This window comes from Netta rufina (genome assembly GCF_964035555.1).
Source record: "Netta rufina genome assembly, chromosome: 2".
In the NCBI taxonomy this organism is placed as follows: domain Eukaryota; kingdom Metazoa; phylum Chordata; class Aves; order Anseriformes; family Anatidae; genus Netta; species Netta rufina.
The window spans coordinates 39938358-40226715 of record NC_140124.1 but is presented as its reverse complement, the minus strand read 5'-3'; the positions used below and the strand labels follow the sequence as shown (position 1 = coordinate 40226715).

The 288358-nt window shown below is 38.8% G+C and overlaps 1 protein-coding gene across 2 annotated transcripts; it reads right to left on the bottom strand.

The window, feature by feature from the left end:
* Positions 1–56372: 56372 nt before the first annotated feature.
* On the bottom strand, positions 56373–266620 carry LOC311206200 (ubiquitin-conjugating enzyme E2 E2). Of its 2 annotated transcripts, none has more exons than XM_084281444.1 (6): positions 266468–266620; positions 262498–262686; positions 254430–254480; positions 94485–94617; positions 81024–81171; positions 56373–56985 (listed from the first exon to the last, which is right to left on the bottom strand). In XM_084281444.1, the coding sequence occupies exons 2-6, from the start codon at positions 262671–262673 to the stop codon at positions 56888–56890; spliced, it is 606 nt and encodes a 201-aa protein (XP_084137570.1). In that variant the 5' UTR covers positions 262674–262686; positions 266468–266620; the 3' UTR covers positions 56373–56887. The 2 variants fall into 2 exon arrangements, with proteins under 2 accessions (XP_084137570.1, XP_084137571.1); XM_084281445.1 differs by lacking the exon at positions 56373–56985 and adding an exon at positions 77272–77429.
* Between the last annotated feature and the right edge of the window lie 21738 nt (positions 266621–288358).

Sequence of the window (288358 nt, the reverse complement as noted above, 5' to 3'; positions counted from 1 at the left end):
AAGGATCAGGAGAGGTGTTCAGGGCTCAGTAATTTCACTCTGTGGCTTGACTACAGTTCAAGACTTCAATGGTCTTCAACTGCAATTTTTCTCCCTAGGCCTCCTTATTATTACAGAGCCCTTCAAAAGGCAGCGATAGAATCACTCAGACTTTTACAGATCCCTGATGCTGCATTCTTGAGAAACCAGTGTATGGCGCTTCTTTTCTTCTTCTCCTTCTTTTTATTTATTTATTTATTTATTTATTTATTTATTTATTTTGTCTGACCAGCACATGGAAACAAAGAATAGAACATGCATCTGGCTGTTAACCATTACTTAAGTGCAACGCTTAAACATTATTACATTATTTTCTCATATTTTTGAGGGAGAATGTATTTTTCGTTTCTCACATAAAGTCCATAGTTAAAACAAAAAGGTATATGCTATTAAAAGCTCCAGCGTTTGAGAGCCCTTCATTTTGAGACCTTTTAAAAGCCATTGTCTATTTTTTTCATCCTGATATAGGCCATGGTGACTCTCAGATGCCAAAGGTTATAGAGGTGTTCACAGCGTGGACTAAAATTTCACACATACTGTTTTCTTATTATCCCTTCACGATATTACCCCTAATCACGATCTCAAAAATCCCACATAGCATCTTCAAAAATTGCTTACATGGAAGTATAAGCTTAGGAAATCTAAACATTTCTGAATACCTGTAAAAGATGTTTCTTTGTTAAATAGCGTTGTGTTGCTCTGCTCTGTTCCCGTACAATTATAAAAGGTGGCTTTGATATGTGGCTTCTTGCTAAGCTAAAGAATGTCATGTCTGTGGCCTGAAGGACAGCTAGATATTTCAGGCTTTGTCCACCCAGGCACATTTCACCCTTCACATCAATACAGCTATATGAGTATGGTTAAATAAGCATAACCCTACCTGTGAACTCCTGTCCCAACATAAAAATATTTTCTCCAGTTCACCTGAAAGCCTTTCCAAAGCAACATAAGTCAAAGTTGGAAAAAGGCTCACTTCTAGGGTGTTCACACAAGGAACTATCAATATAATTATATAACATTACATAACGTAATAACCTCTTTTGTTGTACAGAAATGCTTTGGGAAACCTTATCCATGGTGTAATGCTTCTTCATTCTTTTCATTCAACATTTCTATTGAGTTAGAACGGAAACTGCAGGTCCTGGCTTTCATGCTATGTTTGTGATCCTTTCTCAATTCTTTGCACCTTTTCCTCTTTGACTTTTTCTTTTCTTTCTGTCTTCTCACAGCCTTACCTACTGTCTTCCTCCATATTTTATAGAATCATAGAATCACAGAATCACAGTATGGTTTGGGCTGGAAGGGACCTTGAAGATGACCTCATTCCAACCCCCTGCCATGGGCAGGGACACCTCCAACCAGACCAGGTTGCCCAAAGCCCCATCCAGCCTGGCCTTGAGCACCTCCAGGGATGGGGCATCCACAGCTTCTCTGGGCAACCTGTGCCAGTGCCTCACCGCCCTCTGGGTGAATAATTTCTTCCTTATATCTAACCTAAATCTACCCTCTGTTAGAGGTAAAACCATTACCCCTTGTCCTATCCTTACACCCCCTGACAAAGAGTCCCTCCCCAGCTTTTCCTGTAGGCTCCTTAAGGCACTGGAAGGCCGCTATAAGGTCTCCCCAGAGCCTTCTCTTCTCCAGGCTGAACAGCCCCAACTCCCTCAGCCTGCCTTCACGGGAGAGGTGCTCCAGCCCCTTGTGTGACCTTGTTTCTGGCTGTTCTTAACTCCCTGTGAGTGACTCCCTGAATTTTGGCTGGCATGTCCAGACAGCCAGACTTCTTTTTAACCCTGTCTTATCTGAGTGTACAAAATGAACACTTAATCCTTCTCCCCACTTCCTTCCAGGTGGCTACTTCTCTAGCAAATGCCACTATGTTAGTTCCTTCTCATTGCTTCCTTCTTCTTTCAGGCTTGCAAATGCCCATAGAAGCAGCTTTCTCCCCGTGGACCAGTAATATGACCAATGCTCTATGGCCTCACCGGTCCCCAGCCTGTAGTTTGAGAGCCGTTACCTACTGCATCAGTTAACATGATAAAAACAGGAGCTCTCTGGAGCTGTTTTCTTCTTATAGCTTAGCAGGGCTTTAGGCATTACCACAATATGGACAGGACACAATAACGTAATTGCAGAAGCTTAATTCCTGTTTCAAGGTTTTAAAATTATTTTATGAGCAATAACCCAAGGCAAAAAAATATTTTTATAGAACCTGATTTAGCAAGATGTCTACCAGCCTAGAGACACATGGCTGGTAAGAATCCAGTCCTTTGTAGATGCTTAAAGCAAATCCAAAGAGCAAGCCTCCTATCTCAGAACAAAATGTTGAAGGTGTCAGTAAAACTGCACAGCTCAGTTGCAGTTTGGGTGGCAATCATACCACACCCTGGAAGACTTTGTTTGCAAAACTGAGGTTTAAAAAAAAAAAAAGGACACTGAACAACAGATGTCAAAAGCACTTCCTCTGCCAGCTATAGTCAGAGGGACAGAGAAAAATTGTTTCACTTGTTCATTGAAGATTTTCACACAAATTGCCATGCCCTCGAAAATGAGATTTGCATTTCAAATCTGAGAACTTATGTGTTCAAGCTACAAACTACAGGCAGTCTTTACAGGGTGGGCTGATACGAGAGGCATGTTCATATGATTTTTTTTAAAACAGCTAATAATGAAATGGAATATTGCCATTTTTTTCCTAAGAATTTGTTGGCAAGGAAAGCAGAGATTTTACAAAGAGCAGAGAAAGGACTAACACCTCTCCAGTACCACTCCTAAATTCTGCCACTATTTTTGTTTTAAACATTTGCTAACCTCAAAAGATGCCCATTTATTTTTTGTTGGTGTCATAGAAAGGTGACACCACCCTTTCAAATATACAGTGTCACACAGGACAAACAAAGTAATGCAATCATCTACAGTCTGGAAAACGGTGGGTTCATTCATCATGACAGTATTTCACTAGTTTACCTTTTATTTAAACTCATCAGGCTTCATTCACCAACTAATGAAGTCAATAAGGTTCTTGCTATTAGTTTAATCTCTTTCAAACCAATTTCAAACCAAACCAATGGATAGGAACAGATTTTTTGAAGGAACTCATTAAAGGAGTTGCTGCTGCTGCTTTCTGCAACTCCAAGATTGCCATCGGGAGAATCCTTTAGTTGCCTTAATGTCTCCACTGCATCCATGTGTTGTGTTGTGGCCGTGTTACCCAGGTATTATGGGTTTCTTTAATTTAGCTGCCTTGATCTCTTTTCCACTATGTTTCTTCCCCTGCTGTGAAATATTATTTTCCCGTCTTGTAGTTTCTGTGCTATTGGCAGCCCTTCCTCTCTGCTTATCAGAAAAGCAAGAGAGAGGACAGAGTCACACTTGAATGACTTTTTATAAGGCTGGGATATACTGTAGGCTTCACAATAAGATAGCCTGGCCAATGGAGTTTGTATATAGAGATTTTTCAGTTTCTTTGCAGCTATGGGATTTGCTTGCACAGTAAAAGAAATAAATTAAAAAAAAAAAAAAAAAAAAAAAAAAAAAAAGGAAAGAGACAGATTCTGATTTTGCATTTGCATAATTCCAGTGACTTCAGCAGGTTTGCTCCAGATTTACGCTGGAATAAAGGGAGTTCATAGTCAAGCCCAATGGATCAGTTCGCAGTGCTTTTGGAGGCATCAATTTACTCAGTCATTTGGAAAATCTTACTTCCCTACTGCCAAAGATCTAGGACAATTCTCGTTTCTAATATGTCTGGGGGTCTGCTCTGCAGTGTGTAGCCCTGTTTGCTTAATAGAATTAGGAATCTGTAAGGTAAACTTTATACACCAAGCTCTGCCCTCTCTTGTGCTTGAGGGCAAAGTGGAGAATAAGACGCACAGGGAATTTCCTCCCTTGTACAAAGACAAAAAGCTCACAAGTGCTAGCCTCTAGCAAACCTGGAAATAGTCTTCCAGCCAGCGATCACTTACGCAGCCCTCAGAAGCAAACTTTAGCTAGACACAAACCCCTGTGCTCTCCTTCCTGGGAAAAGGGATGCCAGCAGCCTGCTGCGTGCAGTCCTATCCCAATGGATAGGATTTCCCATAGCAGAGCCCACACTGGACAGCACCTTTGCTCCCATCATCACAAGGAGAGCATCCTGGTCCTTCTGTTCAATGGCTTAGTGAACTACCCTGGGTCTGTAACGAGACAGACTTAAGCGAGCTTGTGGGTCTGGATGTAAGGTTTGTTTTCCTCTTGTATCAGGGGTGATTACATGGAGTATGCTTTTCAACTCTGACCACACACTACTACTGTTTCTTTTTTAAGAAAAAGGACTCGGCAGTAAGTAAAAATATGGAAACACTGCTGTTTGGAGCTCTGTTGACAGATTTTTTTGTGTTCCCCAAAGTGTGAAATCACACTTGGCAAAAAAGCATCTGAGCGCTCGGATGTGTCATTTAGTGCCCTAAGTGTTTACGTCCAAACCCCTGCCACTGATGACACAACATGCTGCAAGAACAAAAGTCTATTGGCTGGGATCTGAGTTGGTTTCCTAATTTGCACCTGTGCATTGGCAGGCAAGCATCCATCAGTCACAGGCTCCCATCCATCCTAGGCACAGTGGTACAGGCAGGGCTGAAAACATTTCTCAGAGTGCTGATGGGAGGGATAGGGTCGAAAAAGAGAAGATTAAGAAACAAAAGGTAATAGAATTACAGGAAACAGGTCTGGAAGGGATGTCAGGAGGCTGGATTGACTGTACTTGTGTAATTCTTGACAGATGTGATTTAAAAAATCTCTTTGAAACGCATTATGGCCACAGAGCCACAGATCGAATTTGTTAGAAATAAATCACTCCCTGCATCTGCTAAATCTTAAAACATCATTCCAGAGTGGGAGAAGCAGTTCGAGTCACTGTACCAAAGTTCCTGTATCTTGTTTTATTTGAGTGTGTATAAAGTATCTGTATAAAATATTTATCTACAGAATGGAAGAATATAAATAAGCATGATTTTTGTAACGCTTTGCCAAGAAATGGAATTTTACTAGAGCAAGACTTGTGTAACACACTTGAAATTGGGCTCGTAACCAGCTTGTACAGCTTGTGGTTTTATGGGTGGATTCTGCATTTAAGAAGTATAAGTAAATAAAAGAAGAGAAGAAAAAAAAAGAAAATTAACTCCTGTACAGCTACATCATCTTTGAAAAGGTATCGAGGTCAGGTCTCCTCATTAGTTCCCTTCTTCATTAGCATGGGAAGAACAAAGAACAGCATTTATTTTATATTCTAAAGATTAATTGAAGTGGGGGATGAAACACTGAAATTGAATTAGTAAATTATTAACCAATTTCTATGTAATAAGAAATAATCTATTACACATCCCATCCCTCCATCTAGAGATTTGTCTTAAACATTTGTCTTTAGGAAAGAAGGTGGAAGGAATGAGGAGACACAGACTTGAGACCATCCATCAAGTCAGCTCCTGGAACATTAATAATGAAGACCTTTGAACCTGGCAAATCTTCTGTATTTCTCCCCTTAACTGTGACTTACAAATTGTCCCAGGGCTGCTGCCTGATCTGATGGCCTCTTTTTAATTTTTGCCCCCACGTTATTAAAAATGCCCCCGTCACAATCTCAGTGGCTGACAGCGAAAGCAACAGTTAAGGAAGCCTGAAGCTGGCAGCCTGTCAGCTCAGGAACTCCCTGCAGCCTGCAAACACAACTCCACCCACTCGCATTTTCGGGAGAGGAGCCTGGTGCCAAGGCAGCGCTGGCAAAGGTGGTGGCTGGGGAAGTGGGGATTCTGCCTGCTTTGGCTTCCGAGGCTGTCTGTGAACAACCGGGTGCTTTTTTTCCCCTTTGAGTCAAGCCTCCTTTTGACAGCTGGAAGGTTTCCCCATCACTTGTTTCTCTCTGATTCGTTTTTAGAAGCTAACTAACCCATCGGACCGAAGCCAACAGCCTCACCTCGGGCAGAGCTCTGACTCAGAGGCAGGGTCTGGCTCCTCCATGAGTGCTCCTCGGTGGCCTTGCAGCACAGAGGTGCTCTGAAGCAGCTCACAGCCAGCAGCGAGATTTTCAGCTGTCCCTCCCTGGCCCCTGGTGTAGTGCTTTCAACAAGTATGGGAAGCCTGGGAGGAGGAGATGAGGAGGCACACGGGGAACCCACCACAGCAGCCTGATGGAGATTATGGCTACCCTAAACCATGCCACCTGGTCCCCTGATTCAGGAAGAGTTAAAGGCTTTGCACCAGGTGTAAAGCATCGTTCCTCACTGCCTACACGGTGGTCTCCTTCTGCCTGGCCTCACTGATGCAGCTCCCAGCTCCAGCCCACATTACCCTGTGTCTGGGCACACACAGACACTCTGCTCAGGAGAACAAATGTGTTTTGTCCCATGGTCTAACCGTGCTCCACAGTCTATAGGGCCCCATGAATGGCCTATGGATTTTACGGATAGGAAGGGGGAGGACTGAGGTAGGATTTTTTGGAAAACTTCTACCCTGTGGTACCTGAGCCGTGCCAGAATTCCCTGGCTGGACTGCAGGCAGTGCAAACACACATTGCTCTCTCTCAGACTTTTGCTTAGGTTTTGGTGAAAGCCCACAAGTAATGCACGAAATTCTTCACTCCCACCTCCGGTCTGAAATGAATAGCTTCTTGACTCATTGTATCCCGTGCTCAGCTTCAGTGACTGACTGCAGCTCCAGGGGTGAGCCTCTCTCCCCAGCCTCCTTCCCTGTGTCTCGACATCCCCATCTCCTCCCAGTCCTAGCCCCACTGCAGGCACTTCCAGGGCTGGTCAAGAGTAGGAATTGGCAGCAGGACACTGGTGAGGTGGTTCCCTGCCTGGCTTCTCTATCACCCAAAGCAATGCTCCTCACTTTGGCCACAGCTCCCAGCCCACATTCAAGAAGGGCCCAAATCTGCTTCCCCGCTTTCCCCCCTCTCTCCAAATGAGCTTTGGCTGTGGTTTGCAGCCAAGGAACAGCGACACACCTCGAGCAGCTGCTCAGCGGCTGCTCCAGAGCACACCCTGCCTCTGAGGAAGAAGGAGAGGAGGCTCCTGGACTTGTTCTGCTCGGCTTCACCCTGTGATTTGGGCTCTAAAACACGTCCAGCCCGAGGGTAGTCCTACAGTGATCGCATGTTGTCTGGGGATGATTTCTCAGCACAGCTTTCACTTGGAAAACCTCAGTCCTTCTTAAAGGGCTCTGAAAGCACCGTGCATGAAGGTGAGGCTCGGTAGCACCCACAGCACGCAGGCTCTGGGGTTCATCTTGCTCAGCCCTTGTGCCTGGAGTGCACCGCAGGTGCCAGCCCATCCTCCTGTGGTATAAATACACACTGATGGGGGCTCCTGACCAAAACCGTGCTGCCCACCCCACATGCAGTGCCCTCTTGCAGCACGGCTCTGTGCCCGCTTTTCCTCCGTGCCTCGGGGCAGGCTCATGGTATCTGAAAAATGCAGTTTCCTCCCTCCCAGACCCCAAACCCTTGGAGCTAAACCATTACAAGGGAAGATGCAGCGATAGCAAAGGAACAAGGGATTTTCTTGTAATTTTCGAGTTTATTCCCCTTCTTAAAGACGCGATTGTTTTAAAACGAGCGACGTCCTGGCAAAAGCGACTAACCTACCGTGCCAGCCACTTTTATCATCGCCGACCACGAAGGCTCTAGCGTACAGCATAAAGCTGCTCTGCTCTCCGACGTGCCAGGGGCCTGTCAGCTTGTTCCTTTCCTTCTGGGGACGGATAACTCCGGCTCGGCTCAGCACGGCTCGGCACCGCCTCGGCGACAGGAGGGGGAGCTCGCAGCGCGCCGCCTTCAATCTGGTTTTTAATTCAGCAGCGCTGCTCACCCAGCCTCCCCCTTCCCAGGCAGCGGCCACATGGAGAAGACAAGGGGCAGAGGGGGCGAGCTGCACCGGCACAGCTTTCGCTTTGCTAAAATAAAAGATTTTATTATTATTATTATTATTATTTATTGCAAGGAGAACCACTGACCCCAGGAAGAGCCGCCCAAGGGATGCGGTGCAGCCCCCGTCGCTTTCAAGATGCGGTCGGACAGGGTGCTGCAGCATCTCGTCTAGGCTCCCTTTCCCACCAAAGGTTGGACCTGGTCATCTTTCGAGGTCCCTCTCAACATGGGCTGTTGTATGATTTTACTGCTCTTACATTTTGGAGAGGGCCAGCCAAGTCTGTACTGTTGCACATGGCAGGAGGGGTAGAACTTAGGCACCTGCATAAACCTGCTGCCACACCTTTGGGCAAGATAACATCAAGATTTGTTAAGTTAGGACACTTCTCTGAGAAAAAAAAATCCTCTTTGACTTATGGGCACCACTGAGTGAAATGCATTTGCTTTTTTTACTCTTTTCTCTGAGAAATCAACTGAGGGCAGATTCTGGGAAAAATTCCCAGCCCGTCAAAGCACCTTCCTGAAGTCATGTCTCCCTAAGGATGCAGAGGAAATCACAGCTTTCAGATTGCATTTGTCAAGACAAACCTAACATCGGCTTTGAGGGAGCTAAGCCGCGAGAAAAACTTCTATTGCTTTCACAGCAGTAGTGAGAGCAGGTTTTCACGACAGAGGAGTATTACCAAGTCCTGCCTACCCTTGTGCACTGCCTACTGGTGCAATAGTGCAGCTGAGCCAGTCTTAAAATGGACATTATTTTTCCTAGTGCAGACAGATAGTCCTGCAGAAGCTAATCTTCTAATAATACAGTGATACATTCATGAGGGATTTGTTTTATAGCCCCCTAAGTGCTTGCATAATTCTCCCATATAAATTCCACAAAAATTCCCATATTTTGCAATCCAGCACTCTCACATGAGATAGACATCTAAGGTGAAATATCCTTCTCCTTATGCATAAGCTCATAAGCCTCATTATCGCTGCACATTGGGCCTATGGTTAGAAAAGGAGAGCCTACCACTTGAGCTGGAGGGGAAAGAATCTGGACTGGATTTAAGATAGTTACAGCCAAATTAAAGACTTTCCTGAGGGGCAATCCCAGGCAGAGGGTTGTGTCTTCCCTTGCTGTGGAATCTGAGCGGAGTTCTCTGTATGCACAGAAAACCTTACACAGATACAGATCCGTGATACATTTAAACCAGAATGAACCTGCTTCTTAAACCTATCTACAAATGTTAGCGGAATCATCGACACTGACCTTCAAGAGAAAAATGATTTGCAACCTTTCCAGCGGTGTCTTCATCATAGTGCCATAATTTAAAGCATTTTAGCCACTCAGCTACACAACCTTACCATTCATTTGCAGTTGTCATTTTACCTACAAAAGAGCTCACCTAATATCCCCCAAAGCAAGAGAAGCCTATTGAGTATTACAGGGGGGGAATTATTCCCAGTGTATTATAGAGAGGAGCTGTAAAGTTCAAACAGGAGCCGTTGTGTGTGCACACCACGTTTCATGCAAATGACACTTAATAGTTTAACGCCGCATTGTGTTTTGCCTCCTGAATGAAAATGCTTCTTTAGTTATTTTTCTAATAATCTGTGTAACTTTGGGGACCTAATTAAGGCAAACCTTTCAAAATGTGCCTGTTTAGCTGCCTAAATCAAGTGACTTGGTTTTCCAAAGCACTGAAGCTATAGTAGATGCTGAGCACATCTTACACCTGGTAATTTTTAAGTGGTCATTAGAGATTTCAGAGCCTTATGTGAGGTGCCTATCTGATATTTTTAGTTTAATTGTTTTAAATATGAGCCTGTAGCTCACAGCAAGAAAATGAAATCTATGAAACGTTTCTCGTAAGCTTATTTCTCCCCTCTCTTCTCCCCAGCTTTCCAACTCAACTGTAGGAGAAGAAGCTGGCAGACAAGACTGTACCAACATAAAGGTGTTTCTGCAGGAAAATACTGATATTACTGCTTGATTGCAGAAGGAGCACGTGTCACATAATTAGTCCACATATGGACAGGAGCATCTTCCAAGACTGGGAATGGAAAACTGATCAAGAGTACATATGACAGGCTGGGTCTTATACATGTGCTTAAATAAGACTTGTTGCCTGCCTCACATCTGGCCGGTGTGGAGCACAGGCGGAGCAGCACATGATTGTCTGCCCTCGCCCATGGAAGTGTGTGCTGAACTGGAGCCTGGCCGGCTCCAATTTCACCAGCTTAGCGAGTGCTGAAGTATGGTTTATCTTGCCTGGAGTAGACTTTTGAATATATTAATCTATTTCCAGGAGAGTAATACTAACAATAGGAGTATGTTAAATCCTAAATCTTTAGCCTGTTCTATATACAGGTATATATATATATATATATATTTTTTTTTTTTTAAACTGATGCAATCAGCTAAGTGCTAGTGTGATTTTTTATGCAGGGACATCTCCCACAGAAGCAAATCCCTCTTGGCAGCTGACTTGAAACCTGCATACCGATACTGTATTTCGAAGAGCCAAACTGGCTGCTGATACAGATGCCAAATTCTCATTGACTTTAGCAGGTGATCTGCCTCTGAAAGGATGGAGGCATCATGTTTCATATCAGTGTGTCGACTGCTGGAAGCGGCCGTGATTCCAAGGCACGTGGAGAGTTGCTGAGGTCTCTGACAAGGTGCTGGTGGCTGAGCACCACCAGAAAAATTTGGACTTGGTTCACCAGGGTCCTCTTTCTTTCCTCAAAGTCTAGATGCACATGATGACACATTAATTGTTCGCTACTGGATGTTATACCTTATAGAAAGATTTACAGAGCTGTTTGTAGCAGGTGCTTTGGCTGTGCTGTTTATTACTTCAATGAGACCAGGCAAAATTTTTACATTCCTCTCCCATAATGTTTAATGAGCAATATTTATGCTTGTGTCAGAGGTAGGCTTTGAGCTGTGATTATTGGCTGCAATTTTGCAGTTTAATGTGATGTCCAACTTCAATACTCACTGTTATGAGGTAGTGTTAAGTGGCAGTGGGCCTTGTAGTCTGATGTTACAAAATACAGAGAGCAGTTATGGTTTGGGAGGCTGGAAAGGTCTGTGAATATTAACAGTGAATTATGAATCTGTTGACTTTTGTGTTCTGAATCTGAAGAGCAACCAACCAAAGCAGGAGTGTCCATACTATATATATATGTATATATATACACACAGACAGTATATATATATTTGTATATACACACAAACAATAAAGGTATGGAGACAAAATGCTACTCCATAAGTCTTCCTTGAATCAAATACAGAAAAAAATAAAATAAAATAAAAAAGTCTCAGTGGTATTCTCCCAAAGAGGCCCCACAAATAGAGAAATGCTCAGACACTCTTGGTCTCACTGGAAAGGTACCATGCACCTGCTGCCCTCTAATACATCACTCGACGTATCTGACTCTTCAGTCATGTTGCCTTCCTTTTAAAATGGGCCAAGGGAAGGGTACAATCTCTCATCTCATGGGTGACTATTTGTTGTGCTCCATAATGCAGGTAGCACTCTGAGCTCTGTTTCTGAGGGAAATAGCTCAGGTGGGTAATTCAAAGCAAATTTAAAAGATGAGTCCCTAACGGGGCTGAATCACTCTAAGTAAAAGCTGGTGGAAGTACACTGATTTGCATCTGTATGTATATTGGGGTGTATATTGGGAACCCAGAGCCTTAGGGAAACACAAGGTCTTTTCTCTTTAAATAATCTCTGATTTACTACAGGTCAGATTCAATAAGCATGTTGAAACACAACTGAGGGAAAATGCCAAGGCTTTCCCTGAATTCTCATCCTAGTAGGAAAGTGTTTGAGGTAGACAACTTCCAGAGAGACCTTTGCACAGAGAATATTAACCCTCCCCATGAAGGTAGAGGGTGACTGTGGGTTTGTGAGAGGAGGCAAGGGTCTTACATTGAGGGAGTTGTCAAATAAAAAGATGTCAAAAAGGACTTTCACAGTATCTTACTTTGGAAGAGTTTTTCTTCAAAGTCTCTTGGGCCTGTATCAGACAATTCATTACAGGGAACTGGTGGGTAAAGTAGTGGCAATGATCTTTGAAAAAAAGTCTGATTTCCACTTCCCATTTTGTCACAAACTGTCAGGAAGTGTTACACAGTGCTATTAAACAGCTTTCTGTTGCCTTTCTTCTTAAAGATGGATGAAGTAGTAGACGGATGAAGTTGTAGACAGCTTTGCTGTGATGGGAATGGCCTCCTGCCCCATGTTGGGAAAACTTAGTTGCTCTGGATCCTTTTTGTTTTCCAAATTCAGGTAGTTCCAGCTTTGTTCCCTAGACTGGATTTTAATGTTTTTCTCCTAGATGTGGGTGCTGCCGCTAACAAGTCACTGTAGATAGTCCCAGGTCTAGGCGAGGTGGGAGTGGAGAAAGAGGAGGGGGGGTGGAGGAGGCAGCCCTTGGACTACTGACAGGCAACTGTTGTGTAGGGGCATCTACACTCAGATAGGAGACTTGGAAAGGAATGAAGGTTGTATTTTAAACAAGCTCTTACTGGCTCTTCTTGAGATCCTCCTGACTGACACCAGCATAGATGAGAAGAGAATCTGACCTTGGAGTTTATAAAAAGCCCCCACATTTCCAGGCAAATTTTTCGTGTAATTAAAGCCGGCAGAGCGCTGGTGCTACCTCAGAGAGAGCTGAATTGCAGCACAGTCACTTGGCTCCATGTTCCTGTTTCTCCCGAGACTACCACACGGCAGGGAGAGGGAGGGAGGAGCTGCAATGATGTGCTGCAAAAGCAGCAGAGTGCAAGGAGAGGCGAACAATTTCCTGCTTCAGAGCACTACCCAGGGAAGACTTCTAGCTCACACGAAGTATTGTGGCTGAGGCTGCCATCCCACATCTGAAGGAGAGGGTTTGGACACGGAGCTGCTGCATGCTCACCCCATGACACTGGCCCAGCTGAAGCCAAGAGGCTTGAGCACGTGATGTGGCAATGGTGCTGTCACGCACTGACAAGTGGTACCAAGAATTTATCTTTCAATGTCTCACTGGTTCATCGGGCCTACAAATTCTTTGTTTTGGGTGCCCTCTCCACCATGTGGCCGCAGAGGAGCACCCAGCAGGCCACCTCTGCTGCTGGGGCATAGCAAGGATGGACCCACACAACAGCAGGCTGTGCAGGCTGAGACCATCAAAGGCAAAGAGCCAGGTGCTACTGAAGCTGCTCATTTATGCTGCTATTAAAGGCAAACTCTATTTGCGCGGTCTGAGGGACCAAATGCCAGTGGGAAGAATCAACCATTTTCAGGCTTCTTAGAGGAATATTATAAACACAGCAGAATAAAAGGAAAGGTGTATAAAATGTCTTGACAGAGCCTTTTAAGTGAGTTGCCATGTGTTATTTTAGCCAAGTCTTCATTCATTTCTACTTAATGCTGTGTGCTAAAGGTCTCAAAGCTGCTGGCAATACTCTGTGGAATAATTTTAGAGCAACCTTAATAGAATGAGCAGAATAAAGGACTGTTCAAATACATTGTAGCAAGATAGCTTTTTAATAGAACAAGTTATCCAAAACACTGATGGCTGGGGCTCGTGAATGGAAAAAGAATCTCCCCTGTGTTTAATTACCCCAGACTGTCTTTATTTCCTTACGATTCTGAACACAGTCCGCTTGCGCTGGCCAGAGTCCAGTTGGAAAGTTGGTGTTTGATCAACGATGTGTCCAATTCACAGGCTGGAGGTCTGATGAGGGCGCCTGCAGCCAAGCATCCCGTCCGAGCTCCTGCACAATGTGGGTTATGGCATTCCACCCCGTACGGCCCGCAGTGGAAGGAATTACTCTTTGCTGCTATTCCGGATTCAGGAAAGCATTTCTATTTAGAGCAGTACTTAAGCGCACACTTAACTTTAAATAATGTGCTTAATTCCCATTTAAACGTGCAGCTAAGTGCGACTCTGAATTGGAGCATTTGTGAGCAGACGCTGTGGGGCCCAGTAACTTGCTCATACTGGAAAGTGGACTTCATGACTCCTGGTGCAATATGAAATCTTAAGAGTTTATACCAAAGAGTCAGATGGCTTGCTAATGCTCCAGAAAACAGGTGACCTCCAGAGAGGTCTGATTTTCTTGGAGATGTTCAGGCCTATGAGGGTTCAATGCTATCGCCAGTTGCCATATGAAACTGCTGCAGGAAGTGTAAATACTCCCCTTCCATTTCACTTATTGGACAGGATATATGAATCAATAGTATTTCATTAATTCAGTAACAACCTCTGCTAAACCTCTCCAAAGACAAGAAAGAAGAGAAGCTGATTTTGTCTTCATTTCCAAGGTTTTTTTTTACTTGCTTGGGGAATGGAGGAAATCTCTGCTGCACCATAATACCTTAGCTAATTGAGCTCTTAGATTAATGTTTAAACTTCATTTGCAAGTCCATTACTAAATCTAATCAGTTACAAAGGTACCATTAAGGTTGAGATTCTAATTTTTTTTTTTCAAATCCACTCTTAATTCACATCCCCACATCCTCACCCCCCCAACTTGTCCAAGGCCCTGGCTGCAAGTACTGCATTATAGATATTGTACTTACACCAGCAGGGAAAAAGAAACCACAGAATATCTTCAGTGGAGATAATAATATACAAAATGACATGGAGTTCATATGCTGCTATGAGCCATAAAGGGGTAGGTTAAATCTTGTATCTACTCAAACTTTCAATTATCAAAGGGAAACAATACTAATGTTCATCCTCTTTAAAAGTGATGATACCACCTTTGAGAAAGTGCTGGATTGATTGCACTGAAGACATTTTCCCTGGGTCCATTACCTGCAAAAGGTATGCGTCATGGTCAGCATTATCCACAGCATCTCCCAGTGCACTCAAATCCTGTTGCTGAACAAAAGTTTCAGGTCTGCTTAATTTTCCATTGTATGGAATTTCTCTTGTATGTCTCAGCCTTGTAGCTAATAAATACTCATCACATTGTAAGTAGAATGTCCCTTTTGAGCTAGACATCAGAATAAGACCACCAACTTCTCAGTGCATGGGATAGTGGACAATATAAATGCTAACACACGTCTGACCTAACCACAATTGAATGGGTGACTTCAAGCCAAAGACTCTCTCTCTCCCATTACCTAATCCCTGAGACATCCAGACTCCCATCCTCATCAGCACGTAAAAAAAAAAAATAAATAAAAAAAAATCTGGATTTTATTTTTATAACTGTTCTCAGAAGATAAACAAAGCTGAAATTGAGGTATAAAAATCAGCAGGGTGATGTTATGCAGACACCAGTACTTTCAGGGAAATCAAAAATTTTGCTGCTGTGTCTGTGCAATCAGGGAAAGCTCTGCCTACCCAGGGTGGTCAGACCCCAGCGCCGGGAGGCAGGGCTGTTTGGTAGGACTTGATTACAGTCAGGGGGTTCATCACCTCCTCTAAATCTCCTGATGCACATATCCATTTCCTGATCTCTGTGCACCCTTGGCAGACTGCTTACCCAGCCAACCTAGCAATACTGCTTACCCTAGCAACCTAGCTACCAGAGAGCACAGCTATTTAAAGAGATGCCTTCTGGTCATCACAATGTCTATGATTAGGGACAGGAGAGGTCTTTCCACCTGGCTACCTGGATTAAGAAGTACATGGTATAACAACTAACACGCTGACTGTATGGAGGCTGCAAGGTCTCTCCCACCATGTATCACTTGCCTGATGCGTGCCTTTGGGCTTATCTCTTAGCCTCACTTCTCTGATATAACAAACAGGGATGGTAATTGTAATATTAGCACTTACCTAGTATAGCACTTGGAGATCTGTGGATAAAAGAATGCTGTGTAAGGACTTCTGCTATGATATGCTACTACATTTCTGCCTCCCCACACCAAACAGAATGAGAGCCAAGAACAAAAAGAGAAGCAGGTAGGAAGGATTAATAAATATGCAGCCTGTGATGGCCTCTCTCCCAAGATAAATGTAATAGCAACAATGAATGCAGAGGAGGAGAGGGGCCGGCACAGGGCAGAAATGAACATGTAGACAATGCTGGCATTATATCTGCAGATCCTTGTCTCCCCAGACTTCAGACTCTGCTGTGTGCTTGGAGCCGGTCACCAGAATCCCCAGCAGAAGTGTCTGCCTGCACACCCTCGGCGCTGGATCACTCTGCCTGCCCTCAACACTAAGAAAAAGGACAGAGGGAGAGCTCGAGGGTTCAACGTCAGCAAGATCTAAACTGTTTGACATTCTAGTTCTGAAATGCCAGCTCTTAAATTATCAAGGCTTTTTTTTTTTTTTTTTTTTTTTTTTTTTTTTCCGGGTGCTCAGCATTTCCCCATGTAACAGTGTGCAAACATTTTATCAGCAAACACCATGGGGGAAAAATCAGCTATCTAAAACTGATAAAGCAATTTGGCATGGAGGCAGCAGCTATCACTTCTAAATGGATACGAGCTTTCTGAGGTTTAGCAAGTTCCAGGGATAACATTCTGGGGATTGACTGCTCGGAGGGCGGATGAGAAGCTGTGCTCACTCGCACCGTGACATTTTTACCTGCTCTGCTGCCCATGTTACTGGGACCATGCCCTAATGAAAGGAGTTATGCTGCTCGGCTGTACTGCACCAGTCCGTGACACGGTGCTAACAGTATGTTTGGGGCCATTACTTAAGTGATAATCTCACTGCTCCTTTGTTTTATGAGGCAATAATTTGATTCCCATGTGCATAAAGTAAGGCCAAAGGGTAAATAGTTTGTTATAATGAGGGAACAACATTAAGACTGATGAAAACTAGAGGTCAGTGTTATTATTTCTGTTATGACACCCATTCATTTAATAATCCTTGTGTTCATATCCTAGCGGCAGGGATCCTGGCTTTTTGAGGCAGTATCTGTACCCTAATAAAGGCAGATATTATCCTGCTGTCTCTCATATCTAACTCAGCTCTCTCTCTCTATGGTTCCTCATTACAATGCAATCTAAGGGGCTCACCACATGTCTGTGTGGTGAAGAGCTACTGGAGGGGGACCACTAAAGAGAAATTCTCTGCGTGGCCTCGAGGCACAGAGGTACCAGTGGCAGGACAGGGAACTCGATCACATGTTTTCTAATTCATGATGAGCTTCCCACTTTGTGGAATCCCTTTCTTTTCTGCTGTGTGTTTTTTTTTTTTTTTTTTTCTTTTTCCTTTTCCCAGAGTATCTCTTCTCTACTGACAGCTAGTCATTCTGAGCTGAAAAAATGTATATCCTCGTTAGAAATGCATCAGTGATACATTTCTACAGGTCTTTCTCTTTTTAGGGAAGAAGAAAAGCATAGCTGGTATACTTGGAGTACATGTGAACACAGTAACATTGCAGGTTTTTCTTAACTGCAGAATAAAATAAGTAGTGTCATGCTTTCTGAATGGGCAAAGTTTCCTTGTATATTAAATATATATAGATGTATGTATAGCTTCATAAACCAGTTAATAAATAAAACATTTTAATCTAGAGACCTTATTATATTATACTGTTTCCACATGCCCTGGATCTACCCATTCCCATCCTATTCTCTTCTCTTTTCACTCAGCCTCCTGTTAGGTAAATGTCTTCTTCATCCTAATAGATATATCATGGTTACGTAGTCTTCTGCCTGTGGAACATATCAAGTGTTATCATCAATGTGATATTATCATTACTATTGTCATTATTATTATTATGCTGGCTAGGAGAGATGAGTATGGAAGAATACTATGTTGGAATAATGTATGTGCAATGCTAGGTATTGCTTTATACACATCAGCTATAGGCAAGAATAATATAATAAAAGCAGCCAGGTAAAAGAACAATTACTGAAGAATAGTGGCCTTGTTATATGGTTTCTGACTTACCTACTTTACAGTATTCAGTATTGCTACTACTTACATTAAAAAAAAAAAAACAAACACCACCACCAACAACAAAACCCACCTTATTAATAGTGAGAAAAATTCACTTGCAGTTCCTGGTGAAATCAGCAGAAGTAGAGCTGACTCCTAAGAGTGCACATCCATGATCTTTGCATAAACACGTTTTTTTTCAAGTGCACCTACAAGCCAAGCTTTCAAGAGGCTTGATGTAATAGGTGGTAACAAGCTAAATTTGATGAAGCAGGTATGACAGACAAAAATGAACTTTACAGAAAAGGGTGTTTTAATTTTTTGGACCTAAATCAAAACTACTGGGGTGAATTCCCTCCAGGTCTTCTAGAATGTTGTCCCTTCTTTTGGGGAGAACAAGAAAAGTTAAAAATAAAATAAAAAACATATATTTGGTACTGATATTGTGAAACGGAACCTAATGATGGAAGACAATACTCTCCTAGTTATGGTGTATCTACAGAATAACCTGAAGCTTGGCAAAATATAATTTGCTCCAGAAAGGGGGAACAGACTCTTAAATGTCATTTTAAAAAGCTTCTGGCTGGTTTATGAAAAAATGCCTGCAGAGTGTAGGGGCTGAACCAGTGCAGATGGGCTTCCCAGGTGTGCATGCAGATCTACGCCAATGTAGCTGCAGTCTATTCTAATCACTGGGTGTAGTTACCAGAAAACTGCATAATGGCTGTCCAAATGTCATTAAGCCCGATACCACTTCCACTGGAAAAACTCTGTGGACACTCCCTTTAATTTCAATGGATTTTAGTTTGGGCTTAGTATTGACTATTTATCACAGATAATAATAGGAACCTCCAGATGATTTGCTTCATTTGCTTAGCAAATGAAGGCATTCATTTGCTTAAATGAATGTCTTGAAAACATAGATTTAGAGAGGAAATAAAGAAATTTTGTTTTTCAAGGCTGCTGGTAGGAAAGAATTTAACAATGGGAATTCCCACAAAAGTAAATCAATTTCTTGTCCTTTAATGTTATTACTAAACAGTCTGAACAAGCTTCTGGTTGTTAGAAACATCCTCCACTCCTTTCTGGATGTCAAAAGCACCAGTTCATCCTTTCCTCATTGGCAATCTCTCTCTGCAGTACTAGTATTCATTCCTTTTATTCACTGATGCACAGAGGTTAAGGTGAAAAGCGATCATTAGATCATCTGGTATAGCCTCCTGTGCATCACAGACCATTAAATTCTGTGCAGTTGCGTCTGTAATGAGGCCAGTAATTTGCATTGTGCTAAGGCACAGCCTGATTTGGAGATGTCATGAGATGCAGAATGACCTCTTCCTTTGGTCGTGTGTTCCAGTGGTTGATCACATTCACTACCCAAAAAAAGCCCACCAACAACAAATCCCAACAACAACAACAAAACAAACAAAAAAACAACAAAAAACACTCCCCCCATCAAAAATAAAACAAACGAACGAACAAAAAAACCCCAACCCTTAATCTTTTAATTTGAATTTGCCTAGTTTCCAGCCATTAGTCTGTATTACAGTTTTCTCCACTAGACTGCAGAACCTTTCTATTTTTTGCCTACAACAAAGGTACTTCTGTGCTATAGTCCAGTCCACTCAATATTCTTTTTGATAAGCTAAAGCTCTAAGCTCTTGCATCACTCTCCACAAAGATTTCCCTCCTTTTGGAGGCTTTTTCCTGTTTCAAATATCCTTTAAACATGTGGACATCAAAAAGCAGATGTTGTATTCCAATATGACTTGCCACAGTGTTGTATCCAGCAAAATCACTTCTTTAGCCCTACTCACTAATCATCAGTTTAAAAGTCCCAGGGTAAGACTGGTCATGCTTTATCACAAAATCACCTTCAGAGTCCCCATTGAATTGCTATACTGACATAATCTTTTTCAGACCCGTTCTTTAACAGGATGAAGTCTGTAACTTTGGCCTGGTTCCATGTTGCTAAATGAATTACTTTACATTTCACTGCATAAAACCACATTTTGTCTGAATGATCCAGGATCGCTAAGATCATGGTCAGTTTGTACGAGTGCTCTGTCCTCATCATTATCTTTATGTCATCGACAAATTTTATTAGCAGCAATTTTGTATTCATTTCCAGAGCTTTCATTTGAAATGTTGAATGCTCTTGATCCTAATGCTGATGCTTGCAGAGTCCCATAGGAAGCCCCCCAGTACCACGTCATATGGCTACTAGTACTTTCTGGAAGCTTAGTAGTGTATTTCCCAGCCCATTGTAGGCATATTCTGTGGAAATTGTGTAGTGTTGACTTTTTAAAAAATGGTTTGAATTGTTGTGTCAAAGATATCAACTGGTAAAAATAACTGCATACATGCAATAAATTCAGTTTGTCTGACCTCTTTTCCACAAAATCTGTTGACTGGTAATTGTTATATTGCAGTCCTTAAATTCATTATTAATTAAACCTTGTGTCTTCATCTGCCTTTTCTCTTTTCTTTTTTTTTTTTTTTCTCCTGGGACTGAAATCAGTCCAACCTGTCTGTACATCACACAGTGTCCCTGGATCTTTGGACATGCATCTGCTAATGACCAGCACAGCAGCCATGAAATTTATTCTCTGATACATGTGCAAACATCATACAAGGCAAATCTCATTTTTAAAAACTATTAATCAAACCTGCAATATTCAGCTCAGTAGTGACTGAACTTAGAGGTGTTCCTGAAGTTCAGGTGCAGCTTCCTGTGAAATACCTGAGGACACAAGAAATCAGTACAAACCTTTGGGGAATCAGCCATGACCATGTCTTGTGTGATCCTGAGATGCTTGCAATAGCTTGCACTGGCCCATGCTGCAACTGTGTTATTCTAGGATTCCCTCTCCAGAATCTGAACCAGATAGGACCAGGAGAACATCTGGACAGTTCTCCCTCCATAGGCAAGAAGTCTTGTGCAGCTCCTCTCAGTACACCTTGGGTGGGTGTTTCTGTTCTGCTTGACACAGAGATTTATCAAGTACTTGTTTTCAAGGCTGTCAGTATGAGACTTTTCACCAGGACTAATACAATTTCTTCTCTCTCCCTTAACCCAAAAATAAGTGATGCAGTAAGTTAGCATTAAAAATGACAAGGTGACCAAAGACAATAATGCCTTCATATAACTTTATATACATTCTAACATATATAAACAATGCTCAATATTCTTTGCCCTGTCCTATCTATAAGGGACTGCAACTTTCTGAATTTCCATTTTCCCACTTTCTACATTCCCAATAAACATCCATTAGCATCTGGGATATTTTATTCTGTGCTTGAGAACAAAAATGTAGTGATAAAAATAGAAAATCTACACTAGTAAATAAACACTGATGCTATTTAGTATATTGAATAAAACCAGAATTCCCTGGAGCCCTGTACAATGTGGGTAGCTAATGTACCAAGAATACATTGTAGGCCTCCCTAAGCTCAGCCTAGGTTTTCCTGGTTTAGCTGGAAAGAGTAAAGCTTCATTTTTTCTTATTAATTATCTTTATTATCATGTATCAAATTAAAATTCCTTGGATCAGGGCTCTGCTTTGTTTGCGGTGTCACTGATGGAAAAGCTCTAACTTGCAATTAGGCCTGAAGCCTGGTGGTAGGGAACCACCAAAAAGGTGGGCATCATGCACCTCCCTAGAGCCTGTGTAGTAGCAGGAGTGCTGCAAAGTACTACGTGTAGCTCCACAGGTGAAGAAAAAGAAAGGCCCATGCTACAGGCTGAGGGATTAGAAAGCCGTGCAGCTAATGATGAAGAACTATACCTGACAGTCAAATGACAAAGACATCATGTGACTCAGATGATGAGGAAGGCAACAGGAAGGCAAGAAGAGAGCAGTGGCCAAAATATTCTAGTCACTGGCCCTGCCACCAGCAGTGCCGTCAGTTTGTTTCTCCAAAACCAGTCTCAATTCCATTTGGCATCACAGTTTCTTGAACTTTTAAAGAAAACAAAAGTAGTGATATGGTATCACAAGGTCAGCTGCAATCCTGTATGTTATCAGTGGTTATCTGGAAACCACATGAAACAACCATCTCTTTCCTCACACCAGCTCTGCACCGCGCTCTTGAGCAGCGACAGCTTGCAGATGAGGAGCGGAAAGTGGTTTTATTTTTCCTCCCTGCTGTGCAACTCTTTCATGACTTGCACAGCCTTTTGTCTTGCAAAGTAGCTGCAAAGTCGGTGCTCTCCCATGAACATTTCCGAAGGCAATGGGAGTGGAGGTGCCCTGCTGTCCCTGCACCTTCTGTTGGTTCAGTAGTTGCACAGGGACAGAGGAAGGACTTTCACAGCTCTTTCATGAATACATGAAGACCCACAGTGAGGGTGAGCATGAGCACCTGCTAGACAAAATGTGGACCACATCTACCTAGCGTCAGGTCAAGGTGGTCTGGAAACAGCAGAAACACCCTCATGCCTCAGTTTCCCTGCTTCAGTCAAATCAGTTCCTTGCCAGACACATGGAGAAGGTGCAGTGCATTCCCGATGACCAACTCAGTGGGCAGGAAGCAGAACCCAGCACGTGTAAGAGCTGCAGCCGCTGCAGGCCGGCGGTGCGGCAGTGGGCACGCTGACGGTGTGTGCTGGCGGTGTCTGTAGGTGTGCGGCCTGCACCGGGACGGTGCAGCACGTCCTCTTCATGGGAGGGGCAGGAAACGGCGTTTCTCTAGCACAGTGGAAAGCAAACCATTCACTGCTGTCGGGGTTTCGTCTTCTCACAAACGAGACCTTTGTTTATAAATGTGGCTTTGTCGTTCTGTGAGAACCAGCAGAGTGCCACTTTCAGGAAAACATTAATGACTAACCATGAATAAGTACAGGAGGATGAGACCTTCATGGTGTCTGCCGAGAGGCAGCAGCATTTTGCCATAGCTTACACAAAACTGAGCCCATGGCCTGTGGGTGCTGAACTCCAGGCCTCCACTTACCCACACATCACATAGTTTCTCTCCAAACTTACCCAGAAAATTGCCGTCCACCCAAAATACAAAACCCTGTGGATCCTTATACTGAGCCTTCCCTGTCCTGATTCCCCCCAGCAGACCAAGGGGTAAGGACTCAGAGACTTGCTCAGTTTCAGTGAAACTGTGCAGGAAACTTCCTTAATCTTTCCAGCCTTGGAATTAGTACCCGTTTGCCGTCATCCTTCCTCCTCTGTTAGCACCAGCTGCCACGATGCACAGTGGTAATACTATAAAATACCTTCCATTCAATTCTGGTGCCCTCAGGTGCCCTTCTCCTCCCCCTTGCTTCCAGATGAACACCTGTGAGAGGCAGATGGTACAGATAATCCAGAATATATTTCTTGAGTCCATGTAGAGAAGCTGCCAAGCTGCTGATTTTTTGGCACCGTGCCTTGTGGCATCCGTGGCTGGTGAGAGACGCAGATGCTGCCTGAAAATAGCTGAAGAGGAAATTCTCCCGGTGTCTCCGGAGGTCCGTGGAAGGCAGCTGCTGCTGTGGGGTTTTACTTCTCATGTCTTCATCAGCACATCTTCCAGCTCCTCTTCCACGGGGTCCATGGGCACATGCTCCAGCTGTGTGTTCCCAGTGCAGCTCCATGCCTCCTTGCACAGAGCCAGCACCAGCGACTCAGGGAGCAACTATGATGGGGTCCCCAGGACCAGCCACCACCCTTAGCCACTCATTTTCCTTTACCTCTGCTTTCCCAGCCTGTGGCTGTGCCCAAAAGCAGCCTGGTTCAGACATGAAGGCATTACCTGGGCACAGTCATGACATCTTCCCTGCAATTCAGATGCTCGTCAGCACCCATCACAACTGAAGCTGGATCATCCCAGAGTGGTCCTCATGAAAAGAAGCTGGGATGGGCTTAGTGGCATATCAGACCAAGAATAACAAATAACAAAGAGCCAACACACTGCACTCTTCCCATTGTGTGTGGCTTCTGGGCAGTGAAAATCCTTGCACTGCCTGGCTGGTTTTGAAAGGCTTGCTCTTACTGCCCAGGGTCTGCCAAACACTTTCTGGACACAAAGGAGAGCACAGTCCTTGCCTGAAGGGGATGATAGTGGCAGATGAGCAATGAGGAAAAGAAACAAATGAGAGAGAAGAATAAGGCATCTCAGTGCTGGAAAGTGTGGTTTGCCCCAGTGTATTTTGAGAAGGTGCAAGAAATGTGGGTTCTTTTAAAGTTAAACAGATATAATTTATCTCCATTCCTTTTCCTTCCTTCCTTCCTTCCTTCCTTCCTTCCTTCCTTCCTTCCTTCCTTCCTTCCTTCCTTCCTTCCTTCCTTCCTTCCTTCCTTCCTTCCTTCCTTCCTTCCTTCCTTCCTTCCTTCCTTCCTTCCTTCCTTCCTTCCTTCCTTCCTTCCTTCCTTCCTTCCTTCTTTCCTTCTGCAACCTCCAGATTCAAGGTCTAACACCCTTCAATTTCAGCTTTCCAACACTTTGCAGAAAAATGCCTCTTGCTCCTTGTCCCCTCCTCCCCCAAATCCAGGACACTAAGCAGAGGGGTACCTAACCCCACTGAGATCGAATAGGCTTAACCAGATTTAGGTGCCTAAATACCTTTGAGGATCTAGGTTTTAATCAGCTCATTTAATCATCTCCTATAGTCAAAATGCACAAACAAGATCTTAAAGCCAGTGGCTTTGACATCCAGTGCAGAACAGGCCCTCCACATACAGGCTCTGAGGCAAAAGGTCAGGAAAGTCCCAAAGAGCAGAGCTGAGGTGGAGGTGGGTATTGCTCGCCAGTCAGCAGCACTGTGCCTGTCAGATGGTGGAGTACTCATCAAAGGAGACATGCAGGATTGGCAGCAGAGCTGTTTTCTGCTTCTCCTGCTCCATTTTCTTAAGAAACCTGATTTCTCCATGAAGGCTGGGTTATCCAGAAACAAGAAGGTGCCATGGAGAATTTCAGCCAGGCTGACACAGTTTTGGGGAGAATACTTCTTCCCATTAAAGAGCACAGACAACAAGTCAACTAACTTCAGTCACAAGCAATATAACAGAGAGATACCTAGGAACTCATAACTGTGGCCGCTCCTGTTGCCTTACCACAAAATGAAAAAGTAGCCTCCTAATTTTATTAAAAACTAATAATGATATTTCTGTTACCACAGAGCTCACACGTCAGTCCCACTCTACTACAGAATACAGCCCTGCTATGTAATGTATGAACAGAAAAAAAAGTAAAACAACAAAAAAAAAAGGTTCCCTTTTGACTAAAGAAGTTTAAAAGAATAGACAGTGTCAGAGGCAGTGTCAGCACCGTAGCAGCTAAACCATAAACAAGTTTGGGCTGCAGTTTTGGGGAGAGCACCATATGAAGAGATCTTTCAGGGAGAAATTTAAAGGAAAATAACCAGGCTGTTTTTTTTGTTTTGTTTTGTTTTGTTTTGTTTTTTTTCCCCAGTGATTTATGGGCAGCCTGCTGATAAGAAGATGCAGATGATGAGGGCTAAGCAGTGCTATGCTACAAACTGTGGCAGTGCCAGATGATCCAGGGCTCAGTGAGGGCTCTGCTGTTCGGAGCAGATGGCAGCTGGGCACGAGACACAGACACACATGGGAGCACTGAGCCCCAGCAGTAAGGCATTTCTCTGCTACCTTGCTCAGGAGGTCTGACACAGCTGTACACACAAGACTTCTTCCTGAGTTGCTGTGTATGGAGATGCAAACAGGTGTTATAAAAATAAGAATGTCAAGTATGCCTTTCACAGAGGATGTGGGTTTTGAGCACATTAAAATAGAAATTTTCATGGAGTCCTGAACTGGGAGGGACCCACAAGGGTCACTGAGCCCAACTCCTGGCTCCACACTGAGCAACCTAATCATTTAACCAGTTATCTAAAAGAATTGCCCAAATACTTCTTGAATAGCAACAGGCTTGGGGCATTTCAATAGGCTTTGATATTTTAGCAGTGCCTTTAGCATGGATTAGAAAGGGGCAGAAGGTTGGGGTAGCAACTGATTTATTAGTGGTAGCTCTTGGAGGAATGGCCATTGTTGTTTTCTTCAAGGAGCAGTCCCCAAACCTAGGACTGTACTGGGTTTTGGCTGCAGGCCCCCTTCAAGACAGCTGTTTCAGAAACCCTTGCAGGTTTCTTGGATTGTTCACCTTTCATATCATCTCTCCAGTACCCAGTTCAGCTCTTCTCTTGCTCTGAATGGTGCTAAGAAGAGCTCAAACTGACAGAGATGGAGGATAGTAATGGGTAGTGAGCATCTTCTGCTGCACTCCTGTGGAAGCACCACTACGCCCAATGGTACTCCAGGCTACTGCTCTCCATCAAGGACCTGCTCATTTCCATCCTGCTCGCTCAGTTCTCAACCCTCACACAGCAGCTTTGACTAGAGCCTTGCTCAGGATGCAGCTAAGTTCTGCTGTGTGGCCCCAGTCCCCTGCTCGCTGGGAAGGTAGGATTTCCCAGTTTATGAAGGTACCGCAAGACTAGTTACTCCAAAAATCCTGCTAAATATCAGTGCAGGAGCAATGCTTAACTCTTGGTGAAATCAAGGAGAGCCAAGGACTTGACCTGATGAGATGTTTTTAGAAAGAAGAAGTCTTAAAAATATGGCCCCTCCGCATTTTCAGGGAAATAACCACCCTTGAAGGTCTGACTGCATTATTTCCTTATTGTTCCAGAAGTGCACAATGAGTTAGATAAACATTGCAACATTTCCAGTGAAAAGAGGCATCATTGCAAATTGTAATCAGGCCTGAGGATTCAAATCCTCCTTCCAGGTACATCTGCGTGACCTTGGATCCAGCGGGGCAGAGCTCCATGCATAAAATGGGGAGCTCTCTGACCTGTCGGTATCAAGACGGATTAGAAATTCAACTCAAGCCCTGCACAGCTGCACAGTAACCTACAGGGGAATCCCTGAATATGCTTCCAGCTTTCAGGTTAGCTTTCACTGTTATTAATTTCCTTTTATAATCTCCATTTCATGTTTACCAGCCCAGGAACAGATTCTCAGCTGGTGTAAATCAGCAGTAATCCACTGCTGTCAAGTGAGAGGCACTATGTTACAGCAGTGGTGGGAACAGCCCCTAGCTATTAATTGTTTTGCAACTCTCTCTTGACAGGAGCAATCTCTTTCGGAATTTGAGACTAAATAAAAAAAAATAAAAGTCCCCCTTTGAATAGTTCGGTCCTGTAATTCCCTCCTGATCTCTGCTCCTGCTGGTGAAGAGCACCGAGCACCCTGGCAGGATCAGACCCTCAGGCATCTCGATGACTGTGCCAGCCCTCTAATTTTGGGATAATGATAATGATCAGGCTCGCAGTGAGCCTTGACACATATTTATTAATTGCAAGGTGCGGCTGGCTTTGCACTTTGCTAAGACAAACACTTGCAGAACATGTGCACAGAGGAGCTGGAAGCTGCCCAGCCGCGTGTCGGCAGCGGCTGGAAGGGAAGGAAATGGCCGACTGCCCTGCTCTGCAAGGCCAGGCGCTGAAAACCCTGCCGGAGGAGGAAGGACCTCCTTTTGGGTGTTTGGATTTCCTTTTGGAAAAGAAACCTTTCCTGTTCCACCAGACACCATGACACTGGGTCGAGGTGACAGGAGCGGTGCAGAGCCAGGGCTGGCCATGATGTAGTGATGTTCCTGGAGAGCAGGGCAGGCAGGCCCTGCCCATGAGATGGAGGCGATGTGTGTGGATCCATGTGTTTAGGGCAGTGACATGGCACATCCCGGGGGGCAGGATGGGGGTGTGCACCCATGGGGTGCTGGTCCTGCAGCCGTGAGGTGGCCCCGGTCCTGCGGGGCCAGGATGCTGGGTGCCTGAGGGAGAGGAACTGGAACGGGACTGGGGCTGGACAGGGAGGAGCTCTTGTTCTGCTGGTGATACTAAAAAAAATAAATGAAAAGTGACTACACAGCATTTATTTACTGTGCTGCAGTGCCCAATGACTCACTGCTGGTAGTGCTTTCCTATATCAGCGATTAAATTACCCTTTCACGCGAGCAACTTCTTCCTTTCCTCAGGCCTGTGGATTTACCTGTGGCAATACCTGCTAAGCAGAGGCAGCATGAGGTGCCTCACTGGGTCCATACCTCGACTGCGGTGCAGTTACACCTGCCAAAACTGCATCGTGGTGGCCTTCCTGTACCACTGAGTATTAACTCACATTGTCTGGAGCAGCTTCCAGAGCCCATGGATCCACCAGCCCTCAGCTGATCTATCCAGCCTCAGCCGTGCCAGCCTGGTGCTCATTGGGATGTTCCAGGAATTCCTGCTGGATACATGCAGCCCCCCAACTCAGCGCAAAGGAGAAACTTCCTCCCTCGTTTCAAGCACTTTCTATATGCCTAGAGACGTCTTACGGAAACAAACTGTACCTGATAAAGTGCCAGCATTAATCCATGTGATGTATTTAAGTGTGGCTGTTTAACAGCAACATATCAAGTTAATGCAATACTGATGGAATAAGAAATGGCATCAGAGGGTTTCAAAAGACTTCTTATCACAGGGGAAAAAAAAGGATTTTGACTTCCCATTTCATTTCTCTGTGAATGAGAACACCTTTGCTATTTACATTATTTACTGTTTACCGTAGTAGAGTCACTACTAAAAATCAAAGTGATTTGCAGAGCCCTGCCAGTTCTTTTTATATCTCCTTTGCTGACTCAATAAACATCTGACACTCTGGTATTGTAACTAGGCACTGTACTGATTCTAGCCTCGTTGAAAACATCTTTCTAAGAGAGAAGAATTGTTCTGCTTCTGCTAAAATGTGATTTGTCTGGCGAAGCATTTGTAAAAGCTTTTTTTTTTTTTTTTTCTCCAAAATGTTACTGTGGCAATTGGAAGCATTTAGGCATGTACGGTAACTTGAGAAGCTATGTGAAATCTTCTGATATGCAAATACACTGCTGTACACATGGCGAAGAAAAGCTTTGGGCACGCTCATATGAAAAAGAGTGGCGTTAACAAGCAATTCCCTTCTTTGCTATTTAGAAAGAAAACTTCATACTGAAAAATAATATGCAGTGAATATTCCAGATCAGCCTGTACTGGGAGGTGACCTGTTCTGAATCCAGAACAGTCCTGCCCCAGGCTAGTTCTGCTCACCCCAGTGCAGTCACCTCTAAATACCAGAAAGCGGAATTGAGGCCGAGGAGCTGACCCAGGGTGCAGGGACAGCAGCAGGTAGTGACAGGGCATTGCATCTCCCCGCCTTCACCAGGTAGAACTGATCTTGGTAGATGTCCCGCAGGAAAATGTTGCCTTCCTGTCTGAAGAGGACACAATGCCTCTGGCTCATATCTGCTCCTGGATCAAAATTCAGGCAGAGAACAGGCAATGGGAAGCCAAAAAGGATGGCTGAACAAAACTCCACCAGGGTGCTCTTGGATCCCAGCCACAGGCAAGCTTTCCAGGTCAGTACAGAGGAATTTATGAGCACATAAATCACAGAAGTGAAAGATGGGAAAGACCACTGGAGGACTTGTCAATGCAGGCCTGTTTTCTACAGGGACTTTCCCATTGTGTTGACAGTTTTAGGAACTTCAAACAATAGGGCTTTAGCTTTCCTCTGGACACCACTCAAGGTGCTTAGACACCTATCTGAACCTTTCAGCGTCTTGATGCATTTCACGAGACCTGTGCAGCTTCCTTGCAGCTCTTACTGAAGGTCATTACACTCGGATTTCTTTTTGCTATTCATTTCATGCTGATTCTACAATGCAGCAAAATCAGAGGTGGAGGTGGTCACTTCAGGCTTGCCCACACTGTGGATTTCCAAAATTTCCTTCCAAGAAAACTCAGTCAACAGGAAGAACAGTTGTGAAAAGGCCCCCCCCCCCCATGCAGACAATCTGGGTTTGGATTTTAGTGAAGTGCAAAATGCATTATAATAATGGAACAAAGGCGCTGCATGCAGAGTTACTGTAGAATAGCTGCAGCGCATTGCAGATACACTCTGCCCTACAGCAGAAAGTCCTCTGAGCAGTCAGGTCCCTAAGATTTGAGCCACTTCCACAAATTGCTTCTAGAAACTAGGCTGAGTTTCAGCAGCACAGATCACATCTTCAAATGGCTCTGCAGGTCTGTACCAGGGCAGGCTGTGCATCAGCAGCTACTCAACAACAAATTCCCAAAGAAGATGTAAGAAAGAAAGGGCACGCAGAGAGATCGAGGAAACCGCCTCTGCCCCTAACATCTGAGAGTAAGGCTGCTAGAGCAAGAACAGAGTCCTGTTTGTGCTTAAATTCCACTTTATATTCTCTGTAGAGAAGAACAGAGTCTGCTGGCATTTTGCAATGATTGCAAGAAATTCAGTGGTTAATTATATCCTCTGTTTTTTGCCTCGCTGTCTCAGTGCACATTCACATGAGTCCTAAAAAGAGTTTACTGTTCACATGCCTAGGCTCTGGGCCAGGAGAAGTGCCTAGATAGAATACTGTGAAACATCTCCTCACGTGCTGTGATAAAATGCTCAGGGACATGCTACACAGAGCTCTGAGCGCGCCTGCAAAGCCATGAAATATTATGTCATCAGCACTGCAAGTTCTGCAAGGTTGTAAGCTCAGAGCAGTCTGTTGACCAAAGTAGGACACTAACAAATAGCAGCCAGCATTCAAGGGCTGAGGGGACTTTCCAACCCCATCTGCCACGGGCAGTAAGGATGCCACTGACTGAACTGTGCATCTGAGAGCAGGGGGAGAAGCGGGGGATTAACATGCTGGGCAAAAAGGAAGAAAATGGCAAAAAGCAGGCAGAGAGCAGGAGTGGCAGGGCTGTGGGAGGCTTGGGAGGACTCTCCAAGCAGTGATGTGCTTAACCATTTCCTCTCACCCTGGGCTGGTCGCTCGCTGTCAGCGTGTGAAAGGGGAAGGCAGCGGTGTGCCGCTGTGGCATGCCAGGTGAGAACCAGGAAGGAGGGGAGCCGAGGGGGCAGCGGGTGGCCCAGAGCTCAGCCACAGCTGGAGGAAGGTGGTTTGTGCCAGCAGATGGCTCGTGTTTGGAACCCATCACCACCCGTCACAGGCTCTTTCACAGCAGTCTCATCACTATTTAAACACTGATGAAATATAAGGAAGGATGGATACCTGAGGTCCCTTACCCTGTCTGTCTGTGTGCCTGTGAGCAGCCTGCCTTCTCCATGCGTCTTTCTCTCTTGTGTGAGAACGGAGTCCTTGCTTACAAGTTGAGCAGCTCTTGGGGCCCAGCCACCACAGCAGCTCCCTGGTGCGGGGATTTGCTCAATGTGCTCAGCTAAGACAGAAAGCACATCCATTGCTGAAATGGAAAAAACGGGCTTACCTCCTAGCTTCCCACCGACTTACTGGAAGCCTACAGTTAGCTCTGCTTACCATCAAGGTGTTCCTTCCCAGATGCCCTGTCAGCAGTTTTGATAACCTGAGAGAATCATCATAAAGCACACTTTAATGAGCGAGACCCATGACAAAACCCTCTCTTGCCCACCAGAATTTGGCAGGTAGCACAAACCCTGCCAGAGTCTGTCTTCTTCCTTTACAAAGCACTTCAGCTCCAAGCTCTTGACTGAGACCTACCAGTTGCCCTGACTTGTTCCTCCTCCAACAATTCCTCACCTGTGGCTTTTTGCAATGAATGCCATACTGCAATATTTCCTCAGGGCTTCCTGGTTCTCACCAGGAGGCAAGGAGAAGCAGGATCAGCAGCAGGGTGGTGCATGAGGCTCAGGTCAGCGCTGCAATGCAGTCATATCTGTGGTGATCCCAGTAGTTTGTAGCTGCGAGCAAGCTGTTCTTGACTGCCCACCTGCCCTGAAAGGCAGACTTGGCCATCTGGCCTGCATGATTGCAAATGGGGGGAGGATGTGCAGGTACTGATCGTTTTTGGCATGGCACAGAGCAGAGTGGGAGGGTGACTGGAGGCCGACTGAACAAGCAGAGAAATGTTAGTCCTTGCAGTGTGCCTGCTAGTGGTGAACAGAGCACAGATTGTCTCCAGTGGAAATGCCCAGGGGAAACTGCACCATGTGGGCACAGGGTGTTTCAGCTGGGCCTGCTGAGGGTCTTGCGTTAGCAGGCTCCAAGAGGAACAGCAGGTGAGGACATCAGGAGATACAGGTTTGATTTCTGTGGGGCTGCTGGGGAAAGGTCCTTCCTTTTGGCCTTCTGCTCTCTGCCCTGTGCTGCTCTGCAGTGAGACCTTTGGAGCTGGGGCTGTGCTTTCAGGTGGGTGTATCCGCAGCATCTGAGTGCCTTCACCTGTAGACAAGTTCAGCTAATCACAGCGAGGTCCTCCCTTGTTTGATTTTCTACCTTTGCTCAACCCTCTGCCTCTGTATCTTTGTCAGAGTGGCAGAGAAAAGCGTGGCAGGAAAGGGTTAATTCGTTGGCGGGGAGGGGGAGGTTTGCAGGCAGAAGGGAGGAGCAGGAGAGCATTTCTGTATTAACATGCAGCTGGTTAATGCAGCTGAATAGCCCTGGCTCAGCTGTTACCTTTCTCAAAGCCAATGGCAAATGATGAAAAACCGTGGTAATATCTATTAAAAGTTTGTGGAAGGGGCCTGCTCAGTGGGAGCTTTTCCATCTCACATACAAGTGATGATTTAGAACAGAGAAAGATCCCCTCGAGGGGATTTTGTGAACCATGCAATGCTAATTAACTCCATTGTTGTATTTTGTTTTGAACATAAGAGTCCCTCTGGGATTGCAGCACTCTTTCCTCCTGCAAGAGATTTCCATTTTGCACCACTGTATAAAATCTCCTCCACATCGCATCAGCAAAAGGGATTAACAATAGGGAGAAGCATATGTGCATAGTTTTATGGGGTTCTAGGGAGGAATGTCTCTCCCCTCACCTCCCAGATGCGTTCTCAATAGGGGCTATTCTGTACATCCTTGCTTTCACTGTTTCTTTAACCTTGAATTAAAAACAAGTGTACATCAAACACTAGGCAGCACCTCCCTTTGATCTTCAGCATATTCAAACCACTTCCGAACATGCTGTGCTGGAGTTTGTTTTAGTGGTTAGCTTGTTTGGGCACAAATGCGAGAGAAGGAAAAAAAAAAAAAAAAAAGACAAAAAAGATCCAGCACCCAAAAAAATCAACAAAACCCATCAACACCAGGAGTGGAAGCACTGGTCAGATGCTGATTTGCTCATCTAGAGTTCCTCCTGAAAGAAAAGTAAGAAAATAAAGCTCCCATCTGTCTGAACTCCTTACTGGCTTGAGCCAACAACACTATGAAGAAACTCGACTCGCTTTGTGCTGGGTCTGCTCTTCATTTTCTGGACTTGTCCCACTTCAGCTTTCCCAAACACTCTCTTCTCTGTTCACTCATTTTATGTTGAGCAAAGTGGATCCTGACTCACCCTCGTGCTCTGGCTACTGTAATGTAGAATCAGGAGCATCGAGACTTTCTTGTGAATCTAATGGCTTCTTTCCCCATTCTCCATCTTCAGCCTCTGGCTTCCACCGCCTCTGAGAAAGCCCCGCTGTACATGTGGTGTCTTGGATCCTCCCTTTTCTACCCTGCCTTAAGTTTCAGCCCTGCACAGACCAGTATTGACAGAGGGTTGATGCCCTTCTTCCTGCCTCAGGCAATTCGGTGATTTCATGGTGAGCTGTGCAAGGGAGCGGCCAGTGCACGGCTGTCAGGTTGACTTCTGCTGGATGGAGCTGGGACTGCACTGGGAGCTACCAGGAACTCCCCACCACCAGCTGCTGGGGGGATCTGTGCACTCCTCCAACAGGGATTTTGCAAATCAGAGACTTTCTCCTGATCCATATAAATTCATATAATCCATATAATCCAATAAATTAGGTCATGATTCTTAATTCATGATGAAATCTATTTTATTATAACCTGGGCAATTTTTGAAATTTCTAAATGAACAACAGGAAAGATATTTAGCAGCAGTTGCAAGAGTGATTTTTCCCTTGCAGTAGCACATTCAGTGATCCCAGGAGAACGTGATCCTGAGACCACCTCTTGTTCAAATACTGTGACATTTTTTTTTTATACCGTAGAGTCTTGAGGGCTCTTATTACAACATTGGGGTTGTCTATTGCAGCAGAGGCCAGAGCATGCTAGCATATATAAAACAACATGCTGAAAGGATGTTCAGAGTCATTCTGTCTGAAAAGTCCACTAAACCTTTTCTGTTTGAGAGTTACAGCTCCACATAAATACAGACTCTCTGTTTCTCTGTTTCTTTTCTTTCTCTTCTTTTCTTTCTTTCTTTCTTAGTAACAAATGTCAGAATTTAAAAGGAAAAACCTCAGTGGGACAGGCTTCCCATTCCAAAATCCTCAGTTTACCACAGACACACACAGTGATGTGGTGACCTCTATGTCTTCTCACATCTATATGAAATAGTCAGGGCAGCTCCATAGGTTTGCCTCATCAACATCCAGAGAGGGAAGGGTAAGAGCCACCCCATTTTTGAGAAACATTTCCAGTGCAGTGTTCTCAACTTGAGTGCATTTGCCAAAGCCTGCTGCTTTTTTCACCTTTTAATATATATAGCTACAAGGGAAGATTTCTGTGAACTGAGCAAGCCTGCAAGTCATTTTTCCAGTCCTCTTTGCAAGCTTATCTTCCCTTAGCGCCTGCTGACCATCGCCTTGTTAACGTGTGGGTATCAGTTTGACCATCAACACAGCAGCCACAATCACCTTCTTGCAACACGTTAGCTCTTCACCCATTGCCCTGAGCCGCCCAGTCTGGTGTACAGCTTGTGTCCAAAAGCGAACGAAGAGTTTCCAGTAAGTGTGCGATGGGGACACCAAATGACACGTGAGAAAACAAGCTCTTTTATGACTGCTGAGATCACAGTAAGACAAAGTACAGTGAAGGCTTTCTGTAGTTTCTGTAAGCAGACTTTGCATGAAGCCCTGCTGCTCCTGGCACCACAGAAACATCATTCTCTCCCAGGCTAGGTATAGAAGACACCTGAACTCCCAGAAGTTTTATTCCCACTGAGTTTTGCTGCATCTTCCCACCTGTGTGCTCAGCCCAAAGAGGTCCAGGCTGACTCCTCTGGGTTCCCAGGTGCACCCTGCAGCCTGACTTGCTCACCTCTGGTTTCTTTACTTCAGCAGCAGCTTGAAGATATTCTGTAGCTGCCATGATATAGATGTTTAATTTCAGCATTCCCTTCCTCCCTGTGACCCATGGCTTTCCACTGCTTGCTAGAACGAGCGAGGAGCAGCTCTTCTGCTACTTTAGCAGCTTTCACCTAACGTTAGGAACAGGCTGGATATGGGGAAGGGAGGCACGAGGAAGGATGGGAGCTGCTTTCACAGCTGCTGAGTTTTCACCCAGCCACTTCCTGAGCCTTGCATCATGGTGAGAGCGTTTCCCCATGTCAGATGGAAATGAGAGGAAGGGCAGTTAGCCCTGCTCATCACAGACAGCACACATTACTTGCAAATATTATTTTAGCGTGTCCCTGTTCTTCCCTGTCTTGGCCTAATATTTGCAGTGGATAATTTCTAAAGCCTAAATAATATAAGCTTGTGATTGAACATGCTTTTCCTGAGCTAGACCCCACCCTGTTCCAAAGTAATTGCCTCCTCTCAGCGCCCTGCATTAAATAATAGGTCAGAGATTCAACCTCCAAGCCTTGCAGCCAAACTACAAAGCTTAACCCACCTGATTGAGTCTCCTGGGGCTCCTGGGTGGCACCCTAATCCATCCCTCTTCCTTCCTCTGTCCCTATGGGCTCTACCATTGGGCAGAGGCAGGTGTCACACTGGGATGCATTTCAAAGCCTCAGAAGCCTTGCTTTAAGCCAGTTGCAACCTTTGTGCAATAAACTTTCTCCCAGAAGAGAGGTGATAAAGCTTTTAAAATTAATTTGCATAATTGGATCTTTTAATTCTTTTTAAATGGAAACCAAAATGGCAGTGCTCTCAACAAAAAAAAGACATTCATGAAAGCCAATGGGGTGGTTGCAAGGTGGAGATGTGTCACTGGGCTGAAACTAAGCTGAGACAAAAGACATTCAGATACACTGAGCAGGATTCTGATTGCAGATAAAGTGGTGAAAGTCTCTGGGAACAGCACTGGCTTCAGTAAAATTACTTCACACTCATGTCAGTGTAACTGAGAATGGGTCTGCAGTAACAGTTTTAACTTTTCAGCTCTGTGGTTAATTAGCAACCCTTTTAGTTTATGGCTTTTTTTTTTTTTTTTTACTCAAAAATTTAATAGATTAATAAACACTGCAGATATTTTTACAGCAGCAGGGCAAGAGATCCATTTGCATAAAAAACCAAGACACCGTTTGAGTTCATCTAACTGTTATTATTTAATCCAGCAGACATTTTGGCCCACTGAGATATGATTAGGAGAGCTGTGTGAAGAAAACTGGAGACAGTTCAGGTAGTGGAAAACCATTCTCATGTGCCTGTAAATGAAAAGCAACACTCCTGATGAAGTGCAATGTATTTTACTTCCTGAATTACATGTGTGGCTTTATATGGTATTTTCACCTTAAAACAATATAATAAAAAAAAAAAAAAAGCAATTTTAATAGGTACAATCCACCACAGTCATTTCTAAAGAACTGTTTTTATTGTTAAAAATACCCACATGGCAAAGTGCAAACCTGTTCTACAAGAAAGCTCAGTTTTCTCTCTCTGCTCGCAACAATTCACTCTTTAATCAAATATAAAGGAACTCTGTCTGTACCCTCTGCTCACCAGCACTGTCAGTTAGCCAAAGCAGCCCGAACACCAGCTAGAGGCTTGTGGCCACAAACCTTGTTAGCCTTTGCTTCCAACCAGTAGTGCAATCGGCATGCCAAAGCTCAGGGGAGGTGGCAGCACACAAGCAGATCTCCACCACTTGTCAGTCCTCCTGGGTGCTCCATCACCACGTGTGCCATGGAAATGTAGCACAAGTAGCAAGAGAGGGCAGGAAGCCCATGGATAAATTCTGCTTATGGCTACCTCAGTGTAAACACACAACAACTGGAGCCAGCTTGCTTAATTGGGATTCTCACCTGGACACCCAAAATGCCTGAAGAAATAAGGTATATTTGGGCTGTTGCAGACAGTTCCAGGAATAAAGCTGAGTAGTCGAGGTTAGTTGCAAGCACTGCTGCTCAGAGCAGTTTTAGGTAGTTCACAGCTCTCTGAGGCAGCAGTATTTGCCCATATATATATATGGACAAATATATATATATATATATATATATATATATATATATATATATGGTACTTTTTCAAGAATCCTTGTAAGAATAAAAACTGTGTTGCTGTAAATTTAAAAAAAAAAAAAAGAAATACAGTGAGAGCAACACATACCACACCGTGGCACCAGGGATGTGATCTGCAGTAGGAAACACATGGCTTTATGTTTAATGAAGGGAGCCTGTTGAAGGATTGCAGACCAGGAGGGCACACTAGATTTGTTGTTTTATTAGGTTCTGGGTTATGTACTTCTCCTTTTGCTGGGTATCTGACAACATGTGCCATTCCACTTGCAACCGAATGAGCTGGGGGGAGGAGGGCAGAAACAAAGCATTTATGAAGGACTGGAGCACTTTATTTTCTACCTTTTGAGAAAAGTGTTAAGCGTAAAAAAGAATAATATATAGATATATATAAAGGGTACTATATATATAAATCATTGTCCAAACTAGAAACAGACAGAAAGAGAAATGAAATGTAAGTAGACAGAAGAGCATAATTGTTCTCCAAGAGTACACAGACAGAATTGTTGGAAATACATAAAATATACTCACCAACATCCAGTTCTTTGAATTTCTGCACTTAAGATGCAGCAAAAAACCCTCCAGTTTATCAGGGCCAGATTTTGAAAATAATTTACTGCCTACAAGATGAATTGAAGGCACTTTCCCTCGCACATGGGATAATTTGCACTTTATGGGGTCAGGAACTACAAGCCTGTGATTGGCTGGTGCTTCTAGGTACAGCTTTCTACTCTCGACCTTTGGAGTTGACTGAAGCTGGGGGGTAAATGGTACTGTTGGGGCTGGGGCTTGCTGCCTTTCCTAATCCAGTACACCTGTAGGCCACTGCCAGAAGGGTCCATCCCAAACTCCTCTCTGACCCTGTTTGCCTGCTGAGACACATCCCTAGCACTTCAGTATGGATTTTGTGATCCTGCAGCCAGCACTGCTCAGTTTCAAGTCTGCCCAGTTTCTCAGAAAACTGCCCTTTCCACACGTGCCTCCGAAACCCCTTGATATCAGGTTAGCAAGCAGTGCTGGTTTGCCTATAGTTGTACAAGAGCTAGATTTGAGGCAAAAAGAGGTAAACTGCAATCCATGGCTGAGGCAGAGAGAAGAGCTGGTTTACCTCTTCCAGTAATATCCTACACAGGTACAACACAAGGCCAGGTTGCTAAAATGTGATCCAAAACACCCCCCAGGATACCCAAGCCTCCCGGCAGTACAGTATGGAGCTGCCGAAGTGATCCCGTAGAAAATATGAACAACAGAGGTGATCACCAAACTCCTTCCCATGCCCCAACTTCAGCTGTGGAAGAGGGCTGCAGGAAGGCTCACATCTGCTTGTCTGAACTCTGACAGCTCCGAGCTACCTCCTAAAGAGCACAGAAACACTCTTGCAGCCTTTCAAGTGGTGGCCTTCCATTTCAGGCACTTGTTCAAGAGACGGAGATGGGCTCAACTCTTCCCTAACTCAGAAAAAAATGAAACACATGCCTCCTTGGAATGCGCAGACTGAGGAAATTCTTGGGAGTGAGGATAGGGAATCCTCCTCTTGATGGTCTGTTGGTCTGTGGCAAAGGATGTAAAGTTCACAGGGCTGGAACTAAGCAGAAAGCATTAATCCCACTCTCCCCTCCTAAATCACTGGTCAGGGTAGTCAGTATGGGGCAGATGGGAGGAAGAACAAAAAAGGATTTACATCTTTGACTCCTGGACTGAAATGCCTGTGAGCTCTAGTTGCTGTTTCCAAACCTTCTGTCTTCAGTCATCATCTCTCATCACAGGAAGATCAGGCTTGCTTTTCCTCCCAAAAAACTTGTTTCCTTGGTTCAGCAGAACTTCTGACATATCTGGAGCTTTCAGGTCAAAAAGCAGAGGTGCTGATTGTGTTTAAAGGCAGATGAATGGCCTTTATTTCTCTAGCTGTTATTCTTAAGCGTTTTAAATCTGCAAGAGATCTTGTGGTGCTTGACCCCCTCCTTTTGTTTTGAGTACAGGGCCCTGTAAGCATGGAAACCAAACAGCAACCTCAGGTCTGTTTTAACACTGTACATCCTCATTCCTCACTTCACACCTCAGTTACAGACTAAACTCCTGGGTAACCTTCAGAGTCCCTGTCATTATATGCTTACCTCCAAAACAGTTATGCAGAGGAGTCTCCCATATTACTCTACAAGCAGGTTCCAGTATAACTTTGTTCTTTAGCTCTTCCCCACCTCCAAGATCAGTGCCTGGATCTGCTCATGTCTTCATGGTATCATGGATCTCATGCACTTGGCTAGCAGAGCACTTACACTAGCACAATTTCACCTACTAACAGCCCAAGCCTGTTGCACAATGAAATCATCCCTACGGTCCTCTGGTTCCAGGATTTCACCCCTCAGGTGGCAACTCTGTACCCTTTCCACTCTCTCCCCAAGCCCCTTGGAGACCACCTTATGAACAACATGGTGTAAGTGTGTTTGCACTGGGAAAACAGGCTGCAGGATATTAATAGCTGGAATTTCTCACTCCCACACAACGCAAATACCCATTTATTAGATGCTAGAGCTACTAGATAGTCTGGTGACAGTGTCTAACAAAGCTAGTTATCCGGTGCTAGTTCAGTTAACAGACCCCATATTTACAGTCTGTCTTCATTTTTGGATGTATAGATAGGCTCAGGCTCTTGGAATAGATTTTCCCCTCCCTGGTGCCTTCCAGACAGAAATCAGTGCCGAAGTTGGTCAGCCAGAGGAGCTGGGTGTGACGAAACCCTCTGCAGTGCCCCAGGCACAGTCCCACGAGATTACCCTGGGGGAACTCCCTTTGCTTTTCATGGTAGAGAGAAATTTCTGTTTTAATTCCCCGGCCACTTTTTCCTCATGAGTTCAGAATAACAAACTGTAACTCCTCAGCGAGAGAACCACTATATTTAGAATTTCTCTAAAAACATCAGGAGAAAGTCCTTAACCCATGGAGGTTTTTTTTATGATTGCTGCCAGGCTGATAAGTCCAGGAGACAGAAGAGTCTATATAAACAAAAAGATTTCCGGTAGCACAGGAAAGCTGTGCAATACCAAGCTACCATCACCTTATGACAGACAAAACATTTATAGTTTATTGTCAGGAGGACTCTGGCAGAAAAGCATTTGCCTGAGCCAGAACCCGCTGACCTTTTGCAGTAGGCACAATAAGGCAGTGAGCACCGCTGAGCTGTCAGAACTTCTGCAATAAACCCAAATCCCTTTTGATAAAGGGAATCAAAAGCACACAGCTACCCACCACCTCCTAATAGCACCTGTGACCTCAGCAGTGCCTTACAAATGTGCTACATAGTTTGAGAGATAGATGCAACACCTGCTTCCTGGCAGCATCCTTTTGGTTTCCTCTGGATAGGTGCTGAGCAATTTAAAAATCACATTCCCCAAGCACTGACTTCACAGCCATAAGAAAGTTTTCATTTCCTATCGTGCTGTCCTAACGTGACCTGCCCAAGGAGCCTCATCAATATTACAGCAGCAAATGGCTTGACAACTTCCTCATAAATAACACGCTCCCCTTCTGCTTTGTGCTCTGTGTTTAATACATACTGGTTATTTTAGAAATACTGGGAATGTCACCGAAAGCATGTGGTGATAAGATAAATGTTTTGCCCATCAGGAGTCACAACGCACATGTTGCACCTTGTGACTCACTGCTTAATACAGAAACAACTCAGGGAAGACTCCAAACAAACCTGAAACAGGTATAGTCGCTCTTCTCTTTGTATTTTGTATTATACATATAAAAAAAGCCCACAGCATTGTATCACATTATGGAGTTCACTAACTGGTCCTTGCACACACCTAGCCTACTACAGCATGAAAAGCAGCAATCCATTCCAGTCTCTCACTTGATTTGCATAAAGAGGAAGCAATTATTTTAATTTCAGAAAAGTTCTTTAAAAGGGGGAGGGGGAAAAAGAAGAGAGAGAGCTCAAGCAAAAAAAAATGAAACAAGACAAAATAATACCAGTCCAGTGGGAAATCTCCATCCTTGGGTGGTGGGCTTGAAATGCAAGCCCATACTCAAAGCCACAGTCTCAGTACCTAAGCCACAGCACACCTGCTCAGCCATCAGCTCTAGGGGTGTTGAAAAACAAAAGGAGCTTTAATCTTTTCATGTTTAACTGTTATTTCAACCAGTTTAAACAGTTATTTAAGCATTAGGTTTCCACAGCCCCCCGCCAAAGCCCCTCGGTGCTTGCGATTCCAAGCTGCTCAGTGGCTTTCTCATACCCACAGCCTGTTCTGTGCTTCAGTTGTTCCTCCACCTGTGCAACCTGTGAGGTTCTTTGCAAGGTCACTGGGAGCCCAAACCATCTAGCTGAATAACTGGATGTGATTCCTATCAGTATGAAATTAAGCACAAATCCTGGATCCAAAGAAGATGGGAGTTCTTCCACATGTCTTTGATTCAGTCCATGAAATGCGAAGTAGAAGGCAGGCCTCTCTGTTTCATTTTTTTTTTTTTTTTTTCTGGCAAAGTAGAAAATTCTCCACTCAGCACGCAGATTTGCTGCAGTTTGCTTAGACTCAAAGCTTCCATCTGCTCTGGCAAGATCATAAACCTCTCGCCTTGGGCCTGGGTTCTGCTAGTCCTGTGCCTTTCTTGCCTTCTCTCCTTTACCAAGGATAAGAAATGAAGTGAGGATAATAGCATTTTATTGCTGAACAGTGAGGATGTGGACGTAAAGGGAGAAGTATATATTCCCCAGCTAAACACATTTATTTGCATTTAAACATGGAAACCCCAAAGATGACTGAAACATTGCATGTTTCCCACCCCACCCCAAACAACTGAATCCATTTACCATTTACCAGCAGTTTGGTCAAGTTTCAGCACAGCAAGTCCCGTTCAAAAGCAGGACCCTCCTCTCTCCTCTTTTACTCCCGTCTTAACGTTTTGCAAAGCAGAACTCCTGTCAGTTTGTGAGTCACAGAGCACTACCAAATAAGCAGCAGTCTTTGAATGGTGCCTCATAAAGGAGGCAGGAAACAGGAAAAGCTCAAAATAAAGCTGTTTGTAAATTAAAGAACTAAGGGGAAGAATGGATAGGAAATGAGCCGCCCCCCCCCCCCTTTTTTTTTTCTGTCTTCAAAATTATTCCGATTAATGAGAAGAAAGATCAATAGCCTATCTGCAGCTGCCATAGGGAAAACGGGGTGAAGAGAGAATCCAGACCTGAGTATCCCCGTGGTGCCGACACAGCACACTCTGCACAACCTCGATATAATGAGCTGTAGGGTGAGATCCCATGCAACTGCACGGGTTGCTTTGCTGTCCCCACAGCCCCTCATTACAGCTTGATGTGATCAGCTACAGTGTACCAAGAGGAGACATGTATGGCATATATTTGTGAATGATCAGGGGAAGGATTGCTTTCATTCCTGCAATGCTGCTTTCCGCCAGCTGTAGTTAGAGACCCAAATACTCCAGGTTTCCCTGTGCATTGCTGCTGCATGCAGCTCTGAAACCATGCACAGACTTTGCACAACACATGGCAACACCTGGGCCCCCGTGGGCTGATGCAAAGCATGCTAAAAGCAACAAAGCATTCCCACCGACATTTTTGGATTTTGTTTTTCAATGAGCCCCTAAATGAAGTGCCTCAGAGACTGACAGTTCCTTTATTAATGTTTGGTTTGGGGACACCGTAATTATGTTTAGCAGCTTTTGTGGGCCAAAAGATTCCTAGACGAAATGACCTGACAGGCTGCTGAGGCCATTTCCACTGTTTTTGGACCACTGTGTAAGAACAGAACAGCTGCCATTTGGATGGAGACCCTGGCTGAAACGGCATAAGGCATCACGCTCCCATCCTCTTTGGCTTGCTCCATCAACAAGGAAAAAGTACCCGGCACTGCTTCATTAAGGCCTTGGCATGCTCCTTAATGGCACTTCTGGTAGTGACAGGCACAAAGGAAGCCTGTGTCCCTACCCACTTTTCCCATCTGTGGCCATTCATGTGCAGATCCGTCCAGAGATCAACTCAAACTGGCAAGAGAGATAAGAGGGGACCCTGATGCTGGGCTTCAGAGATTACAGCAGCCAGGCAGGCTCCAAGGGCCAAGGCAGAGCTGCAGAAGGGTGCTGTGTTTTGAGCATCAGCTGGTGCACGCAGCCCAGGGCCGCTATCACAGGCGACCTGCCCCAGGCTCTGCAGAGGGCTGGTGGTACGGTTAGGGAGCAAATCCTCCTTTCTAGGGCAAGGGGGAACGTACTAAGCAACAAACAGAGAAAGGCTAGTGCCAAAAAATATTGCTGATACACTTTTGTCAGAGAAAATTCTGCTTCTGTTCTCCAGAAGACTCCATTCTGGCAATGTCCTGCTCCAAACAGGAGGCAACAGGACGTCTTCAGCAGAAACCTCTCTTGACAAGAGCCACTGCTCCCACAGCCATTGCAGTGATCAGCAGATATGGGGATGCAGTTCTTAAGGAGCTGCCTCCTTGGCTATAAATACATGCAACATTAAAAAATTCTCCATGTGAGTATTTGTAAAATCAAGAAAAACAACCACACAATGCTCCTATTTAGACTTGCCGAGGAAAATGCTTTCATTTGGGAGAGCTCTTAACTGTATCCTTACACTTGTGCTTAAGCCTCCCCTAAAATTGGCTCAGGCTGCCACAAAACAACAGCTTAAACCAATTTAATTGCTGTCTGCTGCAATCCCACCCGCCTTCCCAGCCCTGGATGCACATTCCCCGTCTCCCTCTTTGCGCCAGCTCTCGTGCTTGTCTCGCCCTGCTCTGAGCCATTTGGGAATGCAAGCCAGACGCACACCCTTGACACCCAAAAAAATCAGTCCCTCCTCTACGAATTTAGCACACTGATGTGACTCGTCATGAGGTCAGATGCACGCCCGAGCTGGTGTGAAGGCAGGAGTGGAACGGCACGGTTACGGCAGGGTGGGACGGTGAGGACATGCTCTTCAGAGCTGCGTTCAGAAAGCTGGCAGCTTGTTGCTGTGGTCTCACTGCCTCTACCTCCAGCTAAGCCACTTAATCCCAGCCCTTGCTGAATTATCCAAAGCCTAGCCTGACCCTCCTCCCTCCACACGCACACACAGAGGCTTGGTTTCTGCAAGGTCAGGAAACTGAAGCAGCTCAGCAAGAGCCTTTACCAGCACGGCAATGCATGGCTGGCGGTGAGGACTGCTCCCTTTCAACACCAGGGAGCCATTAGATCAGCTAAGTGCTGTTGTCAAGCACTACCCTCAGGCTTCTGTATGCATTTGAGTCCCTGTTACCCCCAGGCTGGGGCTACAGAACTGGAGACAAAGCTTTGCACTGAAGAGAGCAAGCCACCCGCTGCAGCAAGGGCTGAGCAGCCGCGCTCCTCTACACAGGATCCAGCAGCCCTGGTTACACAGCGGCGTCCTACGGGGCAGTTCTGCTAGCCCTGCTGTAGGATGAGGAGGCCAAGGATTAAGTCAGATCTTTCAAGAAGATCTTCAGTTTAAAGGAATTTCAAAGTAGCCAGAACCTAATACAAAAAAAGTAAAAAAAGAAAAGAAAGAAAAAGAAGAAAAAAAAGAAAAAAAAACAAGAAAAAAAAATAAAAACCACAGAGCATGAAGATAACTGACATTTCCGACAGGATACTCTTCACTCAGGGTTGACGTGCCAGTGCTTGATGACATAGAAAGACTTTTAAATATGAGGATAAGTGTTCATCTGTAAAGAATTTTTCTGCATACATTATGTAGCACTGTACCTTCCACACCTCACATGTAGCTGTCTGTACCTATAAATAGCAATGATGCCTCATGTGCATTATCATATATTACAACCTGTGACAATGTGGTAAAAGGAGAGGAAATGAGCAAAGGAAGTGGTGTGCTCCGCCAGAACAAGCAAACTTAGCAGGGCCCTGGTAAGTCATCTTCAGGCAAATCAATTATGTGAAATATTCCAGAAATGTGTGGAAAAGCAAATTGCTTATCAAGGAGACACTAAACCAATGGGTTTGTTGCATGACACAGAACAAAAGACAAGTAATCTTGTGGAACAGCTAAAAGACCAAAAAGAGTTCTTGCATGCCCCAAACCAGAGTATTGCACAAAGTGGCATGGAAAAAGGAGAGAGAACCAGAATAAACAGGCCAGAGCAGGGCTGCTCAGCAGTGCTGGAGCAAGATGAGAGAGAGAGGAGAGAGATGAGAAAGGATTCCTGCAAGGCTGATCCCAAGCCAGAGTCGAGCTCCCTTCTGCAAGAGATTGGAGGCTGGGGCAAGAATTGCTGATCTTTTCCTTTTTCAGGTTGTATTATCTTTGCATTATTATTATTTTTTCTCTTCATTCTCATGCACTTTATAAACTGATGAAACATCTTCAAGACTTGTTCTCATCAGTTTTTTTCTTGTTTAGAAATTCAGCCTGGCCACTGTGCCTACAGGGCTAATGAGCTGTGACTGGCAATACAATTAAGGTAGGTTCATTGGCATCCTAGCAGACAAAAGTGTTTTAATTAAACTGGAAGAAAATTGTTGCTTATCATTGAGTAAGCTAGGAGCCCATATTGAATAGACAGAAGTAAGCCTTTTGATAGGAAAATCAATGTCATGTGTAAGGGACTGGAAACTGAAGTTTAATTCTTGGCTGTAATAGATCTCCCACTGAGCCAGTTGTTCTGGGCCAAGGGTGTGTTTTGGAAGACATGGACAGCTGATAGCCTCAGCCTCCCAGGAACTTCATCTTGATTTTCACTAAGAACCTATCACTGAATAGCCCAGAGGATGACGAGGCTTACTGCTTAGCATCAGGGCCACTTTCCAGTTCTCCCCACCAATTCATTTAGTAGTAAAACTCAGCGGTCAGCCACTGAAAGGCCAAGTGAGATCTGAACTAGCTGGGGTTATGCTGAAAACCATTAGATTTTTAAAGATCAGCTCTCTCTCTCCCCATCTTATGTCTCAAACAAATAGCAAAACTAGCTTGGACTTTATCATGAGTAAAGTTAAACTCTCCAAGCTTGCTCTTTTAATCAACTTCAGCTAATTCTCAGCAGATCATAATGCAGTATAGTTTTGAGCAATACCTGATTCATTGTGGAAACAGCATTTGGAGAGAGAAAGAATGGTAATGAATCAGTTCCTCCAAGGTAGAGCTATCACATACAGGCATTTCAGTGTTGTAAACAGGCTGGGTAGGTACACATCACCTATTCAAGCTGTGTGACATGCTTTGTTTTAATACTACAATGTTATTTGCTTTGCTTCCTTGAGTTTTGCTGCTTGGCCTGGAAGCTCTCACTGGATGCCACAAGTTCATGGAGAAAACACCTTCTGGTTTTATCTAAAGCATTTCACCTTTTTTCACTCTTGTAAAAAAATAATATATATATATATATATGTATATTTAACATTAAGAATGTATATTCCTCCACAGCTGGGATGGATGCCATGGCTGTGTAAGCAACTTTCTTTATTTTTTGGAACCCAGAAAGAGACTTAAGTATTAACTATAGGGAAGAGAGCAGAAATACACGGTTGTTATAGAAAGATCCCTGCATTGAGTCTATTAAGGTGGTCACCCTAATGGGGGTCCTTTACACCAGAACAGAAGCTGATTCAAGGCCATCATTGTCTCAAGATGGCAATCTCCCTTCTAATTCGCATTTAAGAGCCCCGGTGCTTTAGAGGTCTCTCACACTTTCTGTCCTTTTAGCTGCACATAAATCCCTCCCATTTACTGTCAGCTTTCACCTGAAACAGAAAATACATCCTACAGCTTTATCAACTGTCATCTGAGCACTGGGGCACCTCCCAAGGCTTTGGTTGCTGGAACAAAACGGCTTTTCACTTTGCAAAAAGTTTCGTACACTGAAGGATTTATAACCCTTTCTCTTTTATATTTTTTCCCTCCACCACGTGAGGGGCAGATGAGGCCAAGAGGGAGCAGTAAACCCAACTGCTGGCAGAGCTGTGTGGGGAAGTTCAGAGGCAGAGGGAGCAGGGATGTGGGGAAGGCTGGTGGGCTTGAGCCTGGCAGAGGCTGTCCCTCTAACGTGGCTTGATGTTTGCAGGTGACACCGGCACCTAAATACGGGCCTAGAATACGCTGGGTTTATTGGAGCCAAATCACGAAGAAGCAGCATGCATCAAGTTCAGAGAGCGAGTCTAAAAATATAAAAAGAGCTGCCTACAGCCAAACTCCAATAAACAGAAAGGCACCGTGCTATTAGGCAGCCTTCCACAACCTAACGTAAGAGGCCTGCTCGCCCTGGCTCCAACTGCAGCTCCAGCACCCGGCCTCCTTGGCTCCCGGTCAGCGGCCAGCACAGGGGGCATCACCCCACACTAAAGGCTGTGGTGGCATCGCCACAGGACATGTGTCACCTCAGTGGCCAGATGGAACTTGCCATGGCCCAACCGAACACAGCACGTGGTGAACAGCAGCCTTTCATTCCTTGTGCTGCTAATGGCACCTCAGCTTATTGGCACTTCATTCAATTTACTTTTCTGTGTGCTTTTGGCTTCTTTCTTTTTTTTTTTTTTTCTTTTCTTTTTCTGTCAGCTGAGACAATAAACATCAATTCCTGTAAGGCAATTACATTCAGGTTTACGCTGCGTTTTATATTTAGATTTTTCAGTGCTGCGGCATTTGAGTGGCAAATCCGTGGAGGACTGTTTGTAAGTACTTCTGTGAAATTAAAGCAGACCCCTACTGAGGGCAGGCACTTTAACAAGTAAAGTACTTTAAAAACAAATAAGTATGAAGGAAAAACAATATCCTAGAGGAAAGTTATTTGACCAACTGTAGCAGATACATTAGAGAGATCTCATATACAGAAATGAAATACATTTCCATGCATAAATATTGGGAGGACTAGTGACACAGATAAACAGACATTTAACTTTTTTTTTTTTTTTTTTTTTTAATAAAATCTGTGAATTTTACATTAGATTTGATAGCAAATAATGCTGATTTCTTCCTCCCAGACAAAGCTACCTACCATATAAAAGGTCTTGATTGTGAAGAGATGTCTCCGTGCACTCAGCTTGGTGGATGGTGAGTGGTTGCACTGATCTGTGAGATATGTGTAAGTTCATGGTGCACAACTGTAACCACAGGGCAGGTCGACTGAGACCTCTGCCTGGATCCTGTGGTCTGTCCCTCCTGCTCAGGTGGTGGAGCAGCATGGGAGCTGCCCTAGGGCATAGGAGAAGACATCTCAACCAAGCGCTATCACCTTACTACTTCCCCGGAGAATTATCGGAGAATTATTGAATTTAATATATTTTACATTCTCAAAATGATTTAATAAAGATCTGGATATTATTATTTTTCCCCTTCTCTACATAAGGGTGAAAATGCCAGTCTCACCCAATGGTCAGACTGTTACAAAAGCAACAGGAGCCAGGAGGAGAGCAATCCTCTGAACACAAACCTGCTTTGGTCCACAGCCTCATGGTAGGCTTTGCTGCTTTCTGGGAGGGAGGAATGCTCATTTGGATGAACAGGCCTTTAAAAGACAAGTAATAGTGTTAAGTAGTTCAACATGGGGAATGATTTTGCTTTAGCAGATTTTTAATATTTGTAAAAATTGTAATAATTCTAATTAGGTTGAGTATCTCTCTCCATGGAGCGAGGTGAATCCATAAATTTCAGGGCAATGTACCTTGTGTCCCGTGAAAGTGGGTTGTTACTTTTGCCTGGACAGGGCTGCTGTACTTTGGGACATTTCTTTACTACTGTTGGGAGACATTTTGATCCTAATTCCTCCCCCCTTCCCCCCCCTTTCCTTTTAAAAGTTCTATTACTGTATACCTCTTCATCAGTTCCTGTTAATGTTATTTTCTTTGTTTTACTTCCTGCAGTGCTGGCCCCCTCCTTGTACCTGCCATCACACTGTTGGGTGCTCTTGGGGCTGAACCCCTGGTTAGTCCTAGAGGCACCAGTGTGTGTTCTAAGTGAGCACACGTATGTATGTATACAACACGCATCAATACACATGTATCACATATATAGACATATTTATTTATGCTCTCAGGACGACTGAGGAAGCACCAGGCTGTCTGAGAACAGAATTTTAAGTCGCGTCTCACAGCTGCAGTGGTTACACATTTTTGGCAGGATCTGGAGAGAAGAAACTTCCTCATTCTCCAAGAAGTCACATCTAGATCCAGGTGCATGTAGCACGGATGCCCAGGCTCATCCCAATGGTCCTTTCTTTGCCAGTGTGGGGGGAGGTGGAGCAGGTGGGAAGAGAAAAGTAAAGGATGCATGCACAAAGGTAGTGTATGCTATTTTTTTAATGAAAAAGACAAAAACAAAACAAAACAAAACAAAAAAACACCAACCTTGACACCCAAACCAACCAGCAGCAGTTTCTTAACAGTGTGTTACATGGTGCTGCTGGGACAGAGTGGGGTTTGACTTGTCCTTATGTGAAGAAATATCTTATGGGAGAGCATTACGTACTGGCAATTTTGTCTTTATGCGTGGTCTCAAAATTCTGGAAAAATCCTTTTGATTCTGTTATGTTGAATTTGAACATGCCAGAGACTTCAGTAATTTTCCAGACACTCAGCCAAAGTGACTGCGTATAAAAACGTCAAGACCAGGACAATTTATTCCTGGCCAGGCGTTTTATATTTGCCAGGGTAGGAAAATCTTCATTAGCCATCAGCATGTAGTGGACTACTCCAGGTTTCTTTCTGGTCACAGGGCCACCTGGTAGCTCTGAAACCCAGGGTCCCAGCTGCAGTGCTGTTTGGCAGGAGGAAGGTGAGCAGGGCTGATCCCTGCAGCCCCAGGAGCTGAGGTTTCTGCAGAGGCACAGGAGGTGCCCTGCCAGGGGACACCGCTGGCACTGGTGGGATTGGGGTGACATGTTTCTGGTCCCAGCCATGGGTGTGGTAGACAAGCAAGAGCCATGTGAAGCTATCAGACCTGGAAGAAGCAAATTGTGATACGTTTTGCTAAAACAGTTCAGTATCCTGCAGCTAGAAGGGTTTGTCTTGCCTTAAGGGGGGGGGGGATGCTGCAGGATGTACAGATGACTGGAGGATATGGGTAGCACATGAGCACAGTGTGTATTTCTGTAATTATTTTACTTTTAATTTCCTCTTGGGCTTTGAGTGCATCCCATGTTCTCTGCCTCTAGAGACTCACTGCCACTATCTGAAAAATAAAATGTAGTTATTACACCTAGCAGCAATAGCCAGGACGTTAGCAGGACTCAAGTGCCAGCTGTCATTTTTTGCTTGCAGACTGTCCCAATCTTTTATACAAATTGAGAGGAAAACATTAGAAATAGAATTATATTTTTTAAGACAAATAAGTCCACATAGCACTACACTGCACAAGTAGCAATGTCTTCTTCCACTACAAAACTTTTGATTGAAGTTATTCAGATCTGTATTTATTTTAAATAGATAAAACAGCAAGTTTACACAGTAATGAAATATAGCATTTCGTGATGTATATTCTGAAATAGAAGAAAATGAGATTATTTCTTTAAGCGTATCAATTATTGAATTATCATAAGAATGTATGTATATAAATAATTCCATGAGCTTCTCTGATTAGATTACTTTGATATGACAGAGCGTGTTTTGATTATTCTTTGCTGCTTTGCAATAAGGATTTAAATTCTAAGTAGATTTCAGGAAGATTTTCTTCTATCACTGCAACAAGAGGTAGTAGATGGACAATAAATAATAAAGCAGAACAGGAAGCAGTAGAGACTTTTTAATTCACACAATTATATTCCTGCATAAAAGATGATGAAGTTCCCACTGCACACAGATCTATTTTTTATTTTTTTGAAAGTTTCATTGTATTTATTAGATAAGCAACATGTAAGACATTTAATACAATCCATTTTGCTACTACTTACAAAATTCCTCTGACAAGTGCAATGGACATAGCTGCTGTGAGCTCGGAAGACAGGATATCTGGAGGCAGCATTTGTGCCTCTGTGCAACCACTGAGCAGCAAGAGCACTGCCTGCTATTTCACACCATTGAGCTTAAAGTAGGTTTTCTTTCCTCTTTTTGTATGGATGACAGCAAACTTGTGCTGGCTTCAGCTTTCCCTTCCTCAGTGAGATGTCTGCACGCCGTAGTGAGACAGCAATGGGATGTGAGGAGCCTGAAGCAGAGGGGACTTCAGTGTTTGGTGTATTGGTGGCCTTAGCAAGGGGTTTGTGTTGCTGAAGCTCAAGTGAAGAAGATTTAGGAGCTTGGGAACAGCAGAAGAGAAGCAGGGATGACTGATGTAGAGTGCGAGCAGCTTGCGTATGGTCCAGAGGAAGAAGGAAGGGATATTTTTGTAGGTCATTGGTGCTGAGGAGTGCATGCTAGAGAAAGGCTCTTATAATTGGGATGTGTCTATGAAATGCAAATGGGAACAGTTTGGAGATGCGTAAGAGCACAGTTATGGCTTGCTACAGGCAAGGTGTTTCCAAAGTGCAGTGGGCCAAGGCACTTTCTGTGCCCATTTATGACAAGCAGAGAAAGGAGGGGGCTGTATTGAAATCTGTGTGGTAGGAGCTCCATTCAAGCTAAGAGACTCCATTCAAGGGCTTACAAAGGGTATGAGTCAACTGCAAAGAAAAGAGGCATTTCACAGAAGCTGAAGTGTGACCCTTTGTTTTTCTTGACCCCAAGGTCCTGGGCGACACAAAAGGGGACCCTAGCACTGATTCTGCAGCAACAAATGCCTGTTGTGAGAGAGTGTATTTGAGGAGTGGTGACAATAAGGAGTGACCTGAGGTGCGTGTTTCCAGCCCTTGTTTCCCAAGGGACTGCTGAGGGGGGGACCCTGTGTGCAGCTGGACAGAGGCAAAGGAGATGGAGCTGTGGGGAAGCTCTTCCTGGTGGAAGCACATCCATGGAAAGCCTATCCAGAAATGCATGATCTTGCTGACCTTGCTGACTACTGGGACAACTGTGTCAGTGGTTCAGTAGTGTTTCTTTCTTTTTTTTTTTTTTTTTTTTTTTTTTTGGTTTAATTTGGTTCTCTAAAACCTGTAGAACAAAATAGAGCTTTTACTAAACCATTTTTTTCCTAATTTAGGACTGGCAAGGGATTAGGATGGCTTAGTAGCCTTGTCTTTATTTCAGCCTTCTATTAGCCCATGATCACCTTCTTTGACAATCAAAGTAGACATGAAAGGGATGCTTTGCTTTGCCCTTTTCATCATCCTGAAGTGCTGCAGCTCCCTATTAAAGTTCATGATGGAATTAGGGAGCAGAATGATGGATTTAAAGGTGTCATAAAACTCTTACTGGTAACTGGTAGTCCCCAAATATATACCAGTTGTGACCTGAGAGAGGCTTGTGAAGGCATCCCAGGCAGCCTTGCACTGGCTCTGCAGATCATTTGAGCTGAGGAAATGCATTTGCATTTGGATGTCATGCTAAGAAGGCAGGGCAGCACGGATTTCATTACTGCTAATGACATGTGTGGGAGAAGTGATTTAGTTTATAGCCAGTGCCAGGCGTGGCACAATGAGGAAGCACTTAATTCATACAAAGCTTTTTCTTGCTTCTGAGACTCAAAAATCTGGGGATTTCAAGCAGCTCTGGGAGGCCCAGTGTTACGTGACATGGTCTCGTTAGCACTGGGGCAGGAACAGAGCCGTGACGGAGGGGAGAGAAGGATGCTTCAAGATTTAGTACAGTTGTGGACAAAAGGATAGGAGTAGAGATGAAAGGAAATGAGAAGGAGGTAAGGAGAAAGAGCAACCCGGGATAGAAAACCAGCAGGTAGAGCTGGCCCTGCAGGAATCACGGCTGCCAAGGCCGGCCAATTGGATTTGGGAGGTGCCAGAATTTTTACTCCGAGTCCTTGTTTTAATGCACCCAACTCAAAACACAGGAAAGTACATTGGACCTGGGGGAAGGTGTCCAACTTCAGGGAGAAATTTCTGAGAACTGGGAAGGAGAAAGGGGACCCCAGTACAATGCTGGGGCTAGAGGAGCTGGAAGCTGCTGCACAGTCTGAACCATCACAAGGCATCTCCATCCTCCAGTGGAGCTGTGTTTGCTTTTACTGCTGCAGGAGGCACTGCCTCAGGCAAGGGGGAGCAGAGGGGGCCTGGGGCACATCCTGGGCACAGTCTTTGGGGGAGAAGGAAATCTTAGTGCTCAGGCAACTTCAGAAAGAACTGTTGAACTGGGATCAGTATCTTGGGTGGCCTTTCAGCTGAGCGTAATGAATCAGTCAAGCAGAAGAAAGCAGCCAGAGAGGAGAGGGTGCATGAGAAAGAGGAGCGAGTCAGAGGGATTAATGACAGAGATAAGACAGCCAGTGAGAGGCTTGCATGCTGTAACAGCAGGCTGAAATAGCAACTGGGAGCACGCACTGCACCCAGAGCACACGCTGGGCCTGCGGCACTCCCTGTTCTGGGAGGAGCATTGGTAGGAAGCCTACCTGCAGCTCACAGCATGAAAACCTGAAGCAAGATCTTTGAACAGGAATTATTCCTGCTTTATGCAAGGCTCAGCAACTGTTTTTAGTGGATTGTAACCATTTGGATGCAATCACCCACAATGCATGCAATCAAAATGTTATGAGCTGCTAAAACTCACTCCTGGAGCAGCCTCGGCAAATGCTGTCTCGGTAAATACGGGATGTTTTGGGGTACCTTAATTTAAACTATGTTATTCTGTCATGTTCTGGAAAGGGAAATCAGCCGGTCAGTTGGACACAGGGATGTGAAAGCCACCTCAGTAATTAGTGAATGAGGACTTACAGTTTGGAGAGGTCCCTGGCTTCTGCTTCATCTGAGTTGAACTCAAAGGGTGTGGGACAGTGACATTTAGCAGGGCTTACAGGAAAATCAATGCTGCTTTACCGGACATTGCAGCCAAAGTCAGAAAAGCTGTAAGATGCCTTTAAAGGACAGTTTTAGACAACTGTATGCTATTGACTATGTTTTACTTTGTATGAGTCATCTGAATGATCTTCATACCCAGTTACAAGAGGGCAGCATGTGGACTTCATCTAAAGAAGTTAGAAAGAAGATGATATGGCATAAAAGAGGAAGCAGGAATCAGCTAAATTTGCAGAGCATCTGAAAACAAAGGCAGGACAGAATAACATGCAATATTTTATAGAGGTAAAAAGAAAATAGATGAAAAAGACTCTATGCCAATCTATTTTTTTTTTCATTGAGGCTCTGGTGGCAGACTGAATTCTGCTGGGGATGGCTCATTTCTCCTCAATGACAACAGCAGGTTTCAAATAATGCTGCATATTCCCCAGGTTTAGCAGATGAAGAAAAAGAATTACTTGGGAGGCAAATAGAGCAGATTTGCAAATAGAGGAGAATGTTTTATGGCCAGACTTGCAAACATTTGGCTCCTGCAGACGCCAGAAGACTCTGCATCTGCTTTAATCAACGTGGGTTGATCCTTTCTGATTATTTCTTTGAGATCCCCACAGTTCTTAAGGCAGTAGTTTTATGTTATTTATGACAAAGACACTGTTCAGCTTCACACAGAGGGCAACTTACCTGCAAACTTGAATTGTGCAGCTTTTGATCAGCAAGGAAGGTGAGCTGGAGCTGACAGACTGAGAAAAGACATTTATTAAGCATTCTGTGATTCCCCTTCCAAAGTACCTCAGCAGTCTTTCAGTTACATCTTCATTAAAGGTACAATAGGCTCTTCTGTTTATAATGTCTTCTTTACCTTTTGGCAAAAAAAAAATAGATGATAGTAGGAACGTTTCTTTGCGAAACGTGTTTAAAATGTACCTTGGAAATTACTGCATTCTATTCAGCTGGGTGTAAATAAAGCCCGCAGAGCAGCAGACGCTTAAAGTAATTCATAAGAAACCTGAAATTGGCCATTAATTGCTGTCTCAGGGGATACAGGTCTTTCATGGCACGAATATCTTTAGCAGATGGGATAACAGGAGAAGTAATGCTGTTACTCTACTGAGAAAGATGCAGTTGTCCTTTTAATCTTTTGGCTCCTTTGTTGTATTTTTACAGCAGGAAGGTTCCCTTCAGACCTGGAGGCACTTCGTGGTAAGTTGGATGGTGAAAGCAACTTCCAAGGAAAGCACATACAGCAATTGTCCTGAGAAGGTGTTCTAGATCAGAGAAGTCTGTCTTCTGGCTTTTGTTTTGTTTTTAAATTGTTATTACTCTTTCACGTCTGCATCTGGGATCTGTTGGCCTGGCTGGACTTGTGAGCAGTTGCCTTCTGCAGACACCAGAAGACTCTCCGTTTGCTTTGATCAAAACAGACTGATTATTTCTTCAAGATCCCTGTTGTTCTTGGGGCAGCAGTTATAATACACTACCTACAATAAAATTCAGCTTCTATTCATACAGAGGATAACTCACCCGCAGATTCAAGATGTACAGCTGTTCAACTAGTAGCAAATGAATGAGGGTAAAGCAGAACAGCCTGGCTGTGCTGAGCCGCATGGTGGTTGGTGTAGGGGAACTGTGCTGTCACCTTGACTTCTTTAGTTTTCAGGACAGTCAAAGTTGGGTTGGCATGCAATGGGACTGGGTTTCCATGTACGCTTATGGTGTTCCTACTGAAACGTATCGTCCTTAAGGTAAGTTCTTCCTTAAATGTATGAGGAAGAGAGAGAGGGAGAGGGCAGCAAAGCACTTAATATGGCATCTGTAACATTTAATTATATGAGACAGGGATTTTCCAGGATGCCATTGCAACACAAAGAACATTTAGATATCAGCATCACAGTATATATTTTCTAAATCACAACACCCACACATTTCCTTAGCCAAGAAGAAGTTTTCCTTCTATGGCTGCATATCTAAAATTAGCTTGAAGGTCAAATCTGAATAGAAATACCCTTGCCATTGAATGTGCTGGGAATGATTGGTGCAATGGGCTCAATTTTCCCATCGAAAACCTTCATTTATTTTTTTTAAATAACAGTTGCTTTTACAATTAAACAGCCTGGAGAAAGGCAAAATGAGGCCCGCTGTATAAAATCGTCATCAATATTCTGCTTTCATTGCAAGGCTATTTTTATAGCCAACCATTTTAAAAGTAACAAGATGGATATAGTGAAGCTATAGTACAAAAGATTCAGCAAGAGGCTTCAGAATAGCTGAGCTGAGCACCAGCACGTGAAAGAATGGCCTTAAAATTTGGAAGATGTTTGTATATGAAAGATCTACACAACGAAGAATTCTAAGTTAAGACGAGTATTGTTAAGAACAAATGAATAATCTAGGCCTAAAAATAGCTGCTTAACCTGTAGTTGTATTATGTGAGGACTAGGCAGCCTATACGGCACAAACGCAAAAGCACCGTCTTGCAAAAAGTGCATTTATCAGCCACAGTGTTTTATTGAGTGCTTTAATAATACAAGTGTACATCAACTGATCCACAGTCAAAAGTGGCAGGTCCCTAAGAAATTTACAAGCACTTTTCTTTTAAGTAAATCAAAATACATATTAATTTGTTCAACGCAATAGCCTTTTGTGTGGGAAACGGAAGGCTAGTGATAAACACAGTCTTAGTAATGCACAGTGATTCTTGATTTTAAGCTTTTATACAAAACTTGTTCCCAGTAGCATGCACCCACCATTAAAGACTTCAGTACAAAAAAATAACCCTAAACACTACATTTAAGTAGAAACGAGATATAATTCTGAATTTGTTTGTTTTCCCAAAAACCACATGAAAGAAAAAAAAAACACACAATACAAAGCTTTGTGACAAAGCTCTATACTATTACAGATCCAACATTCTTTGCACTGATAACCAAAATTCCCTGTCTACATTTGAGGGAAACAACTTTCAAGTTAACAGAACAAAAAACCCCCAAACAAATAAAAATAAAAATAAAAAACAAAAAGAAAGTAAGGACAACCTTTTGTCACAAAATGGTTCAAAATTTAATAAAAAATAAGAATGAAGGGAAGGGCTATTGATGCACTTAGTGAATGTGCTTGCACAGGTCCAGCAAATCCTAGAGGAGGTTCCTATGTGGCATATCGCTTGGTCCACTGTCTGGCCATTCTGTCATGCTCTGCTCTGTTAGTCATATACTGAGTGGCAATACTTCCAACCAGGGGGTCAGCTGAAAAGGAAACACAAACCATTAAATGCTTGTCAGCCTGGGAAGGATGAAAAAGCTATTCTCAGGTTCAGATTTATTCTGTTCTCTTGGCTTTAACTCTAAGAACAATGTGCCTATATATATTATTCTCATTTTGAAAACGCACGCATACAGGAGGAAAAGAACAAGAGGAAGGGGAAGAGCTGGCTGGGCAATTATTTATTAATTTTTGGTAGACATATGACTAGAACCATTCTCTAAAATTCTGCCTCATGAACAAATGTTCCAATAATTTCAGTTTGAGCTAAAAGTGGCAAGAAGAATTTCAGGTGATATGAATAAACATACTAAAAGTTCTTTAGTTATTGTATTAAACTTCCATGGGCAATGCATGAGGCAATGAGTACTATCTTCAAAGCAGGAAAAATTAATTCCAAACTTTGGGAACTGGCACTTAATTTGTGAGATCATTCTGAGTGCTCATATGGCCAGCATGCTGTATGATTCAGTCTTCTTTCGCTAATTCAGTATTTCGAAAAACAAGAAATAAACAGAAAAAGTCATTTTACATTAATCTAGATCTACAAATTACTTCCCAAACAATTAAATAAAACCAGCTAGCTCTCTAAGAAAAACAAACCAAGAAAAGACTTTCCCAGAAGAGACACCGTGCAATCAACATTTTTCTCAGGCAATATTTTTTTTTCTTCTCAGTTTAATGTAGATGAAATGCATGGAGATTTTTCTTTTTTGGGGGACCCATACTCTTGAGAGTTCTCCTGCAACAGTACGTTTCCTGAGACAGTATCACCACACCATGCAAGTTCAATAGCACTGATACCATTTTTTCCCTGACTTAGGCAAGATGCATATGATTTCTTATTAGAGGTAGTTAATAATCAGCTCTATAGTTGACTGAAGATGGTGCCATTGAACAATATGAATATCAGCTTCCCTGGTACAGTCATAATCTGAGTGTTGTGTTTGCGCAGCATTATTAACCACCGAGATTCCCGGAGCGAGATGTCAGGCTGTCTGCAAAGCAGAGTAAATCTGGGCTATTTTGTTTGTTTGATGGTAAGCGTTTATGATAGGATAAATACATTGCTTTAGCCAAAAATCAATTGATTGGCTTACTGCCAACAGTACTGAATATTAGTGGATAATATCTGATGAAAAAAAAAAATCTTTTGCTTTGAATATGTACCCTGCACTTTCAGGAAGAGCCTGTGGTTTGAATCCTAAATTTGCACCTTCTAAATTAGTAAGGCAAGTTACCACTGCAGCTATGGCATGCTAAGTCCCCGTAGTCTCAGTCCTGCAAGCACTTACTGCATATGCTTAACTTCAATATCTTAATATATCCAGAGGAGGTCATCGAGGCCTGGACTTTGCTATTTTTACACATATGAGTGTCAAAGAGGTATAGCTGAGCTAAGATCCATTTAAAAAGTTTCAGAATAGAAAGTATATAACCTTTAGCTCCTCAGACAAGGAGAAGAACTATATGGGGGGTTACTGGAAGGATTTTGGCCTGTGCAGATGGGAGGCTGACACTCTACTGGTGTTTAAGGAGTGCAAAGTTTTCACGGCTAGAAATAAGTTTGAGAAGAACTGTAAATGAGCAACTTGGGTAATGGGAAAGGGCAAAACTTCTATTGGCAAAAAATTAGGGAATAGCCTGAGGGAAACCTTATCACAGTGGCTGTAAAGCTCAGGGATGAGTCTGACAGCACTGCACCAACCTCCCACACCCTCCTGCATGAAGAAACACTTCCTCACAACTAGAGAAAGAAGGAGACTAAGGGTGGAACTCAAAAGGAATCCTTGGAGCAAAATTTAATGACTTTGTTGCTTTTGATGCTGTTGGGAAAGGTGAGGTGTGTTTTGGCCTCTGGAGCAGCTGATGTTGACTGCCTGCAAGGATGTCATGGCGTAGTCATCTGGAACACAGCAAGTACTATCTCAATAACATATATCTTCAGAAGGATTTGGGAAGTACAGGTTCCTGCTCTTACCTCCTCCTGGCATGGGAGGGTGGCTACTTTCTGTTGTGGTGGCTGAATCAGCAAGAGCTGTTCTTGTCATGGAAGTGGGGAAATCAGTTGAAACCCAGTAATGTGAGACACAATGGGTTGTGTCTCCTGTGGAAAGAATTCCCAGATCCGTGTGTTGATGATGTCCTCCATATCGCTGAAGTGAAGATGGTGGTTCCCTACCACATGTGTGTGAGGGGAAGAAGGAAGGGAATGAAGCAGCCTGAGGAAAGATGATTTTTTTTTGCTAAAGCAGTAACTGTGTGCAGTACTTTAAAATACTGTCTAAATTCATGTTTTGGTGATGATGCTGGCTGTGAAGACAAAGAAATATTTAGCTGTAAGCCTTTGTCTTTTTGTGTTTTGTTTTGTATTTGGGGAAGGAGTGGAGGTGACAGGTGACTACCTGCAAGATGTTTGAGGTCTATCTAGCTTTTGCTGGAGGTGTGTAAATTCCCACCAAGAGAGTGGTCTGTGAATCAACTATCATCTTGGGGTGTATGCCTTGAGTCAGGGCCTCCTCCACTAGCACCTGCCTGTGTGAAGCAGGAGTGCTGATGTAAGGAGCAGTACTTGCCTGCCCTACCATGGGCAGGACCAGCAGCACCCACAGCCAGCTGTGGACTGGACGCTGCTAGAAGTTGCTCTCAGTAATAGCAGAAATAACATTGTTCTTTGCAATTTGGCAGCTTGTCTATACATTTTATTGCTTACAACAACGTTGAATAAAAGAACAAAACCACAGTCTGGCAAATTCACTTGCTAGTTTGAGATCCCAAGCTGAAAGAACAGACAAATACTTCTTGCCAGAGAGGCTCCTAAGTCACATCTCTGCCAGAGGGTCTTGAGTTGTGTTGTCATTACTTGTGAGGACTTTAATAAGGACTCTTTAACAGGTGTTGGAAGAGCCAGCTTATTTTAGCAGTTCCTATGAAGCCATAAAACCATCAGGAGGCACAACGGCTTTGTTTGGGAAGTCAAGACAACTGGTGAGGAGGAAACTTTTCACTTTAGATCAGTCACCCAACTAGTGTCACACTGACCAAGTTGATACAGACTGCATTTGTGCTGGTGGACATATGGATGGTGTGTGAACTCCAGACATGCAAATGGTCTTGTTTTGCACCTGCATGAAGATGGGCATCTTTAGGCCCAAGCCACATTGTCCCTGCTGGAGGAGGCAGCTGGGCAGCAGACCCAAAGAGACATCTCTCACCACTTAGTGAGTCATGAGTTACCATCTCTATGTAGTTCATGGCAACAGGCCATAAAATGAAATTTATCAGATAAACAAAAGCAGCTTAATTAAAATAATATTGAAGATTTCATCCTCAACACGCTCAGCCTATGCCCATAGTGTTCAAGTCCTACAAAAGACCGAAGAAGAGGAAGAAAGGATAGTACCCATTTGCCGTCTCTACAAACTGGCTAATGGCTGGTTCTCAGCTGGGCTACATAGCACAAGGAGCATTATGAAATCATCATTAGTAGGGCCAAAGACGTAGTTATAAAACAACTGCTGCATAAACTATCCAACTGAAAGATGAAAAGGAATACTGGATCTCAAAACTCAGAATTACTTTTCCCATGTTTCCATTTCTCATTACTGTAAACCTGTTTCTTATTTTCCATTTGTATATATCTGTGGTTTTATTCTCAATGTTAGAAATTTGTTTGCATAACTAGTAAACCACTTTTTTTTTTTTTTTTTTTTTTAAGAAGTAGTGTGATTCATCAGTGAATCAGGGTTCATTTCAGAAATCTACTCCCAGTGGGGCTTTGTCCAAATGTCAGTGAAAACCAGGGGTTCAGAATATAAAGAAATGTGTTGTCAGAAGGACCTAGTGAAATAAATGACAATAAAGCCACAATAAATTACTAATAAGAACAGCACAATTAAGCCATATTCCAAATGCTATAAGTTAAGGAAAAAACAGAACAAAAATTGTTATGGAGAACACTGTCACACATACAGTCTCAGGCAATGCCACTCTTGGAAACATGGGCAATGAACCCATTCAAACCATGGGCAACTGTTGGGACCTCTCAGATCACCATGCCTGGCTTGAGAGCTGGTGTGGCCATGGTGTGACACCTTCCACACACAGCTTCCCCTCTGTCCTGTGGCCAAACAGGGACACACCAGCAGAGTGCTGGATATTTGGGAACCTGGGACAACAAAGAGCAATCGTGTGCTGCACGTGATGGGGAGAAGAGCTGGGGTAGATGAATTCCTGTCTCGCTTCCGTGGTTGGATGTGCTGCCCTGCAATGACTTGTCATCTTCTTTTGCAGCCACTTAATATGACTGTATAAGGAAGAACATTTGTATCTCATATCTGTTGTATGGCTAATCAAATTTACAGCCCAATTCTGGGGAGTTAATGCTATTGGGGATTTGGATGAGCTGAGGTTTGGTCATTACAAAATTTCAGCTGTGCTTAATGCTAGTTACACTGCTTTATCATTTGGAAGACAGACTATAATTCTTCTTTAAAACTACTTTTCCCCCAAATAAATGAAAATATATTGCTACACTGTATTTTTCTCTGCTTGTATTTTTACAGCTATTTCTATGTCAGCAAATAGCAATTTCAGACCAGAATTCATCTCCTGGGCTTTCCAATGCTCTTTTAAAAATACAGCAAACATACTCTAGTGAAATAAAAAACGGAGATAGTGTATTTAACAGCTTGATTTCAATGTGCCTTCTCCATCAGCCACATGATATGCAATGAAATTCAATTGGTAGTGCCAACACAGTTAACGAGACACACATTTAGACTTAAAATGCATATTATGGGTGTTTGTATGCATTATATATATTTATTATATAAATATATTATATATATATTTATGAGCATTTATAAAATAGAATAATATTTCTATTGCAGCATTTTACAGTTTTAATAGAGAACAGCTGATGGAGCCAGTTATTACACCATCAGAAATGAGTTCTCAGAAAGATTTCTGGATCACCTTAAAAACTAAAAACCACAGTCCTATAAAAATCTTGTAATTTCTTTAGCCAAATATTTGAAATATATATATATATATATATTATTTATTTTTTTTGGTTTGGTTTAGATTCAGCTCTGTATCAGGGGGAATTTTGAAGAGTTGGCCTCCAGCTGATGAAGCAGAATTAAACTGGAAGAATTTCCAAAGGTTAGCTGCAACTTGAAAGGTCTTACTCTGTCTCTTGAGCCATATACTACTCCTTTCTCATAGCTATGAGAGGCATCCCATTGAGAGGCTCTATGGAACTACTTGTACGTACTGAAACATCAGTCACCAAAAGTTAAATCTGCTTTCCTTTCTTTGAACCAGTTGTGTGAAAAAAAAATAAAAAAAAGCTTTTTTAAAAATTTTTTATTATTATTTTTTTTTATCTCTTTGGACTTCAGTTACATGTTTAGAAGAGATTTTGATTTTTGGAATACTTTGATTGATTTTTTAGGGCTCTTTCCATGTATTCTGCTGTGCTGCTATTTGAATTAAAAAAATTGGGAGTGCTTGCTTTTTCAAACTCTTCTAAGGAAAAGTGCAGGTGCTCCGTATGTCACCTCCTGTATAGCTGCCTTGGAATCATCTTTATATAGCAGCATAGGCAGGATTGGTTACCCAGAAATGAACCCCCACCAAATTAAATTTAATATTTTTAATAACTACATTTTGTTTGGTGATTTCAGTGCAAATAGCAGTGCAGGACAGTATATATTCCCACATTGGCTTGCAGTGAAAACCAAGTTTTCTGAATCCAATTGTTGTGGTTTTTAATATTGTACCAACGTTTAAGAAATAGGTCCCAAAAGCCAAACTAAAAAAGAAAAAAAAAAGATTGGGGAAAAAAGCAGAAACTAATAATTCCCTATAACACCAGTTTTCTTAACAGCAAATGCTGGCAGCTGTATACACACCAAAAATATCTTTGAACTTAATTTTAAAAATTAAATTTTGTATCTATTTATATTCTCATGTTATTTTCAGTGACATCCTGGCTAGTCTTATAGGAAGACCAGCCAGTGAAAACTGAAGTCAAAAGCAATGCGAGACATGCTGCACCAAATATGTCATCGAACAATTTAATACTCCAAGAGGAAGGGATTAAGAAAAGATGAATTGTTTGTGAGTAATTTTATTTATAGTGTCACTTTGCCTTAGGAAGTTTCCACAGTTTGCCACATGTCACCTATTTTAAACTTAATGAACTCCTAGAAGACCATGTCAAGGATACTGTGTGTCTTGATGTGGAAAATGAGGTATGTGAAATGCATCATAGGATCCTTCAGTGATCTTATAGTGGCAGTGCTGCTCTTTCTCTTGCTATCATTAATAATAATGCACAGACTAAGTAATTCTTTGGAGGCAAAGGCAGGTGAAGTGGCACACTGAATTACTCCACTAACCTTTCACCTTCGAAAACAGTGCTCAAAAATCAGGGCACGAGTGAAAACGAGTACAGCGTGGCACTAATCCCTGTTTGTGCAGCAATAAAACTAGCCTCGCAGTTGGAAGTCTGATCAACACGCGCTTATGAACTGGAACAACAGAATGATTCAAGCCAGAACAAAGAGCAGTAGCGGGGCTCTGGATTGCTTTACACACCCTAAAAGCAGAAACACAATTTATTCCTGGCCTTCATAAAATCACAGTTCCAACTATCCAAAGATAATGTATTTATCCATCTATGAGGCTCTTTGAAAATTGTACTGAAGAAAGATGAAGTGATCAATAAACACTATAAAAAGCAAAACAAATAAAATGGATTGTTTCAGTAAAGAAAAAAAAAGTGGTCCTTAGAGGAGAAAGGAACAAATTCTAGAAAGTCAGTGAAGTTATTATCCATTTTAGCAATTACAGCTTAGAGCAGAAATCATATGATATGGAGTGTAACAAACTCTGCTTCTTGTTTCGGGAACTAGTTGTGCAGATTTGGCTGGCCACAGCTCAACACTCAACAGAATACTTCTGATATATATAGGCTACGTCAGTGTGCTAAAACATCAAAATATGCCTGCTGGAATTGCTTTAGAGCTCATGTACCTCATTAGTCTCTCTATTATGGCTGACATGGCTTTGGTGAAGTGGACAACCATATGACCTTGTGCTTACACAGAGCCAAGGACTTTTCTGCTGGGGATGCCCAAGGAGCTGGGAGAAGACAGGACAGGACAGCTGACCCAAACTGGCCAAAGGGGTGTCCCACACCATGTGGCATTGTGCTGAACAGTAGAAGTGGGGGGGAATTGGCTGGGGGGCAGGGGAGAAGCTGCTGCTCAGGGTCTGGCTGCTGCTCAGGGTCTGTCTGGGCATCAGTCATCATGTGGTGAACAACTGCATTGCACATCACTTGCTTTGTATATTATAATTACAATTATAATTATAATCATAATTATTATTGTTATTATCATCATCATAATCTCTTCCTTTATTGTCCTATTAAACTGTCTTTACCTCAACCCATGAGTTTTTACCTTTTCTTAATTTCATTTTTCTGATTCTCTCCCCCATCCCACTTTGGGGTGGGGGGAGTGATTGAACGGCTATGTGGTGCCTGCCAGGTTAAACCATAACAGTCCTTCAAGGGTTCTTCCCACAAAAGAAAAATAATGAGAGATTCAGTAAGATATCCTTTGACATATTCTTCTTAGATACAAGGTGATCTAACGTATTGGTGTCAGAAGAAACAAAGACTGACTTTGTTATGTCACTTCTCAGTTTCAGATGAAACCCAGGACTGTCTTTCCAGGAATAACATGGGAAAAAAGGAAATACAGGGCAGATGTTGAAGAACCTGAGACACGGTCTCAGCAGATCTGAACATTTACACTCATCACCTCCGCAGTTAGGGAACTAAGTGAAAACCGTGCTATATAAAATAGCTTGGAGACTGTATAACTTTAAAGCCTAAGTTTTCAAAAATGGCTTTTTCCCTAGATAGGAAAGCTAGCCTAGTGGTCACTGTGCTAACACAGGGATAAAGGAGACTTATGATCTTTCATAAGGCTTCCTATAAAGTTGTATTCACCAGTACATCCCATAGGCATGGTCACCCAATCATCCAGTTCTTGGCTACCCCTGTAGCTATACACATAAAACCTTTTTTCCTGCGGGAGACCAGGGTAGGTGCAGGAGGAGAAAGGGAATATGATACAGAATGGAGGATCCTGAGGTCTCTTTCTGTTGTACAGCCAGGGTACGTGTCTGGGCAGGTAAGCAGGGGAGCAGTCATGTCACACTGCTTGCAAGGAGTGAAATTCTGGAGTGCCTCAAGGTCTTCATGGTTTGCAAGTAGTCATGATGACCCTAAGAAAGTTAAGTGGTCATACAGTGGTGACTTAATTTCCCATCTGTAAAAGTGAGCTAATGCTTCTCCATCACACAGGATATTCTGAGAATATATACACTATATAAATATATATATATATATGTATATATGTGTATATATATATATATACACACACACACACTTGCAAGCTATCTGGCTACTGTGGTAAATGTGTCTGTATAGATGTGTCATAGACTGTACACCATGACTTGATTCTAAATTTTGAGCTCTGTGGAATTGTCAGAAACACATCTGACTTCTGTTAGTTCATATAGCGACTGGAGGAGTTGTTACACAAATATTAAGGCATATATGAGTTGTTTCCAATGTCCAAACTGATGTCTGGAGGAAAATGTTACCTATCTTCAAAAATAAAATAGTTCTGCAAATCCGGTTTAGAAAACATCCATTTACTAAAACATTTTGGATATATGGAAGGAGAAATTCATCCCTCTCTCTAGACTTGCATTTGATTGCTGTCAGGCTACCTACCACAGATCTGTGTGAAATATGAGGCTGCCTCACAAAAAGATGTTTCAGAAATAAGGAGTATTATCTGGCCCAATTTTATTAACATGGCTCTTAAAGGAAAGCTCTGGCAGTGATTCATTTCTGTATCTTGCCAAGGGAAATCATTCTTGTCATTTTTTTTTTTCTGTCTGCAGTTTTTAGCAGGGTTTCTATAAACTTCAGGGACTGGCTGGGAGTTAGCTGAGGCAATCATGGATCAACGAGGCACAGTGTACCGATCTTGAAGAGTTGTCTTTAATTAAGGAAGAACATGCACCTATTAGAAGTGCTATCATGCTGGAACAATTAAAGTTCTGAAATAACACCCTTTACTTTGATGCTTGGATGCATTTCAAAATTAAAAGCATGGATACACTAGTGAAGTATCTGTTCACAACAACGAATTTGATTGAGAAACAGTCATTGTCATTAGGAAAAAAAAATTACTAAAAAAGTTCTAGCAACTAAGAAGCTGATATGGAAGACATTACATGGCACATGGCTTGATAAAAATTCAGCAAATACATTATAACAATATGCATTCACTTCATGGAAGATCACTGAGTAGATAATAAGGAAATTACTCAAAATGTTGTCAAACAACCAAAATGCTAAGATCCATACTGTAACTGGCACTTATCCATAGGCTGATGACTATATTTTCAGAAACAAAACAAAACAAAACAAAACAAAACAAAACCAACCTGTGGATGTTTATTTTTGTCTCAAGATTTACTGAAGGAGAGAGAGGTATTCCATACGAATACCAGTGTGTTTAAAATTTATTTCTTTTAAAGAAAAAATAACATATTTTTTTTTTCTGGATTTATCTCTTCTCACTTCCCACTAATTACCCTCTCAGAGGAAAGGGGTGACCTGCTTTGTATACTGTCAGACATCCCATAACTACAGGCATCAAATGTAGATTTGAAACTGCAAGAAACCAGTTGGTCCAACAGGATCCATCTACTGTGTGGATTTTCAGGGGACAGGGAGGGGTGCAAATATTACTGTATAGGTACTGCATTGTCTGGTCTTTTGGTTGAATTTTGGTGCTGAGAGGAAAATGACTCCCAAAGGTATCTTCACTTTTAAGAGAAGGGTTTGAATGTGAGCAATACCAAAATCTTCAACTCTGACACATCAGGGTCATTTGAGGTCAGACACAGAAGTCATCTGAATCCTACTCTTGAATCTATCCCTTTGTTCCTTTACTGCAATTAATCCAGGGAGTAACTAGAAAAGCCTGCACACATTATGAATGCTGCTTATTTTGGTTTAATCTGATTTTCTCTTTCTCGTCCTTATAAATCTTGTTATTAATTCAACTCATTTAAATCCAAAACTGTTATTAGGAATCCCATACAGAATGTCAAAGGAATACAAGAGGCTTTTACTTACAAAGAGGAGGGTTGGTGAAGAATTTTAGTCCTATTAATACCAATAGGACTCTCTTTTCATAGTCCACGGCCTGAAATCCCTTGGGAAGTTGAACATCCCTTGGAACACGAATAGGAACTTTGGTGTGCCTTGCATTAGCGCACCTCTTACTGTTTTCCAGTAATTCAAAAATAGTCTGGCCTCTTATTTTAACTATTTACACTGAACTATTTAAGCTGCCTATTTTTCCCTTCTTCCCAGGGAACATGTGGAAGGAGGTTGCACCACGAGGCAGTGGCAGGAAAATGCCTGGAAATGACCATGTGGTGCTTAGGGACATGGTTTAGTGGTAGACTTGGCTGTGTTGGGTTAATGGTTGGACTTATAGGTCTTCTCCAACCTAAATGATTCTATGTTCAGAGGTTTTGTAGCCATGGCCCAGATGGGTTTTTAATGGAGCAGACTTCTTAGGGCTTTTAAGGACTGCAGGCACAGGTCATTTGAGCCAGGTTGCTTGATGGCATGTTGAGACTGTACCTCATGCTTGCCATCTGTATCTGTGGCTCACGCTATCCTAGAGGAGGCATTCCAAAATGTTATTGTGCTGTGAATATAAAAAATGCAGGTGCCTTTTCAGCAGAGTATGAGACAGGGGTCTGTGGAGTCAGTGACATGTGACACTTGACAGGTTTCTGACAGTCCAGAGTGGTGAACTTTGATCCCTTGGGTGCTGCAGAATATAGAGCAACAATGTCCTACCAAAAGATGCATCCAAGGAAGATGCTTGTATTAGTGCATAGTGGCTCAATAAAGCATGAAAAGTGGGGTACCATCCCGAATACTTACACAGGCTAGTTATAGCAGTACTTCTGGAGATACTGAGTACTCAGGTGACATGGAGTACTGCAGAACAGGAGCAGGGTGGTGCCAGCTCTGGCAATGAGGAATCAGCAGGTGAGTGTGAAAATAACCTCATTTTAGTAACCAAATGGACTATCCAATTCTAAATTAACTTCTGAACATGAATATAATTAAGCTTAATTAAGAACAAGTTCTAATAGGACTAGAAGGAAAAACAGGTTAAACAAAATAATTAGCATTCATCATGCAGGCAGATTTGACTCCTGGATTAGTTGCAATGAAGTTACATGGCAACCCTGAATGAAGATGGAATTTATGACATTTACAGTGATAATTTTATATTTAGTAACAGGTAAAATAACTTTCACTGGATATCCTATCTTTCCAGTGTGAGGGATCATACTGACTCCATTGTCATGACTGGCTAAATGATAGTCAATTTGTCAAGGGATTTCAGGCATTGGCCTATAAAGTGCTAAGACTGATCTGTAGGAAAAAATGTACAAGGTAGAGATAAAAAGGACATGGAAGGTCATGAGGGCATTCCTTCTGCTAGTTTAATATTGTGTTTTAAAGTTATTTCTAGTTCTATGCCACTTTATCTAATCCGCATTATAAAAACCATGTGATGAGGATTTCAGCCCTCGAGAATTCTCCAAAATCTAATTCATCTTAAAGTTGCAAAATGCTCCGATCCACAGAAGGGCCTCTTTTTTTTTTTTTCTACACCTTGTGCTGATGGAACATTCTACAATTTATTAATCAAAGTTCTATTTCTGTGTCCCATATGAACACAAAATCTTACATTACAGCCCATCTTTAGGTTTGCTATTTAAGTAACTGTCGCCTACTCCGATTAATGCACCTGAACTTAATTTGCTATGAAAATAGGGATTCCGAAACACACACTGCATATAATTTGACTTATTTCTTGCCTTTGATGGATCTGCAAAACTGTGAAAAAAAAAACCACAAAAAACTGTTTTCTCCTCCCCTGATGAATAATGTAGAAAATTAGCCATGCAAAATACAAAAAGACATATCTTGCAGTAGTGTAAATCATCTTTAAAGGTAGAATCTGAACAACTCAAGAATGCTAATTTCTGAAATCCTACTCAAGGAAGTGAGAGACTAAATGATTTAATAGCTAGCTTATTTACACCCAGGATTATAAATATTGTTTTAGTTTAGTCAGGACTGACTCTACATTCTTGTGAATCTGCTAAAGAGCCAAATTTAGCAAGCTTCTTTTCAGTAACTTAGAAAATATGCAATGGTGTGATTTCTACGGTGAAACAAGAATAACTGTATTTTAAGAACAGGATGAAGTAGCCTTAAAATAGTTGTGCTAATTAGTGTCCTGAAGGTGGCTCATAGGCAGTTAGAAATATACAGTAATACATTTAAAATTCTGCCCTTGCCTTCATGTAAGAAAAGGTACATCGGGAAAACAAACAAGAAAACAAACAAAACACAAACAAAAAACAACACAATAAAATTGAATGAAGTCTACTTGAAATATCTGGGGTAAGATATCGAGCAGGAGTGATGCCAATTTGTTCCAGCTGAGATTTCATCTATTTGTACTAACTGAAATAATGAACATTAGATAAAATTATTATGAGATTAGAGAATTAAGTGTAGGGATACAGATAAAATATGATGTCTCACATTACTTACTTTCTAGTCTTAATTATTTTTCCCTTATATATATACAGTTCTATTAGTGAGAAAATATATCCATTAAGGAAACAAGAATAATTTTCATGAGTGGAAATAGAATTGTCTAAGCCAGTGTAATTGGGAATATGTCTGCATTGGCTAGACAAAATCTGCATGAAACAAAGAAAATACACATGATGAGGACTTTATATTTTATATATATGAAATAACTGCTTTATCTAAACCCTTTACCTGGTAAAACATTTAACATTGATGACTTCTCTTGGTCTTGGTTTGCACAAAGATTTACTATGGGTATGCATTAAATGACCTGTCTTCTCTCTAAGGTAATACCATAAGAAATCTCCATTGGCATTATTTTAAGTTACATATGTTTATTGGCAAGAAAACATATTGTAAACTTTTGTATTTTTAACATTTACCACTCATACATTTTTACAAGTACTTTTAATTTAATGATGGCTAAAGTCCATTTACATTTATTTATTGATACAGATGTACAAGCCTCTTTATTTATTCTGGATTTTATTCAATCTCTGATTTAATCAAATGCCATTGATGGCTGGGTATTATTATATCTGAAGTTCAATTTTTCTCACATTGCCTTAAGTAGAAAAAAAAAACAAAACACAATAGGAGTAGGAAATTTATTGAAAAGGACAAGAAATAATTAGCAGCATTGTCAGACCTTTCACATTTAAGGAATGATTAAATCTAAGCTTATTTGGCTTAGAAAAAAAAAAAAAAGACTAAAGAAAAAATGTGACAGGTACTTTTATAAAGAGATTATTAAAAAGAAATGGTCTTGCTGATCTTTTCCATAGTGAGAAAAGAACACAAACAAAAACAAATCAACACATTTAAATAAAGTTAAAAGGAAGTAGATGTTTCATACATGAAATAGTTGAACACATACAAGAGTACAGTGTAGGAATACTAGGAGGTAATTTAGAAAAATTAAGAAAGGATTAGGAAGCATACTAGTCATGGCACCACCTAAGTTACCACTGCTAAGGCTTTTACTGCTCATGCTACATTACATAATCTGATCATTAGCTGAGGTTAGGAGGGAATTTCCTCTCAAATATTATGCATGAGTGAAGTGCTTTGAGGGAATTTTACACTTTTCACTGAACCACTGAGCAATGAGCAGTTGCAGGCAACATACCTACTGAATGGCACATGACTTTTTTTGCTCGAGAATGGCTATACTCTTCCTTTTAACCATCATTCTTTGAAGAGTTACAGATACTCCAGATTAAAAAAAAGATAGGCTAAGAGCATGTGTGACAGGTATCTGGAGCTATAGCTAATGACTTTAGACATCACAAAATCCAGATTGCACATTTTATTTTTAAAAACTAAGCTCTGCCATTTACATTCTATAGTACATAAAATCACCAATATTCTTATGCAGTTAACTCCAGTCACATTGCAGAGAAAAATACACTTAAACAGATTGCAGACTTCTGAAAGTGCATGTTTAAACTAAATATTTCTAAACAACCTTATTTCTGTAGTAGTGCTAATCTTTTTAACGATGTCTTGTGAGTTTTGAACAGTATAATTCTCAACACATGAAATGCCTCTATGCCCCTGAACAACGCTCTTCTACCCATAAGGTGTTGTCAGTATGTAACTGAAAAGAGCAAAGATTTAGGCCAACATAAACAGCAATCCTGATCCAAGCCTCCTCCCTCTGCATGCATAATTAGGAGATATTCCAAGACATATTTTCCTGAGAAATACTAAAAGGATGACAGTTCACAAATGTTTTTCCTGCTGTTATAATAATCCCTACAGTCATGGGTTCATGTTGTGGGGACTTGGTCCATTGATAGGAACAAAATCTCATAACATTTTTATCACCTCTTTATGGCCAAGCAAATTAATTCTCTTTTAATGCTTATCTATGCATAATTTTCATAATGTGCTGCTGCATTGCTTGCATTTATGTATGATTAATTTCACTTTCATATGTTATGTCCACAGAGTTTAAAACATACAGGTGTGCATGTCTGCAAATACATAAAGACCAGATGTGCAACAAGTCTGTAGTTTCCTGACTGTACAGAGTCCCTAGAGGCACTTGAGATACCAATATCTCCCCTGGGAGTACTGAAAAAACTGCTGCTTGTGTGCCTGCATCTTTAGGTGCATAAATTTCTTCAACATATTGGTGCTGTGTGTCCAGCTCATAAGGTGAGAAACTGTATGTGAATAAAACCACAGAATAGCAATTAGTGCAGTATACATACATGTAGTATATATACTATAGTATGGTAGAGACAGCACAGCACAATATCTTTTAAAAGGTATGGAAAGAGAAAGCAATGATAGACTAGAATTTGTAAATACCAGCTCCAGGACATACGATACAATCAGTCCACACATGGACAAATTACTTCAATAGATATTCATCAGGTTCAATGGAAATGGCATGGGAATTTGAAGTATTTGAAGACAAATAGGTACTTACTGGCAAAAAGAGCCAGAAAGAGCCATGAGCTTTGCTCATATGAATGAAATAGATGTTGATGCGTTTTTCCCAAGGCAATCCTGACTTGGATGTTGTCATTCTGCAGTCACAGAGAGCAGAACTAAAATGATCACTTTTGTGTTTCATTTTCTTTTCATGCTATGTTAGGACAACTTACTAGGATGGCCTTTACGTGAAAGTCAGCCACGTGTACCCATCCACTCTGCTTATAATCCAGTAGTGCCAATATAGCAGAGACCACACTTGACCTTTGTGTTTGTTAAGGAAAAGCCTCAGGAGTGAGCTAAATCCATTTGGAGACATCCCAAGGTAGAGATTTTAAAAAGGACAGAAAGGTTACATCGCAACTTAGAATCACATAATAACATTACTCCATGAGGTGATTCCTAACTGTTCTAACTTTTGTTTGCCATCTCTTATTTGTTGCCATGTTTGAGTGACAAGGCATAGATTTTGTGCTGCTCAAGATACAAAAAGATCATTTTCCATTGTGCTGAAACAGCCGAGAAACCATCCCATTTCCTGACAGTATACAAACTCTGAAGAAAAGGGAAAAATAGCTCCAAGCTGAAGAATATAAATAATCTCAGACAACAGAGCAATTTCATTGTTTACACAACCCTCTGCTGCTTACAAACGGGATATATGGAAAAACGAGGTTATTTTGTTGTAAATCTGATAGTACTGTACTATGACAGCGCAACTGGTAGCCTGTGGGTGCCAGAGAAGAATCAAAGCACCAGTGGTTAGCCAGCCTAATAAAATTGACCAAATTAAATATTATTTTGCCAATTTCTAAGAATTTCATTCATTATTCAGAATATTCATCACACTTGACTGATGTACTCAAACATGTTTTGGATTATTGCACAAGGAGTATTTATGATTTTCCTGTTTTCTGTATGTCTTGACAAAAATATTCTAAAAGAAAATGACTTTCCATTACAAAGAAGTGGAAAATATATTTGGGTACAGGGAAGACTAGAAATCCTTTTAATTACCTGAACAAAGCTGTTAAGCTGCTAAATGGGAAGGAGGAAAAAATCAGATTTGATTCTGAAGTAAAGATTTTTGATAGTAGCAAAATGTGCAGATTATGCCTTTAAGGGAAAATATTACAGGAATGAGGAAAATGAGAAGTGGCTCATCCCTTAAACTTGCTGTCATCCAGAGTTTCTAAACTCACTTCACAACTTGGGGTGAGGGGAAAAGAAGGAATGATAATTGGAAAGCCTAAAAAATTGTAGAAGGAACATCTGACATGAACCGGCACTGACAGAAAGCAGCCTCTGCTATGGAGAAGCACCAGATGAGGACAAATATCATGCGTGCTTCCTCTTAGGTCTAGATGTATAGAAGAAGAGAAGAAAGAACAGAGAACTCTGGCCTGCCGAGGGGCATGGACCTGTTCCTCATTACCCAGGGCTGGGTAGCTATTTTAGAGTTAGGACATGGAAGCCAAACAGCAGAGTTGTGACCACAAGTCAGCCAAATCCTCACTTGGAGCCAAACACTCCAGCATGGAACAGATTTTGTTTTTACAGCTATGTTTCATTTTCCTTTATTAAGCTGCCTTAGATTTATTTTTAAACTTTTTTTTTTTCTTCCTTTTTTGGACAGGCTAGTGCTTTCAGGTCTCTCAGTAATTCTGGAAATAGATCTTTTTATTGATACAGTGGATACCTATTAGCCTGTTAAAATGCATGGTGGTACGGCTGGAGCTTATCAGCTGAGAAAACAGCTGTTCCTGTGTTCTTGTGGAATCTAAAGCACTGACAGATGCTCACTTTATAAGTGGCCACAGTGGTTTTGGATGTTACTGCCCCTGTACCAGGGGTGATCACCCTAAAGCAGCATCAGAAGGGAACATGTCCAGGGGCATCAAGTCGAAGGCTGGCAGCCAAGCCCAACATCTCAGCGGATGGGTTTTCCTGAGAGGGTTCACATGAACCCACTTCTCCATGCTGGAGATGGGACAAGGCCCAGTTCACGGGTGCTGCGGGTGGCAGTGAGGGACCTCCTCAACCAGCTGATCCACATGGGCCAGTGCCAACATACCCCCATATACTACGAGGTAGTGAGGAAGGAACTGTTACAATCACTTAGGTGAGGCTTGGTTTTCCCAAACCCTACCACAAATTCAGAACGTAGGCTCCCAGAACTACCTAGAAGCAAGTTTGTCTGCAGGCACCGGGCCCAGTGCTAGGCACGCAGCCATGTATCATGGCTAGAGCCCTCCCAGCAGTGAGCTCCAGGGCGGCTGCTGATGGTAAGCCTGCCGAGGGATGGTGCCGTGGCACCGCAGCACGATGCCAGGCTCCTTCTCAAAGAGCACGCTGCTGGCTGAGAGGGAGGAATGGCTGGGAAATCAGGACAGTACGCTAAAACGAGTCTTCCCTTTACACCTCGTCTGACTTAACTCTCCCCACCTACTAGGGTTTTGCAAAGCTCCTGGAGACAGCAGCAATTCCAGCAGCTTTGTAGCAGGGCAAATACCACTCAGGCTTTTAGGGCTTTTATTGCTTATGTTGAAAAGTCACTTTCCAAAGTGCTGTTTCTGATCCCATTGAGGATCAAAGATATACATTAAATTACACTATTGAATCCTTTTCTGCAAAGGATGACAGAGCTGGGATTTTATACTCCCAGCAGTAAGAGCATAGAGACTTGCAAACCTTTAAGAAAGCAACAATGAATAAAAAATATGAAGAAAAAATATTGTAATAACTGTATCCCATCTCTTAATTCCAGCACCCTCATGCAGGTGGAGGTAAGGGTACCAGTATTTTTTTCGGCAGAAAACACTTAGGCAAACCTAAATCACGCCAAACCATGCGAATAACTTGTAATAGCAACAGAAGAGCAATGATAATATGTTATCAGTAACTGCCAACTATATCAACTCTGTGGTGAAAAAAATGAAGTTTCTGGGAAAGATAAAGGCAAACCATGAGGATGACTAATATAAAGAAAGCTTGAAAGCATGTCTCATGTCCCTTAGTGAGATGACTAAAATCCCTATAACCTTAGGATATCATTTGACTTTGTTTATCTGTACCTAGATAAATGCAAGTCATTAAAATGCATAGCCATGTTACTTAGTGTGGGTTAACAAAGTATGAAACCGTCTAGTAAAGTCATGATTCATGGCAGTACTTGTAAAAAAACAGCATGCATACTTCTAACTGAGGTATTATATTTGAGTGCCACACATGCATCACAAAGTTTTTTAACATAAACAGTCTACTTTTCAGACATGCTGAGCAACTGAACTCCTATAAAAATTGATGGGACTCACATCAAAGTAATGCAGCGATATCCATCCAGCTCATTTACTTTTATGCATGCTCTCACTGCTAAGGACACGCACATGCTTCCATCTGAAACTATGTTCACAGCAAACTTTAAATATATGACTGAACAAACTGCTTCACACTTTCTGTGGTGCTTAAAGGATAACAAGAGATAAGCAGCTTTACACTGCTAATATAATATGCCACTGCAGGATCTAAAAGCAGAGTCACAACAACTAACCTGGCTAGTGTTGATCCAGGTTAAGCAGTTACTGCTGTCACTTGTTTGCTCATTTTCTTTGCCAGAGGTCAATGCAGTATTCTTATAAAAGCTTTATTTTCCTTCCTTCCTTCCTTCCTTCCTTCCTTCCTTCCTTCCTTCCTTCCTTCCTTCCTTCCTTCCTTCCTTCCTTCCTTCCTTCCTTCCTTCCTTCCTTCCTTCCTTCCTTCCTTCCTTCCTTCCTTCCTTCCTTCCTTCCTTCCTTCCTTCCTCCCTCCCTCCCTCCCTCCCTCCCTTCCTCCCTCCCTCCCTCCCTCCCTCCCTCCCTCCCTCCCTCCCTCCCTCTCCCCTTTCCCCCTTCCCCTTCCCCTTCCCCTTCCCCTTCCCCTTCCCCTTCCCCTTCCCCTTCCCCTTCCCCTTCCCCTTCCCCTTCCCCTTCCCCTTCCCCTTCCCCTTCCCCTTCCCCTTCCCCTTCCCCTTCCCCTTCCCCTTCCCCTTCCCCTTCCCCTTCCCCTTTCTGAATCACTTAATTGAATTGGGTTAGAAAGCAGACAAATGGTGTAAATGACAGGGCTAAGAAAGAATCAGCCTTTGGCAGGGCTGTGAGTGAGACAGGAACATCCAACTGGGATCAGTAAATTTTTCAGTCCGGATGGTGGTGACCACCAGCAGGTTAGCCTGTCTAGCCGTGCCTCATGCACTGATGAACTCCCCACAAATCAGCCATGTTCAGGAAGGATGACTTCAGCCTGATGCAGGGGCAGAAGAGGGCAACAAAGGTGATAAGGGGAATGGAAAGGTTGTCTTATGGGTGGAAATGAATATACACAGGCCTGGTTAGTGTGCAGCAAATAAAGACAAGAGGAAAGAGGGTGGATCTTCATTAATACACCATGAATAAAAAACAGCAAGAGCAAATAGTCATTTAAGCTATAGGATAAAAGTTGCTGAAAAACAAGTTAGTATAAAATTCCCATGCATCGGTTTAGGCTAGAAATTTGGCACAGGTTTCTGAAGAGTGAAGAAAGTGAAGCTCATACAGCCTCTCAGTAGTTAGTTGTGTTTCAGTAGCCAGCCAAGTGTTCAGTGGAACCAGACACACTTTGGGGAAAAAAAAACGCCATGGCTGCGTATAGCCTCAGGCCGTCCCTTCCCACCCTCTGTCCTGCAGCACCGCACAAATCCCCATCTGGAAGGTGGTGCCCATCAGTGCCCAAATGAGATCATGGGGCACAGTCTGTCCCTCAGGGACCAGGGCAGCAGCAAGACCAAGGCATCAGGTCCAGTTTTCCTGGTAGGGAATGCCAGTGGAGCAATCAAGGGATAGAGATCTTACTGGCTGTAGAACTGTTGTGTGGAAAAAATGGTACTTAACTACAGGTAAACAATGATAAAAAAAAGTGAGGGAGATTTAGCAGGTTTTGCTTTAATGTCCTAATCAAGGCTTAGCTATGTGTTATTAAGCAGACATGGCTTGACGTTAGACTGTTCAGACATCAGGGACAACCAGGAAAGCAAAGTTCAGATTTTGCATGTGTGAAAAAGGAGGCCATGTGAAGGAAAAAGTTCCAGGGCAGTCTCGTCAGTGTTTCAGTTCATTTCTTCTGAAGCAAATGAGAATTTTCCATAAGACTTGAGAACCTTTGGCAGGGCTGAGATGGGAATGACCAACAGAGAGCAGTAAACATTTTAACCCAGCTCATCATCATCAGCTGTCTAAATATAAAAATAATTAATTTCTTTCAATCTCTGTAAAAATACAAAACCTCAGGGGCCATCCACACTTGAAAGCTATTTTGGATTAAGGTAGTATGGGAATTTATACTCCCAGGGCTACATTTCCCATACTTAATGTACAGTTGACTTTTACCCCATGTAAGACAGTTTTTCCTCACAATATATTTTCAAAAGAGGGAGTGTCCACACATGGAGTTACTTTGCAATAACTAACATGTAGGCAAGCCCTAGCAGCTAACACTGGAAGTAAATACATTCATCACTCGAGCACACAGCCTACGAGCACTTACTCACACACACAGTTTTATGTAGATGAATGCATCTACCAGGTTTTGTAGGGTTGCTCGTGCACATGCCAAAATGTTTACAGGACTGGGGACCTGCTTTGAAGAAGAGATATGTGCTGTGTCCCAGAGTACCACCTTAAAGAGAAGCAGTAATCCCCAGACTGAATGCTAGTGCATCCCATCATTTCTCCCATCTCTCTGATACCATTCCAGTTGGCTCTCCTGCGCTGACAGATAATTCACACATGTTCACTTACACACAAATACTACGGCACCCTTTCCCCCTGCAAAAAAAGTCAGCCAGCTGTTACAAAATTCAGACATTTCATTAACACAGTTTACCGTCTGATGCTGCCAAGCAAAATAGAGACAATTAATAACAATCAGGACTGAAGGGTCTGAGACAGCTTATGAGTAAAGGATTGTATGAGTTGTTTAAAATGGACAAACTAGCTCCTGCTTTGAGTGATATGGAACAAAAGGTGGTGATGTATAACCAGGGAGGAAAGAGACTCTCTCCGTGTCTTTTGTAGATGGCTGTGTGAATGACAGAAGCGGCAGGAGCAAATACCTCTTTTCATTTGCTCAGCCTGCTGGAGAAGAATAGCAGTGCTTGCCAACGAAGCTGCAGCTGTGCTCTGGCTCAGTTTAATCACTGTGTATGACTGAGGGTTAATTAGCTGCCATTCTTACTGCTATTTGTTGTTCTAATGAAGATTTGCATAAATGTAAGGCTGGGGGTAACTGATACTTGATTCTTCCCTTCAGAGGGGCTGGGGGTGGAAAACTCACCCATCCCAAGTGTTTATGTTTGTGGGAGATTCAGTGTTGCCTTTCCATTTGACCTGATCTACTTCTGTCTGATGAATAGTGAACAAAGAGTTCAAAGTTGCTTATCAAATCGAGATCCCTGTTCGGTTGCTGCCTTTAAAAAGGAGCCAACTAGTTTGATGAAGAGAGGACTCGGGGATTAGAAAATTACTTCCAGCTGACAGAGAGCAAAATGCATACATACACACACACACACACACACACATATATATAAAATAATACACATAAGTATACGGTATATATCTCAGTGATATATATAGATACATATCCCTATCTTTCTCTCTATCTCTCTATCTCTCTATCTCTCTATCTCTCTATCTCTCTATCTATCAATCATATTCAATCTGGATGGCAAGGAACATCTATTCCAATGATTTGTTAATGATAAAATTTCATCTGAAATGAGCGGGACAAGCAGAACAGGCTGTAGCATGTTAGGCAATACACTGAAAAGTAAGAAGCCTTGTGTTGTAGATCGCTAAAATTCAAAGTTCACTTTTTAATAAAAACAACATCTAACACAGGGCAAGTCATCTCAAAGGAAGGCAAATATGACTCAGCAGTTCACAGCTACCGCCATCATCTCCTCATACGAAGGGAACTCACAATACAAGTAAAGAAATTACAGTCATTCCTCAAAAAACATAGCAAATTTTTAACAGGGCACAGTAACAAAATCCACAACCACTTTGTATTTAAAGAGAATGTTTAAATTGAAAATGAAATGTCATCAAATTGTTTGACTTACTACAGTCATGACTGCTCACAGCTACTAACTGAAAGAAACTGAAGAGTAACTTCCCATTTTTAGTACATGTTGCATATGATAGTATCATATGGGTAACAGTTTTCAGTGTTCCTCTGACCTACTTGCTCACTGTTGTGCCAACAACATCTGTAAACTAGTCTAAGGAGAGGAAAAACACTGAGAGGGCAGAGATAGTAAATTTCCCAACTTCAAATCATTGCTTGAAACGGTATGTATGCTGCCTGTATGCCTGCCTATAAAGAAAGGCAAGCACAACTGAGTGCACATCTACTTCCAGTTCCTCACTCCCCAACACAGGTCTGCTGTTAAGTCCTGAAATGGACGTATTTGCTGATAGACAGCTACTGATTTTACAGCGGTGTCTTTGAAGCTCTTTACCTGGACCCTAACACAGCTGAGCAAACATCCATTTGCTTTTCTTTAAGCTTATGTCAGCAATCCACCTGCTTTTGTACAGGCACCTCTGCATCGGTTGGAGTGGCACTGCAAGAAGTCAATCTTCCCGAGAGGTAAACAGAGAGCACCCAGCACTCCTGAAATAAACGTGCCTGGAATGAGACTGCAGGGATCCTCTACAGCTCCAGCTCTTAGCTGGGGGAACGCAGCAGTTTCTAATGCTACATGCAGTAACAAACCCACATGAAAAAAAAGTGCAGCCAATTGCAACTGAAAGTCCACTTTCACCTTATCTGGAGCTTTGAAATAACTCAGTCTCCTGTTACAGCCTTTGACTTGGCACCTGACTGCACAGGAATCTCACATTCTGGCCTTTGAAAAGCATTTTTGTTTTTTAGACTTTTGGCTGGGGAGAAAAGTTTAGAAACAGGAAACCTAAAGTTTTAAAACCTAGATGGCAAATTAATAATAATAAAACAAAACTAAGTCTACAATAAAAACCAAACCAAACCAAAACCACAAGAACACTCAAGATATGCAAACAGATTGCTTAGTTTTTCTTCAAATGATTCTTTAGTAATTTCTATATATTACAATTTTCCATGGCTACAGTCAGAACCATTCATTGGCAAACAGGGTAAGAGAAAGTGCAAATTACAGATCTACTGGTCAACTGCAGAAAACAAATCTAAAAGAGCTGAGGGAAGAGGTTAAGTACTATGCTACTTAATATGAATGACAGCTTGCTTTGAATACTCATACTGGCTGTCCAGGATATTGAATAAACTTCATTTAAATTAATTTTCATTATTTGTAGAGTCTGTGTTAGACATCTATCATCGTCAGTACTATTAATATTCTTTTCAGAGAACATGTTATCAGCATATTTAAACGAAAGCTTTCCTTTTCAATATTTATTAACACATTAATATTTCTTGGTACTAATATCCTGCTTGTAATATCCAAATTAGTGCCTACTATAAGGTATTTTCCACTGATTAAACTTCAGCATTAACAGATTTTTATTTTCAACTACTAAAAATGCACGAGATCCTAAAACTGTGTTTTCTTTCTTTACTATGCCTCAATTTAAATGAATTTAAAACTTATTTTTTTGTCTCTTTTTTTTTAGTACATAGCAATAGAACAGCGCACCAACCATATCCCAGTAGTTGACAGAATACGAATCATGACTGAACACAAATGTGAAAGTTAATTTGTCTTACCTGGGTTGCAGTCTGTGAGGAGGGAGCAGATGGAGAGGAGAACTTTAGAAATGGTTAATGCTGGACTCCAGTTGTCTTTTAAAATGTCCAGGCAGATGACGCCTTGGCTGTTAATGTTACAGTGATAGATCCTTGTCCGAAATGTTACCTAGAAAAGATAGTGTGTCTAAGTGTACAAGCCAATAATTACATGATTATTAAGCAATAAAAAAAAAAATAAAAAATTACACAAAAGACCATTTTGCTTTCCTGGTTGAACTTACACTATTCTGCCAGTTAAAGATTGAGCAAAATAGGGATATTCATTACAAAATAAAAGTCTGTCTCTTCCAGTTGTGGCCAGCAATGGAACCGCTTTCTGAAATGTAAGAACGGGACAAGTTTCCAAGTTTCACTAGCTTCCTCTTGCCTTGGTCCCACTTATCTCATTATTCTTGCAAGGGAACAAAAAGCCTATTCTTCATTTCCAAACTTAAGTCACAGTTGAATTGGTATAATTGCTTACAAATACCTTTGTGTTTGTGTGTGTGTTTTATTTTTAGCAGGGGGGCTGCAGGGGTAGCCTCTGTGAGCAGAGTCCAGTGGCTGCCCCATGTCAGATCAGAGCTCCAGCCAGCTCCAAAAGGGACCCGCTGCTGGCCAGAGCCAAGCCATGAGCAATGCTCGCTGGGCATCACTCATGGGAGAGCAGACTGAAGGAAGTAAGAGAAGGCTCCCCTCAAGCAGTCCCCACTCCCTGTTCCCCTGTGCTGCTTGGGGGGAAGACGTAGAAGAGGGTGGATGGGGGGAAGGAAGGTGTTTTTATCTTGCTTTTAGTTTCTCACTGATCTAGTCTGTTAGAAATAGGCAATCAATTATATTAATCTTCCTATGCTGAGTCTGTTTTGCCTGTGCCTATAGCAGGTGAGTGGTCTCCTTGTCTTTATCTCAACCCTTGAGCCCTTTCCATCATATTTTCTCCCCCTCTTCCTTTGAGGAGGAGTGGTTGTGGTGGAGTTAATTGCCCATCAGGGTGAAAACAACACAGTACCTATTTTGTATTCCCTCCCAGGTGATCCTGTATCTATCACACTGAGGAGGAGATAATTTCTTTTAGTCTAGAATGATGTGCTTCTGCATACAGACTTTTTATTTTAAAACAATTTCAGCTATTAAAGTCCTCTGTGTAGTTCAGAATAAGTACTGAGGCTACTTGATAGGAAGGGACAATACAACCACTCCCTTGGGATCTCCATCAAAGATTAATTTCTCCACCATTTCTACACAAATGACAAGTTAAACTAGATAGGTTTAATGACATGTTCATAACATCTAAAATTAAGATGTATCATTTTGGTGGTCTACCTCATCAGCCTCATCATCAGAGGGAGAATGAGACAACTGCAGGAAAAGCACACCTCTAATCTCAGAAACCTGTATTCTTCACCAGAATTCACTAGTGCTATTAACTGGGAGTACTTATGAACCTATCACTACTCTACCATGCAGACAAACCTGCGTCTGAATAGAACTGGAAGCTGATGGCAGGCCTGTCCCTGTTCTGGCTTAATTCAATACCAGAATTCCCAGTGATTTCAGGACTAAGATTGGGGCACTCACCAAGAGGCAGAACAGAGGACACAAGTGAAATAACATGGTGCCTATTCTACCTCTATTAAGAAAAAAAATCACTATCTAACATGGAGCAATTCTGCCCCTTTTGATTAAGTCAAGATGCTTTGACAAAATAATGGAAAGAAAAGGTCGTAGATTTCTGATATTACAGTGTTACATTCAAGAAGAAATACTTATTCTCGTAAGTACTTTTCCACATAAATCTGGGAAAGCATTCCTGGAGTGCAGTGTCATGGACCAGCGAGTTATGTGACAAAGATCCCAACAAAGAAAGCTTACCAGTTTTTACATGCAGCTATGTCTAAAGGTATTGCCAACTGATAGGCCACTTGAATAGTTTGCCGCTCTGTACTCTACATATTCATAACTTCTTTCTTTTTTTCCCCTAATGTCATGGTTTCACTTATTCTTTTCCAGCCTAAGTGCTTCACTTCCAATACCTTTATGAGAATTTTAAATATTTCTGGCACAATGAGCTCAATTCATCCAAACACTATAGCCAGACAATCTTTATTATTTTTTTTTTTTCTCCCATAAGAACTCCAAGCACATCCAGCATTTGGAGTGAAAAGTCTTCTGTCAGATCAAGAAAGCAGTGTTCAGTGATAAAATTAAATGTTCATCTACAAAGAGAAGTAACTGTGAATAAAGAAGGTTACAAATACACAGAAGTGGCAAACTGCCTTACACTAAGTGTGTTAAAAGTGTTCACAAAAGGAGCTGGTGTGGAGGAGCATCCTGTAAATAGTAGGTCAGTGTTCATTAGGTCCCCAGACAGATTAAGGCACTATTAATACCTGATATAACACTGAATCAGGGAATATTTCACAGCAGGCTGTCCCAAGACTCAGGCAAACACTTCAGCATTGGCTTAATTGTAAGTATTATGTTCTTACTTCTTAGTCTCTAGTTGGAATAAAATTTTTGCTTAATTATTTTTCCTAAAAAAACATGCTTTCCTAAGCTTCCATGAATAAAAATTTAAGGACTTTATTCAGCAATATCTGAGTAAAGTTTGCATGGATTAAATTATACCTTCCAACTTATTTTAAGACAGGGGTCAGTCTAAGCTTGTAGCCTACTTAACGACATCAACTTGAGCCTGTATCTTAATGTGTAACTTTTGTTGTCAGCTTAGAGGACAGACACATTGCCACATATTCCCTTTGAAGCATCCAAGAAGGGACACTGGGAATTTGGCAGGACTTGGAGAGCCACTGGAATGAATGGAGGTAGTTCACGTCTTACATAAACTGTTCAACGCTCCATTGTCATCTTAGGCTATTAGTGGATAAATGTAGGTGGGATTACATCTGTTTGTAGTTGCAAGGCTATTTTTTGCAAATACTTAGAACTGAACTGTAGGTTTTTTCACTATGAGTATATCTTAAACCATGACTTTGAGGAGGGCACCCAGTCACAAGATAAGGATCACTTCTTATCATTGACAGGTATGTCACCCACTTGCCAAACATGCCAGCACATTTGACAATGTCTGTACAAATACTCTGAGACATTTTAACCACAAAAAAAAAATTGAAGTTTTCAGAATTTCAGAACAAGCTGCATGAATGACACACCGGGAACTGTGGATGGGTAGTGGGAGGTGACGTTGCCCCTAGATGCTGCAGAGCTTGCAATGGCTGGCAGTGGCACACGCCACCCAGGCCTCCTCAGTCAGTGTGAAGAGACAAACACAGAAAAGATAAACACAAGTGGTAGAGCTAGGACTGGCCCACTGATATCCTGAGGCAAACTGGGAAATGCCTGCCCTCTCCCCGTTTTGTGGAGAGTTGGTGGCTTTGATGGAGTTGGCATGTCAGGAAGCAGGTGGCTCCCCACTCTGACTCCTCAGCAACTGGGGCAGCTCAGAGGAAAACAAAACCTTCATTTACCTTGCAACCTCTGGCCTGGGGATAATTACACAACCCCTAGATCTGTTCAATTTCATAATGAAATTGTAATGAACTTAGGAGCTATCGTTAAAAGGGACAAGGTGAGAAGCCCCATCCCATTTTCATATGCCAGAGAAATGTAAATAACATGCAAGAGAGCTGGGATGACATATTGCTTTCCTCATCCTGTTATTGCCTCAAATTGCATCTAATGTGTGAAACGCTGACATGGATGCTGTGTTTGCCATATGCACATTTTAAAGTTATGCAGGGTCATCTCTGTTATGTATGTAGAGAGAAGTCAAGTGATAACACTGTTCCAGGCAAACTCTGTTTTCTTTAATATGGTCATATTTTAACCTTTGATGCCACTTAAATGGTTCCTATAAATGTTGCACTTTAATTCCATTTATCCCCTAATGAAAACACCTAAACAATCCCATTCAGAAGCTCAAGGGAGTGTGTGGGTGTATAGTAGGAGTTATCCTCAGACAATTGAATGGTAGAGGAGTAATTTATCTATTTTTTTTTTCTTGAAAGATAAGTGCCCTCTATGGATTTACTCTCTTTGATTCTGCAGTTTTCAGAGAATATCTCATTTTTGTTGAATAAAAGTGCAGGTCAGAGAAATGTGAATTGCAGGAAAAATATGGAAAAATAGGACTATTTTCTGAAAACTGTAGAAGTATTATAAAGAAGCTTTTGAAAGGTAATGATAAAGAATTTATATTCATATTTGTAAATAAATAATAACAAACTCATCTATTTACCTACTGCTGAATGCTAAACCCTTCTGAGTATTGTAAAACAGAATTAAACAAATTAAAAAAACAACAACTTTATATAGTCTCTAAGAAGAAAATGAGGTTATGTATTTAAAAGGGGGAGAGAAAATGATTACAGAGAAAAGAAGTACATTTAAAGCTTTTCATTGAGTAAGTTTTAGGGCAGAAAAAAAGACCATTTACAGAACTCAGGAAGGGCAAAGTAAAATGATTTCAGTTGAGAGACTGGAGGCAACTGATTGGAGACAAGACAAATCACTCCTGTATGTCAGGGTGATTTTGAACACCAGTTTTGCAGCAAGGTTTAGTCTTAAAATCACTCACTATCTCTGTTTTGCATGTAACAGTCGTATGTTAGGTGTAAACCCAAGAAGCCACTGTGTCATTGGCAGTCGTGTGGGTGAGTGGCTTAAACTTCAGAGAGAGACAAGCATGTAAAGGCACTGCTTTAGATCTGAAAGGGCTGGTCCTACAAACACAACCCATGCACTTTCAGACTCCACTGAATTCAGTCATAATTCTTAAAAAATATGTCTAGAAGAAGAAATGACTCTCTGGTTTTGCACACTAACATGCAAGAGGGTAATAGCATGTACTGAAGAACTGCATTCTTCATCTTGTTTGGGTTCCAGCCCCCATCCCCTTTTCTTCATTGCTCCTACTGAAGCTGGGCAGCTGTGCAGGGAGAGATGAAAGATTCAGAGTCTACAGGAGAATAAACAAAAACAAACCCCTTTTGCTCAGCCAACACTGGAAGCAGGATTGAGATCCCAGGGCTCTCATTCCTGCAGTTTTGCAAAATTTCCTTTCAAGCTCTTTCATTTCTTACAAGGGCGCAATCCTGCAGTCATTCCTGAGATGAAACTTCTGTCTTTCTCTAATATTCCCCAGGAGTTCTGTTTTAATAAAACTACAGTGGCACTACCTGAAGTGGAAGAAGTTGTACTGCATACATAAAAGGTTATATATATATTAAAAAATATGATGCCCTTTATGATGATGTTCATGGAGCTCAGGAGGGAGAAAGTAGTTCCCTTCTCAGTTTTTCAGACTTTATGAGCAATAGATTTGTCTCCTCAAATAGAAAGAATAATAAAAACAAGACCAGGCCTTCACTCTTTAGTAATATTAGAGCAATACTGTAAAACAATCTAAGTGAATATTATCTATACCTGTGAGTGACACAATGTCCATGTTAACCTTTATGTTAATTATCATCCCTAAATTTCTTATGGAGTGCACTTCATTTTAGCTATATCCAGTGCTGAGGCTGCCTTTCTACAACAAGATGATCCATCTTGGTTTTGCAACTACAGATTTGTAGCATGTACATGAGCAATTGTTGAGATACTTAATGGATTATCACATAAAGTGCATAATAAATGACAGACCACATGATGATCACTGTTAAAGAGCACGGTTTAAATATATGCCAATATATGCCACTTCAGGCAGTTCCTACAAACCTTCAGTTGGTAATAGCTACAGTTTCTTGCTTCAAAGGAAAATATATGTCATCTACATTAGCAGGAAATAATAACTTACAGTTACTTTTGTTTGACCTACAGAAGAGTCTGATATGCAAACTACTCTGTGGTTTCTGTAACAAAATGCACCACGTGAGACATAACTAGCCAGAAGTGATCATGATTTAAAAGGCATGTAATAGCATTCATATGAGTTAACCTTTAACACTGCTGAAAATGAAACGGTATGAAATGTGAGTAATTATTCATTATATCCATGGTAATTATGAAGCTGAGTAACTACTCACACTGTCTCACTGAATTGACTGTTGTAGGAAAAAATATACATTTGAATAAACACAGCAACACTAAATATGTACTTTTTACTGAAATGTAGCCAGTTTGCACACAGATCTAACAGCAGAAAAAGAGAAATTTAACTAATCTTTGATGTATCTGAGAGGGCAAGTGAAAAATTAACTTAAATTGTACAGTTTTCTGAAAATAAAACAGTAGCAGGAGAGAATGAAAGAAATGGAAAACCGTCCAGGTAAGGGAGGTTCAGAATAGAAACTATTTTATGATGCAAATATGTCAAAAGCTTTGCCTAACAATGTCAGTATGTGTTTTTTTTTAATGGTTTTTAATTATAGCCAGCATAATCTTTATTATGTTTAGTAACTGTATATGGAAAGTCAGTAATGAAGTCCATTTATAGAGAAAGCAAAATTTTATGGAATTACAGCCCATTTAACTTTTACAAAACAAATCCTCCCTTTCACAGAATAAACCATGTGGGCTGAATCATCCCACATCCACTTCCTCTGAGTCCCCAAAGTGCTCTTTCCCCTCAAAACGGTAGCTGACTTGGTTTTGAACATTTACTAGTTTCTTCTTATTCTATAGTGATATCATAATAATAAAATTCTGTCTCTTACATCTGTACATGTATATATCTGTGTGCATAAAAGAAGATGAGAACGAACATTGATGTATGATGCATTTTTAGATTATGAGTAGATTTTTATGCAGGAGTGAACATGCATGTGATATAAGAGAAATATCTAGTTTCCCAAGCATCCGATAGCCATCATGTCCCCTTTTGAAAGTGAACCTGACAGGCAGTATGCAAACCATCACTGTAAGGTAGAAGAGAGCCCCCACAAGATGACTCTACAGGTCCTCATGGGGAACTTAATGTGCTGGGTATTTATAGGAAACAGGAAGAAATTATGAACCTTCTAAGCTTTTTTTTGGGGCGGAGGGGAGAAGCAGGAAGAGTTTAGCTGGATAGAGCCATTTTCATCAAGACTAAAAAAATAAAAACTATTGATACAAATTAGTATATTAAAACAGAGTGAAAAAGAGGGCTATTCATTAGAAGAAATAGCAATTCAACTTGGCATTTAGTAGAAGAACTCTCAGGTAACTAAATGCAAAAGAAATCTCAGAGGTTTACAGGATATTGTTCTATCAAATGTGACCTTTGCATTTATTGGCAATAAAATATAGTTATGGATCCTTTCCTCTGCCTTATGCATTCCTGCCTGCATTTCCATTCTCCACGTCTCTGTGCTGCTGTCATTTTGAGAGGCTCTGAAGTTTCTGAGGGAGCCACCTGGGTCTGACGCACCCCGGGCCCAGTGGTGTGCGCTGCCCCATAGGTACAGCACTGGCTGCAGACACACAGCCTGTGGAATGCAGAGCTTCCAGAAGGGTGGTGATGAGGCAGATGGATGACAGGGATAGCAATGACAGGATGACAGGAGACCATCGTGTCTGAAGGCCGGTCATGTCATGGCAACAGCCACAGGGAGGACAAGAGAAGGTGGACTGAAGCTCTGCCTACAAAGATTGTACCAAAGGAAAAGGATTCCACGTAATGATATTTAGTGCATAGAGCTTAGTGTTATGACAATTACAAAGAAAAAAACCTGAAGAGATGTTCAATATTGCCATTAAGTCCAGATTCTATAGACTCTGCACGTTATATTTACAAAAGAAAAAGACTCTCCTTACAGTCTCACAGTTGATTTAAGACAGCTAAGCTTTCAAATGCCGAGAACAATTTTTCAGTCACTTGATAGACATACGCGATGTACAGGGAGGAAATGGAGTATTCTGTTATTTTAATTTTGATTTAGATGTGATTTAGCATATTGCAGCTTTCAAGTCCTGTGGACCATTTTTCAGCAAGCTGAGATTAAAGTCCCTAGCAAGATTAATTGTAGAGTTGGGATTAAGAGATTTTATAAATCACTCAAATTAAAAAATAAAGCTAGCAGAGTACTAGGATAATGATAGATATATCCATATTGTATCAGCTACAGCTAAATTGAATTGACACTGTAATAGACTGAACACAGTCAAGTATCTGAGTAGAAGTTATTAATAAAGATTATTCTTGATGAAAATGCAGACACCACTGTAGTGACAACTCCTGGAGGGAGTGTGCTCTTGAAGAGCACTCAGTTTTCTGCAAACACCTGTATGAAAGACTGCACCAAGACTTCCTGGTCTGGTGGGACAGTGTACAGGATAATGAAATTACTGCTGTTCCTTCAACAATTATAGCCGGTATAACATTGTGGTGTCAATTTGTCACAATGGCTAAAATTTAGAGGACCTCAGGTCAAAAAATTTGTATACTTCGGGAATTCACTGATTTTGTATATGGACCAAGGAGAGAAATTAAGCTGAGATTCTCCAGGCTGACTGAAGGATGTGACACCTCCTACTCATATATATGTATACATACACATACAGATATATGTATGTGTGTATGTATATATATACATATACACCTAAACATAGACACCCACCTTTCTGTGCATAGCTATATATCCCGTCCAATACCCCACAGAAAGCAGCAGAACAAGAGAGAGCTTTCCCCTGTAAAAGCCAAAGGGAGGAACAGTCTGAATTCATTACAGATGAAAGGGAGGTAGTTAGCAGGAAAAAGAAACCTCAAAGGTATTTCTACAAAGGGCTGGGGGGTCATTAAGGCATTGGAGAAATGCAAGGTTATTTCCTTGGCAGGCCATCTAAGTATTTGTATTCATTTCTGTAAGTGGCTGCTCTGAACAGGCCACAACTTTCTTTATTCTAAGCCTGTTTCACTACAAGACAGATGCTGTGTTTTGTGGCTGAAGCGAAGCCTTGAAGTGACCAAGAATGAAGTCTCACCGGCACCTGGCCTTTAGCAGAAGGTGAGATCAGGTGCCTATCTATGGCTTGCTTTGCCTGTTCCACACCTTCCTCTTGCCTCATTTCATAAACTAGTGTGAGGCTTGGGGGACCGCTGCAAAGGAAGGGGTGATTTTGCAGCCTGCCCGTTTTCCTGCTGACTCAGCTGAGGGGGTGCTCAGCTCATTTGCACAGCGTTACAGCAGCTTCCTCACAGTGGAGGCCAGCAAGGATTTTTAATTGAGTAGAGCCTCCCAGAAAGCCAAAGCTAATTTGTCGTTTCTCAGATGAGCTGTTCTAAAAATCTTGTTCTCTGGTTACGCAGAGCAACTGGAGTTGGGCTGGGACAGCCTCCGTTACCCCTGGTCAAGCTGCATCTGGCCCACACAGAGAAGCTCCTTTTGGAAAAAGGACTCTCTCCTCCGCACCAGAGTTCTGCTCTTGTGAGTGAAGCAAAACGCCATGGGTCTTAAAGGCAAGCAGAGCTGAAAGGGTCACTGCACTTTGGCTCAGAAAGCTTGGAGTCTGGTTTCAAGGCATGAGACCAAGCTGAAAGACTGAAATAGACTGACTTCAAAGGGGAAAAAGGGAATGTTTTGAGAGCAAATTATAATCTGACCTATCACATGGTATCTCCTACTTTGTTGAAAAATAACTTACTTTGATATTATGCGTATGGCTCAGCTTTAGAGAGACACTGACAGGTGTCAGTACAAAGACTGACAAAAACAAAACTGATGACCTGTAGGGGAAAGGCTGAAGGGAAGCCTGATTGCCTGATGTTTAGGTATACAAATACATAAAATGAGGCACAGAGTGCAATCAGAGGACATGAAGAATAGAGATAAAGGTGTAAAAATTGAAGAAAGCAGGTTAACTATCTAGAAGAACAAATGAAAATTACTTTATACATTTACTAATCACCCCCACGATCAACAAATAGGTTCAAACATCTTTTCTTCATGTGCAAATGTGCTCTCAGTTTTTTAATTTTAATTCATGTTTTCCAATACACAGCAGGGTGCCCAATGATTAGAATAAGCATCAACAGGGTTTATAGAAAGAATTTGGATCTTTTAGAAAATATTTAAATCTTTGTATAATATGAAACAAAAAATGGCTACACCACATTTTTTTAAAATTATAATAATAAAAAACAAGAGATATGTATCCAGAATTTAATTTCAATATATTTTTCCTAATTTAAAATTTATTTTTTGCTTCCCATTGCAACATACACATGCATGATAAAAGATTGTGCAATGCCTCAGAATAGATAAGGAAAAGGGATTGTGGAAATCTTTCTGAAGATTTTAATACACTTTGTATTAGGTCCTTTAACAGTAACTATGTTATGTGACATGGGCATTTGCCTTTGGAACCTCAAGCTGGGTCAAGTAATCGCATCTGGGAAATACAGTTTCTGTTTCTTCCCAGGTCTTTTGTGGTCACATTTTTAGAAGACCAATTTTGACAGTACTCATTTAAATGCTTCCTTTCTTCATAGTAAAAAAGGGATGAATGTGGCCCACAGAAATCTCAGGAGGAATGTATGAATTCAATCATAGCAAGAAACGTGAATTAGATCCTTTCTGCTGTGTACTGACATGGAGGTAACCTTGCTAAGTCCGGGATATACTTTATGACTTTCCCAGTACATTCCACAGTTTTGTATTTTATCTCTCTATCTCTCTCTCTCTCTTTTTTTTTTTTTTTTTAAGTTGATAGAGCCATGAGGAGTAGATATACTTAGAAAAAAAATAAATCTGTGATTATCCACTCCCATAACTCTAAGAACCATGATTTTAAGAATAGCCCCAAATATCACAAATCTCATGGTAAAGTAGAAGAGTTGCCAGCACCTGGTGACACAACTAGCACTGTACCGTGATGCCATATGTTATGTTCTACAAACTCAATACCTTTCTTTTGCCAGAAATAAGTGTTTGGAGTAAATATTTAAGTACTGTTTCCCAACAATATTGACTAGCAGCAGCTACCGTATGGCCAGCACTTGTCTTCCCACACTGCTTTATTCAAGGGACTTCCCAGACTATTTAACCTGTGAATCAATTTCACAGAATCTGGGAAAGATGTGTAATGAAGTAGCAACAGCTTAAGAGCTCCTAAAGCAGGGCTGAAAACAGGGGTTATTTATGACAGTGGCTCAAGTGAAAAGAATAAGAATCTATGTGTACAAAATATGCTAGTGAAATATTAGTTTTATCTGACACTAGTCCCCTGTGCACATGTACTCATTACTTTCTTATAGATAACAATTTCCCTCATCATAAATACTGCCCTTTTAGTAATACAATATGGTATCATCAGCTCTCTCGTCCTTTATCAAGCAGTACATTTTCATATGATTTATATGCACACATTTCTTAGAATGACAATTGGCATCAAGATAAAGGCAGACAAAAATGTTTTACAAAGCAGGATAAGAACCACCTCTTTGCTTGGTATTTCATTAATAAGCAATGCACAGCTGCATTACTCATGTCTCAAAATAATACAGTTGCCAAACACAACTGAGGGTGGACTGAAAAAGTCTTTATCTACTGATGAAACAGCAAACTGGACTGTCACCTTCTATTTTAAAAGGATGTTGTTGAATAAATTGACTAAAATTCAACAGACTCAACAAAGGGAAGGAGAAATACCCCCACGCGCTCTATTTTATACTCAAGAAATCCATCCAGTGAATATACCAATACCCACTAAATAATTCTCCTTTTAATTGGCTAGGGGACTGAATGTAACTCTTGCATTACAGCTACTGCACACAGGCTAAGCAGCAATGAAGCAAACAGAGAAGCCTATCAAGGTAGACCTCATATAGCAAAGGTCAGAACGGCCTGGGCGGGGAAAGCAAGAACAGAGCATTGCCCGACCTTTGTGCCAGTGCTTTAACTGACTGAATGAGAAGCTTGGATTTATAAAGTTTCAATTCTTTCTTCACTGAATATCATAATTATCTAAGTCAGAAAATTTGTGGTCAGCAGGGTATAAAACCCCTGCAATATTCATCCGTGACCTCAAAGCTTCCCTAAACTGGAATGCTAGAAGGAAACAAATTTGGCCATCCACATCTGCTACCTAAAATGTGGTTTTGTCCCGTCTTTATGTCACTGGTTGGGAAAGTGCAGTTTACAGAATGACAAGTACATTGAACTCACCTCTCTCATTCTTTTTTAAAACTTTCCCCTTATAATAATATTAACTACTATAAACATTACTATTGCAGCATCAAAATTCTGTTTATAAATGCTCCTCTCTCAATAGTGTACTCACAATAATCAAGTAAGAATCAACTACTCTATTATAGGCAAACACGGTGCAGCAACCTTTACACAAACATGTCAAAAAAAAAGGGAAATATTTCTGCTCCCCTAAGTCCTCTTGAGGACCTATTCCAAAACTTCCCTCTTCTAACTTGGAAGGTGAAAAATTAACCTCTCTTCACTTTGTTTCATAATAGACAGGCCCATCAATTTATTTGATTCTATTAATAGCCCTGCTGGGTAAATTTTCCAGTTTCTATTCATGTTAGTGTGCATGGGTATCAAGAATTGCACTCAGTCTATCAGATAAAGTCTTACAAATGTCTTGTGTATGACGCCAGCAATTCCTTATCTCTGCAGGAAATGCCAGATGGTACATCTTACAAGTGTATTTGCCTTTTTCACAGATGTATTAGACTGGTGGTTTGTAATAATCCTGTGATCAACCAATAAAACCCCATTTTGACACCATCTCTCAGCAATTATTCCTACTGGTTATCAATGACATTTTGCACAAGCGCATTTCATCCCACTTCTGTTTCTCTGGTCTTCAAAACCACTGGGTATTTCCTGTATGACATTCTGAGCCTACTCTATCATGGTAATGATCTGCCAGCTTCATGTTATTGGAACAGTTCTACATTTGCGGCTAGTGTCATCACTGACGGCATTAGAAAACAAATCTGCAAGGAATTCTGTAAGTCATTGTCTTTCTTTCCAATTTCTTGTCTTTGTTGCCATATTTCTACAGTCTTCTAAAAAAACGATGGAAAGCAATTAATTATAGCTTCATGAAGAGTAGTGTAGTTTGCATCTGGAGAAGTAATTTATATGGAGTAGCATGAAAGGTGCATATTTTGTCAGACTGCCATAGACCCCTGGTGAATGATATGGGTCAACCGGAAAGATTAAGTGCCTTGAGCTGCTTACAAAGGGTGCAACTCAAATATAAATGCTTTCATATTAGAAACAAATCCAAATCAAACAAATAACTGCTGGAAATTATGCAACCATTTGCTAAATAAATCCATATTTATCCAGCTATACTGGAGACATGCAAGCAAATTTTAAGCAGTTGTTTAAATTTGTTCCATCAAAATACCCAGTTTAAATATTCATTATTGCCTTGAAAATTTTGTGTTCATCCTACAATGTTATACCAACATACACATTCAAAAATATCACAAGGAAAGGACTCATACTAGACTTTTAATATCCTCCTACTAACCTTAGGTGGTTTAAAAGGATAGTCCGGTGAAAACGTAATGTCAAGGAAGAAAACGCCACCTTCATATACTGACCCTGGAGGCCCCAGTATAGTTGACCTCCATTCATAAATGTTGTCTCCTTTGGGTCCAGCACTAAAATAGAAAACAAACAAAAAAAAACATGATGACCACATACAGTTAAGAAAATGCTGCATCAGTAATACTCTACTAGCAGTACCACTGGTTTTGCAACAATGCTGTAAGTTAAAATTGTGTATCACATTTATTAAGTTAGTCCTGCATAACATGTCACTGGCCTCCTAAGCTCTGTCAGTGAAATGATATATTCAGCTAGGAAGAAGTATTAAAATCACATTATAAATTATTCAAATAAGCACAGAAAATTCCTGACCATCTTATCTCAAATATTTTAGTGGGCAAATGTGAAGTATTTACAGTACAAGGATACAGAGACTTTGCTGAGATGTCTTGTCACTGTCTTGCCTCACAAGCCATCCTATTTTCACCTACCTCCACATCCACCTACCTCATCAGTCAGTAGCAGTGTAATTACACACATTATTATACAGCACACACTGTACTAAAGACAGCATGGTACAAATGACCTTGCAGCTTCACTTTCTAAGTTACTATCCTAAGGACTCCTCCAGTCACTAGTACAGAAGGCTGCTTTAGTCTGCAACTGTTATGCTATCTTAAAAATCATAACAGGAAGCAGGTTAAAGTGTTGGATTATGTCAATTCAAAGTCCTCGTTTAAAAACACAGTACTGAAACAATATTTAAAATGTACAGAACATAACCTTATACACAGAACAAGTCTCTTACCTACACACTCAATGCCTGGAAAAAACAAATTAAAAACTACTAAAATTTTTGGGCATTACTATTCCAAAAGCCAGTGTAGCCTCCTTTCATACAGCATAATGCTTGTCCACAGAAAGACATATTTTACGCAGGGTGGCTTTGGCCTCTTAAGAAATACGAAGACTTCTTTTTGGTTCACAGCCTGCTTGTACAAGTCACTGATACAGGACCTGAATTTTAATTAGGACCAATTGGGATAGTGACTTCTGGATATCTGATTAATATTTTCCACAGGAATGCAGTGTTGGTAGATTTTTCAAATAAATGACGTGGTATTGTCTTAGGGCATTTCTTGTGAAACTATTCTCGTTATGTCTGCAATAAAAATTTCCACAGTATGTAGGGGTTTGTGAAATAACTCTATGTGTAGAACAGATGAAAGCTCTTGGCTATGCTCCATGCCTCACAATGTACCCAAGGCATACAATTATTATACGACATCATGTCATGTTCACTGCTCAACTATTCATTTTGTTCACTGAAAGTTAATAAAACCCTCTTTCACCTGAAATTCCTTGGGCTCCCTTCATTAAAACTTCTGACTGCATGATTCCCTGCATACAACGCAGTGACTTAGTACTGTGTGGCGTAGTTCATTAGTCATGGTACCTACATCAATTTTCTATAATAGCTGTTAATGCTTCTTGGCTTTCTAAACTACATGCTTTCTTAACAAAAATGGGTTATAGAGAATATAATATTATGGAACACCCATTATCGACCAGCCATAGAAACAAAACTAGCAATTGTTTTTAAAGACAGAATCTGGCTTTTCAAGTGTCACAATAGCAAAAGTCTTGCCTGCCATCCATCCATCCATCCATCCATCCATCCATCCATCCATCCATCCATCCATCCATCCATCCATCCATCCATCTTTCACAGTGTCTGTAATACATCAGGTTGTTAGCTGCCAAACAAATTTAATTTACCCAGTTCTCAGTTTGCATTAACCTTTGAATAATAAAGCACAGCTGAGACTGCTGTAAGAAACAAACCAGAGAATGAATAATTAAAAACACCTCCACTGCCTTTAGAAAGACCAATCCCAAGTCAACAGGGAAGGTTTAATTGTGACTGAACTAGGCATTAAGGGGCTAATTGAACTCTTTATAAGCCCGAACAAATGTGGGACTACATCAGTGCTATGGTATACAAGGTTCACAGAAAGTAAAGCCCTTAAAAAAAAATAAAAATAAGGCAATTAGTTCAAATACAAAAGGCAAGAAGCAGAGGCAGTCTAAATCTTACACGAAAAAAAGCCTACATCATGTGAAGGAAATCCTTTCCCATTTTCTGCAGAAAAATGTTCTAATACTCGGAGAAGCAATGACTCAGTTGATGCCAGCAGGTTAAAATGGAAGTGATATAAATGTCAATCCCAGACAAATGGTTGGAAAAAGCAAGTAACAAAAGCAAGTCCTGTCTTTATTAGAGCTTATTTAGCCAGCAGGGTATGCTTGGGTCCTTCTTGGGTTTGAGCAAAGCTCACTTTTTTGATCAAAACTACCTCTGGTAGTAGCATTTTCATAATGTACATTATTTTTATTTGTTTTGCCTATTTATTTAATTGCATTAACATTTGAAATGAGCAGTCATTAATTAAAATAGTTGGAAAATGCTCCATCTGCCAGTTGAACTGTTTCGGCACGTCCAGCTACAAGCCCAGCCTGATCACATTCTGAGGATGCTGATTAACATTAATTGAAGGTTTTCTTTGCAAATGAGAGATGAAGCTTTATTAAGTATTATTATTAATTTGAAGAATAGCTGGAATTGTATGGAGTGTGGGTAGACTGCTGTTATCGATGTTGCCTGTTGGAGAGCTTGCTGGCAGCGGGGCTGTTCAGCCCATATAAAATACTGATTCATGTGCACAGTCAACAGCTGGTATTGAGGGCAACAGCATGCACAAGCATAACGTTTTTTTCACTTGCACATTAATAATAGAAAAAGTTTGACAGGTGTATTATCTCTGTTTCCTTTCTCTCCTAATTGTTAAGCCTTTTATTTATCCACATTATTGGCAACAAGAACGACAACTCATCAGGCTTCACAAGAGAAAATTCCCATATGTGCAAGACCTCAGCCAGAGCCTGATTCTGTAAGGTTTATAATGCAAGAGGATTTAATTGCCCTTCTCTCTGCATGGATATCTGCCCGGCATGCTGCAGCCCAAATGGTTTACATTCACTGTGATTTATATTCCAGCTCTATTAATGTTACTGGCAACCAAACCACGGAGCTCAAAGAAAGCAAACTAAACGTCTCATTGCCTGAAGTCCTGTCATCTTTGGAAGGACTGATTCAGATGTGCACCTGCTCGGAAAAGGGCAGGCTAACTCTATTTGAACTGAACTGACCCGAGCCAGAGCACATACATGCTCCGTGCTGGTAATCTGGTGCTAAATTGGTCAGCATCGGGGACAAATAGTGGTGGCTGTGGCAGCTCCAGGTGGAGGTGGCTGAGTTGTAAGGATTAAGTTAGGGTAAGGACAGAGCTGCTGTCCGATCAGCAGTTCAGCCTCCCAGTTCAAGCTCTGTTTCTGAAGCCCTGGTGACTGCAGAGCAAAGCAAGCAATGAGTCTGGCAATACAGATACTGTGGCATGCTGGATGGCACTCCCAGCACTGCTCGTGCCACCTCCCAGGTGGGATCAGAGGGGGTGCAGCAGGGCAGGAAGGCCCTGGAGACTTCCAGTTATCAATGGCTCATCAAGAGACAGCTCTTTGCTGCCTTTACTCCCCCATAGCTGATGAAACATCCCACAGAACAATGCCTCTTCCACCTGCTGGGGAGACCTCTGCTTGCTGGAGGAGCTGGGGGAGGCTGGATGTGGAGCCTCTTTCAGAAGGACAGCAGTACTGGTGTGTGAAATTTAGGCGAATTAAGTCAATACATGTAAAATGGTCTGCTCTGTACTTCGCCCTCTGCCTCTCCTGGTATACTTCAGTTCTGCCTCTGCTTCCTACATACATACTTGCAAGTGAAATGTATGCACATCAGTTGCACTTAGCTGCAAAATACTTTAAATGCTACTATAACTGAATTCATTTTGCTTTAAATACGCCTAATGCACTATTTTCCATTCCTTCAACATGTTTTAGGCAGGCAGTCACTTGAAAGTAGTGCTGCTAAAAACTGCTTGTCCAGCACAATGCATAAAAAAAAAAAAGAAAAAAAAAAAAAAAAAAGAAAAAGAAAGAAGGCTTTCACTGCATTTAGAACATACTAAAATATTCAATTTAAAATTATGCTGGTGAGCTGTATGTAAACAACAGCATCTATGAGACATACCAGATGAAAACCTATCTGGAGAAGTTATGAAAGTACAGTTGATTTTTAGTTTTATCAGAGTTGATTTGTATATAAATTTACTCCATTTCCAGAGTATAAATCAAAACAGTGAAAATACAGAAGGTCAAAGAAATAATGGTACCCCACATGTTTATCAAGTAATCATGTGGAATAAGTTAGTCAAAATAATGTTATTATTTCCTAATCTAACTTATGTTTCTTGATGAGGGATTGCATGCTTTCCCGGCATCTATAACTGAGGTAGCATAACCTCAATGCTGTGTTTCTGGTGACATGGAAAATAAGGACCATAAGGAAAATAAGTTTGATGTCTTCCTTTCTACTCTTGGTCTCTAATCTAGCTGGAATGCACTTCTTTTACAGTGTAAACGTATCCTTTAGCACAAGAGAAAGGCAAGCCTGTAGCACAAAACAAAGAAGGAAGAAAAGAAATTCTAACTTCAGTTACCTTCTAGTTCCAACACACGAATGGTGTGTGGAGGGAGGCAATACAGCCAAATAAAACAGGAAAGCAGGATGGTCGGGAAGCCTTCCCATTCCTCGGGACTCAGAAAGAACTGGAAAGGTTCTTCTGGACTGAGTTAAATTAATTTTTATCCTCATCCTTCATAATAGGGTGGAATAAAGCAGGACCAGGCTGCTATACTAACTTTGTCCATGGTAACTCACTTTCTGTGACATTCCTTATGGCAATTCACTTTTAGTATGGCATTATCTAGTCTGAACTGCACCAGCACACAAAAACACACCTCAGAACTGGGGTTCCCATGCACGAGGTGTAGTCCATGGCAGACACAGACCCTCTCAATTCTCTTTGGTAAAATACAATAGCAGAAAGAAGAGGGTCACACCCTGGACACTTTTATTGCTTTCCTATTACTACATGGAGCCTTGACTTTACTGTTTAAGAGATTTCCCTCTGAGAAGGGAAGCTCATCACAGAATAACCTTCACTTATAAAACATACAACATAATTTTTTGCAATCCTGTTTCTTGCACATCTAAAGTTATGCTGGAGCTGATCCTGCCTCTAGCTGCCCTCAGTGAATGCTTCTGAGCCCTGAGGGCAAAGTGGATACAAAACGATGGGGAGATTGGCAAAATAATTTAAGAGTGCAGCTGGTGAGAGAAGAGGATGGATGTGACAAAACAGAAGACTGCAGATTCAGCTTTCAGCGAGATACATCTCTTGAGAAACTCAGATGAAGGCTCATTAAAATAAGCCTGGTATATACCTCTGTTCTCCTTTCTGAATGTGGTGCTAAGCAGAAGTGTTGTTTGGGTCTGCACCACAGCGCAGGGCTGTCCCTGTGCCTGGGGACTGCCAAGCGACCAGCAGTGGGGCTGTGCTGGCCAAGCGGTTGCTGGAAGACCTCTGATGGGAAGAAATAAATCAGTAGGAGGCCAGCTGAAGCTACCATTACCAGGTGACCTGCACAACCAGCCCAACCCTGTTCAACAAAACACAAAAATAGTACCACTGAGAAGCATCAGCATCATGCTCCTATAAGGCAACTGTGGTTCTCAGCCCTGATTTCCCACTGCTGCATCTTCGGCATTGGAACAGATGCAGACATCTGGTCATCTGCCCTCCTCCCATTTCTCTCTTTTTGGTATTTTGGAAGCCACTTGGTCCACTTCCCTGCTTCTCTCTCTGCATGGTAAGAATTCACTGCTCCTTCTTCACGGAGGATGCTTCCTCCTTTCAGGTTCATGCAGATCCACCTCCCCATAAACACCCCCTTTCTTTTTCTCTCATCAACAGCCATCAACACATCCTGCTATTTTCTGTCTTTCTCCAGAAAGGAGGAGGGGGTGGAAAACAGTGCAGGGGGATTTTATTACAGTACAGCAGTTAGTGATTTTGTTTCTTTACTTCTCTGTTGCCCATCTTCTGAGATGTATAAAATGAAGAGCAAGCAGAACGGGTGCTGCAGCAACACTGGGGTAGGGAAGGGAAAGGGAGTCACAGCTGCCTACCCAGATGCTCCAGTGATATCAGTAGGTACTTTTATAAATGTATGTAATAAACAGTTGCCACAGCAGCCAAAGGAATACATTTCTACAAAACAAAAACAAAGAGATAGCAGTGAGCACTGAGACTGCCTGTGGCAATGGGCACAGTTGTATGGTTAATAACATCTCTGCTATGAATAAAATTAGCAGCCTAGTCTCCTAGCAGTAAAATCAAAGAACAATTAAAGAAATAAACCCCTTCAGAATCAGAAAGAAGTGCTGTACTTTGGCTATAATATTGAAGACTTAAACTATCTTCAAGAAACAAACCTTCCCCAGATTTGTACCTTTAAAACATGTAACCTCTTCTCTTTCCTCTGGAAACTCCTAAAACCTTTTTTCTTTCTTTCTTTTTTTTTTTTTTTTTTTTTTTTTTTTAATTTATCTTCATCTTACTTTGTTTATCTCACTTAGTTCATCTATCTAGTGCAAAACCTGCTATTATCAAAATACTGGGAGGTGCTCATGGTTCTTACTAGATTCAATCTAGACCAAAGCTAGAGATTTTTCAGCACTAAATTTGAGGCCTGAATTACTCTAAGAAAAAAATATTTTTAAAGACATGTTCACTTTCCTTTAACTAGACCCTACTGCAGAGAAAAAGCTTGGCTTTCCATCATCTAACACTCAAACTTGGGTCTATGCTAGATCCATCATATTTGGTCATCCTGCTGTACTACCGGGAATTTATGTATGTTGGAATATCAGTATAATTAGATGAGGTAAGCACCATTTTGGGGTATGTATCTTTCATTAGACTTAATTATTTATAATGGAAACTGAGGGTGAAGCAACTGGGCCACCTGTCACTCAGAAAGTCTTTGGCAGGAAGAGAGATTCAGACCAATCCCCTATACCACTTAGCTTCCATTACAGTGGGAGAATTCAGCTGAAGAATTTGGATAAGACTTTCTTCACATTCTTCCAGTTCTGTGATTGAGATCATTTTTCCATAAGAAACTTAAAAAAAAAAAAAAAAAAGTACTTTGAGGCAAGCAGTAATAGAAGAAGGATATTAAGACATTTTTCTAACTCATGCTACAATCCCTTCAAAGTGGTTATATCCTGCTTTTATCAAATGCTTTTTATTGAAGTCAGTTACCATTTTCATCTGCACTTTGGAACCAATGTGTTCGTGGTAAATGTGACTGGAAGAACACTGAGGACTACCGATCCCAATGAGCTGTCAAAGGCACAGCAACGTATTACTGGGTAATGCTAGATATTGTTTTGAATACTTACTGAGAGCAATTGTGTTCCATACAGTATGGCATTGTTTCACTGTTAGTCTCCTCTAGTTTTAGCAATATGTTTCTTAGGGGGTACATTTATCACCAAAAGTGATACACTATTTAACTTCGGGGCTTCCAACCACTTTCTTCCTTGCAACAAACCTGCAGCACACCAGCTCAGCATGCCAAAAGTCTGTATGAGGCAAATTCTTCTTTTTTTTTTTTTTTCTTGTGATTAAAGTTCTCTGCCTGCCTGTCACTGGAGCCATTAAAAATTATTAAGGGAACCCGAAACACAGGTTCCCTCCTGCTGAAGCTGTGTTGTGTTTAAAATTCATGAGTTTTGGCCACAGTAAAAACAACAAATAGATTAAGAACAAAGCGAATGTCACTTAGTTAGTAGATTTTATTATTCTCTTCTAAGTAATAACACTAAAAAGTATTAAAGGTATCCCAGCACTTTAGTAGACTGGTATTATTCAGAGAGTACTTCGATGCTTTTATTCTCTAAAGTCCTGTCTTCAGAGCATTTCTGAGACAGAAACCATCATGAAGAGAACTGCTTCTTAATGCACAAAACAGTTATTTATATTATAGTATCTACAGCAATTTATTCATTGCAAACACCATTACACAGTGTATGATCACAGCATGCTGAGTATTCACAATGAGATTTTAAAAATGGCAATTTTGTTAAGTATTCTCCACTTTGTTCAGCTGAACAAAATTACATAAAACCCTTCACAGAAGGCTTTCCTTGTTCAGCGCCGGAAACAATGATTTGCCTCCTATTACATATCTATAGGCTTGATTCCCTTTTGCCATGTTTTCTTTTTTTTTTTTTTTAAAGTAATACCAGTTTCAACTCCTTTATAAAAGTAGAAATGACCTGCATAGTTTAAATAAAATATTTATCAGGCTGATTTGTCTCTACAGTAAATTCTATCAAGCATAGTTTGTAGCCACATTTTACAAAAAGAGGAAAACACAAGTAACTAGGAATGAAAAACACTACAAATAAATGAATAGATATTCCTGGGACCTTTTAGCATGACCTCCAACCTTGCAACTTGAGAAATGACATTATTTCCTCGTAATTCCCAATTTGCTTTTCCCTGAGATTTCTTTTTTTCTTTCCCGGTACAATAATTTATTTTCCAAAATGTAACTAGTTTTTAATTTCACAACATTTCCCCTTGCTCACACCAGCTGTAATTTAGCATTCTATCTTTTCCGAGTCAAACAGCAAACATGACACAAAACAGTGGGGTGGCACCATCAGGCATTATATTTTGAAATTCTAAGTCTAATTTAAAAGGATGAGGTGACTGAGTGTGGACATATAGCACAGAAACCCCACAGCAGCCAGAAGATTTAAGAGGTGCAGTGGAGAAGAAAGCATTCTTTAAAACAGCACTGCCTTTTTAGTTTCTGTGGAAACCTTAGAGGGAGCACAGCGGAGAGAGAGAGACAGGGCTAAGGCAGCCCAGCTCAAAGAGACAAGAAAGACTTGTAATTCATGCACAGAATATATTGAAGCCTTTGGATATGAAATCAATTTCATAAGTGATCAGTTACATAAAAATAATTCCAAACTCCCGCTCTTCATCAGAAATGATGAAAAATGAAGAAAACAACCACACACAAGGTAGTAGTGATGGACGGATTGGCTGAACTTCAACTAAAGTCTCTTTCACCTTCTGATGAGGAACTGTGGGATTTCCCTGCTGAGCTGATTGGGAGACCTTATGTCAGGAGTAGACTTGGGTTTTCAGCTTCTGAGGTGGGATAATTCAGATCAAGGCAGGTGCATTAACATACAGCAGTGCATACCAGCCCACCCCATGGGTAGAAGGCTCTCTGTTTCCACTACACATAGAGGGGGTCAACAGCAAGTAGATGAGGTGGGGGAAAAAAATGCACCTCCATCACTCATCCTCAGTTGTGCGTTACGTTAAAACTAATAACTATATAATGACTATTACTACGTTTTATAATATTTACAAAATGAACTGCAAAGCAGCAGCACATCCGGCATATTTTTAATGCCTGCCCATAACGTATCTATCTCACCTACTGTTACAGTATCAAATGCCAGTGGAATAAAAACAAAGACTTTCACTCTTTCTCCAATTTTCCGCTTTGAAACTGTAGAAGGTGAACTAACTTTATGAACATCTTGTGTTAAACTTCATCAACTGTTTAACTGTTCCATGTCCAGTATTCTTGATTTTCTTATGATTAGCTTATATTTTAAGTATGAATGGCAAAAGATTTTCAAGCATTTTAAATAGGTTTTTCTGATATTCCTAATACATAAGGAAGATATTTAATTGTAATCCCTTTATTGTGACCAAGCTAATATTCATCCTTCTCTATGCAGGATTCTGGACACAAGATAATAGTGGCTTTCTGAGACTACATTTAGTGATGTCCAGAACTGTACCATATAATGATATAACTTGCAGAAACTTGTGGTAAATAAATTCAAACTAATTAGGTCATTAATTTTGGTTTCCAACATCAGACCAAAGATGATTTTATATTTTTTAATACATAAAATTAACATAATACATAAAATTTAATACATAGAACCAGAGTATAACTATGCTTTTGAGGAATTTTTCTGTTTCTGCTACCTCTGATCTATTTAAACTTGACAACATTTGACTACCCTTAGTTTAGCATATTGAATTTTTCATGTTATTATTGGCCATTAAATTATAAAATTAAGTAAATAAAATAATTATGATGCCATACACTTAACTACTGAAGCAAAACCTCTTTAGACATCATCAAATGCCAGAGAAATTCAACATGGTTATATAAGGATTTTTTTCAGTTGTATCCAAAAAAAGATCTCTACAGTGTCTTATTTTAAGGAATGTCAGAGTAAAGATATTCTGCAATACTCATCCAGTACAGTAACTGAGAAAGATTTATACAGAAAGATTTCTAATATATGCACACACACATTCTGATGATTACGAATACTACAAGCAAAGCAGAAATATTTTTCAATGACTGTATACTCTCCGTTCCTCAGAAAGCTGGTTCTGTATAACCACTAGTCATTGTTTCTTTCCCCTACTTGGAAATAATTGATCAAATTGCCTATAAAGAGGTTTGATTTGCTCAAGCCTGTCATCTTTAATAATCCCATATACAGGCAGTTGTCTAAATAGGAGCCTGGAAATTTTGAAACCTTATGCAACAAAAGTGATTGTGTAGCTTTTTCTGAAGTGGCCTAATTCTGGTATTTCCTTTTTCTATGTTTTAGAGTCTTAGTTTCTATGTTTTAGAGTCTTAGTTTCTACAGATAAGCTTAGTTTCTACAGATAAACTGGCCCAAAATATTAAAAAGGGAAAGCAATGAGAGGAAAAATCAAAGTTCGTTTTCACAGAGAGAGATCTGAAGCATCTGATACAGCCCTGTGACCAGCAGCACAGCTCTTCCGCCCATCCTGTAAACAGAGGAACAGGCTTGAATACAGACTCCCCTAATTTCGGCAAGAGATTCACACATGCTTACATGTGAATTGCTTGCTTACACAAGGAAACAACTCTATATTATGGCATAGATTAACTAACATGATGTTAAACACATTATAAAACAAGTCATTTCCTCCTGAGTAAACAAGCCTATAAAGCCAACAGGCACAGAAAAAGGAAATTTGATTCTGAAATCCATATACTTCAAAAGCAGATTCCTTTTATTTAGTCAATTTAGTTAAGAGGCTGTCTTATTTCTCCAGATCTCTGGTAAACAGAAGAAAATATACTTGGAAATTGTTGGCAAACTGACACGTTTTTGCAACATTTGTTCTTCATTTGAAATTATTCTCTTATTTCAAATATGGAAAGCTGCCACCGGACCAAGGTGAAAAAAAACTTAAAATTTCCCAACTTTTCACTGAGACTGGTCACCCCCATTGCAGACCACATTTTGATTTAGCAGAAAAAAGCCACTATATACAGGCAGTTTTATCTGTGGTTTCCATGAGGACTGAGGAATTTGTACCACTTGACTAACCAGTCCAAATAAATGGGGAGTTTTTCAGGAGTGTTTAAGTAAGACTGGGTGCTGGTCAGGTGGCTTGTTCTGCTTCATTAGAAAATTGCCAGGGCTTTTTAAAGTACCCCTTTTCTGGGGTGGGGGACCTTTCTGGACATGGACATTTATCCATGACAGGGTAAACAGAAAATAAAATAGACAGGAATTTCTAATTTCTCTAACAATCAGGATAATTATCTCCAAGAATCTTTTAGGGGTGTCTCTGAGGCTGATGTTACAAAGGGGCTTACGCTGGACTGAGCTTTGTGTTTTCAGGTGACTGGAAATCCTCTCACAGTCAGAGCTGGGGTAATGGAGTAAACTTGCTAGCACTGTCAGCAGCTCAGAAATGCTGGTTGTGCCACAGCCTCCACCATAAGAAAAGCTTTCTGATTTGTTTTGCAGTAGAGGTGAGTTTATTTAGGACATATGAGGCTACGTTCTTCTCAGTACACCAATCTCCACTGCAATCCCAGGACCTGGACTTCAGATTAGAAAACCCTAATAGCTTAGTTTCATTCCTGGCTTTATTCCACAGCATTAGGATGAAAAGTAGTCCTGGGAGGGATAGTGGCAAAATAGGATCAAGAAAAGAAGAATGTTTGCTTGTCATTTGAGAGCTATCATGGAAGTGTAGGGCTTGTAGGAGCAAGTTCCCAACCACTGGGACTGTCTGGGAACAGGGATGCACCCCGCTGAGGGCAGGTACCTGTTTGTAAAAGTGGTCCTTACCATAGACTTGGAGTCTGTGCGATCAGCCTGCATGATCTACTCTAGAAGCAATACCTTCTCTAATGAAGAGTCAACTTTTCTAATTAGTACAGGAGAGGGGCAACTCTCTAACCTGCAAGTTGTTAACAACCAATCTCGCAGAAGAATTAAACTTCACCAAGATAAACCATTTTGTTTTTGTTTTTGTTTTTTTAATATATATATATGTATATAAATATGGTGTACGTTCCCTACATCAAGATGCAATACCATCAATAGTTGAAATTACCATTATAATTTCCTCGGCAACAACAGTTTGGAATCCTTACTCATGCAGATGTTTTTTGCGTGATAAAAATTACGTTACTGTTATTTTCTTTCCCGTTTTCAGTTCCAGCTCATCTCCCTGGTTCAGCTGCCCGTGATACCTTCTCTCATCATTGTTTATTCACTTGTAATATTATTGGTGGTGTGCATTCACTGCAGTAAGTGACAAACGACCAGTCTGAGTCAGAGCTAGACCACACAACATGATGCTAGTCATTCTGAAATTCACAATAGGAAAAAAAACATGTAGCTTAACCTGTGAACACCAGAGTTATATTACTTGTCTTTATCATACTGCTTATCTTTATTGTCCTAATCATGCTTGTTTAATTCTTGTATATTCAAAGCAAACAGCAGATGATTCCAATTACTGCACTCTGGATTCACAATAACATGGATGCATTTCTATAAATGATTAATAGTGACACATGTAATCATGTTATGAACAATGTCTGTTACACTCAGGCTCCCTCCAACTTATTACTTTCAGAAAGACTTAAGTGAAATTAAAAATATGGATTTAAAAACATGTATGTACATATTTTTATTAATGGTGGGGGATTGAAGAGCATGTGGGATGGATTGGAGCATAATGTGAGGAAATAAAGGAAAAGGATTAATCACTAGCAAAGAGTAGGATTTATACAAAAAGAGAAGTTGTTTTCTCTTCTTTGTGGTATTCACAAGAGGGCAAATATGACTGGAGCAACTGGCTATGAGCTACAGAAACGTTCATCTTGTGGTTTCTGGTTCAGTGCTGGCCTAGATGGCGTTTGTCCAAACTCTGAGTACTTGGAGGCTCTTTGGTGGTCTGTGAATATATAATATATATATATATATATATTTTTTTTTAACAAATCCACCTCTTAGTGGACAAATGTCCCAGGTCATAAGAATATTATTGCTGATTGCAACCTCTTTGGCAACTCTGCCTGGATGGAAGAAGAAACGCTCCTTGGCTGTGCGTACAACCTCGTGGTTGAGGCGCTGAGAAGGCTGTGGGAAAACGTGCCGTGCAGCTGCCTGTCTTCGCCAGTTATTCGCAGGGTATGTGGAAATGTGTCTGTACTAATCCCTGCAATGGTCAGTTGGGTACTCTTCACAAACACTGCTTTGACTGTAATAGTTTAAACAGAAAAAGGTCTTTTTTTTTTTTTTTTTTTTTTTTCTCTAATGCAGAGGGAAGTTGCGGTGGAGACATTTAAAGCCTTTAAATATTTAAAGACTGTTTAAATAACTCAGCTATGATCAAAATCAGCAGTGGTTCACCTGCACTGTTTGTAATAATTTAGCAGAAATCTAGCTGTCTGAGAAAGATTTAAATATACAACTTTATGTATTAAGAGGAAAAAGTGTTTCTCTGTCAGATTGTATTGAATCACAGCAGTGTGCATATGTATTCTCGTCACTGTTTCTGCACTTTTTCTGCTTTTGATGCCTTCAAAATAATCTTTTTTAAAATTAATATACTTTCCAATTGTATATTCTGGAAGGGAGAGCAGCTGTTTCTTCACAACTGTATGCATAGCCTTTTGAAGAAAATTTTGTTTATTAATAGTAATCTGTTTTTCCTAGCTTTGCAATTTCTTAGATAATAGGGTAAAACACAATTTTCCTTTCATGTTCTCTGCATAGTGAAGAGACAGATGTGGCTGCAAGAGACTACTTATGCTGAGGGCAAAACTTGGTACTGTATAATGTGACTTAATGACTTAAAAATGTGTATCATTTATAGATAGCATGTATTACCCAGCTAATATATCATTATGGTCAACGAGTACAATTCCCTGCCAGTCAGTAAAAGGATTTGGAATTAAATCTGCTTTTATTTTACTTGTTCAAGTAGACACACTGAAAGCAACCAAACTAACCACATGAGTAACACAAATGGGACTTAGTTCTTGCTCTTGATCTTCTTCTAGACAGAAGCTCACATACAACAATATATAAATCAACTTAGAACATAGAACTGAGAGAAAGGAGGGAAAATCAAGAGGACTGCAGACAGGCTATTTTACAGCTGCATAGACATGTAAACACCTCCAGGAACTTCACTTAATAAGGCCAGCTACTTTCAGCTATCACTCCAAAGCCCATGACAATCTTTGCCTGAAAGCATTTCTTTCTCCCCCAGGCAGCACTATCAAGTCAGCGCAGTTCCCTTGAAACACATACATGCTGTATTTAAGGCCAAATGTATAGCATATGCAAGGCTGGAGATGTGCTCTGAGGACAGCCACCCACCACTCAGCCACGCTAACAAATGTTCTCACGAAATGTAGCAAAAATGACCAGGAAAATGTCAGAACAGAGAAATTCCCTGTAGACTTTAACTGGTGTCAAGTGACACTGCTGCGTAACAGAGATGCCACAAGCTCCACATGCAGCTGATCTTGAATTACCTCAAGATAACGATGTACACAAAGAAACAGTCAACTCAGCAGTCTTTAATACCCGAAGCACCATTTCCCTCATGGGATACTTCAGACTTATTTTCTTCCTCCTTTTTCCTAAAAAGACCAATGTGATTTATATGTTCCTTTAAAGCACTGCTGTTGGCCAAACTAGGTGTATTCAACCACAAGGCAGAGAAGATGTGAAAGTCAACTTCCCTGGAAAGCAAAGGCTCACCAGCACAAGATCAAGAGTTGACTCTCTCAGTGATGGCAGTAGCAAAACTCCCACTGACTTCACTATGTTGAGATGCACAGACAAGAGCACTGGTGAGCCACCTGTAAGCACGCACGATGTGCATGCAGTTGTGCTTTCAATTTTAAAATCTCCCATTTTAGTGTGTCTCATAAAAGAATCTTGCATGTGCAATTGTATATTCAAATTTGTGGTGACCTACTTTAATTTTTTTTCAGTTTACCACAGTAAAGTATATTCTAAAGTATATTCTAAAACTGTATTCTCAGATCATAAAACAAAAACCACAAAGCTTCAGAGGCAAAAAACCTCCTACCAAAGACAACTGGAACTAATGTAGCTGTGGAAAATCCAATGTACTAATAAGCAGGGGCAGAAGGAAACCTGCACAGACTTTGCAGCATCTCACTTCTGTTACACTGTGTGTCATCCTTTCATTAAAGGCACTCAGATGCTCTGCATCCCTCCACTACAACAATGGTAAAATAGGCTTAAAACCAGCACGGGATTCTGGGCCTGTTAAATGTTGCAGTGATTTCTACAGGGTCTGCTAGGAGCACAAAGGGCAGCTGTTGCTTTAAACTTCTTCATTGCTTTATTTAATATTCAAATATGAAGTTCATAAGCACAATTAAAATGTATGTTTTAAGAGGGCTGTTGATGGTGAAGCTAAGGTAGAGAAACACAGCTGTGAAGCTGCTGGATGAACAGCTTCCTTTCCACATGTTCCTAGGAACACTTCAGAGAGCCGATTCTCAGAATATCTGGGGCCAGATCAGTCCCAATGCAATAAAGGTGGGAGTGGATAACTATGATGTGAAAAATGCAGTGCATTCATCAAACACTTTCTCACATTGTGTTTTCCAAGAAAGCTTTGGCCATTGTTAAGTATTAATTCTAGTATTTCCATGATCTCAAGAGGTGAAGGAAGAGGCACAGGAAGAGTGCCAGGGCATGGAGGAGCTCCCACACTTGCTCCACAGTGGTGCCAAAGCCCACCAAACCACCAGAGCCCCACCTGCAGCTGCCTGGGGCCCTCTCCAAGAGGGGCATCCACCAGGGACAGGCACTACTGAAAGTGAGTTTTCTCTATTTAAAGAGTATCCCTATTTTCATTTGGATTTTTACACTTCTTTTCAGTTCATCAATCACAGTCATTGTTGTGGATGCAAATCTTTACAATTTCAAAAAATCGCAATGCTTGAATATTTTCTCCAGAGAGGTAAAAAGTGCTAAATAGCACTAGAAATGAGAAAAAGAAACTAAAAGGAAGGTAAGAAGACTGGCCTCAAGGTCAACTTTCTTTTATTTATTTTGGTGTGCACTTTTTTAAACTTGCCAATTTATCTATGCCAATCCAGTGCTCTGGCTTGCTGCACTACCAGTGAATAAACTACTCAAATAGAAACAATGCCAAAAAATCCCATACCCTTCAGAAACTCACCCTACTTCTCAGCCACTTCTTCCTCAAGAGTCCTGAGCAAAGAAATACCGTTTCTGTTGAAAATCAGAAAACTGAGATCCTGTCAAACTGACGGGTGAACTAAATTTATGTTCCTTAAAAACATGATTGTGTAATTGAATGGGGCTCACAAATGTGAGTGGCCAGCCACCTCTTTGGATGTGACCGCAAATACTTCATTTAAATACAGGATGATAATATTTACAAATAGAAATTAGACACAGCATGTATTTCAAAATCTGTCTGCCATTGTCCAGGGGTTTTTGTGGTAAACAAAACAGTATAAACAGTGGGAAGTAGCAGTGGCTTAATTTTATTTTATTTTACTTTTTTTTTTTTTTGCAAATGAGCTAGTATTAGCAACATCAACAGCTACTACTGTTGGAGAATTTATCTAAAACTTTGTAGCACTCAGAAGCCCATATATCGTATTGTGTAAATAATTTTATTCCTGAAATTTCATGTACTTCCAAAAAATAACAGGGCAGATTTAGTGCAAGATAGATAACACTACCATAAATACAATTTCAATTTGTGATTACCAATTTAGACAAATTAGGATTTCCCAACAATGCTAATCAAAAGTTTTGTATTGGCACATCTCTTGTCTAAGAAATTGGTGACTTTTTTTCATCCTTTTTCATCTGTTTCCCTGTAATAGCCACAAGTATTTTTCATTTGTGGGCTATAAAACATTATAGTTATTCATTACATATGGCATTGGCATACTTGTTATAGCTATCTAGTGTACATTTCAATACCAAAATACATTTCTCAGTTTAATATACTACTAATGAATCAAATAAAATTCAAGTGGTTTGGGGCTTCAGCTGACACTTTAACTTATTACCCCCATAATCACATCAGGAGTAGAAGTGGCCTTGTAACTCTTACTGCATGCTCAGGCAACTGTAGTGAAACTCACTATAATATTCTCTAGTAATTTATCACTCTGGGGTTTAAAACTACTTCCAAATTTTAGAAAATGTATTTACATGCCTAATAATATCATTTTTCCAGGGAGTTTCTGTTACACTAGCCAACATCAATGCCCAAGAATAAACATCCAAAAAATAGACATGCAAATATAAATCCAAAATTACTTCATCATTTTAATGAAAAGACTTCGTTTCTTTAAAACATTTCTTGTCAGTTCACCTCATCAGAAACTGAACCAGAAGCCCCTGACCAGAGAACGGTGACATGCAGCCTTTTTCTTCCTTGCTGAATAGATTTTCAAACACTTCAACAACCCATGGTCAGAGAGCAGCTCCTCATTCATTCAATAGCATTACGTATAGAGAGACATGCTAAAGAGAAAGAAGCATGGTTCTGAGCACCCCCTAGTCCCTTCCCATGGGCTTCCAACTACTGCTGAGGAGAAGGCCTGGGCTCCAAGGGTTACAGAATAATGCTGTAAAGCTGCCTCCCCACAATCACATGTCTTGCAGTCATTGCTCTTCAGTATGTAAGACCTAATAGCATGTTGCTGCAAATATTTTATTGTGGGTGATGCCAATGAAAATATTCACAATACTCTAAAGACAAGTCATTAATTATCTTCAGACCTTACAAAATGTTAGGACCTAGAACCAAAAATATATATGGATGTGAATGTTTTTTTTTGCCCAGAAAGCTACTTAAGGATGAGAGCTTTGTAGGATGTACGCTTCCAAGCTGCAGTTTGCAGTTTTTGACAGCTAAGTGAAAAGTCTGATTTCAGCAACTGAAATACATTATTTTAGCGCATTATTTTTTCAGCCAGTACACTACCAATACTAATAAGAAAGGTCTATCCCATTCTGTTGGGCAGTGAATAAACTCAATTACCCAAGGGTAGAATATTTCAGAACAAGTCCTAAGAGATTCATGTTGGATTTTCAGGGGGTTTTGTTGTTGGTTTTTGTGGGTATGGAACATGAGATTAGTACCCACAGCAGGCAGAGAGCACAAGGCTTGTTATCAGTTCAGCAAGAATGCTATGATCAGGTTTTCATCTGTTCAGCAGAAGTTCACAAACAGGACATCCCGTGTCGAACATCTGCATCTGCTGTACTGCGTGGGAAACACGTTCGAGGGAACGGGGTGACGGGACCTAACAGCTTTGCTACAATACTTTGGCGTGCTAGTGGCTGCCTGTTGTAATTGACTTTTTGCTATAGAAACAGGCTCAGCCTCATTGCAATACATCCTGCAGGGAGAGGAAAATGAGAAAACAGACTGTGGTACCTCTAATGAGCAGAATACTTCTGCCCATTTTCACTGGTTATAAGGAATCTATTTATTCAAAGATGGGTGAGCAAAATCTCTGTCAACGGGTAGAATAAACACTACTTAGAGTGGAACCATTTGTAATATGCTTTAATTGGCAATTTTCCCTTAATGAATAATATAACATCTCTCATATGAGGATTCTGCAGCTCTGTGATTTTTTGTCCCTGGGTTAGAGATATGAAAACTGATGCACAGAATACATTTGCTTAATAACAGAGCTTAGAATAATACTACTTTTATATCAGGGGGATCACACTTGTCTATAGCAATGCAATCAGAGCAAGAAAGTAAATGTAAGACCCCCATATAGTTAAAATCAACATCTTTTCTTCAGAACAGATGACAATATAAAATATAAATTAAAATTAAGTCTACAAAAATTTACGGAAAAAAAAATCTTTTGAAGAGTAGAAGATACATGACTGTTTAGAAACAGTGTTTACACTTAATTAATTAATTTATTTATTTTTCCTCTGCATGAAGGTATGGTAAGAGGTTCAGTCAAAAAAAGAGGTGTTACTTAGGATTTTTGTGGTCTACACTGTAGCTTGTAAGACAATGGCCAGACAGACGATGCCAAAATGTCAAAAAGGCTGTCTTTCAAGGGGACACCTAAAGGAGTTCTGCACAAATTTAATCTGCTCCAGAGAAAACACAACCTGAAGTGATGAAGTCCACTCCCACAGAAAACTGCCGGGTGTTGATAAGGAGAGTTTCATTGCTAGCTCTAGTGCGCAGTTTATAGTAACAGGAAGGTCTCGAATGAAGAAAGTTTTAACTCTGAAGTTATCTTTAAAAAGGGCTTTTATATACTCTGTTCTTCCCATTTAAATTGAACAGTACCTATCATATATGCTGTCACTCTATATTCAAAAATAACAGGACAATCACAGTACATGAGGTTCAATGGGCATACACACATTTCCAAGATTTCATTTTCACTAGAATGAACACCTACTCCTCTGCATGTTCCCCAGCGTGTTCTTATCAGAATATATACACTTTCAAGAGTTTATGTGTACCAACTAGAGCTGCTTGCAGCAGAATGAAAAAAAAAGAAAAAAAGGTTCTAATACATATGTATGTAAAAACCCTCTCATAAATCAAAGTAATGGGCCCAACATTGTCATGATGCAATTCACTGACTCCACTGGAGTGGTACTAGCTTACTTAAGAATTAAATTTAGCTCACTAAGATTATTAGAAAAACAAAAGACTGTGGAAATAATCTTTGGAAATCATGAAAGTGAATTGCATAAAATCACAGAGGTGTAAAAGTCTAAATACAAGTGAAAAATAGTTACTCAAAACTCTGTATGGGCAACAAGACCACCATTATCAGTATATCACACGATGAAACGTAGCACACATACACTACCACAAAATCAAGAATAAAATAATTCCTTGAAATTCAATGCAGAAGACATTTTCCCCTTAGAGAAAACTTTATGAGAGGCTTGCTCTCTTCAGACAAGACAACAGAAAGAAAGGGAATGAAAAAGTAAAAAATGGAATGAAGTAGGTAAAATTTCTGCATCTCTAAACGTTATTGACATTTAGAAAATGAAAATGTTGCATTACAAGATGAGGAAAAAGACACAGCTGCTCAAAGTCGGTCAACTCACTTATCTATGTCTCAGAAAATACGTTGGGTCTGCACGTTGTCAATCTGCAGAAAGTAAAGGAGTCTCTTCTGACCTCATAAATGTGCGAGAAATGGATTGTGCACTGATGTATTCAGCTCATGATATACTTGGCACCATCTAATCTGTTTCTCACAGACCCAGACACATCTACCCTACAGAATCACGTACATCTACCCTACAGAATCACGTACATCTACCCTGAGAGTAATTTCTATGGAATTTCTCAAAGTCAAGAAGAAAAAGCATTAATTAAGCAATAGGTGTGTCACAGTGGTGTGACGTTGATTCTGGGCTAATTGCCCGACACAGCTGAATATAGTGACCACTGAACATTACTATCATGGCTCTTCTGTGGCTCTGGACACAGAAGAGATAAATTACAATGAGGCAGGACTTCTCAAAACATGTTGGCAAAGTCACATTAAAAAGCTATGAAGAAATGATCTCTTCAAAACTTGTTTATGGCCTAGAGGTTTCAGTCAGTTTCCCAAATGGTTTGCTATCCAGATAACCACTAAAATTTGTAATAGGAGCATCTAAAGAGACTGTTATGTCTAAACATAGAAGGAATGAATTTGTCCTGGCATTATATTTTGACAGTCATCAAAATTAACTTCTGACAGAAGGTATGCGGATTAGAAATAAGGTGTTTATTCACTAGGCTAAACAAGATTTTGCAGTATCACGTTCATTCATTCTTACCTAAGTTTGTGTGTTTGCAAGATTGATGTATGGATTGTGTGACTGGACTAGACAGTAGAAAGAATTTACTGTTCTTCATATTACGTTAATGTTATTAAAAACATGTATGTGGAAGAAAACCCTCTTATTTTTTTCAGTCTGAAGTTTTTAACACTGAAACCTCTCTTAATTTACCTGGCCATTTGAGAAATACAATCATGTTGTTCTGTATCAGATCAACATCTGCATCCAGTGACATTGAGGCAAATATATCAAACCTGTTGCTATGGAGTGGTAGTTTCTTGCATGAATTGTTTCTAGAATCAGTACAACAATTTTGTACTTTTTGTATACGTGACATCTTCAGAAGTGATGTAACCTCAGAATCATTTTGAGATCAGCTGCCTTCCTTGTATCCTGATGACTTTCTTTAAATAAGTATCAGTATGACCAATTGGCTCTACTACATTAGTGCAACCTCTAGAGTAAGCAGGGCTGGCCACCAAGCAGATGCTTTGACAGCTACCCATTTAAGCAAAAAGAGAAGGCTGTAAGAGAAGAGGCACCTGTTTCTTATTTAACATTTCTCATTACCTCTTCAGTGGTTTCTGCTTGCTGACAAGCACACAACCTATGCATCAGCAGCTAGAATTACCTATTTGTTGCAAGTGTGTATTTGCTGACTTAATGTGTTCAGCATTTGTCACATACACAGAGGACTTGACAAATACAATCTTCTTGTCCTTACTTAATAATTTTCTGGAGCAAGAAATGACTCAGGTCATGATTCTTTCTTACTGAACTTGTTCCTTACTAAGGTTTTGTGCCAAAAAAACAGCTCACAGCTATTTCCCTTTTCTAACATACAAAGTCAAAGTAAATTTCCAGCTGGCAAATGAAATGCAATGTTGATGAGGAATGCAATATATTTAACATTTAACCTTTTAACATTTGACCTTTAAAGCACAAAAAATATTGCATTTGAAATATAGTAAGTTTGTCACTTATCCACATAGCCATATCAAATCAGGGAATGCAGTTGTTAGAGCTGATTAATGTTGACTTTGCAGTTTCATGATTTTTCTATGTGTTTCTCATAGTCTTAACTCTGTGAAAGAACATTGACAAATACTTGACTTCTCAGATATGTTCTCCTTTTAGACCACTATCCTCTTGTGGAATTATCTTACATATATTCCAATCATATTGTGTTTAACTAAGATTTCTGATTTTACCTTCAAACCGACAATGTGTATAAAAGCAAACATCTGAGAACTTGACATTGAAATACTCTCTAAATCCTACCAGTTTCATACTATTGATAATTGCTGTGCCAAAAGTCATCATACTCTGAACTTCCTTCATTCTGTTTGGAAACTCATCCTCTAAAATACAAGCTCTAGAAACAGATTTTTTTTTATTGTGCTGATACTAACTGATTAACATGCTCATACACTGTCTATTGGGTGTCTAATAACAGAAGCACAAACAAATGAAACACTGAATATGAGTACCATTCAATCACTTAAAATGGGTTCATTTCCTCATTCTATGAAAGTATGAACTCAAATTCAAACTCACAGTGAGGAAGACATGTTCAGACCTTATGCTTCAGAGATTACAGCACCAGTGAGCAATTCCTAGGGCTTTCTGCCTAGATCTAAGGGAAGAATAAAGGCATGCAAGAGGGGAAAAGGGGAAGAGTTCTGGTGTGCAGAAGTTCTCCAGCTCTTCCTCTTGTGTTACAGGCTCACATTTGAAACATAGGGATTACGGTGATACAAAACGGTTGCAAAATTTCTCTTGCAAGGACTGATTAGCAATAGGTAGAAGATTATTACTGCTGAATACATGCAAGTTGGTGGCACAGGCTCCTGATACAGTGTTTCAAGCTTGGAACATTCTCTGGGATTAAGAATTTCCCTCTAGAGATTAAAAACATTCACCATTTGTCACAGTCCTGCTTTCAACAAAACTGGAAGTAACTTTGTATTCATTTCTAAATTCTTTACAAATATAATTTTGCATTTTCCATAATTGAATGCACAAATGTGGTTACCAGTAGAGGGGGTATAGCTCAACCATTTCTCTTCCTAGAACAGGCTGTCACAACTGATGACAATGTGAAGAACAAGAGGCAAACAGGAAAGCTGTGCAAATTTATATGCCTTTAGAGAGAGGACCTGAAAGCGGATAAGTGCTTCTGGAACGCAAAAGGAAAAAAACAGCAGTAGGAAAGTTATTTTCAAGTTTCTGACCTAAATGGACAGAAAAATAAGACAAAAAAAAAAAAAAAAAAAAAAAAGGCAGACCAAATCACAAGCATCTTCAATTGATTTCAGACTGAAACCTCCTTGTGTTAAGTATTTTATCTCAACAGTCAACATATCCTACTGCTTTTGAAAAAAATAAATTTCACGTTAAAAATTCCAGGAATAAACCCAAGCATCATGTAATTCAAAGAGTTTCTGCATTAGAACAAAATAAGATGTTGATGTATTTTCCTTGCAAAATATGTGAGTCCAATCTAGTTGAACTGTAACAGTTGCTCAACACTGCTGTATCCCCATTGGTAGAATCAAATTCTGATGAGGAAAACGTCCTCCTAGAAAATGGAGTCCACCACAATGACAGACTAAAGACACTGCTTTAGATTACAGAATTCCTGGCTGCTATCAAAAAAACAGTAACCAGCAAAAGGAAAAATTTCAGATTTCCAAAACATGTTCCAAGAATGTTGACAAATATACACGCTGTAGTTAAGAAGTAAGTTCAGTCTCAAAATATCAAACTGATCTTCCATTTGAGAAGCCTCTGTTTTGGAGTAACTACGTTAGACATTTTTATGTGAAAACCTCACAAATACCTTTGAGGCCAAGGTGTGGTTGACTAGCAGTTCCAAAATTAGTCTGTTAGGTCATGATTCAAGAAAGCTTTTTAATAACTGCTTAATTACTAACCCAAACGCATATGTTTTACTCTGATCTTCAAAGTCAGACTCCGGAAACAGTGGCGTCCAACACAGGAAATACTTTTTGAGTTCACTCCAGTCCAGTGGGTGAAGTATGTATTACAAAGCCTGCCCAGAAGGCCACCTGATCAATTTTGAGTTCTGCAGGAGCTTTGTAACGCTTAACAGAAATACCCATATTTTCTTATCCTCCGACTGTGGGTAGTTTAAGATAAAAAACCCTGCTACAACATTTTAGAAAGTTAAAATTCTTTGGTATAGACCAGAGCAATTTATGTTTAAAAGGCATAATACCCTGATGCTATATGTCAAACCATTCCTATACTGTAAAGGTGAAATGAATTCTAGTGTTGAGTCTCACAGCCCATGGACTCAAATGGAATGACAAGGGGGTAATTGAGGAGAATTGGAGCTTAGTTGTGGCCAGTCAAGTGGTATGAAGGAAAACAGTATTACTAGGTAATTATGGACATTTGTTCTACCCACCCAAATGTGGGGGCTTTATATATATCAATTTCACTTTTATCTGTTAAAGAAACAATTCTAGGTATACCTGTACTAACTCATTTCCTGTATCTTCACTAATGACATACAAGGCAAGACCAAGAGATAGGTTTTCCAACAGGCCACCCGCGCACAGGACAACTTTCAACCAGAGTGACCCAACTTACTTAGACACCATTTTATCCATACGAGGAAGTCATTGCCCAGTGGATGCTGCACATCCATGACATAGCTGAAGGCTTATAAAACTCAAGTCTACCTTATCCTCAGGGAAGCCAGAGGAAAAAAAGAAAAAGGAAAGAAAGAAACAAACAGGAGGCAACTCTACAGTAAAGAAAAGAATTCTTTATTATCTCCCGCTAGGCTGAACAGACATAAGCCCTGACTGAGTGACTCTCTTAATCCCCACAGTTGTTGCATTTTCCTTTTAATCTTTTGTAATTGCAATACTCTCAGACAGTCCTTCTTGCCTCTAGTAGACTGTGCCTTGCAGCTCACATCCTAACCAGAAGAAGATCAAATTCAAAGGCCGAAGGCCACATGACAGCCAGCAAAAGGTCACAGAGTTTTCTGGACCTTAAATGTATACCCATATTAAATTATTTTCAAGTGCCAGGAGGCTAATTCTGTAATTAATGGAAGGCCTGACATTAAATGAGTTAATTTTGCTCTCCTCACTGTGGGTAACATCTAAATTTGAAATTTCCTCTCAAATTGTTAATTGATTTTTCTAATACAGACCATAATTCTCCCAAGTGAGGGAAGCTGAACAGAAGTGTGTTCGTTGCCCAGGAACGCTGCTGCCTAACAAATTCTGGTGGTCACCTCCAAACGGAGGAACATCCACATCTGCTGGAACTAAAGCGAGAGAGAACTGTGGGAGGCTTGCTGCAAAAGGCTTGCATGACAATTTTGGGAAAAAGATGGACTTTTTCTGAAGTTTCACTCATAATACTTTTGTTGGGGGTAACCCATTCAAAGGACATGTTCTGGCTTTGCAGTCCCTGGCTGTATTTATACTGGTCTGGAGTGAAATTCAATAGATCTGGGTTCAGTTCCTGACTGCCACAAGTTCCTGGGCAATCACACAGAGCAGCAGAGTCAATTCATTTCACTTGTTCTCATTTTTCCAGTTGTAAAATGAGGATATGAAGCTCCTTTTTCCTTTTTTTTTTTTTTCTTTTTTTTTTTTCCTCCTAAGGAGAAAAAATATCCTGAGAAAATATTTTACAATGAGAAACTGAAATGCCAAGTTAATACAATTTCAGAAGAAAAAAATCCTCTTAATTCATTGTGGGAAATAAAATAAATCAATATGTATGTATTTTCCAGTGAAACTACTTGGTTTATAGAAAAAATATTTTCAGTCAAAAAAAAGAAAAAATAACAAACAGCAAATCACACCCAATTCTGTTCACTTAGGATTAGCCACAAATTCAAGGATTTGAAAAAATAAATCTGAAATCTTGACTTAGACTTTGTCATATACTCAGTCTGCAGTTTCATGAGTAACTGAACCTTATTTACTGCTACTGAGAGCAGCAGTCCTACCCTTCCCGCTCTCTGTGGCTGTGTGCTCCAGCTCCCTTGTTTGTGCTGGCATCAGTGCTTGGGCGGCTGTGCAGCTGACCTGAAAAGTAATCTGACCAAAAAAAAAAAAAATAAAAGAAATAAAAAAGAAAAACGATTTTCTTCAGCTGAAGCAGCTCCCTGAATTGACAAGCCTGGTGCTGGCATGGAGAGAGGGAGCAATGAACGGCTGAAGGATAAAGCAGAGGGAGGGACAACCTCCTTCAGTGATCCCAGGGATTTAAATAGGCTTAAATCCATCATGAAACCACTTCCTCAGTCTTATAACCACTGGCCATAGGATCTGTTTATATCCTTGGTTGGGGGAGACCATCTTCACATACACAGAACGCTAACAAGTTACTTCCCACAGATGTGCAAACACTGGAAATGCAGAGTTATTCAAGACAATTTGGCCTGGAATAAAGCAGAGGTAAGTGCCATTGCATTTACCATGGGACAGACTGGCATCGGTCAGTCACCACTGCATCGTACCTGCTGAACTTATGGCCATTTTAGTAATACAACTTTCTACTTAGAAGAAAATACATGATAACTCAATATCCCCCACACAATGTGGGAAAAATATCTTCTTGCAGTAATTAATTAAAGTAATGTAGTAATAGGGAAAATGCAACAACAACAAGAACAAAATCCCAACTGAATAAATTAGAAAAAATGAAAATGTTTTGAGTCCACACAAAATATTTTGTCCAGGGAAACATTCTAGGAATTTAGTAGGAATCTAAATGTTCCTATGAAGAATTCCACAGTATTATAATTACAGTATTCCTAGAGGTTTTTCCTTCTACGAGTCTTTGACAGAATACTGATTTCAATACAAATACTAACATTGTCAGGACAGCCCCATCCTTTATTTGAAAAAGACCTTCTTTTCCTAAAATTCAATTTTCATATTACACGTTTGATCCTAGATAAAAGTGTTTATTATTTCTCAGACACTGACGAGAACTTAAAAAAGAGTTTCTAGTGGAATTAACAGCATATTCTTTGCAGATTTAGAAAATATTTTGCAACAGAACTGTTGTAGAAGTGGAATGTCATTTCATTGAAAGTCAAAACATAATTCAGTAATATCCACAACTTTAATTTTTAATGATGTCAATACCACATTGGTACTTCAGTCTTATGTTGATTATATTTCTAATATTCTTTTATGAGCAGCTCAAAAAATAAGAGAGTAAGACAAATGTCTTCATGTGATTTAAAAACACCAACAACTGAAATGAATCTTCAGCATAGTCATGCTTAAATCAATTAAATAGATCCAGATCGTAGGAAAATTCTCTAATTATACTTCAATTATTACCCAAGCTTTAAAAAAAGGCAGAAAGAGAAAGAAAGAAAAAAGCTGAGAGTTATCAGGTGCCTCATCTTCCCTGTTATTACTTAGTACATGGAATGTTAAAAGACATCATATGTTAAAAGACACCAGTAATGAGTTCTTCATTTATGCCAAGTGAGCCCATCATTTTCTGATGATGAAAGCATTTCTCTGAGCAGTAACACTTACTTAAATAGAAATATTCACAATCTTCCTCTCTGCTAATTAAAAGCACTCTGTCTGATTAAACATGAATCTGAACAATGTTTTCCATCCCTATTCCTGCCTATCCCATCATAAATCAGTGCTCTTGAGTGAGTTGGGTCTCTTGTTTCAAGTACTGTCCCCACACTAATTTTATTTTTATTATTTTAAAGAGTTCTTAAAAACATTAGCTCAAGTGAAACATGGTTCGGTGTTCGCACAAAGACTTTTAACATGTTTGCCAGCTCATTGTTTCTAACGCCTCAGTGATGACCACTTCCATGAAGTAGAATGGATAACATTTTTTCTGGTCACATGGGCCATTTTTTCACTGGGACGAAATTAGCTGACTCCCTCCACACCATGTGCGTTCTTCTTCATAGCCTCTTGCCATGCAGCTGTTTTGGTACATCAGGCAGAACTTTCCTGGAATTAGTAGTAATTGGAAGACTACGCTTTAAACATAGAAAATTTAGGATTAGAAAAAAAAAAAAGACCCCGTCCCAACATCACAGTATGTATCAGAATAGGGCTGAGGAAACACAGTTGAATTAACATACTATCTATACCTTTCCCACTTTTATAATATGAATTTATAGTTGGTTAATTTAGCTGTACAGAAAAACCAGCCACACAGCCTCAAATCCCAGTATTGCTATTTAAACTATCAACAAACCAACCTTTAAAAATTATTTTCTCTTGGCTAGAAGCATTTGTAAACACTTCTGAGAATCAGGATACATTCTCCCAACATAAAACCAAAAAAGTTTTTAAAAACGTTGTCTTTTTTTTTCTTCCTAAATATTACTACTGTAATTACTGAAATGGATTACCAAAAATAAATAAATAAATAAATAAATAGCCAGAATAAGTCATTGGTGTACCCTTTGTATTATTATACCAGTTACTGTTACAGTTATAGTAGGATGAAAAATCGATTAATTAATTCACCAAAAAATTAGGCATGCAGTATATTTTCAAAGGAAGCCCTAGTCCATGTGAAGCAGACCATATGGTCAATTTAGCTCTCTGCAAAAGGAGAGCCTGAAGATCATGGCCTGCTAATGAAATCTTTTTTAGTGTTGCCTGTGGAGCTCCCGTCCATATTATGCAGCTTGAGAGATGACTGAGACCCATATCCAAGAAATATGATAATTATTACTTTTCATAAAAGACAGAAAGCAGGGCTATAAGATTACTTTCTAAAATGCCTCCAGCTATCTGAATTAGGAGTTACACCCTTTCAAGGGCAGAAGGTGCCATTTCACAGTACCAAGGCTGGGAGGGAAATACAGGAATTTAAAGCAAAATAGCAGCTTCTCTTTTTTGAATTTGCAGCCTAAAAATTTTCAGGTAATTGTACAACTAACAGACCATGTTTAATCTTTGAAAATACATTTCAGAGATCAAACACAGAAGCTGTAAATTACCAGTAATGACAGCAATCTTTTCATTTGACTATCAGTATATCAAACCACAAACTCACTGAACACAATAATAACCTGAAGATAGGAATCTAAGGAGACTCAGACTGTGTATTTATTTGGTTCTCAGGTACACTGTAAAGCTGGAAGAGAAAAATATGTTTGGTTTTCTCAGCAATAATATAGATATAAAAAGAGGTTTATGAAAGAGCTAAAAGACCGAGTGCCAAAAAAATTACATTTCCCAAAGATTGCAGGTACAGTGCCAAATACAGTCCTGTACTTTTTGTACAGTCCTACAAAAGAGCATTTTGTGCTCTAATGCCCATGCTAAGGGAAGAGCTGAGGGTGGTTTCAGCCTGGCTACCAAGACCAGTGGGAGCAGCCCAAAGGCCAATATCATTTGAGGTCCAACTCACTCTTCCTGACTGATCACAATCCCGAAGAATGGGACCAAGAGAAATGCTAAGGCGAGGAGCTCTGGGCAACCAGCTGTGTCTTCTGTACCACAGGGAGCACATATGGGGCTGTTACTGTTATTTAAAACTTCAGGGATGAGCTGGGTTTCTGGGGAAGTTTTCTGGCATCATTTTTATGCCTGGGAGTCTGGCAGTATCTACCTGAACTTCTTCCTGTACAATGAATTCACTCATTATACGACACTATTTTGGTACAGAGACACTTCTGCTTGGAAGACTCAGTGAGCATAGAGCTGTAGGGCTTTATTGTTACCTGCAGCACTGTAGTTTCTTTGTGAAAGTGAAAAACTACACAAATGTAAGGAACCTCTGTATCAGCCTAAGTGAACTAGATGGCAGTGATGGTTTTAAATACATGTAGGGATTTAATTAAAGTGACAACATTTTATAATGTAAATAAGGCAAAATCAATCAATGATAATCAGGGGTAATTTATATTGTAACAAGAATAATAAAACCAGGCAGTAAAACAAGGTGCTATTTCAATTACAACCACTCCTGTTGTTCCTGACGGTGAAATGCTTTGTACAAATACTGCACTTTCAGTGCTCAGTGTTAGTCCACAAGGGAGAATCAAAACCATACAACAATCAGATTTTATTCTTTCCTCCTTTCCCTCTCCCATGTAGTATTTTTGTGAAAGCGGTATTCTCTAAAATTGTTTCATGCTCACCAGAGTCCACATTTGGAATCTGCACATCACATCTTTTTTTAAGTCATGACTGCTGTCACTTTGTTTGCATCTTTAACACGTTTGCAATGTCTACATTATTATCTGGCTGAACACCATATCCTCTTTTAATGGATAGGCTAACTTCCCTCTTGACTGTTTTTCATGTTATGGTATACACAGTGTCATGTACAGCTTGTGGCTAGTTTGTCACTGAGTGAGTAGGGATGTTTTCTGTAACAGCAGGGGATTAGCATGTGCTTGGCATTAAATGTGCGAAGGGATTTGGGCTCTGCCATACCGAGGGGTACTGCTTCTCATGCTAAATGCTTGGCATCCAGAGTGAGCTGATCCTGACTGGGTTCAGTGCCTGAGGTCCCTGCCCCTGGGAGAGTGAGATGCCTCGGAAAGGAATTCAGAGCAGACAGTAAGGCTGAGCTGGGAGCTGTTGAAACTGGCCAAGAGAAACACTGAGAGAAGGGTGTGCCTTAAATTCCTCTCCTTTTGCGAGCTTAGGTATCTTTTTATGGCCTGCAAGGCAGAGCCCATGTCAGACAGGGTTTCAAGCCCTAGATCCACCCTAACTTGCTTAGGTGCTTTGCTTCTTCGTTTGAAAACCAAAGGGAAAAAAAATAAAACAAAATAAAAAACGTGCCTCCTCTTCAAACAGAGTTGTACTGTCACTATACATGTGTGAGGACATAGGGAGCCCTGGTTTAATCCATTTCTTAACCTGACTTGGTTCAAACCCACACACTTCACTTCCCAGAACACTGCAGCACTCTTACACTGGGGAAAAACAGGGATGGGAAGGGGTCACTGGCCCCTTTCTTTGTACATTGTGCCAGTGCTGCAATGAAGACATCCTGCATGGGTTATCCAGGAATCTTCCACTCATAAAGTGTTCTTCTCAGTTCCCAGCCCTCTGCCCAGGATTATGTCTGTATCTTACTCAATGACATGTGAAAGTATAAAAGACTGAGTTAAAACAAATGCTAGCTTACAGTAGTATACTGCATTTGACAAAAGTTTTCTTAGAGTATATTACCCATTCCTCTCGTATTATTACTCCCTCACTGTGTGACAGTCTCTTGAGGTTCTTCACACTTCTTTTTAAATTTCAGGGACACGCTGCTTAACAATGGCATTCAATTAGTTCTCCACTTAATAAATAACTGCATATAATTGAATATCTTTGTAAGTATTAAACACAGAACACGCTCATTGTTAAAATTTAAGATCTTTAGCTATATGCTTACAGCCAATGAATGGCATTGTTCATGTTAAAATAAAATCAAGGGATTATAATTCAAAATGCTTATGTTTGGAAAGGATCATTTGCAATTTAAGAAAACAGATAATTTACAAAGTTTTAAATAAAATACATGATTGCATTGTTCTAACCACTGAGGGGCTGAACAAAAGGCTTCTGCTTTCTTATCAGTATCAATTATGGCATGAGTATGAATAATAGGAATTGTGATTGGATCATTACTAACCATTTCTGCATAAATTTCTAGTTTCACTTCTCCAATATAACATTTTCATAAAAGATAAAATTATAATTCTTCTAAATGCCATTAAAACAAACAAACAAACAAACAAACAAACAAAAACCACAGAGCTTGATCTGTGGCAATTATTATGCAGAAGATGTAAATGACCTCTCTACCTCAAATAGTTACAGCTGGTAATATGCTTGGATCACATTTCCTAGCCATTGCCCTCCATGCAGAGGGCCTTCAATCCAGTTTTGATGAAGTCAAAATTGGGATGAAGTCTTTCTTCTGCGGTCTCCTAAGAAAGTCTTCATTATGCTTGCAAGACAGCCAGAAGCCAGGGACTTCGTCTTGTGGGAGGGCAGGAATGGTGGTGGTACACATGTGTAAGACAAAACCAGGCTCGGGCACTGTGGCCTATTAGTGTATGGACTGAGCAATCAATCCTGTGTTAATTACGGAGACTGTTCAGCAGCTAGCATTTCTTTTGTCTGGAAGGTGACTTGAAATGGTGACAGCAAAAGATTATTACAACATAAAGACTACACATTTCCATACCCTTCTAATGTAGGCCTTAGTTTGGACCAGGAAAAAGATGAGACTGAAAGAATCTTGCCTTAAAGCATATGATAATCAATCATGCAGAAAAAAAAAAAATTAAAAAAATGTTTGATTATATGTATTGAGTTACTTAAGTTCTCTTTGAAGGCAGGTAAGATGAAACGTATGTTTAAATACGTCAAACATTCAAGGAACATTTTAAACGCCTACTGTACACAGAGACGTTTTAAGTAATGGGCTCATGGGACTGAAGACTCAGGCCCTAATTTTAAAGTGGGGTACAGAAAAGCTGGACTCCAGCCTTCATAAATAATTCCACACTTGGGTTTATGGGGACCAGGGACTGTGGCACAGACACGTTTCTACATTTTCAAGCAAATTTTTTTTTCTGAAAGTTATTTAACATAAGTAGTAACCTGGCACAGTAAGAGAAGATGCAGCACACAGCAGAAAGCAACGTAAACACCACATTTGATAACGATTTTCCTCCATGCTTGTGCAGTTCTCTTTCTAAGGATCATCTTTTGTGAGTTTTTCATTAGGAGAGTCTGGACTGGTAATAAAACAGGCCTTCAGTTTTTCTGTTCACTGATGTTTATAATTTTTGTCAGATATCAGAGGGACTACTGATGCATTTAACTCATTAAATGAAATTTAATGAAGGACAACTGTAAACAACTGCTGTAAACCTTTCATGGGACCCTGGAAAGTAGGGGGCACAGAGATTTATCAGCATCTTACTTGTGTAGGCATCTTTATTTGAATAAGACTAAGTGAAGCATAAAAGAAAGACTTGCAAGTCAAAACTTTTGTGGTATTATTGCATGAATGAGTTTTTTCTAATATATATAAAAAAGTGACAAATGTAAGCCAGGTTTCCTGCTTTACTCAACTGAAAACAAAAATTTTCATGGTTACTTCATCACCTTCCAAACAGAATTTTATCTGAAAGCTCATATAGGGCAAGGAAAAAAATGATTATGGAGAGATGTTTTACAGTCCTGTTTTACAACACAGTGAGAACACCAGAAAGAATGACTAATGATCACAATAATTGCATAAGCAAACACATAGATAATCAGTCAAGTTTGCAGATAAATCAGTATGGCCTTCCTAGGGAGTTAGCTATTTCAAAAGCTTGAAAGACAGCAGATGGCTTTAGACCTGTCTACCAAATGTACAGTTTAAATATAACCTACTTATTCTACCCTTCGTTTAGGTGTATCTGCTATGGGAGCTGGATGGGATTTCCCTTGAACAACCAGAGGCAGTGACGCAGGGCCTTATTTTCCAGAGTGCTGCCCCATGTGTCTGTGCCGCATGCTGTAACTCCAAATGAAACAACCACTTCTTGAGCTTCCTGAGTTCAGCTGTCCTGTACAATGTTCGACTGATGTTCAGCTTCTGAGCACTGCTTCCCTTTTGTCTTACCATGCTTGTGTGATTTTATGCAGACTTGCTCATTTGTACTGCTGCCTTCTTTTAGAACTACTTTTGCTGAATATTATGAGCTGCTGCTACGCAAATTGGGAGGACACCCTATATGATACTGCTTCCCCCCACTTTCTGTGTACACTTCCGAGATTACAGCCAAGCTGCCAAATGTTGTATTCAGAAGCCTACATGCAGAGCTTTTTCCAACTGTAAACATTCACTCCTTCCAGGAACTTGTAACAGTATTGGCTTCATAAAAAATACATTTTTCAAAACAATTACTTAAAACACTATTTTACAGAATCATGGAATTACAGTATTTTACACATTGCTGTGGCCATTATCATCCTGCTGTATGAAGGTGAAATAAAAGCTCCATGCCACAGTGCATCAGGACCCCGTTGGCACGTAGGGGAACACATGCATGTTGTCATCTGCTTTTTTACCAGTTTTTCCTTAATGGTCAGCTCAGTGCTAACCAGGGGTCACAATAAATTTTTTTGGGTGAATTTGTAGAATTCATTTCTTTGTCAGACCATTCTTTCTTTAATGAACGTAATGCAAAAAAATAAAAAAAAAAAATAAAAAAAAAATCCATGTTTGTTTAAAACTTTTTGTTTTCTTTAATACTTCTTACTCATCTTAAGAACTGAACCTTCTCAACACTTTTTTTTTTTTTTTAAATAGCCATTTTTCCTGTAACTTTTTTACTGAAATACTCAATAAATATTTAAGTGCCAGCATGAAGTGGATTATTGTTAACATGTTGCAGGAAAATTGCACAGTGCTAAAGCTTGCAATAAAAATAAGCAGAACGCCCACTGTTAATACACTGTAGTTAAGTGTATTAGCTGTTTTCAAAAGCATTAACTCCCACACAAATAGCAATGCTATTTTGTCCAATATATTATTATCAGACAGAGAAAATCAGTTGGGGACTATCTAAAGCCTTTATGCCTGTATGTATTGAAACAAAATTGTTTCACAAAATTAGGAAATTGTGTGGGGACAGCACTTAAGATTTTACAAGGTGTAAACAAATAATAATAATAATAGATTATGAAATTACACACTAGTCCTACAAATGACTCTTCCCTGTTCCCTACCCAATATTCAAAATCATTGAAAAAAATCTTATTTTCCCCACACCTCTCACTTTTCATTGTATTTTCTGTCTCATTAGCTGGTGAGTCTTCATAAATTTTGAGCTCTTGCACTTTTCTGTTCACTGAAGCGGGAAAATTAATATTGTATAAAAATCATATATAAAAAGATGCAATTGTTAATGATCTTAATGTGGAAGCTCTTCACAAATTTACTGATTATCCTTTTGTTTCTACTTCCTGTCCATGTGTCTCACCAGTGACATCATGAAAATAATAATAATTTGCACCCAGATTCTCAAAGTGGTTTGCAAATATTAATTAATTGCAAACTTAATTAAGCCTTTGAGACAGATTTTATGGTCCTATTGTACTCTGGAGACCCACGTGCATCTCTCCTTAAAGCACATGTCTTCTCCTGTAGGGGCTATTTAAAACCCTCTGAAGCTACAGAATAAGGAATTAGGAAAAAAAAAATAAAAATTAAGGGGCAGGAGAAATTAAGTGCAAAGAGGAAGCCAGGGAGGGAGAGATGTAGAATGGCAGAGAGAGTGAATGAACGCCTCTAATTTTGCTAGGCACTGTGCTGCTAGGCATTATTTTGCTAGGCTCTAACTACCTCACATAGGAAAAATGCTGTGTGTTCAAAGCATTTACTGTTAGCAACTGTATTAAGGATCACTATGTTTTGTCCGTCGGTACTGCTAAAAAAAAAAGGTACTGCAAAAAAGAAAAAGGAAAAATGTAACTAAAAGGGTAAAAACTGTCAAATGGTGTCTTTTACTTCTACACGTTATCAAATGATGACCATCATTTGGCACGCAGCTACCTCAGCTCCCATGGGGTTTTGGGCTGGGGCTGAGCGGTAGCACCACGACGCATCCCTCTGCCATGGGTTCAAATAGCAACTTTTCAACAACAACAGAAAAATGCATCTTCTAGGGAGGCTACTGAGGATTTTACTTTCTCTTTGGAAAGCCTACTTTGGCAGAATGCCAGAATGTGTGTCCCTTAGAATAAAGGCTGCAAGAAATGCTTTCTTTTTCACCTCTTTTGTTATGGTGCTTTTATTTCTTTTTCAGAAAACCTCTCATCACTCTGAGGGATGAAAATATGAAAAATACTGCTGGTTACTCTTTTCCTCACTTTTCCACAACAGATAGGCAGGTATTTCTACATTGCAAGCACTCTTCTTCTGACTTCAAAAATTAGCAAGGGGGTCTTAAAAAAGCTGCCATTTAATTCTCATCTTGTCACAATAAAAGCATGTACAAGCCAATTAGAGACAGCAAAACAATTAGCTTCAAATCCCTGATCATCACCAAAATGTCTGTTCATCTTAATGGAAATACATACTCTTCCATAACATACGTAGTTTACCAAAGGGAAGAAACTATGCAGTCCTCCAGATGACTTATCAAAATGAAACACTCTTCCTGAAACAACACAGGTCAATGAGGAACAAGACAAGAATCAGAGCTCAAGTGGTGGTTGGGACACTGAAGGAGTGCAGAAAATTCAGGTAAAGCTGGGAGGATTAGTTGAAGACATTTGCTTTACAACTACTATAATTACAAGTGTTTGAAATCCTCCATCCTGACTAACAAAATGCAAAAACATGAATATGCTTTGAAAAACTAATTTTTAAAATTCTTCTCATGAGATTTTTCCTCTTTCTTAACATAATAGCCTTAAGGCAGATTGAGTAGCGGTCAAAAGGATTTGCAAATAATCTGATCAACTAATTCTTCCAAAAGCATGCTGTATAGTGACTATCTGACTTCTAAAATGAAAGCAACTTCTCTGATATTTTGGTCAACTTTAGTAATTTGGTTTACTTGTTTTGTTTCTGAGATGCCTAGTTGAACAGATGACAGTGGTTCTGTTTCTCTCAGCACTTCCTCATTTTGGAATAGAAAACAACAGTTTAGAGGTGAAATCTAGAGAGTAAAAATAATAAAAATGATAAAAACAACACAGTTTGTAACTATCTCATTCAATCATTCCTGAAATCTTTAAACCTGATTAAACCTGGTTTTCCTGAAAAAACAGCATTCAGGCTGGTAAATTAGAACCTAATTCTTTAAGAATCAGATCTGAAATTGTGTTAGTCTTGCAGAAAGGGAGTTGGAATATTCTGGCAATGATCTCTGGAGCAGCAGATGGCAGGAGTAACTCTGTATCTTACCTTTATTCACCATATGCCATTTGAATGATAAGACTGTGTTTATATAGCAAAGAATAACACAAAACAACACACGTAACTACAGCTACTCAGTGCCTATCATCCCACTATTTTTTTTAATGTTCTGGTAGTCCATCTGCAAATCTCATGTATTTTTGTCCAGGTCTCCTCTCCTTGTTTGAACTTGCTCTATGTTTCTGCACCCCTGCAAAACAACACATACTCCAAAATATTAAATCTGTGATCTTCCTATAATGTAAACACAGCTGATACTACAAGAGGAAGGAAGAACTGCCGAAAGGATCAAGGCACTTCAAAAGGTCCTGCTAATTCAACAAGTGAGATCTGAATGAGTAGTGTCATATGGTGCTGGAGGAATACTATCACATCTTGCATTCATGAATGAGATTTTTTCTATTATTTTGACTGATCTGATTCCTGCAGGGATCAGCCAGGTGAGTATCAGAGCAACTCTCCATACACTTACACATCCTTACATGACAGTTTCTCCCTTTATTGTCCAAACACCCAGTGCTATCATTCATTTTCCCTTCCCTTCTTCTCCAAACACCAGCCTGCATCCTTCTCCTCTTCTCCAGTGGCATTCCCACTTGCCTCTCCACAAGAAAAAATAAAAGAAACTGTGAAGGGCCTGTAGCTCTAAGGTGGCTTTTAGTTTGCTTTACTATGATATGATTTTATTATTTCCCTGAATGAGGTGAAGGGTCATCCTTGCTGCTCAAAGCTCCATTGGTGTCAGTCACAGTCCTCAGACAACTGGGCCACACCACAGCACCTTGGTAGCTCAGAATGAAAATAGGAAACTTATGAGAATAACACACCACCAGGACATGTGACGGGAAGACAGTGGGTTGTAAAAAGTGTGGGAGAAAGATATCAGCCAGTTCTGTTCAAGCCAGGCAAAACCTCATTCTTAATAAGAGAGCTAAATTTCTCTGCAAAACCAGTACAATCAGCAAACTGGGAATAACTGGTCACAGCGATTGCTCCAACCCAGTGCTCCTTGGTTTGACTGCAGCAGGGAGTTACCACTTGCATCAGCTGACCGTCATAGTCCCTTGTTAAAAATTACTTCAAGTGGACTCAGGCCATTATTCTTTGTCTTTATATCTTCCCAGACTGTAATTCCTTCCTTCATCTATACTGTTACTAAGTATTTATAAGCCATAATTGGGTCCTCTCTTTCCATCCTACTGAGTTTTCTCTTGCATGAAAGACTATTTTACCATTTGTTCTATTATCCTATCTTTCAATCACATTGTTATCTAAACAAAATTCAGCTTCATAAAGGCAGTCAGAACCACGTACTACTTCTGATGTTGCAGTGTCCAATAATGTAAAATAAGCATTTATGAATTGTTGAAAATAAAATCTAAAAAAAGAAAGTGAAAATATCAGTCCCTCCAGATTCAAAAGATTCTCTGGATGGGGGTCTGTGAATATTCATTACAAAGGTCAGAATTTCTGTTTGTTACAGCTACTAGAATATAAAAACAACAAAATAACAGAAATTTTAATAACAATCAGCAAAAAACTCAGTGAAGATTCTGCTGGCTGTTAAGTTCATAGTGGGATTTTAATAAAATATTCCAAATCACTTAAACACACAATTGAAATGGTGAATCAGAATTGCCAAAATGTCTCCAAATACAGATAAATTGAACTACATACAGATTTTGTGTGTTTTTGTTGTTGTTTTTAATTCCAATATGTTATTAATTCTCCTTCCTCTATGATTATAAGTAAACAAACAAACAGATTTTTATTTTAGCTAGCTCTGGATTTGTATGTGAAGTATTTTCATTGAAAGTTACAATTTTAAAAGATGGTGTAAAGTATTCTGATTAAAAGAAAAAAAAATATTATTTTACATTGTGTAGGGATTTGGAATCAAGTAAAATGTTGATGCCTTACATAAGGCTAATACACATGTGAAAGTGATGTACTAATTTGAAATGGGTATTTAAAACTGGATTAAAATTTTCCTAGATCACACTAACCGTCACAAACTAGCAAAGCTAATTAAACCATCCCTATAAAAAGTTCCTCATTTCTATTTCACACTGCCAATTTTCAGTCTATTCATGAACTATTTTGAACACTCCCAAAGATGGTTTAATGTTGCCAAGGTTTTTTCACCCTCCCTTTTCCAACAAATGAAATTAGACTCCTTTCCATGCTGACTGTCTACCGCTTTATTTAGTGATAGATTATCATTAACTATCTTCAAAAGAAGAAAATGGTGTTTTATTTGCACACATCTGGTAACAATATTCCTGGGTCTAGACAAGTGAAGTAGGAGTTAGACAAGATACATCAGTGAATTCCGTTCTGTATTTCCAAATCAATGCTTATGCTGAAGGTAAAACTTATGAAAAAAATGATTTAGTTCAGCATAGTTAAAAAAAAAAAGCTACTCGAATGCCTTATTCAGGCACTCGGAAATTTATATAAGGACACATTCTTGTTATCTACAATTGTTTTATTGAACTGATTAGCGATTCATATTGAACTGAATCACTATTCAGTTCAGTAAAACAATCCATATCAAAATTAAGAGATGAAGTGAAACAAAGCCCCACTCTAGTTAAGTGAAGAAATAAATACTGACAAACCTGTTTTGTTATAGCAACATATGGGAAAAATCTCATTATCTTTTAGTCATAGATACAGCAAATGAAACACCCTGTATTCAGTTTTCCTTCCCTGTCTCCACATTATGAGGCATGAGATTATTTCAGTAAGATTTACCCCGGACAAATCACAGACAGATGAATTCCCAATCCACTTAAACTATTAACTTCATGGGTTACATGTGTTATGTGAAAAAAAATAAAAACCAAAACACTCCTCCTGAATGTAAATATAGTATTTTTAAAAAAAAGCACCAGACATTTTCATCAAGTGGGAGAATGATTTTTCTAAGACTAGATCAATTTTGGACATAGAGGTCTTTATCTCATATAATGACAAAAATATTAGAGTAAGATGGCATTATTATTTATCATTCTCCTTATTAAAACTTACATCCAGTCTGTATGCCTTCTGTAAAACTACAATAACTATACAGGTATATAACTAAGAACTTCTCATTAGCTGCTACAGTTTGGAATTTTAAATTTTCTGTTAGTTTTAGATGACCTGTACCATATTCAATTGATTTCATTATCTTATATACATATATTATATGCCTTTAGAGTACCCCGTAAGCTTTTTTCTGTATGATTTATTTGTGAATTTAATAATAAGATTCAAAGCGACTATAATAAAAAATGCTGATTTAATAACAACTAAATTTATGTAACATCTGCCCCGAAGATGGGTAAATACTAGTTATTTCCTCCCTTCTGAATGGCTCCAGTAAGGGCTCAACTGGTGTACAGATGCAAGTCCATTCCCACCAACTCCAAGTAGGTCACCTCTATAAAGCCCATTTCTTAGGATTTGCCAAGGCAACAAGGATTTTGTCATAATATTTAGAATTAAACTGATTATCTTTAGAAATCTGCCCAAATCCTTCCTGCTAGTTATGTGAGACTGCCATTAGAGCATCTTTCCTTCATGGAGGACTACAATGTCTTTTTTTTTTTTTTTTTTTCCCACAGTTTAGAAAACCTCCAGTGCTTTAGTTTATTTATTTTGCTCCCATAGTTTAAATGAAACATTGCCTTGGGGTAAAAACTTCTGTTAATGGTAACATAAGGTTATAAAAATTAGTACAAATAGTAGAAAGATTAAGAATGTGTTATCCAGAAACTAGACCCCAGATTTCCACTGTCACACATTTTTTATATGAATCTATCTTAAGGAAAACAAATTACTTTTTTTTTTTTTTTTTTAATCATCTCCATTTTTCCTGGACAACAGATGATATTTAGTGTAATCCACCCAAATTTGTTATTTACACAAATCCTCTGAAAACAGCGATAACCCTGTGATTAAAGGTATAACATAAACAGTATAATGTGTGTGTCATCAACTACATTACAACCACCAGACAAGTACAGGGAATATTCCACGTTCAGCCTTCACAACCAGAAACTGGTTGTGAAGGCTGAACGTGGAAAAACTCTAGCTAGATTTATTGACTGGATTTCTGCAGTCATTGAACTGGGCCATACCCCACAGGTATGGGAATGGGGAGGAAAAATAAGATAAAGCCAATGAGGACATGTCTTTCCCTGAAAGATCTTGCTGGGAACTTCTCCAGCTTGTCTGCAACACAGACCTTCTCTAACCAAACACTGCTGCAAGGGAAGCCTGTGCCTTGCATCTGTGGGAGCCAGCTAACACCCTCATCTACTGAGATGCATACATGCATACATACATCATCACTGCAGCTTTTGGAAAATATATCATGTTTTATGAAAACACACGTGTATTTTTCATCATCTCTTACTGCATGTTATTAAGGACCAAAGTGGCTGTGTCCATTTGGAACACTGCATGCATTCATCATTAACAATCCAGGGGGCTGTTTTCAATGTGGTTACCCCTTCTGGAGTTTTTTTGGCATGATGATATTTTAATAGAGTCCTGTAACATTACATATATCAATGTATGCAAATGGAAATAAGAAGTTAGGCAAAAGTTAGGCCCTAAAAGTGATGTACCCCAAGAAAGCATTGGGAGTGGGGGCTAGAAATAGTTGTTTATGATTTTATAGCTACGGGGCATTACTTCCATAAATATGAACAAAATCATTCTGTTTGGATTATATGAGGCTCAGAAACATCTGGATTCAACAATTAACAGCCAAAAGCATTAAGCTAAAGAAATACTACAAAGATAGCATTTTATTTGCGTGTGAAAACAGAAATTTCAACAGTTAGGCACTAGACTCTTGCAGCTGAACAGCGTGTAAAATTAAATTAACAGTCCTAAATCCAAACCACTGACCTATAACAGTCTCCATTTTATGTAGCTACATAAATAAGCTTTTATGTATTGATTATTTTGCAGGATATTTTGCACAATTATATTCATATAGATTGACAATTCATTACAAAAACTAGGTGATTAAAAACTGTACCTGGAAAGTGTCTTATTTACATCTCATTAGATTTTGTCTTTGCCTCCTTCAGACTATTTGTTTAACAGTTTCTTCTAGCTTATATCCTTTCTTTCTTCCCAAAATAACTTTAAATGGTTGAGGAACAGACAAAAGAAAACTACTTGGCCAAAAAGAAACAGATTTTTTTAAGTTTTTGACTCATCTTCAGCTAAGTTCTGGGGAATTTCAAGCACTCAACAAACAGTATGCAATAAGAGGCCCATTGCTCAAGTCTGGCTGAATGCTGCTCTTTGCCATCAAATACTTGATGTATACCTAATTCTTTTATCATTTCTTATGTGACTAAACAAGCTTTTTAGGAATTCTTTTTTTTTCTTCTTTTTTTCCCACAGAATGAAATTTTACTCAAGATGAAAGTTATAGAGTGGCACTTTCTTGAATGAATCAGCTTTAGTTTCTTTCTTCAATTAGTTTACCATAAAAAAGAACAACAAACATTTTTGCATGAAGATGATGCATGTAGTACCCTGGATATCAGACTAAATGAAATATTTGGCTGCCTGATAATTATTTATTTATATTACTAAAGGATTAAATTGTTTATTTGTACTTTCAATAATATTCTTTTTTTTTTTTTTTTTTTTTTTTTTTTCCCTCCTAAATACTTTGAAGCCGCATACAAAAAGCAGTAATTTAAACATCTTGTGTTCCTTTTAGATGTGGCACATACTTACTGCTCTTTTAAAGGTAGCTATTTAAATTTACTTTGAGGTTATTTTAGTGGTATTATAAAAATAAAAAGCAGCTGACTTGTGTATTATTGTAGTTGTGCTTTTCTTCATTCCTTGTAATGTCAAGTTACCAGTTGTGGTTCATCTGAACTATTGACATGGCTTATTTCTGATGAATCTCTAGAATTTGTTGGGAATATTTCTATTTTTCCTTCTTTTCTAATTCTTAAATTATATAATAATTGAAAAGGTAACAATCATGATTAAATTGATCAGGGTTTTGATATTTTGCATATAGCTATATAACTTGATTATCAAGTAAACTGATATATTTTTGTTTTACTACTTTTCCCAAGGCATTAAAAATGTGTATCAAGTGGGGAAACTGAGTCCCAACATCATTAAAAAAAAAAAAAAGAATTGGCATTTTCATTAATAGAACATATCTCTGTGTTTGGTATGCTAATCTGTTTTACATCCATCCATAAAGCAAGCATGAAGTGAAGTACCTTAATTTCCTTAATGATCATACATGTAAATCATAAAAATGTTTTGTAATCTGCAAATGAAACATGCCACTGAAGGGAAATTTTCTGTATGAGACAATGAAACTCTGTTTTGGAAGTATATGATCTATTAACTCATGCTATCAAAGCCCTAAAAATACAGGTATTGTAAAATGAAGACCTCTGATTAGACAGGTGCTAACTCTTTAACCTCATTTGTATATTGCTAAACATATTTTAAGAATTAAAGTATCATTTTCAAAGTAATACCAAATATTGATTTGAATGTGACCAAATACGGCACTTGGAGACATTAACACCGTCATTATCATACCGCACAACCTCAAGTGTGCTTTAAAAATTCATAGAAACCCTACACGAGCATAAACTTGCTTTTCACTACAGCAGAGACTAAATGATCCAGCATTCAAAAAGTCTTTCTTATTGCATCATTCAGTACCTAAGTGGCCATGATCCTTGGGTAGGTCCTTGACTACATCTCTGTTAGACAGGGTCAAAGAACATTAATAATAGGGCCGAATATTTAACCCACACAATATTATGCTAAACATATTCTGAATGTTTCCTCAAATGGCAGGCATGCTCTTGAAAACATTAAATCAGCATAAAGATCGAAGTATATCAAAATTATGGACTGTTAAAATTAAAGACACATTAACTTGTATCTTGCTGGCACCCAATTGGGCAATAATTTCAAAGATTGGAATTTATTAAATATCTTGGGAAACGGTCTTCGTCTTTCTCTGTAACTATGAGAAATATCAAACATAGTAAATGTTTGATGAAACAAACATTTGAAAAAATTAAAGATATTTGTGTAACACCTGACTGCTAACACTTGACTTCTGGAGGGGGCAAGTAAAAGACCAAGTGCCCAAAGAACAAAATCCAGAGTTTGAGGTACAGGTCTGTTGTGGCATTTAGTGCTTATGGGGACATATATTTCACAAAGCAGATTAGAAATGCAGAGCTCAGTATCAATTCTCTTGTACAATTATTTAGTTCAGACATTCTCTACACATTTCCTGCTTGCTTCTGTAAACACATCATCTTTCCTCTCCTGATACTTAGAAACAACTTTTTCACACAGTGACACTTTATTAAATGCAATTGCTTCCATTTTACCAGCAACTTAAACTGTGTTTTGTGAGATTTAGATAGCCTAAATGCTACTGATGAAGGCAGTAGCTTCCTAAAGCTTTTAATAGTTGCAATTGAAGCAGTGCATGCAGAGTTCAATTTTCAGGCTCTGAATGCAATAGGGCTCATCGGTCTGGATTTTTAAAGATATTCCGGCATTGATGGCCATGATAATTTCAGTAACAAAGTTCTATTTTCAGACATGACACGTACAGAAATGAAAAAGACGTAAAAAAAATGACACAAGCCTAACTTCATGGAATGTTACAAACCTTCAAAGCTAAAATACTATACAGAATGTTAGCGAGGTTAAAAAAAAGCAGAACTAAATACTTGTAAAACCTGATGACATACTTCAGAAAAGGGAATGCAATATCTGAACAACACAGTTAAGGGTGTATTGCTGGAGAAATTTTCTGTCCACAACAAGGAACACAAACAAACAGCTGCACAAAAGAAAATCCATGCACACAAAGAAATAAAATAAGTGTGTTTAAGCTGTCTGGATTTAGTGCCCATGCTTCTCTGTTCCTGTGCCATATATATATATATGTACATGTATATATGTATATATGTATATATAAACTTATATATATATATATATATTAATTTTTTTATTTTTGATACTTCTTAATAACTGCAGCTGTTATGGAAGTGGTAATCGCTGCTCAGTTATGTATTTCACTTGCTTGCTGTGGACACGCACACCAAACTACAGAGATGGGCAACATTTTTCTCATCATTCTCTACAGTGAAGCTTCATCCCCCTCAGCTTCCAGAATACATGCTACTGAGAATGAATTTTTTCTCAAGTGTACTGCTAAGCAGACCTTTCTGACATCTTTGCAATTTTATCTCTAAATATTTATATGACATGTATCCTTTTGCTAACATTGACTTATCACTTGGTAGTCAACTCGGTTTAGTACCTCATCTGTTCAGTAACTAGAGCTAAACACACTGATCTCACCAAACCCATGAGAGCTGCTTATTATTTTTGATATAGCAATAACAAGAGGTCAAACCACATGTCGACCAAATCAAAGGTTGAGGTGCCTTTCGGTAATACAGCCATTGCATTTAATGAAAGCATGGTCCCAGTTCAAGAAGATAAACAGTATTTTTCGCAGCAGAGGAGCTGTGAATCATACTAATTCAAAGAATCCAGTGTACACATAGGCAAATGAAATTTCAAGGAAGGAAGAATTTCTTTCATTAGATCAGCCAACACAGGTGGAGAGAAGACCTGTGGGTTTGGGTATACGCTCTTCTTTCATCTACCCATGGGCACCCACTGTGGGCCAGGTGGCTGAAATGTAGTTGGGGGTCCCCACTACAGACCTGCACAAACAGAGAAGGGCACCCCGGGAAGTCAGCTGGGGGGGGTAAAGGCAGCGACCAGGAGAACTTGAAGCCTTCTTTCTAGATAGGGCTGACATTCACCTGCTGATGGCTGAGCCCGTTTCAGGCAAATTAGGTATTTTTTTGATTACAGGAACTACCAGCAAACACTATTTTACATGTGCCCAGTAAACTTACATAGTTAACAATGAGGTGTTGCTCTGGCAATCTTTAGAAATACTTATCCTCTAGAGATGACATCCTGAGGGAAACACAACAATACACAAATCAAAGCAATTGTTTTTTCCTGACCATATTGTATTCCTCATAAACCGTATCTGCTTTGTTGCCTCTAAGGTTGTCATTATGGTAATTTATTTCCTTTGGTAAAGAGGCAATACATCTTGGCAAATGGCTGAAACATCAGACTGTTCATCTGCTACTTTAGTTGAGACTATCACATATGATATAATTATGACTTCCTTTTCCCGATATACCTTAAATTCAGAATCATAGGCATGGACTTTTTTCTTCCCCAAATATTAAGAAATGGGACTTTCTGTGCTTCCCCTTGGCCACATCCGTAGAATTTGATTAGATACAAACATGTAAGTCATATTTTTATAAGCTTAGGAAGGTATGAAAATATGAAAGTATTTTCATACTCATTTAATGAAACAACTCAGAAAAAAAAAAAAAAAAAAAAGAGCTGTTACAATACAACTGTGGTTGGAAAAATGACTAAGTAAAAACAACAATATTATATTTTTTCTCAACAGTTTTACTCTCTGGATGAATTCACAATCTGTTGAGTTTTGCAGAAAAGCCACAATCTTATTACTGCACTTTATTCATTGGTAATGCAGAATCAGCACAGGCATGAAAGACAGAAGAGGAACTATTATTACCTCAAATTTTAACAAGTAGGTGGCAACCATCCCCAAAGATGTCTTTGAACTAGGAAACGTAAAGGTGTGGAGAGTGCTTTTAAGTATTATCTTTTCTGCTACATCCCACAGAAACACTCACAATGAAATGAGAATCTCCATAAGAAGGGTGCTGTAAATTTAAGAATAGCCTTTTTGTTTATCAGTTGAGCATGTTATTTCCTAAATAAATAAAAGCTGGCCATTCTAAATTTTTAGAATACTTTTTTTTTTTTTTTTTTTTTTTTAACATTACACCACTGCAAAATTGACATGCTCATAAAATGTCACTTTTTTTTGTGGTGTTCTCATGGTATTAATAAATGCTTTGTGGAAAGAGACTGCTCAGCTTTTTTTGGCAGTACCTTTCAAAATATACCACTTTTATTAAATTGCCCATGAGTAACTCACAGAAGACTGAACAGTGCTAAACTACTTCAAATCATGTTTATTAGTTTCCCAAAGGCATTTCAAATTTTATTTGCTCAAAGTGTAGCATTTTTTTTGCCAGTTTTTCTTCTTCTTGGTCAGACTCCCACTCCAATTTGCTGACAGGTTGGTGATCTGCTTTTAAATGCTAACTCAAATGACAATACACATACACCCCCCCTTTCCTGCCTTTTCAAACTTTATTTTGTTAGGCTACCTTTAGATGTTTTCCTGTCTTTTTTGGCAGTCACCAAGACAGACTGATAGTGTAATTCTGGCAAATGTTCAGGCTGCATGGGTAAGCTTTCAAAGCTGAAGTTCTATAAATAACATGGGAACATTCACTTTAATAAGAAATGACAACATTAAAAGTGATAGATAAATGACACATTTATTTTTACACAAGAATTAACTTAGGGATCTTATTTTTTCAGATATTAGGGAAGTCCAGTGCTTTACCAGCTTAGGAAAGTAGATGCACAGAGATGTGGGGGAAATTTGATTTATCTTTTGCTGGCCTTGTATTACTTTTTGTGGTGTATCTTTCAGTGTGAAGTGCTGGCCTCCCAGCATCGCTGCTGGTGAGTTTTCTAAATATGTTGTAGGATTAGATAGCCAGAAGATTTTAAACACTAGTTAGTGAGGGGCTCACAAAGTTCATGAATCTGCATTATTTTCACCCATTTTTTACTACATGATACATATTTATTTGGAAATCCACTGTGGAAGGAATTGTGCACAGAGACACTGGCAGTTGTTTCCTGTTCCAGGGAGTTTATGGTTGCAATTTGAAATTAATGGATAATCTTTCCATTCCTTATGAAAAAAGTATCTGCTCAAATGAAATAGGCATTAAAATTTTAACAGCTATGAGAATAAAAACATTCCTCCATAAAATCTACTGTCATTGCTGTATTATTTAAATATTCTGTTTATTATTTGATTGGACTTCCAAAGCTTTGTATGTTTTTTTCTCCTTAGGGTTAAGAACTACACATATTTCTCACAAGTTTGGGCATGAAGCATTATGGTCTGCTAGTCCATATGAATTATGTATCCACATGTGATTTCCTTTCCTTCACTTACATTTCCTTCTGTCCCTTATCACAGATAAACAAATTTGGACAGAAAGCTAGGAATGCATTATATCACTTTTGTTGAGTAGAGTAAGACTTCCTCAAGAAGAAGAGAAAAGGCAAACAAACAAAAACAACAATATTTTGTTCCTGTTGCTGTTCAGTTGTTCAGTGCAACAAGGTCACCCTGGGTTTTCTCTCTCTGTAAGGTGACAGAAACAGGAATAAGGAAAATGTCAGTAAAGTAACCGGCCAGCTATATGATTTTTAGTTGACCTGCCTACTCTGGCAGGGTAGATCTTTTTTTTTTTTTTTTTTTTTTTTTTGTTTTGTTTTGTTTTGTTTTGTTTGTTTGTTTGTTTGTTTGTTTTGTTTTCAGCATTGCTCACATGCAAGTGAGGAGCTTAACATTATTGCCTGTATATGAACAAGAAAAGAGCTATTTAGGCATATAGTCAAAAAGCAAAAGTTAGCCAAATAGCTATGAAAGCATTAACTGAACTTAATGTACTTAAAGATGCTGTAATATCTGCACTTTACAACCTCCTATATTCCAGTTCCTAATCTATGAGCTATTTAGTCTACTAATAAGATCTCCAGTCCATAGCTATCTATTAATTTTTTTTTAATATCTTGATTTGTGAGATAAGGCAAAAAACATTGCTTCCTTATGTCATGAGATACCACAAACTTAATTAAAGCTCTTTTAAAAAAAATCTAGTGGATGCCATAAAAGTGCAAGTCAGGGTGTACAAGTCATTATCTCAGGAGAGAAAACGACACATATTACTTGCCATAAAAACTAAATTTCTCTAATACCAGCACCAATAAACCTTTCAGTGAATCTGAAAATGCACAGTGCTTGTTAAGGGTGAGCACAATGAAAGTATTATCTAGGACAATTTTTCTTCTAATGAACAAAAGCGTAAAATTAACTGCAAATGTGCTCACAGTATTGACTGAACATAAACAACTGGAGACTGCAGCTACTGTATAAGTACACACATTAAGTATTACAGAACAGTAGGCTTGAAAAACCCACCAGTTTCAGTTCTTCTGGAGCAATCTTAAATCCTTAACAAGTATTAACAAAAAAAAGAGGTATCCTAGACCTTTTACTAAAAGGCAGCTTGGGATATCCAGTGAAGAATGATGGTAAGAACTCAAAGTCTGTTAGTATAGGTAATAAGTCTAAAGCAATTACTACCTGCTACGGAAACACTCTATTGATTTGGCCACTTAAGTTTGATAAATGGGTGTCATATAGCAGAAACCATAAGAAGGAAGAAACTCAAAATCCTGGCACTGAATCTTAATTTATTGCAAGAATGTCAAAGTCAATATTTAAAAAAAAATAATAAAAAATTGGTATTTGTGTTAATGCAGACTGCTTTCAAAGGACAGCCTCTTCCCATAGCATGGCAAAATGTCAGAAGCATTAATATTTTATTGTAAACTGCTTCTTCCACCAGAGAAGTTGCAAAGTACACCACACAATTCTGTGCAACACAGAACACAGAAATACTACTTGACAAACTTTGTTCTACTTATTCATCAACACCGTTTTACATGTTTTTCCTATCATACATGTATGCTGATAACAGCCATGTCATCGCTATTTTAACACCTTCACTTTACTTCTCCCTCTGTGATTTACTACATACAATTTACATGCCCAAAGCACAGTGTCACAGAACTAATAGCAAAAACGCTCTTCATGTAGTAGAAACTTGTTTCCACACTTTAACAGCCTTTTGAAATACTATGCCTTGTTATTGGTCTAAATGGTTAATATCTGTAAGTGCCATTTTGAAATGTATATACTCAAATTACTACTGGATACAGTTGTATGCTTTAAGATTTGCTATAAATCCTGTGGAGAACTTCCAGGGCGGCAGTTTGCACATTTGGAGTAAGTAATGAATTCAAAAGCCTTTATGAGAAAAGGAGACTTGCTTCCTCAGAAGGCATTAGACACTTTCTAGATCATCAGTAGACAAGCTTAAGATGGGAATGATGGGAAAGTGCATTGAAATGTGAATAACTGAGGTAAGAGTGGAGTTCCAGATCTGAGTAAACTTAGCTGTTAATTTAGCTGCATCCAAGAAAATCTAACAAAGGCTTTGCATTCACATAATGACCACGAATAAGGAGAAGCTCATGATTAAATGCATGTTTCTAACACTGTTTTGAGGGAGCCGTATTAGAACCGCCACTATTCAATCATTTTCATCAGCGCTCTGAATTTTCTGATAAACCCCAAGAATGCCACAAAGACAGGTGACAAATAAAATGATGTCAGGATGCTGCAGAAGCCCAGAGCTCACAGAGACCCAGAGGGGATCAGTAAGCATTCCCAGCACATTGCAGTGCGGTGAGGACGCCGCAGCCCAGCTCCCGGCGCGGCGCAGCGCACAGGTGCTGACTCAGCAGTGCTACTTTTAGATTGCGGCTGCCTCGCGTGCCTCCAGCCAACATTGCCTCATGCAGATATAGCTGGGGAGTATCTGGATCTGGGGGGTAGAAAGGACTGCAGAGTGATCTGGATTGTATCATAAAGGAAAGTTGGTCACGCTCAGCATTTTAACTCACTCAAACATTTAGGAACTCATTGTGCTGGCCAGGTCTTCAAAAAGGGGGACTGTAAAATCACGGTTCTAAAAAATGACACTGCAATGTAGCATCAAAATTCTGCATTACACCATGGCAAAAAGGATATACAGTCAATACAGAAAAAAACAAACAAACAAACAAAAAAAACCCTTATATGGATGGCATTGGAATAGTGTTCCGGAGCTCATATTTTTATAAACTTCTGGAAAAATTGGAAAGCATGAGGAAAAGAATCATAAAAAATGGGCCAAGGTCTGGAAAAAAAATGCTTTATAGTGAAAGATATAAACTGCTGAATGCTGGACTCTAAAGAAAGCGTCATTTAGCAAAAACAGTGTTGTAATGCAAAACTGAAAGCTGAAACCAGATTAATTCAAATTGGAAATAAATTATGACGTTTTAGTAGTAAAAGTGAATTCACTGGAATAAACTGTCCAGGGAAGTGGTGGATTCTTTTGATGTCTTACAACGAAGAGAAGATCTCTTTCTGGAGGATCAAAAATTAGATAAATCTTTAGGTAAAGGTAAGTGGTGGAAATGAGGGTCCGTGATAAACAGGAGATTAGCCTGCCTTGTAGTATCCTCTGACTTAAAGCCTGTGAGTCTAAAAAAGTGAAAAACAGGTAACAACAGTATAAGATTTTCCTGTATCCTTTCATTTAATAGTTATAGTTTAAGGTATTGATCCCATTTTTCCCAGGAGAGAAATGGATCAATAGTGCAGGCTCACAAAAAGAAAATGAAGTTTGGCTCTAAAACTGGTAACTACATCTTCTAAAAGTAACAAGCTGGCATCTGTGTTTTGACTACAAATCATCCTACAAATGATTGTAATGCTTGATAAAATGAGAAGAGATATGAAATGAAAGGCTGATATTTTTAGGTAACTTGAGGTAAACCCAGGGAATTTTGAGACCTATCTTCAATGAAAGGAAATTATTGAATACAGAATTTATTTGTTATGTCAGGAAAAAGAACATGACTTCAAACTGGTCATCAAGCCAGGGAATTATTTCAGAATGGTACATAACATTGTGAAGGTTGCCTAAGAGCTGGTAAACAAGTACTTAAAATGAGAGAAAGGAAGAATGGGCAGATATAGCAGTGAGATGTTTTTTTCCACTGATAGCCAGAGGTCAGTAATTACATGGAAAATCTGTAAGCAGTGTCACACAGGAGGTGAGAGAGGAAATGAAATATGATTAAGAGTTGTATTTAGCCACACTGTGTGAAAGTCCTTTCCATTTTCCACCTCAGATAAGGTTGTTGAGGATATCATATTGTAAAAAGCTTTTTTTTAGATTAATATTCTTTTGTTTTGTACTTAATGACTATTGTTTCATACAACTGCACTGATTATATGAACATTAGGTAATGTTAATGAGTCTTGTAAATTCATAATCTCAAGCATGTCTTTACCGCCCATCAATTTTACCACTGCTCTTCCACACCAATTAGCAGGAGAGACATCAGTGCACAGCAGTCTTCTGATGCAGAGCACCATTTTGACCAAATCAGGGGAGGCCATTTGGGCTGCCACTGCTCTGTGACACCATGGGCCAGCCCGGGGAGTAGATGTAACTCAAAGCTGTGCCCTACAAACGGTTCCATTGCTTCCACAAGGACACTGTATAAAGCTCTGTACTGGGCTGCTGGAACAGTCATAACTCACAGTGAGATGTACAGTGAATGAACCTCACCCTAGAGGGGTATATTTAAGATAGCACTCTGATTTGAATATCAGATCATGATGTTCAACTAAAATACTTTATCTGAAACCGATGGCAGCAGATTGACATGCTAAAATTTGGCCTTTTTTTTTTTTTCTTTTTTTTCTTTTTTTTTTTTTTTTACTGAAAGAGGAATGGATTTCCATACTCATTTCAGGACTTAAAAAGTCAATTTCACTTTTCAAAAATAAAAAAGACAAAAAAAAACCACACCAAAACATTTATGAACTTTCTGAGGATTCGTTGTCTTCTTACAGAATAAGTTCTTTCATTAAAGCACTTTAGTAAACGAAAAAAATTGGACTGACTTCAACATATTTGGGGCCAAGCCTTTTGTCTAAATAGTACATCCACATTTTCAAGTGGTTTTCCTAACAGGCTGATCTAAAGCTCAGTGAAGTGCATCAGATTCTTTCCTGTTGAGTGCAATGAAGTTTGAATCCAGCTTCTGGAGTAATCACAGTGAGATGCATGTCTGAGAGCTGAGACTGAAATTTCATACCCAAATTACAGGAGTCAACTGCTGCCCATAAGTGTACTTAGAAAGAGAAGCACAACCATTAGACTAAGAAGTGTTTGAAAAAGAACACTGAGAAGCTTGGGCTTCCCCACTGCCCGAACAATTCCTCCTTCACTGCGCCCACATCCATTCTGTTCAGCCTGTGAAGATTTACCAAGCTCTAATTTCCAACAGACATGAAGCAAATCCTGAAAATGGTGTTGCATCAGTTTCTAACCATAAAGTATGCTGGAAACAGTCTAACTTTAATTACCCATACGCATACAAAATTATACATTGATGTTACTGGCTAATTGTTATACATATGAATACGGAGTGGGCACAAGCCCAACACCTTGATGTGTAAATTGATGTGTCTCCACTGATATGACCGAAACTAGGCAATAATTTAATTCAGAGAAGAAAGTTTTCCTCAGTTTATCAAAAAAAATGTAGAAAGAATACATTTACCAGTGACTTCTATGGCCCAGATAGAGCACGTGTCTGTCAGAGTCAGGTACAGTCATATATCTTCAGCTACAACTATATTCTAACTGACAAAGCAAAAGCAGGACCTTAAAGTATTTTTAGGTAAAGGTGCCTTAAACTGTACTTTCAGGTGCTCACCTGGAAGAAACTCCTCTATAGAGGAGCTGAGAGTTTCCAGAAGGAGTCTTCAGCATTAGGTCCCCTTTGGGATGCTTGGATTAAAGAATGCACAACCTCTACCACCCTGAATTAGAAGCAGCCATCTTCTAAACTACATACAAAGTGGGAGAAACTGTTCTAATTACATGCATTAATCAGTCAGAGCACCTCAAATGAAAGGGATTCAATATCCGGGGAATAAGCAGGGTATTAGCAGGAAGAGGGCTGATAAGGTGCTTATCTCTGTAAGAAGAAGAGAGACAGGTAAATTATCAGGCACTAATTTTGTTCTTCACTGCTTGAAGCTTCTGTATTTGACAAATGGACAAGCCCTTAAATAAGCAATACAAAGACTTCTTTTTAATAGCCTTCTTGATGACCATATGTGCACATAGAATGGTTGGAGAGCCACACACATATTTCATTTTTTTTTTGGGGGGTAGAGGGAAGGAGGGTGGATATTAAAAAAGGAACATAGTAAGAATTTTTGGATATTGAGAAACTGTGGCTCACTTCCCTGGATAACTTCTCTGGGGCACCACGGTTACTGGAGAAATACCTGTTTCAGACTTAGAAGTCAGTATCTCTCGCTTGAAGCATACCCATCATTTAGCGCCTGCATCCAGGCATTAAAAAGAATCTTTCATCAACAAATATAACTCTGCAATACAGAGGAATAAGAAAGCAGTGCCTTTGTTTTAGTAGAATCAATATCAGGTTAAGATAGGGCCTTTAATGTTCTTATTCACAGTAGGATTAACAGACAACATGAGAACAACTATATAACTTCTGTAAGTTCTGTATCTAGATCTTAAAACTATCATTATCCTAAATTATCCTCAACAGTTTAGTATTTACTTATTCTTTTTTATCATGTTTCTCAATTTTGTTGAGTATTTTTGTCCTAAATTATCCTTTAACAGTGCATGAAGTATTTTTTTTTAATTGTCATTTAGATGATTTTTTTTTAATAACACTCTACCCATTCTATTGTACATATTCTGGTACTTCATGTAATTGATGCACTCATGATATGTAAGGGACAGCTTTTAAAAGTTAACTAGATGATTTCCTAATTTATATATTTTACCTATTATTTTTCTTTTTTTTCAGAGCAAAGTAGATCATATCCTCACAGGAATTCCTTGCTTCCATTCCACAATGCATCAGCAGTGCCTTTTTAAAATTATTTTTCCATGACTGCAGCTTCTATTTTTTTAAACATATGATTTTCACTGTCAAATGGGAAAAGGGACTGAAATAGCGCAGACTTACTTTCCTAGTTGTTATGCTATTTTTTCATGGTTGGAAGTATTGTAACATTCAAGGGAGCAATTAAAATTGTTCTGCTGTGTAGTAATAAAGAATATGATTCTTGAGTCAAGTGCCAGCCAAGAAGGTTTTGTAAACTAAGAGAATGCTGGATTTGTGGATGTCATAATATGCTATGTAGATATTTACTCTGGAAATAGTAAACTACATTACAGTTTCAAATTTTTAAGAAAAAGGCAAAGAAAGAATTTAAGCAGTGCCCATAATATCACAGCAATACAATGGACCACTTAGAAGGCAAAACATTTCAGCAATAAGATTAAAAAGCTATAAATACAAATTATGCCCTTTTATGGTTGACAAACATTTTCTTTCAGGAGTGTTTTAATTTTACATCACATACCATAAAATATATTTGGTTTTAGCAGCTTTACCAGTCTCTTTAGCATTATTTTTTTCTACTTCACAGAGACAGATTTAATCCTATTTCTCCTTCTATTATATATTAATGTTTACAAAAATATTGTACCTATGAGAGTTATATTTCTAGGATTCAATTTCAGTACTTGAAACAGCACTGATTCACAGGCTTTTACAGAAATAATATGTGAAAGCATTTCTGTGAAACATAACTGCTTTAGGATTTCCCTTCAGTCCCTTCATGACACACTTAACAGTATTTCTCACACTTTCAAAGAGAGCTGGTCTCTTAAGGAAAGTGCAGACAAAAGCTGTAAAAATAAAGCATTTTGACAGGTATCAAACTTCAAGCAAAGTGCAGTAACATTAACATATGGCAAACCACACCACTTTGCTATGTACAAATTCTTCTACAAGGTAAACAGTAAGAGCTAAATATAACTTGCAGCCCCCACACCTTTTAATTATTTGTAAGCTCACCATTTTATGTAATTCCTGAGCCACATGCTCTTAAGCTTGGCATTGCACATGCACATGAGACCAGGTATTGCAGAAAACTCCTCTTGGTGGAGCAGGCAGGACAGCTGAAAACCTCGATTCCTAACCACACAACTTTCAAACATTAAAAACAGAAGTTTTTCTCACTGTGTCACTGAAAGATGTCAGTGGATATTGGTAACAGGGTAGCTAAGGATTTACTAAAAGCTCTGGTGCGATTAATTGGTGTAGTGTGTCTGGTGGTGGTGGTGTGGTCTAGCCACATCTGGGCTGCAACCACACGCAAGTTATAGCTTCTTACCCATATAACTAGAAACGGCCTTTTCTACGTGGATTCTTTTGGTTGTTATAATATATGTATATTTATTATGGACATACCAAGTACATTGCTAGAATAAGCCAGATTCCACCTAAGACCTAGACAGGCTGCCCTGGAAGCAGAGAGCCAAGTAACTTACATCACATTGTACAAAAAGGAGATGAAGCAGCACTTTTTGGTGTTACCCCTTTCAATTAAACATTCTGCTAGTCTAGTTTTGTACATCAAATATTATAAAAGTCATAAAAGTCATTCTGATTTTATATGTAACTGCATCTCAGGATGAGCTGATTTGTCACAGATACCCCCTGCCTAGGACTAGCAGTGAGATCTGAATTTCAGGGACCTCCACAAAACCTGTATTCATACAGTGCCCTTGCACTTCAGCAATGGAGAAATGATGGGGACTGCCCTGAAGAACGCAACCAGTTGCTCTGCTCTGCTGTCTCTGTATCTGTGGATCAGGAATTTCCTGCAGTGACTGAGGATGGGTACTGATGGGTGCACAGGGATGGAGAGGTATCATACAGTAAAGAAGAAACTTAAGGAGCTTTTGTTTCTGGCATTTTAGTAATACCATGCTTTGTAATAATGGTACATAAATAAGAGTTTTGGAGAATTATATTTCTCTAGAAATAAAAGGTAGTATTCAGAAGAGATGCACTGCTATTTAAGAATGTAAAGGTAAAGATGAAGGTGTCAACAGAAGGGTCCAAGGACAGCTACAGTATATCCTTACTAAGCAAATATATAAGTGACTACTACAGATTCTGCACACCATAATGGTTTGGGAGGAAGCTCACAATTCCCAAAGCCTGGACCAGAGGATCAAAGGGTGAAGATCTAACATCTGGCTGAGGGTGGGAGAGAAACTAATTTCAGTTTCCATTCTCTTCAAGCTGGCTAATACGTCAAGCTGAGTTTTCAACACAGTAATTGATCTCTTGATTAAAACAAAGTGTTCCAGATTTCCAGATTAAAATTAAAAAAGAAAAAGATAATATTTTTTTGAAAGTTTGGAATTCTCCAAGCAGACAAATAATTTCTTTCTAGCAATGTTCAATTTGAAAAATAAAATAAACGTTCATATTAAATTGACTTTATCATTATTATTATTTTTTTTTAATTTAAACATCTGAGGTAAATTTAACATGTCGTCTTTGCTTCAGGAACATTCAAAAACAACAACATGTTTCTGCATACTAAACTCTCTTTGTTTAGTGTTTGTAAATGGCATAGAGAAAACTCAGTCTGACTGTATGTTAGGGCAATTTCACACCAGCTTTTTATCAATTTTACAGTGGGTCAATTTAACAGCAGGTGAGCAAGTAACACCCACAATGAAAAAATCCACTGGTAATGAAATAACCATCGTCTTTCATCTTTTCCTTTATAATATGCTTGTCTGCATACACAGAAAGTGTTACTCTGTGATTTGAGTAATGACTGCAAGACAGTGGTGTCAAAACAGCCACTGCCTAAAACAAAATAATATCTAATTTTCCTTCGAATAAAACAAACAAGAGTTGCATGAAATGAACTGTCCTACGCTGTAGATAGGAATGTGACGGGACAAAACAAGCATTTAAAAATCTTTAAAGATATCTTAAGAGAACAAAATAGAATCAAGTTGACATACAAATAAAATTAGAGTGCTAGACTAATCGCTAGAAATACAGCTGGAACAGCAAGAACTAAAAAAAATCTGTGTCTCTTCTATTCTTCCTAAAATAATCCTTTGCATGCTTTTTTAACCTAAGCTTTATGACAGGTGCCTTACCACTGCTCTGAGGGAAACCAATGCAATACAAAGTCCTCCAGCTTCTCTAGGGTCACATAACCAACCAGTTTAAGAAAAGAAAAATCCACCCCATGTCTCCTTGCATACTCCTGTACTCTTATATGTGTGTCACTCCACCCCACCAGTTGACATACATTTCAGATGGCTTACGCTAGAGTCAGGGCAACTAGAATGAACCCTCACGACATTACAGAAAGGAAGTTTCATAGCCAAGGACACACCTGACGAATCAAAGACAATGTAAGTAACACAGAAAGCAACAAAATAAATCCTAAATAAGGGGCTAGATCAGGTTCTGCTACTGGAATTTTTGATCCTTATTGGACTCCTTTCTCACTGGTTATTTCAGAGTAAACGGAACGCTATCAAAGTCCACATTAAATTCCCACGCTTACCAAAGTCAGGGAAACAGACAAGAAGAAAATGATCTCTGTTTTCATACTGTAGTATTCAAACAGCATAGCAAATGCATGGGAATTGGCCCTAAATTTCCTAAGCTTGCTCAGGCTGGCAGAATGGAGAGATTCAAACTGGGGATCAAAGGGATGATTTCATCTGAGATGTGACAAAACGCAGAGTGGTGCACCTGCTGAAAGAAATTGTTCTGACTTGTGTGTGTTGCTTGCTTTTTTATTTTGTTTTGTTTTAGAAAGTGAAGCTCTCATTCATAGAGATTTTCTTTATATATATATATATAAAATATATAGGGGATAACTGTGATATATATAATATATTAGGGATATATAATATATTAGGGATAACTGTGATAAGAGAGGTATTTCCACTTTCTAGATGTAACTAAGATCTCTGGGTTTGATTTATCTGGCTCCTTTATTCTAACTTCCAAATGACTCCTGCAGCCTTTTTTACACAGTCTGAATACAAGAAATGGAAAGCTTCCCAAATAAGAATAAACTGTAGTCAGATGAAACTGGAAATTTGGAGCTCAAATTCCTCAGACTGTAAATGGCACGAAAACACAACTCCCTTATCCCTGGAGACTCATTTGTGTAGCTACAAATCATAGGAAAAATCTTTAAAGATGAAATATGAAAAATGGTAACGGAAAATAATTGCTTTACACATGCATACCTGAGCAATAATGCTGTGATTACATTTACAACCAGAGTAAATGCTTGGTTTTGAGGAAAAGAGATCCTCTCAAAAGACATATAAATATAATTACAACTCCTTTGAAATGGATCTTGTGCAAGTCCTTAGAAAACATCACACACAACTAAACAATTTCTGCAGCTTGTATACAGCAGAGTCTGAAAGCCCACTGGTGCATGCTGCTTCAAAATAGCACGTTTGTGTCTTCATGAATTCCTTTTAAACGTCTATTCCTCTTGGAGAATGCTCCTCTCTTTACTTTGTTTTCTTTTCACATGAATAAATTCTAGTAGAGAGAGGAAAAGGTGGATGGATGCCTTTGGAGCATGTGAAGTATATTACCTATCCATAAAGTTGGTAAAGCTTCAATAATAAATGACCATACCTATGTGAAAAAGTCTGCATTGCTTTACACTGGCTGTGCAAATGCATCTTGATGACCCCTCTTTTACTATAAACTGTTGCACTTTTGTTATTTTTAGTTAACACTGAGCAGGACTCCCTGGAGTGCCTGCACCGCCAGTTATAACTGCAGCCAGAAAGTTGAATCTATTTACATATGTGTACAAAGGTGTACACTGATAACAAACACAGTTAGCTCCAAACAGTTTCTCATATACTTCAATGGAGAAGGGTGACCTCATTGTGGGAATTAATGCCATTCCATCCTTATTGTATGCTCTTCTTCTGGGGTTATTTCTTTGCTTAGTGCTGTCTGACTGACTGGAAGACACATGCACTTGTGTAATCCTCCTCCACTTTTTGCCATCTTCTCTGATTTCTATGCAGACAACTGCATAGTTGTTGATTTTGGGCAAAAATGGCAAGAATTTGTTTCTAAGTTACATAAAGGTCTAAAAATATATTTTACTGGTCACTTCAAGTCAGCTGGTGATTCACAGAATAAATGGTGTGAGATGTGCTGTGGAAAGTCTGGCAAAGAAGAGTAGTAGCACCTCAGAAATGCAGAGGATAGCTGCAATATTTAAAATTTTAAAGTACTTTCTGGGATTCTCAGTCTCTTCTTCAATTATGCAACATTTTCATGAAGTTGCAAGTATTTTCTCAGTTCTTAAAGAACAACTACATTGCATATGTGCACCAAAGCATATATTTCTATTGTACAAATACGCAAAAATCTCTGAAATATGAAGCTGGTTTTGTTTTACTAGTGTAAATGATTTTTAAGAAGATCAAAATTACAAAACTACCTGCTCCTAGAGCTGCTTTCCTGAAGTACAAAGAATGGAAACGTGAGTACGAAGCATCATTTTTTAGTGGGAAAATAAAATTGAAGACATAGATTAACAGAGAGCAAAGATTCAAAAATCAGCTTGAAGCATGAGTGAATAGAATAAGTGGCTGGGTCAAAAACATCTTCCAGGAGTTAAGTTCTTTAATGTGACATTTTTAGCCTTTGAAAAGAAGTTGACATAACAGTATGGAAAGTAGCTCTTACATAAAGTAGTAATATTGATACTGATATTCTTCAGAATTAGTAGTATCTTTTAATGCGTATTGCATTCATGACCAAGACCTCTGTAGGGAGAAGCAATCAGTTGCCATCAGCAAAAGTTTAAAACTCACAAATGAGTTGCCACGATTCTAAAAAAATAATAATGAAAAAGAAATGTTTCTTGTCTTTGAAGTTTTGCAGAGCTTTTATCAAAATCTGTTTGCAGGGCTTTAGTTAGGCCAAGGAAAGAGGAAAAACCCAATGAATTACACACTATAAACATTCTTAAAGTGATTGGGTTTGCTGTGAGTAATACATAGGTTAGTAGCAGTGTAACAATGACTTGCAAAGTGAGAAATAAACAGGGATTGAGCTCCTCTTGTACACAGGCCACAAATGGCTGGTCTGGGCAGGATTCAGACTCAAAGATCAAAGGCCGGATAGGCCATTAGCAGTGCTTTGTGGCATCCAGCCTATTACAAAACACTAACCGAGAGAGGAGAATCAGTGAGTTCTGAAAAAACACTGTTCTCTAACTCAGCTGTACTCTTCTGATGCACAGGCAGGATTTACTGCTTTTTCTGCACTTTGACAAAATCTCCCACTTACTTCTTTCAACCTGGCATGTACTCATGAAGAAACCATTCCCATTATGAAATACAGATAATAAAATGAAAAAGTAAAGCAGACTAAGCATTAAATACAAAGCAAGCCATTTAAAGTAAAATATTCCAAAATCTAAAACCAATCCTGCAGTTGTTCCAAGCTCCTCACAGTAACTCCAATTTCCCCCCTTCATTTGACCACCCAAAGTATTTGAATCTGAAATTTCCCATCTAAAACACATACTTTATTCTCTGCAGATCTGGGGAGAAACCAAGCTTTGATTACACGTTCAGAGGCAGTATTTCTTGTCCCTATGTCTGTGGTGTCAGGATCTATGCTGGCATAGCCGCTTGATATAGCTATAGGATGAAGTGACACAGTTATAAAACAAGAAGCAATAATAATGGTAATAATAGCCTGAAAGGCTAACTGAATATACAGAGGCTGGAACTGCTGTTGAAAGAAGACCTGAGCAAGTAGTCTTTGTGAGAGAACGTCTGCAATGGTTACTTGTGCAGCAGCAGATAAAAGACAAGTTCCAGGTGTACACAACTATTTGTAAGACAGTGGCAAACAAAGGTACCTGATGTATTGGCTTGTAAACCTGATGATTCTGTATATGACCCCATTACTAGCTTCTACTACACTGATTTATTATTTACCTTTGCCTACCAAAGCACCCTTGCACTTCTTTTCAGAGGGCATATGAGAAAATGCCCACAAAGCAGGACACAAAATAATGATTTCATCCTAATTTAATTTCACAGAGAAGTGGAATTTGATTGATTTGGGATTACAGTTAAAATCAGAAGGATCTCTGACCTCTTATAAATTACATGGGCGATTTTGCTGAATTTGGACTCAAATCTCCATGAGCTGATACATATGTTATGTGACAAACACATTTTATAACTGACATATTATTTAAAACACACCCAGTATAAATATAGCTAGGTATTTCAGTAAAACTTAAATAACAACCACAGAGCACCAGAAAAATGCTGTAAAATAGCCATAAGGTCCTGATTCAAACAACCAAGAAATTAGGGGTTGAAGCTTGTAACTATTGTAAAATCCCCTGAACACATGTGACTTCCAGGGAATTTCAGGGAATTAAATATGGTTCTAGGCTATGCTTTGAATGTGGGGGCATCTATCACTGTGAAGAAGGTCATTAGCAATATTTAAAATTAATCGTCATGTGAACATGTTGGTGTTTTTAGTCACAGAATATTATATAAGCGAAAACAACCAAGGGCAAATTTGATGTTTTAATTTATGAAACAGCAACTGGAAATCCTGCTTTGCTGCTGCACCTGACCTTGATATGCTCACAGCATCTCATTGCAAAACTGCTGAATATTAATTTTTAAACACATCATCCTTCAAACACTGTTTTAAGCACCCCCTACTACAGGAACAGATGAAGCAAAGTGCCTACAAGCTGGAGCACATGTAGTACACACAATGTGGTTAGCAAACAGGCTTCTGTAAAACCACAAAGGCCAACTAAGTCTCTGATTAAGTCAAGTGAAATCAGTACTGTTACACCAGGATCAAATCTGAATCTAGCCTCCCAAATTTTGGGCTTCTCTACCCACTTAAACACAGATTTCCTAAAAAATTTCTTACCCTCCCTACAAAAATATCAGGCAAAATGAAGCCTGACCTTGGAGAAAAGTTGTAGAAGGGGAACAAAGCGGCAATTAACCCTGAAGAATTGCACTTCCATTTTCTACCCTCCCACTGCTGACTTTGTCATTTCTTTAATAACAGGAATATTTTCGAGATTTCTAGTCCATTAAACAACACCTTGCGGACACCTAGAAGCAGACAGGAGAAGTCATTTTGAAGCTAGGTTTTGTTCAGGAAGGAAAAAATATAAAATGCTGCACATAACTGCCCAGAGAGGAAGACCTTGTCAGACTAAAGGATAAACTGAAGCTTTTAAAAGTATTTTAGGATGCTTCTGTACCTTTAAAAGATTCAGGCTTTGGAGTCCTTTTCTTAACTATGACTACTTTCTGCAGCTTCCACTTTTTTATCATGGGCAGATCAAACACACTTTAAAATATCTGAAAAATACTATCTGATACGTTTAAACTAATAAATGGAGATATACTGAATTTTATAATTAAAATATTACTTTACTGATTCAATGTGTCATGTGAGGTTATCTATAGATGCCAAATTTTACATTCAAATCTACAAGAAGAATTCATTTATAACAATGCTGTCCATTTTCATGGCTTTATTTTACATATTTAAATGAGCTTTCCACATTGTAAATTACATTCTTAAGGGACAACGTTTTACATTTCATCAGATTAGTGCTCTGCCTTTTGAATGTGTTCACTAAAAGTAGTAGTTTTCATAACAATCAACCAGCTCTCTGAATCCTCTTTTGGATGTTAAAAATACATTATTTCAATTCCTAAGATCTTTGCTATTACTCTCTCCAGACATAGCTTTGCTCATAATATTAGCTATCAGAAAATTACTGTAATGTGTTAAATGTCTAGTAAAATGTTTTATATGTTTTGTATTTATTTCAGAATATCTGCTTTCTTTCATTATCGATGTAGTATCATGACAAAGACTCTAAGAGTGCTTCTCTGAATTGTCATGAATTTGTGATGAAAACTTAAGTTAGATCTGTATCCAGGTTATAATTTGACTAACAGTATCTTCTTCCCGAGCTCTCTTTTATGGAGAAGATAATGAATAAATAGAAATTCCTCTGAGAATATACAGTTTCTAGTGAGAGAGAGAAGATCAGGAATTCTTCTCCCCCCTTGAGTAAATTCACACACACACAATAAATAAATAAACAAACAAACAAACAAACAAAAGATAGGCAACCCTGATAAGACCAACTTCCTTTCCCTCCTCCAGTTGATGACTGATTATTTATACAAACACAAACAGCACATGAAGAAACACAAAGAGTACCCCTCCCTAGAATATGCCACAGGACACAGTGTTTCCCCAGACACCTTCATAGGAAATGAAAAGTGTTGATTCAAATCTATTCAGGCCATAAAGGAAACTAAGCAAGGTTTTCCTGCATCTGGATGCATTTCTCCTTCTTAAGGGGTGGAAATAAAACCAATTCTTCTCACTCTTTTGTGCTTGTCTTCTTTTTTTGCTGTTGTTGGTTTTTCTTACACTTTCATTAGGACAATTTTAAAAATACTTGATTATTTATTTATATATATTTTTAAAGAAGAATGGAAGGAAGCCAAAGGAAAACTGAAAGAATCTGAAAACTTCCATTTCAAAGATCCTCTGTCTCTGCCTTCTCAAACTCTCTTCTCCCACTGATATTTTGGTTCAGATGTGAAATTACAGCAAACCAACAGGATTTACCACTGTACTAAATTTCACATTAACAGTACTTGAATGGTTGCATTCCCTAGCATGTCAGAGTACAGCACAAACATTACAAGTCTCATCTGAAGGCTTGTAGTCCTAAAGTTCAAGATTGAAACTCTATTTTTCCTTTAAATAAGCAAATATGCTTTACACTCTCTATTAAAAGAAAACTGTACTTAATACAGTTCCATTTTCATAAATCTATAAAAAGTCCAAGACAGCAGCTTTCTCAGTGTTAATCCAAAACTCTAGGGAATCCCACCAGGGGCAGAAGCAGGGGGGCAAACCCATGCCAAGAGATTAAGTAAAAAAAACAAACAAACAAACACACACACCTTAATACCTATAATTGGAGTTACATTTTAACTACTAAATTATCATTCAAAAGGTTTCTTTTGTAGGTATAACTGCTTCAGGAAATCTGCATTTTCCAAGGAGAGCAGGCTCTATCAGAGGCAAAGACATCGCTTGCTACTGCCCCTGCCTTCTCCATCAAGAATCTCGCAGCAGCTCTTGCATGATTAACAGAGCCATGAAGCAATGAGTAGTCTTAAGACTGCCTTAATTAACCCTGATTCCCCTCACTGCTTCTTTTACCTTTGTGTTCCAGGATCTGAGAAAGCACTTCCAATCCCCTTCCACACCTTCAGAAGCCTCTTCAAAAGGTGGCAGCTGGTAGTGTCACTCTCTTCAAATTAATCTAAGTAGCTTCATAGGGATATCCGTCACTCTAGCTTGTGACATCAATTGTCTCATTACCACAGGACTGAAATTCCCACAGCAAAGAGCAGTTTTAGGAGGAACAACTCTCAGCCTCTGCAGCAACCCTCTCTGCTGCAAGGACACAAAGTTATGGGTGAATTATCTTCCCCCTCCTCAATCTCTGAGAAAGTTGCTCAAATAGGAAAGAGCTCACAGTCATCTTCCCCATCTCTTTATCAAAGCATAAGAGCGTAGGGCACATTTTTTTAATCCTTGTCCACAGTTGAATGGAGAAAAAGCATCAGTTGGATCTACAAAGCTCATACCCACTACACACAGAAGGAACATTGCTGTTTTGCTCAACACCAGACAACCACAAACTGACAGATTAATATTCAGAAAATACTCATCCTGTGAAACTACAGACCAAGGGGCACTTATCTAATATATCATCCCCTGCATCAATAAATATCAGAAGTTAGACAACTCCACAAAATACATTTTTTTGTTGTTGTTGTTTTGTTTTGCTTTGCTTTTTCATGAAAAGATTCATGTTATTCATTCACTCACACATTTCTTCAACTTGTAAAATTCTTTGAGGCACTTACAAAGATGCATACAAATATGCCATGTATATATCAACAAAGGACTAAAACAATTACGGAGTGTTTTAAATGGTATAGCACATATTGTATTATGCAAGTGAGGAGCACTACATCAATCTCATTGTTCTCCTAGTTGAACATAAATGCAATATCCGTAATCCAACCAGTCATATCTCAGGCAGATATTGCAATTACTTCCGTTGTTTATGTTGCTCTTCACTGTCGTATAGCAGAATGGTATCACATACAGCAAATGGCACTGAATAGGCATTTATAAACACCAGCCTTGGAATATGTACATTTAGTACGGTTTGGGGAACCATTCTTAGCATAAACTGCAGGACATGTATGGGAAGATCACCTGCCTGATTATCCCAGGGGAGAAGGAGCTGGCATACTGACAGATCATTAGATGTGACATACTCATCACAATTATGGCTCTGAAGAAAATGAGGGAAGAGGAACTGTCACAGAAGATGCTACAGGAAGAACTCAATAATGCAGTAACATACAAAGGCAAAAAGAAACAAACAAACAAAAAAAAGCCACTAGTGTTCAAAGAATCCTAATTAAGATGAAAAATAAAGTGCTTGGAAGTTCAGGAATGTCAGATTTATGGGTGGTTGTCTGTGCACTTGTATTTTCTACACATCGTGCAGTCATCTTCTATACTACATAAAGATAATCTAGCTGTCTCGCCACTTTATTTACACAAATACACAGACGATCTCTCTGAAGTACTTTTTTGTTCACATTTCCAGTGTACAGTTATCAGTTCCACAGCATTTATTCTGCAGTTGACACAAACTGACTAATTGACACAAACATCTCATATTCACCAATTTAATGATAATCTAAGGACTTTTAGAGATTAAGGACAGGAAAGAAACAAATGTAAAAATACATGCACAATCTGACAAACATTTCTCACTTTCTTTTTCCTTTCCTCTCTCAAGTGGATTGGAACTGAAGTAGAGTAAGGATTTACTAAAGACACTCACTGTTCTGCTAAGATGAATCATTTCACCTCACTCTCAAACCTAATTAGCAATATGTTAGCGGGTGGAGAGAACAGATAACAGGCATCTAATATGCCAAATGCTGCATCCACAGAGGCCCATTTATCTAACCTGCATGGTGTTTGGTGAAAATCTGGACAGATTGCTATGCTCTTAGAGAAGAACGCCTTTTTATCAGACGTGACCTTGCAATTTTTGAAACACCAGGTTTAAGTTTCAAGTACTGAATATTTGGATATAAAATACTGAGCTCAAAAGTAACATGAATTGATTCATAGAGATGCATACTGTATTAAAAAGAAATTACCTCCTGGGTCACTTAGGCGCCATGAGTATCATTACCTGACAAAGGTGACTAATATCTTCTAAAAATACTGTGTTTATAGTTTGGGACTCATTTTATTTGATATTTTAGCTAATGACCTTGGAATGAAAATAGAGATGCACTAATGCAGTTTGTTGAGGATACAAGTCAGGAGGTAGAGGAGGATTTGAATGTCCTGTGGTGGGAATGCATGATCTCAAAGACCCCAGAAACAGAACTGGGTTGAATGTAATAGTCCAAAGGGCACGTGGGATTAATAACAAGAATTTCTGATATATACTGGGAGCTCATTAGTTGGAAATAGCAGCCTATTTTAGTCAGTCACAGGATGACTATGAGCCATTTAATTGAATCTGACCATGAAAAGGGCAAGGCAAGGTATTTTGATAAAGAAGGGGGAGTATTCATACCATTGTGTAGCCTGTAGTGAGACCTCATCTGAAGTACTGTGTATAATTCCAGTTATACAAGTTCAAAAAAAAAAAAAAGATGAATTTAAATCTGAACAGGTGCTGAATAAGATTATTACAGAGATCAAATATAAACGTATCTTATAGGAGGAGACTGAAGGGACTTTTTTTTTCTTCTTTTTTTTTCTTTTTTTTTCTTTTAGTGCTGAAAAATGAAGGCCAAGAAGAAAGATGATTGCTTGCAGCAAATGTACTGGGGACAAAAGCATTGTTAAATCTAAGAGAGAAAGTTGGTGCTAGAACAAACAGGTAGAAACTAGATATGAATAAATCAAGGATGAAAATTTAATGAAGGATTGCAATTTTCATTACAGGAATGAGGTCCTACAACAATCTTCCTAAAGGAGAGATTAGGGAAAGAGAATTTAATAGGTGAACATGATCAGCTTATGGAAAAGACTGTATAATATTGCATGCCATGGCAGAGGAATGGATTTGGTGACCTCTGAAGTTCCTTCAAATCCAGTGTTTATATTGGCTTTGGTGAAAGCCCTCTTGACCCTAAATGGCTGTTTGCAGATACCTACACCACAGCCACCACAGTCTGCACAGTGATTAAACTTATTTTTTTATTTTTTTTTTCATTCTGATCTATATTTATACTTCAAATATCCACTTGTAAAACCTTAATTAGGCACAAGTGCTCAGTCATATTTTTAGTAACCACAGCAGCATTACAGTCATGCAGTTCAAGATCAGATTTGGTGTCACAAACTATCAAAGTCTAAAGGGTGCAAGTTGGAAGTGCTCTGCATCCAGTGGGCATGCTTGGCTTTCAAATCTGACTCCTTGTCAGCAGCCAGTCCACCTCAGGAAAAATTAACATCCTGAAAGATAAGTCATCTTACCTTGTAAAAGTGAGGATGCTAATAGGACAACGACCTCTGGGTATTTATTCTCTGTTTAATTAATTGTGTCTTACTAAACAAAGCCTCTAAATAAATAGGGAAAAAAGAATCTATCCCAACAAGATACATGACAAACAATAATTGCATTTGATATCATTATTATCAACTCTCCTCCTGTTTAACCAGTTACAGCAGGTGCACTTTCGTGCTGTCATAATCCAAGCTATGTTATCTACATAGAAGTAACATTTGATAAATATTAATTTGCAGTACTATTCCTTTTTGTCTCACTCACTACCATGGGTTTCTATGATTTTCTATGTTTTCACTGTGAGAAAGTTCTTCCAGATAAAATAGAATATCTCAAGACAGAAATAATTTCTCATAATTCTTAAATGGAGTTATCGGCTCAGTATGAGTCATAATATGGGAGGGAGAAGAAGCTTCACAACCTCCTATACTATTAAGATTTCTAAATGAGCATTTCCATAATGTTGACTGAATCTTTTAAGTATTTAAAAATGTGAGCAGTTAATATATTAATGTTGAAAAGGCATCAGCTAGTCAATGCTCAAATTCAGAGACCATTAGAGAACTACCTCCCTATGTAGAAGATTCATGGCAGCCTAAGTAATTTCTCAAGACACATGACTCTACTAAAGAGTTGTTCAAACTGTTGTGCTGTCTGTACAACATTTATATAAACACAATGGGGGAAGATAAGCACTCAATAATTTAGTTCAACAACAATATAATTCCTTCTAAAATAGCCCATTGGAAATGCTCTGATTTTAACTCTACATAAAGAGCTTGTCACTCCATTATTAAGGCCAGCCAGAATAAAGTAAACAATGACACAAAAGCTAGAGGTCTTAATATTAATCCAAATGTACATTTTCAGCAAAATTATTCTCTACTCAAAGAGTAATTCCTCTTCATTAGAAGAGACCTCATTTTTTTGTACAGAGCAAAACACTTTGATTCCTGTTCTAAGTATAAAGTAAAGATATTCACTCAAAGTCAGTACCACCAGAATGCAAATTCATTTCCTGCAGCTTCAGAACAAGCCTTGAAGGCATATTTGGAGCTTTATCTAAACCAGAACTGCATATACAGAGCCTGTGACTCTCTTGTTCAGAAGGCTAATGTGTTTTCATTCATCAGAACACATCACAAACACTTTAGAATGCTAAATAACTTAACAATTGTTAAATAAATACCAAAAAAAAGTATAGCTTAATGATACAAAATTTGTTGAGAGACCAAGCCTTCAAACACTATCTGAATCAAGGGCATATGCCTCTTAAAAAAAGAGAGACATATCAAATCAGTTAGTTCTTGTATATAATCCTGTGCCCAATACATATACACGTATGTACATGTATATTTATATAAAAAAATAAAAATCTGTATATATGGTGAAATTTCATAATGCGCAGAGGGATGTGTAGGTGGCTGTGATTCTGAAGAAATGGGTTTACTTTTAAACAACGAGATCAAATTGTTAAACTGGAAAATTTTAAATTAGATTTCTTAGATTTGCTCATCTAAGGAAAGTACAGGATCATGTCAAATACATGTCCATATAGAAATAAACATTGAAGTAACAATAGCAGAGGTTCACCATAAACTCCAACTTGCTTTGCAATTGCAAGGTCAAGTGCTATCCCTATGACCATTACGATTTTGCCAAACTGTCTTGGCAACTTACTAATAGAGACATATAACACAGTCACTTGTCACAGTGATTGATGAAAATATTAATGATACTCTGTTTACTTAAAAAAATACCACGTTGGTTCTTCAGGCAAATTGAGTTTTATGAAACTGAGTTATCACAAAATAATTTTACAGTTTACATTAAAAGATACCTTCAGACTTAAAGAATCCCAAAAAGCCAAGTTATTATATGAACAGTGAATACAAAGAAAACTTTTCCTGTCCTGATATATCTTACAGCTTCCAAAAACTTTGTCACAATAATCTCCTGTCTTGTCAGATGTCCTTCGTGACTTTGCTTCGTTTCAGTGCAATACCATCACCATCTCCCTACTCTTCCTCAACCTGCCCAACATTTACCTAAGCTGATTTACCTAGCAGCTTTTTATCATTTTTTACAAATATTTCTGGCACAGATGTATGGGCACAGATTGGCTAGAAACCGAATGTGGGCCAAATGAACATGAATTTTTCAAGTTAATGCTGTGGACTTTCTCCAAGTGGGTGAGAAGTGGCAAAGAAAAGCTAATCAGCAGATCTGCTCCACTGTTGAAACTTGTACAACAAACTAATGAACAAATGACAGACAGAAAAGCTGTGTACATCTCATTTCAAGAGAAAAGCAGACTCTGTATTTTATAGCTGTGCAGACCAACTCAAAGAGGCAGAAGAATTTCTAAGAATAGTGCGCTGTATTTATTTCTCCATTTGCGGTCAAAATTACTTACCCCTGATAACTTAATTTACATTTATTTCTTATCTGTGTTTGATTTTTTTCTCCTCATGCCTGAACCTTTTTCCCCCTGTTTTAATTTTAAGACTCAGCAGGGTTCCTGTTCTGTTCTTAATAGCTTTCACTGACAAAGGAACACATGCCCATAACACAATAGTGAAAAAATGATAAGCAGAAAGCCAGCAAACCAAAGCAAACCAGCACCCAAACACACACACATCAGCTGGAGAATTCCCTCAGACTTCAGCTGCTGCTACTTTTATCTTTGGCAGCTTTCTCTTCCCCTGCAAAGCTCCAACCTCATTTAAAACCTGGCTGAGGATGCTCAGCAGTAATTCCACTTTCTGTTAGTTTTAAGTGGCTAATAACTGGATGTTTCTATACTGATGCCTGGAATTGCTGAAGAGTCCTGAAGCATGACTTATGATTTGCTTGAGGAACTAGCCCTGTAAAAGTCAATTTCAAGTCCCTGATACCTCACATGAATTAGGGAAGCAAAAGGATACTATACCAAAAGGAAAAAAAAAAAAAAAAAAAAAAAAGAAGCCCCTAAAGGAGGTAAGAGGACAGCTTAGGACAGCTGCACTTCAGAAGAGAGTTTTTTTCTATGGAAGAAGATTTCACTGACTCCTCAAGAAACGTTAAGACCCATCCTTGTGTTTATGCAAGATGGCATAGCTACAGGAGACCAAATAGTCTAATTAATAGTCTATATTCTGCCAGGAGGTTACTACACGGCACAAAAAGACAGGAATTTTATATCACAGTATTACAGACTGAGAAACAAAACACAAATACATGTTTCTACACCAAATGCATATATTCCACTAACAAATCTGCATTGTTTACATCAGCCATTTCTCAGTCATCCATTATAAAAAACACAAATTTAGATTAACTTGAAACACCTGCACTTGAAATTCCCTGTCAGCAGCAAGCTGATAACGTAAGAGAAAAAAAGAGTCTTTTGTGTTAATAAACAACGTAATGAGACTGATACAATGTGTGGCTATTGTCCTTTCAAGTTGCTTTGAGAACATCTACATAAATTAAATGCTCCTTTTTTTCATTATCAGCTGAGGTTATGATGTGCTGTATTTTATTAGTTCACCACTCTCATTCAAATAGTAGCTATCTAACACGATCCTTGTAATTAGTACCTTATGTACATTCTTGAACCAAATTCTTCCTCTGGGATTTAAAGAAAACCCAGGGTCTCATTTGAGTCTCTCTTGTAATTCAGCTACCTACTACACTTTTACAGCTATGCAAATTAGCTTCAAGGAAAACTGTACCATACAGCAAAGGAAGAGATCTGAAAATTAAAATCCCGCAGAAGAGAAAATATTTAAAATTTCCTTTACATTTTTTCTTTTGTTTAGCTAATCCCTAAAGGCATTAGGGCAGCATGTTCCATCTTGAAAGTCCCTGTAGAATCATGTACTATTGAGCATAACTACAAATGTGATGCTTTGAGCAGCCAGATAATGTTTTTAATTGGCTCATCATTGCAGCTTCAGCCCAAAAGCACAAAAATGAATTTAGAACCAATATTAACAGGTGATAATTAAATTATGGGGTCTGCATACTTAATATATTGGAATAAGGCAGATGAGGCAACTAAGACCATTAACTTTAATAATGGAAATCAGTATCTACCTTAAGTAGTATTTTATAGCACATTAGCAATGGTTGATTAGTGTTAAATCATAAAGTAAATTTTGTTTTTGTACTAATGCATTTTTTGCTACTACTCTGTACCTGTATATTTAGTGTGCACACTAAACCAAAGATGCTCATTTAAATCATTGATCAGAACCCACAAATAAAACAGCTAATTAATTCATTGTGATGACTTCAGTACTTTAGTTGTTACTTGAGTAATTTATTTATTATCCCTTAATATTAAAGCATAAATAGATTGAACAATGAATACAATAGAAAACTGTATGTATTGAATTAAATAATACTAGTAAAACTATTCATCATTAAGTCAGCAAGCCCATAACCCACACTGCCCATTCTCATGTGATGAAGCAGAACCACTTGGATGCACTGTTCTTACCACTGTAAGAAATGATGCCATGTACAGATTAACCCTGCACTTCCTCAGAGCTTGAACTTGCTCAGAAGCACAGAACTTGCAGGAAAATTAAGTTTGTCAATTCTATAACAAAAGTCAGATACACATAGATGAGTGTAATACACTCGTGGCTCTAAATTGTTACACTTGTCCTAATGAATTGCATGGCTAAGGTTTTACTAATATATAAACCTTGTGATATTGCCTTATTTTAATGTAGATCATCCCAAGGGAGTGCTCATAATACCTCTATTTTGTGCCACCATTTATCATATTTATAACATATTTTGCAGACAATCTATTTTAGATCTGTGTTAGAGAGTTTTACTTTTTTATTGTTATTTCTTAAATATCTACACATAAAGCCACTTGATTTTATTATCATGAGTTCAACTTTATAGGCCTTAAAGGGAGAATAAAATGATAATGAATATATTTCAATAACCTGTGAAAATTATTAAAATATATTCCCTATAAGTCATGGTACTACAGTTTTAACATCCAATAACTCAGAACCTACCAGGAATTGAAAGGAATGTCTTGCCATACCTGCAAACAGAATTTTCAGCTCTATAGATCAAGCTTTTAATGGTTCACGAAAGATTGGCTCTTAGACCTCTCAGTAAGACAAAGTAAGACAAAAGCCTTTTAGATTTGTTTTGGAAAATGCATATGGTGCAGGAGAAAAGAAATATTTCCCAGAGAGCTATTTTTCTTTATTTTACAGCATGATATTTCCAGATAACACTGAGTCCAAATCAAAATGACTAGTGAGGAGAGTGAAGGTGAGGCAGTCAAACATGCATCATAAATGAAATTTATCTCATGGTTTCAGTCTGTCACAAAAATCGCACTGTCAAACATAGCAATGTGGGCACAAAGCACTGTATATTTCTTGTGCCGAGGACCCTTTAAAAACACTGCAATTGCCCATACTGAGGTGCCATTTTCATCCTGTGTGCACAGAAACACAGCAGAGAAAATTCATTCTAAAATGTATTTATATGTCTTTCAAAAAGAACCAGCAAAAGCTTGGCAACAACGTTCATTAAAGATTCTCCACTACTGCTGAAGAATTTCTTTTGAACTTCCAGCAGCAGGATTAAAAGGTCTTTCAATGAAACTACTCTGTAATCATCGTACCATTCATACGCAGAGCATCTTACATGCTACTGTGGTCTTTTGTGACCCAGTAAGAAATAACAGCATTACAGGGCCAGTAATACTTATGTGAAGTGACAGCAACACAGAATTCACTGAATTCTACTGGAGTTCTCATTGATTTTGACAGCAGTGTCATACATGTATATGCTGCTATAAGAGAGACGTTGTTCCAAGAAAGATATTGTTCCAAGTTGTTCCATGGATTTTAAAATTATCTTATAATCTTACTTTGCAGAAATCTTAAACACATAAACAACACTCAATCCAGCTTTGCCAACTTCAATCACTCAAATAGAAGTAATAAAATTGTAAGATTTGCTCAGGATTCCATTTATTTAACTTCATTATTAACTTTTAAGAGCATACTCTTTTGGCTTTCTCTACAACTATGAGAATTAGATATCTCACCCTTGTTAAGCAAAGGCTAAGTTTTCAATGGGTCTACATATTTTCTAAAACACTGTGCATGTACACACACACTCAGTAAAATACACTCCTAATAAAACTGAAAGTTTTGTCAACCTTGTGTATCCATGTTTTCTCCAGACTGCAAAGGTATAATGAAACTAAATACTAGTACAGCTTAAAAAAAGGAAAGTTTTAAAAAATGTTCAGTTGTTGCAAACAAGACTCAGTCATTCACAAATTAAGTATCAAATAATGTGGACTGAAACCTTGTCACTTCTGAAGTCTAGCAAATTGCTTCCTATCAAACACAGCAGAAACAGAATCTCAGATGTTCACAAATTCGTCTAATTAAGTACATCCATTGGACTTGCTGTTCAGCAAATATGTTTTTAATTCAGAGGCAGCCCTGGTGGAACGCCACACTAAGAATTCAACTCCTCTTTCAGTTATCCATGGAGCTTACAAAAACTGAAGGAGTCCAAGGAGACTCCTGTTTGTTTGCACAGAAGTACTGGTTACTGGAGGCAACATTTGGCCATTCATGAAAGCAGAACCTGGGACCTTTCGTTTGCCTTTTGAGGGTACAAGGAATTATACTAGTCAGTTCCAAAAGCCCTTTACTTTTGAGCAGAGAGATACAAAACACAGCCCTGGGGGCAGTGAACACCAGATCAAACCAAACTTAGGGAAGAGTGAGCAGCTACAAGGAAATGAGAGGAGCAAAGACAGAGGAGTTGAAGAATACATTTAGATAAATTTTCACAGATAAAGTATTACAGAAGACATTCAGTGCTACACGTCTCAGTGGCTTTTGTTGAATCAGTGGAACTTGTACACAGCAAATTATTTTCTATGTGCAGCCTTTTACTTCAGCTCTTAATAATTGGAGACTCGTATTCCTCTTCTATTATTACCTAACATTACTATTATTGATTTATATAGCACTGCCAGAAAGAGAATTTAACAGACGGGGCTTATTTTAATACAGAAAAAAACTTCATTAAAATGACAGTATATAATTATAAAATAAGATTTAAGTTTTAATTTTAAAGAATTAAACAAATGGAAAATGAAGAATTCATATTTATGAAAAATGGAAACTACAGTTAATACAAAAAAAAAAAAAAAAAAAAAAGAAACCTTTACAAATCATTACGCTCATAAGTTTAGAAATGGAGAATCCCTGGCAGCAAAATGTGTGAAGACAGAATGTTTATTTATTAGTGTTATTTTTAAAAGGATGTTCCAAGTCAAACTCGACAGCTTGTTTACAGTGGGGTCCTGCCCAAGGGTGGCTTAAAAGATATTAAACAGGCATACAACCAGAATATCATGTTACTGTACAAGATACAAGTTTGCCTGTGGCTTGATTTTACCGTGACTGCTTTAGCAATTCCTTATTTATTTTTCAGGAAGCACTAATCTGCTCTAGCTTCCCGTCCCTCCAAAAAGAAAAAGAAATGCAAGAAAAACTCTTCATGTTTTCTATATGTATCTATACACAGATAGATTTATATATACCTATGAATGAACTAATATATACTTACATATAAAAAATATGTATTTATACATGAATGAACCAGTGGGCTGACACACAGAATCTATGCCAAGTGTTGCTTTTATTTCCATTTTATTTATTTTTATTTTCCTTACAGAAAATTAGCTGTAATAATTTAAAGGAAAAATAATAAAGATTTTGCAGATATTTCCCAATTTTCAAAATAAATCTTGGAAGGGTGATGAATTATAGAATAGTGACTGTGCTAGTCCTTCCCACCAGACAGGATTGGAAAGGGAACAGCTTTGAGAAGGGATGAATTTTCAGCAGGCAGTACTCTTTGTAACATTATATAGGTGAGAGTTACTACAGAAATACCACAGATCTTTCTAAGGTTAGTAATATCAGGTTGGAAATTGAGTATGCTCATGGCAAATTTCCATTCAAAATTTGACAATGTTACTTTATTTTAGAAAAACTTGTCTTCAAGGAATATTTAAGTCATCATGAAAATGTTTGTCCTACCTGGAAAAAAAAAAAAAGTATTCATAAGGGGTATTAATAAGGTATTCAAAAGGTATTCTAATAGCGTTAAGATTCTCAATAGGAAAAAGAAGTATCTCCCTGGCCTCAGGACTTCCAATCTAAACTGGTCTGAACTTTAAATTCAGTTAATGTAGATTATATTAAATATTTAATGTGTCAAGTAAATTCTGTATGCTCATATGGTGCATAGCACCATGACATTCAAAATGGTGCTGGTCCACAGAAGTGAAGAATTAGAAAAGAAATCATACGTCTGGACTTTTAAACCACCATGCTAAAATTTACTCTTTTACTACTGCATATGCCTACAGAAAAACTGGATGGAAGCACAACAGAAATCCCTATAGGGCATGAAAATAAAATTCATATATGAAGCCATTATTGGAGTAGATGATATTCAGAGATATGCAGTAATGAATGCTTTGTACATAAGAACTAAACTGAAACTTGTCAGACAAAATTTTGCCCTAAATTACTTTTTAATCAGCAACACTGAAGTATATAGGAATACACAGGTATAACTCAGGCATGATCTATCCCGTTGTAGCTATGTTTGGGTTTTCCATTTGAAGCAGAATCTAATCTGGAATATTAAAATAGCATTATCAGTCATTCCTGAAACATAAGAATAAATTTACCCCCCTGAACAATAATAATGTTTACTAAAGAATGTGACAGCCAAGCTTAAAAAACGAGTTCTGCATTCTCGATAGATTTTTTAATGTGGCAATTTCTACTTTGACAATAACAAAGAGCTTTCCTGAATTACCATTTAATGTTGGTATTTAGATGTAGCAATCTTTTACACCGCAGTGGAAGTTTACATTAAAAACATGGCTTGACATGCCTCCATTTCAATGGTATGCTGGCATAAGTTCTCACTTTTCCCTGCCTTTTTGCTGCTGCCTCCAGTTTGCCAGTGCAGGGAACTGATCTAGCTCAAAAATAACCTTATTAAATATATATATATATATATATTGTTTTGTTTTGTTTTGTTTTCTGTAACTTGGCTCGGCTCCCTGATCTGGTTCACTGCATGGCTGCACAAATACTTCTACCAACACAACCAAGGAGCTACAAGGGCTGTATAAGCCTGAACTGCAGCCAAAAGCAATTACATGTCAAACTATGGTCTATGTCTGAGCAGACAATTTTAATGTACTAGATGTGAAGGATGTTGAGATGTCTGTAAATGTTATGATTACATAGCTGGCTGATAGCATTGATTTATGCTGTCTACTATCAGAAGTTTGTAAGGGGTTAATTCAAGTGCATTATTTAAAAGGGTTGGGCACATCAGCTTCACATGGGCTCATTTAAGAAAGCAGATGTCACAGAGTTTTGAAGTTTTACAACTGTAGGTATTTCATATATATGATCTTTTCAAGTCTGGCTGAGTTCTAATGGAGATTGGGTCAGATGAACCCCAGTAGCAAGAAGTTGCATAAAGACCTTGAGAATGACTAAAAGTCAAAAAACCTACAGAGACAATGCTAGGAGTCTGACAATGAACAGGGTAGTGCTGGAGAAGAATGACACCTCTCCTTTTTTTTTTTTTTCCTGATCACAATTCCAAACTGCTCTCTTAAATCATTCGTGAGAGAGGAGCCAAGATAGAACAGTTGTTTCGAACTCAACAAAGGCTCACGAGCAAACTCATGCCTTATAACCAGCTACTAAAAAAAATCCACACAAAGGGATTTGCTTAATGTTGTTACCTAATGTCCGTCTGTCACTCACTTCTCTGACACCAAATCCGTATCTGGAAACAGAACACAAATGGAATTACTTGCCCATCCCAATGCTCATTCCTCACTAATTCTTCTGCTGTGCACCTACTGTTGGGACTAAATTGCATTATGGAGGATAACTTTCATAAACGATAACTTTAGAATACAGAGACGAGTTTCCCATTTCAATTGGTGATTAAGGACCTCAAAAAGGCAATTATGAGGTAGACACCTCTTTGAAATTGCTTTTTGGATGCTTCCCCCTCTCCATTTGTTCTAGAGAAAGACCATAGGATAGCCTACCCAAGGAAGATTATCTATTACGAAGCAAGACTAGTCAGAAGTCCCAACAGCTTTGCAGTTACAGTTAGACCTTACAAGAAAATAATCTTAGAGCCCAAACTAACAGCAAAATTATCTTTTGAATCCTCCCTTCCCTTTGAAATAGAGAACAGTGTCCTCTTTATAGAGAGAACAATGTACGGCTGATCTGTGACTCATTGGATGCAAGTAAGTCTATATAGGTGCTTGTGTAATGAACTAAGGGTGTGAAACTACAGAGCAGTACCATGTAAAGCGTCAGGAAATTTGCAAATTCACAGCTTAAACTACCATGCACCAAGGTGCCCTGGGCAGCAAAGCCCTCTGAACCTAACACAACACAGAGCTGCTGCAGGGCATACTGCCTCTCCAACACCGCCTACTCTGGCAATATAATACAGCACTTTAGCACTATCTACTCGGGTCACAGCTGACGGTTTTAGAGTCTAGATATCGTTAACTACAATTGCTACATTGGCACTGTATGACAGAAATGGATCTGAACATAGTTTTTTTCCTTTTATAAATTCTATCAGTAGTGTGCTTTTGAAAGATGGTATTTCCTTAATCTAAAATGATCACAGGTAGTACATCTCTGTTAGTTTCAAACGTGAGAGCCAAGATTCATGACACCGTGGTTTAATGCTGCTCTTATCAGAAACCTGCAGAGATTAGAAACTGTAAGAAATGCATTGATGGACGTTTTCAGGCTTTCTGGATTAGTTTGGAATTAACCACCAGTGGCTTGCTTTCTTTGACAACTCTTTTATAATTGGGCACAGATGGATGAAAATACACTACAAACACAGTGAGATTTTCTTTAATCATTAATTTTCACTTAATTTGCCAGATGGCTTTGGTTTCTAGTGTAAACTTTATTTGCTGTTGTGTCATTTGCAGGGTAAGTTTTACTTTTTTTTTTTTTTTTGGTTAAAAAATGTTGTACATCTCCTGAAAACCTTACTTTATTATTGTCTTCTGGCCTCTTTCTAAAATCCAGAGGAGATGAATTTGTGCCTTTTATTATCTTGCTGTTACATTCTTATAAGTATTCCAATTTTCCCTCTCAGAAACTGAAGACTTTTATATTGCCAATAAAGTTTTAATATTGAAACTTAACATCTGATATGGCATATTCCTAAGCTCACATACAAAATGTGACTTTAACTGTTGTCTTATTCTTAAAAGTGCATGTGCCATTCCTAACAGTACATGTTTGTTGTCTATGAAAATGGGTTATTTGCATTTACATGGTTACACAGCTGCGTTCGGTACTCTTCTCTGCCCTGCCTAACTATAATTGTTAAATTCACACCCTTTTGTGAAAGTATTTGAATGGAAAAATGGAAATGCTGTGCTCAGGAAAAGGTGTTTCTTAAGCGTGCACTTTGTTCCACAATTAGGAATGACTTAAAAAATCATTTGTCTTAAAGAAAATTCATTTTCTGTCTTTGTTCATTTTTCACATAAGCAAGATACTGCTTTATAAGCTTTTCGTTAAAAGACCTTTTCTTCAACCAGGATGACAAGATGCTGCTGTTCTTCTTTTGGTCAAAAAGGGAGATGACTATTCAAAATAACTGGAAAACTACTAATACCGAACTATGCATACTGGAGTTTCTTAGTCTTAGTCTTGGGCTCAGAATAAAGTTTGGGCTTTCCTCTGAGCTATATGTTGCCATACTTCCCCAGCCGGATGGTGTCTGGTTCTGTGAGAAACGTATCGGACACCAGAGAGGACAGCATGTGGAAGTAACAGCTTTTTGTCATAGGTGAAGCAGCAAAATCTTTTAAGAAATGTTAAGCCTCTGATAAGCAAAAAGACTCCAAGAAATGCTAAATTTGAACTTGAGCATTTTGCTGAAATAAGGTTCTTATTTGTGTTTATACAACCTTGGTTTGTTCTTAGGGACTCTTCCTTCAAAGAGACACTGATGAGATTATGTCTGAAAGGTCTTTGTTATGCTTTCTGCTGATACATTGGATGTAACATTATTCTGAACTGATGAATGAAGGCAGAAAGAAGAATGGAGAAAGTGTTAAATGGATATGAAATGGAATATTCAGAAAACAGCCCCAGGCAATCAGAATAGGGTAGGGATGAGTGAACAAAAGAACAAGGTTATCTACTCTCATATGTTAAAAATTCTCAGGGGGCTCTGTGTCAACCTTTAAAAAATATATCAGAACAACACAGCAACAAAAGGAAGAAAGGAAAAAATTCCCCATTTCTTTTCTGTTTGCAAATGTTACTTTGTCTTCCAGTACAGCGATGGACGCCTTTGCGAAAACAAAAAGAAATGAACAGGAGGTATAATGAGACATTCCACCACTTCAACAGTTGCAAAACCATTTTTTTCTAAAGAAAGATGCTTCAAGTTTCTTAATACATAGTATTACTTGAATAATATAGGGAGCAATGCAGCTACAGCACATGCTAGAAGCCAAGATTCTTTTCACACAAAACTGGCAGGTAAAATCATTCTGTAGAGTAGTCTGCCTGCATAGGAATATACACAGCTCTTAAAATGAAGATGAAATCTGAACGATACCAAAAAGTAGTGTGCATTTCCATTCAGATTCCTGACATTTAAAATAGAAATTCCCCTTTGATATGTCCTCACATTTATAAGAATAAAACAAAGTCCCTTCTTTTAGAATTGCAAAGTCTCTTCTAGTTAGAATTACAACTACCAATGCAAGTTTGTATTTATTTTCACACGTTTTTCCAGTTTCCTTTTGTCAAAAAATAAAATCACACCAAGAAAACAACTCCCCCAATATAACAACAATAACACTAAAATTCCAGTGAAATAATTCAAATTAATGCTTCTATGAAAATGTAACTAATACTTCAGAAGTTTACAACTGCTATAGAGAAAAAAGTGAAAAGTGCTTGCATACAGATTTCAAATGGCACTGGCAGCTCTATCGGTTGCATTAGTCAAAGCATGTCCTGCAGAAAATGTACTGTATGTATTGACATCAATGGAAGCTCCATGTGCAGAATTAAGAAGAGATTTTGACATCAGACTGCAACCGATGGCAAATATTTACATCATTTTAGTCTGATACATCCATGGCAAATATGGATTTCAAGGTATGTATAAATCAAGAATAATGACTGCTGGGTGTGACAGTTCAAAGTAGGGAATAAGTAAGTGTAAGAAATGTACAACTGAATTTAAATAGTTTGGCCTTTTGTTTTAATCAAAAGAGGAAATTTAAGTCTCAGCAAACTAACAGAATTTTTATTTGACTAATATTAGCTCTAAATAGAACGTGTTGTTAGCAATGGCATTTAAGAAAAGGGAAAAAACAGAGTTAGTGAGGCTTAAAAACAGCAAGAGAGTAGAATATGTTCCAGTAAGAAAGCATATGAATCACAGAGAACTGCTTTCTGTTATAGCAACAAGATCAATTAGATCTGCAACAGCTGAAAACCATTAACTGCTGTTGGCTGCTGTTAGCGTAATGTGTTCCCCCCCCCCCCCCCCCCCCCCCCAGTATTCTGGTGTCAGTTTATCACTTTACTACCCAAACAGTTCTGCCTGAAGCCCTAGTAATCTTAAATATAGAATTGTTAGGAACAAAAGAAAATCTCCCAGTATACAAGTTGAAGTATTAAATATTACTAACCTGTTTACAGATTAAACACAGCTTCAGCTGCCAAAATTGTTCACTACAGCGTCAGAGATGTCTTTGTTTTATATTTTCATTCTTTTTTTTTTTTTTTTTGTGAGAGATGGTCACCTCACGTTAGTCATATTAATTGGTTTCTAGCCACATACATATGGGAAAAAAAAAATGGGGCAAGAAAAGCTTCCCATGCATACCCAGCAACAGCACTTCTTTGTTCTTCTTCCACTTTATGGAAAATAAACAAAATTAAGTTCTTGAGAGGCTGTTCTCCTCATTTTCCCTGGATTCTTGCACTGTCCCCAAAGTACCATATTAACATCACTTGGTTCTCTTCTCTTTCAAATTAGCAACACATTGCCTTCCTTAAAAATGTGACATCTTTTTACATAATTTATCTACAGAACAATTTATTAGTTTCTGATTTTCAGATGAGAAAAATGGTATGTCTTTTTTTTTTTTTTTTAATGTTTTCATTTAAATATTCATAACATAACATTCAAAGTGACAGGCAGTCTTCTTCTGGATGAGGTTTGTTTTCTTTTGCTCATTAATGGCTCAACCTCAGGCAGGATTATTTCAGTAACTTTCAGTAACTTGTCAGCTCTATTTTCTCCACTCAGTGCTGCTCCCTTTCTTCGTCATCTTGGTGGCTGCTTTTACAGGCTTTCAAACTGTTGGGTGGGAAATATCAGGAACACCACTGCTTACCCTGGGCTAAATTAATGCCTCCCACATAAGGAACCATGTAAGCAAATATGCTTTTCTTTTTTTTGGTAGCAGGGGGTAGGGGAAATGAAATGCCAACGCTGATTTATGTTAGCAGGGTTCAATTGTGAGATAAGCCTGCCTGCTTCAAAGAAAGAGGTGTGGTGAGGAGATCCACAAGATAGGAGTAAACCAACCAGAAATGTTTGCATGGGACATTCAGGACATCCACGTAGTACAACAGCTCCCAACTTTGATGAAGAGGCAGCAGAGACAGCGAGAGCCTCGTGCCACACTGACGTCAACAGGCTGTGCCTTTAGGACTTCTTAGTTTAGTTACCTACAAGCCCATGCTGTCTCCAGCGTTGGAATAAGTCACCCGCAGTTTGTGCAGAGCTCTGCTGCACAACACAGGTATGCTTGGGTGATGCTCCCTGCAGACAGGAGATGCTTAACGCCCGTATCTCTGTCCCAGACACGATCACACTATAACCCCTTTTGACTAGAGTGACAATGAAAAAGTGTTTTCTTCACCACCTTCATCAAAATTCTGTTCATACCTTTCTTTTACCTCAGACAGAGCTCACTCTGTGGTTAGGATGGAAGAGACAAGTACAAATATCTGAGATACGCCTTCAAGCCTTTAATTCATAAGCATTCTTATCCCATGGCCTTCCCTTTGCTGCATCATTTGGCATCATCAGAATACCTGAGTACCTATAACTCAGCAGAAATTGTAGGAAATCACGTTGCCAAGAGCCACATGTAACACACAGAGGAATTCGGCAGTGAAAGTTTCCACCTTACCCTTTCGTGTATGATTAATGACAAGTAAATAATAAAAACAGAAACATGACAATATTTTGTTAATTCATAGCAGCTAACCCACATTTCTTTGGTTGTCCTAACTTAATTCAGACTTACAGCACTATAACTTCATGCTTCAGTGTCATTTACTATTTGCTTGTGTCTTAGAAAGGAAAACAACTAGGGAAAGTCCTTGTGCAACAAAAGGAATGGGGGGCAGTGGAGACAAGGTGAAGAAAGAGAACAATGCGACCATCTATCTAAGGATCAGTCAAACACAAAACATTCTCAGTCCCTACATGTACAGTTCTGTTAATTAGTAAGGCGTGCATTTACAATAGCCAGCCTGGAGTGCAGACAATATTTTATTTTATTTTTTTGCACAGACATGGATGTTTAAAACAAAAGCAACAAAGGAGGGTACTTTCAAAGCTTTCAAGATTTCTCTCTCTAAACTTGTCCTTACTGCACAAACCAGCACTGCTGAAAGGGAACTGTGCTTGCTCTGGTCTCAGATGCATCACAAGAAACAGCATGGCTTTGGCTTGAGCTCTCAGGCACCAAACACAGGAGCGCTCTGCTTGGTACAAGGTGCCCACTGTCACAGCCCCTACGCCTGGAACTAGGCTACTAAATAAATGTTTAATACCCTCTTGAAGCACTCTGACTTCCAAGTGCAATACACATGTATCCCTGGGGCATGTAGAATCGCCCCAAATGGGAGATTTTCATCTTTTCAGTGGAGCACTGAGAAAGTACTTTTGAAGATTTTTAAGTCTCAGAATTGTAAAGGAACAATATTTGTAGCTACAGAAAACATCACAGATCGCTTCACAGTGAAATAGGTGTTATAGGTTCACAGATTCTTAGGTATCGTAATGTCTTTATTTCAGAGAGCTCCTGTCACTGAATTCAGCAAAGTAAAGAACAACAACAAATATATATTTTTTGAAACTTTACCAGTTTCCCTATTAACTGTATAAATTACACAGAGGATAAGGAGGAAGCTGCATAACCATTTCAAGGGGGATAAATTACAATTCCCCCCATGCTCCCAGTTTTGGAAAAAACTTTTAAATTCAGTTGGTGTAAACAGGGACTTTAAAAACTATGTGTGTCTCATTTTTAAAAATGGACTGCTCAACTGAGGAACAGTAAATGTAGAAGATGTATTTCCCAACAAGGGTGTTACATTAAACACTGCATTTTTGCTGTAAATATATATATATATGTATGTATATATATATATATATATACATACATATATATATATATATATAAATATATGTGCGCCTTGTTTAATATTAAAGGCTAAAAGTAAGAAATGACTTAAAGAAGCAATTACAACTCCTTATGTGCAGGTTTAAATACGCTGCAAACCATGATTAAAAACAAATCCAAAAAACTTAATGCAGATGTTACACATATGGTGTAATGCCTCCTTTCCTTAACTTCACTGAATCTAGCCTACTATAAATTAATCTTGATTATTTTTGTTCAATGTAAACCTGAAATCTAGGAGGCATTCCTTAAAATTCAGATGTTTTGAATATATGTGTTACTGTGAAACAGCTGACAAATATATGCCTATAAATTACCATGAAACAGTAGATAAATCACTGTTAGCTAATGCATATTGAGATGTTTCTTTATGTTGTATCTGTTATTCAGATACTTGAGTGGCAAGGCATAAAAGCTGAGAAGATATTGCCCATATAAACTGGCTCACGATGTCCTGTTTTTAAATCAAAAATTAAATCTGTGTTGACAGAACAGATAAAAATACAAATTCCTGGCATTCTAATATAAAACGCATGTCTCAGTGAAAGACTAGGTTTCTTTTTTTTTTCCTTTTTTTTTTCCCTAATTAATAAGAAAATACCAGTTTACTTTAGGAAATCTGTGACCACATTGCAGAATTATTCAGCTCTACAGTAAATAGTATCAATTCAACACGTGAGAACAAGAACTAAAATGGGATTCAAAATACCAGTGACTGAAGTTCTAGTGAAGACAAATACATTACATCACAAGTAAAATTGCTGTCTTATTTTCAACCTAGGAAGAACATTTAAAAATGAAAATGGAACAGCGTTTTTTGCTTTTGTTTTTATTAGGGGCAACATGATTTTCATATATTGAATGACAGCCAGTTCTCAGTATTTCCCGATGTAGCTCTAATAGCCATGCTGTTAAATATTACAGTATTGCCTGAACAATTTCGCGAATCCTTACTCTTTCCTGACATTATGAATAGTTTGAATACTGATTTTGGTTTGCTATAATGAGACAAATGTGTTCATCTATTAAAACTATCATAAGTACAGGCAAACTATATGCTTGTTTTTATTTCTTAAAACATAAAGTAGATGTTGAATATCATTAAGCCCTTGACCTCAGGAAAATTATTAGGCTAGACTTTGGCATCAGAAGGCTTGCAACCCTCAAGAAATATAGATACAGAACGAAAAGAAGGTTTTGTTTTGTTTTTTAAACCCCAGGGAGCATACTGCATTTTCCAAATTTCAATTAAAGAATAAAGTGGGAATCTTATAGAGCCCAGCTAGAAAGCACCAAAAAAACCTGCCTAAAGACAGAGGGAAAGATAGACATATATATACATAAGTAGTGTTCTAAGTAAACAGTTAGGCCTGTATTCTGCTTTAATAGCTGAATTTTAATAACTGAATTTTTATTGTAACATTTCTTTTCCCCAAGTACACGCATGTTGGAAAAAAACTGTCTTATCACAAGTAATACTAAAGGACTAACATTTTGCCTTTTTTTCCTGATTGTTACCAGGAGCAGAATAAAAGGAAGAATTTCATTTGGTAAAAGCTGATGTGAGGCTTGCATTATTTTTAGTGAAATACTTCTTAAGTCAAACAAATACCAAAATTTTGAAAACATCTTGTTCGTGCAGCAAAGTATAAGTAGGAAATATAGCCGGTGAAAACAAGTACGTTTTCTCAGGAAAGGGCATTCAAATGAGAGTCCTGGCCTTAATCCCCCTGGCAGCTTGAAGAATAATGCAGCCCATGTTAAAGAGCGATGGTGATTCTGGAGTGGTCTAACTACAACACCACCAAAAAAAAAAAAAAAAAGATGCTACAGAGTTTTCGTGGACTTTTTACCCCCCCCCCCTCCTGACTTGAAGATCATCCACTGACTTACTAATCTGGAAAACCATACAAACTATACAACTTCATCGGCTATTTCATCTTATCACTAGGTTAGGTTATAATGAGAACTGCTTTGGAGCTTGCACAGTTGGCATCCATCCGCACAGAGTGTTTAAAGGACTGAAATAAATCCTGCTGCCAAGATGACAACGGGGAAGACCAAATAATAAGAAAGCATTTCTGACATGAATTTAATTTTCAGTTTATAATTAAGCTTCAAGGAAAGTTACCGTCTGGGGAGAAATCCAAGCTTCTGGCCGATACAATACTCACTGGTATGAGAAGTAGAAGTCGCATGACACTTTTTACTTAGGTTACATTCTTGGTACAGAGTTTGATGTTAAACTGCACCATGCATAAAAGGAGGAAACCACATTCAGGTCTTTGTTAATTGCTAATGTAACCAATCACTGAAGTTACAAATTTGCATGTGATCTCATTAAGGGAAAGTTATTCTACCTTTGCTGCTTTGAAAGATATTTTATCTTCCCCAAAAGCAGACAATTTTGCCTGAGAATTACATCTCAACTTTTACATTTCTATAGCAAAGAAAATATTAAGAGTGCTGTAGAATCAACTGTGCAAGACATAATAAAAATAACTTTTAAAAACAATGGAGAATTAGTTCATTTGATGAAAGGGTGTATACAGACTTAGGGAGATGGTACTTGAGTTTACCACTCTATGGTGGTCGTTTTGCCAACCTGTCTAGAACAGCAAAGGATCAGCACAGTGATTTTAGATCTCTCTCCTTGTACCTGAGATTATAATATGCAAGGCAAAAGAGACAGGCTTGTTGAGTAAATGAGAAATTATGCCTTAACAAAGAGACAGCTCACAGCTGTCACTCAGGAACCAGACTGGAAAATGTTCTGGTATATTACCATTTTCTGCATTTTCTGTTTTTGTAAAATGGAGGGTAATCTCAATGTCTATCATACCGGATACAGATACCAGTAATGAAGCATCAAACAGCAGTTAAAGTATAGCACCTAAATAAATACCATTTTCAGAAGGGCATTCACCTTGCTAAACTCACCTACTGCTGTTTTTGAAAACTATGCTTCAAATATAATTGCAAACTGATTAAACACAAAGTTGAAGCCCTCCTAAGTGTATATAAAAAAGAAGTACTAATCTTGGTTATCAGTCTGTTTATAGGATTTGATAAATTACCTGTAATCATAAAAGATTTTCTAAGCCCTGAACTGTGAGAGTTGTGTGAAATGTCTTCATTCATAATAATGGCTTTTTATTTGGCAGCTTAGCGATATTACTTAGTTTTAGTATCTTGCTTCATGAAGTACCTCATGTTAAAAATCTTCAGTGGACTTCACAAAACATCATCTACATTTCTCTCTTTTTGTAAAAGAGATACTACACCAAGGTTTTTCTGAAGTCACTCCTCTGCCTGTTACGCAGGAGTTTCTTGAGCATAAGGGCCTGGGGAACCCCTAATAAGAACACTGCCTTTTCTGTGAGAGGAAGCTTTTTTTTTCAAGAAAATGATCTTGCAGAAATTTCCTAAGACTGCTTAGATTCTGACTTCATGTAATTACTTGTGGGTGTTTATTTCACACCTGGACTGTTGTCTAAGGGTCTTCATCCCTGCTTTGTGTATGCCGTGTCTTGGGTGTTGTCATTTGTTCCATAAACTTCCAAGTAAAAAGTAGTCATTTCACTGTTGATCACTTTATTAAAATTGCCATCTGAAATAATATCCATATTTGAGAGACTACAGCTTTAAGGAGAGAAAGGTTGCTTTGCACTGGAGCTTACACCAGTGTCTTGAATGGAACACATTACTTCATCATAAAGGGAGGTTTTTGACACTGTTAACTGTATCTAAACCAAGAGGTTTTGCCATTGGAGCTATGCCTGGTAATGGCATGGTATTTTCCAACGTATGATTGAAACAATCACAATGGCAGAACTTTAAAGCATAAACCAGCCTTGAATCCCGTGAATGAGATCAAAGCCACGTCTCTTTTCTTTTCTCTCTCCTTTTATTTTATTTATTTTTTTTTTTTTTGCTTGAAGGCTTTGTTCTAATAGTAATAGTCAGCAGAAAAGCAGAATAGCCTGATGATTACTCTGTTTTTAACAGATGACTCATCCTTTGATGAATCTTGAGGGAAAAGAGCACTGGGTTTGCTTATGTCTTTCCTGGAGTAGCTTCAGGCCTTAGTGAGTCAAGCCTCGTGTGCTTAGAAGCGCAAGTCTACAGCACTTACCGCTGTATTAGTAATGAGCATGTTTTGCATCAACTAGCATACATTCCTTTCTGAGGCATATATTTAAACCATATTATTTCAGCAAACATTAGGTGATTGCAAGATCTTAATTCTAGATTCAGTTCTTAGCTTTTCCTTGAAGTTTTAAAATACTACCAGAAATAAAAGCTGTTTCACTGCTTCAGTTTCTCCAACCTACATATCATGCTGTACCTTGCATTACGCCACCAAATTTATCTGACAGGAGCCCAGTTAAAACGTTTAGCAAGTTGGTCTCTGTGCTACAAAAGGGTTAAGTTGTCAAGCCAAAATGCTGTTAATGAAAATGCTACAATTACTTTAGTTTCACAGCAAAACAGGATATTTATAGATTTTTTTTTGGTGCACTATCAACACAAGATACAGTCGGGCCAGGTAACAAGTATGGTTTAATCTTACAGTTCAATGTATTTAGCTCTGTAATGTATGTGGGCACACAGCAAACAATTGCATTGCTGCTCTCTTGACGAAGTCTGTGCCCGCTCAGATATGGTTATTACGTACATGTGGTTTAAATACAGAACACAGCTTTCTACAGTGAGGAGTTGCTTGTACTAATTAGGCTCTTATATGTTCAAGCCACTTCTGTGATTCAGTTACGTAATATAATGCTCCTCTTCAGATGTGCTCTCCACATAAGATCATAGCAAAACAGATGCACAGGAGGAAAACTGAGGAAATAGAGGACAAAAAGCCTTCTTGGTCATTTTAAATTCCTACTACCGCATTTGATTTTTTTGGTGTCCATACCTTCAGCATTTCCAAATCTATTTTCTATGCTTTGCATTTTGCATTGTCTATTCAATGATTTTAACTGAAATTTAATTATATTGACTGCGTATTTTAAGTTGAATGGATTTTTTCTGCACATTTACATGTACTAGTGACCACTAAAATCTGTCTTATTTGCTTGCCAACTCTCTTCTTAAAGATGTCCAATAAAAAAAACAACTGTGAGATCCTATTATCTAGGCTTTAAAAAGCAGACAATGAAGTATTTGAAAATGTTTTTTGAAGAAATTATTATTGGAGGATGATGCATTTACATAGCTTCCACTGTTCTAGCATCAGTGCATATGAAAAATTTCAGTAAATTTATCTTTACAACCACCCTGCAAGATAGGAAAAGTAATTATTCCCATTTTACATATAGGCAATTAAAACACACAGAGACTAAGCAACATGCCAAGCTATGAAAGAATGTGGAAGTGAACCTGTCTTCTGAATAACATACTAGCATTCACATCACACAAGCCTAATTGCTTCTTTTTTTGGAGATAAACAGCAGACAACCAAACTAAATGAAGTAGTATATTAGATGGTTCAGCTGCAGAAATTGTCTCCCACAGAATGTATTCCTAAACTATTTTTGAGATTAAACAATCCTTCAACCAACTCTTTTTCCCACCAACTTAACCCATCCACAATTACCCAAATCTACAAATAAAGCAAGCCAAAACAATCTCAACTATGGACCAAAGTTATAAAACAACCAAAATAATTCAGAATAAGTACATCAGCCTTTCTGAATTATTTTACTGAGAGCTGAAATTCAGATGTCCTTAGCTTGTCCTTAGCTGTTCCTTGAAGAATAATGTACTGTATGTACATCTTGCTTTCTCAGTTTATGTTATCTGATAACTGTTCTGCAAGTATACCTCATGTTGTTCATTGTTTATCACTTTCCCAATTACTCGTGTAAGTGTACACTTCAAGTAACAATTTTATTTCTACCAGCCGATTGATTAAAATGTTATACAATGCAGAGTGAAGAACTGATTCCAACAGGATCCCAATAGAAACAGTTCATTGTTTGCAGGTGTATTGACATCCCTTCATTTGCCAATTTCTAATCCACTAAAAATGCCACATTAATCTTGTACCATTATTTTTACATTAGAATTTCAGGCAGTACTACATAAAGTCTTACAGAAATCTGTATATCTTATATCAAAAATATAATCTTTCATCAACTTTAATCTAATAAAGATGGATATACAGTTAAACTAATGTTGATCATGTATATGATACAGTATATGATACAGAAGTAAAGAGGTGTAATAAGAGATACCTGCATCAGCCCTTCTACTTCTTCACCAGGGACTGATATCAAGGACAGGCTATAATCACAACAATAATTTTTGTTAAATAGTTACTTAAAGATGAGAAAGATACCAAATTTCAGCCAAGTTAAAAGAAGGAGAAAAAGACACTAGTAAGAGCTTGCTGGACTAAAGATTTCTGAATGTTGGATACTAATTCTGAACTAGTGTTCCTGTTTCTCCAGGAACTTTAGGACATGCCTCATATAAGGAATAAATGGTAAGACTCAAAAGCTGGCCATTTGAGATACTGAAAAGGAAGCTGCTTGACAAAAACAAGATCTTTAGCAATGCAAGGCATTCATCATTTCCATTCCAGCAGACAGTCCATGTTTTTAAAAAAAATCCTATGACCACTGTATCCAAACATATATTTGATCAGCTTACCATTAGTATGTGATTACTGCAAAATTGAACAAAGATCGGAAATTTCAAAGATATCAAACAGCTATTTTTCTTCTTATCTTGATCTTCTGGTTGACAACATCAAAGCCATTTCTGATGTCTTATTTGCCAAAATGATGCAGGAAAACATCTGACGAGGGAGGAAAAAAAGCAAAGGAAAAAGAGGAAGAATAACTTATTTTAAGTCCACTCTTGTGTGTGGAAGCAGAAACAACTCTAAGGTCAGGCTTTGGTTACAGGCTGACTGGTCTCTCTGCCCACGAACTTGCAGAGCACTCCCTTGGCAGCTGCAGGAGAAGGCAACACTGCCTTGATGCGTGCCATAGTTCACTTAAAAGACTACCTCCAACCTACATTTTCCCTACCTCTAGCCACCACATACTCCAAGGTATCATAACACTGTACTTTAAATTCTTGTGGTACAGAAGACGTATGCGAAGATGTCCTCTTCTCTGTGTTCTGATCTGCCCCTTGCCAACACACGTCAGCTTCTCCTGATATCCATTTAGATGAAGCATAATGTTGACCTCATATCCATCTGTTTTAAAATCCCTGAAAAGTCTGGGACATACTGTGATGCTGAAGCAGAGCATCTATTCTGAAAACTGCAACAAAACAGCATTAGAAGTTTGCTGAACTTGAAGTTTGTTCATTTCAAACGACCAACATTCAGATGTGTAGTTTTACACATTTTAAGTGAACATAATGAGCTTACTTTGGCAACCTTGTTAATGCACATTCCTGAATTCTATTTCCCTGCTTTTACGAAGGCAGGATTCTAAATCAAGATTCACAAAGGAAGCAATTGACACGTGCAATTTCCAGTTATGCCTTGGTTGCACCCAAGACATGGAAGAGTGGATGCATATAGAGCTTCTTGAACAACTCTGTAGCATAATAAGGAAACATCTTGAAGAAACTTAAGACTACTTTCAAATGAGCAATGTGTGCAAAACACCTATTATTTAGAAACACAGGAAAACATTAGGGCTACTTGTGTTAAACAGAAGATGAAAATACTTACAAGGATATGGTTATAAGGAACGTGAGCAGATTGTCCTTCATTCAGAGTCTTATCATAGAAAAGAGGATGTACTTGTAAAGCTGTATTTGGCTAGACTTAGATTGGCTGAATGACTCTAAGCCACCATTTCAGTTTATTTAATTTAGAAAGCAGGTCAAAGCGCTGCTTTCAGCCATCTATTAATATTGAAAGAATCTGCTGGTTATTATAATTATGCTATAAAGTGTCTTCAAAGCATTACAACTGTACTAAATTTTATGTCTTGCGGAACAAAAAGCATCATGACTAAACACTTTTTAAGACTTGGTAATTCAAAAAGATTGTTACTAACACTTGACTAAAAAAAAAAACACCTTGTTGCTAGCTAATGCTTTCAGCCAAACATATCTAAAAACACTACTTCAGACTAATAGGAAAGAAATATTTCAGTTAAAAACAAATTCTCCCTGCTGCTCTTCCTCACCTCCTCACCTGGTTGGCATTTATTTCCTTTGTGAGAATCGCTTTCTTCCACATAGCAAGTCCTAATAAAATTATTAACCAAAGGGCACACAATTCTGGAAACAATATTTAAAAGTATGTTCTAATAAAAATAGTAACAGCTGTAAATTTAACATCATACATTTTAAAAAGACATTTTTTTTTTTTAATTTGAAGCATTAGAAATAAAATCCAGAAATAACAAAGCTGAAATTTAGCAAAATTATGTCTCCTTTATTACATTATCTATGTGTAATACCTTGAGTTCCTACTATCCAAAACTATATATAGAAAAACAGGTTTAGAGTCCAATTTCAATAAGTCCTTCTGCCTTTCATACTTTATTTAGAGCAGAGTTGTTAAAATCAGTATTAAAAACTAGAATAATTCCAAAGGTTATTATAGGGTTTTATAGGCATTTTCTTGCAAATGGTGTGAGGACTGAGAGAAGCATGAATTACTTTTCGTGTTACAAGTTTGTATCAGACCCCGTTTTTGAAAACTTCTAGACATATGTACTACTATGTCCACATGATGACTAAGTAGAATGAGTAAAGTTAAGCAGGCACATAAGTTTTTGTAGGATTTCAACGTTAATAACACATTCAGATTAGTTCGCTTATTTCTGAGGACTAGAAGGTTACTGCAGTCTCAGTTTGGGCTTTCTGCAGATCAGATTCACTATTACGTGATGCTTGTGATGTCTCTCAATGATACCATAAACATATGTGTGTGTGGTTGGTGTGTGTCTGGGGGGTGGTGGTGAGGGAAGAGAGGCTGAGTATTATTTCAGCAGTAGCTAATCAAGACAGAAATTCCCAGGCTATTTACTGTTAACAGTATAAGCGGATTGCTTTCTGGAGAGAAAAACTGACAATCATTCAATATTGCTGTAATAATAGTGTAAGTTCTTATTTGATAACAGCAACAGTCTCATTTATAACTAATTGACAACAATCATTTAATATTTTGAAGTAAAGAATTCTATTAAGAAAATGCAGTTGTGTGCAGGATGATAAAGGCTCTGTTCACAAATTAATGCTTTGCTTCAGAATTAAACATCAAGACTTGTCCTCCAAACAAGGGCAGGTTTGATGGAGAGACTGAGGGGACTACTGTACAGTCCATGTGCTCCAGGCAATTTCCCTGTCTGTATCCTAGATGCATTGAGCCCTGTCCAATCCCAAGCTCTATAAATCTGAAAAATAGAAGAGTGAGCTAAGGGGCTTTGAATTTGTTTGGCTTACACATTTGTGATAAAACCTTGCTTATTTCCACTCTAAAGAAAATTATGCATTTTTGCACAAACTGTTTCATCTAATTGTAGCATTAGAAACACAAAATATAAAATAAGCCACGCCAAAATTAGTACAAATTTGAAATATCTATTTTACAGCTAAATGCAAAAAACAAAGGCTATTCCAGATGTTTTTATACACTGCTGGTTTGCCTCGGCATCCAAGATGCTCAAACAGTACTGAATTTCCTATATGAAACTCAGGTGTTACTACACACAATTTAAAACAAGTCATTTGTATGTACAAAGTACTTCCAAGTACTTTGGAAGAAAATAAAATGTTACTGCTTTAATTTGGTATTGTAAATCTTTCAACCTCCTTTTTTTTATTATTATTATTTTTTATTTCTTTAACTAAGTTGTCTCTGTTTCCACCAAAAAGGTCAAACAGAAGTATTAACTGCTTCTACAGATATTTTTCATGTGCACAATCTCTAAACTAATGTTACTAAATTCTTCTTAGACAACAGAATGAGTATCATACAGCTTGTTGGGCAGCAATAGGGTAAAAAAAAACACATTTAATTTAATAACTATAGATTTGTGGGAACTTAGAAGGGGTCTATACACACATTCACATTTTCATGAAAATGAAAGTCTTGGTTTGACTATTTGTATGCAACAACTTATAGTGATGACAATTTTCAATATATCATGACAACCTCCAACAAACACACAGAAACATTATTTCCTTCATATATTTGAAACAAAAAAAAATACTGAAACATCAAATATGTTCTCTGAAGCAAGTTATTACTTAAACATTAAACTAATGAGACAGTTGAAATACTGGAAAATTATAATCTCATCACAAATCAGATCACAATGTATCTTGGCTAATTAGCACCAGAAAAGCAGTAATAAATTACTTGTGTTTCTTGCCCGCTAAATCTGCTTTCAGCATATTCTAAACAGTCCTAAATTTGAAACCATTGCTTCTCACTAATAAAGAGCTTAAAAAATACCAAATATCTATTGTTTTAAAGCGCTCACTCTTGAAAAGCTGTATAGAAAATAATGGAGGTTTTTTTTTTTTTTTCCCTGAGAGAGGAAGCTTTGGATTTTTTCAGAACACATGATAATGGCAGCATTTATCTATCTCAAACATGTGCTGATATCTAATAACTAAAGGTTAAGCTGACCAAAGGAAAGGTCAGGGCACAACATCTGGTCTAATTACATCATCGGAAGGATTTTACCCAAAGCAAAAGGAATTATTCTGAGGTGTTAGAATAATGAAACCTACTTGTCCCCTTTGCATTAGTGCATGGAGAGTTCTTAAGGTCTGTTAGCAGGAAGAGTACTATGAGACACCCTGTCCTTTGGGAGAGGTAAGGGCCTGGCACATAGGACAATCACCATGTCAACAGCCCTCTCTGAAACACAGTAGAGAGTAGAAACTGTCCCAGTGGATACAGAAAGCCAAAGCAGTACAGGACGTGCTGCTTATCATCTTTCTCCAGTCCTCCTGAGCATGGTACAAAGCCTCAGATGACATAAATGCAAGTTGCATAAAAGCACAGGCACATCTAATACCCACATATATGGGAGGTTTCAGGTGAAACTCAACTGCATTTTATACTAGATACAGCTTGAAGCACAGAAGAAAAGAAACAGAGGTGATAGGCACCTAAGAGTGACTCAGTGGCTATGGCTTGTGCTCAGGTGTAGTTCTCCTCACTCATGTGGCCTGCAGCAGCTCACACTGCTGGTGGCACTCTGTAGGCTCTCCCCAGAAAGAAGCTCAGGAGCCCTGGTGCATGCTTGAGTGCAGACACAAAGGCGGAAGAGATGCACCATCCCATTAACTTTGTCACCTGAAGCCATGCCCATGCGTGAGTGCAGCTGCCCAGGGCAGCGCAGTCACTCACTCGAAGCTCAGGGCTGGAGTGAGGCTAGAAGCAATGCTCATCCGAAAGCATGCCCCGCGTTCCTCACCCCTCCCCAAAACCGGTGGTCCACCAATCAAATTATAATGAAACTTCTGCTCAGTCCCATGTCTGAATATAATCTAGGGGTTTCATTTTCATTAGTTAAGTATCTACAAATCTTGATAGCAATTATTCAGACTACAGGCTCATTAAGTAAATCAGCGACACATACTTCTTCCACAGACAAAACATTTAATTGAGGATGGGAGTGTTCAGAGGAGGAATGCTGATGTTAAAAAGTCTAGTGAGAGCGGTTGTGGTAGAGAAGCAGCATAAGAAAATGTTTTCACCCCATACCGCATTTCACTTTTTACACTGTTCAGCTTTATGTCGCTTTTGATGGCAGCGCCTGCCACACAAGATACATTGTCAAAGGCACTCACGATGGGAAAGTCCCTAACCCCAGAAGATCCCAGTGTCGGGGCAGACAGAGGCTGGTGAAAGAGGAACAAAGATGACGACTATTACTTTTCAGCAAAGCGAATGGAAACACTTTATGAGGTTGAGTCAGAATACTGACACACTTTCCAGTGTATGCATGCTCCCTCCTCCACTGCTTCCTACACAGACTCCCTCTGACAACAATAAAGAAATCAGAATCAACCCCAGAAACCTGCTCAGTTATCAGTGAAAACTACCTCCTGAAATTAATTAAAATAGTGAGACTTGTCACCCTTCTTGTTTGTTCTGGGTCTCCCTCCCCTGCACCACAATCTCTTTCCTCTATTTGCTTTCTATTTTCAGTCACTTCTAGTCCAAGCATCCCCAAGTCTCTGAAGTGGGTTTATTTTCATTTTCTTCTTTCTATAGAGCTGATATGCCCCAGAAGACATTATTTGCATCTGTAAACGATAAAGACTCTTCAAAGGGTTAGCAGCTGATGAGAAATGAAGGGTGGTGTGGGATCTCTACAGGAGTGAGCAATGCTGAAAGCAGAGAATCAGCTGGACAGGCAATTCGTCAGTGTAGGAGAAAATACTTATTTTCAGCTTTTAAGCTGTGCTGGAAAGGGTACGGTTGCCCCCTGTGAAGGAGTTCCCTGGGGAACAGTTCATTGTGCTAGCAGTGGGAAACATGAAGGCAGGGGAAGTATGAGCTCAGATTCAGGGACAATGAGCACAAGGCTCCTTCCAGAGTGACTCATCCAGCCTCTGGGATAGAGGAAACCGATCACTCCATAAATCAGCATCTTTTGCTAACTATCCAAGTAGTGGCACTTGGCAGTGGGGAAAGCAGCTGTTCACTACTTCTAGCAGCTCATGAGGTGGTGCTGGGAAGCAGCAATTAAGCAGAGACTTGGGGGAGAAGACATTTGGTGACACACCAAGAAGGAAATAGTACTGTGAGATACTTAAAGGAATTAATTTGCCTTCACATAAATAATAGGCCACTGGATCAAAGTAATATTCCAATAACACTAAGGTTCTGCTACAGTAGAGGATTTTTTTTTCCAAAACTTGTGGACCACTGAACATTTTTCTAGTAAGCTAGAACTCATTTTTACATAATTTATGTGCCAGTAATGCAGTTTTCTCATAATAATGCCAGCCTATATCTAATAGAAAAGACAGATTTTTTGGGGAAAAAACAAACAAACAAACATACTTTTTTTTTTTAAAGTAGTTATTAGATTTTATGTCATAAAATTACATGCAAACTAATTGGAAAAAAAAAAAAAGTAGGTATTCCTCAGCTTTATTCCTTTTCTGTATAGTATTGCAATGCTCAAGAGTATGTAGGGAGAAGTCCCTTTTCTGATGAGCAATTTTGTCATTTCCTGCCTTGAAAAGCCAAAGAGATTCTACTCCTATCGAAGGCCACACACTTCACCAGAACACACCAGAACACTGAACTGAGAGATGCCCCAAATATTACATTAGTTTCAATATTAATTAGTCAGGGGCAGAGGTTTGGGAATATATATATATATGTATTATTTATTATTATTATTATTATTATTTGTAAAAGTGGTTGCTTTCATAGCTGCGTTTATGGGCTGGTGGTTAAGGATGTCTCTTCTCAGCAGTTTCTCTCATCCCCCACTTGCCCCAGAAGGATTGGAAAAAAAATAAATCAGTTTTATTCTATACTTATGTCTTTAAGTTATTATCTTCTCAAAATTATCAAGGATACAACCTAAAGTAGCATGAAGTTTTTCAATTAACTGAAGCAATCTGATCCAGATAGCTGGACCAGGAAAGCTCACCTCAGGTGATGTGGATCTGGTGATGCTCATCTATCGCCTCTGGCTGCATAAAGACCTCTGCAACTCAACTACATGTGAAACAGCTTCTGAGGAGGGCTAGGACTTCTGCTAACTGCAGTTCACCACTTGTACAGCCATCAGGAAAACCTAGGTGCCAGCTGGAACTTTTGATACTCTATAATCTTGTCTTGCATGTGGGAGCTAAAGCAAAGGCCAAGTGGGTTTCTTGCTACATCAAAAGTTTGGAAAAATCACAAATCCTCGCCTTCCCAAGTTTTTACCAGGGAACCACAAGAATAATTAAAATACAAATGAAAATCAGTGACAGAGGTTAGTTTGTAAGTAATAGTCAATCCTCAAGAGCTACATTCAGCCATTTCAGAGGTGACTTAACATTCTGAACACCATTTAAGTGATTTTGTGTTGGAAAAAGGCAGAGAATGGCAGGCAAAAAAGAGATGAGCTCCCCCTCCTCTCCCTCACCCCTCCTCTCTTCTTTCCCAGGAAATACAATTTCCTTCAAAGAACTGGGATAATCTACCAAAAGAGGAGGCTGCTCCTCTGGAAACAGAAGCCTATGGCTAATAAACCTAAGTCCTTTTGTTTGAAATAAACATATTAAAAGAGAAATAAAAAACCCGCCTTCCAATTTCAAAGAGAAATACTCCTAATGCAAATACTAAACTATGTAACTTTTTTTTTTTTCCCTCCAGAAAAAGACTTTGCAAGACTGCTTTGTTTGAGAAAGACAAATTCCTCATATCATACAGAAATCTTTATGGGGGTGGGAGAAATATCTGTACAGCTCTGACAATCTAGAAAAAAACTCTACCTGCTATAGCATGCACGAGATTAAAATGAAAAAATAACCCTGAAACAAATAATCTCACTTTTAGCCTTTCACACATTCTCAGTACTTGAATTTTTCCTACCAAGAGTAGAACAGCCTTGAGAGGATGAACAGCAGTGTCTGAAACCATGGAAACTGTAGTTTGCCTGTTTTTCTTAAGAGTTGGGCAACAGGCCCTGTCTGAAATCTAGTTTCCACAAGGTTTTGCAATTAGAGAAGTCAAGTATGAATGCAGCAAGTTAGGGAACAAAAATAAACAACATTTCATACTTCCTATTACTCTGAGCTATTATGAAAGCCTTTTCAGAACCACCCTTTTCAGAATGAAATTACTGGGTTATCATCTGATTTTCTGACCAAGAGTGCTTGCAATTTAAAGCAGAGCAGGATAAAAAGCTTTACTATGTGACACAGATACTTTCTGAGACAGAGTTTATGCATCTTTGCTGGTATTTGATGTCTTATTTGAAAGAAAACCTTCATTGAGAAATTGCAGAGCAAGAATCCAATTCTCCAGTTTTCCTGGAAAAAGACACATGCAGAATGACGGAAAAGAGGAGCTATGGAGAAAACCTTTCAAGACAATATCTTTTATGAATGTTAACCAGAATTCCCCCCTGCCTTCCATGCAGAAATTGATTAGATGTACAGAACATGGTGCCCCCCCCCCCCCCCCCCAAAAAAAAAGGACAACTACCAGATTTGAAGTACTACAAGAGCAAAAAAGTTTTTTGTTCTCAAAAACTGCAAATGAATCCTCCATCACCTTCCACCCTTCCCTTCCACTTCTACCTCTGAATTTTACAGAAGAGAAGACAAAGATGATAGAAGAATAATTTATGATCTTAAGAGTATTACAAGTTGGTGCAGAGCTTCTTCTGCCTCTTCTTTGCGCCCTCTGCCACACATAGCTGACAGGCAAGACTTACCTGCAGAAACCAGAAGAAGGAATTGAGTTCCTGCTGCATGCAGAGACCTGGAGTTCCTTCTTCATAGACATAAAAACTTTGCCATGATAAACATGAGACTCACCAGTGTAGATGCCCTGACATTCTCAGGATAAACAATGTCATCTCTTCACTCAGTGTTTTTTTGTTTGTTTGTTTGTTTTTGTACTTTACAGCTTTTTAATACAAGGACTGTTCTTTTGCTTCTGTTTGTACCTGAGATGACTTAATCCCTGGTGGGTCCAGTAAGCACTGCACTGAGATAAGAATAACACGCATAGCAAGAGAAAGATCATCTGGCCATTTCTGAATGTCCCATGACCCTGCTAATGCTTTGAAATTCTTGGTTTTGTGGGTAGTACTGCAGCTTTTTTCCCAATTGAGAGCAGGGGACATACACGTGTAATTTGCTGACCCACTAGATCCAATGCATGGGTCCAGGAGAAGAAAAGCTGCAAACTGCGTAGCCCAAACTACACGGCAGCAGACTTGCATTATGGCCTTTCTCTTATAACATGAATACACTGCTTTTCCCTTGGGGATGTGTGTCACTTAAGAAAATATCTGTTCCCATTCATTAGTCCAAAGACCAAGTCAACACGCTTTTCATTTCCAATACTATGGAAGGTCTATATTGATAACTTCTGTTAACGTCTAACTGGATTTATAGCAAAAGAGGAAAACTATATTTGTGGTTTATGAATATGAAGTTATTCCTTCACTAAAGGAAAAAGGCAGAAAAAAAAAAAAGCTGGCATTTTGCTGATGAACAAATGAATAAAGAAGACTTTTTGAGAAGCTCTTCATAAGCGGGATTATAAGCACTACCAAACTGAAGCTATATTTTGAATGATGGTAAAGTGCAACAGAAAACAGATCTATTGGCTTGTGCACTTCTTTCTTTTCAAACACAAACAATCATCACACTTCTTCTTTAAACCATCTATTTTCATAACATACACAGAGCAGTTGCCCTTATCTCTAAAACTCCTTATGTATAACTTAGAAGTTTACACAAAAAGCTTTATTACACCAGTGCTGGGTCAAGAAGTACTTGGATTCCATAACTTGTTCATCCAAGAGCATCCCATCTCTGCTAGAACAGGAGCAAGAGCCATTAAATATTAGCACACTGCTTTCTCATGTGGACTAGAAAATACAAGTTTGTAATGATGTATGAGACACTAAGTTTCAGAGCACACTGAGTGAATGCAGCAACAAACATAATGCCATCCCTCTCCAGCATTTTTACTGTTAGCCTTTCACCCAGAATTTTCTGAAGATGCAGCAATGATACAAGACATCTCTTTTCACATACATACCTTAGGGTCAGTTCAATGGAGCTTTTGGTCTGTTGGAGCAAATAGGTCATGTTTTAGAGTAAAGACAAATTAAGATTCATAGTGCCACATACCTTACTTAGCTGACCAGACCTGAAGTACAAAACTTTGGAGTTTTCACTTTTACTCCCCAAAAGCTTCACACAGTGAAGAACACACCTGGCTTCTCTATTCTTTTAAATAAAGCAACATCTTCAGGAGGAAGAATGTTCACAGACTCAAAATATCAGCAAAGATCCAGGAAAAAGGAGAGAGGTTTGCGTTCAAACACTGACCTACTTCCTATTATAGCTTTCCTCATCGCTGAAGAGCACGCAGCGCTTCTACAGTAAAACTGAAATGCTGTGGCATATGCTTCTGTAGACAAATAAAATGCTGACAGGCAATGCACTAAACTGAGCCATGCTACTTTTTCCTCCTGTGAAAGCCCTTTAAACATCGGTATTACCTTATGCGCTGGGATAATGACTGAATACTTTATAAATGGGACAGAAAGCCAATTATTCTGCACATTCGCAGTCACAAGCAAGAGCGTGAGATCAATGTGCCTATAACCTATTTTATAAATACTTTAACAAAAAAGAAACAAACAAGAGAATTAAGTTCGTTGTTTCTTAACACTTTAAAGAGCTGCTAATGTATGTACTGTAACCCATGAAGGTTATTTATAGAAGGCAAGCTTTTGCACAGCCTTCTTAGAAAATCGTTTTTATTAACCCTCAGATACCATGTTTGTTAAAGCCCTGAGGATGTGTTACAATTAATAATTGGTGTGAAATTTGAATTTCAACAGTGTTTTTTTATTGCCCAGACATAAAATGCCAGTTGACAATCTGTGATTAAGATGAAACGCTAAGGATTATTTGATTAAAATCAACAAAAGAGCAATAAAAACTACCAGTTCTAAATACCCCGGTTTTAAATGCAACACTTCTCCCAGATACGGGAATGTGTAGCAGACATACGTGTACTTGTTGAGAAACCTGCACAGCATGGCTGCAGCTTGCGAGCAAGGAAGTTTAAAATATCAGGATTCATGTTGAAGTAAAATGGTTAATATCAGACACCTTGTACTTCAGCAGTCTTGTAATTGATACAATCACTAGCATTTATTGTTGCAATTTTCATTTGCAAAAATGATTTTTTTTCCTAAAGCGAAGCATACCTTAGCTGTGCCATGAAAAATGGAGTGGAGTTCTGTGGAGTTCCATTTGTTGGCTTATCCGAATTATTACAGTAAAGTATTATAATCGTATTGTTTTATATAGACAACAAGTTAAATCTACTTACAGTTGCTAAATTTAGGATTATCCCCAGATAGGTATATTAAGCATAAAAATAAACTGGTTCTAGAATATACCAAATCTCTTTAAATAAATTAAACATTTTTTCCTTTAGTCTTACGATATTCCAATGGATAAATGCTCTATTTGAAATAAATTAATTAATAAAATATACATATAATGTTTAGGAGTGCAACTATTAAATCTCATTACATGGACCTTACCAACAACTTCTTCCTGCAAATTCATAAGCCTTTTAAAGTTAACGCATAGTTAAATGTATTTTGTACAGAAACTTGCCAGAGGGAGGTTTTTTGTTAGACTTCTAAAAATATTCTGTGCTAAATACTTTTGCCATATACATAAATTTCCCTGGAAATGCTTTTAAGTGATTTCCTCTCAACACATTGTCTAAAAATTCAGTATAGTATAGTAAGAATACAAAACAGTAAAAACAGTGTAAATAACATGGAATATTTAGGAAATTATGTTGAATACTTTAACAGTTCATAAAAAATTTGCAGTCACATTTTGTGTTGTTTCTTACTAAACCTGCACTTAGTCTTGCATATGAAAAAACGAAAGTCAGCACTGAATTCCAGTAAATACCTGAAGTAATTAAGGAAAGGCAGATGAACTAATGCTTTCAAAAACAGTTTAAGGAATATAAAAGAGTAAACTCATTTTTATGTAAAAAAAAAAAAAAAAGTTAAAATATTATTCAAAAATATTGAATATAAAATATATTCTGACGTTTACTTAATTATTGATGCAATAACTTTCTCACACAGAAGCACAAGTAGAACCAAGGTATGAAAAATGGTCACAGGAGCCTATGAAGTCCCAGACTATATTAGTGATTCCATGCTTCAATACCAATAATTAAAAGTGAGAATTTGCAGAACATACTGCTCGATCAGCACAGGTAATGAATTATAATTAGAGTAGTATACTTAAAAAGCATTGGTGACAATGACTAGGTAATTTGTAGTTAGACGCTCAAAGCTTAATTAATAATTCTAACTTCAACCTTGCCTGCTGCAATATTCAGTAGCTGCAGTCATTACATGATAAGCTTTGGGAAAGAGAAACAGGCAGTTTGCACCTGTAAAATCCAGTCCTCACTGAGACCATGCCAACACTTGCTGGAGCAAGTAATATTTTGCACACTAGGGTTTAGCCCAGAACAAATAGCTCTGGCTTAGCTGGCCACAAACATGCAAACTGAATCCCAAAATAGGCAGGCCCAAATATGCCCTTAATGTATTTATCATAATACAGTGGTATTTTGAAAACCTACACTTAAATATATCTACGTAAAATGTAACATGGAAAAAAAAAATCACTGCAGTTGTATAAATCGTAAATTATTAGAAGCAGATACTCCAGCCCTTTTTAAATTCTGAAGCATTTAAAAAGGTGAAAATACAGTCTGTTCAGGATGTATTTATTTTATCTTTTCTTCAAAAACACCCATAGGGAAACTGATGACAAAAACCAAGTTATAACTGAGTAGATGCAGATTTCTTTAGAGAAACAGATTCATTATGTGTGAATATTGTAGATGCTTGCAGATTGACATTTAGGAAATGGGCCATTTTAGGCTTTGCATTCCACATGCCTAACCTCTCTCCCCCCCCCAGCTAGTCAGTATATCTGGTGTGACAACTTGCTATTGATTTATAACTAACAAATAACATCCCCATGTTTTGGGGATGAATACACACAAGCTCATGGTAGTATGATGGCATGTGTGGCATGTACTCTCTACTAGAGAGTAACTCAGAATCATTCGTGTCTGTAGCTATTCTGGAGGCACTCGTGTGTTTGGAAACCACTCAGAAGAATTTAAAGTAGAAGTAGTCCATCATAATAATGCTGTAAAAGAGCTATAACTTCTATAACAAAATCAGTCAGAGGTCAGTTCAAAGTGGAATAAATCCAATCCAAAATGACTAAGGAGTCAAGCTGCTAGCGATACATTCTCTGATGTGATGTAGTGATACAATTCTGTGATGGCCAGAATTTATATATCTGAATAGAAAATATATTTTGATGATCTGCGTTTTCCTTTTATTATAAGGATGGCAATATTATGTATTCAGTTTCTAGATAAATTCATAACTTGGACATGACCCCAATCTGAAATCAGAGAAAAAAATTATCTATCCATATCTATCTCTATCACTTCACTTTGTAAAGGGTAAATATTGCTAATTCCACAATTACCATAGTAAATGTTACAATGATTATAAATCTCACCAGAAAAGTCTATCCATTATTACTGCTTCAAAAGTAATTTAATAGCAATAGCAGCCAAAGAGAAAGCCATGACTCCAAAAATAAGATAAACAATTATCATTTTTTATATTTGCCTTTTTTTTTTTCTCCAATCTGGCTTCAAATATGGTAGCTGTGTGATAATCTTTGGCACTCTGTTCCACTGACAGTAGGTCTCTTTCTGAATTCAGAAGATGGAAGGTGAGATGGTGTCAACTGATCCAGCACCACACCAGCTGAGAATTTCACTTTCACAGCTCCTCAGTTTTATTAAGTAGTGAGAGCTTTGTAAACAAACTTTAAATGTAAGCATTCAGCATCCAAAAATAAATTCTCATTTATTTAGAAACAAGAAAAAGGCTTTAAAAAGAAAAAACATTTAAGGGTTTATTTTTAAGCAGTTATTTTTAAAATGATCAGCCTTGACATCAGAACATTCTGTCATCATAAGAAAAGGGAGTTTAATTCTAAGGGAACCAGCTGCTTGCTTTACTTTGAGTTCCATAATTCTTCCTTTCCAAACTTAACAAAAGCTACTGGAGTGTAACTGCTCAGTGGTAATTGACTTAAATATCTAGAGAAAATAACAATTAAAAAGGTACAAATGGTTTCCCGCTGTACAAATACATTAAAGTAGGTAAATATGAATTCTGAATAAATGAATTTTTAATATATTCACCCTTTGAAAGGAACTCTTTTCTTCTGGATATACAAACATCACAAACTGTTTTTGAAAACAGCTACTTTGAAAAATAAGTAAGACGCTTGCAAAGAGTATGTTGTGTCCTACTTCTCTGGCTGATCTAATAGTTGATCGTTCACTTCTTTACTTTGTGGTATCATTCCTTTAACATAAGCATTGCAGTGTGTGGACTGAAGGGTCACCTTCAGGAAGACATTGCATTCTGATAACATATTTCAATGTGCATAATATCCAAAGTGGAAATACAAAGTGGACAATAGCATGTGATGACATATGTCAGCCATGGGAGGGAGGTTTAAAAAAGCAGGACATGCCATAAGGAAATCTGACTTCAATTGTTGGCCCTGATACAGCTTTTCTTTGTGACAAATCATTTCATCTTCCTAAATTGCTTTTCCCACAATTTAAATGGAATAATATTTGTTTACTTTTCCAGATACTTTGAGGACTAATTTATTCCTCCTTGGGAAATCATTTCAAATTCAGAAAATGGAAGCCTCTAGGGGACCTAGCATAAAGCTGACCTGTAGACCAGAAAGACATCTCTTCAACAGTGAGCAGTCAGGCTTGGGCACATTCACCGCTATTTGACTCCCCTTACACGCAACTTCTGCCATGACTATTAACATAAAATGTTTATTTCTGGCACACTACCATTAGTAATCTAAATCTTGCCAGTCTCTCATGTGAACATACCAGAACAGCAACAGGATTAAATTTATTTTACTGCAACTGAATTAAATTTAAGGCACCTTAGTGGTCATTAGCACAAATGTAACAGGTCTTTTTAACATCTGGAGTATTCCTCATTCTATCTACCGCTTATCTCTACTCTAACCCTGCAGTCCCAGAGCTCTTTTTTGTACCTTTTTTCCTGCCTGGTAAAAACTTATGGCTCAGGTATAAATGCCTCAAAATTTGGTACCCTCCCTTCCACATTCTGTTGTTCTGAGTAGAAACTATGATTAAAAAATGCAAAGCTAAATCTAAAAATTTTAAACTCTCCTGATGAAGGCTAAAGAGATTAAAGAAAAGAAAAAAATACATACATATATATATATCATTGGCATATTATGGAAACAGAATCTGAGAACTCTCCTGAATCATTGTCAGAGAAAATGTCTCATAACTTACCAGAACATTATGATAACTTATCAAAAATAAGGTATCAGTAACTGAGCTCTTGAGAAAACACATATTAAACCGATCACTTTTGAAACTCACAATACACCTAGTTTAACAGCTGCTAAAGTGCAGGAAACATACAAAGAGGCTTACTGTCAAGCAGGCAAAATTACAGAATCTAATAGTGTAAATGGCCAGACCTATTCTCCTGATAGCACAGTGAGGTGCTGCTGGAATAGACAACATAATCCTAGATTAATTTTTATTCCAAATAATTGGAAAAAAGCTCTGGATAACTGGATAACTGTCTTGCATTCCTGGCAAGAACCCACATAGTCCCAGGTAAAGTATTTGTCATTCACATGGCACCTCCACTGTCTATTTAGAAGAAAGCATGACTATTTTAAACTATTAAGGTCATATTTCCAAACCAGAGGTATTATATTATGTTAACTTAGAAGCTGAAACTAATATAAATTTGTATGATTTAAGAAGGAACCATATGCTTTCCTTATGTAAAAAACGGAAACAAACAAAGAGAAGAACACAAAATGCAATATTTATTGTTACAGTGTTTAAAGAAAACAAGTGGTTTTGAAAACAAATTTGTGTCCAACTAAAACTTCAAATTCTTTTCCCTCTTCAACTGGGAAACTTTAGAAAAAGAGAGGTAATTTGAGTTACTTTATTCATATTTCATTATCTTGAAAATTCTTGCTTTTGCTGATGGTTAACAGCATGTATGTGGACAGATTAGCTTGTGTTCCCAATTGGTTTACCCATCTAAATCCACAAATGAAGACTAAGGAAATAAGCAGCCATAGTTCAGCTTACCATTACATACAGGTTCAAAACTGTAGCTGCTATTCCTTATTCTCCCTTAAATAATAAATGGAAAGAAGTGTCAAAAGAACAAGGTGCTCACTGAAAAAAAAGGCCAACTTTTGCAAATCCAATACTGTTCAAGCACTGTTTAAGTACAGAGTGACAGTAATGAAGTACAGACTGTCACCTGCTGCTGTTTTATTCTCAAAAACTGAAAACAACAATTAATTAATTCTAAATTAGAAACGGATGTTCCACTCAAGAGTTGCAAATACACACACCACAGAAAAGGCAAAGCAAAGACAGGTGCACGTGGGATCCTACAAGTCACTGCTGTGTTAGGAAAATGATGGTATTTCTTCAGAAGGAAAAAATGTCATAAGCAGTGAGGTGTCACAAGATGTGCACCAGTAGATGCTGGTGTAACTGGTGATCAAGGCTGTGGTCAGGACTGATGGATAACCACCCCCTTCTGCAGACTTCAAAAGGGAAGGAGGTACTAAATGCTCAGCAGGATGGTTTGCCTGAAAAGGTCTAGATGGTTGAACGCCGTTGCTATGGATGTATCTACTCATCTTTTTCATCTACAAGGAAGACATACAAATCCAACAAAGTACTCCCTATGCTGCTGTTCAGTTTGTTTGGTTGAAAAAATATTTTGAAGTCCATATTACACTAATGGTGTGTTTTAATTAGTATTTTACATCTGAGTAGTGGAACTGTACCTGTAAGGTATGCTGGTCAAAAGCCATGTGCAGCAGCTGGTGGCACAAAGTGACGGTCCTTTAGACTTCAGACAGCCAAGCAAGACCTCTCTGTGGTGTCCTGATCTGAAACATTTCTAAAAACTTCTAACATTCCCCAAATGACGAGATAATTTCACATCTAATTATCCTCAAAATATTCATGTTTTTTAATGTCCCTAATGTGATTATCTTTTCCAGTTAAGAGCACTACAATTCTGAATAAGAAAACAAAAAATCTTTGGCTGTGCATTTATTATACTTACAAAATGTGGTGGGACAACCCTATCCAAAGGGTGATGTCAGACATCCTTTATTGTTCTGTGAGGCAGCAGCGGCAGAGTAGCTCACTGTATACCTTGAATTTAAACTGCATACACCCATTCTGTCGGGAAATACACCTAAGAGATCCATGTAATGATGTAAGTAGGACAGGGCCTGGTCATAAAAGCTGGGAGAGGATTCAGTTCAAGGAGCACGTTCTCATTTGCCCTCTACTTGCCCTCCCTTTCCACTATGTTTTGCCTGGCTTTTCTCTACCATCAGTATAGACAAGCTGTTCAAGTTATTCCCAGGGAGAATGAACAAATAAACAAAAAACAAAAAACAAAACAAAAAAAAAAAAAAAAAAACAAAAAAAAAAAAAAAAAGCACCTCAAAATCTGACAACTGGTATTCTCCTGCTTTGGATTCTGAACACTTATTTTAATTCTGTGAAGTAGAATTTACATAAAACTTCAAACACTTAGTCTAGATTTGACTATATCAAGTGTTTAGTCTACATGTAACAGAAAAAAAAAAAAAATCCAAAGCATTGTCTTGGTGTTACAATAAGTTTGACAAAAAATTCAGGAAAATTCTAGAAATCTGCTATATTGCTATGTTACAGAAAGTGTTTTTAGGATGTGTCAAGAAAGCCAGGTAGCAGCAAAGAACCTGCAGAACCCCCTCACTGAATTACGTGCTTGTAAAGATTCTGTCAGTTACAGAGCTCTGTAGTAAGTAGTGAGCTACCACAATATAAGCTCAAAAGAAACCCTGGATGATTAAGATAATTTCAATGATTTCTAAAAGTTTCCAGATCCTTAGCAATTCATTAATGGATTTAAGTTGTCCTTTAGTTTTAAGGGCTGTTCATGCTAGCAATTTATGTTCTGTAGCACTGAAGAAAAAGAAGAATCTAACTGTTAAGCAGCTCTCAAGTCAAAACTATATAAATGCACCATCCTTTAGTTTCTTTTCTTCCTCAGATTACCTTCAACTGAAAAGGACCATGCTGATAGGCATTTCTTTGTTTCTTAATGTAAAACATTGCAATTGTTTTCTCTGAAATAATATGTACACATATATTCTGTATAACAATACATCATCAGCCAAACTCACACACAGCAGAGATACAACAAATCCTTATGCACGCAATCTAGGAGAAAGAAAATTCAGAGAAATATTTCAGTTTTAAGCTTTTGTTGATCACAACAAATTACAAAGTTTTGAATCAGTGCAGAAATTGCAACTATTTCTTGGATTGTTAGAACAAACCCCTAAACAATGGTATGTTTTCCTGGCGCATGAACCAGTGATACCATCAGCTGAGAATCTGATGACTCAGAACACTGTCAATTTTGTTTGTCGACATTGTTAAGCTTAGTACCCTATGTCACAACTCCTGCCTAGTTTATCTACAGTAAGTCCAAAGAATGCTAACTTTATTAGTCAAAATCAGTCGCTATCCATAAATATTTAGGGCGAAATGTCAAGTTTCAAACACACTGGACTATTTCTCTATAATTTAAAACCAGTCCTGCAGCTGGAGGCAATATAAATTCACTACCTAAAGCAGAATTACTTGCATAAAAGACTTCTTATGTCATACACAATTTAGCAGGTCTGAGCTGACCCATCCGAGCAACTGCTGCCTTGTCCCAAACGCAGCTGCTCAGCAGGCTCTCAGCACCGGCTGCAGCACCACAAGGGGAGGGAGCCCAGCTGCTCCGCTGCCTCGCAGGGCATGATGGCTCTCACTGAAAACCACAGCTCAGTTACAGCACGCGCTTCCTTAAGATGAGTTCATTTTTACTTCACCTGCGTAACTGGCCTAGCAGAAGGCAGTGGAGAGTCTGGGAACCAAAAAACATTGCTGCTCCACTTCTTCCCTGTCAGGCTACACGAGAAATTATTCTATGTTAGATCGTCAGACTGCTGTGGGTAAATGTCGTGTGCATCTTGATTGATGCTTTCCTCCCACAGCACACAGGATTCTGTCTGCTTCTTATTTTCAGCAATGTTGGCTGTGCACTACCAGGCTAACTATCCTTCTTGGGGTCCTTGCTGTCACTTGCGTTCCTTTTATATTTTGTGCAAAAAAAAAAAAAAAAAAAAAAAAAAAAAAAAAAAAAAGAAAAACAAAACATAGTAGAAAAAGTATGTCAAAATATACTTTGTAGTCTCGTAACCCTTCTGTAAGAATACGTTCAACCCCCAGGCTGCAAAGCATGAGCATCACTGTAATATGTGCTTTGCTGATACAAGTGATAACATTCTCCTTATGCATCACTTTTTATTGTAGCTAGGGAAGGGAAGAGGAGGAAGCTAAAGAAATCCATTAAAAAGAGTCACGTATTTCTTTTAGCCACTCATTTTACTGACAATTACTAATGAAATACTTCATGGTCTTGTTCTCTTTATGTAAAATACAATCCCAAATACGCTTACTTCTTCAGCCTTCTCATTTGTTTTATACATATGGACAATTACATACATGTCTTCCTGGTACCTCACCATTTTCTGGTATCAGACCAATTTACAATGAACAGCAAGGTTGTTGAGATAAAAGAGATGAGGAAGATGGACAGATAACGAGCAGGAATTGTATATCTACCCTTTCATACTCCCCTCCTTTCCTCCACAACCTCCTTCCCATCTCTCTCTCTCTTTCCCCTTCCATCTTCTAATCTTTTCTCTTACAAAATAAACGTCACCTATTTTTCATTAAGAAGTATAGAAAGAAACTTACCTTTCCACATCCACTTGAACAACATAATACTCTCCTCCACAATACAAGACTTACACATGACAGGAGTCTTGTAAGTAAGGAAACTTCATGCTCCTCTCACGGTATAAATTTGCATTCTGCCTGTCATCACCTCTGCCCTCCACCAATGTCAAAAATGATTGATTGGCTGCTGAAATAATACATCTCCTTCCCAAGTTTGGTCTTTTGAGCTGATGTAAAATGAGATCACAACCCAATACTGTAGGTGACACATGACATAAAACTGTCGCATCTCTCCATTTCCTACTTCTCTAATTAATCATTCAAGTGTCTCCTTAGAAGGAGTTTATTTATCTGGACTCAAGAATCGAAGCATCCCTTCAAGGGGGAGGGAAGAGAGCAAGATAGGCAGGGAAGAAGCATTGTCTTTTTCCCGTTAATTCCCTTCATTATTTGCACATTACCTCTGGATAAAGCCACCACCAAATAAACTTCTCAAAGACCACTGGGGCATCTGCTATTCTTTTGGATACCCTGAGTTCTCTTCAGCAAATCAAAACATACCCACATCTCTCAAAATATCTGCCAGCTCATACCAAACATATCCTCTTTCCTTCATCTCTCCTAGCACTATCCTCAACCTGCTATTATGCAAGCTGATAGTTAAGGTGGTACATGTATTTCTTGTTTAGGCCTCCTTCTAGCTTTGTATTTCAACCATTTCTAAATGTTTTCTTTGTCACTACCCCAGAATTTACATTTTCCCATCCTTCACAAAGCATATTCTCATCTGGGATCTGATCACATTTCTTTATTGCATCTCCTATTTCTCTGGCCTTTTTCTTTCTAATTTCTTTAACAAATGCAGTTTTACCACATTCACATCTGCTTGCAGTGCACCTGCAAGGATCAGTTTCCTAAGCTCTTTGAATCACCATGCAACCCTCTTTATAAGTTCCTTCCATTGACACCTGCTCCTCCATCTTTTTAAACACAAACTATTTGTCTTCACTTCATGCCCTATTTCCACTTGACCATTTCTCATTTTTATCAGCTCTTATCTTCAACTTGCCAATATTGCTTCCCTCCATCACTCACTTGTAAAGTGCCCAAGTACAGCAGCAGTCTAGGGTGCTGCTCTGTAATTACAGTTATGTAAGTACAGCAAGAAACAAAAAAAAAAAAAAAAAAAGTTAATTCTACAGCATGCACAGAGGACTGTGTTACTGAAATCATAGAACAGATCACAACCCAATAAAAAAAGTCAAATTGACTATGAAAATTCCAAGTTCTTTGCCCATTTCTTGGCAAACGTGTCCTATTTTTTTCTTTCCTTCTTTCCTTTTTTTTTTTTTTTTTTTTTTTTGATCTGGTATTTGAAGCAGTGCTGGCAGTCATCATTAATCATTTTCTTTTGCATCATAGGCAGGTACGCTGTATTTATTTAGGTGACAAGCCATGCTTACCTGAAGACAAGTTCATTAAATCTTACTCATTCACCCACCTGAACACTGGTTGCTTTTATTAGGAAGCCATTTCAACTGAAATACAGACAAGCTATTTTCACTTAATAATTTGACCTGCACATTGTAAGTTACAGGAAATATTTTAAATCACTTTAAATTATGTGAATAAATATAATAATTGAAATTATGACACTGATCCTTCAATTTGTTACCTCCTGCCTGGACTAATGCAATTTACACAAGTAAAGGCAGCAGAAGGCCTGCAAGGATGTACAAGGACCTCCTGACTGATTGATTTTTGTGCTTGATTTTTATCAAGCACAAAAAGGAAGCATACAAGACATGGAATTAGGGCCAGGTAACACAGGAAAAATACACATGCACTGTCTGAGCTTGCAAGGATTGGGTTAAGAAAGCCAAAGCAACCCAGAGCTGAGGCTGGCAAAGGGACATGAAGGGCAATTAGGTCTTCTATGTGAGCAGTAAAGGGAAGACATGGGGAAATGGGGGCCTGCTGCTGAATGGGTACGGGTCTTGATCACAAAGGATGTATTGCCTTGGTAAAGAAGGTAAAGCTTTCAAGAATCTGAGGCCCTGCAACCAGGAAGAAAGTCTGGAGCATGAGGATTACTCTCAGTGGAAGGCGAACAGGTTAAGGAACACTTAAACTGGACACATACAAATCCATGGGACCAGATAGGATTCTGAGGAAGCTGGCTGATGTTGCAAGGCCACTCCCAAAATTATCTTCAAAAAGTCATGGTGACAGTGAGATGTTCCTCACAACTGGAAGAAAGCAAACATTGCTCCTACCAACAAGGGCAGGAAGGAGCATCTAGGGAACTACAGGCAAGTCAGTCTCAGCTTGGTTTCTGGGAAGGCAATAGAACAATTAAACCTAAAAAATGTTTCCAGACGCATGAAGGGCAAGAGGGTGAGTAGCTGGCACAGACTCATGATGGGGAAATCGTGCCTGACCAAAGTGATGGTTGCAACAGTGCACTTAGTAAGTTTTCAACAGCACCCTGAGCTGTATTAGGAAGCACATTGCTATTTCTTTTTTATTTTTTTTTATTTTTTCCATTGAAGACACTCGCCTAACTGGACACTGGGCAACCTGCTCTAGCTGATCCTGTTTGAAGCAGAGAAATTGGGCAATATGATCTCCAGAGGTGCCTTCCAAACCCAAACATTCTATAATTTTCTGAATTTACCTTATTTAATAATGAATTTTGAGTCCTGAATATGAGCACCTCTCCAGAGCCCTCTGTTTATATAATAATCCAGAACTATGTATCTTCCATTAGATGATACTGCCAAACCTTAGCCAAGTGTCCTTACTTTCAAAGCCCTCAGTGGACCTGACACTAGGTACCAAGGTATTAATTTATACCAAACCAAAGTATATAAAGTGTATTTTTTCAGAAAACACAGCTAAGAAAACTGGAACAAAACATGGGAGAGCAAGTGAAGACATTCACACTGGACAGAATCTGGAACAAACTTTCAAATCAAGCTAGATTAAAAATGTTAGTTTTAAATCATAACAGAAAATTTTTCCTCAGGCTACAGCTGTCCTGATATTATGAAAAAAAATACACACACACAAAAAAGACTTATTTAATTTTTACTTATGAAAGATACATCAAAAAGACATTCAGAAATGGGAAAAGCACCATTCCATGAGAAAAACCACTGGAATTCCAAAAACACTTAAGATGAAGTATGAAAGTAACCCAGAAAGTACTGTAAGGTATTTGATACTGCCTGTTGGCAAAGAACTGTCATGGTGGAACAGAAGCTGGTATGGGCTACAGAGCCAGCAGCTCATAAATTATCACTGCAAGATTTTATCTTGTTCATCAGGGCAGATTTTGTCTGACTCAAAAATCTGGGTTTGTTTTCAATTAAAGCATTAAAAAATGAGGGCAAAATTTTTAATGAAGAAATGTGTTTATCTCATAGCTAAAGCATACTATGTGAATTAATCATCTCTGTTCAAATGCTTTCGTTGTTCTGGTCACAACTAGGAGAGGTAATAGTATATTTAGGCATGAACAGTGAGCACATGACAGTCGAGATGCTCTAAAAGACAACTTGTGTATGACCTTATTTCAGATTAAGACTCGGATCCATTTAGCTCATTCAACAGCACTACAAAAAAACAACATGGATAATTTCCTGCTTTGTCTTAGGTAGGAGATGCTGGCAGCTATCTACAGAATGAATCAGAGATTTTTCAACGTTGCAATTTGAGGGATAAAAAGTGCAGCAAGTATGACGGAGCCTTCTTTCTCCTTTTGTAAAGGCCTTAAAAATTACTGTAAATATTTTTCAGTAAATACATAACTAATACTATTGTTATTTAATAGGCCTATTTTTCAGACACAATTACTTCTATTTTCATAAGCATATGATTTGTATACCAACATTTTTCTTTAGAGTTAAATACAAAAGAAAGCATTGTTATCGTTATTGAAACCGTGTAACATAAGCCAGCTAGAACAGACACTATGAATTTATATTTCAACTGAGGACAGAAAGAACAGTGTCTACAAGACTGACCAGTTTAAAGAGTTTTTCTATTTCTTAAAAAAATATATAAAAAATAATAAAATAAAACAAGCCTCCAATACCCCGATGGAAAAACCTAGCAATATTTAATGCAACATTCTCCATGGCTTTTTTTTTTTTTTTTGTCAAAGTGCTAAACTTAAATAAAAGCAAATTAATATTTTCAGTGAAATAAAAGTTATCTCCCATTACTCTAGCAGACACCTAAAAATAGTCTAAATGAAATTGGCAGCTGTGTATAAAAACTCCTTTAGTTTTCACAAAAGCTTTTAAGTACTGTTTCAGTGAGGAATCAATATTACCTAGCTGGCATAACAGTGAAATAGTTGGGTGCAGAGCAAAAAAAAAAAAAAAAAAAGTGCAATCAAAGTAAATGAACTGTGATCATACCAACAGGCCTAGCAAAATTAGCTTTAATCTTGGGAATATTTATGAAGTATATGTGTAATTTTTCATGATAAAATTTCACCTACAGTTCAACGCATACTAATAAAACACTTTTTGACGGGTACACAAAACAGTTTGATTGGAATTACTTATCGAGCATGCAAACTTATACTAGAAAACAGATGAACTTCACAACCAAACAGAATGTTTCTGTCTCAAATTCTGGTTTCACATCTGCTTATTAGGACTGTCTCTTGAGTGAATTAATTATCATTAAGGAACCACACACATTGTATCCAGTCCCATTAATAATATCTTTTAAAATAACCCTTCAGGTATCTTGGCAGGCATGGCAAAATTAGTATTTAATATTTCTCTATTGAACTAATTAGGATGAACATAAAATATGAAATACAGGATTTGTAAAAATATTTTCTTATGAAATTACACATAATTATAGTCTTTTTTCAGCTATGTGTACCTTTTAACGTAGTACTTAATCACCATGTTTTTATTCTACGAAAAGTGTGAAATAGCAGGACCTATAAAGCTTTTCTTGTACCAATGAGCTGAAGAAAAACAACTGTATTTAATGCATTTATCTTTCTGTTTGTCATTATGAACAGATTAATAGTATAGAAGTAGATTAGATTAAGAAATAAATATTTTCTATATGTTGTTCACTACAGTTTACATGTCAGTAATTTCAAGCGTCACCAAATAATTTTGGGTTTGTTAGAACAAATTTGACCTTCTAATTCTATTTTTCACATAAATATGAATTATTTTTTAAAAACATTTCTTCACTGAAGACTAACAAATGCACTCATTTTGCATTCTGTAGAACAGCCATCAACACAATAAAAAAACACCATACTCCTACACTATTTTTTTTCCATTTTTCTGTTCTTTTTGTCCACTTGACAAGCCATCTGCCAGTGAAACTTCGTAGTGGAGCACCTACAACCCTCAAAGACAAGCAGCCATTTTCCTCTCCTGTTGCTAGTGCAGTAAAGACTATACAAGTCTTCATGAAAGCACTTATTTAGCGCAAAAAACACTTCACATAAAGATTTTGGCAATGGAAACAGAAAACATGCTATTACATATAAAAAAAGGGTGACAGTGAGCAAACTGATAAGAGAGACAAAGCAAAGCAGGAAAGGTTTGGAAATTCCTTGGAAAAAGGGAGTTCCTCTTTACAAAGGAAAACATACATCTTGTAATAAGCATGTGCTAGTTATAAATGCCAGTAAACTGAAAACTGAGTAATCTAGGTACCCACAAACCAAACACAGACTAAATGTGGTAAAAGGAAACACCACTTTTTCTGATCCAGTACTACACTATTTAAATTTCTGGTTTTGGATGTACCTGTTCCAATGCTCAACTTTTAGTGTGTTAAGCAGCCATGCATCTGTCACTTGTAGGGGTGATGAAGGAAGACCATGATGATGGGTGAGGAAGGGAACTAAGGAAACAAGCAAAGGCAGCCCTCTGCATTGCATGGGAGGCACAAGCCCCAACAGCCTGGCTGAAGGAAAACAGAAGCATCAAAAGAAAGGGTCAGGCTAAAGAAACTCATTTCACAAGATGGAATGTAGACACTCTGTTAATGGTTGCTCACTGGTGTTCAGTTCTGATGTGTTTACCTAAAGTAAAGCAGTCAGTGGAAGGCTATCTTACATGAAAAAGAAATGTTGCCTTAAAGAGCAGAGGAGATTTAAACCTACTGTAAATGTAGAAGGTGATGTTCTGCTGCTAATGTAATGTAATGTAACTAAGAAGCAGAAAACTGGTGGAAAGATGCAAATCCCGAAGTCTAAGGAAATTTTCTATCTTCTGATTACTGATCAGAATTACTCTAATTTCAGTTAAGTTTTATTTTGAAAAGGTGAGGGTAGGGGAGAAGAAGGAAAAAAAAAACACAAAGCAACACAGCAAAATAAGAATTCAACTTTTAAAACCTGTTTTTCCAACAGATTCTGTAAACCAGCCAAATTCCATAGTTAGTTAAGAACACAACAAACAAAAATAGATACTAGAAACCAGGCAAGATACCACAAAAATGAAGCCAAACAATGAATTTGTATAAAATCACGGTATATGCTTCATGAACAATAACACTGTGAAATAACTTGGCGTGATTTATCACCAAAAAGAAGTCGGTCTTCCTAAAACGCATCAAATAACACTGTCTGTTGGAACCAAAGAGGTGGAGCGATTATCAGCTGCTTTCTGTGTTGTTGTGGCTGAGGGCAAATGTTTGTGCATCCATCCTATCAGGTAGGCTATCAAGTACCTCATTGCAGTCTAGCGTCTCATGACAGCAGCCTTTAAATTAATCCTGGTGAGTGGCCTTAATGTTAAATTTTATTACTGCTATCAACCTGACATTAATTTTTCCACGGCTTCTTGAGAGTTTGTGAGCTGTGCTTTGCTCCACTAATCCAAGATGCTATATTATAACCTTGAAATCTTGATGGTAATGTATCATAATAATTGGAAAAGAAATTAAAATGGTCAAAATAAGCTTAAGATATCAGCTACTTTTTGTGTTTTCCTTAACCTTTCTTTTGCCAATTTTTCTACACTAACTTCTTCACCGATGATTCTTTCTTTTGGCAGTTAAAACTGAGTTCACTTCTCAAAAATAATGAAAAGCAAACTAAAAAGATATCCCATTTTCATACACATGCCTAGAAGCTGGCACTGTCAGTGACCGCAGAAAGCCCATTTGCACACAGTTGTGAAGAGCTCTGAACAGCACCGGTTCGTTCCACTTTGATGATGCAAAACTACTTCAGCTCTGGTGACTGCAGGCAGTTAAGAAAGGAGATTGTAAACCTCTGAAAATATGACTAAGAGAAGGAAACTTTCAACATTAAGTGCCGTACAAAACAGTCTAAACATTTACCTGTATTTGTATACACGTAATGCCTGCTGGTCAGTTTTAGCATGTGTCATTCAGATTTAAATAGCATACTTCTTGAGGACTGTCAAGATTTTGCTCTACAACCCCTCGTGTCAACAAAAGACAAAAACTAGGCCTCCGTTAACCAACTGCTTTCTACAACTTCTATTTTAACTGCATCTCCTATGTCAGCACTTTTTCCACATTAAGTGACAGATTACATGCTACTTGGCAAGACAACAAAATAGAGGTTTGTCATATCAGAAACTTCATAAATCTGTGTTCATTAAAATATGAATCAAAACAGAACTAATATACCTGGTTAAAAAGAACTATGGGTCTGATTTCATCCACCGAAGTCAGTATTTTCCAGCAAAAAGTCATCTATCAAATGTGTTCAAAAAAGGCACGTGGCTCTCATCGTACAGACTGCTAGTTAGCAGCAGCCTTTTGTCACCAATTAATCCATAAAACTTCCACTGGTGTTAATGTGGTCTGAGCAGGAAATTTGAACATACTCATCTTTACACAGGAGCATAAAACAGCCACCCAAGGTCAGGATCTTGATTCTGACAGTGGCCTAAAGGGATGTGCACAGAAGGGATCATACAATCACAGAGTCACAGAATGGTTTGGGTTGAAGGGATCTTAAAGATCATCTAATTCCACCCCCCCCACCCAGTCTCTCCTTGATTCCACCTGCAGAGTTACCATCCACTGCAACTGTCAGAGAGGACTTTCATAGCTTCAACAAGTATTCTGTGAAACTCTTATTAAATGAGTTAGCTGCTAATTTCATTTGATGGTCCTTAATTAGCGTATCAAAAAGTGTGGAGAACTGCCACCTCCTTATGAAACCGGTGATTTTTATAGAATTCTATCATATTGGATCCTTGGTCCACATTGAAGAACTTTATTCAGTTGTTCCTTAAATAAGGGAAACTAGTCCTTACCTTGCAAGACAGAATACATTAGAAGATCTTTGAAATCTGATCTTAATTTACAAACAACACAGCACCTATTTACCTAACCAGGTACAGAGCTAGAAGCACAAAGTTTAAAATAAGTCAAAAATTATATTCTACCACTTGGTACATTCAAAGATTGGAATCCTCTTAAATCATTCAAATAGTCAAGTTTTTATCAATGCCAAAGAAATTAAAAGGAAATCCAAAATGGGTGAGGGTTATTGACAGCAATGCAAATCTTTGCACAAACATCACAGAAATCTCAATATAATCAAAACAGAACTCTGTACATCACTAGAAGTATTACTTAAGGAGATGTTAATTTTGGGGGGACACAAAGCAGAACTGAAAATAAATAATCCTTTCATCATTTTTTCAGTTTTATTATTCTTACACAAATTATAAAAATACAAACGATTAAATAAAATAGTCATTGTTATTTCACAAGTTAGTATGATAGCCTGTCTCTTTAGTTTAATTTTGGAGAACAGAGGATAACAAACGTTTCCAGTTCTGACCATGCTTCTGATTATGAAACCCACTTCAAATAGCAACACAAACCAAAACATTAATAGAAACAAATCATTTCACTTCTCTTGGGTCATGATCTCTAATCTTGATGTGTTAAAAATAAGTAGCACTTTCATGAAAGTTTTTTCATGCAAGCTATTACCCAAGACAAATTGAAACCTTGAAAACTTTTCAAAATACGTAGTAAAACAGAGATTTATTTCTCCATCTGACAAATATGAAAAACATGAAGCAAAGCTTTAAATCTGTAGACTGACATAAAAAGAAGAATATATAGTGCTAATATTGGTACATACAGCAGATACTGGGTGAATAGTCTTGCAAAAAAAAAAAAAAAAACCTTGAGAACATATCCCAAAAAAGTGAGTAATTGCATAATGGATACACTATTTACCTTATTCAATTATCTATTCACTTTGCACTGAACGCATGGATGTTGCTTAATTATTGTGAAAGCAAAGAGACAAGCAGCACACAACATCACTTGATTCTATTTTATATATCCAGTTGCATTCTTTACATAAATATAAGTTGCTTAATTGGCTAATTCATTACACCTTAATGTGCCATTGCTACAAAAGTGATCAACAGCAACATGCTTGGCAGTTATATGACAGTAAAACAGAACAGGCTGCAGATGAAGCTTTAATCACTTCTGTATATCCTTTTGCTCTGTCTGTATTGTGGGGGAGCAGTAAGGAAGTTCAATAAACCTTCTGAACTTATTTTAATAATACCACTTTTAATTTAACATGATAAGCAGTATTCCCTAGCCCAACTTAAAACTGCCGTTCTGGAAACGAGGCTTTGAAATATTAATTTATTTCTTGCTGTACATTCTGCATGACAGCCTTTTCTCTCTTCCATAAGAGAAAAAGAAAAAAATATTACTAAGAATATCTTATGTATCAAAACAATCAGTTGTGAATTACGTTTTTTTAAAAAAAATAATCTGAGAACATTCAATGACAGCAGATGATCTGCTGGCACACTGGCCTCACTGCAGGCACACTATCAAGGGTAGCATGGAAACAAAACCTGAACAGTGTAGCAATGATGCACTTCCTGAGCAAGCAAAAACAGAGGAAGACCGTTGTCCATAAAGCACTAGAAGACTGTCTGAACTACACTAGCTTTGTGTTATCACTATTCCAGATTTGTTTCCTTGCCCGTCGTTACAGCTGAAGGAACAGCACTATGACGCAGCCAACCAGGGATAGTAAAGTTGGGAAAATGTGTGCCTGAACATAAATCAGTGACATGATGTGACAGCAAAATTTTCAGAGTAAATGAAATGATTGGAACTATGTGATCTATCCATCCCTTTTTTTCCTACTTTGATTACTAAGCCTCTGCCATATTTGATGAGAATCAGAACAATTCTATCATCTCTGATGGATACAGATAATTTCATTACTTGAATATATTTTCTGTTCTTGGAAAAACTGCCAGTATTCCAGCAAGGGCACATATCTTTCTTAATTTATTTTTCTGCAAGGTTAGGCTTTTGCCTACTGTAGAATGACTAATGGTGTGAAATGACTAAATGCCAGAAAATGAGATAGGTCACTCTGTACCAATGAGTGTCCTCAAGTAGGTGCCCACACCTAATGGAAGTTCAGTGGTAAATTCCCACTTAAGGTCTAGCTGCATAGGTGTTAACAAAGGAGCTTACGTATATGTAGTAGAAATAGCTTGAGACAAACTTATCCATCCCTCTGCCCGCCACCTCTCCTTGATTACCAATGCCATGAGAAAACAGTCCATGTGTCTACACACTGATTTTCACACTTTACATCACAGTGAAAAAATCATTTTCATCAGAGGCCCATCTTCTTCCAGGTAGCATGTGCCAGCAGAGGGATCAGAAGCATCTGGGGATGGTATCACCTTAAGCTGTTGCACTAAAGCCTGCCAGAACCCATTTGTCAGTGTTGGGAGGCAGCAGCAAGCTGCTGTTGCCTCTCCAGGTGTGGGTCAGGCAAGATATGTGAAATTGCAGGGGTCTGAGTGATACAGCATCCATTTCAAGGCTTTTTGCTCCTTCAACCTCTTGGCTTTCAATGCCAGCTGTAACTAAAATCCAAAGTTAAAGATTAAATCCCAGTAAAAGGGTTTCTCTCAACCAGATTTTGACTTCCACTCTTAAAAGAGAAAACTAATGTAATCCATAATAAGCTAGGAGGTCACTCATCTGCTCCTACAGAAGTGCTTTTCACCAGGCACTGCTGTTCAAGGACAGCTGGGAACAGGCTGCAGCCAGGCACCCCACAGAGGCTATGCCCCCATACCCACACCACAGCCCAGTGGCTGGCACCAGGGGGAAAGCCCCCCCAGAGCTGCCTGGGGAGTGAAGGCAATCCCCTCCCCTCCCCCCCCCCCCCCCAGCAGAAAACACACACCAGCACCTTCAAATCCCAACACACAGATTTATGAAAACAGTGTAAAAGTGTTAGTATTTTGGTTGAGCAAAAGCTGAAATGCCCAGAAATGGTCTCTACTTTCAAAGGATTCGATGTATTTTTTTATTTTTATTTTTTTAAAATCAACAATAATTAAGAATTCTCCCAGAAAAGTGGGGAAATTACAGCAGGTTTGTTGCCAGAAACCAGAAGATGCCTGCTTCAGGCTGATCTCTATCATTCCATCAGGCAAGTAGGATATATTTGCTTTCTTATCACAAATAGAATAGTAGATTAGTATTAGAGCACTTTAAATGCAAATTTTGTAGGAAACACTTTAAAATATAAGAAGCATTCACAGGCACTATTCTGAAGTTATACCCACATACATATAGATAAAGAGAAAAGAGGAGAAAATCAATTACTTCCGAGCTGTCTTATTTTGAAACTACTTACTCTGAAAATCCATACCATTATATCACTTGAGCTTGCACAGTAGATATTTAGAAGGTACTAGATGTTTAACAGTCTACTTCACCAGCACAACTAGACATATATACGAATAGGTTCCTTTTTTTTTTTTTTTTTTTTTTTTTTTTTTTTTACACTACCCTAACACATTCGCGATTAACAGGAGGAAGAGACTGAAAGACTGGTCACAGATCCATGAAAACCACATCAACTTTAAATTACAGTATTTGCAGTATTTTTGTTTGCAAAAAGGCACCTTCTGTACAAGTAGCATCTTTAAAGGTGGTTGTCCTGAGAATGTAACTGGACAAATACTTGGTAACTGGTAAGAAATTAGGTTGTTTAATAAAGCAACAAGGTCTTGAATACCACAAAAACTGATGATACTCACCAGTGGACAGAGCCTTTAATGCACCTGGTCAGATCAGCGCACACAAACTGGGATAGTACCTTCTTTATACTACATTTCTCCAGCCCAAAAAATGTCTGGAAACTTTTCTGACCTATGTCACTTGACAACCTTCTGTGCCTTCTTCCTCACCACCCTCAAGAAATCCTTTTTCTACCAGGTAGCTAAAATCAGCAGTTCAAAAGCACTACTGGCACATTTCTACCACAGGGAACACAGAGTGGTGAAAGCAGCTTTAAAAACGCTTTCAAATTTTCTTCCTCTAACAGGGTAAGCAGAATTTGCAGTCAGTCAAAACAAGCCATATCATGTGTTTTGCCTGCATTAAATTAATAAAAAAAATGTTTAAAAATTAAGTTAATAGAAAGAAAAATAAATGTCTGGACAGGAAAATGATAAAATCAAGAAACCTTCAGTGTAGAATTTGTAAAGCATATTTGAAGGCTTAAAGCAATAAGCCTTTTTTTTTTTTTTTAATATAGTCATTATTGTTGTGATTGAAGAATAGATACAAAGCCACATGCAAATAGACACCCTACTGCATATATGCATATATATATTGCTATAGGAGAAATAGTTATGCTGGAGTTGCCTATACTGAGAAATGATGCAAACATATGGCACTTCATGTGCAGTCATTTTGTTTGTCACTTAAGGAGTGATTCAAATCAGAATTAAAATGCAGTGTATTATCTGACATTTGTGATTGGCACTAAAGTAAAAAAAAAAAAAAAAAAAAAAGTAAAATCATGGTGGATTAGTTAAGCAAAAAGCCATCAGGCTGAAGCAGTAAACACTGTCATATAGAAATTGAGGCAATACATGTTTTATCAGGTTAGCCATCTCTTTCACATTTACAATCCAATCCAACTCCAATTTTGCTTGCAAAGTACAGTTGAAGTTAGGAAGGCCTGCTTAATCATCTTGAGAGGTGTAATAAACCAAAAAATTGCAACAAATTCAGAAGAGAGATAATTATCTAAATAGACACTTCAAAGAGCTAGCTAGATAGGAAATGAGGAAGAGAACAGACAACCACAACATGATCCAGCAGTTCCAGCAGGCCAAGTACCACCACTGGAGGCTCTTCTGGTCTGTATTGCTCTGTGTGCTGGCCTTCACTTTGATAAGTGCTTCCACATTTCAGCCTGGTCTTATAAAAAGCAGCAGACTCAGGGAGAAAGAATGACACAAACCAGGTAAAGGGGGAGAAAACGCCCAACAAGAGAGAACTACTTCACACCAGCCGTTGCTGTATCTGCTCCCCCAGGACAGAAAACCACCACCTGGAGAAGATGCTTCCCCTCTTCTGCATTCAAAGGCTGTTACGGGGCTTCTTCCTAGGCATTAGGCAAATCCACAGTATCACGGTTACCTGGACAAAGGGGAAGTACTCTCCAGGAGAATGGGTTATAGTTCAGATCCAAGTGTTTGCTCATGATTTGTAAAGTTCATTTGAGAAAGACGTGATTACTATTTCCTCTCACAGGACAAAGTACTTTGGGGAGAATATCCATGCAGACTGAAATTAATCAGCGCTTAAAAGTTTATTATTACTTTACACTACTTGTTTCCATTTTCCAGTTTTCATTTACAAAGGGAGGTAATTCTTTTATTTACAACAGGCCAGGTAAACACAAGCTTAGAGCTCATGAAAATTGTTTTATTGGCCCAGTAAACCATGCTCGTTTGTTTACTCTATGTGTCCACTATATTTACACATGGCCAAAACCTTTGTAAATTCCCTGAATACATTAAGTTCTGTTACAAATTCCTTAAAAAGAATTTGCAGAAGCCAGTTTCAAAAACAGGATTTTTTTTTGTTTGTTTGTTTTTTACCTTCCTGGAGATACTAAGCAGGATAAGTCCACAATATAGATACATAAAAAATATCATATATGTGTTTCAATCACAGTTTAAGGGAAAAAACAAAACAAAACACACACACACCACACCAGAAAAATAAAAGAGTTATGCTTTTTTTTTTTTAACCCAGCCTGAGGCAAGAAAAACAGCTGAACTGCAAGCCAGTGTGGCAAAGCAACAATGAAAGTGTACAACACTGCACATTAATATAATTTTAACAATAAACATATACATTCACACTGGGTAACACTCTAACATGATACATGTAAGGAATATGTTTTTTGTTGGCGATTAAAAAAATCCACCTACATACCTAGATCCATTTTACCATTTTTGTAACATAGTGGGAAACATGTAGTACAAGAGGGTATTTCAAAGTGACATTTCTGCTGGTCTGAATCTGTTCTTACTGTACTAAAATCAATCTAAATGCCAGTAAATATAGACAGTTATGCTTTCAGTATTGTCTCAGAATGTATGATTGAATCCAATTACTTAAGAACAAGACTAAAGGCTTCAGTCCTTTGGTTAAAGCACTTCTCTCCCAAGTACTAATTCCGCAACCCTTATTTGTTCAGGCTGTCTATTCTCAATTCATTAAAGATGGTGTACAGGTTGAGATCAGGCACAAGGATTGTAACACAAAACATGCAACTGCTGCATCACATTCTGAAACTTAAGTGTATAAACACTACCTTTGACATCACGTAACTGTATCCAGAGTTTGAACAATCCTTTACAAACCTGGCCCTCTGTTTCTAATGTCTACATTTGTTATCTATACCTTGTTTCATTTTTGCAACATACTTAATTCAAGATGAACTCATAAAATCAGAACACTGCTTTGCAGGGATGCTTAAGCCTTACCTGATTCTAAGCTTAACAAGAAGTGAGAAAAATAATGGCACACTCAATAGAATATCACCAGTTATCGACTGCAAGAACATAGCTTTTTAAAACAGCATGTTTATTGCATTAACTAGAATGTCGTTATTGTTTTGTTGTCCTGAAATCCTGTTGAATCACCACCATTATGACTTACACAAAGATCAAACTTCACATTTCAATTTCAAAATAATGGATTTTAGGGTACTTAGCTAATGTAAGAAAAGATGTTAATGAAGTAGGAATGAACTGTGCCATCTGAAGGCACTGCTGCATCACTAGACAAATAGCTTACTTCACTGCCTCCATTGACAAGCATGACATCTATGGTAATTTTTATATTCTAAAGACATACTGCCATGATTAAAAATGGGTAAAATCCTGTACAAGCTGGTGGAAAAAGGCAGACTCTCTGTATCTGGAATTAACACGAGAGATAATTAAGTTTCTTGAAGTGAGTGACTCAGTGGAACAACATGAACCACTGGCTTGACCACAGCCCATGAGAAGCTGCTCAGAAGTGGAGATGCATACACTTTTGCTGGAGGCTGAATGTTACCTCAGGGAACCAGCTGTGGTTTGCATTTCTCTGCTATTGTGGCCATCGGCAGAGAGAAATGTGTCACAGATACTCTGAGAAAAGCACGATTAACATGGCTCCCCTAGTCCTGATGAAGTTCCTTTGCTTGTGGCTGGTCCCCAATAGACCAGAACTGTGTGCTCTGGCCTAAAGTATTAATTCGTCCTCTCTGGGATGCTTCCTGGAGTCAAGGGCTTTGTCTGAAAATCCTTGCAGAAAAGACAAGCTTAGGTGCTGGCTTACAGATCCTGCAGCAGTCTAATCACACTTTCCCAGAGCTTCATCCTTGTGGACACTACATTTACAGCTCCCCTCTCTCGGTTCACACACACAAAAGCTAAGTAAATGGACATTCTGGGCACGATGCAAAGCCTTATAGAAATCATTCTCTCTTCATTTTAACTAGTACAGGACAGGCACAATACTAGACAAGGCAGTGAAGCACCCACTTCCCCATTTCTCTGCAGGTGTTTAACCATCTTCTAATCAAATAATTTTAAGGATCTGAAAATAGGATCCAGTCTATCCGTACATGCTACAATTTCTCTCCCCATCTTTGCTCCTGCCAGTTCTTGCTGTGATGTTATTCAATTACAAACACTCATCTGCAAAGAAAACATCCCTATTTGTTCATTTCTTTTGTCCATACTTTTTCTCTCTCACATTTCTTTCAAAATCTTTTTGTAGCTGAGTCTCCATACTAGCCTAACTGAGCAATCAATACTTGCTTTTGTTGATCCTCCCTAAAGATGAAACCTGAAATTCTATCCAGAACAGGATCAAAGTTTAAAACCTAAACTAAAGCTATTTTCTCCTCCCCCAAAGCTTAGTAGCTATATCCATCACAAAAATTTATCCTGACACTGTCTTGCAGTTTTTATCTGAACATTCTGGCAAAATACAGCAGGGTCTGCAACCTCCTCTTTTAAAGAATTTGTTATGAAAATTTGCATGCTGACACAGAAAGACCTAGGCAGACCTCAGCATCCAGGAGAATAACAACTCAGGATTGTCATGGCAGTCTAGAGAAAAAGTCAACAGAAAACAGTTTTGTGGAAAAGTATTAAATAGAGAGAAACCTGTAACTATTGAAAACGTTTTCCTCATTGTTGAGATACTTATTTACATGATTTTTATATAGAAAATTTGTGTAAAGTGTTTGGCTAAAATGTTTTTTGAAGGTCCAACTACCTTAAACACCATTTAAGCTAAAATTAACTACATCTGTAAATTTGTTTCTGTTTTTGATAGTCCATCAGTGTACAAAAAAAAGATTCTCAGATGAATCTTTAAATCTGTGTTTATTTTCTTTGGTGTTTTAAATAGCAGCATATAAAAATTGAGCACTGTAATATTTTCAGAAAGTAATTCCAATATAAAATTACATAATATCCATGTTACATATGGCAAGCTATTCTGAATTATCCACAGAGTATGTTCATTTAAGATTAATTGCTGATTAAAGTAAGATCCTGATCTAGAATACTATAGATCTGATCTACAACTTCATGGAGGTGCAGGGAAGCCCGCTAAGATTTGAATTAGAAAAGGATCCACAAACAAAACAAAAGCAAAACTTATGTTAGACATACTACTACAGATTTCATTTCCTACTGCTGCTTTCATTCTCTTAAAGCAGTTTTACCAGGGAAAACTGGGAGCAACCAATACCAATGTGTTAACTGACCACCTACAGCTCTGAGTCCTTGTCTAGCCCCATCATTTTATGGGACAATGCCAATTGCTTCCTGGAGGGACACAGTTTTCAACTCTGTGAGCCCAAGATAGCCCAAGGTTGTTACTAAGACCACCCAAGCAGAAGTCCTCAACGTCTAGCTATGTCTCTGGGTATTCACAATCACCCTCAGCCACACAGTTCTCCTAATAGCAATTTATCAAACACATAATTCTGTACGATGATGAGATCTGATCAGCTTACTTTCACTTAAAGTCAGCTACCTACCTAAAGTAAGCTTCCTATCCATTGAAGGGAGAAATCAATTATTTAGTTGAGGTAAAATGCCACCGAATTCATGATACATTTTCCCAAGAGGAACAATTTAGCACTTTTTATGATAATACAACATAATTCCAATGTCCTTCTTGCAAAGTTAATGGATATAGTGTGTCTTCACTGACATTGCAAGCCATTCTCTCTCTTCCTCTCTCTCTTTCTCTTTCTCATAAAGTTTGAGGAAGAGAAAATCTTTAGATCCCAAGACTAAACCCTTTTAATCCATGGTAACATTCTTCCCAAGGATGAGTAAACATGTGAACAGATGCGTAATTGATTTTGCCCCCCGTTACAGTAATGGATTTTCAATGGAGTTCTATAAAACAATTACATGTATACTCTTGACTTCTTTACTCTTGATAAAAAAAAAATAAGCATTTTAGCCTCAAGACTACTGAAGTAAAAGTAATTCCCTCCCCCTCCCAAACAACAGATTTTTTTTCCTCTCTCTTTCAGTGCCCAAACCTAAGGAACAATGTTTGACACCGTAACGAATGCCCCACTGTTTCATAGATTTAATGGGGATTCTGGAAGTATTTCTACAGGAATATTAAAAGTAATATGTCTGCTGCCTTAATCTGACCCAAAATACTACAATTTATTTGTAGTTATTTTATTAGAGATATAATTCATATAAAAAGGAAATTTTTCATGTAAGGCAAGACTACTCCCATAAAAATAGATTTTCAACATATTTCTTATTGTATTCATTCAAATATTGGACTGAAAATGTCACTTGCATTAGAGGAATGACGTCCTGTTCTACACATCTACCAGCACACTGAGTTCACTATAACGCACCTATTGATGAGAGCTGTTTGCTCTCACTCTTTGTCCTTTCATATTCAGTTATTTTTTTTCCCTAGATCTTATACAAGACACTACTGTTGCTTTCTCTGACAATGACAAGCTTTGTCGCCAGATATAGAGTTCTGATATTTTTAAGACACTAAATAAATTGAGCCCTCCATCCTACTAGAAAGTGTATGATCTTTTATTTGGGATTATATTTCCAGGATTTATTTGCCCTATCTTTGAATCCTAACTCAACCACCTAGAACAAAATCTGATGCTCCTTTGCAATAGGGCTGTAAAAACCCACTCTTCTGAATAGTAGTGACAAGTGGAAAATGCTTTATAACCACTTTGTCATCTAACTCGAGAATTGTTTTTATGAAAAATAATTACATTTTGCAGCAAAAATAGCTTCCTCTCTTTCTAGGGTAAAAATGTAATTTTCCAATTATGAACTTAATAACCAACTGTAAACCAGCAAGGCTGTATTCCCAAGTCTAAAGAAAATTCTATCTGGCTGCACACAGGAGTGGAATGAAAACTAACTTTTTTTTTTTTTCTTCTTCTTCTTAGCAATTCTTTGGTTTTGAAATACGATTGAAGACAACAAGCAAGAAGCATGTGGATCTCACTCTACTAGTGAAAAAGAAAACTTATCATGAGTAGTAGCAATGACTCATTGGAAAGAAAGATAACTCAGGATAACCCAGATAACCCTGGGGAACTGTGTGAAAGGCTTTAAAAATCCTCTTTTAAAGCAACAGCAGGCAGGCTGCAAAAGAAGCAAGTGATCTAATCCTAGCATTCAGCCTCACAGCCTACAGAATGCTTTGGACAGCCTGTTCCTCCCAGCTGCTAGAGGCAAGTGGAGCTGCAAATTCATAAGATACTTTGTATTCAGAGACTGATATGAAAGGCAAAAATCTTTTACACAATCTAACCAGTAAGGAAGGAAAGTCTCTAACAGGACCTGTCTCTTACTAGTACATATATTCATTGGCACATGGTGCAAAGCATCTACCAGCGAGTAGAAATTGTGACGGATCGGTATCTGCATCCCATACACTGTGCTACGCAGCACTGAGGAAACCTTCCACGTCCTTCCAGAGGATCTATTCCTTTCTCTGCCTTAATGACGACAACCGACTCCATGTTATGCCATACTGGATTATCTGAACCCCTTCAGTATACCTCCCTCTGCTACCTTATTTAAGTTAGACCTGCTAAAAATAACATACCGGTACTAGGGAGGAGATCCCGAACACTCAGGGCTGTTCAAGTCTATCCTGAACAAGTCAGAATAGAAGCTATAAATGCTGGAAATACTGATTTAGATATAGCAATTGCATAACACTGCATGAAATCAGTCTATAAAGGGGATGTTTCAATTGTTGCTGTTGTTTGTACTATTTTATTATTTTGTGACTCAGTCAGACCCACAAACCAATTTCATTTGGCCTTAAGTAAAACAGAGAATTAAGCCAAGAAACAATGAATGAAACCTATAAATAATAGACCTTCTCCAGTTCACGGTAAATACATATAAGCACTCCCTACAGAGCTCCCAGACCATCAGACTGGTAACAATTATATCTATCATAACAGTTCCGTGGCGCTATATTTTTCTGTCACATGCAAAGAAAGTAACCTGTAAAAGGATGTCATCCAACAGCAGTTTCAAAACACCTTCAAGATCTGCAAGGTAGCCACACAGATAATACGCTGGTAAACGAGGACAAGCATGAAAGGAAAACAAATAAAACCACAGCAAGAAATAGAAAACATTTGTATGTATTCTTTTATAATCTCTTGCTTTCCTGAGCAATTGCTAGTTAAATATACATTGCCATAAATTACACAACTGCAAGATGCCAACATCTCTTGCGATGTCAGTAACGTTCTGCTTAAACATTGGCTTGTTCTCAGACACATTTCCTCCCTGTACCTGACAGTTATCAACCTGCCATCCTTCCCACCTCCCTCCCCCTCAGGTTTGCAGGCATACTGGAGAACCATTAGCGTGTTTGATCGTCCTTACTGCATCTGATTGAAATCATATTTTTGAATTGCTTAAATGCTGGTTTGATTTGTCTGAGTGTATGTTAACATTGATTCTCTTTCACCTCTGCTATAGTGATCAATGCTTATCTTTTTTATAGGTCTCTGCCAGTGTTTTCCTGTGTAATTACAAAGATATTCAAAACAATTTCTCTTTGCTTGCTTACACTATATAAATGAAATGTCTCTATTATATATAGTGAAACACACACAGCTGTCATTACCCAAGGCACTTCCATTATCAAACTCAGCAAAGCAGCAATATCGCCGTACTTCCAATATCACTTCAGTAATCACCACTACCATTTGGAGTGAGAAATTTGGTATTCTGGAAAAAAAATCTAAATTAGATTTCTATTGAAAATGGTTTACATATTTCATTATAATTGTATTATTCATTTATCAGCACTTTTAATAATTTTCTCACTCAACTTACAATCAATGATTTTGTTCCATCAGCAATAACAGTACAGGTGTACTTGAGCCCCTCTGAATTTGTCTAAGCTTTATTGCATTATTCTCTCTGTAAATTCGCTCTTGTAGCAGTTATTACCTAGTATCTGAGACCGATAGCTAAAAACAGACAGAACACTGAAGATTCCACAAGTTAGAGGGTAATTTATTCATCCAATTATGTATTTTAGCAATGAGAAGACTATTTATTAATAGTATTTTCACAAAATTGGGAAAAAAAAAAGAGTCTAAATGATATAAAGACATGCAACTTGGTTTAGGGTTACAGGTCTTCAAGCATCAAGGACTTGAAATCTGGAAGATGTTACTAGGAGAGGAAGGAAGGACATACTCTTCCAATCCCTTTATGATACAAGAAAGGCAAAAAGTAAGATGGCTTTTTGCTCAGTCAGAAAAGGAGGAATTGAAACAGTGTGGCAGCAACCTACAAGATCAGGTCTTGGTTCTTTGCTGTCTAACATTTATATTCACGACCTGAAGTAAACTAAATCATCACTAATAACAATTAAAGTTTGGACAGAGATGGAAGAAATGGAAAACACTCAATTGCCTAGGTAAAACAACATGAAGTTCTTGATAAGATGTGTGCAAGCAAATAGTATGATTTGGAATATGAAGAAACATGAATTCTTATATGGCAGATGCAGAAATTAAGGTTGTGCTTTCAGAACAAGAAATTCCAGTTTAGAAAGGAAGAGTCAAATGTGTCACTACAAGCTGAACACAAACACCTTGTACAATAATTAAAATCTAAAAAGCTTGTTTTAGAACAAGCAGTCTCTAGGAACTTGATTATTTTTATTTCAAATAAAAAGTTAATGCAGGAACACAAGGCATCATTACCAACAGCTGTTATCTATAGTTAAATAACATTAACTATAAACTAACAAAACTGTAAAATAACTTAGTACAGCTCTACTGTGTTCTAGCTCCAATAGAAAGATACCAAGAAATGCAGTATCTTGAAGTTAAACAAACCCGACTGCAATTTTCCTGAAAGGATAACTGATCACTGAGACAAATAGCCAAGAACTGCAGTTGTCTGCTTTATTTGTATTTTTTTCGACCCAAACTCAATCTTTTCAAGATGACATGCTTTAATTCAAACAGGAATGAGCTCAGAAAAGTCTTAATGTCATGTAAAAGGCAGAAGGTCACACTTGATGATCACCATTGTCCCTCCTGACCTATTAATCTATGAATGAATGTTACATTAACATTTTTGAGGCCTACATTTTCTTTATTAATAGTGGGAATATTCTGTAGCAAATGAAATGAAAAGAAACGTCATAATGTGGCATTTGACTTGAAAAAAACAACACACAAAACACAACTACTGTTACTTTGCCACATATATACACACATACATAAATCTGTAGCTACAAATATTTTTATTATTTTCTTCTTGCCTGTCTAAGTCATTCAGTCTCAAATGATCTAATGGTCATTGAATCTAAAGAAAAATAACTATTTAAAATACACTCTCTTCACAAAAGAAGATTGGTACTTGGAACTACTGACCACAGAAAATTTGGGAAAATGTGATCCAAAAGAGAACCAAGATCATTACTGGGTGAATAATGTACAGCTTTCACTTTTCCATACATTAGTACTAGAAATAATGATCATCTCTATGGCACATTTTTTTTAGTTTCATGTTTAATACAGCTTATAAAAGGAGTTCAATATTATTCCCTGATGTATTACTATTCTGCTAGTGTACAGCTGCCAACAGTAGTTAAATCTGATTAAGGCCCCCTGCCGAGTTAATCAATCTGATAATGTCAGACATTATTAAGGAAGCATACATGATACGGTCACACTGTCTATTATCAGTGGCATGTACACCAGTGCCTTTGTCTTCACAGAGCACTGAAGCTACTTAAAATAGATAAGCATAGGAAGGATAAAAAGCATTATAAACTTTCAGTCTTGAACGCTGGTATGGTAATTCCTGCTAAAATACAGCTATTTAATATAAGATACCTTCATTTATTTTAGTTCTTTGAGGGAATAAAAAACAAAACTTCAGAGTAACAGAGTGCAGGTTAAGAATACATTGCAGCATTCTGATCAATGCAAGCTTGTCGCTAAGTAAGAAAGTCTTCATTTTACAGAAGCTATGTCTGAGTTGCAGACATACTCATGGACAAAAATACACATTTTCAAAACATTTGTATACTACTTGACCTACTCAGAAGTCAGCAGAGGTTGCTTCTACGCTATTTGCTTATTTCACATCCTAATGCTGAAATCGGGTGCTTTTGAAGGGAGCTGCTTCTCTTCTGTTTACATTACATTAAAAAGCAGCATCATATCTGTTCACATGAAGCTGCATTTCGTCTTTGGATTTCAGCACTACCAGCAAAACTACCTCCCATTAGCTCTAATACTAATCAGCTCCTCAATAGATGCAGGCATTGTAACACCCGACCCAGCACAGATCCTTTGCAGAATGCGTGAAACATTGCAGGGGACAGAAGGACAAGCTGTGTTATTTCCCAACAACACACAGCATACATGCAAAGTGTGGCAGGGGTGGGAGGAATAAGAGCAAAATAAACGTGGGCAGTGAAACATAAGCAGCAACCGTAAGGATTCAGTAATGGTATCTGGCATAAAAGAGGGCCCAAGACAAACTCCTTTCCTAGGACTGGCAGAAGGACAATTCCTTCAGTGGCTTACAATCCAAGGGAAGGTAGAGGCTGACGCCTATTCTTCCTACAGACAATTCCTTGGGTACTCAGCTGAAGTGCTAGAATCCTGGATAAATGGCCTGTAATGAAATCTGCCCAGCTGTAGCTGACCTGGCTCAGCACCATGGGTAACATCAGTTACCCCTTCTATGTAACAACTTAGTGGACTGATATCTCTATCAATCTAATATTCAATCCAGAATGAATTGATCAGTAGCCTGCAGGACACCTAGAACTGAGAATCACAAATGTAGGCCAGGCATAGTCAAGAAGAAAAATGCCTTGACTGCTATTTGAGGGGGATAACGGGGTAGGGGGAAAACAACAAAACAAAACAAGAAGATGTAAAATTACATTACAAACTTGAAGACCAAGTATATATAGTTTGGTACAAATTCTATACAGCATCTTCCTGTGCTTCTCTGGAAACAGAAATCATTTAAGTAATGTTATATAATGCACCTGCAGATGTATATTGCTGTGGTAGATCCAAGACCCCTGCACATCAATACATTTACTAGGAAGTTCTCAGTTTTACAGCCCGGTCTGAAATGTGTCAATATGGTTACACAGATATAACTAGAGCTTTTCATAACTGTAAATCACAAACACAGAATTAAGCAGTATAACTTTTTTTTTCCCCACTGTTTTTCCGTTTCAGAAGGTTTCTCTCCCCACCATACGTGCCTTTAAAATTTAGTTGCACTTTAATTGCAGTGATTCTTTTTTCATTTAAAAATAAAATTAAACTATAATGACACTTAAATGCTGGATTAGCTCTATTTGAAGAGCTGAGATACAATAGGTGTTTCCAATTACAAATGTCAGAGAACAGTTAAAGCATAAGATTTCTTTTTAAAGAAAAAAAAAAAGACAACTGCAACCTGTGTTTAATCATGGACATCTAGTCCTTATATCATCTTTAAAGAACAGCAAGGACATTTTCAAATTTTGCTACAATTTTAAAGGAAACAGGTTTTTATTTTTACAGGGCAGTATCTTTTTATTCCCTCCTCTTCCCAGTTCTCACAAAAGCAAAAATGAAAAGAAAAGGAAAAAAAAAAAAAAAGAAAATTAACTGGTAAAAATAGGAAACGAGATAGTGGTAGTGAGTAACAGATAGTTCCTTATGGGTTTGTGTCGTAGGACTGAACTCCCATGTGGATTCTCTAATGTCTAAGATGAGTTGTATTTGCACATTAATATTCCCACAGGGTGAAAGTCTCTCTTTTATCAGTTTTCTTATTTTTAGAAACCTCATATGAATTTAACATATCTGAAACCACTTTCCCTCTGTCAGCTTTGGTTGAAATTTGGCCAGTGATTAGGGGGGAAAAAGTACTGGCAGGAAAGGAGAGCTGACAGGACTGACAAGGATACGTAGGCAAACGAAGAACATAAGTTGCATTCCACAAGAACATTCTCCCCCAAAAATCACCTGAACAAGACATTAAAAATTCACACATCTGCACAGACCAAAAGCAGAAAAAGAATCAAAAACTTCCTTAGTTTAACACCAGTAGTTCATTGCTGTAGAACTCTACCCCCCTCACAATAGACTAACTTGGAAGTATACTCCAAAATTTCAATTTCCTTAATAACATGAAGAATAAGCACCTTGTTGTCTCTCCCTTCTCTAGAATGCACCAACAACTACAACTTAACACCAGTTTGGGGATTCTGTTCTACTATAAAACGTGGTCTATGCTAGAGTGAAACAGCTATATGATTTGATCATATAAGATGAATACTCATCCCACACCCCTGACAGCTGAATTAGCAACAAATGCAGTTTTGCACGTATGCTTTGGGATTGGGAGAGTACTCTGTTATTTTCTGAGAAGAGGGAAAATTGTGATGGGGGGCACTTTTATCCCATTGGCTATAGCATGCCAGAAGCAACAGCATTTATCTGCAGATCCAAAAAGATACTGCAACGTCTTTTTATCAAAATCACAATAGTTAGAGAACCGTTTTTTAGAGTGCTCATAATTCCATAGGAATGAGTATCTTCTCATCCTTGTTAACCAAAGGAACGATGAATCTCACCACAGGTAAATGCACTTCACTGGCAGACAACTGTCATCCAATAAGCCAAACAGTAGTCTATAGTCCCCAGCAGAAGCACATTTTTTCTAAAATTATTGCCTGAATAAGAACTTAGCTATCATATCTCTGAAGGATAAAGTTCAAAGAAGAACCTCAATATCACTTAAAGAATGCCAGTCAGCTCATTGTTTTCTCACAATGCCTGATATTTGGCAATCTGAGGCAGACAGTGAGAAAAAAGGTACAAGGGACAGTTTCTGTTTTAGTTCTTTTCAAAACAGCAGATCCCTCACTATGGTGAACACAGATGGAAGTACTTCCAAACACTAGCTCCCTTTTAATATTAACGCATCCCTAAACAGGAACTTCTGCCTACCCAAAGAAAGTAGAGAAGTATGTGTAGATCCTTTGTGTCACCCCTGAGCTTACTTCACTGGAGAAGCTGTTAGAAGAAATCATCTCTCTAGTTTTCTGTATAATTTGTTGAATTCTTGATGGGAAAGAACATATTGCCCCCTGGCCACTGGCACACGAAAGCAATAGCTGCAAGGATTACATGTGGGCTCAGGGCCATATGTTGTGTAGGCTTATTGTAGGAATTTAGCATCTTTGAGACTCCTACCTTCCTGTCAAATTGGTTGAAATTAGCCACTGAGCTTCCTCTCTAAAAACTTCGGAAATGACATTGTGATTGCATAATCTTTTACCGTTGAAAATCAGATTAAAAGGTATACAAAACCAGCATAAAACAATAAATATTTCTATTCTTCAGGAAAGCTAGAAGGAGAAGTTAGAGGAGACGGCTTCAAAAACAGAAATGTTTACTGGAAGCTGGAGCTTTAATAAATGTAAGCTGAGCATTACAGAAATGAGTACAATATTAGAGTACAAGCTTACTGCTATGAAGGTTTAAAATAGAGTTCAGAAGCTAAGCCAGTTTAAGCCATAGAGGAGTATTCCATTATCCTTACAGAAAATAGTACAGAGTGTATATGACTGACATACAAAAATATAATCTTATTTGCCATTTAGTTACTTCTAGAACCCAATATTATGCTAGGATGTCTGCAAATAATACAAATGCTGGCTTGTGAATGAAACAATACATCAGGTAAAATAACACAGTATTGAGGTCTACACCTGATGAAATGATTCTGGCCTCCAGATAGTCATATTACAAATGGATTTATTGTAAATGTATTATGACTGCATTTATTCAGGATATTTTTATTTTATAGATTTTCAATTTGGAGAGTATATAAACTGTAAATCATGATTATAAATGAAATTGAATGAGTGTAGACAACTTTGGAGAGTGGTGTTGTTCATTTTAAATAGGACACAGTTCCTTATCCTCTGATACAACCAGCACATCCTCGGTATTTTATTTCAGTGGAAAAAGTTTCATCACAGGGCAAGCAAATTCACAATACTCTCTATTCATGTGTGCCAATATTCTGCATTATTTTTGATGGCGCTCCAATTGTCTACCAAAATGACATTCCATCCTGCCATCCCTCATCAAAACATGAAATTCAACACCACAGATTTCTCATTAATATAATCCAAAACCAAATCTAAAATTCAAGCTTGCTTTATCTTTAACAGAAGTTCTGTAATATGCCCTAGTATTTTGCATCCCTCAGTGAGGGGAGGCAATCAAGCCATTGACCCATTTGGACTACAAGACCTATGTACTACTTACTACTTGTGCACTAACTTACACTAACTTTCTGGCCTCTACTGGAACACACACATAGGTACATTAAGTTTGAAGCTATGAACAGGAATAAATCCTGGAGCATGCTGTGGCATTATACAATCATTTAAGACCCACTTGGCAGTTGAAGATTTCTCAGTTAATGCATCATGTCCAACATGTTGGACATGGTGGTTGGACATGGTGCTTAGGGACATGGTTTTGTGGGTGATATTGGTGGTATGGGGATGGTTGGATCAGATAATCTGGAAGGTCTTTTCCAACCTTTATGATTGTATGTATAACTGCTGCTCTTGCAGACAGCTTATAGATGCCAGAGATAAACATATTCTTCTTTTAAGACAGTTTGGCCAAAGTGAAAACAAAAACAAACACACACAACTCACAAAGACAGAGAGATACACCAATAAGACAGTTACAGGCACAGCACAGAGCAACTGACATCCAGAATAATTCCCTATTGCTGGTGCTTAGGAGAAAAAAGTCTTCCAGGGGGAAGGAAAGGAAAGAGGTTCATTATCAAACACATAGCCAACTTCATGATGCCAGTGAAGACCAGAGAACGGTCCACCTTCCAAGCATCAAAGTAGCAAACTTGACTTGGTATCCACGTAGATTCTTGGAGAGTGGCTGGGAGGAGCTTCTCCCCATGGATCTTCTCAGGATCAACAGGAAAAGGACTGTGATGGATCTGGTAGCAAAATTTAAGGAGTTAGGATGAAGCTTGGGCCTAAAGTTCAGAGTTGTAAGTTCAGGACTGTTCCTAGCACTATCCACTGGGCAGAGTGGATACAGACTGGGCACAGTTGACTAAGTGGTGTAAGAGTCATGAGAGGGACAACTTTGGGGATGAACGAAGTTTATGCTGGATGAGGAGTCATGATGTGAGAAAATCTCTCCATGTGCTTGCTTATGCATACATGGAAGAAGCCAAGCTTTCTATTCCCACATCTTCAGGAAGAGCTTTCTCTTTCCTTTTATGGGAAAAACCTAAAAGGATGGAAAGCTTCTACAGTACCCCTTAAACAATCCAGCTTCGAAAAGTGGCAATATATTTTCTCTCAAAGGAGAAAAATAAGTTATTTGTTCTACTTCAAACATATTCAGGGCTCAGTGGACCTGGAAAGGATGGGTGATAAATCCAGGAAAAAAAAAAAAGAAAGAAAAAAGAAATAAGAAAAAATACCAACAAAACCACAGCCACACAACCCTCCAATGGAAGAAAACACACACAAAAAAATAATAAAAAAGAAAAAAACAAAACAAAACAAAACAAAAAACACAAGAAGTGTGGTAGGCAGAAGTGATCTCATGCTCTCCCTGCACACACCCAAATAAAGAAATATCCGGTAATATTTTGAATTCCAGGCATCACCATACACTAGGGTATGCCTATGAAAGAAGAGCAATTGTCCAGCATTCCTGGTAAGACTGAAGATGAACAGAGAGTGTAGAAGACTCCAAGGTGGTCAATATTGAAATACAATGAGGTACAAAAATGAGGTAAAAGGTTAAAAAAAATAGTTATGGGGAATCAGACAAATTTAGCCTTATGTCAAGCAGAGACACACACAAAAATAAATGCTATTATAACATCTTCATTTATTGGCCGTGTCATTTTACTATAAAGCATTCATCATAATTACTAGACTCAAATAAGCTCATTTTCGCTACATGAAGTGTAGTGTGACTTCAGAACAGTAAATACACGTAACCATTTTCAGCTAAACTACAAGAAAATTAAATTCAATTAAATTAAGAATTAAGTGATTTTCAGATTCTCCTTTTACTGCTTGTTTATCCATTTAGCATGTAAATAACAAAAATATATCAGTAAAGCTATGTAACTAGCATTTATTCAGTTATTTCAGGCACACAAAGTGTAATAATTACCTTCTGAGCATTTTTCAGTCCACACACAATGAGAGGACAAATATGCTGTGGGATGGTCAATAATTCAAATTCAATTTTTACATGTGGTAAAAAGTGACAAGATTGATAACAATATGCCATCCATTCTCATCAGTCACACTTAGTCCTCAGACCTCTATCATCTACAAATCCTGCTATACAATCAAAGAGAAAGAACTACTGAATTATTTATTAAAACTGACACCATCAATTACGCTCCCATGTAAAATGTCACCATGAAGCCATTTAAAGAATTATAACGCACATTTTGGTAACTTTTGACCAGGTTAACAATGGCTCTGCTTTGGGAGAGGATGGCGGCTCTTCTCAGACATTCTGCATCTGAAGAGTAAATCTGATAGAACTCTGCCATTGCAAAGCTAAGTCTCATGCTTCTGGCCAGCACAAATTAAAAGTGTGACACCAATACTCTTCGGACTAAAACTTTTTTTTTTTTTTTTTCCTCTCTGTATCACCTTTTAATGTAATCTTAAAAGTCCACAGATGCATTCCTAAAGTGACAGCCTTGGAATAGTCTTTCCACATTGCAAGGCCAGCAACAGTGATCATCATTGATGGCAACAACCCTGAATAATAAAATATGGGTGATATTTCTTGGCAGCCAGCTAGGATTACATGTCAAAGATTGAATCTCTCAGTAGAGGCCAGGCATTCAGTTACCTTGTTCCCTTTCCACAGGGTTCTTTGAATTTATGCACAATTTTCATAAGATTTCTATCACCTTTTAAAATCAGTGTTATTCATGTCTCTTAAAACGTGAACTTAATAACTATATTATGGCTGTAGAGCATTACCAAATGCCTAGCACAACATTGCATTCAGGAGAGCAAGCTACATTCCAAAAACATCCTGTCTAGACAATTATGCAAAACTACGGCCCATGGAGGTATTTCCCAGAGACACCTGGTGGCCTTCGCTCTGAATAAATATGGCCCAATCACAGCTATAAAAGTTACACTTTCAACAGCACCCAGCAGTAAGGGAGAAAAGAAAGCAAACCTGAAAGCAATCTAATAGACAAGTGATATATAACCCCTCATATATACACCCTCGGCATGGAAAGGTGCCCAGATTCGCACAGTTTCTGTTCGTGGTGGTGTGCAAGACAAAGACTGTGCCTATAACAGTAAATTAAATATGCCAAGACTGTCTGCTGGCATTAAGACCAGCTGGCACAGAACTGCCTGTGTCCATACACCCTTACCCTTCAACATATACAACTGCTTGATGGGAATGTCTTTCAGCTTTCCCTCTCCCTAACCACGAGCAGGATATTTTCAGGAGAACACTAGTTGATGCTGTCCAACACCTTGGCAGACTGTTCTAATAATTTAGTAATATAAACAACTAAGTTTCATGGTCCAAGAATGCCCTCTGGTAGTGTTGTTTTATCACTAAAGACCTAAATGACAAGTCCAGAGGGCTTACCTGCTCTGTGAACACAAAGTGGTAGTACATAAAAAAATAAAGGGAAGTAACTGAATGGATTAGGATAAGCCAAGAAGCAACACAAGGGATGAACATCTTGTTACCAAAGATGCTAAATAGCCTTCCCAAACCCCATTACTTCAGGAGAAATATTGGAAGCAATATATTTTTATTGGTCTTACTGTTGTTAGTATTTCAGGGCAATTACCATTGCAAGAAGTATTTTTCCCCAAATTCTGTTGCAGATAATTTACAATCTAAACCCAATTGCAATTCAGTGGTGATCTAGATATAAATTCTTGCCATGTTCATAGAGCCCAGCAAAATCCCAATCCCAGTGAAAGCCCAATTAATATACTCAAAGCTTTCCCCCTGCTTTCGACATTTAGACAGATTACTTTGTGAATATATTTTTTTTTAGTTTCAGTGGTATGAAAAGGACATGGCTATGTCACATGCTCTACCACTGGCATTTTTAATGATGAACAGGTTCACTAACCACAAGGTCTACATAGAGTTCTTGCTTAAACATATGTCTATTTACAATATGTATGTTTATACAAGAACAAATTGGCAGCAAAGGTACTCTTGTTAAATTTATCCTCTGGATTTTCAAGTAGGTTATTTCAAAACGGATGGCAATTTAAAGGATACTTTCAAAAGCTTTTTCAGGAATCTTTAGCTGTTACACAAGGAATCGTATGGCTCTTTAGACATCATTAACTCAGGTAAATGTCTCTTTTAAAGGAGTATTTGAACTGTCAGCAACAGGACATACCCCTCCTGATGTTAACGCTCATTTGAAACAGTGTTGAGAGTATGCTGTCTGCTCTCCATTGAACTGTAGTTAAAGAATAAAATCTCCACTTTAATAATAAAATTACCGGGAGCATGACAATTAAATGAAAGTCACAAGTGTTAACAGTTAAGTCTTGAAAATTAGAGAGCCAAATCTTTACAGTAAGAATAATGAACCTAATTGTCCACAAATGAAATCCCAGTGGTTTAGAAAGATACTGGGCTGAAAGGAACTTTTTGTTTTTATTTAGTTAAATTAAATTGAAAACAAACAAACAAACAAACAAACAAACAACAAAACACACACACCAAAATCATGCAAACACTGGAGAACTGCATTCCTTATTGCTAAATACACCTTGCCTTACTACGCAGCCTGTCAAAGGCATTATTAAAAATATATACATTTTTTTAAACAAAAAATACTAAAACAGATTTTTTTTTTTAAAGTACCATGGGCATCATGTAAAAAAATCTTCTTTTCAATTTTTTAAACTTTTTAATGAATTTCACCCCCTACATTGTAAGCATTATCTTTATCTGATATAAACAAAATCTGAAATAGTCTTTCAAGTGAACGTACACATATTATTTGTGAGTGAAAACAAAACAGTGCATAACTATAATTTTTAATGTAGTCTGAATCCTACGCTATTGTCTCCCAAGCAAATCATCATCTTCTCTCCCTAGGGAGAGCAAGGGTGAGTCTCTCCCCAGAAAATCAGCAGCACTGCCCTAAAATCATTTCTTCTTCCCTCATCTTTGGTGGAATATGTTTCTGCTTTCCATCTCAAGAATAGAGAACAGTGGCCCATGAGATGACTTTGTACAGAAACAATGCAAGTCCAGACTTCTTATTTTTCTTATTCAGCACCAGTTCTTCACCTAACCCACAACATGTGGGATCACAACAACATCAGCAAGGCCCTTCTGATGGCTCAATACTACTGCAAGGCAATTAAAGTCTAAAAGTCACCTACTCTTTTTTTTTTTTCTTTTTTCCTGAAGCTATTTAGTTTCTTCCTTCAGAGTAGAAAGAAAAAAAGACTAGAATATTTACTGTTCTGATATACAATAAAATTTTGAATAATACAGGATTTTTTTCTAATCTGCTTCCTACCATTCTGGCATGTCAGTGAGAGAAATGGAGGGCAGAAGCCACACCACTGCTAGTAAGAGTGGCCAGCAACTCTGTAGAAGTGCTCTGAATTTAGTTGTTGGACAATCTATAACTGGGGTGAGATGTGTCTGAGTACATGAAATGGATTACACATTTAAGACTGATTTGAGCTGCATTTAGAAATCCTTAAGGAACTGTGGCTGACTCTTGGTTTCTGATTCAAAAGGATATACAATTGCAAAGAAGTCCAGCAACTGTCAAGTGTGGAAAAAAAATGTTCAGGAAAAAGAACAGAGTTCTTCATCTCTGTCATGTCCTTGAAGTAAGCAGATGAAAGCACTTAACAGCATTAAACTTCACTGTTAAAGACAACAGTTGGCCAACACTTACTTATTAGAAATTCAAACATAAAATAATGCAACACAGGTGAGTAAAGCAGTTACATATTGCTCAAACAAAATAGTTGTGCAAAATTCTCAGAGGTTTAATTAACGAATTTAAATGTCAGGCCAAAATTAACAGAATTCAAAAAGGGCAAAGGATTTGCACATTCATTTCACAGTTTCTTTAAGTGCATCCTTTATTTTCAATTCATTTTCTCAAACACAAGCTGCACTCAGGTCTAACAAGAAACACTGCACAGTATGGTGCAATAACAGCAAAATATGCAATGAATGTGTTTATATACGAAATAAAGCAAAACTCACAGAATGTGAGCCAGTTACCACACCGTCAATTTTTAAACTGCATGTCATCCTAATTGTTTCAATCAAAAAAAAAAAAAAACACACAAAACTATATAAACTGACCTTTAGGTTTTTAAATGATCAGTCAGTTCAAAAATGCTGGAATATTCATACTTTTCAACAAAACAATTTACATTATAATTATAATGCGCTTAAAGCGCATTCCCTCAAAAAAGAAATCAAGTTGTATGACACATATTAAACTTGCCATCAAGAAGCATCTTTTGTGGTAAAATAAGGCTCCCAGCAAATAAAATCATTGAAACCAATAAAAATTTGTACAGACAAAGAAGTTAACTATGGTTAGTTGATGTTTCTCCAGCATACTACTTAGCTTCTAACTTTTTATTTTTCTCTTCAGGAAGAATTAAGGAGAAAATAGCAAAATGGACGTTTACATGAAGGCTCTCCTATGCATAAATTTGCACAGTTCAAGAAAACATGATTTAAGTGTATTTTTAGCTAAACCAGTCAAAAAGCTGCAGGAACATTTAGAAACAAGGTTTACATTGATTCGGTTTAAAATCAATAGACTTAATATAATGCTAAATAAGACAGAAACAAAAGAATTCAAAAATCTATCTGGACACTTTTTAATTAAAATCAGTTTAAAACTAATTCAACCAATTCATCAACTTGCATGGCTTGCATATTTAGACAAAGCTGATGAATCAAGTCACTGTATAAAAGGGATAAAAACATGTAACAGAAGCTGGAAGAAAATAGCATAAGGCTTGCAAGCCAACTAGATGAGTGAAATGGCAAGCAAAATCAAACTCTATGGAAATTTTAGGACTGAGCAGCATTTATTCTTGAAAAATGAACACTAATGTATTGTACCTCCACAGATAAGCATCAAACGTACCTTTTCTATTCACTGTACAAGCATTCTGTATTTGATATTGAATTCTCAAGTCACTGACCACTTTCTAAAACTGAGACAAAGGCAGGAGGAACTGCTGGCAGAACGTTACCTTAATGCAGGACACAAAGTCACTGGACATTCTTGGGGAGAATGAAACTTCTAAACGTGAAATACGAGAAGTTTTAAACTTATTCAAATGACCACACAATGGCACAGTTTTAAGAATAAGTATGTTTGGATTCTTGGTTAAACTCTCAGTATCAATTTTGATACTTCCTTCCAGGCTGTTCTTTTTTTTTTTTGTTGTTGGTTGGTTGGTTTAAAGCTTGCTTGCAACAAATTGTGCAAAATAGAGTCAAAAGTAATCACAACAATTATTATGCAATTGAGTCTTCTCTCCATTACTTATCACACCATATTGCTATTTCTGATTCCATTTCTTTATTTCAGACAATGCACAGTAAGAAGAGACAACTGTTTTGTAGCCTTGGTAATTGCCAACAACATAAAAACTGAAGTTACTTATCTATATTTTTTATAAGTGTTTGATAAACATTTAGTTGTTTAAAAGTAACTGTCCTCCTGATGGATATTTATCACCTTTTCATATTTGCATAAAGTCACCTCTAATCAGTTTGATATTTTGTACAAACTACCAGATGGCATTTGTTGCATGTCTGCAACACATCCATTTATCCAAGCAAAAAAAAAAAAAAATAAAATCATTTATTTCTTCTTAGTAACTCAATATAAATGACTACTAAAATTAGACATTAGCAGTGTCCATTATGATAAGAAAAATGTAAGCATATACTTAAGTATTCATATGAATAACCCAACAAGAGCACTTCTGCAGTTGGACAGTCTCACATCATTGTGGTACTTAGTAATCATCTCTGCATGTTTTCTCTCTGAAACATTGTTCTATTGCTGAGCTATAACAAACAAACCATGTATGGCTGATTATGCCACTGCACTAACAATTACAAGTTGGCCCTTTTCCATTTTGTTTGTTAAAATCTTCATTAGTCATGTGGAAAGCTACTAAGCCATACAGAATCTAAAAATGCTACAAAAACGTATGCAAGTGTTTAGGAGTGAAAATAAACCATTTCAGAATTTGTTTCTTAACCATAGGACTATAATGCATATTAAATGACAGAATTAAATTAAGAAGAAAGCAGTCTCCTACAAGTAAGTAATGACTTACTTGTGAGTACAAGTAGTATGCAAACACCTTAGCCATGAATCCACGGATAGTGATGGCAAAAAATTACCAGCATAACTTCATTTTATCTTTACTTTTTGAAGTCTTTAAAGTAACTATTCTATCATTTTAATGTGCTTTGTACAAGTTTTAGACATATTTACAATATAGTCTGTCTAGTAGAGTTATACCAGTTACAAATTTACTACAAAAACAGCATCACATTAACACTTAAAAAAAAAAAAAAAGGAACAGAACTCACTTCATTGAAATATTAGTGAAAACAAGTAAACCACTGATCAGAAACCCAAGGGTACTCATGTGAATAAGGGTAAAGTTGGTTCTGCAGTGCAAGAAGGAACACCAGTATCTAGATACAGCTACTGCTGCACAAAAATGAATTAGCAATTCTCAAGGCTAAAAGACCCCTGCAGCTAATAATTTTTAAACAGCACAGGAAAAAAAAAAAAAAAAAAAAAAAAAAAAAAAAAAACCTCTGGGGGGTACAGCAGGTGGAACAGTGGAATGCAGCGTATGCATTCTATTAAATTAAAATATTATGAAAGGAAGAAAAGCTATGTGGTAAAATCTTAATTTTGAATACCCTAAGGTGGAAAGGGTTATGTAAATTGAATGTTGCCAGTCCCAAATTTTGGGACAGCCTTGTGGCTCTCTGGGACATGGTACTATGCTGTTTTATATAGTTGACCAGCTCCCTTAGAAAGTTACATAGCTACCAAGGCCTAAAGAAAAATAAAAATAAATAAAATAGCACCTCCAATCAGCATGAGATACTTAGAGTAATGCTAATAACTTGCAAGGCACAGCACAAATTATGACCTCTCAGATGCCTTGGTAAGGTCAAGCCACAGTGAATAAGGAGCCATATATAAGGTAACAGTATAGCTGCGAAAAGCAACCACAAACATAAAAGAATTAGGATGTGTTGACAAGAGGAACTCGAGTTTAAAGTATTTCCCCACAGCCCACACTGGGGGAAACCCACTCCTTGTAGTTCTGTAAATACTCCGCATGTTTTCACTACGGCGTCCATTAGTGATATTTATACACAGTGATGACCTCATTCTCTAGTACAGTGAATGAACATGAGAGGAAAAAAATAAAATATTTTGGTTTTGTATTTATCAGCATTTGAGCTCATTTAAATACTACTTGAATAACAATTACCTTTCTCAGCTGAGCAGAGCATCAGGTTGGCAGACTGTGCTTCACTTCTTCTCAAAGTGACAATTAACCTTGATATCAGTCTGCAAAGTGCTCTATACTGGCAGCTGAATAGAATTATCATTATCATATAAATCATAAAGATTCTACTGAAAATGAGATAGCTGTCATCCCTCAGCTATTTGTGTTCAGCAAGGAGCAAAGCAAGTTGTTGCAGAACAATTTAGAAATGCGTCATCCTAAAGCCCTCACACCGTGGGCTTCTGAGGCTGTGTTTGTGGCTACCTGAAAATGTATGCCGTACATGTATGCCTAAACACTCACAGTTAATATACATTATTAATTAAGTATCTCTCAGGGAGGTTTGTAATGCAGTAGGTCATTATACTTGAATCATGAATTTAAATCTGATTTACAATACAGTAATTCCAGACCCAAATGAGATTTTCAAGTTGATAATGTGATGCCTATCTGCTAGACGGTTTCCCATCCCAACGATAGCGTTGATCACCTGATCTTTTTGTTCAGAACTACAGCTTACAAATCAGAAGACCTATAATTCAGTTAATGCCAGATCAGACTGTGGAGGGTATACCCAGACAGACAGATTACAGTAGCTGTGTTCACAACAGCCCGTTGCGATGCCACATTACATAGATGCTTCTTCCCTTCTAGGCACCCCAGACATGGAAGGAAGGAAGAAAATTGAGTCATCCTCTCTAAAAATTTCCCACCTTCAAACTTGCAATGACAAGGGGCTGTGAAAATGTTTACAGCCATTTTTGATATGACATTTCATTTCTGTAACGTGCGCACTGTGTGTCAAAGTGTTTTACTGCTCTCACTGCTACCAGCAGGACATCCCTGTGAATAAGATATGGCAGTGAAGCAAGCTCTCTTTCACAAATATGTTATAGACGGGTCTTATTTTATTTGCAACAGAACACAAATAATTAAGACAAATAGCTAATTGGGGGCCAAGTGGGTGTTGGTGTTCATTTTTTTTGAATTATTTTTTTTTCCCCTCCCCCCTAGAGATAGCTACTATCTTTGAGCCAAATTACAGCAGACCTTATCCAAAAACCTCAGCAAAAAGAGAAGCAAGATGAAGAACATGCTCTTTGTACCTTCGGCACAAAGTGACCCCAGGAGATCATTTTCTACAAGCAATGTTGCAGATTAGGTGCAAGCAGGTGTGTCGCTGACCCAGCCAAAGTCACTCCTCCTGGGTAGGAGATAACAGTGCCCACACTCCCACAAAGAATTGTGAATGAGCAAGCCAGGATGTTTCCTACAATTCTTGCTGCAGAAAAGTGAACTTACCCCAGTATAACATGGATCAATGCTAATTCCTGTCCAATAGTCAGAGGCCAGACATGCTTCTATAAAGCAATTCCATCAAGAACACCACTTGTTTCAAGCTACCCAGCAAAATCTGAAATAAGGGGAACAGTCCATTTTCACACTGGAGACTTCAGCAAAATTTCTGTGCAATGATTAAGTCCAGTTAACTCCAGCCAATGGCTTAACCTGGAAACTTTAGCCAATCTCACCTGGGATTTCTGTTACTACACCAACTAGTGCTGCATTAACCGTAATAATTCTGAAACCAGCTTTCCTGTGAAGCCACTCTGACTGAAAGCCCCACATTTGAAACTGTTTTTTTTTTTTTTTTCTTCCCAGATTTGCAACCCTAGCCTAAATACCACAGCCATGAGCCTAACAACCAGTTATTTATAATCATGAGATCTGAAATTCTGTGCTAGGCAGACATCTAATATTTAATTCATAAACTTCTCTGAAATTAAATACATTACTCGCATGCTATCCATCCAATTTTGAAGAAATATAACATGCTTCATTTTATAGGTAATATATTTATTTATCTTATGTAGGCTACCCAAGGTACCAAATAATGAGTGCACAGCATTTTAAGGTCTCTGGATCACTCCTATGGTAAAGCAGGACTCACAAATCTCTCTTTTGCTCAGTAGTATAAAGTCCTAGACACTGCCTTCTTACTTGTTAGCAGACTAATCACAAGTTAGTGTAATAAAACATTTATTTTGTCATTTTTGAATTAGAACATAGTAAAACGTAAAATAAATCTATTTTGTTACTGCATGTTTTTATGCATTACCCATGTAATTACGACAAATGTATTAAATACAGCCCTGGTATCATAGGAAAAAAAAGAATTTTCTTTGGCAGTTTTAAAATTATAATATAAGGATAATCACCTTTCTTAGATTCAGAATGTAGATTTTCAGTGGTCATTACTGTCCGTAATTTCCCAACAAAAGTTAAATTGCATATCATCTAATCTTGAAGATATAAAAAGCCCTTCTGTTATAAAAGTGGACCTATACTAAAAGGAATGCAATAATTTCAGAAGAATGAATTTTTTGGCTATTTCTCCATTGAACTATATCATCATTTTCAGATAAACAAAATTCTGTATGAAGAGAGACTACTGGATTTTATATAAGAAGACCAGCTACGTTCAGACAATTCAAAACAAATGCTTTTAAAAGCTATAAATTTCATAAAAGCCATACTAAGGTCCAGGTTTCATAACTGTTATGCCAAGCTTTAAACTTAAATAATAAACATGAAAGAGGTAAGCTCTAAATTGTCAGCTGTGTCAGGTGTTTACTCAAAGAGTAATTGACGTAACAGTGGACAGCCTATTCTTCAAATATAACTCAATCTCCTAAATTAGGTACAAACCCTTCTATTTTAGTCTTAGCTAGAGAATCACCATCTCAGCCTCCACAATGTTTACAGCATTAAAAGGCTACAAACATCAAAAAAAGTATACTATCACTCACCTATGGCCTTCTCGAGGCACTGTATGCATCTCAAGTTAATAAAGGCCACATAAATACAGCTTTTGTGCACAGCAGACAGTAAATCATGTATTTAATTACATATTTCTCTGTAAAAAACAGAAACAGTTGGCTCTCTGCTATTTTTGTTAACATTAATCAGAGGAAACTTCAGATTCTGGCATAAATTTGACTATCATATAAAAGGTAATATTTAAAATACATAATGCCTTACCACACAAACACGAGCTGCCATATGTGAGGCGCTGCTAAGCATGGTTTCTATTAAGCCGATACACAGTAACTGGCTTCTTTCCAAGCAACATGGAAGTGTTTAAAAAACCCTGTTTAATCCAATTCCACAGCTTTGAAACAAAAATAAATTAAAGTGCTGCAAGAACTGTTAAAATGAAAAATTAAAGGCATGTAAATAAGTGAAAAAATAAATTGTCAGAGAAAAGGAAAACAAAGATTACTTCAAGTAGATATCTTAATTGTAATTAGCAACATTTGGCATGTGTTATGATATGATTCAAAGCTGTAGCCAATTAGATACCCCAAAAAGCTTGTAAGAAAGCTGCAAATGTGTAACTACAGCATAAATAAGTTTTATTGCACACCAAGAAAACAGCACCCAGATCAATTTCATAGTTTGTTTCCAAAAGGCTGTAAAGCATGCTCTGTTATTAGTTCATGACTTTTTATTCTTAAACTGCAGCTTGCCTTCTAGGAGATTTTGGAAAACTATTTCATTAGACTATTAATTGTTAAATCTGTAAACATTTAGCGTATATCAAGAATAAAAGACAAATTACAGCATTGCCTTAGACTGTCATGCCTATGTAAAAATAAACAAACAAACAAAACAAGCGAACAGATGAAAGAATAAAGTATGTAAGTTAACAGCTGTTAAAAAGCTGCAGAATCTTGGTGTTGAAACAGAAAAAAAATATTTAGTTATTTATTTATTAAGATTCCCAAGGGAAAAAAAATATATTAATTTTTCTTTGGCAGACATAAAAGATACACAATGGCATTCAGGAAATAACAAATTTTTTACATGCCTTTTTGAAGTTTTCTTAAAAAGGAAATATTTTTACAGTATTACTTTAAAAATCAGGATTCAAATTCTGATCAAATGTGGGCGTACTGAACTCAACAGCATTCGGCGCTTCTGAGATTGTGCCATTTATTTAAGGAAACAAATACTTCATTATCAGCAATGCTGTCAGTCCTAACCAACAGACAAAGTACCTTCCATTTCCCCCATTTATTCAATAATGAGTAATTTACTAAAGGGTAATGAGTTGCTAATAAAAGCATGTTTCTTACATGATTATTATGAAATGTAAGTAACTGCTTGTTCAGTGCAACAATACTTACTACAGTCACTTTCAAATAAATCTGCTCTATCAAATTTCTGCAAAGAAATTGACTCTTATGTGTTTTTCATACAAAACACTACATTACACTTAGAAAAAAAATAGAAAAAAAGCACCACAGAAATAGCTAACCGAATTTAATACTATAATATAATATAGCCACTAATATAACTACTTCTTTACGAAGTCTCCTAACAACAAGGCAAAGTCTCAGCCAACATGGTTTTGTTTCCCTTGCTGGCAAGCTATGACTGTTTATTTGACACACTTATTTTAGGTTTTGGTGGGGAGACGTTGTTTTTTGGTGTTTTATGATGGCTGTATTGAAGAGATTACAAAAACATATGCATACAATATCATTTTTATGTTATAAACCACATTCAGGATGGCAGGAAACATTTTTCTTCAGGTAAATAAAAAAGGCCAAAGGAAATGTCTATGGAAGGTAGTCTGAAAAATTCTGCACCAGAAAGCATTGGAGGACTACCCTTGTTATACTTCCTAACAGGGTAGCTTACAAAGACAAGCTGAACCAGATATAAACCCACTGGAAGAAAGATATCTCTGTTCAGAATTTTCTGCAATATAAATATTATAGTGGTTTTTTGTTTCACTTTATTTGACCCTTGACAGAATCATCCATTCCACCTTCCCAATACTTGGCTTTAAACTAGACCTTTAACTATCTAGTACACTAAGCACACTATAAATGTCAAAGATCCATGGATCCTTTTGCGTCCCTATAAACTCCTTTCTGGGCACTTGCATGCCTTTTTCTGCTTCAAGGAATGGGCAATCATCATGACCCCTCATTACATCTAAATCTCCACCCATACTTCTGGCTCAGCTGTTCCAGGGAATAAGTTATGACATTCCCTTGTTCTTCCAAATGTACACTAACACAATGCTTGCTGAACTATTTTCATTCTTTGCTAATAGCTTTCTCTTCTCTTTTCCTTCTAGGAAAGAAGGGGTCACCTTTAGAAAACTGGCAGAATTGGCAGGAATAATACAGTGGTATTGTTACACCGGGAGGTACCCATGGGTGCTGTCAGCCTGTTCCTTGTTTTGTCATGGGTGAGTGAAGTTGCTGGTTCTGGCAAGCAGCCAGTGGCAGGATCCCTTTACTGCTCCCCCCCCCCGCCGCCCCTCCTTTCTCCCCAGTGGTCTTCATTAGGAGTGCTTAGGCTTCTAGCCACCAATGCCTGCAACGGATCCTGCAGCGGATCCTGCAGCTTCAGAGGGCTGCATCTAGCCAATCCTAAAATCGCCCCCTCTACAGCATCCAGAAAATGACTCAAGTGGAGGTTCAAGCTTTAGTTTATTAAATTAAAAAAATATGTAATTTGTTTCTTTGCTATCTTACACCTATGAAAGGGAAGGGCAGTGGCCAGCACAGTGCTGTCTAGTACTTTTTCATCTCAAACATACATTTTCCAAGATATCAGATCACTAAGAAACATCAGCTATATTTTAGATACTTAAGTACACTGCATCTTGACAACATGGAAAACCCACAAAAAGAAACATGCATGCATTATTTTTAATAACAGATGCTTCAAGAACAATACTCCATCAAAAGGTCATTTCAACAGTCAAAACCAGATATTTTTTTTAAAACATGTTTTAGTAGAGCTGCATATTTCAGACCTTAAGGCACAACTGACACTTTCCTGCATTGTCCTAAAAGAAAATAGCAAAAGGAATTAAAAGATTTTATAGTAAAATGTAACTTGACCCTTTTCATCCAAGGTACTTCAAGATATCATGGTAATAAAACCAAAGTAATAGTTATAAAAAAACAGGCGTGCAAACTCAAGTGATAAAATATAATATAGTTGCTATTATAAAATAGAATCCCAGCACAATTATCAATTTACTTGTTCTTAGGACATGCTCCTTGCTGCTTTTGAGGCAGAAAGGGAATCAACATTAAAAAATAAAGCAGTTGCAATGTGCACTCAAAAAGGTTTTACATTCATTCTTTTACCCTCAAATGAATGTTGATACCTCACAGATTTAAAACAACGGGATCCTGAGCATTAACATCACCGCTCTGAGGCTCGTCTTTTTGATGAATTCTTGCTATTTGCTATAAATTCTGAAGAGGTCCAGCCAGCAGAAGTTATATATAGTTTTGTGTCACACTTTCTCTAAAAGGTTATAGAAAATTAACTTCAGATCAAAGTAAGCCTACATAGGCAGAAGGTAAACTCCACGGGTAATGTAACGTAACAGGAAGAAAGCCCAGATTCATGCCAAGGAAGCTGGAAATGCTTGTGAAGAAAAATGTTCAAAGAAAGCATTCCTTATTCCAGTTTTCATCTTGCTCACACATTAGCATCACATGCATCACAGTCATGTGCCTATGGCAACAAACTGATGCATCCTTAACGAAAACAATCAAAGTCGCTGAGAGCAGTTTATTTTAAAATAGAGATATAAGCTGCTACATCTTGAAAGATTTTTTTTTTCCCTACTTGAATTTGGCACTCAGGTTCTCCTTCAGTGAAACCCCTACCAGAAGAAACTGATGTCATGAGCACAAGGTCTAAAATAAAACAAACAAAACCAAATCAAAAAACAGTAAGACATCTATTTGCTCACACTGTAAAGCAATGCAGGCATCCATGATTAAAATGGGTGTATGCACATGGGGAAAAAGGGAAGATCACCTTAAACAAGAGGTAAGGAAGAAGAATTGGGTATGCCAGGGTAGCATGACAGATAGTGACCATACCTGCTGCTCTAACCCCTTGCAATTCTATCACTCTGCATTGGGGAGTAATACTGACAAGTCCTTTCCCTCTGGTCTTCCTATGAAATCGTGCTAACATTTGTTTTCTGCTCCTGACACGTGCTATCTCCTTAGCTTTAAAGTACTATGAGGCAAGAGCTTAAACAAATGGCCCCAAGAGAAGAACTCAGATCGACGGGATTCATGTAATCCCTTAGAGTTGTGAAGATCATGGCCTCACCATTTTAACAAAAACAGAGCCAGAGCAATATTGAATAGGAATGTCAGCCTTAATGTAGTCATTAATAGCACAAGAGGCATCCATGAGGCACACTGACCTCTCCCCCTAAACCAAGTCAAATAATTTTCCCGCTCCACTTGACTCCTCTCTGCATCACCCCAAGAATTGCATTTTAGCAATCTTTTCAGTGTGATTGGCTTTCAGAACTGAAATACGAGGGTCAGATATGTTGGTTGTTTGTCAGTTTTGCAGACAGCATAAGAAGCAATGAATTAATGTAATGATTCCAAACGAATAGAAGAGATAAAGCTACATGCAGGGTGTTAAATTGATTATTTTGGAATGTGTATCAGTCAATTTGTCCACTATGCTACACAGCTGCTTAAAGTCTATTTCTGAGCCTCAAGCATCACCCATATTGCTACAGGGAAAAAGAAATAAAATGAATACACATAAAAGGAATTGCAGTAAATACACAGAAAAGAGGACAGTGACACCTATTGCAGAGGACATCAAAAGAAAACACAAAGAGGAAGATGGGGAACAACAATGACTTAATAGGAAAATTCTGAGCAGTTGCTCCAAATGTTGTCCACAGAGAGCTGCTATTTGCTTTATGCTGGCTCTCCTTGTTTCCAGCTGTTAAGTTCAGATTGAAAGAAGCTAAAAATACATGAAATGCTTTCCAGATATTATTTTCCCATGTAACCAATTGGTATTAGTTGCCACAGAGATGTTCTTTTGCCAGCAAGAAGGGAAATAGTATACTATGCTGACAATAGGTGTATTCTGAAATCTGCTGTCTTTGACAAGATGCTGTTCAAAATATAGGAAAGACTTAAAAGGCATTATTTTAGCTACAGGAATTCCCAACTAGTCCCATATTCCAGCAGTGCAACATATGAAAATGATACTGAAAGATTAGGGTTTTGTTTGTTTGTTTTATCACCTGTGAGAAAAGTTGTACTCTGTATTACTCTGAGGTAGGAGATGCACAACATTTTTAGCAATGAAGTTGTGGTGTTTCAGTGAGAAGAAAAAAAAAAAAAAAAAGAGCAGGCTGCAAAATCTCTACAATTTAGCTATATTGTTTCCTGACAAACTAAAATGTCACAATGCTGCTGACTTAAAATACAAACATACCTGGTTAGCATTCATGACTCTCCTTGACAGTAAATTAATCTCTGAACAAAAAAAAAAGGGGGGGACAGGGACATACCAGAAAACATCCAGTTCTTTCTCTAAAATGTGATGTATAACAGACTTTATTTTACATGCCTTCCTCTGAAAATAGCAATGATTACACCGCTCAACTCCCACACACCCCCTGACCTGACTTTCTGACACCTAGTACATTATATATTCTCAGTCCTGGGGAATGATCCAAAGATTGTCAATAGGACTCCTTTTATTGCCAGAACACAAACTACAGCATACAAAATACATTACCAAGCTAAACAGGCAACCCTGACTTCATCTAAGATTAAATCCTCTTTTAAAGAGGAATGTGATAGATTTGTCCTTTTTTGTTTGTTTGTTTTTAAATGAAATCTGAAATCCACAGCTTTCCATAGTTTTGGAAAAAGATGCTGCAAGTCGCAGCAGTGATAATCTGCCAACTACAAAGCACATGTGCAAGCAAGACTTCTTTTTTGTTTTTTGTCTTTCAGGCAAACAAGATTATATCTCCTATTCTTTTTGTGGGGATGAGGCGGGGGAAGTGTTAACATTGCAGCTGACGCAGAAGTGGAAGCTTCAACTCCCTTGGAGCTTGTATTGACTCTGTAGCCTACCATGCCATTAAGAGATGCTACTGTACTACAGAAATTGTTCCATTTTCTTTTTTTCTTCCCAGAAAGAGACAAACATGAAGGTTTGGTTTGCTGTAGTTAATTGAAAGTCTTGCAGCATATCTCACGATATTCCACCCAAGTTCCAATTCAGCTCAGTATCCTGAGTATCAAAAGTTCCTAAAAATCTGCTTAGATAGCATTTGTGAATTGTGACGTTTTCCTTCGTATCTGGTGACATTTAGTTTGGAGCTTTATCAGATTGCTATTGCCCAAGCATGATTTATTTTTATATATAAAATTCCCCACTGAAATAGAAAAGGACACATAGTGAAGGTTAGGCTGGAATAGCAACCATTTCAAGCAGCCTTAATTTGTAAGGAACTTATTTTTATGAAATGTAACTTCTTAACTGAAAAGATACCACCACTTATAACAATGACCTAACTTTTACTAAAAACAAAAAAGTATGTGTCAATACTTTAGGGTAAGAGATACTCTATTACAGCTTGGCTTTCTTCATTATGCTAAAGAACCACGTCTGGCTGATGTATTTATTTTGTAATGTTTAACTATAATAGAAAATAGATGAAGTTCAAATGAAAACACTGTTTAGACTGTGTCAACAGAGCATAAAACTAAATGAAGTAATTCTGAATCGACTACAAAACATATTTGTTAATAGTAAAGTTACTAATGGTTATCTATCAGGATCACAGCAGACACTAAGATAGATGCAATTTTTTGGTTTTGCAAAACAGCATCATGCAGTGCATTTCATTGCTATTTTATCATTAGTGTAAATAATTCAAAAACAAAGCAAAACAGGAAATCTGCAGCTAACTTTTTTTTTTTTTTAATTGCAAGTCACCAAAGGGCTTTCCACTAAAACCGCCAATGCTCAGTTTACATTTGCTAGCAAAAGAAAAGCAAACAACAGTATTTTGTATACTGAAACAACCGCTTTGTTACAAAGGGAAGGATTCAGAAAACTAGAACAAATGCTACTGCTGTAAAAACTAAGTCTTCTAGACTCAGTTCAAAGACATACACATTCTTCCACAACAGACTACAGTTTTATATTCATCTCAGCAAATCAATCTACTAATAGGCATCAGCCATCAACACGTAAGTAAAGGCCTGCCGTTTGAAACAGCTTTGAAGTGATTGGACTTGCACACAGTTGTAAGTATGACAGAACAGCTTAGTTATTAAAATGTTTCATCTAGCAAAGAACTGTTCATCCTAATTGACTGAAATACTCTTTGAATGCTATTATTGCAAGGATACTTTGCTATGCAGTGTTTTAGTACATAGCCACTTGACTTACATCTTGAGACCCAGCACAACCACATCAAATCTTGTTAGAATGTTTTCTCACACATGCATTTATCAAGAGACCAAAACAATAAAGTCAACTGTCATTTTTACTACCAGTTGCTTAGTTAATTCGATACTGAAATGTACTGGGATTCATTACAAAAGCTGCGTGCAATCAGACATTTCAATCAATCTTGCCTTTTGCCGCGCCTATACAACAAACGTAAGCGACCACATCAGCTGGAGTCAGCCGGCAGGACAGGATGGAGCTGCTCACCTGCTCCGTGCCTGACTGCTCGGTGCCAGCAGTACCACTGCATAGCTCCACCAAGCAGAGCTGAGCAGCCCTGGTGCATGCCCTGCATGGACCACATCTCAAGTTGATGGGCAAGAAGCCCCAGACATACATCTGAAAACAACCACACACCACCCCAGCTGCAAAGCAATGAGGTTTTCTAGGCCTGCCTCATTAATCCTCTCAAAGAAGATTTTAAAAATGCTTTAAGTAAATAACTCACAAAACTATTCTTTTTTTTTTAAAAGAAAAGCAGTAATTATTAGGAAGCATATGTGATGATAGCCTCCATTTCAGGAAGTTTTCACTATCATAATTGATCACCAGAAACACAGTCAGAAGATTAATAATAGTTTGCGCTTGTAGCATTTTTCCTTCTCCATTATATTCACAGTGTGTTAACAATTTGCAAGAAAAAGGAATCAAATACACCAGTAACTGCCACCAAAATTATATTTTACAGAAAAAAAAAAATGCTGTCAATTTAATACCTCCAATAAGTGATTATTTGATTTTTACCTTGTATCTATCAACACATCATACATTTCATTAGTTTTTACCATTACTTTTGTTACCAGGAAGTATGCCACATCAGTTCTTTGTATGTAGGCAAACACGTTATCTGTCATCTTTTATTCCCAAACTGCTCATTACCATAAAGGAGCGGATACAGTTACCCCAGTCCTCTATGTATTTTCCACAATTCCACATATTCCATTTCCATATTCCAAATTAAAAAAAAAATCCATGTGAACTTACCTACAGTTGGGAGGAGGGTCTAATGTAATTTCTGCAAGTTCTTTCTGAATTCTTGAGAGGGAGGAAAAAAAAAAAAAAAAAAAAAAAAGACATCAGGGCTTTATTTTTGCAAAATATTTCATTCAACTTCATAAGCATTTCTACAGCAATTAATAATAATAATTCTTAACATTTCTAATGGAAAGCTGATGCTATAAGTTTTCACGAAACTGCTTGAGATCAAGGTGCTAAAAAACAATTTATTTTTTTTTTTTTAAATGAGCACCCAAATATCAGATGAGTTATTCCATGCACAGCCATCTACAAAACCCTGCTTTTCCTACAGGTCAGGGTTCTCAGCTCTCATACACCTTACTTCTCCATCTACCCTCTGTCCATATGCCTCACAGCTCTCTGCCTGCTCTCCAGAATATTTAGCTTGATATCTCTTGTGCAGTTGAGTGTTCCCTTCTGTTTTTTTCCCTTCTGTCAGTACAATATTGTTGCCTGTCATCCTCACCCCTGCTCTGACATACAGAGCCTGGCCCAGCCTTCTCCATAGCCTCCTTGCAGGTGTCACGGGGCTGCTACGAAGCCCCCCTGCTGCTGAACATGCTCCGTTTCTTTGTACTAGGAAGCCCAAAACTGGAAAGGTTATTGCAGATGCAGCCTAATGAGCGGTGAGTAAAGGCGAGTGATTGATTCCCTCTACCTACTGACTGTGCTCCAGTTAACGCAGCCCAGGGTGCTGTTGAATTTCCTGAGTCCCCTGTCAACCCATCCTGCCTAGGTCCCTCCGAGCAGCAGCCCTACCCTCACCCATATCAACTGCTCCCCCAGTTCACCATCATCCCCTAACTAAGAACATGTGCTCGGCCACATCCTCCTGGCCACCAATACAGGCCTGAGGCTGGACTGGCCTAGTGCAGGCTGACACAGCGGTGCTCACTTGTTACTGGCACCCTGCTGGAGATCCTCTTCCAGTCACTGCAATGCAGTTCTTATGGATTTCTGGGTACTACAAGGCTTATATTACCATGCCAAGCCCTTGAATTCTTAATCTGCACCACATCTGGCGATATGGCTCCTTTTCTTTATACCAGCATCTCCATGCAAGTCAGTATCTCCCACTTTATAGAAATGCAAGCGTACATGGTAGGAGTTCACTGAGCTCCCAAAGAAGCTTGTAGGAGTTTACATTTGCCAAAGATTTGCCAGAGTGCCATATGCAGGACTGCCGTGGCCACTCTCCCTATGAACTATACCCCAAGGCCTTTTTTATAGGCTGCTATTTCTGGGCAAAAGCACAAACATTTAGAAGTAGAAGGAGGAAGGAAAAGAAAGACAGTATTCCCTCCATATTTTCTTCTCCCTTACTCCTGCTCAAGATTTCATGTACTATGGGAGCAGATTACTACTCCTTGTATTCCCCACACCAAGAAAGAAAACCTAAATGGTAACACCACTCAAATTCCTGAGATACATGTAGGTGCTCAAGCCACAACCAAAGATCTCAGGTCTGACATGAAGTACATACACATCCTGTTAGAAATGACTGCCACCCATCTTGCAAATAAATACAGGAGAAAAAAAAAAGTATCTCAAAATAAACATTCACATATACTGGCACATATAACATGGAAATGAGCACTTTACACTAATTCTCTACATAATGTCAAGATCCAAATACAATCTTACATGCTAAGGAGTCTCACAGCCACTATCAAAATTCCCCTTATGCCAGTATGTGTTGATTTTATGGCTGTAATGAATCAACAAACCAAAAGCAGTAGAGGAATTGGCCTGAACCAGAAAATCCAACTCTTTATCATTCACATTCTGAAATAATTAGGACATACATCGGTAAGATTGTTAGGTAGAAGTACTAATCTTTTAAACTATGTTGGCTGGTCTAATAAAAGATTAAAAACAGTATTTCAGACACATTATTAGCTTTTCTTCCAACCCCTGTCCACCCCAGCCCTACATACAAACACCAGTTACTCCTGTAGAGAGAAACAAATTCAACGCTTATTTGTTTATTCTATTCATTGAAATATTTGCATCTTCAGGAAGTAGAATTTTACCAATAAGTATCTTAAGTATCTTTTTTTTTTTCTTGTAAAGATACAAACAGAGGCTGCTTAATCAATATTTGCGGTAAGCCATTGTAGTAATACTGCAAGACCAACAACTTTTTTAGAAAGAAAAATCTGATTAGTCCAAGCACACCAAACATTTATGTTTCTTTTAAATCCAGTGACTTTTTAAACAATCCTAACAATTTACACCTTTTAAAAGAGAGAAGATCTTACAACTGTGGGAAATGCTGAAAATATTTCTTCTGTCTATGACATAGTTCTACCACGTTTTTGAAATTTATGCTGTCGCAAATTCAAAACAGAGAAAACTTAAATAGCATGAAACCTCCTTCAATTTCATGTTTTATGGGTTCCTTTGTTTTTTTGTGCCTTTTGGGAAGTTAGCAAGTGATGGTATTGAACTTCCACTGAGTCAGGGATGATTCCTTTGCTTTACATATAATAATAGGAGCAGTTAATATTTCATTGCATTACTACGAGCCCATGAGACATCAAGAATGGATTGGCAAGTGTAGCTTAAGCCCTAGATCAAAAACCTTCCAATCATCCTCCTAAATCCTAGTCCATTTCCCTTCAATTCTGCAAAGAAATGGGTACAGAGCTTTTCCTTTTTCTCCCTCTGCTCTAGCTTAACAAAAAAAAAAATCTAATTTCAAATGCCAAGAGCACTGAAATAATCCTAGATCAAGCTTTTCCCGTGATTCAGGAAGCAAGAACAAAACACCTTGCTGCTTCAAGCAATAAAAATTGATCAGATGATACTTTCTATTTTTGTTCAGAAGTCCTAATTGCTTTAGCAAGCATCTAAGATAAAGCGATGTTTCATTCATGATTATCATTATTACACAAACAAGCTGCAACATTAATATGATACTGTCCATCAACTACTCCTCAACAAGTACTCCATGCTTATTCTCCTCCTCTGTGGCATATCCAAACTGAAATTAATATATACACCTTACAATTCTTTTGTTGCAACTTTAATTTACCTTGCATTCATGCTGAGAGCACATTCATAAACAGTTTCTGTAGAGCGGCTGACATGCAATAGCTTGTTCACATGTCACGGCATTCAAAGTTACAATTAAATCACCAGATAACATCCCGGAGAGCCCTGCACTGACAGAGACCTCCGATGCGCAAGTTAGCCTTTGTCTGCATGAGTTATTCCACTGCTCTGGCACTTGTTTCATATCTCCATTGAGTTGTCTTCAGAATCTGGCATAGGAGAGGATGTGCCTCATTTCCTTTGCTGACCACAGAGGGTTCATCGCGAGAGCGTGTGGCCTCTGGCAACATGACATTTTTTGCAGGGTCCTCTCTGGCACTTCTTTCTTTGTGTTTTCTGGCTCAGTAAGTACAGTTATGTCGAGTTATGTCAGCGAGTGAAAAAAGGACTCTAAATTAAAATAATTATACATACACACACACTTTAGATTTAAATTAATGACATTCTGGTCTACTCTATATATCTGGGGGATAGGGGGAGGTGTGTATGTGAAGTCTCTCTGGTAATCAAAGCCCTGAGTTGTACACACAGGACATTTAATCTGCAATGTCAGATCTGATGCTCTTTGTTTGATCTTAAAAGAAGTCATTTGACCTCTGCCTGTCTCCCTCTCTCCATATAAATAAATATATTTATAAATATAAATTACTATTACTGTGTTTTCCTTTCACTTTACTAATGGGAAAGAACAAGCATACTTGCCTTCAAGAAACAGTGCAAAGGTTAATTTACCCCTAAATTCAGAAGCATGAGAGTACATTGTGGATTTCAGATATTATTAATTCTTACAGACATATATTTACTGCTGTTCCAAGCCTAGGGGGACTATCTGGTGTTTCCTTCTTGAAACAGTTAAAGTTCTCTAAACCTAAGGGAGAACTGAACATGTTAGAGGATTCCCTGATATAATTCATGGAAGCAGCAGCAAGAAAGGACTAATAACAATTGCCTATTTTACCACATCTACTTTTCTAAAATGCATACCTCTTTATGCATAAAAGTTATGTGAACGAATGCACCATACTGAAGAATGTGTTATGAAGAAATGCAACCACTAGTATAAATTTCAATCTTACAGGAACTGTGACTGAGCATGAAATTTATACAAAGATGGTTAGATTCATGATGAAGGAAGAGAAATACTCATTCTTTCATATTAGATGCATATGTAAATAACAAGGATATTTCATATAAGAAAAAGCACTCCATTTTTCCACCATATTCAACATGCTAAATATAATTCCTTAAATAATTCCTATAATCCCTAATAATTCCTATAATCCCTTAAAACAGTGCTGTGATAAACTTCACTTAGGACAAAAAAAAGGGTGAAAAAAACCAGCTCATTTTAATTTGATTTCTAATCAAGTTTAATGCATTACCTAGCTGCTATTTCTATGTAACAAGAAAAGCCTACAACTAAAGTTTTAGAGTTCACAATTCATTGTAAGCACAGATATTTATAAAAAGAAATCCAAGACTGGACACTAAGGTTGACAGATTTTCAACTATCAACTTCAGGAGCCAAGCAAAACAATACATTTATTTGTTGAGCTACTGTGTCAGCCAAGAATGGTTACACTTCTCTCAATCCAAAGGTCAGGCTAAGATTTGCTGCTTAAGAGGTAACAAGATGCCTGCTGTTTTCAAGGACAGCAATTCAATTCCGTGTCTGAACTGTAATTGTGATATGCAGTGAGTTTCTCAATCTTGACATGTTAGGTAAGAAAGGTTGCTATTTAGGGTGATGCCCTCTGGGTGAGGAAAATTGAAGGACCAGCACACTGTACGACATATGCTGTAAGCTATTACACCTGTATAGCAGCTAGCCTTAAAACTATTAACAGAGAAGGGCAGCTTGTGATGGCATTCTGCCTTCTTGATGCCATCTATGGTGATGCTAACAGAAGAAAAACAAAATTGCTGTGACTTAAATACAAATTCGAGCAGTCTCATATATCCTTCATAATAAAATCATTTTGGAAAGCATTAAATTGCTGGTGTAGTACACTCCTGTGCAAGACAAGGTAGCAGCCTATGTTTACACAGCGAAAGAAAGAGCACTACTAAATCTTGACTTATATAAAGTCAATACTACTGGAAATTCTTTGAAAGTAAATCTAATTGACTACATAAACATTCAAATAAAAAGCAGAACAGAATTATTCCAACTACAAATGCAGAAATCTTAATTCTAATCCTACATACACTAGGTAGCATAATGTAATCCAAAACTACTGTGACTACAATTCCATATGCATGCAAAAGCTCTTCAAGTGTGAAAACGTGGCTTCCAAATTCAGGTTAGAACCAAGCCTGTAGTCTGCAAATTAAAGCCCAAAGAAAGATTTTCTCTTAACTTGCTAGCACTCTGTTCTAAATAGAAATTAAGTAATTTTGACAAAAGCCTTAACTATTGTATGCTATTGTATGCTATGTATTGTATTTGGGGTTTTTACTGATTTCAGCAGGGTTGACACTTAACTACGTGAAGATTATTGTCACCTTAGTGTAATGCCATACAAAACCATACATGTAGTTAACAAAGCCAATGAAGGAAAATGCTGCTAAGTTTATATGGAGTCTTGTTTCCCCACTAGGAGAGCTGAATTACTGCAATTTGTTTTAATTTTTAAGAAATCACCTTTTTTAAACCTGGCCAAAAACAACATTCCAATTGAAGGAATGTAACCTTATTTCCACAATATTGTTCATTTCTAATGAATAAAAATGAGTGGTATAGAAACTGTCCATATAAAACATCCACATAGGCATAGAATCCTCAATATGTGATAATATATTTTTCCTTCCTTGATGTTACTCCCTTCTTCTTCATCTCTAATTTCTGATTTTCCTTTCTTCAGGCTTTAGTGATTTTAATTAAAAACCAAACAACAACAACAAAAACAGCAAGTAACACGAAAGCCTGACCAGATTAAGAATGTTTAAGGAAAGGTTGTTGTTATTCCAACACACTCACAAACTACTGAATACTACAAAAAAATAAAAATAATAAAAAAATCAGCTATACAACTATTAAAAAAAACACAAACCACTATACTACTATAAAGACTACATTGCTGGGATTTGTACACAGCACTATGACAACCAGCGCTCCTAAAAATACATTTTTTTTCAAAAGTATTATTTATTATATCCTTTTCTATAGAACTCTCATATTTATAAAAATCATCACAGCTTTTAAAATGCAGAATCAAAGGCTTTTCTTCAATATTAGTAAACATGTGAAACTTGCTTTAGAGCCTAACTGGCAAACATACTGATGTCAGCAGCTGGCATAATTAGTTTCAGCAGAACCATAAGCAGATATGATTAAACTTTAAAAGGTTTAAGTAATTTTATCACTGTGAAATGCGTGTTGATAAAAGCTCTAAGCTTTGAAGATACAAAGCTAAGATTAATAGACCAATTTCTGACATATCGTTATTAATTTTTTAATAGGATAGTGTCCACAGGCCCTTGTCAGAATTGCGGCACCATCACATTAGGCATTGTACAAAGTTCAGAATACAGGGACTTTTTACTAAAGATGTTAAAAACTGGATTTTATGACCCTAAAAATCCTGTCTAGTCTAATATTCTTAATATTGTGAAATAACAATAGCAGGAAGCAGACAAAAGAGAAGAAGCCCAGAAATGATAACGACTATGAGGATTAACTACATGAATAACATCGCACTTTGAAGTGAAAGTTGTTTCGTTTTGGTTTTCTTTAGTCACAAAAAGAAACATTGCCAGCTATCCCACAATCAACATGACTAGGTAATCTCTGAACAGCATCATAGTAGGAATGGGTCTCAAGAAAGCATCTCACAGGGGAAAAAAAAAAAAAAAAAAAAAAAAAAAAAAAAAGAGGCCTCACAGAGGCTAGCTATAAGGCAGGTACCTGTGGTAGGAGAGCAGCAGGAGAAAATGCATTTTCCACTACACCAGAAAGACAGAAGAGTTCAGGACAGAGAAGTAAGCAAATGGTAAGGGCCAGACTAAGCCAAGACACAGGCTTGAATCTTGATGAGATGTAGACACATGCTCATACATCGGCATTTATGGCCTCTTCCTACGAGCATGTGTTATAAATTACAGTGACAGGGCCTTGATGCTTCTCCTTTACATGTGGCACAACTCCAATGTTTTTTCTTGCAGTTTACACTGCCTTAAATTAGTGAAAAACAGGATCTGGGAATTCTGCATCAGGACACAGTCTGTAGAATTGGTCTCACCAGATTCTTTTAGAAGCGTTTAGCTATGATCACTACACTCCAATTTGAATTCTGCTGCCTGGACTAACACCCGTACGCGTACTGATGGAGCAACACTAAACTGTAAGTTCCCTCTGGCTGGTCCAAGCATGACAGTCATTATCTGGGAATTGACATGATAGTTTAGAATAATTTAAATAGCTATTTCACAAATCCACCTTTCAAGCAGAAAAGAGACGGAAAAGCAATGGGTATTAAAACAGACCACAGTTTAAAGTAATGAAACCAACATGCATTTGTTGTTCACTCAAATATCTCTGACCTGACCATCTGGGAAAAGGAAACGCAGTACTTTACAGCAATAGGTATTACGGTAGTCCTAACATGCTGAGTTACTGAACTGTCTGAAATGTTTATGGTTAATTAACTGTAAGTTACACTGACAAGTTTCAACATCAGTCATACATACATATACAGAGATATATTTTATAAGGCTACAAAACTGTCTGAGTTTTACTAGCAATAAAAAAATGTCAGCTTTTATCATGCAAGCTACTATTAAAACCATGTGAAAGAGCCAATCTGTCAAAGAAAGGAAAAAAAATATACAGGTCTCATTATCGTGACCAGTCTCAAAAGACTATTACACTGACACAATAATGTTATAATAAAACAATAAGAGAATGAATATACTGAACCTCTACATACATAGATGGCCAGCTAAAAAATGAGAAAGGTAGAGAAACAGAATGCTGTACCTTTTAGCACTAGTTGACAGTTTAGCAGCTGTTTTGCTTGATATTTTGCCCTCTTTTTTCTTGGGTTGAACTTGCTCCCTTTCTTGTTCCTGCTGAACACCTTCACGTTGATCTCCATCAGAGCTGCCTCCACTAGTGCTTGGACTATCATCAACTCTCTGCCCCTCCGTAGACATGGCAGATGCTGCACTAAAAAAAAACACAAATAACAAAAGTTAGCTTTTTCAGAAGAAGCTGTCCAACAATATTTCTCGCACCCCTTGAGGAAATAGTGCACAAGATTTAGGTCTTCATATAGAAATGCGTGCATTTTAGTACTAAGATTACTGAGGTACTGTAGAGTTTTGCCATAAAAATCCTAACAATAATTCAGGAGTTGGTCATTTTAAGTCCCATAACAAATTAATAACAAGCCCATCCTCTCTATATATGAAAGTCATAAGTTATTGTAGTTAAGTAGGAAACATGATTGTGCAAGTATAATACCATTTGTGTAAATGAGATTTTCCAACCCCTCGGCTGTATCATAAGTTAACTTTCTCATCACCACGCCACCAGTCCATAGCCAGCACAGTTGTTAAAAACCAAGAACTATGACTATCTTAAGACTCTTTGCTATCCCATATGAAATAAACCTGTGGGCTCTTTCCAAGTCTATAATGTGGGTTTCCACATTACAAAATCCACATCTTGGCATGCTTGATGGAAACATTCACAGAACCAAAAGGCACTAACACAGATCTGTTTGTGTTTACTGCAACGGTACGCTGCTAGAGTGTAAGCACGCTGGTAGGGGATGCAAGAAGTTTTTTCTGACAAATTCTGTTCAAGCGGCATGAGACAACAAAGCTGTCAGGGAATACAAGCTACAAGAAATCTCGGTATATTTCCAGAAGTCAAGTTAACACTTTATTTGCACGCTTCTGATACTAGTTAGCTATTTTCATTTCTTCCTTCATTTTAAATAGTCTAACAATATGCCAACAGATGAGGAATTACAAGCCCACTGTTACAGCTGTCATGACTCTTCAAACTGCTCTAATGAAGGGCAGATGTCCATGAAAAACTCCTAGTAAATTAGCATATGTGGTGGCAATGACTGTTAGAAATTTTCACACAAAAAAAAAAAAAAAAAAAGAAAACACACACAGTCCTTCCTTTAAGGCCACATCCACAGCTTATAGATGTATTTTATCTATCTTCCTCTGTTACAAATGAGCCACCTTGAAAGCACACAGGCCCAAACGTTACTCGCTTACACCCACGCAATCCCCATGTATCTGGGTGGTTTTTCTGATCAAATCTGTCTGAATCAGGAGGTTGCTCTTTCATACACAAAGAGCTTTAAATTGCTGTGAACTTCGACTTGCTTTTCCTTTTACCTATGTACAGACACCATCACAATTAAGAACATAACCATTCACCTTGACGATTATATGTTTTAATATGCTCTCCAGGGAGAATAAAAAGATTGCAGGCTCAGACTCAGCCACTCTCGCTCAGTGGATTAAACAAAGTTTGTCTCGCTGCACTTATTTATGGAAAGAGGCAGCAAAGGAAAAGTAACATCGATGCCAACAGGGTTATGTTAAAAAGGGCACTTTTTTTAAAAAGGCCTAAGTGTTACAGATGCATGTAACAAAATAAATTTGCTCCTGTCCTGCAGAAGCCTTGCCAAAGTCTGATGCTATCAACCAGCACATGGCGTGGAGGGGAAGAACTAATCTTTTCAGGCATTATTCACACAGCTCAATCCAACTAGCTTCAGGAGGAATTAAGGGTTTTTTGGTCTAATTGATGAAGCTAAACAGAAAGGAAAGCCTGAACGTCTGAAACATTCAAAATGTTTAGACGCTAGTGATGGGTATTGTACAAGCTTTCCCCTCATCAGCTTACGCTACATTTGGATTTCATTTTTTGAAATAATATTTTTGAAGTTTATTTTCATGTATTAATTTTTAATAAAAACACAACAGCCAGCCTGCTGCATGAGATAACTGAAATAATGGCGGGTTTGATTCCTAACACGAAAATTAAAAAATTGTTCATTCTTAGCAGAACAAGTTTCCATATGGTACAGCTATGACATATTAATGCAATTCACGTATGTACACAGGTTAATGTCTAGATATTTAGATCCTGCTTGTCAGATGTTAAGATAAAAGAAACAGAAGATTTAGAGGTAATAAAACACAGAAGTACCTTACTCTGACGAGTCAAGATACGCACTTAATATCTATAATGCAATTTCAATAGTAGATACCAGTCTTCTACATATAGCTAAAACACAATCTGGTCTCTTTTAATAAAGCTTTTGATGGCCTTCATTTACTTTAGATTTTAGTTCTGATCTTTGCTTAATACGTCTAATTTTAAAGAGAAAATTCCCTCCACGACGTACATATGCTTTAACACTGCAGGCCAGAAAGTTAAAAGCATTTTTAATGAAGCCTATATGCATAGGACATCTGCTGCGAATAATCTCGGCTATAAATATTACTATTATCCCAAAACAACTGTATCACTTCATAAGTTCAGGTTACTATCCAGCAGACAAACACTGTAACAGTAGCCCAGAGCATATAATTACTGTAACATGTAATGCCAGCATTTACAGCAAGAAAATGCTTAAATCTGTCACTCGATGTCTGGCTAGTTTCTTATTCCCTCCACCCCCTTCTCCTCTCTCTGTTCCCCTTTCCTGACACCCAGACAACTCTGGCCGTGCCCTCTCCTCCCGATATCTGCAGTTTTAGCAATAACGCACAGCTCCAGGGATGCTCAGCAAAGTGCCTTTTAAAGGGCCCCAAGTCAGAAACCTCAAACGCGGTCATACTGAAGAGACAAACGCAGGTACGAACAAGAAAATTGGGGGGGGATAAATAAATCAAGCGAGCAACGAGGGCATCAGGAAAACATTTCACTGCCATGAAGCCAGGCGGAGAAATGTGAGGCGCTGCCTGAAGCCGTGGAGTAGGGGTAGGGGGCGAGGGGCTACGGGGTGCCGGGAGGGGCTGCGGGGATCGGGACCCCCCGGACCCCCCCCCCCCAAATCCCAGGGGCGGGCGGAGGGGGCTGCGAGGTCAGCACCCCGCGGGATGATTCAGCACAGCCGGGGGTTACAAGCGCTGCCTCGACGGCAAATCGCGAGCCGTGGGGGTCCCAAGGAGCCGGCCCCTGTCATATTTAGCCGCGGGGACCGTCCCTTCCCTGCCCTGCCGGGCAAGCAGAGGGAAAAGAGCCGGAGGGCAAGGAAAGGTCCCGCGGGCGGCCGAGCTGGCGATGCTGCCTTCCCAAGGCGCCCCTAATTTTCTAGGAGCGGAGACAAATTGGGCACTCCGGGGTCCGCGGCGAGCAGCAGCAGCAGCCGCCTTCCTCCATCTCCAGTAGGAAGCGCAAAGGAGCGGGGGGGGAGCGCGGGGGCAACCCGGCCCCGCGCCGCCCCCCCCCCCCCCTTCCCCCCCGGGCCCCGTACACGCGTGGGGGGGACACCCCCGGTGCTCCCCGCACCTCTGCCGGGGCAGGGCAGGGAGAGGAGCGGGGGGGAGGAGGAGGAGGAGACTGCGAGAGGAAGGCGGCGGGGGCACGGGAGGGGGTTGGGCGAACGGGGCTCCTTGGGGGGGTAAGAGGGGGAAGGGAGGAGAGGGGGGGACTTGGGGGGTTAGAGAGGGGTGTCGGGGGGCAGCGGGGCCAGGGGAGAGTTGTTGGAGGGGGTGCGAGGGGGGGGGCGGGGAGCGATGGAGGCTGGAGCCAGGGGATGGATGGGGCCGGATGGGGGGGACAGCGCTGGGAAAGGGGGTGACAGGGAAGGGGGCAGCGCTCGGGGGGTGCAAGGAAAAGGGGAGATGGGGGATGAAGGTGGGGACCGAGGGTCGCCAGTAAACGGATGAGGAGGGGAGGGGAGAGTTGGGGGGGGTGGGGGAAGGATGAGGGGGGAGCAGGACCGGGGCGGGATGGGGGGGGCTGCTACCTGCGGGCGAGCGCGGGTCGCTCTCGCTGCTGCGGGGCTGCGGGACGATCCGTGGCCGGGCGAGGGGCTGGGAAGGGGGCAGCGGCCGGTCACTGAGTCATGAGCCCGCTCTGCCCTGCCCTGCCCTACCCCGGCTGCCCGCCGCTCGCCTCCCTTTCTTCTCTCTGTCCCCCCTCCCGGAGCCGCGGCGGCGGCGGCCGCTGTTGTGCTGCTGCTGCTGCTGCTGCTCCCGCCGCCGCTCCTGCCCCCGCTGCCCGGAGAGAAGTGAAGCCGCCGCCGCCGAGGACGCGCGCGCGCGCGCCCCCGACGCCGACGCCTCCGCCGCGCGCGCTCCCGAGAGCTCTCTCCCTCTCCCTCTCCCTCTCTCTCTCTCCGCCCCCCTCCCTCCGCGTGGGGGGGTGGGGGGGGAGGGAGCGAGGGAGGCAGGGAGCGCGCGCGCGCGCCCCCGCCAGCCAATTAGCCCGGGCGCTCAAGGGAGGGGCGCGCGGGAGCGCGCTTTGGGATAGGGGGTGGGGGAAGGGGGTGCGCGCTCCCGCTGGGGCGGGGGAAGGGGAAAGGGAAAGGGAAAGGGGGGGGGGGGGGGGGGGGGGAAGAGCCGTCCGCGGGAGCGCGCGTTAAAGGGAAGCCCGGGGCTGGGGCGGGGTCAGCGGGGACGGGGAGGAAGGAGCCGGGGGGGGCCGGGGGAGCAGGGTCAGCACGGCTCGGCCACGGGGCAGGGGGGGGCGGCATCCGCGGGGCCAACTTTGTTCGCCCATCTTTCCCCTTTGTCCGCCCCCGGCCCCCCCAGCGGCGGCCCTTCCTCCGCGGGACCCCCCCATGGTGCCCGAGCCCCCCGCGGGGCCGGGCCCGGGGCTCCCAAGGGGGCTGCGGGGATCTGGGGGCGGCGGCCAGGTGAGGGGAGGTCGGGGCAGAGCTCGCCGCCTGCCCCCCGAGCGGCTCTCCCGGGGCATGCAGAGCCCCCGGGGCTGTCAGGGAGCCGGCTCCGCTGGCCTAGCCGAGGGAGAGCCTTGGGCCGCCGCCGCTGCTTCGCTCCGGGCATAGCGAGCGAGCGGAGCTCACCTGTGCTCTGTCAACTTTTACTTCATCGAGACCTGTGTCGGCCAACACGCCGGCCACGGGTGGAGGAGTCAAAATATTTCCCCCTTTTTGACGGCGAAAGGGAGTTTACGAACGCCTTCTTGCCATCCCGCATGCAAAAGGAAAAAGTTTCTCCCTGCTTGAGCTGCAGGGCATTATACTTTTTCTGACTCATGGTTACGGTGTAGGTGGAGTCCGGGCTCCCAAACATACAGAAATTGAGAACTTGAAGCGCTGCCGAGATGTTTAAGGATTAGGAGCTTTACTGGCACCCGGCTCTCATGCTATATCCGGACAGCAGAAGTGATTTTTGCAGTTTCTCTGTACATAAAATTAATCTTGCTCTTTGTTGATAAATTGTTTTGAAATAACTTGCTTTATTGTCTCTTCCTGTTTCATTGTTAAATAATCCCAGTGACGTTTTCACCTAAACTTAAAAACGCCGCAGTCAGCTCGTTCTACCCATTTCATGTGCATTTACAGTATATTTCCCTGCTTCTAATGAGCCCCTAATGTCATCGAGGTGGGTTTCCATCAGTGGACATGTGTTGACTTCTACAAGCCCTAATAACTAAGTACTCAACAGAATACAATGCATAAAAATATTTTAAACAATGCAGATCTTCTGCAAGCAGTGCTTCTTATCATGCTGGAAGGCTGCTGGCTGCATTGCATGCTCTTGACATCACGGTTCCCTTTTCTAAAATCATTTAAAGCGTGCCTTTTTCTTTCAGGCACTCCAAAACAGACCTCCTGAAAGCCATCCAGGAAGCTATGAAATACACTTCTCAATGAGTCTCCAGCCACATTTCCTTAATATCGCTTAAAGATACCTTAAAGGAGGCATACATTTGCCTGTTAGAATACCCCTCCTATTGAAACTTCTCAGCCCGTGTCAGGACTTCACTTCGGTGACAGTTCGGTGTGCTTCATTATCTCTCTTCTTTTCTGCTAGAATCCACAGGAAGCACAGAGGGAGGAGAGCCGTGAATAGCCTAATTCAGACAGGGGCAGGATGGGGCCAGACCATGTCCCAGAATCTGGGTCACAAATTCCCCGTGCCAAAAAAATCAAGGGAGTGCTGAAGTGTTCCAGCACCAAATGAAGGGTTTGAGTCATTGAGAGTCAGGCCCTGATTTTTCTTTTGGTGCATAACCTCTGGCCCAAAGCCCTAGACGGTAGCTTAAATTAAGGGCAACCAAACGAGGGAGAAGGCTTGTCCTGCTTCATGACCAGGACATGCATGCTGAGGTGTGCTGTGTGATTTTAGAAATGAAGGTTTTGAAGGAGCCCTGCCTACGCAGTGGTAAAGTGAAGAGGGCAGGGTAGTAAACAGATCCCATATTTATCGTTTTGACCTTTTGAAATAATGCATTTGGCCCTCAGATGTTAAAGGTTGTACCACGCTGTGTTATTTAAAATTCTCTGGAAGGGGCTGTTGTCAGTTTAGATCACACAAGGTGAAATCCTGGCCCTCTTGAAGTTGGATGCAATACTCCAGTGTTTCACCCATGCTGGAGGGTTACACTTTTTTTTTTTTTTTTTTTTCCCCTTGCTCAGCTTTGTGTGGTTTCTAGCAGCTGACACTATTTACAATACTGGACACATCCAAACCAACCTTTACTCACGCAGAAGCTTACAGCTTCCTCAGAGAAGCACACCAGGGTTCAGCTCACCCGGCACAGATAGTCACGCTGTCAGACCGTTACAGCTAAGGACACTTTTGTTAAGGCCTCTTGATTTAGAGTGTCTGCTATGAGGACAGATACATCAATCAAAATTCATGAAGTTGGAGAAACCTGAGCCAAGTTTCCATTTAAGAGTGTTTAATTTGAGGATGTATTGGATCAATTTAGATTTTTAGACATATTTAGCTGTACTGAGATCTCATCTCTGGCAAGTTTCACCCATCTTTATTCAGTTAAAAAAACATGGAAATTAAATGATGAATTATTGTTAGATGTCAAATTAAGAAATAGAAAAATGCAACTTTGAGGTTTCGTCTGCATTTATGAATTATTGTCCATTCACATTTAAAATGGGAAATCCTTTTAATAGTGCTATTTAAGCTGGTAAATGTACATCATGATCAAGTTATAACTGGTAAAAAAATTGTGTGCTTGGCCAATGAAATTGAAGGGATTTTTTTTTTCTTTTTTCTTTTTTGAGTTAGAGAAAGACCAGGAAGTATCTCAACTCTGATAGTGCTGAAAATATAACAGCACCTCTCAGCATCTGACTTTCAAAACTTTAATGTTTTATATTAAAGAGTGAGATTGAAGGTATTCAATTATCCATGGAGTGTCCTGTTGTTCTGTCAGTTTCTTTCAGCCAAATCATGATGAGCTAGATCATTTCATCCATCTGAACCATTGTCAGCAGAGGATTGGAGCAATGAGGATGACAGTGCCTTTTTCATTCTTTACCTTATTTCACTGTCAGCTCTGCAGGAGCTATCCCAGCTTGTGTCACCCTCTCCCTATTTCTTCCCTGCTGCTTAATGTATTTGATGCATCTTGGGCCCCACAGCAGATAGTGGGCAGCTTTCTGCAGCAGGCCATCCTTCCTGCCCTTCATCCTGAGTTGAGGGGGAAATACAGAATGGCATGTCTTTACAGTAGCTTTATGCAGTTAAGGGATTTCTCTTCCATAGCTGGCTTTCTTTGTCCTATTGTGATGGCACAAAGCCACAAGGACAGTCCAGAGGACCTGGCCTGTTCTCTGTTCTTTTTACTCTCCCTGATAATTTTTCCTCCTATTTGTAGTTAGCTTATTTTCACAGCGCATCTTTTTTTTTTTAATTTTTTTTTTTCTATGATCCTGCTTTGCTTTTGTCACTACTTGGCCAAATGCCACACCGTATGTTGGTAAATGTAAACTGTAATTCAGAGTTACCCTGATCTCCGAAGCCTTCTGAAGCTGTGTCTGAAGAAATAGTGTTTGAGTGATTCAGAGATGGGGATTCTTCATGTTCATTTTGTTTTACAGCTATCTTCATGTAGAATGAAGTGGAGTAGCAAGGACAGATTTTTGGAAGGTATCTGCAGCAGAAATTTTATTAGATTTTTCAGTTAATTGCATATGTCCTCATCCTTGAAAAAATGACACCCTGTGTCATAGAAAACATGATTGAATCCTGAACACCAGGTAAGCCTATTATTCATATACTGCCTTGACAGAAATCTGTTTAAAGTATTTTCATGGCATTCTGAAGTAAAACGATTGTGTGGGCACAGAGACAAGTTATTACTAGCCTTCTTTATTTGCTCTACAATAGTGTAAACTCACAAATTATTAGAATTTATTCACCTTAATCTTTTCAAGCCATTAAATATGAAAAGAGTTGTAAGTTGTGATGCAAACAATTTAAGATCTCTTTCACTCCGTGTTCACCTAAAAAAAAAAAAAGAATTTGCAGCTCCTCCTCCTCCCCTTTGCTCAGAAGCTGAACAGCTCCCACTGTCATTCAGCTGGAACCAGAAGAAACAACTGGGACAATAACCATGCAGCATCAGAGATCCTCATGGCTCTCAGGTGCATCACTATCCAGGATTGTAAAGAATAAAGTTAAAACATATTAGGGATAGGGGGGAAGGAGATGTACTAACTTGCTTCCATGTCCTTATTGAAAGTCTGGATTTTTCTTTAAGACAGGGCATAAATCACTGCTTAGTGTCCAGAATGGAAGTTTGTGCTCGTTTAGTGCCCAATTTATAGATAATTGCACAGGATAATTCTCTGATAGTTTCTAGACAGAAGTTGTTAACAACTGATTCCTAGACTAAGCCACTGCTTTAAAAATCTCATCTTGTACGTACTGAAGGGAAAAATCTTTATTTCCAAAGCTATTGTAATGCAGTGACCTGTAACTGGAAAAATTCCCCACATTGCCCATGTTAATTCATCACCATATGGGGGACAGAATGTTGAAAAGTGATGATAGGTTAGAAAAGAAAATTGTGGGTTTTTTTTAGGTGTTATTTCTGCACCCTCTTCAGCGCCTCCACATTCCTCTTATTTCCTTTTGGTTTCATAGCATCTTAATTCACAGGATCAGAAGCTGCTTATCTGGTTAAAAATGGGTAAAATCTCTTGTGGTTCTGTAGGGAAAGTTACATCTTTACACAGAAAGAGAAGCCGTGGGCACTCCTGTTCCCTTTCAATAAAGTTAAGGTTCCAGGAGAATGTGGGCTAATATCCTCTATGGTTAATGCATGATTAATACATGCTTAAGGAGTAGGCTAGCGCAGTCACCACGGCAAACGAAACTCCATATAGCAAGCTCGTTCAATCCTTTCAATATGATTGACCAAATGTATTTCAGAAACCCAAGGGACCACAATCAGTCTGAAGCAGATTGTCTGCCTTGTACAGAGTGGAAATTACCCACATGTTCTCTGCAGGGGATTCCCCCACTGAAATGGAAGTCCCCTGCAGCAGTAAGTCAGACTAGTCATGTTTTGCACTTCTTTCCTAAAGATCCTGGCCAGACAGCCTGCTTTGGGCTGTACTTGGAAGGAATAAAAGGGAATGTCAGCAGTATGATGAGCCTAAATCATCCCTTCTGGTTTATGGCACCTTATACACAACTAATGCCAATAAACTAGCTAACCAGTGGCTAAGTACAAGGAAAAATGGAGGAAGAAAGAAGTATCTTTTGTCTCATCCTCAGTGGTTACAATTGCAGGGAGTAAAAGATCGATTTTGCCTATAGGCAGATAGATCCTGACAAACTTCTGTCTGCTCTTCCGTAAGCTTCTCCTGCAGACCATCAGGGAGCAGGAAACAGAACAGCTAGTGCTACTCTTCCTCACTGACTTGCAAGGAAGTAGGCAAGCAGTGAAAGCAGCAACTTCGGGGAGAGACAGGCACTCTTAATCACACTGGGACTGTTCCCAGGGCTGCAGATGAAGTCATGGGGAAGCAGTGGGGAGGACACAGGTGAAGCATGCACTTCATTTTAAAAAGCTTCAAGGCACAACACAGGTGTGCATCTAGTTGCTAAGCAAGCAGACTTTTTCCTGTACTGCAGTTTTAAGCAGAGCAAGCAGATGTTTGGACGTTGCTGGACTCAGCTCATCTCAGCTATACAGACATAACTCAAACTTTTTCTGTTAGTTGAGGCTTGGACAGATATGAGGCAATCATTGAGCATGAGTCTAAATCTGGATGCTTGACTAAGACCTGAAATAAAAAGAGGGATTACATATTTCAGATAGGATCCAGCAAAAAGTTTTGATAAGATATTGCAATGTTTCTGCAGGCCACATGAATATAATAGGTGGTGTCTGGGAAAATAAAAGTACCTAGTTTTAATAGTTTAATAGTTTAGTGGAAAGTAATTAGATAATTCAACCTACAGTTTCTATTTGAAATTCTTCTTTGTCTTGATTCCCTGTTTTAGGCAAGGTTCTTTGAACTGGAATCTAAGGCATTGTTGAGGACTAGGCCCACAAAGACAATTTGGGATCCTGGGTGCAATTTCTAATTATTAAAACTCTATTGGCTAATGAAATTCACAGTTCTCAGTTAGGACTATATGTTTCAAGTGAAATACAGCAGAAGAATACAGGTATTAATACAATGGAGGTCCACAAATACTTGGCTGAGTAGGGAGCAGGTTAACCTAGTCATTAGGAAGTGGCAAGGAGACAGATAACAGCAGCACAGTATCTTCCAAAAATATAGGTACCTATATCTGCTAGGGGCCTCTAGTTAGGGGGTTCCTACATCCATCTCCTGGAATTAAATGAGCAGAAGACTCTTGCCCATTCAATCTTCTGATGATGGAGGCATCACTGAGAATGTGGAGAATGGAGATTTAATTCTGTCTGCTGACTGAAAGGACAAAACCACACCATTTCTAACTCCCAGAAGTGTGTCTCAACCACTATGGCATTTTGGTGCCTGGCTTATTTGTTCTTTCTCATCGCAACTCTTCTTATCTCTAAAAAAATATCTACGTCTATGCTGGATTGGAACTGCAAACGTGAGAGGCCTAACAAACAGGCTAAAAGTCATTCTGTATCTTTTGATCTTTCACTCTTTTAATATTTAATGACCCCATTCAAAATGGAACAGCATTAGCAAGAGAGATTAAGAAGTCCCCCATCCCCTTTCCATGCCATGGCCTGTTTTCAAGGCAGCAACCTCAGATAACGTGTCCCTTCAGGAAAACAGGCAATTTGTGCCCATGTCTCTGACATCTTTGGTGAAAAGTCTAACTGCTTCCCATTTCAATAGCATTTATGCTTGTTCTTTCATGTGGGTGCGAATGATTGCTCTATGAGGCCAATATTGGTAAGTGGGATAGAAAAATCATAATCAAGCTTAAAAATAGGTGTTAAATTGCTTTGTGCCATCAAAATTTGGGGTTCCACTCACAAGATCAAAGACATCACTTAAAAGCAGAAAATACCACAAGGCACCATTATCTGGAAAAATAAATTGAAGTAATAAAATACATGTTACTGATTCACACATGCTATGAGACCGTGCACTAATGCAGTATTGGGATTTTCAAGCGCCCAGTTCAGACCGAGTGAGCCCCAAAGACCTGGTATTCCAGGTGAATCACCAGTCTCAATGAAGGCACCTTTGTCTAAATGTTATTGCAGTGCTGTGTGTCAGGACACTTCCATGGCTGGCTGCTCCCTGGGGCCCAGGGCAGCATGGAGCCAAGGGTTCCCCATGGGGTTTATGGGGCCTGGCAGGCAGGCCCGTCCCACAGCCCCAGCCAGGAGTAGGGCATCTGGGGGCACCAGGGCAGCACCAGCACGTGTCACCTTCCTGGGGCATGGACACACTGAGGCCAGGCCATGGGCCTTTGGGTGGGTCTGCCTAGGTGGTGGGGGCTATGGCCTGGCCTGGCAGACCTACCCTGCTGTGGCCTCGCTGGAGCAGGGGCAGACAGCCTCAGCCCTGACATGGGGTCCTGGGCCTGGGTGGGGGATCTACTCCTAGATCTACTTCCCACCCTGGGATAGGGGAACCCTAGGGAGAGCAGGGTCAGTCAGGCCTGGTGGTGCCTTGAGGGCCCCAACAGTGTGTTGGCTAAAATAGCTTTCAACAACCGTATTTTTTTCACTTTGACTGTGAGCACCCAAGGAGTATAATTCTGAATCTCACCACTTCTAAATATGTTAATTTTAGTTGTCATGTAGTTATGCATAGAGAAATCCTGATTTTTAGATAAGAACTATTATCTTGAAAAAAAAAATGTGCTGTTTGGGAAAAGCAGAAATCAGTCACTCCCAGGAATGCCCACTAATTCAGCTAGATGATTATTATATTCCACAATCAGCCAGTCAGGGTTTATTATTCCTTTGAGACAATAGAAGATATAATTTGGTTTTGGAAGAGTTTCAGCAATAGTTTTTCACTCTTGTGAGCCTTCAGCTTCGATTGCTCTGTTGTACCGGACCAGAGCTCCCTATTGCGGGGGACACCAGCTAAATGGCTTGCAATGCTACATCTCCTGTGAGGTGAATGCCACAGAAGCTCTGAGCTTCACAGCTGCCTCGGCATCTGCTCACAGAGCCCACAAATTTGAAACAATGGACCAGAAATTGGCTGGCAATTTAAATATAATGGTCTGGCCATTACTGGCAATTAAGAATCCATTGATGAAAGCACAGAAGGTAGGACAGACGTGAAACACACACGGATTTCTTCTCACCTAGGCAGGCCAGGATAGGCCTAGAAACAGATACACATTTTCTTCATGTAGGCCTGCTTCAAACTCCTTTGAAATCAGTGGAAACATTTCCATTGACATTAATGGACTTTGGATCAAATCCTAATTGCCACTATAAAACCTTTTTATTGATACCATACATTATTGGCCATGTATGTATTTTAATAAAGCAGTCCTGAATGTACTATAGGGAATGTGCTCCTTAAAATGGATATCTTTTTAGAAACAGTACCAAGGGTAAGCCCTCTGACAGGAGAATTTAGTTTATTTCTGAAGGAAGGCTTAAAGCACTATTTCATTTTGTAGGGAAAACAGAGAACTGTGCAGAAGTCTGTGGTTTTTTGGGGTGGGGAGAACCTCTCATAAACATTTTCTTTATTCTGATTCATAACAGTTCATTCCCTCAAGTATGATTTTGGTCTAAAACTCCAAAATGCAAACCAAAAGTGACTAAGAAGTATCAAAGCTTGGGTGATCTGGTTTCATGTACTTTACATAGTTTGGTCATCAAACCAGATCTATAGGCAAGTTTGCTCAGAACTGTATCTAGATTCAGTCAAAAGCTCATGAATGTCATAGTAAGCCTTTTTATAAAAATGGGCTAAGTTTAAAATTTGCACTGAAACCCTAAACCAGCCTAGTTTCATGTGGTTTCAGTTTTTGTTATGAATGGTCTTTTCTGGTAAACCTTGGGATGTAAAGTCAGGAGAGCAAAGATTACTTGTGTGACTACAAAAACTGAGTAGCTTTTCCTTAGTTTCCCTTTCATAAAATATTCATAATAGCCACATTTGGATTTCAAAAAGCTCACCCTCCCACCCCCCCCAATATTTGTATAGAATTATGAGTTCTTCAGTTCGAGATACAAAATATTAATATTGCTCTTGAAAGCACCAGTGAATACTTTCATTTTCCACAGCATAGCTATAAAGGTAAACTGTGATACCATTTTTTCACTCCTGAAATAGAAGAAAACTTACATCTGAGATTGCAGATGGCAGCTGTATTCTTGATAACAACACTAATGTACAGTTTTAAAAATTATATGGGAAGACAGAGATGCTAAGTAAGCTACAAATGATGATTATCACAGTTTCAGACTGAGCTGTAACTTTCTGTTTGGTTGTTATTTTTTGTGGTCTTCTCCACAGGGAACTCCCCATAAACACATTGACACACACCTAATGGCAGTTTAAAATGCAGTGGCCCATGAATTTTAATTAATGCCCCCAACCCAGCTGCCTTCCAGATGCATCTGCCCTATGGCAGGGGTGGCTGAACGGCTTGTGAATCAGCTCCTGAACCTTACAGTTTAGCATAAACCAAAATCAATGTTGGTTTACCTTAATAGGCCAAGCTGTAAGCTGTGGTGGTTCAGAGCTGATTCATGAGCTGCTCAGCCCACCCTGTTAGGAGGTGGCAACCTCCAGGAGTAGTCTGGTAACCTCTGTGAGGACTCCTTGAGAAGAGCAGTCTCCACTTCAACCTCTTCAATTTAATTTGTCACAAGCTGTAGATCTTGCATTATCGTATTCTTTTAGGTGGGATTCAAGATTAGGACCTGTGTTCCCTGCTGCTCATAGCAAAGATTTATAGCTGTGTGCCCCAATGTATTATCCCAGGGGCCTCAGCATCTGGCCTTGAATATCAGGGACAAAGATGGAATTAATCAACAACCGACCAACCTTACTACTTACTGATGACAAAAGTATTGCAGAAAAGATGTATTTCAAAACAATAACCAGTCTACAAACTTGTTTTGCTTGCTACATACTGCCCTTCTGCATGAGTGCCTGGCAGGTACCATGTACAGGTACGTCAGCTTTGTTCTTAGTGTTAAGGACACTTACTTCGGTGTTCCTAATGAAACCTATTGCAGTTTTCTTTTTCTTGCAGTCTTTCATAACAATCCTATAGTTTTTAAAATATCCCAGATTCCAAACCTCACATCTGTCACAGTTTATCTTCTAATGTCACACAGAGCCTCATGGTACCAAGAAAATGTACTCTGGGAAGGCTTGTGACTCAGTAGGACTTTCCTCTTCTTTTACTCACAGTCTCTTTTAGATTTTTCAGGGACACAAAGCCCCAGGTTGCCTGTTGTTTGCTTCAGAGGACTCTTCATATAGCTACCCCAATAGCAAAGCCACAGCCCTGTCTCATTCCCCTGTGCTTCCTTCTGAGGCTTTATTTTTTGAGAGCAGGGATTGCTTTCATAGCTGGCCTTCTGCAGGCAATATGACTGTTACAGGAACTCCATGTAAAACCTGTTTTGCACATGATGTTGCTTTAAAAGGTTGCTAGCCAAGGCAAAATGTATCTATGCACGAATAAAGTATTTTATCCCTTCTATCCCTTCAACGAACAGATGATACTGTATTATAAATTTGACTTGTCTGTCAGATTATGGCCTTTCTCATTTATTTATTTAGTAGCAAACAGATTTTCACATCTGGAATGATGTTCTCTTTCATTAACCTTGAGAAAACTCATGGATCTGAGCATTTCAAGCTTTAAAAAAATACAAAACTGAAAACTAAAAACTAAACTAAACTAAACTAAAATAAAAAAGCCCCTACAGATAGTGAAAAAGAGTTGCACTAGGAAGCAAAAGGCTATTGTGAATAATAAGAGCATCTCATACTCCTTCTATTTGAATAAGCCTCCCATTGTCCTTTTACACATTTTTGTACCTTTGCCTTTGCTTTCATTTCATTTTTTATTTTTTTTTTCACTTTCTTTACCTGCTACTTTTTCCCGTTTTACTCTGAATATGGCCTTTTTACCTGAACTGCTTGCTATTTTGCTTCCTCCCTGCTTCCCTTCCCCTTTCCAGCTACTCTCTATTTTTCACTGTTGTCTTTTTGCATGTTTTTTTTTTTTTCTTGACTTTGTCCCTGGATGATCTTCCCTCCTCCAGTCCAATCTGGTGTGCATATTTTCCTTCCACGTGATAATGCAAGTAAGTGCCTTAGTCCCTCACTTCACAAACTAACTCACAGATCATTGGTTGACAATGAATTGGGAGACTGTTAATCGGAGAGAACTGTTATCTTCCAGGCATTGACTATCTAAACTACCATCAAAGGCAAAGCACAAAGCAGATACCTATCTAGTGTTTTTTCCTGTATGACTGTATCAGTTGTTATAACATCATGAGGTGACATGCAGTTGTAAGTAAGAGCAGATATTTATTCCCCTGCATGAGTTCTGCTATGATACCATCCACAGTGAAAGTCAGAGTTCCTCGAAATCCAAGGCAGTAGTTGAAATCACACCCTCTCTCTATTGGGATGTATCATAATCTAGTGTTATAGGGCCTCCAACCTCTCAAAATATGGCATTTATGACCAGGTAGTCTTCCTTTTTAGTCTGAAGGTCTCGTGATGGCCTTGGTTTATGCTTTTAACATATCTGGAAGCCTATAGAAGGGGTTCTAATGTACACTAGTAGCAGTCTCACTGATGATTTCAGAAGTGGAAAACATTTCTAGATTTATATCAACTCCCAAAGTTATTAGAGGTACTGTAAGATGGAGAGCTGAATTAAGACAGGAATAGTAATGTCAGAAGAAGGTATTTTTTTGTAATTAATTATATCATTGGATTGTATGGGTAGTGGACTTGACATCAATTATACATTACATCTGAGCTAGGTAGATGTGAAGGCACTGTCTTACAGTTTCCCTGGGCACTGCCCAAGACAAGAAGTGTCTCTACTCCCTTCAATACTGGTAAGCAAACCAAACAACTCAGCTGTATTAGAGCACTCAAAATAAGGAGGTGACTTGTCTCTCTGTCTTTTCCTCTACTGCTCTTTGAGTAATACCTATGTTTTCTGCCATGACCCAGGCTGTAATTTTACATCTGTGCACAAATGCTTTGGTCCAAGACACCATTTAAGTGCTGAACTTAGATGCTTTGCTAAATCAGTGTTACTGGGGAGGAAGATATTGACAAATACCGAAAAGGAGTTTCCTTTAACTTCATGTCATAATAAAGTGATTTCTTAAAGTCAGTTTACATGCAGAATAAAAACATCCTGTTTGATTAAACACAAAGCATCCACCGTATTTTCAGAATTAGTGTTTTGAAATATTCTTTAATTAAATTTCAGTGAGACTCAGAGAAAGCATGGGTCAAGAGAAGAATTGTTTGAACAAGCTAGCCCTACATATCCTATTGCTAATTGATTTATCACCTCTTTCAACACACTTTCAGGGGGGAATTCTTTCTGTTTGGTTAAATGCATATTTTAAGGTTTAGAAACAAGATATAAAAACAAAGGGCAAATAACTCATTTCAAGCTGAAATAGACCGGTTTTGGAAATGTGATATTATGGCAAGCTTTAACCATACTTGATTCAGCTGGGTAGTATGCCATTCCTTGGGGAATACTTCAAAGAATGACGCAGAGCAGCAGCAACTGGGAGGATACAGACAATTCACACAGGCTGCATGCTTTCACACCCTTGTCTCAGATCAGCAATCCCAGATGGTGATCACCCAGAAGAATCTCAATCTTTTTATAGTCAATATTCTGCAGTCACAAAGTGATTTAACACATCAACTCTGTAAACTGAGATGGCATTGACATTACCTTCAGTAGGCTGAACACTCTCCTACATCCACTTACTGAAGGAAATTAGTGTGATCACTCAGGAACAGTTCATACCTCTGTAATTAGCAGTAGTACAAATTGGGTAGAAGGGCATGTTCTTAAATACTTTTGCTGGAGGGATCTGGGCTGGGAAGGTAATACAGAACTCAACATCAGTAAGATTAGAAGAATGTAACAAGAGATGACACCAGTATAAACCCAGATTAATTTATGTGACTCTATGAAATACATGTCATCATAATTAACACCAGGATGGTACTCTTAGTAAAAATAAATGCCGAGTGATCTTGGCATCTCCTCAGACAGAATAAGCATTCAGCTTCATCTCCTGTGGGCATCAGTTACCAATATTTGTTCTTTCACATAAGCTAAGCCTTAGTTTTTTTGCCCCTTACTCATCTCAACTCTCTTGAGAACATATAAAGGCATCAGAAATAGCTGTAAACTGGTGTCTGGTATGACTGTTTTGTGAGGTCAGTTATGGAAGTGATAAGAATAGAAAGGGTATGAATACAAAAAAGCTATTTTTTCTTATTTTCAGTCCCTTTTCTACAGAGAAACAATTTGACAAATTATTTATTTATTTATTTAATTATTTATTACTCTTAACTGCTACCCTATTCAACCGGTCCATCGTGGATTTGGTCAGCTATATTACTGTGCAACCTGATTCCAGATTATTTTCTACCCTAGTAGAAATAGGGTTTGTCCACACCGTATAGTGGGTGATGTTCATCTGGCCTGGGCAATCCTAGTTGCACAGAGACTCTATCTATCTCCAAGCTAAAACGCTCCTTGGCAGAAGCCGCAGTGCACAGCACCATGCTGATGTGACTCTGCTCCTCCCAAATGTAGCCCAAGTGTAGCTGCCTCCACCTCCAACGTCTTTGCACCACCCTCCACTGTGTCTGCTTTCACTGAGAGGTCTCTGAAGCACAATGGTTCCTGATAATGCAACGCACATTTTGAACAGACTATTAATTGAAAACAAATCTGATTATCAAAGAAGGCTGTTACTAAAACGCGAGAGTTTTCACCTCAAAAATAAATAAATAAATTCTCTGCAGGTCTCCAGTCCTTCTAGAATGCCTCTCCATTCCATATTCTGTCATTTAAAAATAATTCTACAGTAAAAATACATTTTCTCTAATAACTCGTAACCTTTTTATAAACCAACTCAATTTAAAATTCTATTTTAATCACTTTTTCACAGCAAAGAGGAGATATTAAACCATGTAATTCGTATTCATGACAGCAGCCATCATTGCACCCAGACAATGCTAGGAAAATTTTGTGAGACGGAGATAGGCAAATCAATTATAATGAAACTTTTGTTTACTGAATTCTTCTTTCTGAATTTTAAATGTCTGGGAATATATCACACATGTTTAAACTATTTCGGAATGATTTAAAATTATTTGTGAGACTCATCAAAAAATAACTTTTGTTTGAAATTTGAACTTTTGGGATTACATTAAGTTGTCTGCTCTGTCCCTTTGTGAAGTGCAAAAGGGGAGATTTTGGCTAGAAGTATGCAGTGTTTACAGAAAGCCAACATGAAAGAAATTTTAACAAATGTCGTAAGTATTGTTTTGTTCCAACTCTAAGATGCTTTGGAGCTGGAAAATTACAAGCATTAGAAAGAGCAGCAAGGAAAACAGAAGTCATTTCCAACTTTCCACAAGGTACTTATTATTATGGCTGCTAGATGCTGCATTATTTAGACCTCTGTTCTCCTCTTGGGTGCTCACATTGGATTTGCTTTATTCCACCCATACACATAATGGTGGAATTGTCAGAGCTCCTATTTGTATATTATGGAAGTTAATTTTGCTGTTTAAAACAGAAATGTCAAATCAGCTAGGCCACGTATAGTTGCAGCAGGGAATCCTGAACTGCTTGGATGGCTTATTTAATCCCATCCTTTCTTTTTCTGTTCAAGGGACTGTATTCACTTGCATGTTCTGGAAGGAAAGAAAGTTAAAGACATAGATATAAAAGATACTGGGCCAAATCAGATATCTTTACTTACTCAATAGTTGGACAAACACACTTTGCCAGTAGTCAAGATTAGAAGATCTGGCCCATAACAATACTCACAATAATAGACAGTATTTTGTTCTTGGCAGAGCACCAAATCTAATTTGCTCTGAATTTACAGGAGAGGAAAAAAAAAAAAAAAAAAAAAAAAGAAAGAAAGAGGAACAGAAAACAAAACCACAGAGAAGTGCTCTACCACCCATTTGTTACAGCAGGGTATTGAGTGGGGAATTGCCGATCTTGACGGCGGCGAAAGGACCAGGAGAGGAACGCTGTGCTCTGCCAGTGCTGGGGCTGGTGACGGCAATGGGTCAGTCTCCTGAGGACAGCCAGCCAGCACAGCAAACAGCCTTTGTTTTACTTTTTCTCCCTCTTCTGGCACATTAGCTTCAGCAGACAGATTTAAATGTTAACAAAGCGCTCATGTTTACACATGTTTTCCACCTCTCCCTCAGAGCTAAACAACAATAACCAGGACCCCTTGCTGCCTTGGCTTGCATGCTGAGGGCCGCGGGGCTGTAGCACCAGTGACTTCATATCAAGAGTGCCTTCAAAAGCCATGCAGTGGGAAAAGGGGGATGTGACACTGTGGGACTGCAATAGTTCCTTATATCCAGGGCTCACAGGCAGGCAAGAAGGGCTCTGTGCTCGGTACAAAAGCTCAAGAAGCCAAAGTTGGTATAATGCCCCTGAAAAGCTGCCCAGCTCTCCACGGGGAGGCCCAGGAAGCTACTGTTCATTGAAGCAGTAATAATTTGCACAGAGTAGCCTGTGCACCTAGATCTCTCTGAATACCAGGGGAGCAGGGGCTGAATGCTGGCATAAAACTCATGGGACCAAGTGAGGTTGCATGCTCTGTATATATCAACGTGCCTGATGCCTGAAGAGAGTGATGTGGAGCGCCTTCATTCCTTTATTTTGAATGACTCCAAAGTGCTACTTTTTAAGGCAGATGTCTAGCTTCTGAAAATGCCTGCAGGAGCTCAGCCCACAGGCAGGATGCAGCAGATCAGCTGCTCCCAGGCAGGCGATGGCTTCAGCTCCTGCTAAACTCCTGCAGGCAGTGCAGAGCAGCCTGGTTTGGCAGTCACCGTGCAAGTCCAGAGCCACATGGCTATTGAAGCACCATCACGTCACTTTGATTCCTCTAAAAACAAAGTAAAACATAAAACATAGAATTCAACCACATTTCACTATATTTATGTCAGCATCATTGATTCAAAAATGTGGCACACCACCCTTTTGCTGTTATGCTTTTTATGATTGTGCACATGCATTTTTAAGGCAAGACTTTTTAAACAAAGTTCTGTAGTCTTCCCACTGATGTCCAATACTGGGTGGGGTAAGTCTTGCCATATATACAGCTATTCACTCAGTGAATAAATTACAGAGGAAACAATAAATACATCCCAAACTGACTTGAGGAGACAGAGTTTAAAAATAAAATAACAGAAGTTGTTCTCTCACAGACAAAACCAATGAGGCAGTGAAGGGTCTCATCATCTGCAGCTGTACCTGCAGGAGCTTTCTTCAGCTCCTCCACAGACACATTGCTATCTTTAAAAAAAGAAACTCTTCTATCCTGACCCTCAGCATTCAAGTTGTGGTTTGGGGACTTGTGAATTTCTTTGCCATGGGTAAGGGATATAGGAAGTTTTGGCCTAGGATAAAGACATAATATAGAAGAGATGAAGATTTATTTGAGCACCCACTAAACCATAATAGATTTGCAATTCCCTGCTGTAGAGCTCTGTTTTCCTTTTCGGCCTTATACTCTATAATTTTGGCTGGGCAGAGCTGTAAGTCTGTATTTGCTATCAAAAAGACAGCAGCTCCCACTGAAGCAACTCTGACCATGTGCTCAGAATCTTTATGTCTAGAGGCAGACCAGCCTCTCAAGTACCACTATCAGCTATAGCAGTTCAAACTTTCAAACTGGCTGGGTGTTCTTGGACCTAAAATCCTCCTTCACCCTCCTTTATTTTATTTTATTTTATTTTATTTTATTTTATTTTATTTTATTTTATTTTATTTTATTTTATTTTATTTTATTTTATTTTATATTTTATTTTATTTTATTTTATTTTTTTTAGTTAAAGGTTGTGGGAAATAAGGCTATTTTTTCTTAGCTCCCAGAAGGGATAAAACTGTAGTCTTAAAAACTTCCTTGATAAAGAATTTCAAAGACCTAGATCACCAAATTTTGTTCGTTACTCCTTCACATTACTGGATGTGGATTCAACAGCTCCCACAGTTAAATTTTTATGACATAAGGTTCTCATTTGGCACCATTTATATATTTATATTAACACAATCTTGCTATGTGACTGTGTATCTTTGTATTTTGAAGCCTCCAGATGAAATGGAAAAAAAACAATTATTCACTCTTTTTATTAGCACTGTAATCAGATTTTCATAGAGTTCCACAATAACAGGAGAAGCTTGAAAAGTAATTAAGAGATTCTCCAACACAGCAGGAGTTTTTGTTAAAGGAGAAAACTAATTCAGACTAGTTTGCAGAAACAAGAGGAGTTAGGGCTTGAGTCCAAGAGACTCCTAATCTTCAAGAAAAGTAGCTGCTCTGAAAGCCATGGGGAGGAGAGGTCATTTATATACTTTCGTTTTCCTTAAAAAAAAAAAAAAAAAAAAAAAAAAAAAAGAAAGAAAGAAAGAAAGAAAGTGATTAGGAGCTTATCTAACAATTAAAACATCTGCTTCACCAAGAAAAGCACGACAACTTGTATTACCTCAATTTAAAGAACACATTTTATTGTATAACTTAATTTGGAAACGCAAAAAGTAGTATATAAATTTGTGTCTGTAAGAAACAGTTGATTAATAACACATTATACATATGCATTTGAGAAAGCATCCAACCACATAAATGACAGTTTCCAAATGCAGGTTTACTTGGATGTAACCAGATCTCACATACCCTACTGGATGTAATGTGGTTGTAATTCACTCCGGACATTTTGGTGTTCCGTTTTGATATTATCATAATGCACTGACATTTCCAAAACTGTGAATCGTCTATACTACATTTTTTCCCAGATGCAGATATAGATGGTAACGGATGGCAACAAGTAACTCATTTGTAATTCTCTGCTATCTCCTGGTATCTTGTGTGTCCCTTGTTCCTGCTTTCCCTATCTCATCTGCCCTTTTCTGTGGCTAGCTGCCACCTCTCCTACTGCTTCGATTCTGTTAGGCAGACACAGGTTTCATTAATGCTTTTCAGCAGCTGTGCTTGGCTTTAAGCTTTTATCTTCTAACAAAAAGGAATTGTGAAAAACTGCTTTAATAGAAAAAAATAAATTGGTGCAGTCTCTTGCGCTAAATAAGGTAGTGAGATCATTCAGAATGCAGTTTCATTTCTTTAAATGTAATAATTACCTCTTAAAATGTGCATGTGGCTTAATCTTTTTATGGTGTATGATAATGGGGGAGTTTTATATGATTCACTTACAAGTGATGATAAGGATGTACATTGTAGATTATTGCTCTATCACCATATATTTGAAGAGAGCTCCCTTATGGCAGTAAAATAATAATGGGACTGATTGCCTTGTCCTAAAACCCATAGGAAAGCGCTGTTCCACATTATTTTAAGGCGTAACACAGAGATTTGTTCTCCTGTGTCCTTTATTGCTCTCAGGAGGTGTGGAGATTCACCTGCCCTTTGTTTGCCCAGGTCTTCAAGTCCACACAAGAAGTCTCCTGCCCAAAATTTTCATGTTGGCTCATACTTTCTCAGCCCTCTCTCTAGGACTGTTTTCATAACTGGAAGCTAACCAGTAGTCCCTTCCTAATTTGGGACCCAACTGCAAGAAGAGGGATATGGAAAGAATGTGAAACATATGGAAAGATGGAGAAAATTAAAACATAATGTAGGAGGCCAGTGGGAGACCAGAGTGCACCCACTTGCTGCTTTTGTTCCCCCCATCTCTCTCTTATGTCAGGGAGAACAGTTTTTCAGGTATCTGGTATTTCCTACAGGAATGAGCATGGCTAAACCAACACCATTTGAGTCATTTGAGTCATACAGACAGAAATACACAGATTTTAAACAGCTTTTCACCCTCATCAAATGCCATGTCATTTGTAACTTGTACTACCCAAGAAATCTGCTCTGTCTGAGTGTGACCGGTTTTAGTGATGTTTAATGTTTTCCCAAAGTCGTTGGCTTCAGATAAGCTGAGACTGGTGGGAGAATCTCAGATATATGTAAACTATGAGAAAAAGTTTGAGAAGTGCATCCTGTAGTTTCAAAATCCTCAGTAAAACCTGCCCTCCTCCAATGTCAGGCTTGTCAAGACAAAGTAGTGATTTTTGCTTCACCCTTTTTGAATGCTCAGGGATAGTGATTTTTGTTACTATGGGTGCTGGTTATTACTAGGCCTGGTTGGTAGGATTTGGGTCTAAGGTTAATAAGGTTAAATCAAAGTTTGTAGGCAACAGCCCATTTCTTCTCTCTTTTTTTTTTTTTTTTTTTTGATGTCTTTTGTTTAGCTCTGCTTTGCATCTGTTTAATTGATCCCTAATGACAGAGGTGACGTAGGAATACTCCTCACTACTGGCCGTTTTGCAGTGACACAGAGAAGTACTGGAAAGAGGCCAGGATTTCATTGATATAATCATATCCCATGGTTTGCAAAAGATTTACTTCTGCTGTAGTTAAGAGCCAGTATCCACTACTTTGATTTAAGCAAACTTCTATGCAAACACAACAACCTACAAAAAAAAATATCTGTGACAACATGAATTTGCCAGGAGTTCAGAGTGGCTTCTGAGTTGCCAGAGTGCACTGTAGGTTTCCAACATATCCCAACCTCAATTGTTTAGAGGTTTTCACCTTCCTTACTACCTTCAAGAGCATACTATTTTTTCCAGGAAGACCTAGAAACCATGTAATAATGTTTCTTCTACTCTCTTGAAAACTACATGCCAATCTGAGGGATTTTGTGACATGCTTTATTTCAGTTACTTTAAAAATATACATATTTCTTACATGAAAAAGGTACAGTAAAGCAAAGGACCAATTTTGATGGACTGGTTTTTATTTCCTGCCTATAAATTTATGACATAGCTGAGCGCTGACATAAGTCAATAGCTGGTAACATAGCTATAGAGTATGGAAAGGCACCAGGCAGGGACCATGCCTCTATTACTGCTGGAACAAAACTACGTTGTGCAGAAATGACTACCACATGGGACTGAGATGAGGCTTGGGGGAAAGCTGTCTGTATTCCTGCATCCTACAGGGATGGCTTGTAAGAACAGAGCAGTGGTCTTTAAAATATGCTGTCGGTTTGTTGTGTTCCCTGAGCATAGGAGACCACTTTCTGCATAGTGAAATTGTATGGGAATTGAAACAGGCAAATCTTCTTATTCTTTGCCATTTCTTTGTTTTTATCCTGCAACTAGTTTATACAGTATCACCGTCATCTGCTGCCCCATCCTTCACTCTCCATGGACACATTTGTGATCTGTGTATGAGCAGCAGAGGATGAGGAATTGCACTGTTATCGTCTACCTGCTGGTGATAAGGGCAGCAAGACCTCACACAAACTTATGTTGATGACAGCTGGATGGTAGGTCACTCGGGTAACACATGTATCTGAAGTTCAGTCTTTAATTTTTTATATAAAAATATTGCAGTTTCATTCATGCTAGCCCTGCAGTTTTTGTATTGACACAGCCATTTATGTCAACTTCATATAAAGCCACAATCAGTGCATCATGTTTTATACTCCATTTATTCAGCTTTGCACTGAAACTTAGTTATATTTGGTCAGTGAGGTACTATTAAGAATTCTTAAGAAATCAGGCCAGTGAATGGCAGTGTTCAGAATCCTTAACAAATCAGATTTATCCTATTGCTTCAACACTTTAATATTAAACCTTATTATACACATAACAGTGTGGTACATATTGAACAAATAAGTTCCTGCTGAGTCAAGTAGCTTACATAATTATTAGAAGGGCTCTTTGCTAGTTGTACAACCTTAAAAGAAAAAAAAAAAAAAAAAAGACCCCACCCCACAACTGCAGAGTATAATCTGTCTTTCAAATGCTGCAGAGGCCTTTTTGTATTTCTGAGGGATCTGGGGAATCTCACTGTCTCTTTATGAGATATATCTAGGGATAATCTAAAACCAGAGTTAATTAGTGGAATGTTTATCACTCTGATGATAATATTCTTTTTCCACTCACAGACCTTGGTCTGGTAAATCTATTTAAGTGTAATGTGTTAGTATATTCTGTGTCAATTTAGACCTAATCCATCATCTTCTAATGTATGCTTTTACTTTCTGCATGTGAGTAGCTTCTTTGATTTAAACAGGAGTAGGTTAAATCAGGTGTGGAAGTGTTTACAGGGTGTAATGAAGATATAAAAAAAATCATCGTTTTGGCTCTAATGGACACCCAACATTGTCCCTTATCCTCAGCTGTCA

Coding starts and splice junctions, on each gene's coding strand:
- LOC311206200 (XM_084281444.1), bottom strand. CDS start 262,673: ATGTCTACGGAGGGGCAGAGAGTTGATGATAGTCCAAGCACTAGTGGA. Junction 94,618..254,429: donor GACCCTCCTCCCAACTGTAG/GTAAGTTCACAT, acceptor TTTCTATTTTAG/TGCTGGACCCAAAGGAGACA. Junction 81,172..94,484: donor ATCCTTTTAAACCACCTAAG/GTTAGTAGGAGG, acceptor TATCTTTTCTAG/GTAACATTTCGGACAAGGAT.